This window comes from Carcharodon carcharias, chromosome 15 (genome assembly GCF_017639515.1).
Source record: "Carcharodon carcharias isolate sCarCar2 chromosome 15, sCarCar2.pri, whole genome shotgun sequence".
Taxonomy (NCBI): Eukaryota; Metazoa; Chordata; class Chondrichthyes; order Lamniformes; family Lamnidae; genus Carcharodon; species Carcharodon carcharias.
The window spans coordinates 33,034,499-33,320,980 of record NC_054481.1 but is presented as its reverse complement, the minus strand read 5'-3'; the positions used below and the strand labels follow the sequence as shown (position 1 = coordinate 33,320,980).

General features: G+C 46.2%; 3 protein-coding genes across 3 annotated transcripts; all 3 read right to left on the bottom strand.

Annotated features, from left to right (window-relative positions):
• Positions 1-86,679: 86,679 nt before the first annotated feature.
• LOC121288361 (protein disulfide-isomerase-like) lies at positions 86,680-124,502 on the bottom strand. Its single transcript, XM_041206914.1, has 15 exons — positions 124,472-124,502; positions 123,404-123,470; positions 119,970-120,069; positions 118,645-118,770; positions 113,174-113,189; positions 112,153-112,359; positions 109,743-109,876; positions 106,974-107,111; positions 106,307-106,423; positions 103,417-103,542; positions 99,987-100,184; positions 94,101-94,221; positions 93,047-93,228; positions 92,885-92,956; positions 86,680-86,742 (listed from the first exon to the last, which is right to left on the bottom strand). The coding sequence occupies exons 1-15, from the start codon at positions 124,500-124,502 to the stop codon at positions 86,680-86,682; spliced, it is 1,698 nt and encodes a 565-aa protein (XP_041062848.1).
• A 9,040-nt stretch (positions 124,503-133,542) lies between these two features.
• Positions 133,543-169,845, bottom strand: LOC121288360 (protein disulfide-isomerase-like). Its single transcript, XM_041206913.1, has 11 exons — positions 169,635-169,845; positions 168,343-168,549; positions 167,206-167,339; positions 166,944-167,081; positions 163,980-164,096; positions 160,034-160,159; positions 159,042-159,236; positions 153,046-153,166; positions 148,333-148,514; positions 134,043-134,147; positions 133,543-133,938 (listed from the first exon to the last, which is right to left on the bottom strand). Exons 1-11 carry the CDS (start codon positions 169,843-169,845, stop codon positions 133,840-133,842), a joined length of 1,635 nt encoding a protein of 544 aa, XP_041062847.1. The 3' UTR covers positions 133,543-133,839.
• An 18,998-nt stretch (positions 169,846-188,843) lies between these two features.
• arhgdig (Rho GDP dissociation inhibitor (GDI) gamma) lies at positions 188,844-255,389 on the bottom strand. Its single transcript, XM_041205717.1, has 6 exons — positions 255,011-255,389; positions 232,099-232,275; positions 211,310-211,393; positions 193,443-193,519; positions 192,056-192,119; positions 188,844-190,569 (listed from the first exon to the last, which is right to left on the bottom strand). Exons 1-6 carry the CDS (start codon positions 255,081-255,083, stop codon positions 190,370-190,372), a joined length of 675 nt encoding a protein of 224 aa, XP_041061651.1. The 5' UTR covers positions 255,084-255,389; the 3' UTR covers positions 188,844-190,369.
• Positions 255,390-286,482: the final 31,093 nt, after the last annotated feature.

Sequence of the window (286,482 nt, the reverse complement as noted above, 5' to 3'; positions counted from 1 at the left end):
TGCTGTTTGTTGTTGCAGCGTGTTGTTGCTGCGCAGTGTTGCTGTGGGTGTTGATGTGGGTTTGGCTGTAGGTATTGCTTGTGTGTTGTTGCTGCATGTTGTTGCTACTGCATGTTGTTGCTGCGCGGTGTTGCTGTGGCTGTTGCTGATTGTGTTGCTATGGGTGTTGCTGTGTGCTGTTGCTGCGTGTTGTTGCTGCGTGGTGTTTCTGTGCGGTGTTGCTGCGTGTTATTGCTGCGTGTTGTTGCTGCGCAGTGGTTCTGTGTGGTGTTGCTGGCCTGTGTTGCTGCATGTTTTTGCTGCACGGTGTTGCTGTGGGTGTTGCTGCATGTTGTTGCTGTGCAGTGTTTCTGCATGGTGCTGCTGCGTGTTGTTGCTGCGTGGTGTTGCTTCGCAGTCTTTCTGCCTGGTGTTGCTGCCCTATGTTGCTGCGTGTTTTTGCTGCGTGTTATTGCTGCGTGTTGTAGCTGCGCAGTGGTTCTGTGTGGTGTTGCTGGCCTGTGTTGCTGCATGTTTTTGCTGCACGGTGTTGCTGTGGGTGTTGCTGCATGTTGTTGCTGTGCAGTTTTTCTGCGTGGTGTTGCTGCATGTTGTTGCTGTGTGGTGTTGCTGCGTGGTATTTCTGTGCGGTGTTGCTGCGTGTTGTTGCTGTGTGGTATTGCAGCGTAGTGTTGCTAGGCAGTGTTGCTGTGGGTGCTGCTGTGTGTTTTGCAATGTTTTGTTGCTGTGCAATGTTTCTGCGAGGTGTTGCTGCGTGTTGTTGCGTGTTGTTGCTGTGTGGTGTTGCTGCATGGTATTTCTGTGTGGTGTTGCTGTGTGTTGTTGCTGTGCAGTGTTTCTGCGTGGTGTTGCTGCGTGTTGTTGCTGTGTGGTGTTGCTGCACAGTCTTTCTGCGTGGTGTTGCGTGTTGTTGCTGTGTGGTGTTGCTGCACAGTCTTTCTGCATAGTTGCTGCCCAATGTTGCTGCGTATTTTTGCTGTGTGTTATTGCTGCATGTTGTTGCTGTGCAGTGTTGCTGTTTGTTGTTACAGCTTGTTGTTGCTGCACAGTGTTGCTGTGGGTGTTGATGTGGGTTTGGCTGTAGGTATTGCTGTGTGTTGTTGCTGCATGTTGTTGCTGCTGCATGTTGTTGCTGCGCGGTGTTGCTGTGACTGTTGCTGTCATTGCTGCGTGTTGTTGCTGTGCAGTGTTTCTGCGCTGTGTTGCTGCGTGTTGTTGCTGTGTGGTGTTGCTGCGCAGTCTTTCTGCATGGTGTTGCTGCCCTATGTTGCTGCGTGTTTTCGCTGCGTGTTATTGCTGCGTGTTGTTGCTGTGCAGTGTTGCTGTCGGTGTTGCTGTTTGTTGTTGCAGCGTGTTATTGCTGCGCAGTGTTGCTGTGGGTGTTGATGTGGGTTTGGCTGTAGGTATTGCTTGTGTGTTGTTGCTGCATGTTGTTGCTACTGCATGTTGTTGCTGCGCGGTGTTGCTGTGGCTGTTGCTGAGTGTGTTGCTATGGGTGTTGCTGTGTGCTGTTGCTGCGTGTTGTTGCTGCGTGGTGTTTCTGTGCGGTGTTGCTGCGTGTTATGGCTGCGTGTTGTTGCTGCGCAGTGGTTCTGTGTGGTGTTGCTGGCCTGTGTTGCTGCATGTTTTTGCTGCACGGTGTTGCTGTGGGTGTTGCTGCATGTTGTTGCTGTGCAGTGTTTCTGCATGGTGTTGCTGCGTGTTGTTGCTGCGTGGTGTTGCTGCGCAGTCTTTCTGCCTGGTGTTGCTGCCCTATGTTGCTGCGTGTTTTTGCTGCGTGTTATTGCTGCGTGTTCTTGCTGTGCAGTGTTGCTGTGGGTGTTGCTGTGTGTTTGGCTGTAGGTATTGCGGTGTGTTGTTGCTGCATGTTGTTGCTGCTGCGTGTTGTTGCTGCACGGTGTTGCGGTGGGTGTTGCTGTGGGTGTTGCTGCATGTTGTTGCTGTGTATTGTTGCTGTGTGGTGTTGCTGCGTGGTATTTCTGTGCAGTGTTGCTGCGTGTTATTGCTGCGTGTTGTTGCTGTGCTGTGTTTCTGCATGGTGTTGCTGCACGGTGTTGCTGTGCGTGTTGCTGTGGGTGTTGCAGTGTGTTGTTGCTGCATGTTGTTGCTGTGTGGTGTTGCTGCGTGGTATTTCTGTGCGGTGTTGCTGCGTGTTGTTGCTGTGTGGTATTGCAGCGTGGTGTTGCTGGGCAGTGTTGCTGTGGGTGTTGATGTGGGTTTGGCTGTAGGTATTGCTGTGTGTTGGTGCTGCATGTTGTTGCTGCTGAGTGTTGTTGCTGCGCGGTTTTGCTGTGGGTATTGACGTTGGTGACGCTGTGGGTATTGCTGTGTGTTGTTGCTGCGTGTTGTTGCTGTGCAGTGTTGCTTTGGGTATTGCTGTGGGTGTTGCTGTGGGTGTTGCTGCACAGTGTTGCTGTATGTGTTGCTGCGTGTTGTTGCTGTGCAGTGTTTCTGCGTGGTGTTGCTGCGTGGTGTTGCTGCGCAGTCTTTCTGCCTGGTGTTGCTGCCCTATGTTGCTGCGTGTTTTTGCTGCGTGTTATTGCTGCGTGTTGTTGCTGCGCAGTGTTGCTGTGGGTGTTGCTGTGTATTGTTGCAGCGTGTTGTTGCTGCGCAGTGTTGCTGTGGGTGTTGCTGTGCGTTTTTGCAGCGTGTTGTTGCTGCGTGGTGTTGCTGTGGGTGTTGATTTGGGTTTGGCTGTAGGTATTGCTGTGTGTTGTTGCTGCATGTTGTTCCTGCTGCGTGTTGTTGCTGCACGGTGTTGCGGTGGGTGTTGCTGTGGGTGTTGCTGTGTGTTGTTGCTGTGTGGTGTTGCTGCGTGGTATTTCTGTGCCGTGTTGCTGCATGTTGTTGCTGTGTGTTGTTGCTGCGTGGTATTTCTGTGCGGTGTTGCTGCGTGTTATTGCTGCGTGTTGTTGCTGCGCAGTGGTTCTGTGTGGTGTTGCTGGCCTGTGTTGCTGCGTGTTTTTGCAGCATGTTTTTGCTGCACGGTGTTGCTGTGTGTGTTGCTGCATGTTGTTGCTGTGCAGTGTTTCTGCGTGGTGTTGCTGCGTGGTGTTGATGCGCAGCCTTTCTGCCGGGTGTTGCTGCCCTATGTTGCTGCGTGTTTTTGCTGCATGTTATTGCTGTGTGTTCTTGCTGTGCAGTGTTGCTGTGGGTGTTGCTGTGTGTTGTTGCAGCGTGTTGTTGCTGCGCGGTGTTGCTGTGGGTGTTGATGTGGGTTTGGCTGTAGGTATTGCTGTGTGTTGGTGCTGCATGTTGTTGCTGCTGCATGTTGTTGCTGCACGGTGTTGCTGTGGGTGTTGACGTTTGTGATGCTGTGTGTGTTGCTGTGTGTTGTTGCTGCGTGTTGTTGCTGTGTAGTGTTCCTGTGGGTATTGCTGTGGGTGTTGCTGTGTGTTGTTGCTGCTTCTTGTTGCTGTGCAGTGTTGCTTTGGGTATTGCTGTGGGTGTTGCTGTGGGTGTTGCTGCGCGGCATTGCTGTGGGTGTTGCTGTGGGTGTTGCTGTCATTGCTGTGTGTTGTTGCTGTGTGTTGTTGCTGCATGGTGTTGCTGTGGGTGTTGCCATTGGTGATGCTGTGGGTGTTGATGTGTGTTGTTGCTGCGTGTTGTTGCTGTGCGGTGTTGCTGTGGGTATTGCTGTGGGTGTTGCTGTGTGTTGTTGCTGCATGTTGTTGCTCCGTGTTGTTGCTGCATGTTGTTTCTGTGGGTGTTGCTGCATGGTATTGCTGTGGGTGTTGCTGTGGGTGTTGCTGTGAGTGTTGCTGTGGGTGTTGCTGCGCGGTGTTGCTGTGGGTGTTGCTGTGGGTGTTTTCGCGTGGTGTTGCTGCATGGTGTTGCTGTGGGTGTTGCTGTGAGGGTTGCTGTGGGTGTTGCTGTGGGTATTGCTGTGTGTTGTTGCTGCATGTTGTTGCTGTGTGGTGTTGCTGCTTGGTATTTCTGTGTGGTGTTGCTGCATGTTGTTGCTGTGTGGTGTTGCTGTGTTGTGTTTCTGCGCAATATTGCTGCGTGTTGTTGCTGCGCGGTGTTGCTGTGGGTGTTGCTGTGGGTGTTGCTGTGGGTGTTGCCGTGTGTTGTTGCTGCGTGTTGTTGCTGTGTGGTGTTGCTACGTGGTATTTCTGTGCGGTGTTGCTGCGTGTTGTTGCTGTGTGGTGTTCCTGCTTGGTATTTCTGTGCGGTGTTGCTGCGTGTTGTTGCTGTGTGGTGTTGCTGTGTTGTGTTTCTGTGCAGTTTTGCTGTGTGTTATTGCTGTGTGTTGTTGCTGTGCAGTGTTTCTGCGCAGTATTGCTGCATGTTGTTGCTGCACAGTGTTGCTGTGGGTGTTGCTGTGGGTGTTGCTGTGTGTTGTTGCTGCGTGTTGTTGCTCTGTGGTTTTGCTGCATGGTATTTCTGTGCGGTGTTGCTGCGTGTTGTTGCTGTGTTGTTGCTGCGTGGTGTTGCTTTGTGTTGTTGCTGTGTGTTATTGCTGCATGTTGTTGCTGTGCAGTGTTTCTGTGCGGTGTTGCTGCGTGTTGTTGCTGTGTGGTGTTGCTACGTGGTGTTGCTGTGTGTTGTTGCTGTGTGTTATTGCTGCGTGTTGTTGCTGTGCAGTGTTTCTGCGTGGTGTTGCTGCATGTTGTTGCTGTGTGGTGTTGCTGCACACTCTTTCTGCGTGGTGTTGTTGCCCTATGTTGCTGTGTGTGTTTGCTGTGTGTTATTGCTGCGTGTTGTTGCTGTGCAGTGTTGCTGTGGGTGTTGCTGTTTGTTGTTGCAGCATGTTGTTACTGCGCGGTGTTGCTGTGGGTGTTGCTGTGTGTTGTTGCTGCGTGTTGTTGCTGTGCAGTGTTGCTTTGGGTATTGCTGTGGGTGTTGCTGCACAGTGTTGCTGCGGGTGTTGCTGTGGTTGTTGCTGTGAGTGTTGCTGTGAGTGTTGCTGTGAGTGTTGCTGTGGTTGTTGCTGCGCGGTGTTGCTGTGGGTGTTGCTGTTGGTGTTTTCGCGTGGTGTTGCTGCATGGCGTTGCTGTGGGTGTTGCTGTGGGGGTTGCTGTGGGTGTTGATGTGTGTTGTTGCTGCATGTTGTTGCTGTGTGGTGTTGCTGCATGGTATTCCTGTGCGGTGTTGCTGCGTGTTGTTGTTGTGTGGTGTTGCTGCGTTGTGTTTCTGTGCGGTTTTGCTGTGTGTTATTGCTGCGTGTTGTTGCTGTGCAGTGTTTCTACGCGGTATTGCTGCGTGCTGCTGTGGGTGTTGCTGTGTGTTGTTGCTGCGTGTTGTTGCTGTGTGGTGTTGCTGCTTGGTATTTCTGTGCGGTGTTGCTGCGTGTTGTTGCTGTGTGGTGTTGCTGTGTTGTGTTTCTGTGCAGTTTTGCTGTGTGTTATTGCTGTGTGTTGTTGCTGTGCAGTGTTTCTGCGCAGTATTGCTGCATGTTGTTGCTGCGCAGTGTTGCTGTGGGTGTTGCTGTGGGTGTTGCTGTGTGTTGTTGCTGCGTGTTGTTGCTCTGTGGTGTTGCTGCGTGGTATTTCTGTGCGGTGTTGCTGCGTGTTGTTGCTGTGTGTTGTTGCTGCGAGGTGTTGCTTTGTGTTGTTGCTGTGTGTTATTGCTGCATGTTGTTGCTGTGCAGTGTTTCTGTGCGGTGTTGCTGCGTGTTGTTGCTGTGTGGTGTTGCTACGTGGTGTTGCTGTGTGTTGTTGCTGTGTGTTATTGCTGCGTGTTGTTGCTGTGCAGTGTTTCTGCGTGGTGTTGCTGCATGTTGTTGCTGTGTGGTGTTGCTGCACACTCTTTCTGCGTGGTGTTGTTGCCCTATGTTGCTGTGTGTGTTTGCTGTGTGTTATTGCTGCGTGTTGTTGCTGTGCTAGTGTTGCTGTGGGTGTTGCTGTTTGTTGTTGCAGCATGTTGTTGCTGCGCGGTGTTGCTGTGGGTGTTGCTGTGTGTTGTTGCTGCGTGTTGTTGCTGTGCAGTGTTGCTTTGGGTATTGCTGTGGCTGTTGCTGTGGGTGTTGCTGCACAGTGTTGCTGCAGGTGTTGCTGTGGTTGTTGCTGTGAGTGTTGCTGTGAGTTTTGCTGTGAGTGTTGCTGTGGGTGTTGCTGCGCGGTGTTGCTGTGGGTGTTGCTGTTGGTGTTTTCGCGTGGTGTTGCTGCATGGCGTTGCTGTGGGTGTTGCTGTGGGGGTTGCTGTGGGTGTTGATGTGGGTTTGGCTGTAGGTATTGCTGTGTGTTGTTGCTGCATGTTGTTGCTGCTGCATGTTGTTGCTGCGCGGTGTTGCTGTGACTGTTGCTGTCATTGCTGCGTGTTGTTGCTGTGCAGTGTTTCTGCGCTGTGTTGCTGCGTGTTGTTGCTGTGTGGTGTTGCTGCGCAGTCTTTCTGCATGGTGTTGCTGCCCTATGTTGCTGCGTGTTTTCGCTGCGTGTTATTGCTGCGTGTTGTTGCTGCGCAGTGTTGCTGTCGGTGTTGCTGTTTGTTGTTGCAGCGTGTTGTTGCTGCGCAGTGTTGCTGTGGGTGTTGATGTGGGTTTGGCTGTAGGTATTGCTTGTGTGTTGTTGCTGCATGTTGTTGCTACTGCATGTTGTTGCTGCGCGGTGTTGCTGTGGCTGTTGCTGATTGTGTTGCTATGGGTGTTGCTGTGTGCTGTTGCTGCGTGTTGTTGCTGCGTGGTGTTTCTGTGCGGTGTTGCTGCGTGTTATTGCTGCGTGTTGTTGCTGCGCAGTGGTTCTGTGTGGTGTTGCTGGCCTGTGTTGCTGCATGTTTTTGCTGCACGGTGTTGCTGTGGGTGTTGCTGCATGTTGTTGCTGTGCAGTGTTTCTGCATGGTGTTGCTGCATGTTGTTGCTGCGTGGTGTTGCTGTGCAGTCTTTCTGCCTGGTGTTGCTGCCCTATGTTGCTGCGTGTTTTTGCTGCGTGTTATTGCTGCGTGTTCTTGCTGTGCAGTGTTGCTGTGGGTGTTGCTGTGTGTTTGGCTGTAGGTATTGCGGTGTGTTGTTGCTGCATGTTGTTGCTGCTGCGTGTTGTTGCTGCACGGTGTTGCGGTGGGTGTTGCTGTGGGTGTTGCTGCATGTTGTTGCTGTGTATTGTTGCTGTGTGGTGTTGCTGCGTGGTATTTCTGTGCAGTGTTGCTGCGTGTTATTGCTGCGTGTTGTTGCTGTGCTGTGTTTCTGCATGGTGTTGCTGCACGGTGTTGCTGTGCGTGTTGCTGTGGGTGTTGCTGCGTGTTGTTGCGTGTTGTTGCTGTGTGGTGTTGCTGCGTGGTATTTCTGTGTGGTGTTGCTGTGTGTTGTTGCTGTGCAGTGTTTCTGCGTGGTGTTGCTGCGTGTTGTTGCTGTGTGGTGTTGCTGCACAGTCTTTCTGCGTGGTGTTGCTGCGTGTTGTTGCTGTGTGGTGTTGCTGCGTGTTATTGCTGCGTGTTGTTGCTGCGCAGTGGTTCTGTGTGGTGTTGCTGGCCTGTGTTGCTGCATGTTTTTGCTGCACGGTGTTGCTGTGGGTGTTGCTGCATGTTGTTGCTGTGCAGTGTTTCTGCATGGTGTTGCTGCGTGTTGTTGCTGCGTGGTGTTGCTGCGCAGTCTTTCTGCCTGGTGTTGCTGCCCTATGTTGCTGCGTGTTTTTGCTGCGTGTTATTGCTGCGTGTTCTTGCTGTGCAGTGTTGCTGTGGGTGTTGCTGTGTGTTTGGCTGTAGGTATTGCGGTGTGTTGTTGCTGCATGTTGTTGCTGCTGCGTGTTGTTGCTGCACGGTGTTGCGGTGGGTGTTGCTGTGGGTGTTGCTGCATGTTGTTGCTGTGTATTGTTGCTGTGTGGTGTTGCTGCGTGGTATTTCTGTGCAGTGTTGCTGCGTGTTATTGCTGCGTGTTGTTGCTGTGCTGTGTTTCTGCATGGTGTTGCTGCACGGTGTTGCTGTGCGTGTTGCTGTGGGTGTTGCAGTGTGTTGTTGCTGCATGTTGTTGCTGTGTGGTGTTGCTGCGTGGTATTTCTGTGCGGTGTTGCTGCGTGTTGTTGCTTTGTGGTATTGCAGCGTGGTGTTGCTGGGCAGTGTTGCTGTGGGTGTTGATGTGGGTTTGGCTGTAGGTATTGCTGTGTGTTGGTGCTGCATGTTGTTGCTGCTGAGTGTTGTTGCTGCGCGGTTTTGCTGTGGGTATTGACGTTGGTGACGCTGTGGGTATTGCTGTGTGTTGTTGCTGCGTGTTGTTGCTGTGCAGTGTTGCTTTGGGTATTGCTGTGGGTGTTGCTGTGGGTGTTGCTGCACAGTGTTGCTGTATGTGTTGCTGCGTGCTGTTGCTGTGCAGTGTTTCTGCGTGGTGTTGCTGCGTGGTGTTGCTGCGCAGTCTTTCTGCCTGGTGTTGCTGCCCTATGTTGCTGCGTGTTTTTGCTGCGTGTTATTGCTGCGTGTTCTTGCTGCGCAGTGTTGCTGTGGGTGTTGCTGTGTATTGTTGCAGCGTGTTGTTGCTGCGCAGTGTTGCTGTGGGTGTTGCTGTGCGTTTTTGCAGCGTGTTGTTGCTGCGTGGTGTTGCTGTGGGTGTTGATTTGGGTTTGGCTGTAGGTATTGCTGTGTGTTGTTGCTGCATGTTGTTCCTGCTGCGTGTTGTTGCTGCACGGTGTTGCGGTGGGTGTTGCTGTGGGTGTTGCTGTGTGTTGTTGCTGTGTGGTGTTGCTGCGTGGTATTTCTGTGCCGTGTTGCTGCATGTTGTTGCTGTGTGTTGTTGCTGCGTGGTATTTCTGTGCGGTGTTGCTGCGTGTTATTGCTGCGTGTTGTTGCTGCGCAGTGGTTCTGTGTGGTGTTGCTGGCCTGTGTTGCTGCGTGTTTTTGCAGCATGTTTTTGCTGCACGGTGTTGCTGTGTGTGTTGCTGCATGTTGTTGCTGTGCAGTGTTTCTGCGTGGTGTTGCTGCGTGGTGTTGATGCGCAGCCTTTCTGCCGGGTGTTGCTGCCCTATGTTGCTGCGTGTTTTTGCTGCATGTTATTGCTGTGTGTTCTTGCTGTGCAGTGTTGCTGTGGGTGTTGCTGTGTGTTGTTGCAGCGTGTTGTTGCTGCGCGGTGTTGCTGTGGGTGTTGATGTGGGTTTGGCTGTAGGTATTGCTGTGTGTTGGTGCTGCATGTTGTTGCTGCTGCATGTTGTTGCTGCACGGTGTTGCTGTGGGTGTTGACGTTTGTGATGCTGTGTGTGTTGCTGTGTGTTGTTGCTGCGTGTTGTTGCTGTGTAGTGTTCCTGTGGGTATTGCTGTGGGTGTTGCTGTGTGTTGTTGCTGCTTCTTGTTGCTGTGCAGTGTTGCTTTGGGTATTGCTGTGGGTGTTGCTGTGGGTGTTGCTGCACAGTGTTGCTGTGGGTGTTGCTGTGGGTGTTGCTGCGCGGCATTGCTGTGGGTGTTGCTGTGGGTGTTGCTGTCATTGCTGTGTGTTGTTGCTGTGTGTTGTTGCTGCATGGTGTTGCTGTGGGTGTTGCCATTGGTGATGCTGTGGGTGTTGATGTGTGTTGTTGCTGCGTGTTGTTGCTGTGCGGTGTTGCTGTGGGTATTGCTGTGGGTGTTGCTGTGTGTTGTTGCTGCATGTTGTTGCTCCGTGTTGTTGCTGCATGTTGTTTCTGTGGGTGTTGCTGCATGGTGTTGCTGTGGGTGTTGCTGTGGGTGTTGCTGTGAGTGTTGCTGTGGGTGTTGCTGCGCGGTGTTGCTGTGGGTGTTGCTGTGGGTGTTTTCGCGTGGTGTTGCTGCATGGTGTTGCTGTGGGTGTTGCTGTGAGGGTTGCTGTGGGTGTTGCTGTGGGTATTGCTGTGTGTTGTTGCTGCATGTTGTTGCTGTGTGGTGTTGCTGCTTGGTATTTCTGTGTGGTGTTGCTGCGTGTTGTTGCTGTGTGGTGTTGCTGTGTTGTGTTTCTGCGCAATATTGCTGCGTGTTGTTGCTGCGCGGTGTTGCTGTGGGTGTTGCTGTGGGTGTTGCTGTGGGTGTTGCCGTGTGTTGTTGCTGCGTGTTGTTGCTGTGTGGTGTTGCTACGTGGTATTTCTGTGCGGTGTTGCTGCGTGTTGTTGCTGTGTGGTGTTCCTGCTTGGTATTTCTGTGCGGTGTTGCTGCGTGTTGTTGCTGTGTGGTGTTGCTGTGTTGTGTTTCTGTGCAGTTTTGCTGTGTGTTATTGCTGTGTGTTGTTGCTGTGCAGTGTTTCTGCGCAGTATTGCTGCATGTTGTTGCTGCGCAGTGTTGCTGTGGGTGTTGCTGTGGGTGTTGCTGTGTGTTGTTGCTGCGTGTTGTTGCTCTGTGGTTTTGCTGCATGGTATTTCTGTGCGGTGTTGCTGCGTGTTGTTGCTGTGTTGTTGCTGCGTGGTGTTGCTTTGTGTTGTTGCTGTGTGTTATTGCTGCATGTTGTTGCTGTGCAGTGTTTCTGTGCGGTGTTGCTGCGTGTTGTTGCTGTGTGGTGTTGCTACGTGGTGTTGCTGTGTGTTGTTGCTGTGTGTTATTGCTGCGTGTTGTTGCTGTGCAGTGTTTCTGCGTGGTGTTGCTGCATGTTGTTGCTGTGTGGTGTTGCTGCACACTCTTTCTGCGTGGTGTTGTTGCCCTATGTTGCTGTGTGTGTTTGCTGTGTGTTATTGCTGCGTGTTGTTGCTGTGCAGTGTTGCTGTGGGTGTTGCTGTTTGTTGTTGCAGCATGTTGTTACTGCGCGGTGTTGCTGTGGGTGTTGCTGTGTGTTGTTGCTGCGTGTTGTTGCTGTGCAGTGTTGCTTTGGGTATTGCTGTGGGTGTTGCTGCACAGTGTTGCTGCGGGTGTTGCTGTGGTTGTTGCTGTGAGTGTTGCTGTGAGTGTTGCTGTGAGTGTTGCTGTGGTTGTTGCTGCGCGGTGTTGCTGTGGGTGTTGCTGTTGGTGTTTTCGCGTGGTGTTGCTGCATGGCGTTGCTGTGGGTGTTGCTGTGGGGGTTGCTGTGGGTGTTGATGTGTGTTGTTGCTGCATGTTGTTGCTGTGTGGTGTTGCTGCATGGTATTCCTGTGCGGTGTTGCTGCGTGTTGTTGTTGTGTGGTGTTGCTGCGTTGTGTTTCTGTGCGGTTTTGCTGTGTGTTATTGCTGCGTGTTGTTGCTGTGCAGTGTTTCTACGCGGTATTGCTGCGTGCTGCTGTGGGTGTTGCTGTGTGTTGTTGCTGCGTGTTGTTGCTGTGTGGTGTTGCTGCTTGGTATTTCTGTGCGGTGTTGCTGCGTGTTGTTGCTGTGTGGTGTTGCTGTGTTGTGTTTCTGTGCAGTTTTGCTGTGTGTTATTGCTGTGTGTTGTTGCTGTGCAGTGTTTCTGCGCAGTATTGCTGCATGTTGTTGCTGCGCAGTGTTGCTGTGGGTGTTGCTGTGGGTGTTGCTGTGTGTTGTTGCTGCGTGTTGTTGCTCTGTGGTGTTGCTGCGTGGTATTTCTGTGCGGTGTTGCTGCGTGTTGTTGCTGTGTGTTGTTGCTGCGAGGTGTTGCTTTGTGTTGTTGCTGTGTGTTATTGCTGCATGTTGTTGCTGTGCAGTGTTTCTGTGCGGTGTTGCTGCGTGTTGTTGCTGTGTGGTGTTGCTACGTGGTGTTGCTGTGTGTTGTTGCTGTGTGTTATTGCTGCGTGTTGTTGCTGTGCAGTGTTTCTGCGTGGTGTTGCTGCATGTTGTTGCTGTGTGGTGTTGCTGCACACTCTTTCTGCGTGGTGTTGTTGCCCTATGTTGCTGTGTGTGTTTGCTGTGTGTTATTGCTGCGTGTTGTTGCTGTGCTAGTGTTGCTGTGGGTGTTGCTGTTTGTTGTTGCAGCATGTTGTTGCTGCGCGGTGTTGCTGTGGGTGTTGCTGTGTGTTGTTGCTGCGTGTTGTTGCTGTGCAGTGTTGCTTTGGGTATTGCTGTGGCTGTTGCTGTGGGTGTTGCTGCACAGTGTTGCTGCAGGTGTTGCTGTGGTTGTTGCTGTGAGTGTTGCTGTGAGTTTTGCTGTGAGTGTTGCTGTGGGTGTTGCTGCGCGGTGTTGCTGTGGGTGTTGCTGTTGGTGTTTTCGCGTGGTGTTGCTGCATGGCGTTGCTGTGGGTGTTGCTGTGGGGGTTGCTGTGGGTGTTGATGTGGGTTTGGCTGTAGGTATTGCTGTGTGTTGTTGCTGCATGTTGTTGCTGCTGCATGTTGTTGCTGCGCGGTGTTGCTGTGACTGTTGCTGTCATTGCTGCGTGTTGTTGCTGTGCAGTGTTTCTGCGCTGTGTTGCTGCGTGTTGTTGCTGTGTGTTGTTGCTGCGCAGTCTTTCTGCATGGTGTTGCTGCCCTATGTTGCTGCGTGTTTTCGCTGCGTGTTATTGCTGCGTGTTGTTGCTGCGCAGTGTTGCTGTCGGTGTTGCTGTTTGTTGTTGCAGCGTGTTGTTGCTGCGCAGTGTTGCTGTGGGTGTTGATGTGGGTTTGGCTGTAGGTATTGCTTGTGTGTTGTTGCTGCATGTTGTTGCTACTGCATGTTGTTGCTGCGCGGTGTTGCTGTGGCTGTTGCTGATTGTGTTGCTATGGGTGTTGCTGTGTGCTGTTGCTGCGTGTTGTTGCTGCGTGGTGTTTCTGTGCGGTGTTGCTGCGTGTTATTGCTGCGTGTTGTTGCTGCGCAGTGGTTCTGTGTGGTGTTGCTGGCCTGTGTTGCTGCATGTTTTTGCTGCACGGTGTTGCTGTGGGTGTTGCTGCATGTTGTTGCTGTGCAGTGTTTCTGCATGGTGTTGCTGCGTGTTGTTGCTGCGTGGTGTTGCTGTGCAGTCTTTCTGCCTGGTGTTGCTGCCCTATGTTGCTGCGTGTTTTTGCTGCGTGTTATTGCTGCGTGTTCTTGCTGTGCAGTGTTGCTGTGGGTGTTGCTGTGTGTTTGGCTGTAGGTATTGCGGTGTGTTGTTGCTGCATGTTGTTGCTGCTGCGTGTTGTTGCTGCACGGTGTTGCGGTGGGTGTTGCTGTGGGTGTTGCTGCATGTTGTTGCTGTGTATTGTTGCTGTGTGGTGTTGCTGCGTGGTATTTCTGTGCAGTGTTGCTGCGTGTTATTGCTGCGTGTTGTTGCTGTGCTGTGTTTCTGCATGGTGTTGCTGCACGGTGTTGCTGTGCGTGTTGCTGTGGGTGTTGCTGCGTGTTGTTGCGTGTTGTTGCTGTGTGGTGTTGCTGCGTGGTATTTCTGTGTGGTGTTGCTGTGTGTTGTTGCTGTGCAGTGTTTCTGCGTGGTGTTGCTGCGTGTTGTTGCTGTGTGGTGTTGCTGCACAGTCTTTCTGCGTGGTGTTGCTGCGTGTTGTTGCTGTGTGGTGTTGCTGCACAGTCTTTCTGCATAGTTGCTGCCCGATGTTGCTGCGTATTTTTGCTGTGTGTTATTGCTGCATGTTGTTGCTGTGCAGTGTTGCTGTTTGTTGTTACAGCTTGTTGTTGCTGCACAGTGTTGCTGTGGGTGTTGATGTGGGTTTGGCTGTAGGTATTGCTGTGTGTTGTTGCTGCATGTTGTTGCTGCTGCATGTTGTTGCTGCGCGGTGTTGCTGTGGCTGTTGCTGATTGTGTTGCTATGGGTGTTGCTGTGTGCTGTTGCTGCGTGTTGTTGCTGCGTGGTGTTTCTGTGCGGTGTTGCTGCGTGTTATTGCTGCGTGTTGTTGCTGCGCAGTGGTTCTGTGTGGTGTTGCTGGCCTGTGTTGCTGCATGTTTTTGCTGCACGGTGTTGCTGTGGGTGTTGCTGCATGTTGTTGCTGTGCAGTGTTTCTGCATGGTGTTGCTGCGTGTTGTTGCTGCGTGGTGTTGCTGCCCTATGTTGCTGCGTGTTTTTGCTGCGTGTTATTGCTGCGTGTTCTTGCTGTGCAGTGTTGCTGTGGGTGTTGCTGTGTGTTTGGCTGTAGGTATTGCGGTGTGTTGTTGCTGCATGTTGTTGCTGCTGCGTGTTGTTGCTGCACGGTGTTGCGGTGGATGTTGCTGTGGGTGTTGCTGCATGTTGTTGCTGTGTATTGTTGCTGTGTGGTGTTGCTGCGTGGTATTTCTGTGCAGTGTTGCTGCGTGTTATTGCTGCGTGTTGTTGCTGTGCTGTGTTTCTGCATGGTGTTGCTGCACGGTGTTGCTGTACGTGTTGCTGTGGGTGTTGCTGCGTGTTGTTGCGTGTTGTTGCTGTGTGGTGTTGCTGCGTGGTATTTCTGTGTGGTGTTGCTGTGTGTTGTTGCTGTGCAGTGTTTCTGCGTGGTGTTGCTGCGTGTTGTTGCTGTGTGGTGTTGCTGCACAGTCTTTCTGCGTGGTGTTGCTGCGTGTTGTTGCTGTGTGGTGTTGCTGCACAGTCTTTCTGCATAGTTGCTGCCCGATGTTGCTGCGTATTTTTGCTGTGTGTTATTGCTGCATGTTGTTGCTGTGCAGTGTTGCTGTTTGTTGTTACAGCTTGTTGTTGCTGCACAGTGTTGCTGTGGGTGTTGATGTGGGTTTGGCTGTAGGTATTGCTGTGTGTTGTTGCTGCATGTTGTTGCTGCTGCATGTTGTTGCTGCGCGGTGTTGCTGTGACTGTTGCTGTCATTGCTGCGTGTTGTTGCTGTGCAGTGTTTCTGCGCTGTGTTGCTGCGTGTTGTTGCTCTGTGGTGTTGCTGCGCAGTCTTTCTGCATGGTGTTGCTGCCCTATGTTGCTGCGTGTTTTCGCTGCATGTTATTGCTGCGTGTTGTTGCTGTGCAGTGTTGCTGTCGGTGTTGCTGTTTGTTGTTGCAGCGTGTTGTTGCTGCGCAGTGTTGCTGTGGGTGTTGATGTGGGTTTGGCTGTAGGTATTGCTTGTGTGTTGTTGCTGCATGTTGTTGCTACTGCATGTTGTTGCTGCGCGGTGTTGCTGTGGCTGTTGCTGATTGTGTTGCTATGGGTGTTGCTGTGTGCTGTTGCTGCGTGTTGTTGCTGCGTGGTGTTTCTGTGCGGTGTTGCTGCGTGTTATTGCTGCGTGTTGTTGCTGCGCAGTGGTTCTGTGTGGTGTTGCTGGCCTGTGTTGCTGCATGTTTTTGCTGCACGGTGTTGCTGTGGGTGTTGCTGCATGTTGTTGCTGTGCAGTGTTTCTGCATGGTGCTGCTGCGTGTTGTTGCTGCGTGGTGTTGCTTCGCAGTCTTTCTGCCTGGTGTTGCTGCCCTATGTTGCTGCGTGTTTTTGCTGCGTGTTATTGCTGCGTGTTGTAGCTGCGCAGTGGTTCTGTGTGGTGTTGCTGGCCTGTGTTGCTGCATGTTTTTGCTGCACGGTGTTGCTGTGGGTGTTGCTGCATGTTGTTGCTGTGCAGTTTTTCTGCGTGGTGTTGCTGCATGTTGTTGCTGTGTGGTGTTGCTGCGTGGTATTTCTGTGCGGTGTTGCTGCGTGTTGTTGCTGTGTGGTATTGCAGCGTAGTGTTGCTAGGCAGTGTTGCTGTGGGTGCTGCTGTGTGTTTTGCAATGTTTTGTTGCTGTGCAATGTTTCTGCGAGGTGTTGCTGCGTGTTGTTGCGTGTTGTTGCTGTGTGGTGTTGCTGCATGGTATTTCTGTGTGGTGTTGCTGTGTGTTGTTGCTGTGCAGTGTTTCTGCGTGGTGTTGCTGCGGGTTGTTGCTGTGTGGTGTTGCTGCACAGTCTTTCTGCGTGGTGTTGCGTGTTGTTGCTGTGTGGTGTTGCTGCACAGTCTTTCTGCATAGTTGCTGCCCAATGTTGCTGCGTATTTTTGCTGTGTGTTATTGCTGCATGTTGTTGCTGTGCAGTGTTGCTGTTTGTTGTTACAGCTTGTTGTTGCTGCACAGTGTTGCTGTGGGTGTTGATGTGGGTTTGGCTGTAGGTATTGCTGTGTGTTGTTGCTGCATGTTGTTGCTGCTGCATGTTGTTGCTGCGCGGTGTTGCTGTGACTGTTGCTGTCATTGCTGCGTGTTGTTGCTGTGCAGTGTTTCTGCGCTGTGTTGCTGCGTGTTGTTGCTGTGTGTTGTTGCTGCGCAGTCTTTCTGCATGGTGTTGCTGCCCTATGTTGCTGCGTGTTTTCGCTGCGTGTTATTGCTGCGTGTTGTTGCTGCGCAGTGTTGCTGTCGGTGTTGCTGTTTGTTGTTGCAGCGTGTTGTTGCTGCGCAGTGTTGCTGTGGGTGTTGATGTGGGTTTGGCTGTAGGTATTGCTTGTGTGTTGTTGCTGCATGTTGTTGCTACTGCATGTTGTTGCTGCGCGGTGTTGCTGTGGCTGTTGCTGATTGTGTTGCTATGGGTGTTGCTGTGTGCTGTTGCTGCGTGTTGTTGCTGCGTGGTGTTTCTGTGCGGTGTTGCTGCGTGTTATTGCTGCGTGTTGTTGCTGCGCAGTGGTTCTGTGTGGTGTTGCTGGCCTGTGTTGCTGCATGTTTTTGCTGCACGGTGTTGCTGTGGGTGTTGCTGCATGTTGTTGCTGTGCAGTGTTTCTGCATGGTGTTGCTGCGTGTTGTTGCTGCGTGGTGTTGCTGTGCAGTCTTTCTGCCTGGTGTTGCTGCCCTATGTTGCTGCGTGTTTTTGCTGCGTGTTATTGCTGCGTGTTCTTGCTGTGCAGTGTTGCTGTGGGTGTTGCTGTGTGTTTGGCTGTAGGTATTGCGGTGTGTTGTTGCTGCATGTTGTTGCTGCTGCGTGTTGTTGCTGCACGGTGTTGCGGTGGGTGTTGCTGTGGGTGTTGCTGCATGTTGTTGCTGTGTATTGTTGCTGTGTGGTGTTGCTGCGTGGTATTTCTGTGCAGTGTTGCTGCGTGTTATTGCTGCGTGTTGTTGCTGTGCTGTGTTTCTGCATGGTGTTGCTGCACGGTGTTGCTGTGCGTGTTGCTGTGGGTGTTGCTGCGTGTTGTTGCGTGTTGTTGCTGTGTGGTGTTGCTGCGTGGTATTTCTGTGTGGTGTTGCTGTGTGTTGTTGCTGTGCAGTGTTTCTGCGTGGTGTTGCTGCGTGTTGTTGCTGTGTGGTGTTGCTGCACAGTCTTTCTGCGTGGTGTTGCTGCGTGTTGTTGCTGTGTGGTGTTGCTGCACAGTCTTTCTGCATAGTTGCTGCCCGATGTTGCTGCGTATTTTTGCTGTGTGTTATTGCTGCATGTTGTTGCTGTGCAGTGTTGCTGTTTGTTGTTACAGCTTGTTGTTGCTGCACAGTGTTGCTGTGGGTGTTGATGTGGGTTTGGCTGTAGGTATTGCTGTGTGTTGTTGCTGCATGTTGTTGCTGCTGCATGTTGTTGCTGCGCGGTGTTGCTGTGGCTGTTGCTGATTGTGTTGCTATGGGTGTTGCTGTGTGCTGTTGCTGCGTGTTGTTGCTGCGTGGTGTTTCTGTGCGGTGTTGCTGCGTGTTATTGCTGCGTGTTGTTGCTGCGCAGTGGTTCTGTGTGGTGTTGCTGGCCTGTGTTGCTGCATGTTTTTGCTGCACGGTGTTGCTGTGGGTGTTGCTGCATGTTGTTGCTGTGCAGTGTTTCTGCATGGTGTTGCTGCGTGTTGTTGCTGCGTGGTGTTGCTGCCCTATGTTGCTGCGTGTTTTTGCTGCGTGTTATTGCTGCGTGTTCTTGCTGTGCAGTGTTGCTGTGGGTGTTGCTGTGTGTTTGGCTGTAGGTATTGCGGTGTGTTGTTGCTGCATGTTGTTGCTGCTGCGTGTTGTTGCTGCACGGTGTTGCGGTGGATGTTGCTGTGGGTGTTGCTGCATGTTGTTGCTGTGTATTGTTGCTGTGTGGTGTTGCTGCGTGGTATTTCTGTGCAGTGTTGCTGCGTGTTATTGCTGCGTGTTGTTGCTGTGCTGTGTTTCTGCATGGTGTTGCTGCACGGTGTTGCTGTACGTGTTGCTGTGGGTGTTGCTGCGTGTTGTTGCGTGTTGTTGCTGTGTGGTGTTGCTGCGTGGTATTTCTGTGTGGTGTTGCTGTGTGTTGTTGCTGTGCAGTGTTTCTGCGTGGTGTTGCTGCGTGTTGTTGCTGTGTGGTGTTGCTGCACAGTCTTTCTGCGTGGTGTTGCTGCGTGTTGTTGCTGTGTGGTGTTGCTGCACAGTCTTTCTGCATAGTTGCTGCCCGATGTTGCTGCGTATTTTTGCTGTGTGTTATTGCTGCATGTTGTTGCTGTGCAGTGTTGCTGTTTGTTGTTACAGCTTGTTGTTGCTGCACAGTGTTGCTGTGGGTGTTGATGTGGGTTTGGCTGTAGGTATTGCTGTGTGTTGTTGCTGCATGTTGTTGCTGCTGCATGTTGTTGCTGCGCGGTGTTGCTGTGACTGTTGCTGTCATTGCTGCGTGTTGTTGCTGTGCAGTGTTTCTGCGCTGTGTTGCTGCGTGTTGTTGCTCTGTGGTGTTGCTGCGCAGTCTTTCTGCATGGTGTTGCTGCCCTATGTTGCTGCGTGTTTTCGCTGCATGTTATTGCTGCGTGTTGTTGCTGTGCAGTGTTGCTGTCGGTGTTGCTGTTTGTTGTTGCAGCGTGTTGTTGCTGCGCAGTGTTGCTGTGGGTGTTGATGTGGGTTTGGCTGTAGGTATTGCTTGTGTGTTGTTGCTGCATGTTGTTGCTACTGCATGTTGTTGCTGCGCGGTGTTGCTGTGGCTGTTGCTGATTGTGTTGCTATGGGTGTTGCTGTGTGCTGTTGCTGCGTGTTGTTGCTGCGTGGTGTTTCTGTGCGGTGTTGCTGCGTGTTATTGCTGCGTGTTGTTGCTGCGCAGTGGTTCTGTGTGGTGTTGCTGGCCTGTGTTGCTGCATGTTTTTGCTGCACGGTGTTGCTGTGGGTGTTGCTGCATGTTGTTGCTGTGCAGTGTTTCTGCATGGTGCTGCTGCGTGTTGTTGCTGCGTGGTGTTGCTTCGCAGTCTTTCTGCCTGGTGTTGCTGCCCTATGTTGCTGCGTGTTTTTGCTGCGTGTTATTGCTGCGTGTTGTAGCTGCGCAGTGGTTCTGTGTGGTGTTGCTGGCCTGTGTTGCTGCATGTTTTTGCTGCACGGTGTTGCTGTGGGTGTTGCTGCATGTTGTTGCTGTGCAGTTTTTCTGCGTGGTGTTGCTGCATGTTGTTGCTGTGTGGTGTTGCTGCGTGGTATTTCTGTGCGGTGTTGCTGCGTGTTGTTGCTGTGTGGTATTGCAGCGTAGTGTTGCTAGGCAGTGTTGCTGTGGGTGCTGCTGTGTGTTTTGCAATGTTTTGTTGCTGTGCAATGTTTCTGCGAGGTGTTGCTGCGTGTTGTTGCGTGTTGTTGCTGTGTGGTGTTGCTGCATGGTATTTCTGTGTGGTGTTGCTGTGTGTTGTTGCTGTGCAGTGTTTCTGCGTGGTGTTGCTGCGTGTTGTTGCTGTGTGGTGTTGCTGCACAGTCTTTCTGCGTGGTGTTGCGTGTTGTTGCTGTGTGGTGTTGCTGCACAGTCTTTCTGCATAGTTGCTGCCCAATGTTGCTGCGTATTTTTGCTGTGTGTTATTGCTGCATGTTGTTGCTGTGCAGTGTTGCTGTTTGTTGTTACAGCTTGTTGTTGCTGCACAGTGTTGCTGTGGGTGTTGATGTGGGTTTGGCTGTAGGTATTGCTGTGTGTTGTTGCTGCATGTTGTTGCTGCTGCATGTTGTTGCTGCGCGGTGTTGCTGTGACTGTTGCTGTCATTGCTGCGTGTTGTTGCTGTGCAGTGTTTCTGCGCTGTGTTGCTGCGTGTTGTTGCTGTGTGGTGTTGCTGCGCAGTCTTTCTGCATGGTGTTGCTGCCCTATGTTGCTGCGTGTTTTCGCTGCGTGTTATTGCTGCGTGTTGTTGCTGTGCAGTGTTGCTGTCGGTGTTGCTGTTTGTTGTTGCAGCGTGTTATTGCTGCGCAGTGTTGCTGTGGGTGTTGATGTGGGTTTGGCTGTAGGTATTGCTTGTGTGTTGTTGCTGCATGTTGTTGCTACTGCATGTTGTTGCTGCGCGGTGTTGCTGTGGCTGTTGCTGAGTGTGTTGCTATGGGTGTTGCTGTGTGCTGTTGCTGCGTGTTGTTGCTGCGTGGTGTTTCTGTGCGGTGTTGCTGCGTGTTATGGCTGCGTGTTGTTGCTGCGCAGTGGTTCAGTGTGGTGTTGCTGGCCTGTGTTGCTGCATGTTTTTGCTGCACGGTGTTGCTGTGGGTGTTGCTGCATGTTGTTGCTGTGCAGTGTTTCTGCATGGCGTTGCTGCGTGTTGTTGCTGCGTGGTGTTGCTGCGCAGTCTTTCTGCCTGGTGTTGCTGCCCTATGTTGCTGCGTGTTTTTGCTGCGTGTTATTGCTGCGTGTTCTTGCTGTGCAGTGTTGCTGTGGGTGTTGCTGTGTGTTTGGCTGTAGGTATTGCGGTGTGTTGTTGCTGCATGTTGTTGCTGCTGCGTGTTGTTGCTGCACGGTGTTGCGGTGGGTGTTGCTGTGGGTGTTGCTGCATGTTGTTGCTGTGTATTGTTGCTGTGTGGTGTTGCTGCGTGGTATTTCTGTGCAGTGTTGCTGCGTGTTATTGCTGCGTGTTGTTGCTGTGCTGTGTTTCTGCATGGTGTTGCTGCACGGTGTTGCTGTGCGTGTTGCTGTGGGTGTTGCAGTGTGTTGTTGCTGCATGTTGTTGCTGTGTGGTGTTGCTGCGTGGTATTTCTGTGCGGTGTTGCTGCGTGTTGTTGCTGTGTGGTATTGCAGCGTGGTGTTGCTGGGCAGTGTTGCTGTGGGTGTTGATGTGGGTTTGGCTGTAGGTATTGCTGTGTGTTGGTGCTGCATGTTGTTGCTGCTGAGTGTTGTTGCTGCGCGGTTTTGCTGTGGGTATTGACGTTGGTGACGCTGTGGGTATTGCTGTGTGTTGTTGCTGCGTGTTGTTGCTGTGCAGTGTTGCTTTGGGTATTGCTGTGGGTGTTGCTGTGGGTGTTGCTGCACAGTGTTGCTGTATGTGTTGCTGCGTGTTGTTGCTGTGCAGTGTTTCTGCGTGGTGTTGCTGCGTGGTGTTGCTGCGCAGTCTTTCTGCCTGGTGTTGCTGCCCTATGTTGCTGCGTGTTTTTGCTGCGTGTTATTGCTGCGTGTTGTTGCTGCGCAGTGTTGCTGTGGGTGTTGCTGTGTATTGTTGCAGCGTGTTGTTGCTGCGCAGTGTTGCTGTGGGTGTTGCTGTGCGTTTTTGCAGCGTGTTGTTGCTGCGTGGTGTTGCTGTGGGTGTTGATTTGGGTTTGGCTGTAGGTATTGCTGTGTGTTGTTGCTGCATGTTGTTCCTGCTGCGTGTTGTTGCTGCACGGTGTTGCGGTGGGTGTTGCTGTGGGTGTTGCTGTGTGTTGTTGCTGTGTGGTGTTGCTGCGTGGTATTTCTGTGCCGTGTTGCTGCATGTTGTTGCTGTGTGTTGTTGCTGCGTGGTATTTCTGTGCGGTGTTGCTGCGTGTTATTGCTGCGTGTTGTTGCTGCGCAGTGGTTCTGTGTGGTGTTGCTGGCCTGTGTTGCTGCGTGTTTTTGCAGCATGTTTTTGCTGCACGGTGTTGCTGTGTGTGTTGCTGCATGTTGTTGCTGTGCAGTGTTTCTGCGTGGTGTTGCTGCGTGGTGTTGATGCGCAGCCTTTCTGCCGGGTGTTGCTGCCCTATGTTGCTGCGTGTTTTTGCTGCATGTTATTGCTGTGTGTTCTTGCTGTGCAGTGTTGCTGTGGGTGTTGCTGTGTGTTGTTGCAGCGTGTTGTTGCTGCGCGGTGTTGCTGTGGGTGTTGATGTGGGTTTGGCTGTAGGTATTGCTGTGTGTTGGTGCTGCATGTTGTTGCTGCTGCATGTTGTTGCTGCACGGTGTTGCTGTGGGTGTTGACGTTTGTGATGCTGTGTGTGTTGCTGTGTGTTGTTGCTGCGTGTTGTTGCTGTGTAGTGTTCCTGTGGGTATTGCTGTGGGTGTTGCTGTGTGTTGTTGCTGCTTCTTGTTGCTGTGCAGTGTTGCTTTGGGTATTGCTGTGGGTGTTGCTGTGGGTGTTGCTGCACAGTGTTGCTGTGGGTGTTGCTGTGGGTGTTGCTGCGCGGCATTGCTGTGGGTGTTGCTGTGGGTGTTGCTGTCATTGCTGTGTGTTGTTGCTGTGTGTTGTTGCTGCATGGTGTTGCTGTGGGTGTTGCCATTGGTGATGCTGTGGGTGTTGATGTGTGTTGTTGCTGCGTGTTGTTGCTGTGCGGTGTTGCTGTGGGTATTGCTGTGGGTGTTGCTGTGTGTTGTTGCTGCATGTTGTTGCTCCGTGTTGTTGCTGCATGTTGTTTCTGTGGGTGTTGCTGCACGGTGTTGCTGTGGGTGTTGCTGTGGGTGTTGCTGTGAGTGTTGCTGTGGGTGTTGCTGCGCGGTGTTGCTGTGGGTGTTGCTGTGGGTGTTTTCGCGTGGTGTTGCTGCATGGTGTTGCTGTGGGTGTTGCTGTGAGGGTTGCTGTGGGTGTTGCTGTGGGTATTGCTGTGTGTTGTTGCTGCATGTTGTTGCTGTGTGGTGTTGCTGCTTGGTATTTCTGTGTGGTGTTGCTGCGTGTTGTTGCTGTGTGGTGTTGCTGTGTTGTGTTTCTGCGCAATATTGCTGCGTGTTGTTGCTGCGCGGTGTTGCTGTGGGTGTTGCTGTGGGTGTTGCTGTGGGTGTTGCCATGTGTTGTTGCTGCGTGTTGTTGCTGCATGTTGTTGCTGTGCAGTGTTTCTGTGCGGTGTTGCTGCGTGTTGTTGCTGTGTGGTGTTGCTACGTGGTGTTGCTGTGTGTTGTTGCTGTGTGTTATTGCTGCGTGTTGTTGCTGTGCAGTGTTTCTACACGGTATTGCTGCGTGCTGCTGTGGGTGTTGCTGTGGGTGTTGCTGTGTGTGGTTGCTGTGTGTTGTTGCTGTGTAGTTTTGCTGTGTGGTATTTCTGTGCGGTGTTGCTGTGTGTTGTTGCTGTGCAGTGTTTCTGCGCGGTGTTGCTGCGTGTTGTTGCTGTGTGTTGTTGCTGCACAGTCTTGCTGTGGGTGTTGCTGTGTGTTGTTGCAGTGTGTTGTTGCTGCTTGTTGTTGCTGCGCAGTGTTGCTGTGGGTGTTGATGTGGATTTGGCTGTAGGTGTTGCTGTGTGTTGTTGCTGCATGTTGTTGCTGCGTGTTGTTGCTGCGCGGTGTTGCGGTGGGTGTTGCTGTGGATGTTGCTGTGTGTTGTTGCTGCGTGTTGTTGCTGTGTGGTGTTGCTGTGTTGTGTTTCTGCGCAATATTGCTGCGTGTTGTTGCTGCGCGGTGTTGCTGTGGGTGTTGCTGTGGGTGTTGCTGTGGGTGTTGCCGTGTGTTGTTGCTGCGTGTTGTTGCTGTGTGGTGTTGCTACGTGGTATTTCTGTGCGGTGTTGCTGCGTGTTGTTGCTGTGTGGTGTTGCTGCTTGGTATTTCTGTGCGGTGTTGCTGCGTGTTGTTGCTGTGTGGTGTTGCTGTGTTGTGTTTCTGTGCAGTTTTGCTGTGTGTTATTGCTGTGTGTTGTTGCTGTGCAGTGTTTCTGCGCAGTATTGCTGCATGTTGTTGCTGCGCAGTGTTGCTGTGGGTGTTGCTGTGGGTGTTGCTGTGTGTTGTTGCTGCGTGTTGTTGCTCTGTGGTTTTGCTGCGTGGTATTTCTGTGCGGTGTTGCTGCGTGTTGTTGCTGTGTTGTTGCTGCGTGGTGTTGCTGTGTGTTGTTGCTGTGTGTTATTGCTGCATGTTGTTGCTGTGCAGTGTTTCTGTGCGGTGTTGCTGCGTGTTGTTGCTGTGTGGTGTTGCTACGTGGTGTTGCTGTGTGTTGTTGCTGTGTGTTATTGCTGCGTGTTGTTGCTGTGCAGTGTTTCTGCGCGGTGTTGCTGCATGTTGTTGCTGTGTGGTGTTGCTGCACACTCTTTCTGCGTGGTGTTGTTGCCCTATGTTGCTGTGTGTGTTTGCTGTGTGTTATTGCTGCGTGTTGTTGCTGTGCAGTGTTGCTGTGGGTGTTGCTGTTTGTTGTTGCAGCATGTTGTTACTGCGCGGTGTTGCTGTGGGTGTTGCTGTGTGTTGTTGCTGCGTGTTGTTGCTGTGCAGTGTTGCTTTGGGTATTGCTGTGGGTGTTGCTGCACAGTGTTGCTGCGGGTGTTGCTGTGGTTGTTGCTGTGAGTGTTGCTGTGAGTGTTGCTGTGAGTGTTGCTGTGGTTGTTGCTGCGCGGTGTTGCTGTGGGTGTTGCTGTTGGTGTTTTCGCGTGGTGTTGCTGCATGGCGTTGCTGTGGGTGTTGCTGTGGGGGTTGCTGTGGGTGTTGATGTGTGTTGTTGCTGCATGTTGTTGCTGTGTGGTGTTGCTGCATGGTATTCCTGTGCGGTGTTGCTGCGTGTTGTTGTTGTGTGGTGTTGCTGCGTTGTGTTTCTGTGCGGTTTTGCTGTGTGTTATTGCTGCGTGTTGTTGCTGTGCAGTGTTTCTACGCGGTATTGCTGCGTGCTGCTGTGGGTGTTGCTGTGTGTTGTTGCTGCGTGTTGTTGCTGTGTGGTGTTGCTGCTTGGTATTTCTGTGCGGTGTTGCTGCGTGTTGTTGCTGTGTGGTGTTGCTGTGTTGTGTTTCTGTGCAGTTTTGCTGTGTGTTATTGCTGTGTGTTGTTGCTGTGCAGTGTTTCTGCGCAGTATTGCTGCATGTTGTTGCTGTGTGGTGTTGCTGCACACTCTTTCTGCGTGGTGTTGTTGCCCTATGTTGCTGTGTGTGTTTGCTGTGTGTTATTGCTGCGTGTTGTTGCTGTGCTAGTGTTGCTGTGGGTGTTGCTGTTTGTTGTTGCAGCATGTTGTTGCTGCGCGGTGTTGCTGTGGGTGTTGCTGTGTGTTGTTGCTGCGTGTTGTTGCTGTGCAGTGTTGCTTTGGGTATTGCTGTGGGTGTTGCTGTGGGTGTTGCTGCACAGTGTTGCTGCAGGTGTTGCTGTGGTTGTTGCTGTGAGTGTTGCTGTGAGTTTTGCTGTGAGTGTTGCTGTGGGTGTTGCTGCGCGGTGTTGCTGTGGGTGTTGCTGTTGGTGTTTTCGCGTGGTGTTGCTGCATGGCGTTGCTGTGGGTGTTGCTGTGGGGGTTGCTGTGAGTGTTGATGTGTGTTGTTGCTGCATGTTGTTGCTGCGTGGTGTTGCTGCATGGTATTTCTGTGCGGTGTTGCTGCGTGTTGTTGTTGTGTGGTGTTGCTGCGTTGTGTTTCTGTGCGGTTTTGCTGTGTGTTATTGCTGCGTGTTGTTGCTGTGCAGTGTTTCTACACGGTATTGCTGCGTGCTGCTGTGGGTGTTGCTGTGGGTGTTGCTGTGTGTGGTTGCTGTGTGTTGTTGCTGTGTAGTTTTGCTGTGTGGTATTTCTGTGCGGTGTTGCTGTGTGTTGTTGCTGTGTGGTGTTGCTGCGTGGTGTTGCTGTGTGTTGTTGCTGCATGTTATTGCTGCGTGTTGTTGCTGTGCAGTGTTTCTGCGCGGTGTTGCTGCGTGTTGTTGCTGTGTGTTGTTGCTGCACAGTCTTGCTGTGGGTGTTGCTGTGTGTTGTTGCAGTGTGTTGTTGCTGCTTGTTGTTGCTGCGCAGTGTTGCTGTGGGTGTTGATGTGGATTTGGCTGTAGGTGTTGCTGTGTGTTGTTGCTGCATGTTGTTGCTGCGTGTTGTTGCTGCGCGGTGTTGCGGTGGGTGTTGCTGTGGATGTTGCTGTGTGTTGTTGCTGCGTGTTGTTGCTGTGTGGTGTTGCTGTGGTTGTTGCCGTTGGTGATGCTGTGAGTGTTGCTGTGGGTGTTGCTGCGCGGTGTTGCTGTGGGTGTTGCTGTTGGTGTTGTTGCGTGGTGTTGCTGCGCGGCGTTGCTGTGGGTGTTGCTGTGGGTGTTGCTGCATGCTGTTGCTGTGGGTGTTGTTATGGGTGTTGTTGCGTATTATTGCTGCATGGTGTTGCGGCATGTTATGGCTGCGCGGTGTTGCTGTGGGTGTTGCTGTGTGTTGTTGCTGCATGTTGTTACTGTGTGGTGTTGCTGTAGGTGTTACTGTGTGTTGTTGCTGTGTGGAGTTGCTGCACAGTGTTTCTGCGTGGTGTTGCTGGCCTGTGTTGCTGTGTGTTTTTACAGTGTGCTTTTGCTGCACGGTGTTGCTGTGGGTGTTGCTGTGTGTTGTTGCTGCGTGTTATTTCTGCGTGTTGTCGCTGTGCAGTGTTTCTGCATGGTGTTGCTGCGTGTTGTTGCTGCATGGTGTTGCTGTGCAGTCTTTCTGCGTGGTGTTGCTGCCCTATGTTGCTGCATGTTTTTGCTGCGTGTTGTTGCTGCGCAGTGTTGCTGTGGGTGTTGCTGTGTGATGTTGCAGCATGTTGGTGCTGCGCAGTGTTGCTGTGGGTGTTGCTGTGTGATGTTGCAGCGTGTTGATGCTGCGCAGTGTTGCTGTGGGTGTTGATGTGGGTTTGGCTGTAGGTATTGCTGCATCTTGTTGCTGATGCATGTTGTTGCTGCGCGGTGTTGCGGTGGGTGTTGCTGTGGGTGTTGCTGTGTGTTGTTGCTGTGTGTTGTTGCTGTGTGGTGTTGCTGCGTGGTATTACTGTGCGGTGTTCCTGCGTGTTGTTGCTGTGTGGTGTTGCTGTGTGGTGTTTCTGTGTGGTGTTGCTGCGTGTTATTGCTGCCTGTTGTTGCTGTGCATGTTTCTGCGTGGTGTTGCTGTGCGGTGTTGCTGTGGGTGTTGCTCTGGGTTTTGCTGTGTGTTGTTGCTGTGTGTTGTTGCTGCATGTTGTTGCTGTGTGGTGTTGCTGCGTGGTATTTCTGTGCGGTGTTGCTGCGTGTTGTTGCTGTGTGGTATTGCAGCGTACTGTTGCTAGGCAGTGTTGCTGTGGGTGTTGCTGTGTGTTTTGCAACGTTTTGTTGCTGTGCAATGTTTCTGCGTGGTATTGCTGCGTGCTGTTGCTGCGCGGTGTTGCTGTGGGTGTTGTTGTGGGTGTTGCTGCGTGTTGTTGCTGCGTGTTGTTGCTGTGTGGTGTTGCTGCGTGGTATTTCTGTGCGGTGTTGCTGTGTGTTGTTGCTGTGCAGTGTTTCTGCGTGGTGTTGCTGCGTGTTGTTGCTGTGTGGTGTTGCTGCACAGTCTTTCTGCATAGTTGCTGCCCGATGTTGCTGCGTATTTTTGCTGTGTGTTATTGCTGCATGTTGTTGCTGTGCAGTGTTGCTGTTTGTTGTTACAGCTTGTTGTTGCTGCACAGTGTTGCTGTGGGTGTTGATGTGGGTTTGGCTGTAGGTATTGCTGTGTGTTGTTGCTGCATGTTGTTGCTGCTGCATGTTGTTGCTGCGCGGTGTTGCTGTGACTGTTGCTGTCATTGCTGCGTGTTGTTGCTGTGCAGTGTTTCTGCGCTGTGTTGCTGCGTGTTGTTGCTCTGTGGTGTTGCTGCGCAGTCTTTCTGCATGGTGTTGCTGCCCTATGTTGCTGCGTGTTTTCGCTGCATGTTATTGCTGCGTGTTGTTGCTGCGCAGTGTTGCTGTCGGTGTTGCTGTTTGTTGTTGCAGCGTGTTGTTGCTGCGCAGTGTTGCTGTGGGTGTTGATGTGGGTTTGGCTGTAGGTATTGCTTGTGTGTTGTTGCTGCATGTTGTTGCTACTGCATGTTGTTGCTGCGCGGTGTTGCTGTGGCTGTTGCTGATTGTGTTGCTATGGGTGTTGCTGTGTGCTGTTGCTGCGTGTTGTTGCTGCGTGGTGTTTCTGTGCGGTGTTGCTGCGTGTTATTGCTGCGTGTTGTTGCTGCGCAGTGGTTCTGTGTGGTGTTGCTGGCCTGTGTTGCTGCGTGTTTTTGCTGCACGGTGTTGCTGTGGGTGTTGCTGCATGTTGTTGCTGTGCAGTGTTTCTGCATGGTGTTGCTGCGTGTTGTTGCTGCGTGGTGTTGCTGCGCAGTCTTTCTGCCTGGTGTTGCTGCCCTATGTTGCTGCGTGTTTTTGCTGCGTGTTATTGCTGCGTGTTCTTGCTGTGCAGTGTTGCTGTGGGTGTTGCTGTGTGTTTGGCTGTAGGTATTGCGGTGTGTTGTTGCTGCATGTTGTTGCTGCTGCGTGTTGTTGCTGCACGGTGTTGCGGTGGGTGTTGCTGTGGGTGTTGCTGCATGTTGTTGCTGTGTATTGTTGCTGTGTGGTGTTGCTGCGTGGTATTTCTGTGCAGTGTTGCTGCGTGTTATTGCTGCGTGTTGTTGCTGTGCTGTGTTTCTGCATGGTGTTGCTGCACGGTGTTGCTGTGCATGTTGCTGTGGGTGTTGCAGTGTGTTGTTGCTGCATGTTGTTGCTGTGTGGTGTTGCTGCGTGGTATTTCTGTGCGGTGCTGCTGCGTGTTGTTGCTGTGTGGTATTGCAGCGTGGTGTTGCTGGGCAGTGTTGCTGTGGGTGTTGATGTGGGTTTGGCTGTAGGTATTGCTGTGTGTTGGTGCTGCAAGTTGTTGCTGCTGCGTGTTGTTGCTGCGCGGTTTTGCTGTGGGTATTGACGTTGGTGATGCTGTGGGTATTGCTGTGTGTTGTTGCTGCGTGTTGTTGCTGTGCAGTGTTGCTTTGGGTATTGCTGTGGGTGTTGCTGTGGGTGTTGCTGTGTGTTGTTGCTGCGTGTTGTTGCTGTGCAGTGTTGCTTTGGGTATTGCTGTGGGTGTTGCTGTGGGTGTTGCTGCACAGTGTTGCTGTATGTGTTGCTGCGTGTTGTTGCTGTGCAGTGTTTCTGCGTGGTGTTGCTGCGTGGTGTTGCTGCGCAGTCTTTCTGCCTGGTGTTGCTGCCCTATGTTGCTGCGTGTTTTTGCTGCGTGTTATTGCTGCGTGTTCGTGCTGCGCAGTGTTGCTGTGGGTGTTGCTGTGTATTGTTGCAGCGTGTTGTTGCTGCGCAGTGTTGCTGTGGGTGTTGCTGTGTGTTTTTGCAGCGTGTTGTTGCTGCGCAGTGTTGCTGTGGGTGTTGATGTGGGTTTGGCTGTAGGTATTGCTGTGTGTTGTTGCTGCATGTTGTTCCTGCTGCGTGTTGTTGCTGCACGGTGTTGCGGTGGGTGTTGCGGTGGGTGTTGCTGTGTATTTTTGCTGTGTGTTGTTGCTGTGTGGTGTTGCTGAGTGGTATTTCTGTGCCGTGTTGCTGCATGTTGTTGCTGTGTGTTGTTGCTGCGTGGTATTTCTGTGCGGTGTTGCTGCGTGTTATTGCTGCGTGTTGTTGCTGCGCAGTGGTTCTGTGTGGTGTTGCTGGCCTGTGTTGCTGCGTGTTTTTGCAGCATGTTTTTGCTGCACGGTGTTGCTGTGTGTGTTGCTGCATGTTGTTGCTGTGCAGTGTTTCTGCGTGGTGTTGCTGCGTGGTGTTGCTGCGCAGTCTTTCTGCCTGGTGTTGCTGCCCTATGTTGCTGCGTGTTTTTGCTGCGTGTTATTGCTGCGTGTTCGTGCTGCGCAGTGTTGCTGTGGGTGTTGCTGTGTATTGTTGCAGCGTGTTGTTGCTGCGCAGTGTTGCTGTGGGTGTTGCTGTGTGTTTTTGCAGCGCGTTGTTGCTGCATGTTGTTGCTGTGGGTGTTGATGTGGGTTTGGCTGTAGGTATTGCTGTGTGTTGTTGCTGCATGTTGTTCCTGCTGCGTGTTGTTGCTGCACGGTGTTGCGGTGGGTGTTGCGGTGGGTGTTGCTGTGTGTTTTTGCTGTGTGTTGTTGCTGTGTGGTGTTGCTGAGTGGTATTTCTGTGCCGTGTTGCTGCATGTTGTTGCTGTGTGTTGTTGCTGCGTGGTATTTCTGTGCGGTGTTGCTGCGTGTTATTGCTGCGTGTTGTTGCTGCGCAGTGGTTCTGTGTGGTGTTGCTGGCCTGTGTTGCTGCGTGTTTTTGCTGCATGTTTTTGCTGCACGGTGTTGCTGTGTGTGTTGCTGCATGTTGTTGCTGTGCAGTGTTTCTGCGTGGTGTTGCTGCGTGGTGTTGATGCGCAGCCTTTCTGCCGGGTGTTGCTGCCCTATGTTGCTGCGTGTTTTTGCTGCATGTTATTGCTGTGTGTTCTTGCTGTGCAGTGTTGCTGTGGGTGTTGCTGTGTGTTGTTGCAGCGTGTTGTTGCTGCGCGGTGTTGCTGTGGGTGTTGATGTGGGTTTGGCTGTAGGTATTGCTGTGTGTTGGTGCTGCATGTTGTTGCTGCTGCATGTTGTTGCTGCACGGTGTTGCTGTGGGTGTTGACATTTGTGATGCTGTGTGTGTTGCTGTGTGTTGTTGCTGCGTGTTGTTGCTGTGTAGTGTTCCTGTGGGTATTGCTGTGGGTGTTGCTGTGTGTTGTTGCTGCTTCTTGTTGCTGTGCAGTGTTGCTTTGGGTATTGCTGTGGGTGTTGCTGTGGGTGTTGCTGCACAGTGTTGCTGTGGGTGTTGCTGTGGGTGTTGCTGCGCGGCATTGCTGTGGGTGTTGCTGTGGGTGTTGCTGTCATTGCTGTGTGTTGTTGCTGTGTGTTGTTGCTGCATGGTGTTGCTGTGGGTGTTGCCATTGGTGATGCTGTGGGTGTTGATGTGTGTTGTTGCTGCGTGTTGTTGCTGTGCGGTGTTGCTGTGGGTATTGCTGTGGGTGTTGCTGTGTGTTGTTGCTGCATGTTGTTGCTCCGTGTTGTTGCTGCATGTTGTTTCTGTGGGTGTTGCTGCACGGTGTTGCTGTGGGTGTTGCTGTGGGTGTTGCTGTGAGTGTTGCTGTGGGTGTTGCTGCGCGGTGTTGCTGTGGGTGTTGCTGTGGGTGTTTTCGCGTGGTGTTGCTGCATGGTGTTGCTGTGGGTGTTGCTGTGAGGGTTGCTGTGGGTGTTGCTGTGGGTATTGCTGTGTGTTGTTGCTGCATGTTGTTGCTGTGTGGTGTTGCTGCTTGGTATTTCTGTGTGGTGTTGCTGCATGTTGTTGCTGTGTGGTGTTGCTGTGTTGTGTTTCTGTGCAATATTGCTGCGTGTTGTTGCTGCGCGGTGTTGCTGTGGGTGTTGCTGTGGGTGTTGCTGTGGGTGTTGCCGTGTGTTGTTGCTGCGTGTTGTTGCTGTGTGGTGTTGCTACGTGGTATTTCTGTGCGGTGTTGCTGCGTGTTGTTGCTGTGTGGTGTTGCTGCTTGGTATTTCTGTGCGGTGTTGCTGCGTGTTGTTGCTGTGTGGTGTTGCTGTGTTGTGTTTCTGTGCAGTTTTGCTGTGTGTTATTGCTGTGTGTTGTTGCTGTGCAGTGTTTCTGCGCAGTATTGCTGCATGTTGTTGCTGCGCAGTGTTGCTGTGGGTGTTGCTGTGGGTGTTGCTGTGTGTTGTTGCTGCGTGTTGTTGCTCTGTGGTTTTGCTGCGTGGTATTTCTGTGCAGTGTTGCTGCATGTTGTTGCTGTGTTGTTGCTGCGTGGTGTTGCTTTGTGTTGTTGCTGTGTGTTATTGCTGCATGTTGTTGCTGTGCAGTGTTTCTGTGCGGTGTTGCTGCGTGTTGTTGCTGTGTGGTGTTGCTACGTGGTGTTGCTGTGTGTTGTTGCTGTGTGTTATTGCTGCGTGTTGTTGCTGTGCAGTGTTTCTGCGTGGTGTTGCTGCATGTTGTTGCTGTGTGGTGTTGCTGCACACTCTTTCTGCGTGGTGTTGTTGCCCTATGTTGCTGTGTGTGTTTGCTGTGTGTTATTGCTGCGTGTTGTTGCTGTGCAGTGTTGCTGTGGGTGTTGCTGTTTGTTGTTGCAGCATGTTGTTACTGCGCGGTGTTGCTGTGGGTGTTGCTGTGTGTTGTTGCTGCACGGTGTTGCGGTGTGCTGTTGCTAGGCAGTGTTGCTGTGGGTGTTGCTGTGTGTTTTGCAACGTTTTGTTGCTGTGCAATGTTTCTGCGTGGTATTGCTGCGTGCTGTTGCTGCGCGGTGTTGCTGTGGGTGTTGTTGTGGGTGTTGCTGCGTGTTGTTGCTGCGTGTTGTTGCTGTGTGGTGTTGCTGCATGGTATTTCTGTGCGGTGTTGCTGTGTGTTGTTGCTGTGCAGTGTTTCTGCGTGGTGTTGCTGCGTGTTGTTGCTGTGTGGTGTTGCTGCACAGTCTTTCTGCATAGTTGCTGCCCGATGTTGCTGCGTATTTTTGCTGTGTGTTATTGCTGCATGTTGTTGCTGTGCAGTGTTGCTGTTTGTTGTTACAGCTTGTTGTTGCTGCACAGTGTTGCTGTGGGTGTTGATGTGGGTTTGGCTGTAGGTATTGCTGTGTGTTGTTGCTGCATGTTGTTGCTGCTGCATGTTGTTGCTGCGCGGTGTTGCTGTGACTGTTGCTGTCATTGCTGCGTGTTGTTGCTGTGCAGTGTTTCTGCGCTGTGTTGCTGCGTGTTGTTGCTGTGTGGTGTTGCTGCGCAGTCTTTCTGCATGGTGTTGCTGCCCTATGTTGCTGCGTGTTTTCGCTGCATGTTATTGCTGCGTGTTGTTGCTGCGCAGTGTTGCTGTCGGTGTTGCTGTTTGTTGTTGCAGCGTGTTGTTGCTGCGCAGTGTTGCTGTGGGTGTTGATGTGGGTTTGGCTGTAGGTATTGCTTGTGTGTTGTTGCTGCATGTTGTTGCTACTGCATGTTGTTGCTGCGCGGTGTTGCTGTGGCTGTTGCTGATTGTGTTGCTATGGGTGTTGCTGTGTGCTGTTGCTGCGTGTTGTTGCTGCGTGGTGTTTCTGTGCGGTGTTGCTGCGTGTTATTGCTGCGTGTTGTTGCTGCGCAGTGGTTCTGTGTGGTGTTGCTGGCCTGTGTTGCTGCGTGTTTTTGCTGCACGGTGTTGCTGTGGGTGTTGCTGCATGTTGTTGCTGTGCAGTGTTTCTGCATGGTGTTGCTGCGTGTTGTTGCTGCGTGGTGTTGCTGCGCAGTCTTTCTGCCTGGTGTTGCTGCCCTATGTTGCTGCATGTTTTTGCTGCGTGTTATTGCTGCGTGTTCTTGCTGTGCAGTGTTGCTGTGGGTGTTGCTGTGTGTTTGGCTGTAGGTATTGCGGTGTGTTGTTGCTGCATGTTGTAGCTGCTGCGTGTTGTTGCTGCACGGTGTTGCGGTGGGTGTTGCTGTGGGTGTTGCTGCATGTTGTTGCTGTGTATTGTTGCTGTGTGGTGTTGCTGCGTGGTATTTCTGTGCAGTGTTGCTGCGTGTTATTGCTGCGTGTTGTTGCTGTGCTGTGTTTCTGCATGGTGTTGCTGCACTGTGTTGCTGTGCGTGTTGCTGTGGGTGTTGCAGTGTGTTGTTGCTGCATGTTGTTGCTGTGTGGTGTTGCTGCGTGGTATTTCTGTGCGGTGCTGCTGCGTGTTGTTGCTGTGTGGTATTGCAGCGTGGTGTTGCTGGGCAGTGTTGCTGTGGGTGTTGATGTGGGTTTGGCTGTAGGTATTGCTGTGTGTTGGTGCTGCATGTTGTTGCTGCTGCGTGTTGTTGCTGCGCGGTTTTGCTGTGGGTATTGACGTTGGTGATGCTGTGGGTATTGCTGTGTGTTGTTGCTGCGTGTTGTTGCTGTGCAGTGTTGCTGTGGGTATTGCTGTGGGTGTTGCTGTGTGTTGTTGCTGCGTGTTGTTGCTGTGCAGTGTTGCTTTGGGTATTGCTGTGGGTGTTGCTGTGGGTGTTGCTGTGTGTTGTTGCTGCGTGTTGTTGCTGTGCAGTGTTTCTGTGTGGTGTTGCTGCGTGGTGTTGCTGCGCAGTCTTTCTGCCTGGTGTTGCTGCCCTATGTTGCTGCGTGTTTTTGCTGCGTGTTATTGCTGCGTGTTCGTGCTGCGCAGTGTTGCTGTGGGTGTTGATGTGGGTTTGGCTGTAGGTATTGCTGTGTGTTGTTGCTGCATGTTGTTCCTGCTGCGTGTTGTTGCTGCACGGTGTTGCGGTGGGTGTTGCGGTGGGTGTTGCTGTGTGTTTTTGCTGTGTGTTGTTGCTGTGTGGTGTTGCTGAGTGGTATTTCTGTGCCGTGTTGCTGCATGTTGTTGCTGTGTGTTGTTGCTGCGTGGTATTTCTGTGCGGTGTTGCTGCGTGTTATTGCTGCGTGTTGTTGCTGCGCAGTGGTTCTGTGTGGTGTTGCTGGCCTGTGTTGCTGCGTGTTTTTGCTGCATGTTTTTGCTGCACGGTGTTGCTGTGTGTGTTGCTGCATGTTGTTGCTGTGCAGTGTTTCTGCGTGGTGTTGCTGCGTGGTGTTGATGCGCAGCCTTTCTGCCGGGTGTTGCTGCCCTATGTTGCTGCGTGTTTTTGCTGCATGTTATTGCTGTGTGTTCTTGCTGTGCAGTGTTGCTGTGGGTGTTGCTGTGTGTTGTTGCAGCGTGTTGTTGCTACGCGGTGTTGCTGTGGGTGTTGATGTGGGTTTGGCTGTAGGTATTGCTGTGTGTTGGTGCTGCATGTTGTTGCTGCTGCATGTTGTTGCTGCACGGTGTTGCTGTGGGTGTTGACATTTGTGATGCTGTGTGTGTTGCTGTGTGTTGTTGCTGCGTGTTGTTGCTGTGTAGTGTTCCTGTGGGTATTGCTGTGGGTGTTGCTGTGTGTTGTTGCTGCTTCTTGTTGCTGTGCAGTGTTGCTTTGGGTATTGCTGTGGGTGTTGCTGTGGGTGTTGCTGCACAGTGTTGCTGTGGGTGTTGCTGTGGGTGTTGCTGCGCGGCATTGCTGTGGGTGTTGCTGTGGGTGTTGCTGTCATTGCTGTGTGTTGTTGCTGTGTGTTGTTGCTGCATGGTGTTGCTGTGGGTGTTGCCACTGGTGATGCTGTGGGTGTTGATGTGTGTTGTTGCTGCGTGTTGTTGCTGTGCGGTGTTGCTGTGGGTATTGCTGTGGGTGTTCCTGTGTGTTGTTGCTGCATGTTGTTGCTCCGTGTTGTTGCTGCATGTTGTTTCTGTGGGTGTTGCTGCACGGTGTTTCTGTGGGTGTTGCTGTGGGTGTTGCTGTGAGTGTTGCTGTGGGTGTTGCTGCGCGGTGTTGCTGTGGGTGTTGCTGTGGGTGTTTTCGCGTGGTGTTGCTGCATGGTGTTGCTGTGGGTGTTGCTGTGAGGGTTGCTGTGGGTGTTGCTGTGGGTATTGCTGTGTGTTGTTGCTGCATGTTGTTGCTGTGTGGTGTTGCTGCTTGGTATTTCTGTGTGGTGTTGCTGCGTGTTGTTGCTGTGTGGTGTTGCTGTGTTGTGTTTCTGCGCAATATTGCTGCGTGTTGTTGCTGCGCGGTGTTGCTGTGGGTGTTGCTGTGGGTGTTGCTGTGGGTGTTGCCGTGTGTTGTTGCTGCGTGTTGTTGCTGTGTGGTGTTGCTACGTGGTATTTCTGTGCGGTGTTGCTGCGTGTTGTTGCTGTGTGGTGTTGCTGCTTGGTATTTCTGTGCGGTGTTGCTGCGTGTTGTTGCTGTGTGGTGTTGCTGTGTTGTGTTTCTGTGCAGTTTTGCTGTGTGTTATTGCTGTGTGTTGTTGCTGTGCAGTGTTTCTGCGCAGTATTGCTGCATGTTGTTGCTGCGCAGTGTTGCTGTGGGTGTTGCTGTGGGTGTTGCTGTGTGTTGTTGCTGCGTGTTGTTGCTCTGTGGTTTTGCTGCGTGGTATTTCTGTGCGGTGTTGCTGCGTGTTGTTGCTGTGTTGTTGCTGCGTGGTGTTGCTTTGTGTTGTTGCTGTGTGTTATTGCTGCATGTTGTTGCTGTGCAGTGTTTCTGTGCGGTGTTGCTGCGTGTTGTTGCTGTGTGGTGTTGCTACGTGGTGTTGCTGTGTGTTGTTGCTGTGTGTTATTGCTGCGTGTTGTTGCTGTGCAGTGTTTCTGCGTGGTGTTGCTGCATGTTGTTGCTGTGTGGTGTTGCTGCACACTCTTTCTGCGTGGTGTTGTTGCCCTATGTTGCTGTGTGTATTTGCTGTGTGTTATTGCTGCGTGTTGTTGCTGTGCTAGTGTTGCTGTGGGTGTTGCTGTTTGTTGTTGCAGCATGTTGTTGCTGCGCGGTGTTGCTGTGGGTGTTGCTGTGTGTTGTTGCTGCGTGTTGTTGCTGTGCAGTGTTGCTTTGGGTATTGCTGTGGGTGTTGCTGTGGTTGTTGCTGTGAGTGTTGCTGTGAGTTTTGCTGTGAGTGTTGCTGTGGGTGTTGCTGCGCGGTGTTGCTGTGGGTGTTGCTGTTGGTGTTTTCGCGTGGTGTTGCTGCATGGCGTTGCTGTGGGTGTTGCTGTGGGGGTTGCTGTGGGTGTTGATGTGTGTTGTTGCTGCATGTTGTTGCTGTGTGGTGTTGCTGCATGGTATTTCTGTGCGGTGTTGCTGCGTGTTGTTGTTGTGTGGTGTTGCTGCGTTGTGTTTCTGTGCGGTTTTGCTGTGTGTTATTGCTGCGTGTTGTTGCTGTGCAGTGTTTCTACGCGGTATTGCTGCGTGCTGCTGTGGGTGTTGCTGTGGGTGTTGCTGTGTGTGGTTGCTGTGTGTTGTTGCTGTGTAGTTTTGCTGTGTGGTATTTCTGTGCGGTGTTGCTGTGTGTTGTTGCTGTGTGGTGTTGCTGCGTGGTGTTGCTGTGTGTTGTTGCTGCATGTTATTGCTGCGTGTTGTTGCTGTGCAGTGTTTCTGCACGGTGTTGCTGCGTGTTGTTGCTGTGTGTTGTTGCTGCACAGTCTTGCTGTGGGTGTTGCTGTGTGTTGTTGCAGTGTGTTGTTGCTGCTTGTTGTTGCTGCGCAGTGTTGCTGTGGGTGTTGCTGTGTGATTTTGCAGCGTGTTGATGCTGCGCAGTGTTGCTGTGGGTGTTGATGTGGGTTTGGCTGTAGGTATTGCTGCATCTTGTTGCTGATGCATGTTGTTGCTGCGCGGTGTTGCGGTGGGTGTTGCTGTGGGTGTTGCTGTGTGTTGTTGCTGTGTGTTGTTGCTGTGTGGTGTTGCTGCGTGGTATTTCTGTGCGGTGTTCCTGCGTGTTGTTGCTGTGTGGTGTTTCTGTGTGGTGTTGCTGCGTGTTATTGCTGCCTGTTGTTGCTGTGCATGTTTCTGCGTGGTGTTGCTGTGCGGTGTTGCTGTGGGTGTTGCTCTGGGTTTTGCTGTGTGTTGTTGCTGTGTGTTGTTGCTGTGTGGTGTTGCTGCATGGTATTTCTGTGCGGTGTTGCTGCGTGTTGTTGCTTTGTGGTGTTGCTGCGTGGTGTTGCTGTCTGTTTTTGCAGCGTGTTGTTGCTGCGCGGTGTTGCTGTGGGTGTTGATGTGGGTTTGGCTCTAGGTATTGCTGTGTGTTGTTGCTGCATATTTTTGCTGCGTCTTGTTGATGAGTGTTGTTGCTGCGTGTTGTTGTTCTGTGTTGTTGCTGTGCAGTGTTGCTTTGGGTATTGCTGTGGGTGTTGCTGTGGGTGTTGCTGCACAGTGTTGCTGCGGGTGTTGCTGCGGTTGTTGCTGTGAGTGTTGCTGTGAGTATTGCTGTGGGTGTTGCTGCGCGGTGTTGCTGTGGGTGTTGCTGTGGGTGTTTTCGCGTAGTGTTGCTGCATGGCGTTGTTGTGGGTGTTGCTGTGGGTGTTGCTGTGGGTGTTGATGTGTGTTGTTGCTGCATGTTCTTGCTGTGTGGTGTTGCTGCATGGTATTTCTGTGTGGTGTTGCTGTGTGTTGTTGCTGTGTGTTGTTGCTGCGTGTTATTGCTGCGTCTTGTTGATGAGTGTTGTTGCTGCATGTTGTTGCTCTGTGTTGTTGCTGTGCAGTGTTGCTTTGGGTATTGCTGTGGGTGTTGCTGTGGGTGCTGCTGCACAGTGTTGCTGCGGGTGTTGCTGCGGTTGTTGCTGTGAGTGTTGCTGTGAGTATTGCTGTGGGTGTTGCTGCGCGGTGCTGCTGTGGGTGTTGCTGTGGGTGTTTTCGCGTGGTGTTGCTGCATGGCGTTGCTGTGGGTGTTGCTGTGGGTGTTGCTGTGCGGTGTTGCTGTGTGTTGTTGCTGTGTGGTGTTGCTGCGTGGTGTTGCTGTGTGTTGTTGCTGCGTGTTATTGCTGTGTGTTGTTGGTGTGCAGTGTTTCTGCGCGGTGTTGCTGCGTGTTGTTGCTGTGTGTTGTTGCTGCACAGTATTGCTGTGGCTTTTGCTGTGTGTTGTTGCAGTGTGTTGTTGCTGCTTGTTGTTGCTGCGCAGTGTTGCTGTGGGTGTTGCTGCATGTTGTTGCTGCGTGTTGTTGCTGTGCGGTGTTGCTGTGGGTGTTGCCGTTGGTGATTCTGTGGGTGTTGCTGTCATTGGTGCCTGCTGTTGATGCGTGTTGCTGTGGGTGTTGCTGTGGGTGTTGCTGCGTATTGTTGCTGCATGGTGCTGCTGTATGTTATGGCTGCATGGTGTGGCTGTGGGTGTTGCTGTGTGTTGTTGCTGTGCAGTGTTGCTTTGGGTATTGCTGTGGGTGTTGCTGTGGGTGTTGCTGCACAGTGTTGCTGTGTGTGTTGCTGTGGGTTTTGCTGCGAGGCATTGCTGTTGGTGTTGCTGTGGGTGTTGCTGCTTGTTGTTGCTGCTCAGTGTTGCTGTGGCTGTTGATGTGGGTTTGGCTGTTGGTGTTGCTGTGTCTTGTTGCTGCATGTTGTTGCTGCATGTTGTTGCTGCGTGGTGTTGCTGTGGGTGTTGCTGTGGGTATTGCTGTGGGTGTTGCTGCGTATTGTTGCTGCATGGTGTTGCTGCATAGTGTTTCTGCGGGGTGTTGCTGCCCTGTGTTTCTGCGTGTTGTTGCAGCGTGTTATTGCTGCGTGTTGTTGCTGCACAGTGTTGCTGTGGGTGTTGTTGCGTGTTGTTGCAGTGTGTTGTTGCTGCTTGTTGTTGCTGCGCAGTGTTGCTGTGGGTGTTGATGTGGATTTGGCTGTAGGTGTTGCTGTGTGTTGTTGCTGCATGTTATTGCTGCATGTTGTTGCTGCGCGGTGTTGCTGTGCGTGTTGGTTTGGGTTTGGCTGTAGGTATTACTGTGTTTTGTTGCTGCATGTTGTTGCTGCGCGTTGTTGCTGCCCGGTGTTGCTGTGGGTGTTGCCGTTGGTGATGCTGTGGGTGTTGCTGTGTGTTGTTGCTGCGTGTTGTTGCTGTGGATGTTGCTGTTTGTGTTGCTGTGGGTGTTGCTGTCGTTGGTGCCTGTTGTTGATGCGTGTTGCTGCACGGTGTTGCTGTGGGTGTTGCTGTGAGTGTTGCTGTTGGTGTTGTCGCATGGTGTTGCTGCGCGGCATTGCTGTGGGTGTTGCTGTAGGTGTTGCTGCGTGGTGTTGCTGTGGGTGTTGCTGTGGGTGTTGTTGCGTATTGTTGCTGCATGGTGTTGCTGCGTGTTATGGCTACATGGTGTGGCTGTGGGTGTTGCTGTGGGTGTTGCTGTTTGTTGTTGCAGCATGTTGTTGCTGCGCGGTGTTGCTGTGGGTGTTGCTGTGTGTTGTTGCTGCGTGTTGTTGCTGTGCAGTGTTGCTTTGGGTATTGCTGTGGGTGTTGCTGTGGGTGTTGCTGCACAGTGTTGCTGTATGTGTTGCTGCGTGTTGTTGCTGTGCAGTGTTTCTGCGTGGTGTTGCTGCGTGGTATTGCTGCGCAGTCTTTCTGCCTGGTGTTGCTGCCCTATGTTGCTGCGTGTTTTTGCTGCGTGTTATTGCTGCGTGTTCGTGCTGCGCAGTGTTGCTGTGGGTGTTGATGTGTATTGTTGCAGCGTGTTGTTGCTGCGCAGTGTTGCTGTGGGTGTTGCTGTGTGTTTTTGCAGCACGTTGTTGCTGCGCAGTGTTGCTGTGGGTGTTGATGTGGGTTTGGCTGTAGGTATTGCTGTGTGTTGTTGCTGCATGTTGTTCCTGCTGCGTGTTGTTGCTGCACGGTGTTGCGGTGGGTGTTGCGGTGGGTGTTGCTGTGTGTTTTTGCTGTGTGTTGTTGCTGTGTGGTGTTGCTGAGTGGTATTTCTGTGCCGTGTTGCTGCATGTTGTTGCTGTGTGTTGTTGCTGCGTGGTATTTCTGTGCGGTGTTGCTGCGTGTTATTGCTGCGTGTTGTTGCTGCGCAGTGGTTCTGTGTGGTGTTGCTGGCCTGTGTTGCTGCGTGTTTTTGCAGCATGTTTTTGCTGCACGGTGTTGCTGTGTGTGTTGCTGCATGTTGTTGCTGTGCAGTGTTTCTGCGTGATGTTGCTGCGTGGTGTTGATGCGCAGCCTTTCTGCCGGGTGTTGCTGCCCTATGTTGCTGCGTGTTTTTGCTGCATGTTATTGCTGTGTGTTCTTGCTGTGCAGTGTTGCTGTGGGTGTTGCTGTGTGTTGTTGCAGCGTGTTGTTGCTGCGCGGTGTTGCTGTGGGTGTTGATGTGGGTTTGGCTGTAGGTATTGCTGTGTGTTGGTGCTGCATGTTGTTGCTGCTGCATGTTGTTGCTGCACGGTGTTGCTGTGGGTGTTGACGTTTGTGATGCTGTGTGTGTTGCTGTGTGTTGTTGCTGCGTGTTGTTGCTGTGTAGTGTTCCTGTGGGTATTGCTGTGGGTGTTGCTGTGTGTTGTTGCTGCTTCTTGTTGCTGTGCAGTGTTGCTTTGGGTATTGCTGTGGGTGTTGCTGTGGGTGTTGCTGCACAGTGTTGCTGTGGGTGTTGCTGTGGGTGTTGCTGCGCGGCATTGCTGTGGGTGTTGCTGTGGGTGTTGCTGTCATTGCTGTGTGTTGTTGCTGTGTGTTGTTGCTGCATGGTGTTGCTGTGGGTGTTGCCATTGGTGATGCTGTGGGTGTTGATGTGTGTTGTTGCTGCGTGTTGTTGCTGTGCGGTGTTGCTGTGGGTATTGCTGTGGGTGTTGCTGTGTGTTGTTGCTGCATGTTGTTGCTCCGTGTTGTTGCTGCATGTTGTTTCTGTGGGTGTTGCTGCACGGTGTTGCTGTGGGTGTTGCTGTGGGTGTTGCTGTGAGTGTTGCTGTGGGTGTTGCTGCGCGGTGTTGCTGTGGGTGTTGCTGTGGGTGTTTTCGCGTGGTGTTGCTGCATGGTGTTGCTGTGGGTGTTGCTGTGAGGGTTGCTGTGGGTGTTGCTGTGGGTATTGCTGTGTGTTGTTGCTGCATGTTGTTGCTGTGTGGTGTTGCTGCTTGGTATTTCTGTGTGGTGTTGCTGCGTGTTGTTGCTGTGTGGTGTTGCTGTGTTGTGTTTCTGCGCAATATTGCTGCGTGTTGTTGCTGCGCGGTGTTGCTGTGGGTGTTGCTGTGGGTGTTGCTGTGGGTGTTGCCATGTGTTGTTGCTGCGTGTTGTTGCTGTGTGGTGTTGCTACGTGGTATTTCTGTGCGGTGTTGCTGCGTGTTGTTGCTGTGTGGTGTTGCTGCTTGGTATTTCTGTGCGGTGTTGCTGCGTGTTGTTGCTGTGTGGTGTTGCTGTGTTGTGTTTCTGTGCAGTTTTGCTGTGTGTTATTGCTGTGTGTTGTTGCTGTGCAGTGTTTCTGCGCAGTATTGCTGCATGTTGTTGCTGCGCAGTGTTGCTGTGGGTGTTGCTGTGGGTGTTGCTGTGTGTTGTTGCTGCGTGTTGTTGCTCTGTGGTTTTGCTGCGTGGTATTTCTGTGCGGTGTTGCTGCGTGTTGTTGCTGTGTTGTTGCTGCGTGGTGTTGCTTTGTGTTGTTGCTGTGTGTTATTGCTGCATGTTGTTGCTGTGCAGTGTTTCTGTGCGGTGTTGCTGCGTGTTGTTGCTGTGTGGTGTTGCTACGTGGTGTTGCTGTGTGTTGTTGCTGTGTGTTATTGCTGCGTGTTGTTGCTGTGCAGTGTTTCTGCGTGGTGTTGCTGCATGTTGTTGCTGTGTGGTGTTGCTGCACACTCTTTCTGCGTGGTGTTGTTGCCCTATGTTGCTGTGTGTATTTGCTGTGTGTTATTGCTGCGTGTTGTTGCTGTGCTAGTGTTGCTGTGGGTGTTGCTGTTTGTTGTTGCAGCATGTTGTTGCTGCGCGGTGTTGCTGTGGGTGTTGCTGTGTGTTGTTGCTGCGTGTTGTTGCTGTGCAGTGTTGCTTTGGGTATTGCTGTGGGTGTTGCTGTGGTTGTTGCTGTGAGTGTTGCTGTGAGTTTTGCTGTGAGTGTTGCTGTGGGTGTTGCTGCGCGGTGTTGCTGTGGGTGTTGCTGTTGGTGTTTTCGCGTGGTGTTGCTGCATGGCGTTGCTGTGGGTGTTGCTGTGGGGGTTGCTGTGGGTGTTGATGTGTGTTGTTGCTGCATGTTGTTGCTGTGTGGTGTTGCTGCATGGTATTTCTGTGCGGTGTTGCTGCGTGTTGTTGTTGTGTGGTGTTGCTGCGTTGTGTTTCTGTGCGGTTTTGCTGTGTGTTATTGCTGCGTGTTGTTGCTGTGCAGTGTTTCTACGCGGTATTGCTGCGTGCTGCTGTGGGTGTTGCTGTGGGTGTTGCTGTGTGTGGTTGCTGTGTGTTGTTGCTGTGTAGTTTTGCTGTGTGGTATTTCTGTGCGGTGTTGCTGTGTGTTGTTGCTGTGTGGTGTTGCTGCGTGGTGTTGCTGTGTGTTGTTGCTGCATGTTATTGCTGCGTGTTGTTGCTGTGCAGTGTTTCTGCGCGGTGTTGCTGCGTGTTGTTGCTGTGTGTTGTTGCTGCACAGTCTTGCTGTGGGTGTTGCTGTGTGTTGTTGCAGTGTGTTGTTGCTGCTTGTTGTTGCTGCGCAGTGTTGCTGTGGGTGCTGATGTGGATTTGGCTGTAGGTGTTGCTGTGTGTTGTTGCTGCATGTTGTTGCTGCGTGTTGTTGCTGCGCGGTGTTGCGGTGGGTGTTGCTGTGGATGTTGCTGTGTGTTGTTGCTGCGTGTTGTTGCTGTGTGGTGTTGCTGTGGTTGTTGCCGTTGGTGATGCTGTGAGTGTTGCTGTGGGTGTTGCTGTGCGGAGTTGCTGTGGGTGTTGCTGTGGTTGTTGCTTTGAGTGTTGCTGTGGGTGTTGCTGCGCGGTGTTGCTGTGGGTGTTGCTGTTGGTGTTGTTGCGTGGTGTTGCTGCGCGGCGTTGCTGTGGGTGTTGCTGTGGGTGTTGCTGCATGCTGTTGCTGTGGGTGTTGTTATGGGTGTTGTTGCGTATTATTGCTGCATGGTGTTGCGGCATGTTATGACTGCGCGGTGTTGCTGTGGGTGTTGCTGTGTGTTGTTGCTGCATGTTGTTACTGTGTGGTGTTGCTGTAGGTGTTACTGTGTGTTGTTGCTGTGTGGAGTTGCTGCACAGTGTTTCTGCGTGGTGTTGCTGGCCTGTGTTGCTGTGTGTTTTTACAGTGTGCTTTTGCTGCACGGTGTTGCTGTGGGTGTTGCTGTGTGTTGTTGCTGCGTGTTATTTCTGCGTGTTGTCGCTGTGCAGTGTTTCTGCATGGTGTTGCTGCGTGTTGTTGCTGCATGGTGTTGCTGTGCAGTCTTTCTGCGTGGTGTTGCTGCCCTATGTTGCTGCATGTTTTTGCTGCGTGTTGTTGCTGCGCAGTGTTGCTGTGGGTGTTGCTGTGTGATGTTGCAGCGTGTTGGTGCTGCGCAGTGTTGCTGTGGGTGTTGCTGTGTGATTTTGCAGCGTGTTGATGCTGCGCAGTGTTGCTGTGGGTGTTGATGTGGGTTTGGCTGTAGGTATTGCTGCATCTTGTTGCTGATGCATGTTGTTGCTGCGCGGTGTTGCGGTGGGTGTTGCTGTGGGTGTTGCTGTGTGTTGTTGCTGTGTGTTGTTGCTGTGTGGTGTTGCTGCGTGGTATTTCTGTGCGGTGTTCCTGCGTGTTGTTGCTGTGTGGTGTTTCTGTGTGGTGTTGCTGCGTGTTATTGCTGCCTGTTGTTGCTGTGCATGTTTCTGCGTGGTGTTGCTGTGCGGTGTTGCTGTGGGTGTTGCTCTGGGTTTTGCTGTGTGTTGTTGCTGTGTGTTGTTGCTGTGTGGTGTTGCTGCATGGTATTTCTGTGCGGTGTTGCTGCGTGTTGTTGCTTTGTGGTGTTGCTGCGTGGTGTTGCTGTCTGTTTTTGCAGCGTGTTGTTGCTGCGCGGTGTTGCTGTGGGTGTTGATGTGGGTTTGGCTCTAGGTATTGCTGTGTGTTGTTGCTGCATATTTTTGCTGTGTCTTGTTGATGAGTGTTGTTGCTGAGTGTTGTTGTTCTGTGTTGTTGCTGTGCAGTGTTGCTTTGGGTATTGCTGTGGGTGTTGCTGTGGGTGTTGCTGCACAGTGTTGCTGCGGGTGTTGCTGCGGTTGTTGCTGTGAGTGTTGCTGTGAGTATTGCTGTGGGTGTTGCTGCGCGGTGTTGCTGTGGGTGTTGCTGTGGGTGTTTTCGCGTAGTGTTGCTGCATGGCGTTGTTGTGGGTGTTGCTGTGGGTGTTGCTGTGGGTGTTGATGTGTGTTGTTGCTGCATGTTCTTGCTGTGTGGTGTTGCTGCATGGTATTTCTGTGTGGTGTTGCTGTGTGTTGTTGCTGTGTGTTGTTGCTGCGTGTTATTGCTGCGTCTTGTTGATGAGTGTTGTTGCTGCATGTTGTTGCTCTGTGTTGTTGCTGTGCAGTGTTGCTTTGGGTATTGCTGTGGGTGTTGCTGTGGGTGCTGCTGCACAGTGTTGCTGCGGGTGTTGCTGCGGTTGTTGCTGTGAGTGTTGCTGTGAGTATTGCTGTGGGTGTTGCTGCGCGGTGCTGCTGTGGGTGTTGCTGTGGGTGTTTTCGCGTGGTGTTGCTGCATGGCGTTGCTGTGGGTGTTGCTGTGGGTGTTGCTGTGTGGTGTTGCTGTGTGTTGTTGCTGTGTGGTGTTGCTGCGTGGTGTTGCTGTGTGTTGTTGCTGCGTGTTATTGCTGTGTGTTGTTGCTGTGCAGTGTTTCTGCGCGGTGTTGCTGCGTGTTGTTGCTGTGTGTTGTTGCTGCACAGTATTGCTGTGGCTTTTGCTGTGTGTTGTTGCAGTGTGTTGTTGCTGCTTGTTGTTGCTGCGCAGTGTTGCTGTGGGTGTTGCTGCATGTTGTTGCTGCGTGTTGTTGCTGTGCGGTGTTGCTGTGGGTGTTGCCGTTGGTGATTCTGTGGGTGTTGCTGTCATTGGTGCCTGCTGTTGATGCGTGTTGCTGTGGGTGTTGCTGTGGGTGTTGCTGCGTATTGTTGCTGCATGGTGCTGCTGTATGTTATGGCTGCATGGTGTGGCTGTGGGTGTTGCTGTGTGTTGTTGCTGTGCAGTGTTGCTTTGGGTATTGCTGTGGGTGTTGCTGTGGGTGTTGCTGCACAGTGTTGCTGTGTGTGTTGCTGTGGGTTTTGCTGCGAGGCATTGCTGTTGGTGTTGCTGTGGGTGTTGCTGCTTGTTGTTGCTGCTCAGTGTTGCTGTGGCTGTTGATGTGGGTTTGGCTGTTGGTGTTGCTGTGTCTTGTTGCTGCATGTTGTTGCTGCATGTTGTTGCTGCGTGGTGTTGCTGTGGGTGTTGCTGTGGGTATTGCTGTGGGTGTTGCTGCGTATTGTTGCTGCATGGTGTTGCTGCATAGTGTTTCTGCGGGGTGTTGCTGCCCTGTGTTTCTGCGTGTTGTTGCAGCGTGTTATTGCTGCGTGTTGTTGCTGCACAGTGTTGCTGTGGGTGTTGTTGCGTGTTGTTGCAGTGTGTTGTTGCTGCTTGTTGTTGCTGCGCAGTGTTGCTGTGGGTGTTGATGTGGATTTGGCTGTAGGTGTTGCTGTGTGTTGTTGCTGCATGTTATTGCTGCATGTTGTTGCTGCGCGGTGTTGCTGTGCGTGTTGGTTTGGGTTTGGCTGTAGGTATTACTGTGTTTTGTTGCTGCATGTTGTTGCTGCGCGTTGTTGCTGCCCGGTGTTGCTGTGGGTGTTGCCGTTGGTGATGCTGTGGGTGTTGCTGTGTGTTGTTGCTGCGTGTTGTTGCTGTGGATGTTGCTGTTTGTGTTGCTGTGGGTGTTGCTGTCGTTGGTGCCTGTTGTTGATGCATGTTGCTGCACGGTGTTGCTGTGGGTGTTGCTGTGAGTGTTGCTGTTGGTGTTGTCGCATGGTGTTGCTGCGCGGCATTGCTGTGGGTGTTGCTGTAGGTGTTGCTGCGTGGTGTTGCTGTGGGTGTTGCTGTGGGTGTTGTTGCGTATTGTTGCTGCATGGTGTTGCTGCGTGTTATGGCTACATGGTGTGGCTGTGGGTGTTGCTGTGGGTGTTGCTGTTTGTTGTTGCAGCATGTTGTTGCTGCGCGGTGTTGCTGTGGGTGTTGCTGTGTGTTGTTGCTGCGTGTTGTTGCTGTGCAGTGTTGCTTTGGGTATTGCTGTGGGTGTTGCTGTGGGTGTTGCTGCACAGTGTTGCTGTATGTGTTGCTGCGTGTTGTTGCTGTGCAGTGTTTCTGCGTGGTGTTGCTGCGTGGTATTGCTGCGCAGTCTTTCTGCCTGGTGTTGCTGCCCTATGTTGCTGCGTGTTTTTGCTGCGTGTTATTGCTGCGTGTTCGTGCTGCGCAGTGTTGCTGTGGGTGTTGATGTGTATTGTTGCAGCGTGTTGTTGCTGCGCAGTGTTGCTGTGGGTGTTGCTGTGTGTTTTTGCAGCGCGTTGTTGCTGCGCAGTGTTGCTGTGGGTGTTGATGTGGGTTTGGCTGTAGGTATTGCTGTGTGTTGTTGCTGCATGTTGTTCCTGCTGCGTGTTGTTGCTGCACGGTGTTGCGGTGGGTGTTGCGGTGGGTGTTGCTGTGTGTTTTTGCTGTGTGTTGTTGCTGTGTGGTGTTGCTGAGTGGTATTTCTGTGCCGTGTTGCTGCATGTTGTTGCTGTGTGTTGTTGCTGCGTGGTATTTCTGTGCGGTGTTGCTGCGTGTTATTGCTGCGTGTTGTTGCTGCGCAGTGGTTCTGTGTGGTGTTGCTGGCCTGTGTTGCTGCGTGTTTTTGCTGCATGTTTTTGCTGCACGGTGTTGCTGTGTGTGTTGCTGCATGTTGTTGCTGTGCAGTGTTTCTGCGTGGTGTTGCTGCGTGGTGTTGATGCGCAGCCTTTCTGCCGGGTGTTGCTGCCCTATGTTGCTGCGTGTTTTTGCTGCATGTTATTGCTGTGTGTTCTTGCTGTGCAGTGTTGCTGTGGGTGTTGCTGTGTGTTGTTGCAGCGTGTTGTTGCTGCGCGGTGTTGCTGTGGGTGTTGATGTGGGTTTGGCTGTAGGTATTGCTGTGTGTTGGTGCTGCATGTTGTTGCTGCTGCATGTTGTTGCTGCACGGTGTTGCTGTGGGTGTTGACGTTTGTGATGCTGTGTGTGTTGCTGTGTGTTGTTGCTGCGTGTTGTTGCTGTGTAGTGTTCCTGTGGGTATTGCTGTGGGTGTTGCTGTGTGTTGTTGCTGCTTCTTGTTGCTGTGCAGTGTTGCTTTGGGTATTGCTGTGGGTGTTGCTGTGGGTGTTGCTGCACAGTGTTGCTGTGGGTGTTGCTGTGGGTGTTGCTGCGCGGCATTGCTGTGGGTGTTGCTGTGGGTGTTGCTGTCATTGCTGTGTGTTGTTGCTGTGTGTTGTTGCTGCATGGTGTTGCTGTGGGTGTTGCCATTGGTGATGCTGTGGGTGTTGATGTGTGTTGTTGCTGCGTGTTGTTGCTGTGCGGTGTTGCTGTGGGTATTGCTGTGGGTGTTGCTGTGTGTTGTTGCTGCATGTTGTTGCTCCGTGTTGTTGCTGCATGTTGTTTCTGTGGGTGTTGCTGCACGGTGTTGCTGTGGGTGTTGCTGTGGGTGTTGCTGTGAGTGTTGCTGTGGGTGTTGCTGCGCGGTGTTGCTGTGGGTGTTGCTGTGGGTGTTTTCGCGTGGTGTTGCTGCATGGTGTTGCTGTGGGTGTTGCTGTGAGGGTTGCTGTGGGTGTTGCTGTGGGTATTGCTGTGTGTTGTTGCTGCATGTTGTTGCTGTGTGGTGTTGCTGCTTGGTATTTCTGTGTGGTGTTGCTGCGTGTTGTTGCTGTGTGGTGTTGCTGTGTTGTGTTTCTGCGCAATATTGCTGCGTGTTGTTGCTGCGCGGTGTTGCTGTGGGTGTTGCTGTGGGTGTTGCTGTGGGTGTTGCCATGTGTTGTTGCTGCGTGTTGTTGCTGTGTGGTGTTGCTACGTGGTATTTCTGTGCGGTGTTGCTGCGTGTTGTTGCTGTGTGGTGTTGCTGCTTGGTATTTCTGTGCGGTGTTGCTGCGTGTTGTTGCTGTGTGGTGTTGCTGTGTTGTGTTTCTGTGCAGTTTTGCTGTGTGTTATTGCTGTGTGTTGTTGCTGTGCAGTGTTTCTGCGCAGTATTGCTGCATGTTGTTGCTGCGCAGTGTTGCTGTGGGTGTTGCTGTGGGTGTTGCTGTGTGTTGTTGCTGCGTGTTGTTGCTCTGTGGTTTTGCTGCGTGGTATTTCTGTGCGGTGTTGCTGCGTGTTGTTGCTGTGTTGTTGCTGCGTGGTGTTGCTTTGTGTTGTTGCTGTGTGTTATTGCTGCATGTTGTTGCTGTGCAGTGTTTCTGTGCGGTGTTGCTGCGTGTTGTTGCTGTGTGGTGTTGCTACGTGGTGTTGCTGTGTGTTGTTGCTGTGTGTTATTGCTGCGTGTTGTTGCTGTGCAGTGTTTCTGCGTGGTGTTGCTGCATGTTGTTGCTGTGTGGTGTTGCTGCACACTCTTTCTGCGTGGTGTTGTTGCCCTATGTTGCTGTGTGTATTTGCTGTGTGTTATTGCTGCGTGTTGTTGCTGTGCTAGTGTTGCTGTGGGTGTTGCTGTTTGTTGTTGCAGCATGTTGTTGCTGCGCGGTGTTGCTGTGGGTGTTGCTGTGTGTTGTTGCTGCGTGTTGTTGCTGTGCAGTGTTGCTTTGGGTATTGCTGTGGGTGTTGCTGTGGGTGTTGCTGCACAGTGTTGCTGCAGGTGTTGCTGTGGTTGTTGCTGTGAGTGTTGCTGTGAGTTTTGCTGTGAGTGTTGCTGTGGGTGTTGCTGCGCGGTGTTGCTGTGGGTGTTGCTGTTGGTGTTTTCGCGTGGTGTTGCTGCATGGCGTTGCTGTGGGTGTTGCTGTGGGGGTTGCTGTGGGTGTTGATGTGTGTTGTTGCTGCATGTTGTTGCTGTGTGGTGTTGCTGCATGGTATTTCTGTGCGGTGTTGCTGCGTGTTGTTGTTGTGTGGTGTTGCTGCGTTGTGTTTCTGTGCGGTTTTGCTGTGTGTTATTGCTGCGTGTTGTTGCTGTGCAGTGTTTCTACGCGGTATTGCTGCGTGCTGCTGTGGGTGTTGCTGTGGGTGTTGCTGTGTGTGGTTGCTGTGTGTTGTTGCTGTGTAGTTTTGCTGTGTGGTATTTCTGTGCGGTGTTGCTGTGTGTTGTTGCTGTGTGGTGTTGCTGCGTGGTGTTGCTGTGTGTTGTTGCTGCATGTTATTGCTGCGTGTTGTTGCTGTGCAGTGTTTCTGCGCGGTGTTGCTGCGTGTTGTTGCTGTGTGTTGTTGCTGCACAGTCTTGCTGTGGGTGTTGCTGTGTGTTGTTGCAGTGTGTTGTTGCTGCTTGTTGTTGCTGCGCAGTGTTGCTGTGGGTGCTGATGTGGATTTGGCTGTAGGTGTTGCTGTGTGTTGTTGCTGCATGTTGTTGCTGCGTGTTGTTGCTGCGCGGTGTTGCGGTGGGTGTTGCTGTGGATGTTGCTGTGTGTTGTTGCTGCGTGTTGTTGCTGTGTGGTGTTGCTGTGGTTGTTGCCGTTGGTGATGCTGTGAGTGTTGCTGTGGGTGTTGCTGTGCGGAGTTGCTGTGGGTGTTGCTGTGGTTGTTGCTTTGAGTGTTGCTGTGGGTGTTGCTGCGCGGTGTTGCTGTGGGTGTTGCTGTTGGTGTTGTTGCGTGGTGTTGCTGCGCGGCGTTGCTGTGGGTGTTGCTGTGGGTGTTGCTGCATGCTGTTGCTGTGGGTGTTGTTATGGGTGTTGTTGCGTATTATTGCTGCATGGTGTTGCGGCATGTTATGACTGCGCGGTGTTGCTGTGGGTGTTGCTGTGTGTTGTTGCTGCATGTTGTTACTGTGTGGTGTTGCTGTAGGTGTTACTGTGTGTTGTTGCTGTGTGGAGTTGCTGCACAGTGTTTCTGCGTGGTGTTGCTGGCCTGTGTTGCTGTGTGTTTTTTACAGTGTGCTTTTGCTGCACGGTGTTGCTGTGGGTGTTGCTGTGTGTTGTTGCTGCGTGTTATTTCTGCGTGTTGTCGCTGTGCAGTGTTTCTGCATGGTGTTGCTGCGTGTTGTTGCTGCATGGTGTTGCTGTGCAGTCTTTCTGCGTGGTGTTGCTGCCCTATGTTGCTGCATGTTTTTGCTGCGTGTTGTTGCTGCGCAGTGTTGCTGTGGGTGTTGCTGTGTGATGTTGCAGCATGTTGGTGCTGCGCAGTGTTGCTGTGGGTGTTGCTGTGTGATTTTGCAGCGTGTTGATGCTGCGCAGTGTTGCTGTGGGTGTTGATGTGGGTTTGGCTGTAGGTATTGCTGCATCTTGTTGCTGATGCATGTTGTTGCTGCGCGGTGTTGCGGTGGGTGTTGCTGTGGGTGTTGCTGTGTGTTGTTGCTGTGTGTTGTTGCTGTGTGGTGTTGCTGCGTGGTATTTCTGTGCGGTGTTCCTGCGTGTTGTTGCTGTGTGGTGTTTCTGTGTGGTGTTGCTGCGTGTTATTGCTGCCTGTTGTTGCTGTGCATGTTTCTGCGTGGTGTTGCTGTGCGGTGTTGCTGTGGGTGTTGCTCTGGGTTTTGCTGTGTGTTGTTGCTGTGTGTTGTTGCTGTGTGGTGTTGCTGCATGGTATTTCTGTGCGGTGTTGCTGCGTGTTGTTGCTTTGTGGTGTTGCTGCGTGGTGTTGCTGTCTGTTTTTGCAGCGTGTTGTTGCTGCGCGGTGTTGCTGTGGGTGTTGATGTGGGTTTGGCTCTAGGTATTGCTGTGTGTTGTTGCTGTATATTTTTGCTGCGTCTTGTTGATGAGTGTTGTTGCTGCGTGTTGTTGTTCTGTGTTGTTGCTGTGCAGTGTTGCTTTGGGTATTGCTGTGGGTGTTGCTGTGGGTGTTGCTGCACAGTGTTGCTGTGGGTGTTGCTGCGGTTGTTGCTGTGAGTGTTGCTGTGAGTATTGCTGTGGGTGTTGCTGCGCGGTGTTGCTGTGGGTGTTGCTGTGGGTGTTTTCGCATAGTGTTGCTGCATGGCGTTGTTGTGGGTGTTGCTGTGGGTGTTGCTGTGGGTGTTGATGTGTGTTGTTGCTGCATGTTCTTGCTGTGTGGTGTTGCTGCATGGTATTTCTGTGTGGTGTTGCTGTGTTTGTTGCTGTGTGTTGTTGCTGCGTGTTATTGCTGCGTCTTGTTGATGAGTGTTGTTGCTGCATGTTGTTGCTCTGTGTTGTTGCTGTGCAGTGTTGCTTTGGGTATTGCTGTGGGTGTTGCTGTGGGTGCTGCTGCACAGTGTTGCTGCGGGTGTTGCTGCGGTTGTTGCTGTGAGTGTTGCTGTGAGTATTGCTGTGGGTGTTGCTGCGCGGTGCTGCTGTGGGTGTTGCTGTGGGTGTTTTCGCGTGGTGTTGCTGCATGGCGTTGCTGTGGGTGTTGCTGTGGGTGTTGCTGTGCGGTGTTGCTGTGTGTTGTTGCTGTGTGGTGTTGCTGCGTGGTGTTGCTGTGTGTTGTTGCTGCGTGTTATTGCTGTGTGTTGTTGCTGTGCAGTGTTTCTGCGCGGTGTTGCTGCGTGTTGTTGCTGTGTGTTGTTGCTGCACAGTATTGCTGTGGCTTTTGCTGTGTGTTGTTGCAGTGTGTTGTTGCTGCTTGTTGTTGCTGCGCAGTGTTGCTGTGGGTGTTGCTGCATGTTGTTGCTGCGTGTTGTTGCTGTGCGGTGTTGCTGTGGGTGTTGCCGTTGGTGATTCTGTGGGTGTTGCTGTCATTGGTGCCTGCTGTTGATGCGTGTTGCTGTGGGTGTTGCTGTGGGTGTTGCTGCGTATTGTTGCTGCATGGTGCTGCTGTATGTTATGGCTGCATGGTGTGGCTGTGGGTGTTGCTGTGTGTTGTTGCTGTGCAGTGTTGCTTTGGGTATTGCTGTGGGTGTTGCTGTGGGTGTTGCTGCACAGTGTTGCTGTGTGTGTTGCTGTGGGTTTTGCTGCGAGGCATTGCTGTGGGTGTTGCTGTGGGTGTTGCTGCTTGTTGTTGCTGCTCAGTGTTGCTGTGGCTGTTGATGTGGGTTTGGCTGTTGGTGTTGCTGTGTCTTGTTGCTGCATGTTGTTGCTGCATGTTGTTGCTGCGTGGTGTTGCTGTGGGTGTTGCTGTGGGTATTGCTGTGGGTGTTGCTGCGTATTGTTGCTGCATGGTGTTGCTGCATAGTGTTTCTGCGGGGTGTTGCTGCCCTGTGTTTCTGCGTGTTGTTGCAGCGTGTTATTGCTGCGTGTTGTTGCTGCACAGTGTTGCTGTGGGTGTTGTTGCGTGTTGTTGCAGTGTGTTGTTGCTGCTTGTTGTTGCTGCGCAGTGTTGCTGTGGGTGTTGATGTGGATTTGGCTGTAGGTGTTGCTGTGTGTTGTTGCTGCATGTTATTGCTGCATGTTGTTGCTGCGCGGTGTTGCTGTGCGTGTTGGTTTGTGTTTGGCTGTAGGTATTACTGTGTTTTGTTGCTGCATGTTGTTGCTGCGCGTTGTTGCTGCCCGGTGTTGCTGTGGGTGTTGCCGTTGGTGATGCTGTGGGTGTTGCTGTGTGTTGTTGCTGCGTGTTGTTGCTGTGGATGTTGCTGTTTGTGTTGCTGTGGGTGTTGCTGTCGTTGGTGCCTGTTGTTGATGCGTGTTGCTGCACGGTGTTGCTGTGGGTGTTGCTGTGAGTGTTGCTGTTGGTGTTGTCGCATGGTGTTGCTGCGCGGCATTGCTGTGGGTGTTGCTGTAGGTGTTGCTGCGTGGTGTTGCTGTGGGTGTTGCTGTGGGTGTTGTTGCGTATTGTTGCTGCATGGTGTTGCTGCGTGTTATGGCTACATGGTGTGGCTGTGGGTGTTGCTGTGGGTGTTGCTGTTTGTTGTTGCAGCATGTTGTTGCTGCGCGGTGTTGCTGTGGGTGTTGCTGTGTGTTGTTGCTGTGCAGTGTTGCTTTGGGTATTGCTGTGGGTGTTGCTGTGGGTGTTGCTGCACAGTGTTGCTGTATGTGTTGCTGCGTGTTGTTGCTGTGCAGTGTTTCTGCGTGGTGTTGCTGCGTGGTGTTGCTGTGCAGTGTTGCTGTGGGTATTGCTGTGGGTGTTGCTGTGTGTTGTTGCTGCGTGTTGTTGCTGTGCAGTGTTGCTTTGGGTATTGCTGTGGGTGTTGCTGTGGGTGTTGCTGTGTGTTGTTGCTGCGTGTTGTTGCTTTGCAGTGTTTCTGCATGGTGTTGCTGCGTGGTGTTGCTGCGCAGTCTTTCTGCCTGGTGTTGCTGCCCTATGTTGCTGCGTGTTTTTGCTGCGTGTTATTGCTGCGTGTTCGTGCTGCGCAGTGTTGCTGTGGGTGTTGCTGTGTATTGTTGCAGCGTGTTGTTGCTGCGCAGTGTTGCTCTGGGTGTTGCTGTGTGTTTTTGCAGCGCGTTGTTGCTGCGCAGTGTTGCTGTGGGTGTTGATGTGGGTTTGGCTGTAGGTATTGCTGTGTGTTGTTGCTGCATGTTGTTCCTGCTGCGTGTTGTTGCTGCACGGTGTTGCGGTGGGTGTTGCGGTGGGTGTTGCTGTGTGTTTTTGCTGTGTGTTGTTGCTGTGTGGTGTTGCTGAGTGGTATTTCTGTGCCGTGTTGCTGCATGTTGTTGCTGTGTGTTGTTGCTGCGTGGTATTTCTGTGCGGTGTTGCTGCGTGTTATTGCTGCGTGTTGTTGCTGCGCAGTGGTTCTGTGTGGTGTTGCTGGCCTGTGTTGCTGCGTGTTTTTGCTGCATGTTTTTGCTGCACGGTGTTGCTGTGTGTGTTGCTGCATGTTGTTGCTGTGCAGTGTTTCTGCGTGGTGTTGCTGCGTGGTGTTGATGCGCAGCCTTTCTGCCGGGTGTTGCTGCCCTATGTTGCTGCGTGTTTTTGCTGCATGTTATTGCTGTGTGTTCTTGCTGTGCAGTGTTGCTGTGGGTGTTGCTGTGTGTTGTTGCAGCGTGTTGTTGCTGCGCGGTGTTGCTGTGGGTGTTGATGTGGGTTTGGCTGTAGGTATTGCTGTGTGTTGGTGCTGCATGTTGTTGCTGCTGCATGTTGTTGCTGCACGGTGTTGCTGTGGGTGTTGACGTTTGTGATGCTGTGTGTGTTGCTGTGTGTTGTTGCTGCGTGTTGTTGCTGTGTAGTGTTCCTGTGGGTATTGCTGTGGGTGTTGCTGTGTGTTGTTGCTGCTTCTTGTTGCTGTGCAGTGTTGCTTTGGGTATTGCTGTGGGTGTTGCTGTGGGTGTTGCTGCACAGTGTTGCTGTGGGTGTTGCTGTGGGTGTTGCTGCGCGGCATTGCTGTGGGTGTTGCTGTGGGTGTTGCTGTCATTGCTGTGTGTTGTTGCTGTGTGTTGTTGCTGCATGGTGTTGCTGTGGGTGTTGCCATTGGTGATGCTGTGGGTGTTGATGTGTGTTGTTGCTGCGTGTTGTTGCTGTGCGGTGTTGCTGTGGGTATTGCTGTGGGTGTTGCTGTGTGTTGTTGCTGCATGTTGTTGCTCCGTGTTGTTGCTGCATGTTGTTTCTGTGGGTGTTGCTGCACGGTGTTGCTGTGGGTGTTGCTGTGGGTGTTGCTGTGAGTGTTGCTGTGGGTGTTGCTGCGCGGTGTTGCTGTGGGTGTTGCTGTGGGTGTTTTCGCGTGGTGTTGCTGCATGGTGTTGCTGTGGGTGTTGCTGTGAGGGTTGCTGTGGGTGTTGCTGTGGGTATTGCTGTGTGTTGTTGCTGCATGTTGTTGCTGTGTGGTGTTGCTGCTTGGTATTTCTGTGTGGTGTTGCTGCGTGTTGTTGCTGTGTGGTGTTGCTGTGTTGTGTTTCTGCGCAATATTGCTGCGTGTTGTTGCTGCGCGGTGTTGCTGTGGGTGTTGCTGTGGGTGTTGCTGTGGGTGTTGCCATGTGTTGTTGCTGCGTGTTGTTGCTGTGTGGTGTTGCTACGTGGTATTTCTGTGCGGTGTTGCTGCGTGTTGTTGCTGTGTGGTGTTGCTGCTTGGTATTTCTGTGCGGTGTTGCTGCGTGTTGTTGCTGTGTGGTGTTGCTGTGTTGTGTTTCTGTGCAGTTTTGCTGTGTGTTATTGCTGTGTGTTGTTGCTGTGCAGTGTTTCTGCGCAGTATTGCTGCATGTTGTTGCTGCGCAGTGTTGCTGTGGGTGTTGCTGTGGGTGTTGCTGTGTGTTGTTGCTGCGTGTTGTTGCTCTGTGGTTTTGCTGCGTGGTATTTCTGTGCGGTGTTGCTGCGTGTTGTTGCTGTGTTGTTGCTGCGTGGTGTTGCTTTGTGTTGTTGCTGTGTGTTATTGCTGCATGTTGTTGCTGTGCAGTGTTTCTGTGCGGTGTTGCTGCGTGTTGTTGCTGTGTGGTGTTGCTACGTGGTGTTGCTGTGTGTTGTTGCTGTGTGTTATTGCTGCGTGTTGTTGCTGTGCAGTGTTTCTGCGTGGTGTTGCTGCATGTTGTTGCTGTGTGGTGTTGCTGCACACTCTTTCTGCGTGGTGTTGTTGCCCTATGTTGCTGTGTGTGTTTGCTGTGTGTTATTGCTGCGTGTTGTTGCTGTGCTAGTGTTGCTGTGGGTGTTGCTGTTTGTTGTTGCAGCATGTTGTTGCTGCGCGGTGTTGCTGTGGGTGTTGCTGTGTGTTGTTGCTGCGTGTTGTTGCTGTGCAGTGTTGCTTTGGGTATTGCTGTGGGTGTTGCTGTGGGTGTTGCTGCACAGTGTTGCTGCAGGTGTTGCTGTGGTTGTTGCTGTGAGTGTTGCTGTGAGTTTTGCTGTGAGTGTTGCTGTGGGTGTTGCTGCGCGGTGTTGCTGTGGGTGTTGCTGTTGGTGTTTTCGCGTGGTGTTGCTGCATGGCGTTGCTGTGGGTGTTGCTGTGGGGGTTGCTGTGGGTGTTGATGTGTGTTGTTGCTGCATGTTGTTGCTGTGTGGTGTTGCTGCATGGTATTTCTGTGCGGTGTTGCTGCGTGTTGTTGTTGTGTGGTGTTGCTGCGTTGTGTTTCTGTGCGGTTTTGCTGTGTGTTATTGCTGCGTGTTGTTGCTGTGCAGTGTTTCTACGCGGTATTGCTGCGTGCTGCTGTGGGTGTTGCTGTGGGTGTTGCTGTGTGTGGTTGCTGTGTGTTGTTGCTGTGTAGTTTTGCTGTGTGGTATTTCTGTGCGGTGTTGCTGTGTGTTGTTGCTGTGTGGTGTTGCTGCGTGGTGTTGCTGTGTGTTGTTGCTGCATGTTATTGCTGCGTGTTGTTGCTGTGCAGTGTTTCTGCACGGTGTTGCTGCGTGTTGTTGCTGTGTGTTGTTGCTGCACAGTCTTGCTGTGGGTGTTGCTGTGTGTTGTTGCAGTGTGTTGTTGCTGCTTGTTGTTGCTGCGCAGTGTTGCTGTGGGTGCTGATGTGGATTTGGCTGTAGGTGTTGCTGTGTGTTGTTGCTGCATGTTGTTGCTGCGTGTTGTTGCTGCGCGGTGTTGCGGTGGGTGTTGCTGTGGATGTTGCTGTGTGTTGTTGCTGCGTGTTGTTGCTGTGTGGTGTTGCTGTGGTTGTTGCCGTTGGTGATGCTGTGAGTGTTGCTGTGGGTGTTGCTGTGCGGAGTTGCTGTGGGTGTTGCTGTGGTTGTTGCTTTGAGTGTTGCTGTGGGTGTTGCTGCGCGGCGTTGCTGTGGGTGTTGCTGTGGGTGTTGCTGCATGCTGTTGCTGTGGGTGTTGTTATGGGTGTTGTTGCGTATTATTGCTGCATGGTGTTGCGGCATGTTATGACTGCGCGGTGTTGCTGTGGGTGTTGCTGTGTGTTGTTGCAGTGTGTTGTTGCTGCTTGTTGTTGCTGCGCAGTGTTGCTGTGGGTGCTGATGTGGATTTGGCTGTAGGTGTTGCTGTGTGTTGTTGCTGCATGTTGTTGCTGCGTGTTGTTGCTGCGCGGTGTTGCGGTGGGTGTTGCTGTGGATGTTGCTGTGTGTTGTTGCTGCGTGTTGTTGCTGTGTGGTGTTGCTGTGGTTGTTGCCGTTGGTTATGCTGTGAGTGTTGCTGTGGGTGTTGCTGTGCGGAGTTGCTGTGGGTGTTGCTGTGGTTGTTGCTTTGAGTGTTGCTGTGGGTGTTGCTGCGCGGTGTTGCTGTGGGTGTTGCTGTTGGTGTTGTTGCGTGGTGTTGCTGCGCGGCGTTGCTGTGGGTGTTGCTGTGGGTGTTGCTGCATGCTGTTGCTGTGGGTGTTGTTATGGGTGTTGTTGCGTATTATTGCTGCATGGTGTTGCGGCATGTTATGACTGCGCGGTGTTGCTGTGGGTGTTGCTGTGTGTTGTTGCTGCATGTTGTTACTGTGTGGTGTTGCTGTAGGTGTTACTGTGTGTTGTTGCTGTGTGGAGTTGCTGCACAGTGTTTCTGCGTGGTGTTGCTGGCCTGTGTTGCTGTGTGTTTTTACAGTGTGCTTTTGCTGCACGGTGTTGCTGTGGGTGTTGCTGTGTGTTGTTGCTGCGTGTTATTTCTGCGTGTTGTCGCTGTGCAGTGTTTCTGCATGGTGTTGCTGCGTGTTGTTGCTGCATGGTGTTGCTGTGCAGTCTTTCTGCGTGGTGTTGCTGCCCTATGTTGCTGCATGTTTTTGCTGCGTGTTGTTGCTGCGCAGTGTTGCTGTGGGTGTTGCTGTGTGATGTTGCAGTGTGTTGGTGCTGCGCAGTGTTGCTGTGGGTGTTGCTGTGTGATTTTGCAGCGTGTTGATGCTGCGCAGTGTTGCTGTGGGTGTTGATGTGGGTTTGGCTGTAGGTATTGCTGCATCTTGTTGCTGATGCATGTTGTTGCTGCGCGGTGTTGCGGTGGGTGTTGCTGTGGGTGTTGCTGTGTGTTGTTGCTGTGTGTTGTTGCTGTGTGGTGTTGCTGCGTGGTATTTCTGTGCGGTGTTCCTGCGTGTTGTTGCTGTGTGGTGTTTCTGTGTGGTGTTGCTGCGTGTTATTGCTGCCTGTTGTTGCTGTGCATGTTTCTGCGTGGTGTTGCTGTGCGGTGTTGCTGTGGGTGTTGCTCTGGGTTTTGCTGTGTGTTGTTGCTGTGTGTTGTTGCTGTGTGGTGTTGCTGCATGGTATTTCTGTGCGGTGTTGCTGCGTGTTGTTGCTTTGTGGTGTTGCTGCGTGGTGTTGCTGTCTGTTTTTGCAGCGTGTTGTTGCTGCGCGGTGTTGCTGTGGGTGTTGATGTGGGTTTGGCTCTAGGTATTGCTGTGTGTTGTTGCTGCATATTTTTGCTGCGTCTTGTTGATGAGTGTTGTTGCTGCGTGTTGTTGTTCTGTGTTGTTGCTGTGCAGTGTTGCTTTGGGTATTGCTGTGGGTGTTGCTGTGGGTGTTGCTGCACAGTGTTGCTGCGGGTGTTGCTGCGGTTGTTGCTGTGAGTGTTGCTGTGAGTATTGCTGTGGGTGTTGCTGCGCGGTGTTGCTGTGGGTGTTGCTGTGGGTGTTTTCGCGTAGTGTTGCTGCATGGCGTTGTTGTGGGTGTTGCTGTGGGTGTTGCTGTGGGTGTTGATGTGTGTTGTTGCTGCATGTTCTTGCTGTGTGGTGTTGCTGCATGGTATTTCTGTGTGGTGTTGCTGTGTGTTGTTGCTGTGTGTTGTTGCTGCGTGTTATTGCTGCGTCTTGTTGATGAGTGTTGTTGCTGCATGTTGTTGCTCTGTGTTGTTGCTGTGCAGTGTTGCTTTGGGTATTGCTGTGGGTGTTGCTGTGGGTGCTGCTGCACAGTGTTGCTGCGGGTGTTGCTGCGGTTGTTGCTGTGAGTGTTGCTGTGAGTATTGCTGTGGGTGTTGCTGCGCGGTGCTGCTGTGGGTGTTGCTGTGGGTGTTTTCGCGTGGTGTTGCTGCATGGCGTTGCTGTGGGTGTTGCTGTGGGTGTTGCTGTGCGGTGTTGCTGTGTGTTGTTGCTGTGTGGTGTTGCTGCGTGGTGTTGCTGTGTGTTGTTGCTGCGTGTTATTGCTGTGTGTTGTTGCTGTGCAGTGTTTCTGCGCGGTGTTGCTGCGTGTTGTTGCTGTGTGTTGTTGCTGCACAGTATTGCTGTGGCTTTTGCTGTGTGTTGTTGCAGTGTGTTGTTGCTGCTTGTTGTTGCTGCGCAGTGTTGCTGTGGGTGTTGCTGCATGTTGTTGCTGCGTGTTGTTGCTGTGCGGTGTTGCTGTGGGTGTTGCCGTTGGTGATTCTGTGGGTGTTGCTGTCATTGGTGCCTGCTGTTGATGCGTGTTGCTGTGGGTGTTGCTGTGGGTGTTGCTGCGTATTGTTGCTGCATGGTGCTGCTGTATGTTATGGCTGCATGGTGTGGCTGTGGGTGTTGCTGTGTGTTGTTGCTGTGCAGTGTTGCTTTGGGTATTGCTGTGGGTGTTGCTGTGGGTGTTGCTGCACAGTGTTGCTGTGTGTGTTGCTGTGGGTTTTGCTGCGAGGCATTGCTGTGGGTGTTGCTGTGGGTGTTGCTGCTTGTTGTTGCTGCTCAGTGTTGCTGTGGCTGTTGATGTGGGTTTGGCTGTTGGTGTTGCTGTGTCTTGTTGCTGCATGTTGTTGCTGCATGTTGTTGCTGCGTGGTGTTGCTGTGGGTGTTGCTGTGGGTATTGCTGTGGGTGTTGCTGCGTATTGTTGCTGCATGGTGTTGCTGCATAGTGTTTCTGCGGGGTGTTGCTGCCCTGTGTTTCTGCGTGTTGTTGCAGCGTGTTATTGCTGCGTGTTGTTGCTGCACAGTGTTGCTGTGGGTGTTGTTGCGTGTTGTTGCAGTGTGTTGTTGCTGCTTGTTGTTGCTGCGCAGTGTTGCTGTGGGTGTTGATGTGGATTTGGCTGTAGGTGTTGCTGTGTGTTGTTGCTGCATGTTATTGCTGCATGTTGTTGCTGCGAGGTGTTGCTGTGCGTGTTGGTTTGGGTTTGGCTGTAGGTATTACTGTGTTTTGTTGCTGCATGTTGTTGCTGCGCGTTGTTGCTGCCCGGTGTTGCTGTGGGTGTTGCCGTTGGTGATGCTGTGGGTGTTGCTGTGTGTTGTTGCTGCGTGTTGTTGCTGTGGATGTTGCTGTTTGTGTTGCTGTGGGTGTTGCTGTCGTTGGTGCCTGTTGTTGATGCGTGTTGCTGCACGGTGTTGCTGTGGGTGTTGCTGTGAGTGTTGCTGTTGGTGTTGTCGCATGGTGTTGCTGCGCGGCATTGCTGTGGGTGTTGCTGTAGGTGTTGCTGCGTGGTGTTGCTGTGGGTGTTGCTGTGGGTGTTGTTGCGTATTGTTGCTGCATGGTGTTGCTGCGTGTTATGGCTACATGGTGTGGCTGTGGGTGTTGCTGTGAGTGTTGCTGTGTGTTGTTGCTGCATGTTGTGGCTGTGTGGTGTTGCTGCGTGGTATTTCTGTGTGGTGTTGCTGCGTGTTGTTGCTGTGTGTAGTTGCTGCGTGGTGTTTCTGTGTGGTGTTGCTGCGTATTATTGCTGCGTGTTGTTGCTGTGCAGTGTTTCTGCATGGTGTTGCTGCATGTTGTTGCTGTTTGGTGTTGCTGCACAGTGTTTCTGCGTGGTGTTGTTGCCCTTTGTTGCTGCGTGTTGTTGCAGTGTGTTGTTGCTGCTTGTTGTTGCTGCTCAGTGTTGCTGTGGGTGTTGATGTGGATTTGGCTGTAGGTGTTGCTGTGTGTTGTTGCTGCATGTTGTTGCTGCATGTTGTTGCTGCGCGGTGTTGCTGTGTGTGTTGATTTGGGTTTGGCTGTAGGTATTACTGTGTTTTGTTGCTGCATGTTGTTGCTGCGTGTTGTTGCTGTGCGGTGTTGCTGTGGGTGTTGCCGTTGGTGATGCTGTGCGTGTTGCTGTGTGTTGTTGCTGCGTGTTGTTGCTGTGGGTGTTGCTGTTTGTGTTGCTGTGGGTGTTGCTGTCATTGGTGCCTGTTGTTGATGCGTGTTGCTGCACGTTGTTGCTGTGGGTGTTGCTGTGGTTGTTGCTATGAGTGTTGCTGTTGGTGTTGTCGCGTGGTGTTGCTGCGTGGCATTGCTGTGGGTGTTGCTGTAGGTGTTGTTGCGTGGTGTTGCTGTGGGTGTTGTTGCATATTGTTGCTGCATGGTGTTGCTGCGTGTTATGGCTACATGGTGTGGCTGTGGGTGTTGCTGTAAGTGTTGCTGTGTGTTGTTGCTGCGTGTTGTGGTTGTGTGGTGTTGCTTTGTGGTATTTCTGTGTGGTGTTGCTGCGTGTTGTTGCTGTGTGTAGTTGCTGCGTGGTGTTTATGTGCGGTGTTGCTGCGTATTATTGCTGCGTGTTGTTGCTGTGCAGTGTTTCTGCGTGGTGTTGCTGCATGTTGTTGCTGTGTGGTGTTGCTGCACAGTGTTTCTGCGTGGTGTTGTTCCCCTTTGTTGCTGCGTGTTGTTGCTGCGTGTTATTGCTGCTTGTTGTTGCTGCTCAGTGTTGTTGTGGCTGTTGATGTGGGTTTGGCTGTAGCTATTGCTGTGTGTTGTTGCTGCATGTTGTTGCTGTGTGGTGTTGCTGAGGGTGTTGCCATTGGTGATGCTATGTGGTGTTGCTGTGTGTTGTTGCTGCGTGTTGTTGCTGTGGGTGCTGCTGTTTGTGTTGCTGTTGGTGTTGCTGTCGTTGCTGCATGTTGTTGCTGCATGTTGTTGCTGCGTGGTGTTGCTCTGGGTGTTGCCGTTGGTGATGCTGTGGGTATTGCTGTGTGTTGTTGCTGCGTGTTGTTGCTGCGCAGTGTTGCTGTGGGTGTTGCTGCGTGTTGTTGCTGTGTGTAGTTGCTGCATGGTGTTTCTGTGTGGTGTTGCTGCGTATTATTGCTGCATGTGCGTTTCTGCGTGGTGTTGCTGCATGTTGTTGCTGCATGTTGTTGCTGCGTGGTGTTGCTCTGGGTGTTGCCGTTGGTGATGCTGTGGGTATTGCTGTGTGTTGTTGCTGCGTGTTGTTGCTGCGCAGTGTTGCTGTGGGTGTTGCTGCGTGTTGTTGCTGTGTGTAGTTGCTGCATGGTGTTTCTGTGTGGTGTTGCTGCGTATTATTGCTGCATGTGCAGCGTTTCTGCGTGGTGTTGCTGCATGTTGTTGCTGCATGTTGTTGCTGCGTGGTGTTGCTCTGGGTGTTGCCGTTGGTGATGCTGTGGGTATTGCTGTGTGTTGTTGCTGCGTGTTGTTGCTGCGCAGTGTTGCTGTGGGTGTTGCTGCGTGTTGTTGCTGTGTGTAGTTGCTGCATGGTGTTTCTGTTTGGTGTTGCTGCGTATTATTGCTGCATGTGCAGCGTTTCTGCGTGGCGTTGCTGCATGTTGTTGCTGTGTGGTGTTGCTGCACAGTGTTTCTGCGTGGTGTTGCTGCCCTTTGTTGCTGTGTGTTGTTGCTGCGTGTTATTGCTGCGTGTTGTTGCTGCGCAGTGTTGCTGTGGGTGTTGCTGTGTGTTGTTGCAGCATGTTGTTGCTGCATGTTGTTGCTGCGCAGTGTTGCTGTGGGTATTGCTGTGTGTTGTTGCTGCTTGTTGATGCTGCTCAGTGTTGTTGTGGCTGTTGATGTGGGTTTGGCTGTAGGTATTGCTGTGTATTGTTGCTGCATGTTGTTGCTGTGTGGTGTTGCTGTGGGTGTTGCCATTGGTGATGCTGTGGGTGTTGCTGTGTGTTGTTGCTGCGTGTTGTTGCTGTGGGTGTTGCTATTTGTGTTGCTGTGGGTGTTGCTGTCATTGCTGCGTGTTGTTGCTGCGTGTTGTTGCTGCACGGTGTTGCTCTGGGTGTTGCCGTTGGTGATGCTGTGGGTGTTGCTGTGTGTTGTTGTTGCGTGTTGTTGCTGTGCAGTGTTGCTGTGGGTGTTGCTGTGGGTGTTGTTGCGTGGTGTTGCTGTGCGGTGTTGCTGTGGGTATTGCTGTGGGTGTTGCTGTGTGTTGTTGCTGCGTGTTGTTGCTGCGTGTTGTTGCTCTGTGTTGTTGCTGCATATTGTTCCTGTGGTTGTTGCTGCACGGTGTTGCTGTGGGTGTTGCTGTGGGTGTTGTTGCGTGGTGTTGCTGTGCAGTGTTGCTGTGGGTATTGCTGTGGGTGTTGCTGTGTGTTGTTGCTGCGTGTTGTTGCTCTGTGTTGCGCTGCATGTTGTTTCTGTGGATGTTGCTGCACGGTGTTGCTGTGGGTATTGCTATGGTTGTTGTTGTGTTGTGTTGCTGTGCAGTGTTGCTCTGGGTGTTGCTGTGTGTTGTTGCAGCATGTTGTTGCTGCATGTTGTTGCTGCTTGTTGTTGCTGCGCAGTGTTGCTGTGGGTGTTGATGTGGGTTTGGCTGTAGGTGTTGCTGTGTGTTGTTGCTGCATGTTGTTGCTGCATGTTGTTGCTGCGCGGTGCTGCTGTGGGTGTTGATTTGGGTTTGGCTGTAGGTATTGCTGTGTGTTGTTGCTGCGTGTTGTTGCTGCGCGGTGTTGCTGTGGGTGTTGCCGTTGGTGATGCTGTGGGTGTTGCTGTGTGTTGTTGCTGCGTGTTGTTGCTGTGGGTGTTGCTGTTTGTGTTGCTGTGGGTGTTGCTGTCGTTGGTGCCTGTTGTTGATGCGTGTTGTTGCTGCACGGTGTTGCTGTGGGTGTTGCTGTGGTTGTTGCTGTGGGTGTTGCTGTGAGTGTTGTCGTGTGCTGTTGCTGTGCAGCGTTGCTGTGGGTGTTGCTGTGGCTGTTGCTGCGTGGTGTTGCTGCGTGTTGTTGCTGTGTGACATTGCTGCATTGTATTTCTGTGCGGTGTTGCTGCGTATTGTTGCTGTGTGTTGTTGCTGCTTGTTGTTGCTGTGTGGTGTTGCTGTGTGGTATTTCTGTGTGGTGTTGCTGCGTGTTGTTGCTGTGCAGTGTTGCTGTGCATGTTGCTGTGGGTGTTATTGCGTGGTGTTGCTGTGTGTTGTTGCTGCGTGATGTTGCTCTGTGTTGTTGCTGTATGTTGTTTCTGTGGGTGTTGCTGCACGGTGTTGCTGTGGGTGTTGCTATGGTTGTTGTTGTGTTATGTTGCTGCGCAGTGTTGTTGTGGGTGTTGCTGTGAGTGTTGCTGTGTAGTGTTGCTGTGGGCTTTGCTGTGGGTGTTGCTGTAGGTGTTCCTGTGGGTATTGCTGCGCGGTGTTGCTGTGGGTGTTGCTGTGGGTGTTGCTGTGTGTTGTTGCTGCATGTTGCTGCGTGGTGTTGCTGTGCAGTGTTTCTGTGTGGTGTTGCTGCTTGTTGTTGCTGCTCAGTGTTGCTGTGGGTGTTGATGTGGGTTTGGCTGTAGGTGTTGCTGTGTGTTGTTGCTGCATGTTGTTGCTGCGTGTTGTTGCTGCGTGGTGTTGCTGTGTGTTGTTGCTGTGGGTGTTGCTGCGTATTGTTGCTGCATGGTGTTGCTGCGTAGTGTTTCTGCGTGGTGTTGCTGCCCTGTGTTTCTGAGTGTTGTTGCAGTGCAGTGTTGCTGTGGGTGTTGCCGTCGGTGATGCTGTGGGTGATGCGGTGTGTTGTTGCTGCGTGTTGTTGCTGTGGGTGTTGCTGTTTGTGTTGCTGTGGGTTTTGCTGTCGTTGCTGTATGTTGTTGCTGCGTGTTGTTGCTGCGCGATGTTGCTGTGAGTGTTGCAGTTTGTGATGCTGTTGGTGTTGCTGTGTGTTGTTGCTGCATGTTATTGCTGTGCATTGTTGCTGTGGGTGTTGCTGTGGGTGTTGTTGCATGGTGTTGCTCTGCTGTGTTGCTGTGGGTATTGCTGTGGGTGTTGCTGTGTGTTGTTGCTGCATGTTGTTTCTGTGGGTGTTGCTGCACGGTGTTGCTGTGGGTGTTGCTATGGTTGTTGTTGTGTTGTGTTGCTGCACAGTGTTGCTGTGCGTGTTGCTGCGCGGTGTTGCTGCATGGTATTGCTGTGGGTGTTGATGTTTGTGTTGCTGTGGGTGTTGCTGTCGTTGGTGCCTGTTGTTGATGCGTGTTGTTGCTGCACGGTGTTGCTGTGGGTGTTGCTGTGGTTGTTGCTGTGGTTGTTGCTGTGGGTGTTGTCGCGTGGTGTTGCTGCGCAGCGTTGCTGTGGGTGTTGCTGTGGCTGTTGCTTGGTGGTGTTGCTGTGGGTGTTGCTGTGGGTGTTGTTGTGTATTGTTGCTGCATGGGGTTGCTGCGTGTTATGGCTGCGTGGTGTGGCTGTGGGTGTTGCTTTGGGTGTTGCTGTGTGTTGTTGCTGCGTGTTGTTGCTGTGTGGCGTTGCTGCATTGTATTTCTGTGCGGTGTTGCTGCGTATTGTTGCTGTGTGTTGTTGCTGCATGTTGTTGCTGTGTGGTGTTGCTGCATGGTATTTCTGTGTGGTGTTGCTGCGTGTTGTTGCTGTGCAGTGTTGCTGTGCATGTTGCTGTGGGTGTTATTGCGTGGTGTTGCTGTGTGCTGTTGCTGCGTGATGTTGCTCTGTGTTGTTGCTGTATGTTGTTTCTGTGGGTGTTGCTGCACGGTGTTGCTGTGGGTGTTGCTATGGTTGTTGTTGTGTTGTGTTGCTGCGCAGTGTTGTTGTGGGTGTTGCTGTGAGTGTTGCTGTGTGGTGTTGCTGTGGGCTTTGCTGTGGGTGTTGCTGTAGGTGTTCCTGTGAGTATTGCTGCGCGGTGTTGCTGTGGGTGTTGCTGTGGGTGTTGCTGTGTGTTGTTGCTGCATGTTGCTGCGTGGTGTTGCTGTGCAGTGTTTCTGTGTGGTGTTGCTGCTTGTTGTTGCTGCTCAGTGTTGCTGTGGGTGTTGATGTGGGTTTGGCTGTAGGTGTTGCTGTGTGTTGTTGCTGCATGTTGTTGCTGCGTGTTGTTGCTGCGTGGTGTTGCTGTGTGTTGTTGCTGTGGGTGTTGCTGCGTATTGTTGCTGCATGGTGTTGCTGCATAGTGTTTCTGCGTGGTGTTGCTGCCCTGTGTTTCTGAGTGTTGTTGCAGTGCAGTGTTGCTGTGGGTGTTGCCGTCGGTGATGCTGTGGGTGATGCTGTGTGTTGTTGCTGCGTGTTGTTGCTGTGGGTGTTGCTGTTTGTGTTGCTGTGGGTTTTGCTGTCATTGCTGCATGTTGTTGCTGCGTGTTGTTGCTGTGCGGTTTTGCTGTGGGTGTTGCCGTTTGTGATGCTGTTGGTGTTGCTGTGTGTTGTTGCTGCATGTTATTGCTGTGCATTGTTGCTGTGGGTGTTGCTGTGGGTGTTGTTGCGTGGTGTTGCTCTGCGGTGTTGCTGTGGGTATTGCTGTGGGTGTTGCTGTGTGTTGTTGCTGCATGTTGTTTCTGTGGGTGTTGCTGCACGGTGTTGCTGTGGGTGTTGCTATGGTTGTTGTTGTGTTGTGTTGCTGCACAGTGTTGCTGTGCGTGTTGCTGCGCGGTGTTGCTGCGTGGTATTGCTGTGGGTGTTACTGTTGGTGTTGCTGTGGGTTTTGTTGCGTGATGCTGCTGCGCGGTGTCGATGTGGGTGTTGCTCTGTGTTCTTGCTGTGGGTGTTGCTGTGGGTGTTGCTGTGGGTGTTGCTGTGGGTGTTGCTGTGGTTGTTGCTGTGGGTGTTGTTGCATGGTGTTGCTGTGGGTATTGCTGTGGGTGTTGCTGTGTGTTATTGCTGCGTGTTGTTGCTCTGTGTTGTTGCTGCATGTTGTTTCTGTGGGTGTTGCTGCACGGTGTTGCTGTGGGTGTTGCTGTGGGTGTTGCTGTGGGTGTTGTTGCGTGGTGTTGCTGTGGGTGTTGCTGTGGGTGTTGTTGCGTGGTGTTGCTGTGCGGTGTTGCTGCGCGGTGTTGCTGTGGGTGTTGCTGTGGGTGTTGCTGCACGGAATTGCTGTGCGGTGTTGCTGTGGGTGTTGCTGTGGGTGTTGTGTTGTGTTGCTGCGCAGTGTTGCTGTGCAGTGTTGCTGTGGGTGTTGCTGTGGGTGTTGCTGAGGGTGTTGCTGTGGATGTTGCTGTGGGTGTTGCGTGGTGTTGCTGTGGGTGTTGCTGTGGGTGTTGCTGCACGGTGTTGCTGCGCAGTGTTGCTGTTGGTGTTGCTGTGGGTGTTGCTGTGGGTGGTGTTGTGTGATGTTTCTGTGGGTGTTGCTGTGGGTGTTGCTACGCGGTGTTGCTGCGCTGTGTTGCTGCGCTGTGTTGCTGTAGGTGTTGCTGTGGGTGTTGCTGTGGGTTTTGTTGTGGGTGCTGCGGTGGGTGTTGCTGTGGGTGTTGCTGTGCAGTGTTGCTATGGGTGTTGCTGTGGGTGTTGTTGCGTGATGTTGCTGTGGGTGTTGCTGTGGGCGTTGCTGTGGGTGTGGCTGTGGGTGTTGCTGTGGGTGTTGTTGCGTGATGTTTCTGTGGGTGTTGCTGTGGGTGTTGCTGTGGGTGTTGCTGTGGGTTTTGCTGTGGGTGTTGCTGCACGGTGTTGCTGCACGGTGTTGCTGTGGGTGTTGCTGTGGGTGTTGCTGCGCAATGTTGCTGCGCGGTGTTGCTGTGGGTGTTGCTGTGGGTGTTGCTGTGGGTTTTGCTGTGGGTGTTGCTGTGGGTGTTGCTGTGGGTGTTGCTGCACTGTGTTGCTGTAGGTGTTGCTGTGGGTGTTGCTGTGGGTTTTGCTGTGGGTGTTGCTGTGGGTGTTGCTGTGGGTGTTGCTGCACGGTGTTGCTGCGCGTTGTTGCTGTGGGTGTTGCTGTGGGTGTTGCTGCGCAGTGTTGCTGCGCCGTGTTGCTGTAGGTGTTGCTGTGAATGTTGCTGTGGGTGTTGCTGTGGGTTTTGCTGTGGGTGTTTCTGTGGGTGTTGCTGTGGGTGTTGCTGCGCGGTGTTGCTGTGGGTGTTGCTGTGGGTTTTGTTGCGTGATGTTGCTTTGGGTGTTGCTGTGGGTGTTGCTGTGGGCGTTGCTGTGGGTGTTGCTGTGGGTGTTGCTGTGGGCGTTGCTGTTTGTCTTGCTGTGGGCGTTGTTGTGGGTGTTGCTGTGGGTGTTGCTGTGGGTGTTGCTGTGGGTGTTGCTGTGCAGCGTTGCTGTGGGTGTTGCTGTGGGCCGGACTTCTTTTGTCAGTCAATTCCCAACAGACTTTTTACTTGGGCCGAGCAGTTCACACCCCTCCCTCCTCTCACTCCTGTTAAATCCAGTCCATGAACGGCCTAGATAGAGCAGATAGAAATAAACTGTGGTGATATTTGCTAAAAGATGTGCTAATGGTGTCATTAAGGGCCATTAGCACATCCTTTAGTTAATATCACCACCGTCAACACCCCTTTGTCCTTTTGGCAATGACATCCTTGGCAATCTCTTCTTTGCCTCCACCTAGCACTGCCCCTCTATCCAGCTCTACCTGTCCCATCCCCCCTTAAGCAGTTTATATTTCACCTCACTTCTATATTTCCTTAGTTCTGCTGAAGGGTCATACGGACTCGCAACGTTAACTGTGTTCCTCTCTGCAGATTCTGTCAGACCTGCTGAGTTTTTCCAGCTATTTTTATTTTTGTTGTACTTTAATTAAACTTGGCATAGGCCAATGGCATGAAGAAGGGAAGATGCAACTCCCTCAATATACTCAGTGCTCCCCTCCCCCCCAAGTCGACTCCCAATTTTAAAGGCAGATTTGCAGGACCCAAGACATCTCAAATTGCTTTATAGTTGATCAAGTATTATTGCAGTGCAGTCACTAATGTAATGTAGGGGAATACAGCAGCCAGTCTGTGTACTTCAATGTGATAATGACAGGATTATCTATGTTATTTTAGAGAAGTTGATCAGGGATTAATATTGCCCAGGACTCTAGCAGAATTTACTTTCTCTTCTTCAAAATAGAACCATAGAACCATAGAAAAGTTACAGCACAGAAGGAGGCCATTCAGCCCATCTTGTCCATGCCAACCCGAGGACACCCAGGTGCCCTTTCTAATCCCACCTTCCTGCACCCGGCCCATAGCCCTGCAGTTTACAGCACTTTAGGTGCAGATCCAGGTACTTTTTAAAAGAGTTTAAAGTTTCTGCCTCTACCACCAACTTGGGCAGCGATTCCAGACACCCACTACCCTCTGCGTAAAAAAGTTCTTCCTCATGTCCCCGCTACACCTTCTGCCAATTATAGTGCTGAGGAATCTTATATTGCCAACCAGAGAGGGCTGATCCCCTGTCTCAGCCCTTGCTCCCCCCTCGCCTCCCTGTAAATATTGGGATCACAGAGTACAAAAGCAAGGAAATTATGATAAACCTTTATAAAATATTGGAGAGACCTCAGCTAAAGTATTGCAACAATTTCTGGGCAAAGAGAAAGTCAAATTCTTGCAGAGGAGATTTACCTGAAGGACGCCAGAGATACTGGAATTCAGTTATGGGGAGAGACTGGAGAATCACAGAAACTTAAAGCACAAATAAAACCATTCAGTTCATCGTGGCGCTGGTTTCTTGAAAGAGTAGTCGTGCTTAATGCATCACACCCCTGCTTTCTGTGAGTTCCTCATCCTCAGCATCGGTCCAACTCCCTGCCAAAATTATATTATGGAATCAGCTTCCACCACCTTTACTGTTTGAGCATCAAATCCAAATAATTCGGAGTGAAAAGATTTCTCTGCATCCTCCCTCAGTCTTTTTCTAATGAGTTAAATCACTCACCTCTGCCTGTTGAACTACTCATATAGGGAATAATTATACTCTGTATATTTTATCAACCTAAAAAACTTATTAGATCACCTCTTAACCAGGAGGACAGTCCTAATTTCTCCTTGTAACTGAAGTCCCGCACCATTCCTGACATCTTGATTCCCTGCTCTCTTCCCTTTCAAAGGCTTTTACATCTTTCCAGAAGTGTGGTCCCAGATTTTTTTTAACTCTTTCATGGGACATGGGTGGCGCTGACAGGGCCAGCATTTGTTAACCATACCCAATTGTCCTTGAGAAGGTGGTGGTGAGCTACTTTCTTGAACCGCTGCAGTCCCTGTGGTATAGGTACACCCACAGTGCTGTTAGGGAGGGAGTTCCAGGAATTTGACCCAGCGACAGTGAAGGAACGGCGATATATTTCCAAGTCAGGATGGTGAGTGGTTTGCAGGGGAACTTTCAAGTGGTGGTGTTCCCATGTGTCTGCTGCTCTTGTCCTTCTAGATGGTAGTGGTCACAGGTTTAGAAGGTGCTGATGAAGAAGACATGGCGAGTTCCTACAGTGCATCTAGTAGATGGTGTACACTGCTGCATTGGTGGTGGAGGGAGTGAATGTTTAAGGTGCCAGATGAAGTGCCTATCAAGCAGGCTGCTTTGTCCTGGATGGTGTCAAGCATCTGAGTGTTGTTGGAGCTGCAGTCATCTGGGCAAATGGAGAGTATTTCACCACACTCCGGATTTGTGCCTTGTGGACAGGCTTTGGGGAGTCAGAAGGTGAGTTACTCACTACAGAATTCCCAGTGTCTGACCTGCTCTTGTAGACACAGTATTTATATTGCTGATAGTTCAATTTCTGGCCGGTGGTAACATTCAGGATATTGATGGTGGGGGATTCAGCGACGCTAATGTCTTTGAACTTCAAGGGGAGATGGTTAGATTCTCTGATACTGGAGATGGTCTTTGCCTGGCATTTGTGTGTCACTGGTCAGTTAAGTACCCGATTGCACTTAACTAGCATGCAGCCCCTCTGGACAGAATGAATGCAGAGTCTCCACTTGTTCTCCAACCATGGAGGCTGGTGTGATGGTGTGGAGGGGGGGTGGGGGAGGTGGTGGGTGGCGGTGTGGAATCCTCCATCGCAGGAATTAAATTTCACCCACTTTCTCGAGAGTAAATAAAGAAGGATTCTTTCCAGATACATTTCGCACTGCACATTGTACAGCAGTGATTTCTCAGCTAGTTCATTGCAACCACTTTGTATTCACTGGGATAGCTTCTTCTCACTCTGAGCTCAATTACCTTTACTGCAGATAGCATTTATCCCTTTCTTTCCTAACCCAAATCAATAGTTATTGATGTACCACTAATCCACACAAAGCAATTTTCTAAGATGTTTTCTTTAAACTGGCTGTAATTTCTCCAATTATTAATCAGAAAGGTTATGTAGATTGGTTATATGTGTGACATGTTATTATGGGCTGGTAGATTATTTTTGCTTAATTCTTTCATGGGATGTGGGCGTCACAGAAAAGATCCCATTCCTAATTTCCCTTGAACTGAGAGGTTGGCTAGGCCACTTCAGAGGGCAGTTGAGACTCAGCCACATTGCTGTGGGTGTGGAGTCACATGTAGGCCAGACCCAGGTAAGGATGGCAGATTTCCTTCCCTAAGGGACATTTGTGAGCCAGCTGGGTTTTTTACAACAATTACTGGCAGGTGAGACAAGCTTTATCTTCCAGATTTATTAATTGAATGTAAATTCCAGTAGTTCCATAGTGGGATTTGAACCCATGAGCCCAAAAGCATTAAACTGGGCCTCAAATTTACTAATCCAGTGTTATTGTCACTACGCCACCATCTCAGCCCCATTGCTCCTGGATTCTCCATACACCAGTTTTATCCATGTTACTGGGGCAGTGTTACGTGGGAGCTCTGCACCTCTGTGCTAAAGAGAACAGCAATACTTGGCACCAAGCCTAAGACCCACCTTGATGGTAGAATCAGATTAGATCAAAGCTGGGGGATAGGGCATTACAGAATGACAAATAAAGAAAAACAACTTAAAAATGGAGTAAAAACACCAAACAAAATAGGGAGCCATATTAATATTCTAGCTCAGCAGGGCACTTGATGGTCCTGGCACCTTTCCATTTGAAAAGTCCTATGTCCCACATTACCTACGTTCTTTTACAGTTGATTGAGTGCACATTTGGTGACTTTCTATCCTGTCTTGCTTTTCATCGGGTTTTCTCATTAATGTGAGCGTGTGACCTGCAGTTGTTTGTTTTGGCCAGTATGTGACACTCTGGCACAGTGTACAAAGTGAAACCTTTTATTTTCCTCATGTATTTGTTGTGCAAGGTAAGCAACCACGCTAAATTCCAATTTTTAAGTATCTAGATATATACATACGTATATTCTCCCTCCAATTTAAAAATAATATTTGAAATGCTTTCAGCCCCTTCTTTTGTTGTCCTTTGACCTCCGCCTATCACCTGATGGAGGACCCACTGAAGCCTAATGTTCACTCAACTGTTTCTATCCTCATTAAATTTCTATAACAATTTTGATCCAACTGTGTCTCTTTCCATTTTGGATCAAATCTGCTGATCCACTGCCACCCCTTTTAATGTCCCCCACCCAACTCCAGTAATACTTCCTGGATAGCTTTGACAGCTGGACAGCTTTCTAACTGTTCCTTGACAGCTGGACAGCTCTTTGACAGCTGGGCAGCTCTTTGAAAGGTCCTTGACAGCTGGACAGCTCTTTGACATTTCTTTCTCAGCTGGACAGTTCCTTGATAGCTGGACAGCTCTTTGACAGCTAGGCAGCTCTTTGACAGCTGGGCAGCTCTTTGACAGCTAGGCAGCTCTTTGACAGCTGGGCAGCTCTTTGAAAGGTCCTTGACAGCTGGACAGCTCTTTGACAATTCCTTCTCAGCTGGAGAGTTCCTTGATAGCTGGACAGCTCTTTGACAGCTTGACAATTCCACACCAATGTGTTTCACAACAACATATATAAGGCATGCACTTGGCAGGCTACATTTTGAGGGGAACTCAGAGGTAAGCATACAGTTCTATTGTACAGCACTCGCGCTTGTCGCCCATTGGACTTCAAGTTTGAGGCAACTTGGGGTGGTTGTGCACGGGCTGCCCTGCAATTGAAGTGACTTTATGGGGGTGTGAGCAGGGCCTGCCCTGTGGTTGAGGTGACTTAGATGGGTGGGGGTGTGCAAGGACTAACCTGCAGTTGAAGGTAGTGCACAAGCATGTGTGGGATGTGGGGGGAGGGAAGAGGCCACACATTAAGAAAACTTTGTATAAAGTGACCATTCCTCTGCAACTGAGACAGTTCAGACGCAGCCACATTGACATGCGTGGAGTCAGGCCTCTCGTTTATCTGTCCATTCAAGCAACGCAGAGGCGTGCAAGTGTCACCAAGTGCTCCAGATCTTTTCCTCCCTTGGGCACAGACTGCAAACTAGTGAACATTTTAGTGAACTGCAGAACAATTGGACAACTGGGCACGTTGTACAATCTCCTTGCTATAGCTGGCTGTGGAGCAGTCACTGATGGAGATGCTCACAGTCCCTTGTGATGTCATCATCCCGCTTTGGACCAGTCTCCCCCATGGTTCAAGCTAACTGTGCAGCCTTGCAGTGCGGGTTAGGAGAATGCCTGTGCCTGAGCTGAGAACACAACACGCAGTCCCATGGGGGAAGCTGCCGCCAACCGGTCAGGTAAAGTGGGCCTGAGGAGAATGGAGTTTGGGCATGCAGCGCACTACTCTCTGGCCATTCAAGTGGTGGCCAGCACTCTCCGGGATGCATTAAGAGGCCCTCAGACTTAACCAATCGAAGTTCTCAGAACACCCAAGCTAACCCATTTCTCTCTTTCATCCTGCAGGAGGAGTACGTAAGGAGCATAGAGCCTGGTGAACTAGCTGTATGCCTCATGGTATACAGAGAGCGAAGAAGATGGAGGAGAGAGCAACTGAGGCTGTGCAGAGGGCGGACCACCACCCTCTGGAAGAAGGGGTGACTGGTCTCCTGCACACGCCACCCGAAGAGCCACAGCGAGCCATCACAGGCCAGCGCCAAGTGACACCCCAGGGCCTATAGACACTGCCTTTCATTCCTGCAGATGACCGAGAACCAGTGTCTCCAAAGACTGTGCATGTCTAGGGACTTGGGGGCGGTCACATCTGCCAGCTACTGCAGGATTTGGCACAACAGGGACATGGAGGGAATCCACTGCCAGTGGCTGTAAAAGTGACCGCAGCACTACATTTATATGCCAGGGCTCCACAGGTGACCCCTGTGGGATATCACAAGCCTCCACCCACAAATACATCCACAAGGTCACGGATGTCATCTTTGCGAGGGCATACAACTTGGTGTATTTGGCCCGGGACCAGGACAGCCAGGATGCAAGAGCGATTGGATTTGCCCAGATCTTGGGTTTCCCACCGGTGCAGGGTGCCGTCGACTGCACTAATGTGGCACTCGAATCTCCAGCGCAACACGTGGTCAACAATGTCAACCGCAAGGGATTCCATTCCCTGAAAGTGCAGCTGGTGTGCAACCACCACAAAGGCACCCTGTAGGTATGCGCATGGTTCCTAGGGAGTGTCCGCAACTCCTACATTCTCAATCAGTAACAGATCCTTGGAGTCTTCCAGGGTCCACAGAAGCTGCAGGATTGACTCCTCAGGGACAAGGCCTACCTGCAGAGGACATGGTTGATGACACCTGTATGACAGCCTCAGACTGCAGCAGAGCGACACTATAATGAGGCTCATGCTGCAGCTCACAACTTGGTGGAGCAGACCATCAGGATGCTGAAGATGAGGTTCCAGTGCCTGGACTAGTCAGGTGGAGCCCTGAAACATAGCCCACAGAGGGTGTCATGCATTGTCATAATCTGCTGTGCTCTTTACATCCTGGCACTGCAACAGGGAGAGGAGCTGGCTGAGGAGGAGATGGAGAAGCTGGAGGTCTCCTCTGATGAGGACATCAACGGAGATGAGGGTGAGGGGATCCTTAAAGTCAACAATGATGGCGATGAGACCCTCGCAATGGCCAGACAAGGCAGGCACGCTCGGGAGGCCCTCACAGCTGCTAGATTTGTGGAGGATGATGACAACATGCAGTGAGGAGACACCATAGACCCTCACATCGCATCTGTGAATGCATGACTCCAGTCTGACTTATGGCAGCGCACATACCCTCTGTGAGAATGCTCCTTTCATGGATACGCAGCTCAGCCTTAATGCTCGCTCGATTGCAGGAGGATGATGATGACATGCAATGAGGACACTTCATAGATCTTTACATAGCCTCTGAGAATGTCTAACTCTTATCTGTCTTATCTTGCACTCTGTGATCAAGGTCACATCATGGAGACGCAGCCACAAAACTTTAATAGCATCTGATCCTTTGACTGCCTTCAACATCTGAGCCCTTCAGGAGGATGGCATTACTGGTTACAGATGCTGAAGAGATGGGGGCCAGTCTCACCTTAAAGGTGCTGAGAGCACACAGAAAGAATGACGGAACTCTATGATGCCTGTCCACAACATTCTGGCAGCAATGATGAGCACCATCGAGGCACAGGCATCGGTAATGTATCCAGTGAGTGTGAAGCTGGACCATCACTTTGGTCGGAAGGCTGCACAAAGCACAGGGAAAAGGCCCTGGACTGAGACACCTGCCTTTATCTTGTGCGTCTGAGTGACACGAATACTGCTCATCAGAACAAGGAGTCATAGGCAGGGAGTCATTGTTGAGAGTTTATTTACAATAGTGAACATTATATACAAGTGATTAACACCCAGGCTGTGCAACTACATCTTCTTAACTTTCCTAACCCTACTGCTACATCTTGGTGCTCCCTGGACTTCCACAGCGGAGGTGGAGGCAGACTGCTCACTGTGACGCCCTGTCTGTGATGACCTTGGTCCTCTGGAGGGCCAAGACATAGAGGGCACCGGCCTGCTTTCGGGATCGTGCTGTGTGGCAGTGGCGCCCTCCTCAATCTGGGGAGCTGGAGTTGCGGAGGTCACTAGAAGAGGAGATTTGGATGGACTGGACATTCCTGGAGTCACCTGGGGTGTGCACCTGCTGATCCTCCTCCTATGGGTGCCCGAGGGCCCCTGGCTGACTCATTGAGGATAAGGGGAAGCTGGAGTGAGATCAAGCTATCCCGCACCCCTCTCAGGTACACAATGTTGGAGGTCAACTATGGAATCAGCAATTGAGTTGAGCCCGTGCAGCAATACAGGAGCGACGTTTTGGACCATGATCTGCATGGTGGCCACCATCCTACCAGTATTTACCTCAGTGCATTGGCATGCCGGCGCTATCACCTCAGCCTAAAGGTGAATGGACTCCTTCATCATGCCTTGCAATCTGAGGAGTGCAGCGAACATCCCTTCCTGATGTTCCTGAGCTTGCCTTTGCAGCTGCAGCAACTGTGACATGACCGAGTCCAGAGGCTCATCATCTGACTCGGAATCAGCAAATTTCTGGCCTCCAGCAGACCTCCGAGTGCCGGGGATTTGGGATGTCCCTCCTGCTGCCTGCTGTGGATCAGACTGTGCGATGTGCTCACCGGATTGTGATCCCGAAGATAACCCTGAAGCTAGATCCCACCAAGGTGTGTGTCCCTGCAAGGTGTGTGGTGGACGGTGTGGGTGAGTGCTGTGACTGGTTCTCAATGAAGGTGCCTTCAGATTCCTCTTCAGAGGTTTTTTCAGGGCTTGATTGGAGGCCCTGGGTCGTGGGCTCCATCGGCTGTTTCCCAGATGTGTGTGCGAAAGCCAGGAGAGATAATTAGGCCTGTGAAACAAGACACATCACTCACAGCATGGTTACCTGATGATTGTTGCACTACTGGATCCTCACTTGGTAGAGCAGCGCTCGGATCATCATGGGCCAGCTGGATGGTTCTATTTTCAAAGTCCATGAGGACCTTGATTTCAGTCATTCCTCCATGGGTCTGTGACCTCTCCCTCTTGTTGTGTGCCATCTCCTCCTGCCTGAATAGAAATGGAGAGCGTGTAAGCAGGATGCCTGCCAGACCAGATGATAAGTATGCCTGGCATGTGTGGATGGTGAGTAGTCCTATGGACTGGATGAGGTTTGTGTGAGAGAGTGAATGGTGATGGCCCTTGAACTGGCAGTGAGTGAGGGCCCTATGGATATGTGATGGGCTGGCTGAGAGTGATGAGAAGAGTGACTTACCCTGACAGAACGGAGGAGATCATTCATCCTCTTGTGGCACTGGATGGCTATCCTCTTTTGCAGGGACTAAAGCAAAATTTCTGGAAAAACTCAGCAGGTCTGACAGCATCGGTGGAGAGAAAGACAGAGTTAATGTTTTGAGTTCGTATGACTCTTCTTCAGAAGTGCAGTGCGTTGGCACTGACCACCACTGCCACTGTCTCCCATGCCAGAATAGTGAGGCTGCTGCCGGCCAGAGCTGGGGGAGAGGACATCACAGGGGCCTCTACTGCATCCAAAAGGTATTCGATAGATGCTTCATTAAATTTGGGGTTTGCAGTCTTTTTGCCTTTTGGGGCCTTGTCTTCCATGCAGCAGTAGTGGGCTGAAAGCACTGAGATGTGGTGCGCGGGGCTGCATTTTAAGTATGGCACCCGGCATGGTGAAGCGGCGAGGCGAAGGTGTGGCGGGTGATTGAGAGCCTGGCCACCATTGAAATGGCGTGTTTCTGGGGAATGCATAACTAATGAGGCGGGATTGGGATGATCAGGCATGAAAAGCCGCCATTGCAGCCAGCGGGTAAAACGTTATTTGTGTAAATCTGGGACAATTCCGCCCCGAGTTTCCTCTCCCCTCTTCTGCATTTATTCTCTTGAAGGCAGTGACTCAACTGTGTTTAAATTCCACAGGCTCTGTCACTCCTCCAAACTTTCTTCATGCCTGACCTTAGACTGGGGTGTCAAAGGGACAGGCCAAAGAATGCGTTCATTTGACTTGCAGCTTGTTGTGCCGAGCCTCTTGGAATTGGTTAACTGTGTGTTGCAGTAGATGATGTAGCTTCCCAGCCCTTGCTGACACAGAGGGCCAGCACCTACATTGGGGTGACCAGCACAGAGTATAGGAATGGTAGGGAGAGAGAGAGAGCGGGGATAGATGCTGAGTTGGGTGGGGAACGGGAGAAGGTAGATTAGGGAATGGGGATCAGTGGAATTTAAGGTTGAAAAGGCACTGAACCCTGATGGGATCCATCTTAAAATGTTGGGAAAAGTCAGAGGAAATAAACAATATCTTAGACCAGAATCTTTCAAATATTATTTTGGAAACCGTCAGTTTTCTGGAGTGTTGTCATTTAGCACCTCCATTCAAAAGGGAGAAAGATAAACCAGGTAACCATAGACCTGCCAGGTTAATAGCAGTAATGGGTGGTCGGCCTCTAGGAGCCCGAGTACAAGAGTCAAGCAATACTCACACAGAAAGGACAGCGGCTGCCAGAGACAGGCAAACAAAAGATGTGGGAAATATACGCACAATCAAGGATGTAAATAGCGTAATCTTAGTGAATGAGGATGAAATCAAAAAGAGGTAGGGTCAATACTTTAACTGGCTTAAGAACAAAGAAACCTAAGTGTAAAGATAGAAGAGATAGGTGCGAATAAAGAAATGAAAATGGACATCAATCTGCAAGAAGTTAGATCAACAGTGACAGGAATGCAAAACAGCAGAGCAATGGGCCCAGATGACAAACCAGTGCAAGTGCAGACCTGCCGAGGTGAATATGTGATCGAGATCCTGAAGTTAACTGTTATGATAAGAAAGGAAATCCCAAAGGCATGGAGGCAAATCACTTTGGCACCAATATTCATAGGAAAAGGAGATTATTCAAGATTGCAAAAACTATCAAGGAATTAAACACACACCTTCAAGATATGGGAGACAGTAATTTACCAGAGACTGAGAAAGATAGTGGAAATCCATGAAGGTAAGTTTGATTCATGCCTGGAAGAAGCACCAGTGATGTAATTTATGTTTTGAGACAAGAGATGGAGAAATATCAGGAAAGCCAATGCAACATAAAATCTATTCATCAATCTAAAGAAGGCTTTATACTGGGTGCCTAGGGAGGAAGTCAGGAGATGTGGGAATGATGAGATCATGACTGAGTATCTGGAGGTCTGGGGAAACGCCCTGAAGACAAGGGTAAGAAGATCAGTCGACCAAAGGCCCAAAGTATTGACTGTCAGTTTGAGCCTAGGGGAGAGGATCAGGGTGAAAGTGTAAAGATTATGGCTGGGAAATGTTCAAGTACCTGGGGCCAATGGTAGCAGATGATGGAAGTGTGGAAATTAAACAACAGATTATCTCTGGCTGGCTTGAATAACGGGAAGAATTCCAGTGGAGTGTTATGAGGTATGAAAGTGTCACAGAAACTGGGAGGAAAAATCTACAAGACAGGCGTGAAACTGGCATTGTTGTATAGTGCAGCAACTTGGGCAATATCAAGAAGAGAGGAAGAATGACTGGATACCAATAAGATGCAGACACTGAGATGGGTGTGTAGAGTAACGAGAAAGGACAAGATCAGGAACCAAAACATCAGAGGGCCCATGAAGATTGTGGGAGCATCAAAGAAATAGCCAAGAGGAAGCTGAAAAGGTATGATCATCTGTTATGGAGAGAGGGAGAAGGGACTGCCAGGAAGAAAGAGAAGAGAAAGGCCTTTGGCCAGATGGAAAGATCCAGTGACAAGAGACTTAAACACAGTGGCATTGGATAAGGAATGGGTGACTGACAGGATGGGATGGAGGAAGTGATCAACCAGCATTGTGGCAACCCCAAGTCGGAAGTAAAAGACAGAGAGTGGGGATAGGTCAAAGGTCAGTGGTGGTTATAGAAACAGAAAATATTGAAAACAGGCATCATCACTGAAGAGAAACATTAATATTTCAGGTCAATGCCCTTTCATCAAAAGTTAGAGATGTAACAAGTACAGAGGCAGGGAAAACTTAGAGAGAAGAGGAAAGAACAAAAGGGAAGGTTTGTGATAGGATAGAAAGTGGGAATGATTAAATGACAAAAAAGGGATGGCAATGGAAAGCAAGCTGGGTGATAATGGGATGAGAAATAAAAGCTAGGTTAGAGGAGCTGTGAATGACAATAGCAGAATCATTACCAACATCTGCTGTCCAAAAAAAAAGGCTCATTAGTTATGACCTGAAATTGTTGTACTCAAATGTTGAGGTTGGAAGATTGCAAAGTGCCAATTGAAAGATGAGGTGCTGTTCCTCGATCTATTGAGATTCACTGGAGCAGTGTAGGAATCTGAGGATAGAGAGGGCTGAATAGGAGTGGGATGGGGAACTAAAATAGCAAGTGATCGGGAGCTCAGGGTGACACTTGCAGACTCAATGAAGGTGTTCAGCAATGTCACCACCCAGTCTGTGTTTTGCCTACGCAGTGTAAACTGCATCATGAGCTGTAAAGTGTACCAGATTGAAAGAACTGCAAGTAAATCTTTGTTTTATCTGTAAGGAGTGTTTGGTACCCTGGACACTGCAGAGGGAGGAGGCAAAAGGGCAGGTGTTGCATTTCCTGCCGTTGAATGGGAAGATGATATGGGAAAGGGACAGGGTGTTGGGGGTTATTGAGGAGTGGATTAGGGTGTCATGGAAGGAATAGTCTGTTTGGAATGCTGAAAGGGGAAGGGAGGGGAAGATATGTTTGGTGGTGCAGTCATACTGGAGATGGTGGAAATGGCAGAAGATGATCTACTGATTACAGAGTATGGGGGGTGGGTGGGGTAGGTGGAAGGTGAGGACAAGGGGAACCCTATCATGGTTTTGGGAGGGAGAGGATGGATGAGGGTACAGTGGGAATTAGAATGGACAGAGTTGAGAGTCCACAGTTATGGAAATATTGGAGGGAAATTCTTGGTTAAGGAAAAAGGAACATAAAGCAGAAACATTGGTATGGAAAGTGGCACATTCAGAACAGATGCCATGGAGAAGGAAAAACTGAGAGAATAGAATACAGCCCTCACAGGAAATGGAGCATGAGGAAGTGTAATCAAGGCAGCTGTGAGTGTCAGTGGGCTTATAGTCAATGTTAAAAACAAAAAAACTGCCGATGCTGGAAATCCAAAACAAAAACAGAATTACCTGGAAAAACTCAGCAGGTCTGGCAGCATCGGCGGAGAAGAAAAGAGTTGACGTTTCGAGTCCTATGAGTCCTCATAGGACTCGAAACGTCAACTCTTTTCTTCTCCGCCGATGCTGCCAGACCTGCTGAGTTTTTCCAGGTAATTCTGTTTTTATAGTCAATGTTGATTGATAGCTTATCCCCAGAAATGGAGATTGAGAAGTTGAGGAGGGAAGAGTCAGAGATGGTCCAAGTGAAGGCAAGGGAGAAGTGGAAATTCGAAGGAACTTTGATTATTTTTCAGATTGGTGTAAGAGCAGGAGACTCAAGCAGTCCTTATCCATCAACACTTCCCCAGCTGGTTAAACGTATTCTTACATTGAACAATTTCACTTGCCTCTTCCAATTAAAATGTGTTGCAATGGGAACCAGTATCAATCCTATCTATGCCTGTCTTTTTTTATATTCATTCATGGAATATGGGTGTTGCTGGCTTGGCTGTTACAAAGAGAGTTCCAGGATTTTGACCCAGCAACAGTGAGGGAACGGCAATATAGTTCCAAGTCAGGATGGTGTGTTTCTTACAGAGATGATTTTCCCATGCATCTGTTGCCCTTGTCCTTCTAGATGGTAGAGGTTGCAGGTTTGGAAGGCACTGTTGAAGAAGCCTTGCTGAGTTGCTACGGTCCATCTTGTAAATGGTACACACTGCTGCTACTGTGCATTGGTGTTGGAGGGAGTGAATGTTTCTGTGGTGATTGGGGTTCCAATCAAGCAAGCTGCTTTGTCCAAAATGGTATTGAGCTTCTTAATTGTTGTTGAATCTTCACTCATCCAGGCAAATGGAGAGTATTCCATCACACTCCTGATTCGTGCCTTGCAGATGGCGGACAGGCTTTGGGAAGTCAGGAGGTGAGTTACCTTCCGCAGAATTCTCAACCTCTGACCTGCTCTTGTAGCCACAGTATTTATATGGCTAGTCCAGTTCAGTTTCTGGTCAATGGTAACCACCAGGCTGTTGATCATGTGGAGGTGGTGGCATAGATGATATTGTCACTGGACTAGTAATCCAGAGACACCCCAGGGTAATGATCTGGGGACCTGGGTTCGAATCCCACCATGGCAGATGGTGGAATTAAAAGTCTAATAATGACCACGAAACCATTGTAGGTTGTTGTAAAAACCCATCTGGTTCACTAATGCCCCTTAAGGAAGGAAATCTGCCACCCTACATGTGACTTTAGATTCACACCAATGTGCTTGGTTCTTAACTTAGCGCTCCCTCACCACATGGTACAGACTCAGTCTAACAGCTATGTCCTTTAGGAATTGGCCAGCTCGGTCTGTAGTGTTGCTACCAAGCCACTCCTAAGTGCCCACCCTGAGTACATTTTATGCTTGCTACGTTCAGTGCTCCTCAATATGGAGGAGTATTGATTCATCAGCTGAGGTGGGGGGGGGGATGGGGGGAAGAATTATACCATTAGAAATCAAAAAGGAATGGAACCACCTGGCATCAACTTAGACACCAGAAATGATAACAGTAAACTTAGCCCTGTCAACCCTGCAAAGTCCACCTCACTAACGCCTGGGCGGGGGAGGATCTTGTGTCAAAATTGGGACAGCTGTCTCACAGATTAGTTACTCTAACAGACTGACAAAGGCAGACACATGGAATCATGTCTTACAATGTCCCAGGCACCAGTATCACCATCCCTGGGTATGTCCTGTCCCATCAACAGGACAGAGGTGGTGGGACAGTGGTATACAGTGGGAGGGTGTTGCCCTGGAAGCCCTCAGCATTGACTCTGTACCCCATATAGTATCATGCAATCAGGTATAACATGGGCAAGGAAACCACCATTGACTACCATGTACCGTGCCCCTTCTGCCCCCTTCCCCCACCACCAAACCCCACTCAGCTGATGAAGCAGTACTCCTCCATATTGAGAAGCACTGAGGGTGACAAGGGCTGAGAATGTACTCTGGGTCAGGGACTTCAATGTCCAACACCAAGAGCGGCTCGGTAGCAGCAGCACTGGCTGAGTCCTAAGGGACATAGCTGCTAAACTGGGTCTGCAGCAGGTGGTGAGGGAACCAACAAGAGGGAAAAACATACTTGACCTCATTCTCACCAACCTGCCTGCCGCAGATGCATCTGTCCATGACAGTATCGGTAGGAGTGATCACCACACAGTCCTTGCAGAGATAAAGACCCGTCTTCATATTGAAGATACCCTCTATCATGTTGCATGGCACTACGACCATGCTAAATGGATTAGATTTCAAACAGATCTGGCAGCTTAAGACTGGGCAAAAATGAGACCTGTAGGCCATCAGGAGAAAATTGTACTCAACCACAATCTGTAACCTCATAGCCTGGCATAATCCCCCCACTCTACCATTACCACCAAGCCAGGGGATTAATCCTGGTTCAATGCAGAGTCCAGGATATTGATAGTGGGAGATGCAGCGATGTTAATGCCATTGAATGTCAAAGGGCAATGGTTGGATTCTCTCTTGTTGGAGATGGTCATTGCCTGGCACAAATGTTACTTTCCACTTATCAGCCCAAGCTTGGATATTGTCAAGGTCTTGCTGTATTTGGGCATGGACTGCTTCAGTATCTGAAGAGTCGCGAATGGTGTTGAGCATTGTGCAATCATCAGCGAACATCCCCACTTCTGACCTTATGACGGAAGAAAGGTCATTAATGAAGCAGCTGAAGGCTGTTGGTCCTAGGACACTACCCTGAGGAACACCTGCAATGATGTCCTGGGACTGAGATGACTGACCTCCAAAAACCACAACCATCTTCCTTTGTGCTAGGTATGATTCCAACCAGTGGAGAGTTTTCCCCCTAATTCCCATTAACTCCAGTTTTGATAGGGCTCCTTGATGCCGCACTTTGTCAAATGTTCCCTTGATGTCAAGGGCAGGTACTCTCACCTCACCTCTGGAGTTCAGCTCCTTTGTCCATGTTTGGACCAAGGCTGTAATGAGATCAGGAGCTGAGTGACCCAGGCGGAACCCAAACTGAGCATCAGGGGTCAGGTTGTTGCTAAGCAAGTGCCGCTTGATAGCACTGTTTTTTGGCCCCTTCCAGCAAGTTACCCATGATCAAGAGTAGACTGATGGGGCGGTAATTGGCCAGGTTGGATTTGTCCTGCTTTTTGTGTACAGGACATACCTGTAAAATTTTCCACATTGTTAGGTAGATGCCAGTGTTGCAGTTGTACCGGAATATTTAGGCTAGGGGCATGGCAGGTTCTGACGCACAAGCCTGCAGTACTATTGCCGGAATATTGTTAGGGCCCATAGCCTTTGCAGTATCCAGTGCCTTCAGCCATTTCTTGATATCATGTGGAGTAAATCGAATTGGCTGAAGACTGGCAGCTGTGAGTCTGGGATTCAGCACTGTCCACGACTCCTCAGATACTGAAGCAGCCCAAGTCCAAATGCAGCAAGACCTGGACAATATCCAGGCTTGGGCTGACATGTGGCAAGTAACATTCGTGCCACACAAGTGCCAGGCAATGACCATTTCCAATAAGAGAGCATCTAACCATCGCCCCTTGACATTCAATGGTATTAACATCGCTGAACTATTATCAACATCCTGGGTGGTTACCATTGGCCAGAAACTGAACTGGATCAGCCATATATATACTGTGGCTACAAGGGCAGGTCATAGGCTGGGAATTCTGTGGAGAGTAACTCACCTCCTCACTCCCCAAAGCCTGTCCATCATCTACAAGGCACAAGTCAGGAGTGAGATGGAATACTGCCCACTTGCCTGGATGTGAGCAGCTCCCACAACACTCAAGAAGCTTAACACCATCCAGGAGAAAGCAACCCACTTGATTGGCACTCCATCCACAAACATTCATTCTCTCCACCATTGATGTACAGTAGCAGCAGTGTGTACCATCTAAAGATGCACTATAGGAACTCACCAATGCTCCTTAGACTGCACCTTTCAAATCCATAACCATTACTATCTAGAAGGACAAGGGCATCGACACATGGGAACACCACTTCCTGGAAGTTCCCCTCCAAGCTACTCACCGTCCTGACTTGGAAATACATCGCCGTTCCTTCACTGTCGTTGGGTCAAAATTCTGGAACTCCCTCCCTAACAGCATTGTGGGTGTACCTACACCTGCAGTGGTTCAAGAAGGCAGTTCAGCATCACCTTCTCAAGGGCAATTAGGGATGGGCAATAAACGTTGGTCTAGCCAGCAACCCCCACATCCCATGAATGAATTTTTAAAATTCAGCAATAGTAATTCCATTGAATGTTAAGGGGAGATGATTAGATTCTCTTTTGTTGGAGATGGTTATTGCCTGGCACTTGTGTGGCGCATATGTTACTCGCCACTTGTCAGCCCAAGCCTGGATACTGTTCAAGTCTTGCTGCATATGGATACCGAATGCTTCAGTATCTGAGGAGTTGCAAATGGTTCTGAACTTTGTGCAATCATCAGTGAACATCCCCACTTCTGACCTTATGATGGAAGGAAGATCATTGATGAAGCAACTGAAGATGATGAGGAACACCTGCAATGATGTCCCAGTACTGAGATGATTGACCTCCAACAACCACAGCCATCTTTCTTTCTGCTAGGTATAACTGCACCCAATAGAGATTTTCCCTCTGATTCCGATGCCACGCTCAGTCAAATGCTGCCTTGTTGTCAAGGGCATTCACTCTCACCTCACCACCTGAGTTCAGCTCTTTTGTCCATGTTTGGACCAAGGCTGTAATGAGGTCAGGAGCTGAGTGGCTCTGACAAGACCCAAACTGGTGGAGCCGCTCTATGGGCCACAGAGTGCCCATTGGAGAAGAACTCCCCAAACCCACAGAATGGCCTTCTGTGTTCACCAGGTGGTTCCCTCCCCCACTATATCAGCTGGATTGCACTTGTATGGGCACATCAGCAGAATGAGCACTGACTGAGGCTCGGAAAGTGAAAACAGCACCATGCCACTCTGACTCTGCAAATTTGGTCCAGCAAACATTTCACCAGAACAGAGCAACTCCAGCCCTGCAGCTCCCAAATGAAACATCGAGCTCTCCCTCTCAAGCAGTTTCTAATCCATTTCTGGGATGTGGGCATCAGCAACATTTATTGTCTATCTCTAGTTGCCCTGAGAAAATAGTGTTGGGCTTCCTTTGAAGGTAAATTATTCCCTCTCAGATCAATTACCTGCACCCTCATGTTCTGGGGTCTTTACTGGGCCTAGTATCAGCATCAAAAGTATCTGTTGGACCCAGTTAGCAAGAATGCAATTTGTCAGGACAAGTTGGGAACTTACCTTGGTGCACCCTTTCACATGATAGCAGATCCACCCATAGACCCCCTGTTGGAGGTTTCTAGTCTACTCTCTATGGGGCTGAATCTCACTGGAATAAACCCTCCACCCCATTTTCTGTGCCCTCCCTCTTGGCAGCAATGCCTGGGATACCGGTCAAAATTTCAGTCTCTTGGAATTTTGAGGTGCGTCCAGTGCATCATGCTAGTTTTGATGTCTTAATCTGCACATTGAGCTTTCTCAATGGTAATTTTCATTAAATATTTTGGTTTGATGTGTAACCATAGAATAATCAGATTTAATGCCTTGATTTAGATTGTCATCCAGTGTCTCTTCACCTTCTGTCCAATTTTGGTGTCAATATCAGATTAGAAAATTGTGGAAGTTTAGCATTCCTCACTTATAATTTAATTTCAGAACATTTAGAAGATATTTCCCATGCAACTTCATGCGCATTCAGTTTCAGAAGAGCTAACAATAGTTACATCACTAAATTATTGTTTTGACAGAGATTTAACATTACTAGGACCACTTATGTTGTATAATGTTGCCTTTCCATCATAATATTTGAGTAAGCCATGAATATGCAGCTTGCTTACACTCTACCTCTCTGATACATTTAAATCACATATTCTGGCTATTAAGACCATAAAAACACTTCATAACTGCCTCTTCCTTTAAACCTGCTTTCAGTCAAAAGCATGATATTTGTTGTTAAATATAGTAAAGGTTGAGCTGAAGGACATTTTAGATCGCAATAATAAATTCAGTATAACACTGCTTATCATGGCTTTTCATTCCATCAGAAATTCTTCAGGGTCAACGTAATACTTCCTTCTTCTTTTCACATTTTCCTCCTTCAGAGACGTCTGGTTGTAAAAGGACAATAACATGGTCATGGAAAGGGCGGTGATGGTGACATGTCAGAACCTCAGGTACAGAAGCCAAATTACAGGATTGGGTTCACACCTTCTGATAATAATCAAGAGGTGCTTGTTTCTGATGTCATATGCATCTTGAGTCCCATTTAGCAACTTTCCAACATTGTCATTATCTGCTTTTGTAGGTTACTGCACATGGGTTGGTATAATCAAGATGTTATACTAGCTTTATATATTTCTGGATATTTGTTAGATTCCAGCTGCCTCTTGTTTGTCCTTTTTTTAAACTTAAAGGGGTTGAATTTGTCCAATGATGGTGAATCAGCAACCCATTTTATATATTGTCCATATGGATTTCAAGCCCAATTTCAGCCCAGATTTCTGTGTTGTGATCCTACTATAATGAGCAAAATACTATTTGAACAAATTCTTTTGATATTTTAGGTATTTTAATGAAATCCAATAAGACACCAAATATCTATTAAATTTCTCCCCCAAAGGTTTTATTTTGCCTGTTAAATAACGTGGGTTTTGATGAGTTTAAGGTTATACAGGCAACATTACTACAAGTCATCCATAATGTAACTATTATTATAACCAAATATGGGCAGCTAAAGACACAGCTGTAGATAAACTGTTCAAACTATGATGAACAATTGACAGAAACTGAGCAGCATTTTATAAAATTAGAGTTCATCCTTTGTTTCTTCATCTGTATTATCTGTGGTATTTGATTTTTTACCATGATTCTGTGAAAGGAATAGTAAAGAGACCAATGTGTTAACCAGTGGCTTAATTCTGTTACATGTTATAATATGAAACTGGGTGATTTTGGTTGGGATATTCCTCTGCGATCCTGCCTAAAATCGGGTGGGAGAGCAATGGTGAAAAGGATGCATTTGGGCGATGATGCCAGCTGCTATGTCACAGTCCTAACTGAGAATTCCTTTCTCCCTCCCCAACCAGGATTACCACTAACCACCCCTGCCCCACCCATCCATATGCAAATACCGAAATGGGCCTGGTCCTGGCTGCTGGCAGTTTTCTTTTGTTTACTGCCTGTATTATTGCCAATTCCTAGGACTAACATGGAGAAGGTTGTATTAGGTGCTGGAAATGGTTCGGAGGTGCTCCTGACTGGAAGGGAAAATGCCGTGTTATTGTCCAGAAAGTCTCCTCTTCTTCCAATTAACCCCCCACCCACCAATCTGCTGAAACCCTCAGTCTTGATTAAGACTTTCACTGGGGCATCAACGTAGACGAAACAACACATTATTGCACCACATTTACTGAATTGAATCATTCAGAGCATCTATTCAAATAACAGAAGAACCTGCATTTAAATAGCATCCTTCAGTACCTCGGGGTGTTCCAAAGTGCCTTACAGCCAATGAAGTCCTTTTAAATTGTGGTCACTGTGGTAATGTAAGAAATGCAACAGCCAATTTGTGTAATGCAAAGTCCCACAAATAACAATGAGATAAAGACTAGATCATCTGTTGTGAATTTGGCTAAGGGATGAATATTTGTTAGGATACTGAGGAAAACTCCCCTGTTTTTCTTCGAATGTGCCATGGGGCAAAGTTTTTTGCTGAGCGAGCAGTCACGTGCCCAACCCGCTCGAGCGTAAAATAGCGCGTGATGACATCGGGTGAGTGCCCCAATGTCATCGCACACTAGAGCGATATTTCGGTCGGCGGGTGTCAGGGTCAGAGTCACGCCCACCATCAATTACGAGGCAATTAAGCTACATTTGACGTTGCCCATGTGACTTCACGCTTGTCGCACGGGCAGGCGGGCAGCTGACAATTTGCTAAACCTCATCCAAGGGCAGGATAAAAAGGGTCAGCAGCATTCCCAGCGTGAGTAGTGAGGAGTTTTGGAGATATTTTGCCGCTGGTTGCTTATTGGTACTTGGAAGCTTCATCTCTGTTCAAAGCTTTAAGTTTAGCATTTCCAGGACTCAGTTCAGGACTTACTGGTGTCTCCAAGGCCTCAGAGGATTTTGGCCGTGTGAACCCTTTCGGGAGCAGACAGCTTTCCGTTACCCTGGTAATGAGGATTGTGGTCTCTGCTGGTGACACCTCCTCTGAGGAGAAACAGAGGGGCAGAAGGGAGAGGAGGCCAGGTGTCCCAATGCAGCTTACAGGGAAGTGACCTGTGGGAGGAGAGGCACAGGCATAAGGGGCGCAGAGCCATCAGATAGTCCAAGACAGAAGGGGCTGCAAAAAATACCACTATCCTGCTGCCAGGGTTTACAGACAGTGAAGCAGTTACCTCAATATGCCTGAGGTGCAATGCTGAAGGAGACTCTGCTTCTCAAGGGAGACTGTGACCGCCATCTGTCAGATGATTGGGCCTGAGATCACCTCCAACTGTGTGGGCAGACACTCGATGCCAGTGGCTCTGAATGTCATAGTGACCCTCAACTTCTATGCCTCCGGCTCTTTCCAGGGGCCAGTGGGGGATCTTTGTGGAGTCTCCCAATCAGATGTCCACATTTTCATGAAGCTGGTGACAGAAGCTCAGGCGGGTACTGAACTTTACCCTTTACCGTATGGATGAAACCAGCCAGGCTGAGCGAGCCAGAGGCTTTGCAACATTTGCTGGGTTCCCCCGTGTCCAGGGTGCCATGAACTAGACACATGTGACCATCAAGGCGCCATTGGGTCAGCCGGGTGTTTTCATCAACAGCAAGGCATTCCACTTCATGTACATGCAGATAGTGTGTGACCACAGGATATAGATTCTGCAAGTCTGTGCAAGGTACCCTGGCAGCGCCCACAACGCTTACATCCTCAGACACTCCGAGGCTATTGAGGGATCCAGCCAGACTGGATGGGGGATGGCTGCTGGGTGACAAGGACTATCCATTGAAAAGGTAGCTTATGACACCTCTCTGCCACCCAAGAACATAGGCAGAGCAGCGTTATAATAGGAGTCATGCCTCCACAAGGGCGGTGATAGAGAGGACCATAGGTCTTCTCAAGATGTGCTTCTGATGCCTAGACTGTTCAGGGGTGGCACTACAATACCCCCTGGAGTGGGTGTCACTGATAATGGTTGCATGCTATGCTTTCCACAATCTGGCACAGGCAAGGGATGACCCACTGAAGGAAGAGGATCTTGATGCAGCTGCACTGGCCACAGATGATGAATCCAGTAGTGAGTGAGTCAAGGAAACGCTGAGGGCATGGAGGCTGACCTCAATAACCTCCAGGGAGGCAGTGACACCAGGGACGCCTTGATCCAACACTCTTTCAGATATGCTTCCAAAGATCTGCTTCCACATCATGCCAGGGCTGCCGCCTCCATCCCGGATGTATGAAATGACCCTTTCATTTGCACCCAAAGTCCACTCAGTGTCTGTGCAATAAAGTTTCCAGTCACTCACGTCCAGCATTACAAACTGGCATACCCTGCACCAGAAAGAAAGAGATGAAGCATACTTAGGCCATCAGAACCAAAGCAAATTTAATGTTATTGTCATATTGAATGCATAATGATGTTGCCATCACTGGTGTTGATGCCCACACCAGCAGACATATAAACCAAACATAAATGAACAGAAAATCACCCATGAACTACCCCTCTCATACTCATGGTGCCTTTAACTCACTTTTCTGAGTGCTACGTCTTGGTGCCCCCTGACTTACTGGCACTGGCATTGGAGACAGCCTACTGACTCCGCTGTCTTGTTGGCCTTGATGACCTTGGCGGTCGTCCTCTGGCCTGTGGAGCCTGCATTGGTACCGCCTGGGGGGGAGCAGCCAGTGCCACAGCTGGCATCTCCCCAGTCATCGCAACCTCATCAGATGCCACAGTCACTGGCAGACGGTCGGAGGAGCTGCTGTCATCATCCAGAGCGCCCTGAGAGGAGCCCGCAGAAACAACAAGCAGCTCATGCACCAACATAAGATGGCTCTGGACCTCCCTGCTCACCATTGATGGACAGGCACCTAACTGGGATACTGGTGCCTCATCCATCTCCCACACTGACACTGACCACCTGAGGTCAGTGCCTGTCTGAAGGCTTGCAGGTCTGCGTGCAACCCCAGGAATCCCTGATTCTGTCCCTGCGACTGCCTCTTCATGAGAGTCACCACTCTCTCAATGGAGGAAGCAAGTGCGCTCAGCAATGAGGGTCAACTCAGTGCTAAGCTCCACATGGACTCCTTCACAGCAGAGACAGTGGCATGCAGACCCTCATGGATCTCCGCCAGATCCTCCCACATATCCTGCTGGACATTCAGCATCCGCCACCTAATGGATGACTCCAGAGGCTCATCATCCGCCTACAACTGAGCATTGTCTTGGCCCCCAGCAGTCCGCTGCCAGTACTCTGGGCACTCTCTGCCTCCGCCTGCACCTCAAGCAACTGTGAATTGCACCCACCAATGTTCACCGACATTCTAGCTGCCAACCTAATGCCCACCGAGGCTGATATCAGCACTGGTGCCTGGTTCAGAGAGTGGGTGTGATATAGGTGCAAATGAAGCCCTGTGGTCCTCTGGTGTCAGGAATGGCCTTTCGGGGTCCAGAGAAGGAGCGTGTGCTGATGAATCTAAAAGGGAGAACAAGGATATGTCATTAGTTAAAGTCATCACACTGTCACTGTGCATGCCAGGCACCCTGGTGAAACAATGGAGATCAGCATCATGATGCCATCATCTTTCAATGATCAGTGGGGACTCCAGGTTTGAGGCTCTCATCAATGAAGAGATTACACTAGAATGGTTGCACAAGCCGAAACTAACACCTCTGTGCACTGCACTCCTCCCTTTGTCTGGATCCCTGCCTCTCCATACCTGGTTGCACGGGGAGTGTGCCAGCTCTCCAGCTCAAGGGCGTCCTGCTCAAACCTGGCGAGCAGCAGCAAGTTGGAACAGCCTCCACCTGTACGTGTCCTCTCTGCTTAGTAATGGCTTGTCTTCTCCTGAAAGGACAGAGGAGCATTGATTAGTCCACTCTGTACCTGCAGCACCATTGCTGCCTGGCCAACCCCAGCTGAGGAACACCTTGCTGGGCACATCCAAATCGTGGCCCTTGAGCCGCAAGGCACTCAATCCAAGCAGCAAGGGCTTACCCTGTTGGCCAGTTCCAATGTTATTGACAGTTGGAACTCAGACTCTAGCTGCCCTGAGGTCCATCGGAGGATGGCCATACTTTAACACTTCTGCACACTGACCCATGCCAACAAGGTACTCACCCTTCCTGACTGCAGCAGGTCATGGAACCTCTTCTAGCACTGCACCCATGTGTGCCGCACCACGTCATGGCTGCTCAACATTGCTGCCACCTCCCCCCATGCCCTCTTTGTGTGGTATGGTGACCTCCTCCTCCTCCCATCTCTGGGGAAAAGGGTGTCCCTCCTGACTGCCACCTCCTCCAGGAGGACTGCGAGGCACTCATCAGAAAAACGGGCAAACCCGACCTGCCCTCCCGCCTAGAGTCTCCAGCTGCACTCGGCTCCATCACTTTGCTAACACTGAACAGATGCTCTTCCATGGCAGCTTTCCAGGGGCTGCCTGGGCAATTTTTAAAGCAGCTGCCAGGTCGCCATTGGACCCAGCAGCTGACAGGCCCCTGCCCCTGACCAGAGGGCAGCTGCGTTTCACGCTGGGTGGGCCCTAATTGTCCTGCCGGTGTGAAATTGTGGTCGGGGGCTGATCGCAGGTGGCAGCCCATTTACCAGCTCATCCCAGGCCCACCAACTGCGCCCGCCCACTGAACTCAAAATTCTGTCCATGGAATCTATTATATCCACCAGGGAGGGCAGATTTACAGTCTTATCCAGAGCATGGGACAGAGCCTCTGGAACTGTAGCACTCCCTTAATCATGAACTGAGGCACCAGCCTAGATGATGTGCTCAAGTCTTTAGAGTGGACTTGAACTCACAACTTTCTGACACTGAACCAGGGTAACAATTTTTAAAAAGAACTTAACCAAATTATTTAAAGTTATATAAAGTTTAAATTATATAAATACAAAAAAGTACTGCAGAAAAAATCATTTCAAATGTTGGACTCTATGTTCTGAGTTTTGCAAGCACAGCTGGTTAAGTATGATCAGTACTTTGCCTGTTGTGAATAGCCCAATAGACGTGCTGCTTGATATGATCCACCTGTCATTGGAATGTATGGCCTACATACCTGACATCACACCGGCTCTGAAATTCATGTTCCACACTACTGGTGTGATGCCAGGTATGTACGCCGTATGTCCCAATGACTGGCAGTCATATCAAACAGCATGTGATTCTGCAATTGGACACCACTTACTAAACCATCCTTACTGTGCGCAGTATTACATTAACAGCTAATTTAAGATTATCAGTTGGGTTCACAGTGTGGCTCGCTTATGTGTGCTAGAAGCTATATATATTTACACACAGGGCTCTGTCCTTTGCAAATGGAAAGAACATGTCCACACAGGTCCACACATCGCACCTTTTTCAATTAAACAAAAGCTCGGGGGGCAGCAATTCCCTCATTCTTTCCCCATGCCAATGCCTTGACCAATCAAGTCAACCTTCCCAGTTTAAATTCAAAAAGCTTAGCTGTTAACTGTTCCCTGGTGCATTCTCCATGGCCTCTACCAGTCAGAGTCCACTTGCCAAACAATTGCCACCCTCATCTCATGCAGTATAAATTGTTACTCCTTTTGACATTTGGTATTCTTTTGAATCTATCTGCTGGGTGCTTAACAAAAAGTTTTGACAACATGTCTCTTTTCTCAGCAATACTGAAGTTCTGTACTACCAAGCAACTATTAAATGCAAAAAACAATTTTTACAGCATTGTGAGGCAGTACTTTGCTAAAATGTGTTCAACTTTTGGCTTTAAAGACTGAAATAAAATGGGTTGTTCTTGACAAAACTGAAAACATACCTTTGATTTTCCTTGTTTATCCAGAAATTTAGAAAAAGCTTCTAGAGTCTGAGCACTGGTATAGTGTACAATCTGTGTGAAAATAAGTGTTAACATCGATATCAAAATGAAAGAGACACAAGATGAATATTTAGAAAACAAAGCATCCTGAAGGCAACAAACCTTTTTATCTGATCCAGCCGGAAAATACTTTACACTTGGATACTCCTCAACTATAACCGACTCAACTTCATTCGCAGTGATGTCTATCTTAGCAATGACAATGTGTTCGGAGTCCTTGTATCTCATCCCCAGTTGATCCCAAATAGAATTAATTTCCTTGCATCTCTGAGACCATGGAGCATCTTTAAAGTTAAAAAAGAACGTGTTACTAAATTATGCAACAATAGGCAAGAGAATAGATGTTTTATTAATACAACTATCAACTTTGCCTTCTATGGGTTGCAGACATGGCTTCTTGAGCATGGAATCAGTTCATTAAAGTAATTCTGGTTGCTCCCTGTAGTTCAGTTGGGTAACATAGTGCATAGGTAAGCTACACTTTCCTGTGTCAAGTTAGTTAACCTCAACTGGGATGGCGATTGGAGTTCAACACTGGGCTTCATTGTCCCAGGGTAGGAAGGAAAATTGGCAGTGTTTTCACCCATGTTATAATCCAATAATCCACTGGAAGTACACATCTATGGACAGTGAGTGAGGACAGCATGGGGCTCTGTCCCCTGAAATCAAATATTCTACTGGTCCGTATTGTATTTGCTAATTGACTGAGGTTCTGGGTGGTGACTGATGCCTAATGAGAAATTAACATCATTAATCGAGAAGGAGAGAAAATTGGTGAAAATGAAAGAAAAAGTTGTTTGTGGACACTGTGAAAACAGGAGTCCCCAGAATAACATGCAGTCAGTCAAGATTGGATTCAATAGGGTAAAATTCAACTTGAGCAGATGCACAAAATTGGTGTCAGTGGATTGGTTGCCTGTTTTATACCGACCAGTTTACCTTTCCATTAACTTCAAATGTTTGTCATGGACGGCTGGTCCATCATCACTCTCTTATATCCCAGTGCATCAAAGTGGAGGTAATGGAACATCCTAACAATGTATTGTCCCTAACCTTTTTTAGACCATGTTTACAATCAGTTAGCAAATGTTTTAGTGACATTTTGTGACAGAATAGTAATACTACACAAGAACGATAGGTTCTTACAAATACTTACAAAACAACACAATGACACTCCTTGTGGTATTAAATACAACTTCATCAAAGTTTGTTCCCACTAATACTTTGACAGGGTTCTTGTTCCAATCTTCAGGAAGTTCCTCACTGTACTGTTGAGGCTAATGAATAAAATGAAAATATTAGCAGTTGGTTCTCTCATACTGCAATGTCACATTGCTACATATACCTAATGTCATAGTTCATAAATTTTAAATGTATAACATTTTCGTTTTAGAAATTGAATTTTAAATGTGAGCTCAGTGGGAAACTTGTTCATAAACATCTGGAGGCTGGAAAACCCACACAGACTTAAGATAATTATAGTTCAAAAGGTATCTTGTGTTCACTGGATAAAGTCAGAGTAAAAGGGTGATTGTTATAAAATGGCAGGTGAGCTTACTTAGATAAAGAACTGGAGACATGGGGCCGAGTTTTGCATCCTGTGGGTGGGCGCACGCCCGGCCCTATCGGGCGTAAAATCATGCAAGAAGATGTTGGGCAAGCGTTCCCAATGTCGTTGCACACTCGTGCAATATTTCGTTCAGTGGACGTACGCAAAAGTTGGAAGCACGCCTGCTGACAATTAAGAGGGCAACTAAGCCCATTAACGGTGCAATCGTCTCCAATTTTTCATGGTCAGTCTAACTTTACGGTTGGTGGAGGGGGAATCGGCCAGGCAGCCTTTGGATTTTTCATCAAACCCCATCCAAGGGCAGGATGAAATTTCCATTCTGAAATAAAATAAAACTAAATATCTGAGGACAGTATTTTTATCAGCTGTATTTTCACCCGACCTGCCTTCCCGGCTGGCATCTCCAGCCACACTCGACTCCATCACTTTGCTAATGCAGAACAGACATTCTTCTGTGGCAGACTTGCAGGTCCTGCCTGGGTCATTCCTAAACTAGCTGCCAGGTTGCCATTGGACCCGGCGGCCAACAGGCTCCTGCCCCTGACCAGTGGGGAGCTGCATTTCACACTGGGTGGGCCTTAATTGAGTCTTAAGCTTTAGTGTTAAATTAATAGTGCTTACTTGGTTTAATTTCTCTTTATATATACAGTAAAGCTTGTTTTTGTTTAAAAAAAAACATGAAATCCTGTGGTTTGACTTTGTCAGTTAATTGCTGGGTGTTCTGAGTTCTTCTTTAAACGTTAATGATCCCTAACAGGATCATAACAACATATAGGCTGGTAATTCTCTCAACATTCCTCTCTTCACTGAGCAAGATTTTGTAGCTGGGGTGAGGGCAAGGCAGCCTCAGTACTTCCTTTCTGCCCCATCAGCCTCACCCCCCACCCCCACCCCAAACCCCCATCTGTTCTGTCGAAGGGTCATGAGGACTCGAAACGTCAACTCTTTTCTTCTCCGCCGATGCTGCCAGACCTGCTGAGTTTTTCCAGGTAATTCTGTTTTTGTTTTTGTTTTGGATTTCCAGCATCCGCAGTTTTTTTGTTTTTACCTTTATTCTATTTGTTAACTGGGAGTGCAAGATTATGCAGGTGCGCTCAAACTAATGGATAAGTGAATAACTAATGCAAAAGCACTTGGTTAACCAACTTAGCAGCTGCACAACTGTGGGGCATCCAGCTGCGGATTACTGGCCAAGCACTCTCCATGATATGAAGCGACAATGTCCTAGAGGATAAAGCAGGCTTTGAAATCTATTGGTCTGGAAGTCAATGTGGGATCACACAATCAGACAGGCTGCAAGAAATACTAGGCTTTAAGAAACATGCCAGGATGAGAGATGAGAAGGAGCATTCATAAAAGTCAAACTCCATCCTAGGGAGACTATGATTTGTTGTGAGTTATTTCTGTTAGTCGATTTAAATTAAGAAGACTGCCATATTTGCTTGAGTATGTTTTGTTACAAACCCCATAGAGACTGATAACTTTTTAAAAGATACATTTTCCAAATGACCAACTAAAGGCAAGGTTTCACTTTTTAAGACTTTTGCTGCAACAAACTAAAATCAACATAGTTCAAACATCAATTAATAGGCTGTTATGTCAAACTAAAGAAAAATGTAAGTTGTGCATTAACTAACATAACTGAAATATGTCTTACAAAATATTTTTATTTTATGCCACGCTTCTGGCAGATATATAGAATTAAAGGAACAGTCACAAAGTCACTCAGCTCTCCAGCAGCCATTTACCTCTCCTTGCCACGCCAGGTGGAAACTTTGACAATCATTCCACAGCCCCCAAAGTTTCCCTGGATACAACTATCATCAGCAAGGCACACCTCAATGAATCCTTCCTCTCCCTCAGGTTATAACAGTCTTGACAATCGAGAATTCCAGAGATTCCTGAATCTGATCCTTTAAATGCTTTAGTCAGCACTGGTAAAACTGTTTTCCCCATAGAGAGCTTTACTTCTGCTCTCCATCACTACTTACAGAACAGTCAAGAACTGATTCTGGGTGAGTTCCAATTCTCCTCCTGTCTCTGTCTCTGCAGCAGTTGTTTGCTCTCTGTGCTACTGTGAAATGTGCTAAAACTGGCAACTGACATCTCCATGGGTTTCTATTGGCGTTTCTCTCCCTGTGGCAACCTGAGGTCACATGGGCACTTCACCAAGCTGAGATGTTGATCAGGAATTCCAATTACACCCTTTCCAGAATTCTCTTTCACTTGCAATTTAAACTAATATTTTAAAACAGTTGCCTAGCAAAGTTTAGTGTTAATGACAGTTTGTGCAGCTAATGTGAATTGATCTAGTGAAGTGCTACAATTAAGTTAATTGGAATAGACATTTAAATAGATACAACTGAGGAAAAGTGAAGATGGCTATTCAGATTCAGCTGACAAATACAGTCCCCGGCATGTGAAAGCATGACATTGTGTTGCTGTTTAAAATACATTGCACAATATATTCTCTCATTTGGTGCATTGGTTTCTTCTCATTACAGAAAAAAAGCTGCAATCAGCAAAATGCACTGAAGTCCAGAAGGTAAAACACCTGTTCCCTTAAGTCACAATGGAAGCTATTACTTGGGAAACAATACACAGCATGGGCACTTTGTCCTGGGTTCACTACAGTTTCAGATTCCACTCCCAAGTTGGGAACAGTCATCCAGCAAAGTTATTTGCTCCACAAACTGCTATCCCCCAGCATAACATTGGTCACATCTGCATAGGAAACCTCATGCATCTATGCAAAAAGCAGAGTTGAAGCATCTCTCAAGAAGATTCTCACTGTTGCTGCCATGATGCCTAACTATGTACTTTTTCATTTGAGGGCGGCCATTTAGAAATGGAATCCAGAGAGCCATGAGTGAAGGACTCCAACAACTAATTGACATACAATAGTCTATGTTAAAACAACATCAGTAGGCTGTGTTTACCTTCAGATTGACACATAAACTGGAATATCAACAGTGTTTAGCTGAAAATATAGAGCTTTAATGCAACTACAAAGTCAAGCAGTACAATAAGCAATACAAAAATAAAAGTACCTGGAAAAACTCGGCAGGTCTGGCAGCATCTGCAGAGAGGCACACAGTTAACGTTTCGCGTCCAAATGACCCTTCAATAAAACTTAGTAAAAATAGAAGAGAGGTGAAATATAATCTGGTTTGGGGGGGTGGGGGGGGGGGGAGTGGGACAAGAAGAGCTGGATAGAGGGCCAGTGATAGGTGGAGATAACCAAAAGATGTCACAGACAAAAGGACAGAGAGGTGTTGAAGGTGGTGATATTATCAAAAGGAATGTGCTAATTAAGGGTAGAAAGCAGGACGAGCAAGGTACAGATAGCCCTAGTGGGGGTGGGGTGGGGAGAAGGAATCAAAAAAGGCTAAAATGTAGAAGTAAAACAATGGATGGAAATACATTTAAAAATAATGGAAATAGTTGGGAAAAGAAAAATCTATATAAATTATTGGAAAAAAAGGGGAGGGGGAATCGGATAGGGGGTGGGGATGGAGGAGAGAGTTCATGATCTAAAGTTGTTGAACTCAATATTCAGTCCGAAGGCAGTAAAGTGCCTAGTTGGAAGATGAGGTGCTGTTCCTCCAGTTTGCATTGAGCTTCACTGGAACAATGTAGCAGGCCAAGGACGGACATGTGGGCATAAGAGCAGGGTGGAGTGTTAAAATGGCAAGCGACAGGGAGGTCTGCGTAATGCTTGCAGACAGACTGAAGGTGATCTGCAAAGTGATCGCCCAGTCTGCGTTTGGTCTCTCCAATGTAGAGGAAAGCGCATTGGGAGCAATGAATGCAGTACACTAAATTGAGGGAAGTGCAAGTGAAATGCTGCTTCACTTGAAAAGAGTGTTTGGGCCCTTGGACGGTGAGGAGGGAGGAAATAAAGGGGCAGGTGTTACACCTTCTGCAGTTGCATGGGAAGGTGCCGTGGGAGGGGGTTGGGGTGTAGCAGGTGATGGAGGAGTAGACCAGGGTGTCCCGGAGGGAACGATCCCTGCAATAAGGAATACAAATGGCCGGGCCCAAATGGGAACAGGCTCCCAGCCATCAGAGGGCGAAAACATATAATGGCACAAGTCAATGACAATGCCAGAGGTACAGAATAGGTGTTTCTCAAATTTCTCCCAAGTCCCACTCAAGTCTATGTCAATCCTTCATCTATGGCTGCTTCTGTACAAATGACAACAGAAACTCCCGACCATGCCTTAAAATCTGAGTAGAACAGGTTATTCCTAATATACAGATTGGACCTTCTGTCAAGGGAGACAGTCAGCTGAATCATAAGTGAGATGTACCTGTCAAGAGATTTCCAAACCTGCTTTTGAAATAATTGGTTTTCCAGCTGAACAACATGATTAGTTTCAGCGAGTGCACAAGTTAGTCCTCGATAAGAGCCTGCCAACCCCCTACGGCTGCCTGTGACGACTGTTCAGTTTCACTTGCATCCACCAACCCTGGCTCCCACCTCCCCCCACCCCCCCACCCCCCCACCCCCGGGCCCCACACCACCAAACTGGCCTCAACATCCTCCATCCTGTCCTTTTCTTCCTGCGCCATATCGTACAGCACAGCAAAACAACTTTCCCACCTGTAGTGTAGAGCACCTCTGATGAAGCACAAAGGTTGGAACTGCTGTGTTTCACCTCTGCATCACTGAAAGCTCTTTTAAAGGAGGTATGAGATGTCCTGAAGCACATTTTAATGTTCCCTACCCCTGAAGAAGCAACCAATCTATCATCACCCTAGAGCAACTGGAGAACAAATGATTTCCTTTATAATCATCATTTGCACACTGTGAAAAACATGCTTTCATATGTGTAATTTTACAATGATGGATTCAGATTATTTGGCCATTCAATGTGATTTTCATTCTCTTGAGCAGCACATTGCAATGTTTGAAATGGTCACATGAATTTGGTCAGTGTTGCACTTTACCTATGGAATACAACATCTTTCATAAAAGCTGCCAGGATTTCCTGCTACTGCTGCTGCACCTGACACTGATTTACATATATTCACCAGCATGTCAGCATCAAGCCTCTGTGACATCAATAATACAGCAATGAATTGCAGACTGACTGCTGCCTCCCACTATTGCCTGGAAGGAACCTGTTCTGTACTGTTGTCAGCCTCAAATCCATTTACACTAAGTCTGACTTTAACCTGCATTATTAATCCACGCTATTTTGGAGTGTGAGGGAAAAAAATGTACTAACACTTCATGAATGCTAATGCAGAAAATGAGCATCCCTAAAGACACACAGCCACACCCGCCACACATGGATTAAATCAAGCTATTGCATTTAAGTGTTAAATTTAAAGAGCTTAAAAGATGTGATGTTTAAGAAATAGCAAAGTGCCTTTAAGCTAATGTGGTTACTTTTGACAACAAGTACTTTGCACATTTGCCCTCATGCCAATTAACGATTTCAGCGTTTTGTAGAACCGTGATACCTTTTCTTTCCCGTCTAGGTAAGCCTGGCAGAAAGTTTTCACATTTTCAGTTGTGACTTTGCCACCTTGCATTCTGTATCTCACACTCCCCGTTGTATTAATCAGACAAACAGCGGGTACGTCCAGATCCCGAATCCGGAAAAACTCTCTCAAGCGGCCATTCTGACTCTCATTGGTGTCAACCAAAATAAAGATTATCTGAGAAGTTCAGTGAAGAAAAGCTTAAAAAAAAACTAGAAATATCTTAGAGGATTGTTTTATAACACTGTACAAAATAGGTTTTTAAATGGCAAATTAAGATTGCTTCTTTTTGCTAATTTTTAAATATAGATATGTGTGCATTACCACTTAATGGTAAGGAAGTCCTGGTCAAACGGGGAAAGCAGAGAGGCAATTGCTTTAATAAAAACAGAAAGGCCTGGGAAAACTCAGTAGTTCCAGCAGCGCCTGTGGAGAAACAGTTAACGGCCAGAATTTTCCAGCCCCTCACCTTGGCGGGATCTTCCGGTCCCCCAGGCACAAATGGAGATTTCAGTGATCACCACGGGGCCTGGGGTGGGAGGGAGGGTGGGGGGTGGGCCAGGGTCTCGAAAATTCCAGCCAACGTTTCAAGTCTGATATGACTCTTCTGCGGAATGGGGAGGAGTCATAGTGGACTCGAAACATTGGGCGGAATGGTCTCAGGTTTGCACTAAGTGCAGTACCGGGTGGGTAAAACATTTTACCCGCTGGCCGTGATGATGAGTTTTCACTCCGTATCGTCTCGAACCCGCCACATTATTCATGCATTCCTGGGAAACATGCCATTTCCATGGTGGCCAGGCTCCAATTCGCCTGCAGCGCCATCACCTCGCTGCTTCATCACGCCAGGCATCATGTTTAAAGTACAGCCGTGCTCACTGCTTCCAGCCCAGGACTGCAGCAATGAAGACATGGCCCCAATAGGCAAGAAGACCGCAGCCCTTTAGCACCATGGAGGCCACTGTGATGTCCTCTACCCCTGCACTGACCGAAGGAGGGGCAGCAACATTACCACTCCGGATTGGTCGACATTGGCAGTGGTGATCAGTGCCAAAGCTGTACAAAAGAGGTTGGCCATCCAATGCAGATACAGGATCAATTATCTCATCTGTGCAGCCAGGGTATGGCAACCGTCACCCAATACTCACACACTCAAGCCCATCACACATTCACCGGCATCTCACTCACTGCCAGCTCAAGGGACTTCACTACCCATTCTCACACACATACCCTCACATGGCCATCTAGCCTCATTTCCTCCGGAGACGGCCTCCTCAGGTATCATCATCTTGAGGCCACTTGCACAGATCAACATGTGCCCCCCACACATACCCTGTGATACCCTCCTTCCCCAGAACAGTCCTCGCCCTGCAGCCTCTTCCCTTGCCTGAGGCCACCTCCCCCTTTCCCAAGCAAGCCCTCACCCTGCAACCATTGAAAAACCACCCGCATATGGCTGATCTGGTAGGTAGAGACCTACCGTGAGCCCCCCTAAAAGCGATGTGATGCTGTCTGTGAAGCCTGGCACTGGTGACTGAAAGGGCTGCCCAAAGCAAGGTAGGTAAACAAACCTCAAAGTCCCGAGCAAAATGCAGCCCACTAGGTGCATGCCGCTTATGTGCTGTTGTGAAACACGTCGGTGTGTTTTCCTGCCGACGTAGACCGACGATCCAGTGGGGGTTGGGGGGCTTGGCCTAATAATGATATGTTGATATATTACAATAAGGTTCCCGACATCTGATGACAGAGAACACAGCCTGCCATTGGTGGGCTGAGCGGACAATTGCGAACTGGTTTCATGCCACCGTGAAACCCATTGTGCCATATTGTCCTCTCACGCCACCGAACACACCTGATGCTAGTGAGCATGGAAAATCTCAGTCATTAACTCTGTTTTTCTCTCCACAGATGCTGCCAGACCTGCTGAGTATTTCCAGCATTTTCTGTTTTTATTTCCGATCTTCAGCATCTGCAGTATTTTGCTTTTATTTAAGGCAATTGCTTTCCTGTGACTGCGTTCTGATAATCCAATCAAGTTCTTATCCCGGTAACCGAGCAGGATGCACTAGGCTTGCTTTGGAGAACAGGTTAATATTACTACGCATGATTCTAATTGCACTGTATTACAGCGTGATTGAAGCTTGTCAAGTTTTCCCATAACTACCATTTGCCAAAGGCAAAAATTCCATTAGTGTCACATCAAATGTTAAAAATAGCAGGGAAATCACTCCTAGAAGGAGTGTGCATTTGTGATCAATGCATGACATGAAATAACGAAGGTATATCTTAGATGTTTTAGCTTGGTTATCAAGCGCTTGTCATTAATTTGGATTGAGCCAAGCCCATTTTAATCTTCGCAAGAAGATTACAATTTGATGAATCTGAACAACTATGATTCAGTGACATCAACTGAAGATAAGGGGTATTCATCGTATCTTGTTTGCAAACAGAAAACCGAGGCTAAGTTTGCAGGTACAAACGTAACTTTGATAGGAGATTGTGTTGTGCGGATTGTTCATGGAAGTGTTTGAAGTCTAATATCACTAAGAGTTTTTAATTGTATTTCAGGGTGTAATCATATCACATTTGGCTGGAAACTTGACTTCAAAGGAAATAGAATGAATAAGAAATGGATGTTGGTATCTGTCTCATTCAATGATTAGGATCAGATGAATCAAACTCTGGTGAATGACTTGCATTAAATATATGAGGCTTCAATTCCAAATGACAAAAAGCATGCGGCAGAGACAGAGGGAAAGCAGGCTGCCATTGCAATGTACTTACGGGGACTCTTGTTAAAGTCTATCCTGTTTTGAGTCATACTTCAGAAGAAGTCAGTGGAAAGGATAAATTAAATCTCTGCCATTTTTGCCGATTCAATCTCTGTATTGTAACTTTGATGTCTATTGAATTATGTTACACTTCATTTTGGGCATTTATAGTTGAACATAAACACATGTAATAGTGGTTCCAGAAGGCGGCTCACCACCACCTTCTGAAGGGCAATTAGGGACGAGCAATAAATGTTGGGCTTGTCAGCAATGCCCACTTCCCATGAAAGAATAATTTTTTTAAAAGTTACTTAAGGACTCGGAAGCTGTGGTTGGAATTTGATAAGATGTCAATTTAAAGATTGCACCAAAGAGTAAGGGTATGATTAAACCATTATGTAGATAGAGCCATAGTGTTAAGTAGTCATGCATTTCTGCAAGTGCAGATTATGATTAAATCACAATTTCCAAGGATTGAATCTATTGAACCAGAAAAGCTGCAATTAAAAACTCAAAACCATAAAAGGTGCAAAATTCACATCCAGATAAAAAAAAGATTTACTAATTTATCGTATCTTCGTAACTTTAATATAAGGTCTTAAATAATTAATCTGATTAGAACAGACAGCAGAGCAAACCTGGGCCCTGAAGTCGGAGGCAGCAGCTTTGAAGTTTTTGTACATCTCATTAAACTCCTCCGATGTCTTGTCTACAAATAGCAGAAGGTGACTGTCAATGCCAACATCAAAGATCTTGCCTGCAGTCTGAAGAATAATGTTTAGGTATAAAGGAAAAAAAAATGAATCTCTCAAAATGAAACCATTTCAAAATAAAAATGTAAATTAGGACAATATTTGCCAGTTTATATTTAGAGCAAAATTCTAAAATTCTTTGATTTTCTGGGCTTTGCTTCCAAATTTAACTTCTAGCCACTGAGGAAGATTTGAGCTTAATATTTTTCTAATCTCCAAAAATGACAAGTCCAGCAAGTTTCACTGGGAGTTGAAAGTCTTTCTGCTGAGAAGTAAATTTTGGTGCAACTTTCTACAGATAATAAACACCAACAACAGTGTGAAAAAAGCAGCTGAATTACTCCAGCAGCAAATATGATAAATGGGCACCAATAAAATGAAACTAGGAATCACTGTTGGTGATCTTACCACATAACTGCTTCATGACAATCTTCTGTCCACTATTTTGAGAGATGTCAAACTTCTAAACATGCCCATTAAAATAACGAACAACAATAACATCTTGTATTTACATAGCACCTTTAACATAATAAAATGTCCCAAAGTACTTCACAGTATGACAGTAAGCCACATAAGGAGATATTTGGGCAGATGACCAAAGGTAAGGAGGCTTCTAAATAAGGAAAGCAAACCAGAGGCGGAGATGTTGAGGGCGGGAATTCCAGCGCTTAGGCTCTTGACAGCTGAATGTATGGCTATTGATGATGGAGCAATTAAAATTGGGGATACTCAAGTGACCAGAATTAGAGGAATACAGATACCTCAAAATGTTGTGGGTTGGAAAAAGGTTGCAGAGTTAGAGAAGGATCAGATTATAGGTGGATTTGAAAACAAGAATGAGAATTTTAAAAGCAAGGTGTTGCTTAACTGGGTGTCAATATAAGTCAGTAAGAACAGGGAGATGGGTGAACAGGATTCGGTGAGATTTGGGACATGGGCAGCAGAAATTTGGATGAACTCAAGTTTATGGAGGGTAGAAGATGGGAGGCCAGCCAGGAGTATGTTAGACGACTCGAACTCAAGTTCTGTCGAAGGGTCATGAGGACTCGAAACGTCAACTCTTTTCTTCTCCGCCGATGCTGCCAGACCTGCTGAGTTTTTCCAGGTAATTCTGTTTTTGTTTTGTATGTTAGACTGGTCAGGTCTAGATGTAACTAAAGAATGAATGAGGGATTCAGCAGCAGTTGGGCTGTGGCAGGGGCAGAGTCGGATGATGAAATGGAGGTGGAAATAGGTGGCTTTAGTGATAAAGCAGATATGTGGCAGAAGGATAATCTCAGGGTCAAATATGATACCTACGTCATGAACAGCCTGGTTCAGCTTCAGACAGTTGTCAGGGAGCGAGATTGAGTTGCTGGCTAAGGAGCAGAATTTGTGGTGAGGACTGAAAGCAATGGCTTTGGTCAACCCAATATTTAACTGGGCAGAGGAATGCAAAGCAAAGGTGTTAAGCATTCATATACGAATGCCACCAAAGATTAATTTCTAGTCTCTGAAGGCCTAATACAAAGTAAGAGAGTATGCACCCTTAGATTTCAGGCTGAACTGAAATCTATGGCATAGATTTTCACTGAGTCGGGATGATTCGGAAGCCCTTTAAAAATGGTGGCTGGTCCTGATTTTGAGATTTCCAACCCCTTTCCCAGGCTGTCTGATTTTCTGGAGAGCTTTTAAAGGGTGCAGGCTGGTTCCCACATCCAGCACTCCCGACCTGGCTAGCTCCATTGTGGGGATAGGCATGACCTACTCCTCTGCAATTTTCATGGAGTTGGTCCAGGTTTTTAAAGAGTTGTGAACCCCCTTAGTCTGCATGAAAAGGGACCTTTTAAAAGGCAAGTTCAGAAGGTCCTCCTCATGTCCCTTATGCCAAGTTATGCCTTTCCACCCATGCTATGACCTCATACTTCTAATGCCAAGCTTTGCCCTTAACCCACCCCTCATGCTCCCCATGCCAAGCCAAGGCACTTTCATGTGCATTCATATACTGTATAGAACCAGTGCACCCTGTAGGATATGTAAAGAAAAACTTTTAAAAAAGTAATTAGTTCATAACTTTCTACTATGTTAAAAAAAGTCATTTCACTTAGAAGGTAATAAACATGTGAATCATCCAGACCCTTTAAAGTATCAATAACAAAAACTATAAACACTTTAAACTACTTCACATTTTGTCAACACACATTGTGAAATTGACAGCAGAGATCAGAGAGTCTGGGCTGTCAATCAACCAATATTTTCACTGCGGGGCAGGTGTTACAACAAGTATAATGGTTATCTGGGCTCTCAGCCAAGAATAAATAATGGCATGAGGGGGCATAGGAGGAGGGTGAGGGAGAATTAGGTGGCATTGATGGGGCATTGGGAGTGTTTGGAGGGTGAGGGGGTGTGAGGGGTGACGGTGTGCTTTCATTTTAACTGGGCTGAAGTCCCACTGCACTGAGGCGGGCCTTCTAAACAGCCCACCTTCACACCCAGCAGCCCCTGTGGTTGCTTCTAATCCTTTTCCCTGATTGGCTGGCCCAACTCCAGCCCACCCCTGCGCCCCCGGCAATGAAGATCCTGCTCTCGTAGGCACTTTTCTCCTAAGGTGGATGGGCCGAGCCAGGAATTTTCCTGACTCCCACTACCCACCTCAGGGATGAAAATCCAGGTCTTTATGTCGGTTGGGCTCATAAAATAAAATAATTTTGACATTCCCGCCCAAATAAATCAGCAATGGAAGGCAGCTGGAAAGTGTGAATTATAATTAATTAAAGTAGAAACATTCTCAATTTACCAGTTGATTATACTCTGTGACTGAATGCAGCTCGTTGACTTTGATGAACTTGGTCAGATCATCTTGTTCCAGCCTACTGCCATCAGCAATTTCATAGCCTATACGTTCTTCTTCAAACTATAACCCAAAGAAACATATAACTATTACTCATGATCTTCACATCTTCAACAGTGTAAATGACATGAATAACCGGTCCTACACATAAGCATGCATTTCACCAACACTACTACAAACATAGAGATGCCAGCAGCACTTTGTTACTAAAAATGTTATGTCTGTACTAAAATATTGCACAAGTTTGTACTTCTAAAATTTTATTTTTGGTTTTCTTCTTGACCTTCTCCGGGCAGGTCAGCCTCTCCAATCAAGAAGGTCAGTCAGCTTGTACTTGTCATTAGTATTATTTCAGTTTCAGACACTGGGAGGGATTCAAGAATCTGGTGGAACAGGCATGTTTTCAGTGGTGCTGTGCCAAGTGGTAAAGTGGCATCAGCAGCAGCCAGATATCCTAGTAGCACTTGCCAGGAGTTAACCTGGATCTCAAGGTCTGCAGAACATTAACAAAAAGTTTGCACCAGCAATACCAACCTTTTGTTTAATTTCTTATTAAAAACGATCACTCTAGTTTTAGAAGTGACAGATATAATCATTGGCATATGTGTCATACCTTCCTGAACAGAACGATGGTGTCCCTGGTGATGCCATATTTAGCAAAATGTTTTGCATTATTTGTGACACCAAATGGAAGATCAGGAATGTCTTTCGCAGTCTCATAAAAAGTTTTAGTGTCATTTCCTTTAAGGTCCTGTTTAGAAACAATTGTAAATTGAATTCTATTAATAAGAAGGCATTTTATTGGAACATCATAGAAAGGCTACTTGTAAAAGTGGGAAAATTGCAAAATTGTCCTTTGCTCACCCCAACTTTATAACATACATCATAAGTGTAGCTTTAAATAAACTATTCTTCAAATGAAAGCTGAGTTAATTACCAATTTTTTTATTATTATTATTCGCTCATGGGATGTGAGTCTTCCTGGCAAGTTCAGTACTTGTTGTCCATCCCTAATTGGTGAGCCGCCTTCATGAACCACTGCAGTCCAAGTGGTGTAGGTACAATGCTATTAGGGAGGGGATTCCAGGTTTTTGACCAAGCAACAGTAGAGGAACAGTGATATGGTTGTTTGACCTGATCAATAAGATCCTAGATGTCCTGCAGAGGGTGCCCCTCTATTTCCACTTTTTCCACCTCTGCAATTTGCAAGCAAAATATCATGAAATTAAATAGGCACAAGCAAGTCTAAACAACAGCGAGTGCCATGCATTGGCCTGCCACAGAAATCTTTGGGCTATTATGTTACAGTATTAAACATCTTGCTTATGCAATAGTTCAAAGGTAAGGAGTAGAACCTTGTTCATTTCTCGGAAATTTCTCATCACATACATTAGAATACCTCCAAGTATAGTAATTACTATGGAGGCAAATACAGCAGCCATTTTATAGACAGCCATGATGAATGACCAATCAAATCACATTTTTATCTTGATGGAAGAATATTTTTTGAATAGTGAAATGGGATCTTTAACATCTATAGAAAGCCTAACAACTTCCAGAGTCCCTAAAGCCAGTCATGGGAACATAGGAACAGAGATGACCATTCAGCCCTTTGAGCCTATCCCACCTACCCCAATGATATTATGGCTGATTGGTACCTAAACTCCATCTATCTGCAGTTACCCTGTATCCTTTAACACTTGTACCTAACAAAAATTTATTGATCTAAGTCTCAAAAGCTCTACCTGTCCTAGAATTCAATGTTTTCAGGGAGAGAATTCCAGATTTCTACTAACTTCTGTGTGGGCAAGCGCTCACTGCTCTCCTTAACAGCCTAGCTCTAATTTTAAGATTATGTCCTCTCATTTTTGACTCCACCACCAGACGAGTTGGTTTCTCTGCACTTATCAGGTCACATGTTGAAGAACTTTGATAATGAAACCAGTTTTTACCAATTAACCACCCAAAAAGATTTTTTGGAAATTTATTGTTAGCTAACAGTTAAAATATCTGATTTTAATACTCCCTACAAACTCTACAATCCAGCTTTTAATCCCGATTTTTTTTGGGGATGGGTATGTGGTTGACAGCATTCTGTCAGTATTCGCTGTTATGAGCCCTGTGAAACTGACCACAGCTTCAGAATTTCGGACATGTTGAGCTAAGCATGGAAATCCTGGAGTTGCAGCCTGTCACTCAATATTTCACCACAGATTGTACTGTGCAACCCACCCCTCACCCCCATCCTCCCACCCCCACGCTCCCAATCCTGTCAACCCAGAGCTGGAAATCACACGATCAGCAAGAATTTCAAAGTGCCTGCTCCCCCATTGCCACTTGATTGTCCAATCAGGTGCACCTGGATTTTTAGCAGTAATGTCATATGGACACTGCAGGTACCACTGCACGGTGACAGAGACGAAAGTCTTGCCCAAGAGATTGCTAGATCTCTCAGCCAGAATTACTTCAATGTTAGCAGTGCTGTTGCTTCACCACTGACTACAAAACCCAGGCCATTATGTTTATAATGAAAAGCTAATTCGTGTAAACCATCACATCCTCCTTCATTCCTCTATCTGCTTACTTCCTATTTATCTGATAATTTTCTTTATTTCTTTTCATTTTTAAATGTCCATCACTTGCTCTCATTATATTTAATTTTCTTTGTTCTCTTGTTTTTCCTCTTTCTATCTCATTTCCATTTGTCTAGCCCTATTTCTAATGTTGTTTCTTTCTACTACTGTTTTATTTCTTTATCTTTATTGTTATACTTTCTGTCATTTTTTTGTGTACACTTTTCCCGGTCTTCAAACGTACACTCTGCCTTTTCCTTGAAGAGAGGGTTTCTTTACAGCATCTGTGAATTGGGCATTTCTCACCTTTTCCTCTTGAACCCATAATTTTCTGGTCTTGGCTTTCTCCAGTGCCTCGATACAGGACATTCTGGCTCTGTCATTTGCCCATGATATTCTAGGTCAGCGACCGCACATCACATAAAAAATTTCCCACAATTCTACACAGTGTACTACCCGAATCCCAAATAGATTTTCACTTTATTATTCTGTCATTGCTATCAGTGACTAAAAACTGCCAAAATTATGGCCCACATCGTATCCCTTATGCTGAAGAGATTTTCAAACCATATTTTTTGTGCACAATACTTGAAACTATCCTAGATATGTGAAGATTACACAAGGAGAGTTCAATAATCAATACTTTCAGGCTTCAATTAAAATGAACAGATGTAAATTGATAATATATATGTTTATATAATTTAAATGAACAAATACAAGTAAAGCAGAAAATAATAAAGTCAATTAAATGCTACCATGACAGTTTCCATTTAAAGTGCAGTAATTATAAAAGTTATAAAAGAGGTTACCTTAAAGAAACCAACAACCACCACATCATCAGAGGCAATAAAAGTTTCAATATGAGTGACATTGAGCAGACGTATGGCACTTGTACCGATCCTTCTCTTTAACCACGTGATAATGGAAGATGCAGTTCTTGCTCCTGGAAGAAAGCATTCCATGCTATGGAATTTTTAATCTTACAAGTAGGAAAAGCTATTGTCCTCAGTCTCTCCCTACCTGCCTGGGTGTCGGTTCAGTCAAAGGCCTCGCTATATAAGGATTTCATCCCCTCCCCAACATCCCCACCGCCCCTCCCCCCCCCCTCACCCTGGTAGGGGCCTGGCTGCTTTTTCTATTTAATTAAATCATTTAACAAGTTGCTGAAAGGGCCTCTTCATGCTGAAGCACTCTTTCAGTTACTTACCCTTTACTGCAGCTGGCTGCTCTTTTAGTTCAAGCTGGTTTATTTTAAAGGCGGCTCCTCAGTGCTACTGGCAAACTGGAAAGTCTCTGATTGGCCCTCCAGCTTCGAGAGGCCACCTACCACCCTTAATTGGGCAGGGAACCTATCTCTATGCCAATCAAGGGGGTGCCCTGGTCGAAATCCCAAAGAATGCCTGTTTTACCCTTGGAGTGGATTCAGGACCCAGAAATATTCCAACTCCTGTTTCCACCACCCCCCCCACCCCGCCCACCCCCGAGTGAAAATTGAGTCCATAGATTTATACAGTTCTGGAACAGAAGCCTTTAAACTCATTATAGAATACAGCTATGCTTCATGGATAAATGAATACTGTGCCCCATTTTGGGACATAGCCTGTGAGTCATTGCACAATGCTCCTAGCATTAGTGGCTTTGAAGAGCATTCCAAATTAAATAGAACTCACAGTGTAGAAACAGCCTGTCAGGTCTATGCCAGTATTTATGCTCTACATAAGCCTTCTCCCAATTTTCTTCATCACACCCTATCAACATATCTTTTTTATTCATTTCTCCCTCATGTAATTATTTAGTTTCCTTTTAAATGTCTCCAAGCTTCATGGTTCCACCACACCATATAGCAGCAAGTTTCTCATTCTCTGAGTAAAGAAAATTCCTCTGAATTCCTTATTGCATTTATTAGTAACTCTTTTATATTTGTGGCTTCTGGTTTTAAACTCCCAACTTAAATCATCATTAATTCATTATTTGCACATTTGACAATACTTCTTGATCATTTTATGGACCTTTCATCTTCATTCTATACAATAATGCAGTATCTCCATATTAATGCAAGGCAAGGTGATGGAGTAATGGTGTTATCACTCGGTTGGTAATTCAGAGACCTAGGGTACTTCTTTGGGAACCTGGATCCACATCCCACCATGGTAGAATTTGATTTCAATAAAAATTTGGAGTTCAAACTGACAACCATATGGAAAAGCCTAAATTAAAAGCAAAAAACTGTGGATTGCTGGAAACCCAAAACAAAAATAAAAATAGCTGGAAAAACTCAGCAGGTCTGGCAGCATCTGCAGAGAGGAAACGTTTGAAACATCCGTATGACTCTTCAACAGAACTAAGGAAAAATAGAAAAGAGGCGAAATATAAGCTCATTTAAGGGGGTGTGGGACAGGTAGAGCTGGATAGAGGGTCAGTGATAGGTGGAGATTGCCAAAAGATGTCCATAGACAAAAGGACAAAGAGGTGTTGAAGGTGGTGATATTATCTAAGGAATGTGCTAATAGGTGACTTTAAGAGTAGAAAGCAGGACGAGCAAGGTACAGATAGCCCTAGTGGGGGTGGGGTGGGGGGAAGGGATCGAAATAGGCTAAAAGGTAGAGATAAAACAGTGGATGGAAATACAATTAAAAATAATGGAAATAGGTGGGAAAAGAAAAATCTATATAAATTATTGGGGAAAAAAAGTGGGGATCGGAAAGGGGGTGTGGATGGAAAAGAATGGCCTGCTGGCTAGGCCAGCATTTATTGCCAATCCCTAATTGCTCTTGAGGCAATGCCCACATCCCATGAACAAATAATTTTTTAAAAAATTTGGATCAAAAAGTAAAACATTAAAATGGTTGTCCTGGCAAATGTTAGAGATCACACCAGACTGTTCAAGAAAGAGCAGGGATTGCTCATTGCCAGCTTGCCTTGTTCTACTAACAACACCAAACTTATTCATCTTTTCATTTACTGTTTGTGGGTGGGCTGCTGTGTGTATATTGGCATATTTGCCTCTTTCACAACAGTGAGTACACTTCAAAAAAGTGAGACTTTGGATGTAATAAGGTGCTACATAAAAGCAAGACCATTTTTTCTTTGTCTTGGTGGAGTGAGCAAGAATACATATCTTAGCTCAATACTGAAAGTTTTCTGTTAATTAGCACAACATATACATGGACAGAGGGTTCATTGCAAGAAAGGGTGAAAGTTAGGTCCCACAGTTACCACCTGCACAGTTCAGAGGGTTTTTCCTGTCTCCTTTTATGAAAAATTTCAGAATTGGATAATCTTGTGTTCCAAATTCTTTTGCAAGATCCTTTTCTGTTGAGGCATCAACCTTGCCGAGTTTAATTTGACTTTTTTCGCTCTTGAGCTGTTTGGCAGCTTCCTCAAATTCTTCCAGCAAAGCAAGTGAAGCCCCAGACAAGGGGGCATCTGCAATATAAAGCAAGAACATGAAAGAAGAAACATTATCGCACAATACTTCCCCAAGTAAAACCAAACATGCTGCACTAATTCTCGAAGGCTACATTTCACTAATATATTGAATGACATACAGAACTCCAAACAGGATTTCTTTTTGCACATATTAATTATTCTTTTTAAAAATTAATTTAGTTACTGCAAAGGTTCATTTGATTGAATTCTCTAGGAGACTTCCTCAGCAAATCATTGCATATTCTCTTTGCAGATAAGTTGATCTATTTGATCAAAGCTTGGTCAGCTCTAGTTTCCTCTGTGCTGGCAATAAATGAGGTTACAGTGATTGGTTCGCACGTGTACAGTGGACCTCTCATAATTGTATGTCTGGCAGCTTCTGTGACAAGTTAAAAGAAAACTACATAGTCAGAGCATCAGAAAGTCCTTCCAAGACTTGTACCAGCTCTTTCATGTTCATGATTAGTTTTAATTACAATTTGATCATTTTTCTGTGTCTTCCTTATTCTGGTGCGCATTCTTTTGGTTAATTTATATGTTTTGCTTTATTTGTTAGAAATATTCACAGCTCCTTTCATTTTTCTCACTGTGTAGCAATGGTCAGTTTCAGTTGTGCCACAACCACTTGTCTCCAGTCCTAATCACAGCCTTGATCCAGATATTGATGCAAGAGCTAAAGACCGAAGGAAAGGTGAGAAAAGAGAGGCAAGTTATCGAAGCTTCTCGTCTTGCATTCATCAGAGCAAATACAAGAATGGCAAATTTCAAACGATCACAACAAGTTATATGATAGGAGAATTAATAAAATTACCCCGAAAGGCAAGTACCTCAAAAATTTGAACAACAGGTTAAGCAAACCATTTCACACTGCTACTATGCAGAGGCAAGGCACTTTCCACTAACAGGATGCTTCTGTCAGTCCAAAAAGACGCTCTGCCTACCACACAATTGAGTAACATCGTGTATGAATTTCAGTGTGCCAGTGTGATATCAGGTACATAAGCTGTATATCCCAGTGGTTGGCTGATCGAATCAAACAGCACATTCCTTTGGTTGTAACAGTCAAAGTACAGACCATGCTAAACTAGCCCACACTTGCTAAACCCTAAGCAAAATGCCTACTGTTAGATGTGATTCTGCGATTGGGCAGCACTTGCTGAATAATCCTGAGTGCACTAATAGCTACACTAAAAACCAATTCAAGATAATCAGTCGAGCTTGTAATGTTGCTCATTTACACTTACTAGAAGCAACATACATTCATACACAGGAACTCATTCTCCACAAACAAAAGGAATATGTCCACGCTTTACATCTTTTTTTAATTACCCAGGATCCCAGACAGTTTATAGTTTCTCATTGCTTTCTCCATGGGAATACCTCAGGGTTGATTTGCCAACCTGTCAGCACCCTTTTGTCCTGGAGTATAAATTATTGTGATCGTTCAAAATTTGGCATGCTTGCATTTGTCCTGTTGAGTGCAAGATGAAAAGCTTCAGCAACATGTCTCTTTTCAATAATTTTCAAGTTCTGTACTTCAAAAGTGAGAGTATATATTCTCAACATGAAGGCAGAATTTGACTGAAACAAAAACAGAAAATGCTAGAAATACTTAGCAGGTCAGGCAGCATCTGTGGAAAGAAAAAGATTTAATGTTTCAGGCTGATGACCCTTCATCAGTGCTTGGCTCACTTGGCTGACTGAATGTTTCATGATATTTTTGTAACATTTTACAAGAATGTCTAACTGAGGTAGCCCAAGTATGAACACGGACATAAAACAGAGGCAAGGGAAAGATGTTACAATTTCACAGATTCTTACCTGCCAGCCCTTCTTAATGAGATAAAACAGGGGAGTCAAACTGGGTGTCCGTGGCAGTAAACCTATCAAAAAGGTCACTCAAACCAAGTGGATGGAGATGGTACTGACACCAAGGCTCCGATATATATGAGGAGGTAATGGGGGATCAGGGCAGCTGTTTTGCATTCAGAAACTGTAAGCATGGGTTTTCCTCAGCTTTAAGGTGCTTTGCAGGGAGCACCACACCTCCTGGTACACAGCCGTGCTGGAAAGGCACATAATTCCTGGACGCAGCAGTCCTCATTCCCTTTTAAGTTAAGGATTTCACAAGGCCAGGGGAATCCAGCCGGTCTAAATCCTAAACTTCGGTCACCGAGCCACAATCTCCCTTTCTGATCCCTGCTTTTGGAAGTTAAAGTCCCCTCCTGAGTGTTTATTCCTCAGCCCCAGGACAGATGATCAGTGTCACAAAATTTCAGTAACATCCTCTGGTCTCCCACCACACCTAAAATGAACAAAACGTGTGAGGCATGCATTGAAATATTAAAATGAGCCATCAGCTTCCTGGGATTAGTTTGGTTGCTCGTCTCCCTCCTTAAAAAGAAATGAGCAGGTTTTAGGCGGGTTAGGCTCAGGTTTGTAATTTTTAAGATTTTATTTGACTCAACCCCACCTGTTTTGGAAGTTAAAATCCCCTCCTGAGCATTTCACTTCTCAGTCACAGGACTGAAGACCAGTGTCACAATAATTCAATAACTAAGGGCAGGTACGTAAAACAGCAGCCACTCTCCTTTGTTCCCTCAGGCATCCTGTGCATTAACATATAAAAGGGACCCTCTAAAAGGGACACCTTTATAATTAAATCTTCACAATGCACTGTGTTTAGAGGGGACGTTGCCCATCTCCCCTCACAGCAATTACTAGCATGCACAATCCCCTTGGTCTGCTTTAACAGGACTATGCCAACGTGTCTCCTACTTCTGGTGTCTCACAACATTTACCAGACACACCTCAGCTGCCAACTTTCACCTGATTTACTCAATCTTGTTACATGGATAGTAAAAATAACTGTCTCCCCCAAAAGATTATGGAGGCTGGCTCAAATGAAATTTTCAAGACTATGATTGACAGATTTTTAGTTGGTAAGGTGGTTAAGGTATACAGTATGGATTAAAGGTGGTTCAATGAAGTTGAGGCACAGATCAACCATGATCTGATTGGACAGGCTCAAGAAGATGAATGGCCTAAGCCTGCTTGTCTGTGAAAGAAGTGTAACATGCCTGCAAGAGGTATGGCAATTCCCAACCTGAAATATCTCATGCCCAATGTGGGTAAGGTATGGGGCTCCTGGCGCAGTGCTCTGATCTTGCTGTGGGGAATGGCAACATCTGTGGCCTATTGTCAGCTAGTCATCAAACATCAACACTATTGCCATGGCATCTCTGTGAAGCACCACAATGCCACTAGCTTCAATCCATTTATCTATTTCCTTAGTCCCAGGTGGTTATGCTTAGCTTGTGCCTTCCCTTCCTGCAGATCAGCACAGCAATGGGGTGCACAAGGGCAGGAAGACAATGATATTCAGGAGGTGGACACAGGGGGCCAATCTAGCATCTTGTGAACTGTGATGCTGTGGTGGAAGTTGAGGAGTATATTGGTGAAGAGCAAGATGAAGGAGATGATTCCCAATTCTCCACAATTCTCTTGGGAAGCGAGTTCCAAAGAATATTGACAGTTTGAGGGAAGAAATTCGTCCTCATCTCTGTCTTAAATAAAAGACCCCTTATTCTGAAACTAAGTCCCCTAGTTCATGACTCCCCCATGAGGGAAAGCACCCTCTCAGCACATACGCCACCAAGCCCCCTCAGATTCTTATATGTTGCAATAAGATCACTCCTCATTCTTCTAAACCACAGGTGTTGTACAGTATTGGCATTGCATCAATGAGTATAGTTTTGTTACTATATTCAATTGTATAGTATTGTTCTTGCACGATGTTGACACAGCAAATTGTATAGAATTGGTGTTGTATTGGACTGCAACAAATTTGTCACATTTCAAATGCTGTCAGCATTTGAAGGCTGCACTTTGTCGCCATCTCCTGGTTAAGGGGCAATACACAGTAATCTTGCCAGTTGACAAGAAAATAAGGCAAATTTTAATGACTACCCTCCACCCCACCACCAAACCGCCGCCCCCCACCCCCCCCCTCTCCCGCCCCACCCCCAGGGAGGCAGTATAATAGGGCAGGAAGGTCTGGGGTAGAGACCTTGTCACCTTCCCTACTTCCCATAATTAAGAAGTATTGAGGATTGCCTTCCCACCTGGAGACCAGTTGAGGCCCATAAGCGGCCAGTTAAGGGCCACTAAAAGGCCTCATCCTGCTGCCATTGGTAATCAACAGCGATGGGAAGGGGCAACACCATGTGGGCAAATTGCCAGGTGAACTCTGGTGGGTATGCCTGTGGCCTGGTGGGGGATCCTTTATTCTCGGACATCATGTGCCCAAAAGAGGGACCTGCTGGTGGCAAGGGAAGGACCTGGGGAAAGACACTTCCTGACCTTCACAGTGACATCCCCCACCAACCCTGCTGCAACTTGCTGGAGCCTTTCGGTCTGGCCCTGGTAATCCTACCTTTTTCCAGGAGTTCCAGAGATGACCTTCATTCAGGGCCTCCTGCAGTACCAGCAGTGGCCACAACACCGAGTGCTGCTGCTGATATCGGAGAGCTGCTGGCCTATGATTGGCTACTTTCGGAGGCGGGACATTTGCCTTGCTCCAGAAAGCGCGGTGGGAAATTGTCTCGTTCCAGCAGTAGTGGATGAAGGTCAGTGCATTCCTGAACAGAGCATCTGTAACCTGCTTAATACAAATGTGGGCAGCTGATTGGAAGACACTGCAAAGATCACCCACTGACCCCTGGAAGGAGCCAGAGGCATAGAAGTTGAGGGCAGCTGTGACCTTTAGAGCCACCGGCATGGGGTGCCCACCCAAACAGTTAGTGGAGATCTCAGGGCCAATCATCTGACAGATATAGTTGACTGTCTCCCTTGACAGTCGGACCCTCCTTCGGCACTGCACCTTAGTCATATTGAGGTAGCTGCTTTGCTGCCTGTATACCCTAGCAGCGGATAGTGGCGTCTTCTGCAGTCCCTTCCACCTTGGTCCACCTCTTGGCCCTGTGCCCCTTGTGCCTGCGCCTGGCCTCCCAAAGATGGCTCCCCAGGAGGCCGAATGTCTACTCCTGGCCTCCTCCTTATTCTATCCCTCCCTTCCTCTTCAGAGGAGCTGCCTCCAGTGGAGAGTTCAGCTCTCATTCCCAGGCTAAGGGAAGGCTTCCTGAAACCTGTGGGCCCAAAAAAATTACTCACTGCAGAATGCTGACCTGAAGGTTAAGAGTCCAGACAAAGCAGCTGGTGTGCGTCTTGAAGTATTGCAGATCACACAGGCAGGTTTTTAAAACTTTCATAAATAAATACTTGACAGTGCACACTCGTGACCCCAGTGAGCCCTCTTATCCCACCTATGGATGAGGTTTATACAAATGTGTCCTACCTGCCTGCCTGTTGTGGCGTTGCACCAACCCGAAGATTGCACGGGTGCCGAAAAATTGGTTGGTGAGTCAAGGGCCTTAAGTGATCAGTTAATTATGGTGGCTGCGCGTCAGAGATCATCGCACGCCCACCCAGTGGGTGTGACGTTGGGTCCTCACCCTCTCACACCAACTGGAAAATTCAACTAATAGTGACCAAGGTTGCAAAATAAAAATTCCAGAGTACACAATGGGCTGTCATTTCTGAGTTCCAGAGGGTCATATTGGCGGGAGGGGGGGTCACCCCAAAGATGCACTGGGAATCCCCTTTGGAGGTTCCCAGGTAAAGTTTGCATGGCAATTGCCTGGCACAGGGAATCATCCGAAAATGCGACTTAAATCACAAACTTCGGATTGTTCTGACTGAGTTACATAATTAGTTACCCAGAAAATGTTAGAAGGATTAAAACCACTTTTAGCTTCTGGGTAACTATTGTACAACCCGGGGAACTCAACCCACATCACCAACTACTCCGCCCAATGGATTCCCTCACCCCCAAGGGACTACAACCCCCAACAGGAACTCCCCAACCCACAGAATAACCCCAATCCCACGAGGACTCTTCCTCAGGCTAGATTCTCACCCCCACTCCTCCCCCAGGCCCATCCCAACCTGACCCGAAGCCTGACCTCTCCATTCTCTGATCCCCGGCCCCCCGACACACGACCTCTGACCCCCGACCTCCAACTCTCCCAATCCTGACCTCTGAACCCCTGACCTCCAACTCGCTGCCCTTCAACACCCCCACAACCTCCGATTCCTTCAAGCCTCCGATCGCCTCCAACCTCCAATCCCCCCCATCCCTCAAATCCTACCGACTTATCTTAGACACTTACCTTCTCCCTGGCTGGTCAAGGACCTTTAAATTTGGCTGAACCTTTAACTTACCTGCATAACGGCAGCTAGTGCCATAAAAAAGGGGATGTAGCCTTCTTCTCTGTAGCTCAGCTGTTCTTCGACACTAGGCCCCAGGGACGCACTGCACTGCCTGGATCTCAGCTGGCCTGAGACAGGCTGAGAAAAAAAAATTAAAGTAAAAGACTGGGAATGGAGTGACAATACAATGCTGATTGTCACTCCAAGGAAGTTCAGGCCCAATATTTCTAAAAGACAGAAGGAATGACAAAGGAGGAGGGGTAGCACTTATAGCAAAGGATGATATATGATCATTAGTGAAAAAGGAGCTTGGCTCAGAAGATCATGAAGTAGAATCACTATGGGTGGAGGAGAGGAGTAGCAAGAGTCAGAAAATGCTGATGTTGAGTAGTTTATAGACCCCCAAACAGTGATTATACTGTTAGAAGAGCATCAACAACAAATTATTGGAGCGTGTAACAAAGGCAATATAATAAATGCGCGGGACTTTAATCTTTATAAAGATTCGATCGATCAAATTGGCAAGGGTAGTCTAGAAGATGAATTTGTATAATGTTTTTATGAGTGTTTCCTGGAGCAATATGTTGTGGAACCAACTGGGGTTAAAGCTATTTTAGGTCTTGTATTGTGTTGTGTTATGAGGCAGGGTTAATTAATAATCCCATAGTAAAAGATCACAGGGAACTTCTGAGCATAATACAATTGAATTGTTCAGTTTGAAAGCACCATATTCCAACCACAAACAAGAATCTTAAATTTAAACAAAGCCAATTGCATAGGTATAGGGGTGAAGTGACTAAGGCTGATTGGATAAATGGACAAAAAGGTATGGCTGTAAAATAAACAGTGGGAAATGTTTAAAAAGCAATTCAAAATGTTCAACAAAAAATACATTCCATTGAATAGCAAAAACACAGCAAGAAAGATCCATCCATGGCTTACACAGGAAGTTAAGGATAGTATTAGATTAAAAGAAGAGGCTTATAAGCTTGCAAAGAATAATAGCAAGTCCGAGGATTGGAAATGTTTAAGAAACCCAGCAAAGACCACCAAAAAGCTGATTAAAAGTGAAGAAATGGAATATGAGAGCAAACTAGCCAGGAATATAAAACAGGGGGAGGTGGTGGCTGTGGTGGGGGTGGAGGTGTAGTGGTATGGTCACTTGACTGGTAATCCAGAGACCCAAGGTAACGCTCAGGGAACACAGGTTTGAATTTGAATTCAATAAAAAAGCTGGAATTAAAAGTCTAATGATGACCATGAGACCATTGTTGATTGTCGTAAAAGCACATCTGGTTCACTAATGTCCTTTAGGGAAGGAAATCTGCCATCCTCACCCGGTCTGGCTTATCTGTGACTCCAGATCCGCAGTAATGTGGCTGGCTCTTAAACGCCCTCTCAAAATGGCCCAGAAAGCCACTCACTTGTAACAAACTGCTACAAAGTCAATAAAAAAGAAAGAAACCGGACAGACCACCTGGCATCGACCGAGGCACCAGGAATGAGAACAGCAAACCTGTCAACCCTGCAAAGTCCTTCTTAAGAACGTCTGGGGGCTAGTTCCAAAATTGGGAGAGCTGTCTCACAGACTAGTCAAGCAACAGCCTGACATAGTCATCCTCACAGAATCATACCTTACAGATAATGTCCTAGAAACCACCATCACCATCTCTGGGTATATCCTATCCCACCGGCAATACAGACCCAGCAGAGGTGCTGGCACAGTGGTATACAGTCGGGAGGTGGTTGCCCTGGGATTCCTCAACATCAACTCCAGACACCATGAAGTGTCATGGCATCAGGTCAAACATGGGCAAGGAAACCTCCTGCTCATTGCCATGTACTGCCCTCCCTGATGAATCAGTGCTCCTCCATGTTGAACACCACTTGGTGGAAGCATTGAGGGTAGCAAGGGCACAGAATGTACTCTGGGTGGGGGACTCCAATGTCGATCACCAAGGTGGCTCGGTAGTACCACCGCTGGCCAAGTCATAAAGGTCATAGTTGCTAGGCTACATCTCAGCAGGTAGAGAGGGAACCAACAAGAGGGAAAAACATATTTGACCTCATCCTCCCAACCTGTCTGCTGCAGATGCATCTGTCCATGACAGGTAGGAGTGACCACCGCACAGTCCTATGGAGACAAAGGCCTGTCTTCACTTGAAGATACTCTCCATTGTGTTGTGTGGCACTACTAAAGCACTAAATGGGATAGATTTCAAACAGATCTAGCAACTCAAGACTGGGCATCAATGAGGCACTGTGGGCCATCAGCAGCAGCAGAATTATACTCAACCACAATCTGTAACCTCATGAACCAGCATATCCCCCACTCTACCATCACCACCAAGCCAGGGATCAACCCTGGTTCAATGAAGAGTGCAGGAGGGCATGCCAGGAGCAGCATCAGGCATACCTAAAAATGAGGTGTCAACCTGGTGAAGCTATAACACAGGACTACTTGCAACCAAACGGCATAAGCAGCAAGCAATAGACAGTCCTGTCATATCCAGTCATGAATGGCGGTGGACAATTAAACAACTCATTGGAGGAGGTGGCTCCACAAATATTGCCATCCTCAATGATGGAGGAGCCCAGCACATCAGTGCAAAAGTTAAGGCAGAAGCATTTGCAACAATCTTCATTCAGAAGTGCCAAGTGGGTGATCCATCTTGGCCTCCTCCGGAGGTCCCCAGCATCACAGATGCCCAACTTCAGCCAGTTCGAGTCACTCCAGCTGATAGCAAGAAACGGTTGAAGGCACTGGTTACTGCAAAGACTATGGGCCCTGACAATATTGTGGCAATAGAACTGAAGACTTGTGGACCAGAACCTGCCGCAACACTGACCAAGCTGTTCCAGTACAGCTACAACACTGGCATCTACCCAGCAATATGAAAAATTGTCCAGGTATGTCCTGTACACAAAAAGCAGGACAAATCCAACTCAGCCAATTACCATCCCATCAGTCTACCCTCCATCATCAGCAAAATGATGGAAGAGGTCATCAACAGTGCTAACAAGCATCACTTGCTTAGCAATAACCTGCTCACTGATGCCCAGTTTGGGTTCCGCCAGGGCCACTCAGCTCCTGACCTCATTACAGCCTTGGTTCAAAAATGGATAAAAGAGCTGAAACCCCGAGGTGAAATGAGGGTGACTGCCCTTGACATCAAGGTAGCATTTGATGGAGAGTTGCATCAAAAACTAGCAAAACTGGAGACAATGGGAATCAGGGGGAAAACTCTCCACTGGTTGAAGTCATGCCTAGCACAAAGGAAGGTGGCTGTGGTTGTTGGAGGTCAGTCATGTCAGCTTTAGGACATCCTGCAGGAGTTCCTCAGGTAGTGTCCTTGGCCCAAACATCTTTAGCTGCTTCATCAATTATCTTCCTTCCATCATAAGGTCAGAAGTGGGGATGCTCGCTGATGATTGCACAATGTTCAGCATCATTCACCACTCCTCAGATACTGAAGCAGTCCATGTCCAAATGCAGCAAGACCTGGACAATATCCAGGCTTGGGCTGACAAATGGCAAGTAACATTCGCATCACTCAAGTGTCAGGCAATGACCATCTCCAACAAGAGAGAATCCAACCATTGCCCCTTGACATTCAATGGCATTACCATCACTTAATTCCCCACTATCAACATCCTGGAGGTTACCATTGACCAGAAACAGAACTGGACTAGCCATATAAACACCGTCCAGGACAAAGCAGCCCCCTTGATTGGCACCACATCCACAAACATTCACTCCCTCCACCACCATTGCACAGTGGCAGCAGTGTGTACCATCTACAAGATGCACTGCAGGAATTCACCAAGGTTCCTTCAACAGCACCTTCCAAACCACAACCACTACCAACTAGAAGGACAAGGGCAACAGATGCATGGGAACACCACCACCTGGAAGTTCCCCTTCAAGTCACTCATCATCCTGACTTGAAAATATATCGCCGTTCCTTCAATGTCGCTGGGTCAAAATCCTGGAACCCCCTTCCTAACAGCAATGTGGGTGTACCTACACCACATGGACTGCAGCGGTTCAAGGCAGCTCACCACCAACTTCTCAAGGGCAACAAGGGATGGGCCATAAATGCTGGCCCAGCCAGCAAAGCCCACATCCCGTGAATGAATTTTTTAAAAATTGGGTAGCTGTTTCAAAGAGCAGGCACGGGTCAATGAGCCAAATGGCTTCCTTCTGTGCTTTCTCATTCTATGGTTCTATGAATTCAGTTAACACTAAGATAATTAAAAATGATAATATGGTATTTCTTTCAAATTCTAATTATTGACAGTTAGATTTAATCAATTCTATGCATTACTGTAGTAAAGAAGGAATGCAATTAGATAAAGGAAATCAAACTGGGTTTGTTTTCTAATTAATCACGTATTATGTTAATATGTGGAGGTAGTCTCAATCTTAGAAGCCTCAGCTTTGGCTGAATTTTTGGAATCAGGTTTTCACATCAAACATTTATAATGGAACATGAATATGTTGTGTATTGTAATGGCTGCTTGAATATCAATAACCCCAGAGATACACTGATCTAGATTTTCAAGACTAACTGTAATTAGACAGTTGCCATCTGAATACAAGCAGCAGTGAAGAAGAAAGCAGAAACCACAAGCAGAAAAGTGACGGCATGGGCACAAAATCTGGAGGAACATGTTATATATGTGTTATATGTTATATATGTGTTCAGTTCTGGGTGCCACAGCTTAGGAAGGACATATTGATTTTGGAGGGAATGCTGTCTAGATTTACCTGAATGGTACCTGGACTCCAGGAGTTAAGTTACGAAGGGAGATGACATGGACTAGGTTTGCATTCCCTGGAATTTACAAGGTTAAGCGATGATTTGATTGAAGTTTTCACCATGTTAATGGGGAATTGATAGGTTGGACAGAGAGAAACTAGTTGGGGAGTTGAGAACTAGAGGACATAATGTAAAATTTAGAGGCGGACCTTTCAGGAGTGGAATTTGGAAACACTCTTACATGTCAAAAGTGGCAGCTTCCACAAACTGAAATTGATACTAGACAATTGTTAATATGAAATCTGGGCTTGATAGATTTTTGTTAGAAAAAAGATATTAGGGATATAGGACAAAAGTGGGTATCTGGAGTTAGATCACAGATTAGCCATGATTTCATTAAGTTGCAGAACAGCCGGACAGCCTAAATAACCTACTATTGTTCCAATGGTCCTTTGACAATTAACTAAAAGTAATATCTTCAAATGCAATTACAGAGTTGCAATTTTAAGAAATAACCAGGGAGCTGATTTCAAGTGGATAAAGAAAATCTAGCCGAGAGGAACTATATAGTTTTCTATGAAGTTTTCATCACACTTTTCCCTTCTCCTCTGCTGTTATAGCAAACGTTTGAAATATTTTACCTGTTTTATATGAAGATATATATATATATATATAGTGGGAATGCTACATCTGGTGCTACTTGATAAGAGGTGCCTTTAATAGTTACAGCACTGCAGGATGTTAATTGATGTTTTATTCTGAATTGCTTTTCCAAAACATATAATGACATTTACAAATTATGTTAGTTAGAAGTGGAAATATTTCAAATGACCTTGAAGCACTTTCATTTCTTGGCAATCACAAGTCGTATGGTTTTACAACAGGCGTTTAAGAAGTGTCTGGGAAGTGCTCAGAACCAAATACAACAGGACAATTGCTATGCTTAACTTCAATGTTGGAGCTTAGCAAAGTTGATTTTAGCATAATTGTAAACAATATTACCATAGCTAGCATCAGTCTGGTAAGTCTTACTACTCAATGTAGAAGTCCTGCTCTGAATTAATTCAAAGACTTACCTGATGCGGTTTTGTCAAAGATATTAAGCATGTTCTACTTAGTTTCAAGTTGAATAAACTTACAGATGTTGACAAGGAGGAATTTGCTTTCTTTCAGTGCTCTGTCAAAATTGCCTTTGTTCAGCACAAGGACACTTTTACCTTCGTTAATCTGGGGCTGTTTGTCTCTCCATGTCTTGGTATCATTTCTTTCCTTTATATTCTGGGTGTTGTGCTCAGCCCAGGTTGCAGACAAAAAAGCGAGTAATATAAGCATAAAAACTGAGATTCGCATATTGTGGTTGAAAGCAAGTCAGAGCTGAAAATTCAATCACTCTTTATTTTTCACTGGCACGGAATCTTTTACACAAAATCTCAAGATAACCAGATCAAACAACTCGTGCACTTGTGCACCTAAATTTTAAAAAGTGGTTAAATAAAGCATCTACAATCAACCTATTTAAACAATGATGAAACACCATAGTTTGACCTTGCTACAGATACAAGGTTACATCTGTTAGCAAACTGAATCTGGATTTGTTCATGATCCACAACCCTTACAATACTTTCCCCAAAGTCAAGAGATGAAGGTCCTATTATTTCATGCACTGTTCTCCATTGGCAGTTTGGTACAAATACTGTATATCTATGGAATTCAAATAATCTTTTTTCTATTGGGTGAACTTGCTGAGCTTAAGTATTTGTTTCCTATCACATTACCTGTGACCATATCAAGTGTGCAAATTTTACCCTGCACTGTTAAACTACTGTAGTTTTCATGATTGAGAAAAAGAAAGTTTTTCAGAAATAGGAAAAAATAAACAACCTGTGAGAGCACATGTTGACATGTCAGTTAAGAAGGGTTACCATTGAAAATACTTGCAGCACAACCCCCTCACATCAAACCTGGTCAAGACAAATCACAGAGGCTACAATATTCCAACCAGGTTAATATGATCAGTTAAAATCAAATTCAGTGCCTGATTCAGAAGCAACAAAGACTTTTACAATAGTTTCTGTGTAAACAGGGCTATCAGAAGTCAACCATTAATAACTAGAGGGTAAACTTGAATGCTTCTAGTTAACAAGAAAATAACAAGAATCCGAGATGACAGGTGACGAGCACATGCACACTCTGAGCTGGAAGAGCCACTTACCATATTAGTATAGGCACTCAAAGAGATGGCCAGGACCCCCATCTGAATCAGGGGGAAGGTTTCCCCTCATCGGCGGGCAGGCCCAGGAGTGGCCAAGCAATGGTTCACCGCCCGCGCTCAGGCCCCGACTGCAATTTCATACTGGCTGGCCAATTAACAGCCAGCATGAATCGCATGCTGAAACGCTCAGCGCTCCTGGGGTGGCGGGGAGGAGGTCGAGCGCGGAGGTCAGCGCATGTGTGTGGGTGCGCTCAGTGAAAGCTCCCTGAAGGTACAGAGCTGCCTCAGAGAGCTGAAGATTTCTAACATTATAAGTAAAGATTTTAAAATTAGGGTAAACACGTCCCCTCATGTGACTCTGTCATATGAGCAGGGACATGTTAAAAATGAGGTTTAAAAAATGTTATTTTACTTTTAATTACCATCAGAAGCCTCATCCCACCCGTGGATGAGGGTTTCCTCAAAAATCCACAGGCCACTTGGCCTTTTCGCTCACCTGCGAAGCCGCAAGGTTTGACATGCAGGGAAAAATTCACTTTAATTAATTTATTAATGGGCTTAACAGCCCCCTTAAATGTCAGCGGGAGCGCTGCCGACTCCCGTGTGTGCCCGCCATCTGAAATATTGACGAAGACACGATGACATCGGGAAGCTTGCCCGACGTCATCGCGTGCTATTTCACACTCGAGCATGTTGGGCACATGCCCACACGCCGAGCTGAAAATCCAGCCCCAGGTGTTCAAAACTTTAAAAATGCAAAAAAGCAAATAAGGGGTCTAAGGCCAGAATTTTCCCATTGGTGTGCGGGGCAGGGTCCCGTACGCCTGCGCGTAAAATGACGCTCAGTGACATCGGGCGAGGACCCTGACATCACCGCGCGCCATCACGATATTTCGTTGGGTGGGTGCGCCATGATATCCGATGCGTACCCGCCATTAATTAATGGGCCACTTACGACCCTTAACTCACCAATCGATGGCGAGTTTTTGGCGCCCATGCAATCGTCGGGTCTGCGCATGGGTACAACGGGCAGGTGGGACACATTTGTATTAACCTCATCCACGGGTGGGATAAGAGGGCTCACTGGGGTCATGAGTGTGCACTGTCAAATATTGATTTTTCAAAGTTACTGATACTTGCCTGTGTGATGTGCAGTTATTCAAAACGCATTCCAGCCGCTTGGACTGGACTCACAACTTTCAGTGAGGAATGTTTTTTGGGATTACAGGTTTCAGGAAGCCTTCCCTTAGCCTTGGGATGGGAGTTGTGCTCTCCACTGGAGGCACCTCCTCTGAGGAGGAAGGGAGGGCCAGAAGGGGGAGGAGGCCAGGGCTAAACATTCAGCCTCCAGGGGAACCACCTTTGGGAGGACAAGCTCAGGCACAAGGGGTGCAAGGCCAAGAGGTAGTCCAAAGCAGAAGGGGCCGCAGAAGATGCCTCTATCCTGTTGCCAGGGTATACAGGTGGCAAAGCAACTACCTCAATATGACTGAGGTGCAGTGCCGAAGGAGGCTCCGTCTCTCAAGGGAGACAGTCAACTATATCTATCAGATGATTGGGCCTGAGATCTCCGCGAATTGTGTGGGTGGACACCTCATACCAGTGGTTCTAAAGGTCGCAGCTGCCCTCAACTTCTATGCCTCCAGCTCTTTCCAGAGGTCGGTGGGTGATCTTTGTGGTGCCTCCCAATCAACTGTCCACATTTGTGTCAAGCAGGTCACAGACTCTTTGTTCAGACAGGCATTGACCTTCATCCAGTTCCGTTGGCATCAGGCCAGCCAGACACAGCGAGCCAGAGGCTTCGCGGCCATTGCTGGCTTCCCCCATGTCCAGGGCGCAATAGACTGTACATATGTGACCATCAAGGCACCAGCAGGTGAGCCCGGTGCCTTCGTCAACAGGAAGGGCTTTCACTCCATGAACGTGCAGATAGTGTGTGACCACAGGATGCTGATTCTGCAAATCTGTGCAAGGTACCCAGGTAGCTCCCATGACGCCTACATCCTCAGACACTTCCAGGTGCCAGGGCTTTTCAGTGCTCCAGCCCGGCTGGATGGATGGCTGCTGGGTGACAAGGGCTATCCCCTCAGAAGGTGCCTCATGACACCTCTCCGCCATCCAACAACAGAACCTGAGCAGCGGTACAATAGGAGCCACGGCATCACAAGGGCTATAATGGAGAGAGCCATCGGTCTTCTCAAGATGAGCTTCCAATGCCTGGACAGATCAGGGGACGCACTCCAGTACCCCCCAGATCGTATGTAGATGATAGTGGTTGCATGCTGCACTCTCCACGATCTTGCGCTGGAAAGAGGGGACACAGTGGACGATGAAGACATTGACGCAGTGGCTGCGGCTGCACATGATGAGTCCAGCAGTGAATCCGAGAATGAGCAGACACAGGGAAATGCTGAGGGGGTAGATGCTGACCTGGGCATACTGCAGGGAGGCAGGGACACCCGGGAGGCTTTAATCCAATGAACCTTCAGCTAGCACACCACAGATGGACCTCCAGGACAAGCCTGCACTGCAGGCTTCATGCTCGATACTTGAGTGCAAAATCTGCCTAGTTAGGAACATTAACTAAGGGCCTTGTTAATAAAGCTGAATGTCCCACAAATCACTCATAAAATTATTGGAAAATATCCACCTGCAGAAGAAAAGAGGCGCCTTCAGCCATGGTGACATGTCTGATTTCAATATTACAACCAAAGGAACTTAAGGAAACAAAATGACTAAGGTGTTAAATATCATACCAACTCATAAAGACCTCATTGCGGGCCAACACAAAAGCACCAGTGATAAACCCGTGGTGTGCCTAAGGTGCCTTCTGTTTACTTTTCTGGGTGCTACATCTTGGTGCTGCCCCATCGCTCAGAGTGGCATCTGAGACAGCCTGCTGGCTCTGCTGTCTTGTTGGCCTCAATGATCTTGGCAGTCGCCCTCTGGCCCGTGGACCCTGTGCTGACCCTGTCTGGGAGGGAGTTCCACAGCTGGCATCTCCCCAGTCATCACAGCTTCACCGGATGCAAAAGCAACTGGCAGAGAGGCAGAGGATCTGCTGCTCTCATCCGGAGCACCCTGAGAGGGGCTCACAGAGACGACTGGCAGCTGCTGAGCCGATGTAAGGTCACTTCGGACCTCCCTTCTCACCGTGGATGGATGGGCACTGAGCTGGGACACTTGGTGCCCACACCATCTCCCACATTGGCAATGACCAGCTGAGGTTAATGCTGATGTGAGGGCTTGCTGGTCAGAGCGCATCCCCAGGAAGCCCTGATTGGTCTCCGGGAGTAGCCTCTCCATGAGAGTCGCCACTCTCTCCATGGAGGATGCACGGCATTCGGACATGAGGCTCATTGCATCGGTGCTGGTCCACACAGACTCCTCCACCAGGAACAACAAGCCAAGCATAGCCTCATGTATCTCCACCAGATGCTCCCACACATCCAGTCGCATTTCCTGCATTTGCTGCATTGCAGACAACTCCAGAGGCACATCATCAGGCACCGAATGAGCATGTGCCTGGTCCCCTGCAGCCCTCCAACTGCTGGCGCCATGGGCACTCTCTGTCTCTGCTAGCTCCTCCAGCGGCTGTGAAGTGCCCTCACCGCTGTGCCCCGGGGCACTAGGCGATGTTCTAATTCCCACTGAGGTGCTAGTATCTGTGCTGGTGCCTGCCTGGCAGAGATGGTGTGACGCTGGTGAGACTTCAGGGCCCTCAGTTGTGAGAGGAGGCCTCGGCTGCTCGTCCTCCCAGCCCTGCTCTGATGATGCTGAAAGGAAGAACAAGGACATTGGAACAGTTAATGTGGAGACAATGTCAATGTGCATCATAATGTCCCCCGGATCATTATGCGCTCATCCTTCCATAAGCAATGGTCAAGCCATGTTGCAAACTTCAATCACTGAACAGTCAGCACTGCCATGGCTGTTGGGAGAACAATGCTGACCTCACTGCTGACAAACATACCTGCCCGTGGAACCCCAGCCTCACCGACACCGGTGGATCTGGGTGCATGGTGCCACTCCAAATCTAGGGCCTCCTGCTTGAAGCAGCTGAGAATCACCAACTGGGCCGGCCCTCTGCCAGTCTTTACCTGCTCGGCAGCATTATGTGCATTCTTCTCCTGAAAAGGAGAGAAGAACATTGATTAGTGCTACTTGTACCTGGATTCTCTTCGCGCACGGCCCACCCCAACCAGAGTAGGACATTGCAGGGCTCCAGTGTCTCCTCATCCTGCTGCTGCCCAACCTTCACACAAAGATATTAGGCCTGTCTCCCCCCACCCCTTCACCCCCTTGGCCAAACGCTGCCTACATCACATTTGGCACAACACGGTCTAACCTTCCATAACAAGGAGGCACAAGCACGTGGAGCGCAGGGGGCAGCAGATCGATCGGTGCCACGCCACCTTGAAGCTCCCTTCCCAGCATGTCATCAGCCTGACTTTGACATGTCCTGGAATTCCAGCACTGTGCCTGGATGCAGCTCCTTCAGGTTGCCCCCAAAACAGTCATGTGGGTCTCAGTGTACCACATGCTGCGGGGGCAGAACCCATCTCTTCACCACCCTCTCAGGGTGACCTCGGCATGGGCAATATCTGCTGGCCCACCCAGCGAGGGACACACGTGGTCAATGATTCAATGCAGTCACTACACTCAGCCTTGGGGCAGGGGGTGTCACCAGTGGGCAGAGCCTACCTGCTGGGTTAAGTGACCAATGCCAGCATGGTAGTCACCCTTCCTGAGCACAACAAGTCGTTGAAGTGCTTGCGACACTGGATCCAGGTGCGTCGTACCATGTTGCGGGAGCTCACCACCTCCGCCACCTCCTCCCAGGCACATTTGGTCATGTGGGGGGGGGCTTCCTTCTCCTGTCCTGGGGTATGAGGACCTCCCGTTGTGACGCCACCTCCTTGAGGAGGCCAGCAAGGCAATTGTCAGGAAAACGAGGGGCACAGTGCCCCCTGTCCTACCCTCCTGCCTGGCCTGCTCACCAGCAGCGTTCTGGGGAGCCCTTCCACTGGCCAACATTTGCAGCCTTTGACAGGCTGCAGCTACTTTTTAAAACAGGCCACCGGGTTACCATTGGACCCAGTGGTCATCACACTCCCGCCGCTGCCCGCCCACTCCCGCTGTCCTCAGGAGCTGCGATTCATGTCAGGTGGACATTAATTGGCCCGCCCGCGTAAAATGGCAGAGCGGACCTGATCGTAGGCGGTGATCGGGTCCATGCCCACCCGCCTCACCTGACCGACAGGCAGGAAATTCTGCCCTAAGGCTTGTTAGATGCACCTTTTATTAATTGACTAGACCTGGACAGCACGGTTGCATTCAGGAAAACTGGGACTACATGTGGCCTAATCTGCAGTCCTTAAAGCAAGTGCCACAAACCATCCAAAAAGTTCAGTTTTAAAAATGATTTACTGAATGTGGGGCCCAATGGAATGGGACTGTTTCTCCTGGCTCCACGTAAAGTCCTTACTGGCCACTGCTTACCTTCCCTCTTCAATTGTTGCCTCTTCCTCTTTCCCAATCGCTGCCCCTCCCCCCCAACATATTCCATTACCACCCTCCTTTCTGGTCGTTTTCCCTCTCTCCTCAAAGGCAAGTTCAAAGAAGTTGAATTGAAGAAGTTTCTGAAGATGGAAGGAGATGAAGGAAAGCACCAGGATTCAGAGAGAGCCCTGGGCTTTGATAGCCATACTCTTGTCGCTAGTATTAAAAAAGGAAAAATAGTACACATTTTGAATTTTGCTTTATTATGAACACTGAATGATGTCACTGTCATGAGAGAACCACCCAGTCTGTATCAGGCCCCCTTTGGAAGAATCTCTACAGATTGTGCTGATGAAAGGTGGTGGGTGGACTGTGTGCATTCGCTGTTTCCCCTTGGGGAAAGAGTGATCTTAAAGCACAAGAGCATGAAGTAACAGCTGTGATGATGGAGACTGTGAAACAGGTACTATTGTATCTAACATGTTATGTGTAATAGCAGTTTGCAGCCAAACATCCATGTTATTGTCAGGTTAGAAAATAAAGATTGAAAGATAGGTATTGGAAGCGGGTTGGCAGTGGAGGGGGGTGTGCACTGGGAAGGGAGATAGGCGGTCTGGAGGGGGATAGGCTATGGGAATGGAGTTGGACAGTTGGGGAGGGATGGGAAATGGGTGAGGAATGATTGACATTGGGATAGTTGGGAAGGGGGTTGGGCAGTGGGAGTTGGGTAGACAGAGGGAATGGGGTGAGCAGAGTTGGGGGAGGCTTAATTGAAGACTCTGGTGACATGGGGCAGGATTTTTACCCGGTTGGGCAGGCGTGGCGGGCGGGCCCAGGAGAAGCTGCGAAACTGACCACCTCCCGCGATTGGGCCAATTAACGACCAGCCAGCGGGAAAGGCGGGCACAGAGCCTCGGTGCTGCCGGGGTGGGGTTGGGGGGATCGTGAGCACTGAAGTGGGCACATGCGCAGGGGCACGCACAGTGAAAGCTCCCTGAAGGCACAGAGCTGCCTCAGGATGCTGAAGATTTTTAACGTTGCAAATGAAGAGTTGAAAAATAAGTCCCCTCACGTGACTCTGTCATATGATCAGGGACATGTTAAAAATGAGTTTTAAAAGTTTCTCTTTTAAATCACTGATTGAAACCTCATCCAGCCCATGGATGAGATTTAGCAAAAGATGCAAAGCTCGCTTAGCCTATTCGCCCGCCAACCAAACGGTTGGATGGGCAGCGGAAAATTTGATTTAATTAACTGATTAACGGCCTTTAAAGGCCTCTTAGTTGTCGGCGGGCGCGCTGCTGCCTCTCATGCCCAGCCACCAAGTAAAACATCGCAAGAGTGCGCGATGGCGTCGGGACACTCGCTCGACATCATCGTGCACTATTTTACTCCCATTCAGGACACCTGTCCGACGGGGGAGAAATCCTGCCCATGCTGATCTTAACAACAGCGATTTATTTAAATAGTAATTCCTGGAGTCCCACCCAAATCCAAATCTACCTAGCTGCTGAGCTAGCACAGGAAATTAATGGCAGGAAGCTGCAAATAAGGACGTATTTTGGCCTCCTCTGGCCAGTTGACATCTCCCATTTTGGCTGCTGCCTTACCTGTAAAGATTACTTTGGAACATTATGTCAGCTCCAGCTGCCTTCAGTGGGTACCTCCTCAATGGCCTGATTCACTGCCATAAAAATTGCAGTGACCAGAAGCATGCCTGTTTGAGTTGGGTATCACAATTTTCAAATCTTAACATGTCCGTTGCACCATTCCCAATGGGTGAGGGGGTTTAAATCCCAGCCCACGAGTATGCACGTGGATTAGCAACCATATCTGAACCCTGAGAAATCTAGTTGACTTAAGCCCTGCTTCTAAATGTGTCATTTTTAATATAAACAGAAGGATAAATAGGTAACATTTAAGATAATAGAAAATTGTAGAATTCAACAGTAGTATTGCTGTCAAACAGATAGTGATAACCGATGAGCATTCCAGGTGCGCAGTAAGACACTATTACATGATTCAAATTACAGGGATATTCACTGTTATTTGAATGAGACAAGGAAAACAAAGTAGATTGTGCTTGTATGTGTGCCTTGCATTAATAATAACAGAATGATGAAGTCATTTTCCTTAAAACAATGTAAGAACTATAACTTTCATTTTCACAACATGGGCCCAGATATGTGGATGAAACTAGGAGACAAATTTTCCTGTTGCTATCCATTATTATATTGGATTGCCTGGGCTTGGAGAATGAGGAAAATCCAATGGGCTAGATTGCTCATAAGGAAGTTTATTTGAAAAATCCCATCCATGAATTGGAATGCGTGGAGAACCACTCAGATTTCCTTAAAGCCATATATTCCTCCCATCCAAATTTTCTCTATTCACCAAGCACAGTGGGTGCAGTATATTGAGGCACAATCAATCTTACAGTCTCAGAGAAGAAAATGTTTATTATTTAGAAAAGAGTTTGTTTCATGTGAAATGGTAAAAAAACAGGACTCATTTTCCCCAATTCTTTCTCTGCATTATTATGTATTGTACAACAGACATCCGATTTATTAGAATAATAAAGAGTAAAACATGTTTCTCACACAGAAATGTCATTGCTTTTGATGGTAAGTGATCACCCTTCATGAAACCTTTTGTATTATCAAGGCCATGATACTGGTTTTGCGCTTAGTTCTGTATCAAGCTGTATAATTGAATCTTTAAGGATAGAAACTACAATTCATCCTTTTTAGCTTCACTGGCAGTGTCTTGGCCTTTTGAATGCTGCTCTGTTGTTTTGTTGGTCTTTCCATTGAGACTGTCATCAATATCCTGCAATATTTAGAAGGTAATATTAATCATTAGAACAGTGAGTATTTGAGGCGAGAAAATGGGACTCAAGAAATCGCTGCAGATCAAATACAGAATGCACTGACCAGTTCATCATTATTATCTGTGTCATTTTCTTGAGGTAATTTGCCACCATTGTCTAAAAATTTTGTAAAGGTTTCCAGATCCCTTGCTCCTTCATAGTCTATAATCTGTAAAATAAGCAGCATGCAATGTTCTTGATTTATTACAAAATAGTAAAATGTAAAAGAAGGTGACAAGGTTGTATTTTGGAATTTGATATGGTATTTTTCTGAAAATATGAAATCATCTTCGTAGAAAGATCGATTAGTTTGCAGTAGGGTCTGTAAGATAAGAGGCCAACTCTATCTTCATCTGATACATACAACTCATTGCTAGATTGTACAGTTTATTGAGTTACTGCGTAGGTTCATTCCCTGAGTGGTGTCCATTGCCTTACAAACATATGAATTAGGAGCAGGAGTAGGCTATTCAGACCCTCAAGCCTGCTCTGCCATTCAATAAAATCATGGCTGATCTGATTATGGCCTCAAAGCCACCATCCTGCCTATCCCGATACCCTTTGATTCCCTTGTTAGTCAGGAATCTATCTACCTCTGCCTTAAAAATATTCAATGATCCTGCCTCCACCATTCTCTGGGAAAGAGAGTTCCACAGGCTCATGTTCCTCTGAGAGAAAAAAAATTCTCCTCACCTCCATCTTAAATGGGAGACTCCTTATTTTTAAACTGTGACCCCTAGTTCTGGTCTCTCCTATAAGGGGAAACATCCTTTCAGAATCCACCCTGTCAAGCCCCCTCAGGATTTTATATGTTTCAAAAAGATCACCCCTCACTCTTTTAAATGCCAATGGATAAAGGCCGAACTTGTCCAGCCTTTCCCCATAAGATAATCCCCTCATCCCGGGAATCAGTTAAGTGAACCTTCTCTGAACTGCTTCGAATGCAATTATGTCATTTAAATAAGCAGACCAAAACTGTACACAATACTGCAGATGTGGTCTCACCAGTGCCCTGTACAACTGTACCAAAATATCCCTACTTCTGCATTCCATTCCCCTTGCAATAAACAACAACATTCCATTTGTCTTCCTAATCACTTGCTGTACCTGCCGCTAACATTTTGTGATTCATGTACCAGGATCTCTCCGTACCTCAGAGTTCTGCAATCTCTCTTTGCCACAAATGTGTAATTGTGATATTACAGATTTTAAGGACAACTGTGTTAAAGGCACAATTCTGCGTTCAATACTTTACATTGAGTTTAAAAGCCTTCTTCAAATTGGAAGTATGAACAGACAACATGGCACATTCCGGCATTTATTCAAACCTAGTCAGACTCGTACCTCTAGAGCTGACTACAAAGAGTCATTTAAAATGCAAAGACCTCTCCAGGGATGGCCGTTGAATTCTAAAAGGTATGAAAAACCCTATCACTTCTGAGGAAACAGGAGACAGGGAGAGAATTCAAAGGACCTCAATATAACTAGCTTCTTTGTCTGGTAAAACAATGCTAAATCAAAATTAACATAGCAGCCATTTTAAGTTTTGGGACTGTATAAAGTCTGTTTCAGAACAGTTATTTTGTATGCAGAGCCCAAGGAAAAACTCTGAGAAACAACATTAGAGAGGGTTCTTGGCCAAGAAAGAGGGAGGTATTGAGAAATCAACTGCTATTCTGCCGAAAAGGTCCAGGCAGTCTACAATTTCCATAATTGCAGAATTAGTGAGAAATAGGACACTTCTCTCTCACAAAAAATTGCTGATCTGCCAAGTCCTCCTGAAAAGCAAACCTTCAAAGAGTTGCCTGCAGAAGCCAAACCTTAAGTTTCAATCTCTTCACTTTGGAAAGAAGGAGTTCAACCAATGGACCCACAATGATATCTCACAGGAACTGATTTAAATTTCATCTGAAAGTATCATTTTATCTTCAGGCGGAATCATCCCAGATTTGCACTAAGTGTGGAAACGGGCAGGTAAAACCCACTGATAAAAGCAAAGAACTGCGGATACTGGAAATCCAAAACAAAAACAGGAACAGAAATACCTGGAAAAACTCAGCAGGTCTGGCAGCATCGGCGGAGAAGAGCACAGTTGATGTTGAGGACTTGGAACATCAACTGTGCTCTTCTCTGCCGATGCCGCCAGACCTGCTGAGTTTTTCCAGGTATTTCTGTTACTGTTTTTGTTGAGGTAAAACCCACTGGCCGCAATGACAGCTTCTCACACTCTACCATCCTAAGCCCACTGCATTAATTATGCATTCCAAGGGAACATGCTGTTTCAATGGCGGATTGGCTCCAATTCGTCTGCCACACCATCACCTCGCTGCTTCATCACGCCGGGCGCCACATTTAAGTGTAACCATGAGCACAACTCTCAGTGCTTCCAGCCCAGGACTGCTGCGCAGAAGACAAATGGCCCCAAAAGACAAAACGACTGCAGCCCCCGGTTTTGTGACATCTCCTTCGAGTGCCTTTCGGACGCTGTGGAGGCCCACCATGATGTCCTCTACCCCCGCTCTGGCCACAGGAGGGACAGCAACATTACCACTCTGACTAGGTAGGTGATGGCGGTGGTGATCAGTGCCAATATTGCACACAAGAGGTTGGCCATCCAGTGCAGGTAGAGGGTCTCATCCATGCATCTAGGGTGAGGCAACCATCTCACCACTCTAAACTCACACACTCAAGCCCATCACACATTCACTGGAGTCTCACTCAGTGCCAGCTCAAGGGATGTCACCACTCACTCTTTCACACACACCCTCACATTTCCATCTGGCCTCACCTCCTCTGGAGACTGCTTCCTCAGCCCTCACCATCTTGAGGCCACTTGCACAGATCAACTTGTGCCCCCATACAAACCCAGGGATACCTCCCTTCCTCAGTACAGCCCTAGCCCTGCAGCTATACAAAGCCACTCCTGGCTTATGGTTGGCCTGGTAGGTAGGGACCTGCCCTTGAGCCCTCCTAAAAATGTTGTAGTGCTGTGTGTGAAGCCTGGCACTGTTGGCAGCGAGTACTACCTAAAGCAACTTAGGCAAACAAACCTCAAAGTCCCGTGTGAAGTGCAGCTTGCCAGGTGCACATCGCTTATGTGCAGCTGAGAAACACATTGGTGTGCAATCACGCTAAATGTGGATGGACAATAATAATATGCACGGGTATTACAATGAAGTTCCTAACTTCCAATGGCGGGTAAAGCTGCCCACCATTGACGGGCTGAGCGGACGATCGCAAACTAGTTTCACGGTGTCATGAAACCGATTTTTGGCTTTCTCACCATATTGTCTGCTCACGCTGCCAAACACGCCCAACGACAGTGGGCACGTGCGATTCCACCCTTCAATTGGTTTTAATGTACATTAATGAATAACTTTATCACTTTTACCTATGTAGCCTCCAGCAGTAGTTTTGTAATAAACTAACATTTATCTTGCTTAAGGCTGAAGCTTGTCTGCTGGGTTACTTTTAAATTGAACTACTCAAAAATTAAAAGGGGGCTAACATACACATACGCAAATTCTTAGCGCACAGATCACTTGAAGGGAATTCCATTTACATAGTAGCGACAATTGGGGGCTCATGTCTGTATGAAAACCCAGGATTGAATCCACTGTGAAAGGAGCCAACTTTTGAACTGCAAGGAATTGGAAATAGAAGGGAAATACAAAAGTCCAAATTGTTTGAAACCAAACCAGAAGCTACAGCAGCAAAATTTGTTTATAAAAGTATTAACTATGCATTAAGATGGCAACCTCTGATGCCATCAATCAGGTGGGTTAGTGTCCTTAGACATGGAACAACTAAAAGCCATTGCCAGATAGGTAGGACTTCAGATAACTAGTAAGACAAAATGACAGGAATTCCTGAAAATGCTGCCTGAGCATTTTGAGTTCAGTCCAGAGTCAGAACAAGCAGCAGAAACTGATTCAGAGCCAGACCGGGTTACTCTAGCCAAAATAGAACTGGAAAGGCTGAAACTGGAGCTGGAATTTCAGGAAAAAGAGCGACAGGCTCAGAAAGAAAGGGAGCAGTTATAAAGACAAGCCCAAAAGGAAAGGGAAGAATGTAATTTCCAGCTACAGAAGTTGGAATTGGAGCTGCAAGGGCAGAGAGACAAAGACCAAAGACAGCTCAAAGCTGCTAGGGGAAATCTCACTTTGCCTAATGACAGCCAAAATCCCCGTAACCCAGAAACCCTAAAATTCTACAAACTTGTTCCCAAATTCGAAGGGGGAGATGCAAAATCTTTTTTAATGTTTTCAAAAATGTGGCAGATCAGCTACATTTACCCCAGGAAGCGTGGGCATTGATGATACAGGGGCAGTTAACAGGGAAAGCCCAAGAAAATCTTCTGCACACTGACCCCTGAATGAACTGCTGATCACAAACAGGCTAAGGATGGAATCCTGAGTGCCTATGAAATGGTGGCACAGGCATATCGTCAGCAAGTCCAAAATTCTCATAAAAAGCCCAAACAGACTTGTCTGGAACTTGAAAGAGTCAAAGAGATCACAGTCGACTGATGGTGCGCGCTTTAAAGATAGAGCACACTTACGACGCAATAAGAGAATTGGTGTTGTTAGAGGAGTTCAAAAATTGTCTCCCTTAAAATATTAAAATGCACCTTGAAGAACAAAATGTTACCTCAGCAAGGGCAGCTGCTGTGAAGGCTGAGGGTTATGAACTGGCTCTCAGAACTTTGAATCACAGCAGGCGTGGGTCTGTGCCAGCAGGGAAAAGGTAAGAGGGAGACAGAGAGGAAAAAAAGAATGGGAAAAATGGGAAAGCCCCTTCCCAACCTTCAAATGAAGAAATGTAGAAGGCAGAGCTGCAGGATCATGCACTGTTTTAATTGTGGCAAAATGGGCCACATCAAAGAGAGAAAGCCACAGGCAGTATTTCAATGTATCCCGTATCTATGGTCACTAAAATCACAGCCCATTGCACAATTACAAAAGAAGGTACAGAAACCTACCAGGATTTTGTGCCTAAAGGAGAAATGGCCCCTACCGGTTCCAAAGAACTGAGAAAGGAGATTAACATTCTCCAGGACACTGTTGGTGTTCAGGCACTGTTAGCGGGAAGAATTGAGGGTTGCCCACACAGAAGCAGGACATAATCCAGAGTGACAGTCAAAGGAGTCACTGGAGAAGGTGTTGAGGTACCATTGGTGAAAATTCACCTAAAGAGTGAACTTGTCACCGGGCTGGTGACAGTGCGTGTAATCTCAAGGTTGCTCATGCAAAGGATTGACTTTCTGCTACAGAATGACCGCACAGCTGGGAGGTATTACTCCACGAAACTCTAAAACATACAGGAGAGGCTGAGCAAACTGGACAATTTCAGCAGCAGGGATCTGTAAAGGTGCAGACAGCTAAAAAGGCTTCAGAAGCCCTATCCACGGTGGTACAACCCATGGAGGTTGAACTAGCTAAGCCAGAGCTCACAGAATTAACCTGGGACCAAGGAAATCCATAAACAGGTCAAGGGACAGTGACGGACCGAGTCAAAGAACTTGAGGGAAGTCACTTGGGTATTAAAAGGGCTGAAGCCAAGACAAATGAGTTAACGACAGAAAAGGGATCGAAAGGATTCCTCAGTCAAAATGCCCCACTGCAAGGATCAAGATCTCTTCTCAGAATGATCCAAAAGAGTCAATAGCAGTTAACCCTGAACGAACCAGCTCAGCCTGTGCTGAAGCTGCACCAGGAGTAGCCACACCCATCAGGGTGAAGGCACAGGATACAGCTGAGAAACTAAGGCCAGGATTTTCCCGTTGGGGTGCGGGGGTGGTCCCAGCATCCCGACGTGTAAAAGGATGCGTGGTGACATCAGGCAAGCGTCCCGACGTCACCGCACGCCATCGCGATATTTAGGGGCGCAGGTGCGCTATGTTCTTGGATGCACGCCCGCCATTAATTATTCATTTACTTAAAGCCCTTGAGGCAATTGTCTGCACAGGACATTGCACGGGCACAACGGGCAGGCGGGTAGGAGACATTTGTATAAACCTCGTCCACAGGTGGGATAAGAGGGATGAGTGGGGTCACGAATGTTTTCTGTCAGGCATTTCTGAAAGTTACTGATACTTGCCTGTGTGAGCAGGCAGGTCAGGACTCTACCGTAAACATCATTTTTGCAGCCTGCAGCTTTCAGGAAGCCTCCCCATAGCCTGAGAATGGGAGTTATGCTGTCCACTGAAGGCACCTTCTCTGAGGAGGAAGAGAGGGCCAGAAGGAGGAGGAGGCCAGGAGTCCACATTCAGCCTCCAGGGGAGCCACCTTTTGGAGGACAGGTGCAGGAACAAGGGGCGCAGGGCCAACAGGAAGTCCAAGGTGGAAGGGGCCGGAGAAGATGCCACTATCCTGCTGCCAGGGTATACAGGCAGCGATGCAGCTACCTCAGTATGTCTGAGGTGCAGTGCCGAAGGAGACTCTGTCTTTCAAGGGAGACAGTCACCTCCATCTGTCTGATGATTGGCCCTGAGATCTGCGTCAACTGTGTGGGTGGACACTCCATGCCAGTGGCGCTAAAGGTCACAGCTGCCCTCAACTTCTATGCCTCTGGCTCTTTCCAGAGGTCGGTGGGTGATCCTTACAGAGTCTCCCAATCAGCTGTCCACACTTGTGTCAAGCTGGTGACAGACGCTCTGTTCAGGTGTGCACTGACCTTCATCCACTACCATTGGGACGAGACCAGCCAGACAGAGCAAGCCAGAGGCTTTGCAGTGATTGCTGGCTTCCCCCGTGTCCAGGGTGCAATTGACTGTACACATGTGGCCATCAAGGTGCCAGCAGGTGAGCCCGCTGCCTTCGTCAACAGGAAGGGCTTCCACTTCATGAACGTGCGGATAGCGTGTGATCACAGGATGCAGATTCTGCAAGTCTGTGCAAGGTACCCAGGCAGCTCCCATGACGCCTACATCCTCAAACACTCCCAGTGCCGAGGCTCTTCAGTGCTCCAGCCCGGCTGGATGGATGGCTGCTGGGTGACAAGGGCTTTCCCCTCAGAAGGTGGCTCATGATGCCTCTCCACTATCCAAGAATACAGAGGCTGAGCAGCGGTACAATAGGAGCCACGGCACCACAAGGGCTGTGGCAGAGAGAGCCATTGGTCTTCTCAAGATGCACCTGGACCATTCAGGGGGCGCACTCCAATACCCCCCCCAGTCGTGTATCGCTGGTAGTGGTTGCATGCTGCACTCTCCACAATCTGGCACTGAAAGGGGGGAACGCAGTGGATGAGGAAGATGTAGACTCAGTTGCTCTGGATGCACACGATGAGTCCAGTAGTGAGTCCGAGGATGAGCACGTACAGGAGAATGCTGAGGGTTAGATGCTGACCCGGGCACACTCCAGGGAGGCAGGGACACCCGGGAGGCTTTAATCCAATGAACCTTCAGCTAGCACACCACAGATGGACCTCCAACACACACCAGGGCTGCAGGCTCCATACTCAATACTTGAGTGCTAAATCTGCCTGGATATTAACATTAACTAAGGCCCTTGTCAATAAAGCTCAATGTCACACAACTCACTCATAACATCATGGGTTCCCATCCACCTGCAGAAGTAAGAAATCACCGACGCATTGCAGCATATCAAAATTGATTGAGATAACAAATGGAACTTCATAAACCCCAAAAAAAAGGTGTTGGACATCACACCAAGTCTTCAATGAACTACTGTGGGCCAACAAAAAAGCACCAGTGAGAAACCTGTGGTGTGCCTAAGGTGCCTTAAATGTAAGCTTACAGGTGCTACGTCTAGGTGCTGTCCTCTCTCTGGCATTGGCATCTGAGACAGCCTGCTGACTCTGCTGTCCTGTTGGCCTCGATGACCTTGGCGACCGTCCTCTGGCCCGTGGAACCTATGCTGGCCCCACCTGGGAGGGAGCGGCCAGTTCCACAGCTGGCATCTCCCCAGTTGCTGCAGCCTCATTGGATGCCACGGTCACTGGCAGAGACGCGGAGGAGTTGCTGCCCTCATCCGGAGCGCCTTGAGAGGAGCCCGCAGAGCCGACAGGCAGCTGCTGCACTGACATGAGGTCACTTCGGACCTCCCTGCTCACCGTAGATGGATGGGCACCGAGCTGGGATACTTGATGCCCAAACCATTTCCCACACGGGCACTGACCAGCTGAGGTCAATGCCGCTGTGAGGGCTTATGGTCCAAGCGCAACCCCAGGAGGCCCTGATTGTTCTCCTGGAGGAGCCTCTCCACGAGAGTCGCCACTCTCTCCAGGGAAGAAGCATGGTGATCGACCATGAGGCTCATTGTACTGGTGATGCTCCGCATGGACTCCTCAAGCACAGACGCCATGCCATGCACAGCCTCATGTATCTCCGCCAGATCCTCCCACACACCCTGCTGCACTTCCAGCGTTTGCTGCCTCAGAAACGACTCCAGAGGCGCATCAGCAGCATGTGCCTGGTCCCTTGCAGTCCTCCGACTGCCTGCACCCTGGACGCTCTCAGTCTCTGCCCGCACTGCAAGCGAGTGTGAAGTGCCCTCACTGCCGTGTCCCAGGACACAAGCCGAAGATCTAATTCCCACCGAGGTGCTAATATCTGCGCTGGTGCCTGCCTGACTGAGATGGCACGATGCTGAGTAGATCTCCTCTGGGCCCTCAGGTATGAGAGGTGGCCCCTCTGCTTCCTCCTCCCAGCCCTGCTCCAGTGATGCTGAAAGGAAGAACAAGGACATTTGATTAGTTAAAGTGGAGACAATGTCAATGTGCATGCCTGTCCTCTGGATCATTATGCGCTCATCCTTCCATAATCAATGGTCAACCCATGTTGCAAACTTCAATCACTGAGCATTCAGCAGTGCCATGGTTGCTGGGACACACATGGTGATCTGAGTGCTCGCCAAACATACCTCCCTGTGGCACCCCAGCCTCACCGCCACCGGTGGACCTGGGTGCATGGCGCCTCTCCAGATCCATGGCTCAAAAGGTGTCAGCATTGCCAACTGGGCCTGGCCTCCGCCAGTCCGCATCTGCTCTGTGAAATTGTGAATCCTGAAAAGGAGAGAAGAGCATTGATTTGTCCAGCCTGTACCTGGATTCCCATTGCATCCCTGCCACCCCAACCAGAGTGGGACATTGCAGGGCTCCAGTGCATTGTCACCCTGCAGCTGCCACACACGCTCACAAAGAAGCTAGGGCTGACCCCCCTTGCCCAAATGCTGCCTCCTTCACATGTGGCACCACAAGGTGTTACTTTGCTAAGCAAGGAGGCACAAGCACGTGGAAGGCAAAAGCCAGCAGATGGATTGGTGCCCCGCAACATGGAAGCTCCTCTCCCAGCATGTTAGCACCCTGACTTCGACATGTTTCCCAATTCCAGCACTCTGCCTAGGTGCGGATCCTTGAGCTTCACCCAGATTCTATACTCTGGGTGTCAGTGTCATACATGCTGCAGGTGCAGAACCCATCTTAGCTCAATCCTTTCAGGGTGAACTAGGCATGGGCAATATCTGCTGGCCCACCCAGAGAGGGATACATCCCGTGAAGGGTTCAATGCCAGTATTGCACTCAAGAGTTGCTGGGGGTGGGGGGTGTGGCTGCATTAAGTGGCCTCAGCCAACATGGTACTCACCCTTCCCGAGTGCAGGAGGTCGTTGAATCTTTCCCGGCACTGGATCCATGTGCGCCGCACCACATTATGGGAGCTCTCACTCTTGGCCACCTCCTCCAATGCACGTTTGGTCAGGTGGGGAGGCCTCCGCCTCCCATCCCTCAGAATCAGGACCTTCTGCCAGGATTTGCTGCCACCTCCAGGAGGGCAGCGAAGCACATATCCGAGAAACCAGGGGCATACTGCCCCGCTGCCCTACCCTCCGGTCTGGTCTGACCCGCTCCCCTACCCTCCAGCCAGGACTGCCCTGCTGCCCTATCCTCCGGCCTGGTCTGCCACGCTGGCCTACCCTCCAGACTTGCATGCTGCACAGTAGCCCTCTGCTGTGCTCTTCGACTGGCCATTGGGAGCAGCCTTGCAAAGGCTGGCAGGCCTTCATTTAAACAGACAATTGCACCCAGTGGTCTGTGCACACCCGCCACCGCCTGTCCACTCCCACTATCCTCAGGAGTCGAGAAATACGCTGGGCGGGCCTTAATCGGGTCCACGCCCGCCCACGCCCATTCCCCCTCGGCCCACCCGAAATGGGGAAAATTCTCCCCTAAGAGACACTGAGCTCAATGCAAACCAGGACTTTGATAAAATAATTTGTGAGCTGAGGAGTAGGCAAGAAGTATTGGAGAAAAATGCCAAAATTCAAAAGACAGAGGCTGTCGACCTAGCTCAAATAGAATTAGATAAAGTCCGATCTGAGTGGAATGAGGAAAAACTGAGAGATTTTAAACTTTTCAAAGACCAAAACAAACAGGAATATCAAACATTCTTGATAGAACATAAAAAGCATCTGAATGACATACTTGTATCAGCAAAGAGAGACTTTGACCAAAGCAGGGATGAGCTATTGGCGAAGAAAGAGGCTGTTGCTAACTTGCTCACACAAAGGGAGAATTTCAAAAGTTTATGTCTGAGAAGTGAACAGGAAACACATCCAGGTGAAGAAACAACAATTGATTCGGGTTTAAATTTGTCAGGTAGATTCTTTGAAGACATCATGAATGAAAAAGTACAGATAGCGAGTCCAGAGAGGCTCCAAAGTGAAAGTCAGTGCAAGCTGTTGTAAAAACTTTAGAAACGGAGAAGGAGGACATCCACCAGGTAAAACATAATTGGGAAATATGAGAGGAAGAAGACAATAGGAAAGGGCATTGCATCAGCCACCTGTTTGTAAAAAAAATGTGTATTTCTTTATCTTATGATTCTTCAAAGTAATTCTAAAAAAATTAATATATATATATTCCTATCTTTTCCAGTAAGGGGGGAGGTGTCACAAAGGTATAATTTTGATACCACATATTTAAAGGACAACTGTTTTAAAGGCACATTTCTGTTTTCAAACCTTTACATCGAGTTTAAAAGCCTTTTGCAAATGGAAGTATGGACCGACAACAGGGCACCTCCTGGTGTTTATTCAAACTTTGTTCGACTTGTATCTCTCAGGCTGGCAAGGAAGGATTATTCAAAATGCAAAGACCCCTCCAGACATGTCCACTGAATACTAAAAGGTGTGAAAAACCCTTTCACTTCTGGAGGTAACAGGAGACAGGAAGGGAATTCAAAGGAGCTCAGCGTTACTAATTTCTTTACCTGCTGGAACAATGCTTTATCACAATTAACATAGCAGCCATTTTAGGTTATGAAACTGTATAGTTTAAGAAGTCATTTTGTGTGCAAAACCCCAGGAAGAACTCTGAGAAACAACTTCAGAGAAGGTTCTTGCCCAAGGGAGGACAAAAAGGAAGGTATTAAGAAATCAACTTCTATTCTGCTGAAAGAGTCCAGGCAGTCTACAAGTGCTGTAACCATAACTTCTCTCTCCCCCAAAAACTTGCTGACCTGCTGAGTCCACTTGAAAAGGCAAATCTCTGAATAGTCGACTGTAGAAGCCATCGCAGCTGCTAAATTGCACCTCAAGTTTCAACACCTTCACTTCAGAAACGAGTTCAAGCAATGGGCCCACAATGATATCTCACAGAGACTGATTTGAAATCTCATCTGAAAGTATCTTTTTATCTTTATCTGCTTTTAATCTTTGTATCTGTATTTTAGTTAATAGCATTAACACTGTACCAAAGTAACTTTCAGCAGTTGTTTTTCTAACAAACTAACCTTTATCTTGTTTAAGGCCGGGATTTTCTGGCCCCGCTGCAACCTCACTGCGGGAGGCCATTCAAATCCCTGTTGACTTCATCGCGGCCAGAAGATCCTGCTGGTGGGAGAGGCCAGAAAATTTTACCCTAAAGCTTACTTGCTGGGTTATTTTTGAATTGAACCCGTCATAAATTTAAAGGGGGGAGGGTGCTACGTACACATACAAATTCTTAGCTCATGGACCACTTTAAGGAAATGCAATTTAAATGGTCATGACACTTCATTTAAATAATATGCTGCTTTACTATCCTTCCTGCCAAAGTGGACAAGTTCACATTTTCCCATGTTATACTCCATCTGCCAATTTTTTGCCCACTCACTTAACCTATCTATATCCCTTTGCAGACCCCTTAGATCTTCTTCACAACTTACTTTCCTACCTATCTTTGTGTCATCAGCAAACTTAGCAACTATACACTCAATCCCTTCATCCAAATTATTGATATAGGTTGTAAATAGTTGAGCTCCAGCACTGATCCCTGTGGCATTCCACTCATTACATCTCACCAACTCAAAAATGACCCACTTCTGCCTACTCTTTGTTTCCTGTTAGCTAACCAAATCTTTATCCAAGCTGATACATTATCCCCTACACCATGACCTCTAACTTTGTGTAGTAACCTTTGATGCGGCACCTTGTCAAATGCCTTCTGGAAATCTAAGTACAACACATCCACAGATTCCCCTGTATCTACATTGCTAGTTACTTCCTCAAAAAAACTTTAATAAATTAGTCAAACATGGTTTTCCTTTCACAAAACCATGTTGACTCTGCCTGATTGCATTGATATTTTCTAAGTGCCTAGCTATAAGCCAGGTCAGAACTCCATCACAGGTTACACAATCATTCCAATGGGAGGCCCAGTCCATCTTGAAGGCCATTAACATAGAGCTAGTGGGCTTCAGGCAGAAACCTAGTGACCTGGAGAAACAGGCTCACCCCAGACTACTGTAGTATAGAGCAGCCAAGTCAGCCTCCAGGTTTCAAAAAGGTAGGTCCAGAGATGAGGGATGGGGCACCTGTTCTCCAGAGTGGGAGGGACTCATGCAGGAGGACTTAAGCTTCTGTTGGCCCCACAAAAACACATTAAGACATACCTGGTGCATTCTTTGTCAGCCAACTGTCAGCTGATACTGGACACCTCCCAGTCCTGTCTGAAAATAGCAATCAGGATTGGCTTGACATAACTGGCAATTCATTTGCATAATTAAAGGGCCTGCCTCCTGACCCAGACATGCATTTCGATGGCCAGTAATCAGGCTGAGGAAAGGTCCCATCAGCAGGAACTAGATCAGTAAGGCATTCTCACCATTTTCAGGGTGCAACTACCCTGTTTGCACCCACATTAAGTCTGTGCAAAAGAACAGTTGATTACTAACCTAGTCCACTATTAAAGTAGATGGACACTCAAGCAATAATTGTGCCAACTGGGCTTTGTATACAAAGGGTCAGTATTTCCACTTGTTTCTGTTTGTAGTATCAGTGCAAAGCAGGTGGAATTGTCCGAATCAGTGCAAAAAATTGGGGAATTTGAAATGTAAATGAGATACACCCAAAATAAATTACATTTGTGTTTTCCATGATATTTTCCACTGGTTTGAGATTCTATTTGCCCAATTTAGGCACCGTCCATAAAGCTGGCCATGCCCACTGTGAGATTCTGCCAGCTGCACTAGTTTGGGATTTGCGCTCCTCAAATTGTGCTCATCTTTTTAGGTGCACAGGCACTAGTCGGCACTTAATAAATGTTTATTCATTTCAAAACATACCTAATTTACCAAGGGTTTGATTAGTGTTTGCCAATGAAACTATTAAATGGTTCTGTATGGTTTTTGGAGGCCTGGAGACTCTTATTAAAATGCTTATTTTTGGTGATAAACCCCATGTTCAGTTGTCTCAATAAAAGTGCATCTGGCCACCGCTCTCAAATACATAAAGGAATACTTTTTAATGGGAAAAAAGGAAAGTTTATGTTCTATGAGCCTGATTACACTGCCTCTGGGAAGATTTTCAAGTTCATGAATATGGAAATTAATTTTAGCAGAAACTTAAAGTCAAAGCTGACTATCACAGCTTGGGCAAAATTTCCTGATTGTATTCAAAACAGAAACTCTACCCCAAAGTTTTAATAATGTAACTTTTGTTTTTGGCAGTTATTTAGATTATCTGGTCCAAGTTTCTGCCTCATCCAATAGTTGGCATATAAAGTAGAATTGATTCAAAAAAAGAATGAAGCCTTGACTCTCAGTACTTTAACAAATGTAAGAGTCTTTTGTTCATTGTTTTAAGCAAAGCAAGTGAATTTTCCTTTGCCATAGTGATTTTATTAAATGAATAACTAATAAAGTGGTTTGGCATATCTCAGGAATAATTTTCCATCCCTCCTCAGTGGTGGGCGTTGAAGATTAAGGTATTCACTGGGTGAGATTGTTCAGTTAAGTGAATGGTTGGAGAATTAGTCAAATTACCACCTATGTACTGCTGATATGCATGGACCCAATCAGGGGTGCAGTCGAAATAATTACCCCAATGGTACTTAGGATGGGATTGTTCACAGACCTTTTTGCCTGAGCCAGCAGGGAAGTATTTGATAGTTGGAAATCCATGGACTGTAACAGATTCAACTTCATTACTGGTGGCATCCATTTTAGCAATTAAAACATTTTCGTGATCCTTGTACTTCTGGCCCAATTGATCCCAGATAGGAGCCAGTTCTTTGCAGTGACCACACCAGGGAGCATCTGTAAGACAAAATTACAGCATCAATTGCCAGCAGCTTTGATCCCTTAATTTTTCTGTGCTTATCATGTTAAGGATAACAAAGGAATGAGGCCTAACCCACAGGAATGAGATGTGTATGCCAAAGTGTGTTATTATGTAACGATTCTTCAGGAAGAAGTAACTACGAGTAACTATTCCACTGTAATGGTAACTAAGGGCAGAATTTTACACTGATCGGGCGGGCGTGTGCCTGACCTGACCGGATGTGAAATCGCACGAGATGACGTCGGGCAAGTTCCCGCAATATTTTGTGAGGTGGGCGTGCGCAAGAGTTGGAAGTGTGCCCGCCGACAATTAAGAGGGCATTTAAGCCCATAACGGAGCAATTGACTCTGAGTTTTCATGGCCCGTCAAACCTTACGATTGGCGGACGGGTTAATCAGCCAGGCAGCCTTTGCATTTTTCATGAATCCTCATCCATGAGGTTTCCGTGATGAAATAAAATATAAATACATTTCTGTGGGTGGCATTTTCAGCAGCTAAATTTCCAGGTGATTTATTATGATGCATGGATACCTCCTTTCAGCTTCTGAAATCTTTATTTTTGATTTTTCAGGTCTTCAGCCCCCTGAGGCAGCTTTCACAAGCTTTCTCTCAGCGCTGGCCCGTGCCCGTCTTGACGTCAGCGCCCACCCTCCTCTCGACCCCACCCCGCCAACGCTGAGCTTCACTGCGCATGCTTCACCCTGGCTGACCATTCATTGGCCAGCCAGGGTGAAATTGTGGTTGGGGGCCGATCATGGTCGGTGATCCGTTCCATAGCCGATCCCAGGCCCGCCGATTGTGCCCGCCCATCGACCTAAAGATTCAGGCCTAAATATCCATCAGTAATGATGGGCTGGATTATACAGTGAGGGTGGGCTCCATGTACCCAGCACAAATATCGGGGGCGAGCCCAGCACCCGCCCCCACCCCACCCCACCTTTCACTGACCAGCAGCCCACAGGATTAAACCTGCCCATTAAAGTGGAGTGTGGCTGGATGAGGCCCTTAATTGGGAAATACTTGCCCACTTAACTGCCTCAGTTGGGGGCTGAAAGGATCAGCACTAAGGAATGAAAGCCTCCAGGATGCAGAGTATCGTGGCAGGCTGGTTAAAAGGCCCACCTGAGTGCACCGGAACTTTGACCCATTCGTGGGAAAAAAGCAATAAAACCAAAAAAGCAGCTTTCAAGCCCTCACCCTCACACACTCCCATGCCCCATCCACACCAACTCATCCCACCTCATGCTCCTCATCCACCACCCATGCCCCCTCATACCCTCCATGCCACCTCATGCCCCCACCCACTATCGAGGGCTTTTATAGGTCCTGTGCCAACTCAATGCCTCCCCAACCACGACCCTTTGCCCTTACACCTCCATGCCAACTCACCCAGTGTCCAACAAGGGCAGACCTCAGGCACCATGATGAGATAAAATAAAGTTTGAGGTGTATGTTGTGGACTTTCATTGTGGTATTTTATTTGAATAAAACCCTCTTACTAATAAAAACTCATTCAATACCTTCAAATTCTTCAAGTACTTAACCCCTTATAAAAACAAACATTTCCTTTGAGCATTTAATTCCTTATAGAAACAAACATTTGTATTCATAGCCTCACATCAAAGACAGCTAATCTTTTTATAAGTACTTGGAGCTGTCAATCTAACTGTGAACTTACAGGGCCCCCACTGTGATAGTGATAGGGTATGGAAGCAGTCAAGCAGCATTAATGCTATAATGATAGACCTCAGGTTTATGTCAACAGACAGTGAGTGAAATTACAAGCAGAGTCACAGCAGGCTGTTTTTTTTTCAAAAAATTTAAAAGGCTTGGGGATTTTAAGAAGGACAGCTTGACAGTCCCACTGAGCTTATCCGCTTTTTACACACGTTTATATCTAGTCCTAACAATCCCAAAAAGCACCTTACTTCTCCTAGAAGGCATAATACCTCACCAAAGTGGTACCTTACCTCTCCAAAAGGATACCTTACCTCTTCAAAATGGTTACCTTACCTCTTCAAAAGGGTACCTGGACCTGTCCAAATAACTCAGGTAGCTTTGGACCTTTTCCTTAAATGTCTAAAGCTCGCAAATTGTGTTTTAGACATCCCATTAATGAAACTGGATCTGCACACTCTTATTGTGCAGCTGCCACCATGAACAAACCCACCACCACACCGCCACCCACCAACTCCCTCATCTCCAGGGAAAATGGTGGGTGCCAAGTCCAGGGGTGGGACCTCTGGAATCGGAACTCTGGCACCGTTTTGGTTAAGGTGTGAAGCCCTGCCAGCTTTGTGTACATAAATCGGTACCAGCAGGTGGCCACAGAATAACTCTGGTGCAGCCAGGCCTATTGGTTGGACCTTTAATTTGCCTTCCAAAAAACCGAGATAGTGGATTCCCAATTGGGGAACTGCTGAAGGCAGCACAGTACTGGCTGAGGAAACAAAATTCACTAAATAATTAACACAAAAGGTCAGGAAGAATCCAGTGCCAGCAGAAAACAAATGCAATAAAGATTAAAACAGTCCAGAAAGGCCTTTTTCTTATTTCTGTGGTCTTTAAGTGAACTTCTGAGCGAATTCCCAGTCCTGATAACTCTGGATCCCCAGCTAAGATGAAGATTATTTACACTGATAACACTCAACATTCACATTATGAGCAAGCCATCATTATCCCTATTTCAATAGTTAAATTAAGTATCCAGCTATTTTGAATAGGAGCTTCCTGTTTCTGTCCCCAGTCCCCATAACACGTGGTTCTGTTACAGAGTGCAGGCTCAACATGCAGGAAAGTGGAATTGAAGCCCAAGATCAGGCTTGATCATATTGAATAGTGGGGCAGGCATAACAAGCTGTATGCCCTTCTCCTGCTCCTATTTTTCATGTTCTTTTTTTAGATGTAAACTTCATTTTTAATATTTTACACTTCTGTAAGAATACAGTGGCACACAGCCTGGAGTGTTACATGTTGAGTCCCGAACCGCAAACGCTAAGCAAGATCCATCAAATGCAGATGAGTGAATGGAGTGTATCCAGTATTGTCCACATACAATGATGGTGGGGTACGAGCAGGTAATGAGCCCCACAGGAGGGGCAACGCTGTACATCCCCCTCATGAAGCCAGAGCAAGATGGCTGCACTATTGTCCTTTCCATAAATGTAGCCTACAAGTCTCTTGTTGGTGACAGATGGTACAATGCGAGGAATGTCTTTGGTCCCAGCATACTTCTTAGGCTTCAGCATATTGAAGGGATCCTTCCCGGTTTTCATAGCCTGCATTATCATCTTTTCCATCCCAGTTGCTTGCTCTTCATCAGTCGGAATACCGCCAGATGCCAGCGCCTGTCAGGGGACACGGCCTAAACGGAAAACTGGACCAGGACCTCCAATAGCCATCAACCACCAGGCCCTTTGCATCATGCGGGCTCCGGCCGCCATTGCTGTTCTTATGCACATCGCATGAATTGGTGCAAAGTGGCACAAAAATCAGCCTCATTAAATGCAGCTGAATCCTGTTATTTCCTAATCAGCAGCTAAGAAGGTGCAGAAGGCATGATTCTTGATATATTGTTGGATAGAAGTTATTGTCTAAACAGATCCTTATATGAATGATGCTTGAACAAAGCTTTTATCACACAACTGTGTTATTTTGGTTGTCCTTCCAAGTTGTTATGTAGGCGAGCTGCTGTTTCTTTGCCATTCTAGTTGGAAGAGGCTGCAAGTTTAGAAATAGCCTTAGCAAGTTGCATCCTGAAGATAGTATGCACTGCAGTCATGGTGCATTGATGCTGGAGGGAGTAGTTGTTTAAAATTGTGGATTATTCTAAATTAATCTTTTCGTATAACTGCATGCTGACTTTCTCTAAAACACATGATGGTTGCAAAATCAAGACCTGGGAGAACTTCCATAGCATCAAATGAAATTCCAGCTGCATTCTACCCTTTGAGGAAAGGTTCAGGGTGCACAACAGTGCTAAAAATAGGGATGCCTGTGTGAGGCAATATTTAACAAGCTTACATGACATATTTTTAGCACTGTTTAGACTAGGTTCGGTACACATATTTGCATAGCAAGTAACAATGGAAATATTAAATTAGAAAAAACACAATTTAAAAAAAAATTTTCACAGGATGTGCTGGCTAGGCCAACATTTATTGCCTATCCCTTATTGCCATTGAGAAGCTGGTGGTGTAGGTGTTGTTGAAGGAGCCTTGGTGAGTTACTGCAGTGCATCTTGTAGACGGTACACACTGCTGCCACCGTGCGTCGGTGGTGGAGGAAGTGAATAGTTAAGGTGGTGGACTATTAAAAGCACATATTCTTTTTGTGGAGTGCCAAGTGGTTCATACCATGCATGAATTTGGGTAAATATAAAGCAAATCTCATTCTTAGATATAATCTATAATCTTTTATAAATCTTAGATATAAAAACATAATTCTGCTTTTTGAACACAGTTTGTAATCCAAAATATATCTGCAAATGCATTGACCAATACTTACAGAACTCAACAAACACACTCTTAGTCTCATCAAAAGCAACTTTTTCAAAGTTCTTTCCAACCAGAATTCTAACTGGATCCTTGTCCCAATCATCTGGAATGTCTTCACTCTTTAGGTAAGGCTAAAATGATTAAATAAACATTTTTTTAGCATAAAAGATAAAGAGGGAATGTATTGTAAACAACTAATTAGAATCTACATTAGTAAATGATTGACTAATTCAGATACTCGAGTTGGACTGAATTTATGAACTTAGCGCTAAAGTTTATAGTTTAATACCTTACTGCTGAAATTTGATTGTTAAAACAAAGATATTACCAAGTGGTTGAAATTAATAACTATGACCTAATTTCCTTTGGTTTTCTTTCTTTAGCAACTTTTGTTCTTTACAATCCAGAAGTTGGTTCTTGTTAAATTATATTTATTGCTTATTTTAATAATTACCATGTGGGAAATGAGCTAAGTATCTTTGAAATCCTGGCTACAATTACTTGTACTGTTTTGCTAATGCTAATTGAAGAGGGCTTCAGGACTTGATGCTGGAACTGAGCTAAGAAAGACTTCCCTACATCATCCCAGATTTGCACTAAGTGTGGTTGCGGACATGAAAAAACGTCATTTTACCTGCCGGCTGCAATGGCGGGTTTTCACGTTGTATCATCCCATTTTCACACGACTCACCTCATTAACAATGCACTTACTGGAAGCACGCCAGATCGCTGGCGGGGCGGCCTCTGATTTGCCCTTCCCACCGTCGCCTCAGGCCTTCGGTAATCCGGGCGCCATATTTAAAGGGTGCCCCTGCGCAGAGCTAGCACAATCCAAGGGATCAGAAGCTGCTGGAAAGTCATGGCTGCCAAAAGTTATGTACTGCCCCCAAATTTAGTGACACCTCCCTCGGGCACCTACTAGATGCAGTGGAGGCCCACCATGATGCCCCCTACCCCTGCTCTGGGTGAAGATCAGCAAGCAAGGTCACCAATCTAGCATGGGAAGCAGTGACAGCGGTCGTCAGTGCCAATGCCCTGCAAAACAGGACAGCCACCCAGTGCCGAAAGAGGGTGAATGATCTCCTCCGTTCTGCCAGGGTAAGTCACTCTTCTCATCACTGAACTCACACAGTCACAAACCCATCACACATCCACAGGGCCCTCAGTTGCTGTCAATTCAAGGGACATCACCATTCACTCCCTCGCACACCTTCATCTGTCCTGCAGATTGTGTCCTCATCCCATCCAATGGCACTAATCATCACCCAGACATACCATGCATCCTTCTCATCTGGCCTGGCAGGCGTCCTGCTTATACTCTCTCCATCTATCTTCATGCAGGACAAGCTGGCACACGACAAAAGGGAGAGGTTGCAGACTGGTGGAGGAATGCCTGACATCAAGGTCCTTACAGACTTTGAAAATCGAGTCATCCAGCTGGCGGGCGACAACCTGGACCTTTTCTGTGCCAGAGGTGGGGTCAGTGGTGCTCATCCAAGTGAGGATGCAGCAGTGCAACATCCAGCAGACAACCATCCTGTGAGTGAGTTCCTGTGTTCCACAGTCCCCTGCCAAGCACTAATTATCTCTCCTTGCTTTCGCAGACACATCTGGGAAGCAGCTGAGGGGGTTCACAAGCCAGGTCCTCCACTCAAGCCCCAAAGGCACCTTAGAAGAAGAATCTGATGACACCCTAATTGAGGTCCCATCACAGCGCTTACCCAAACCCTCCACTAGCGCAGAGACACACACCTCGGTGGGACCTAGTTCTAGGGTAGCCCCAGGGTCACAATTTGGTGAGTACATCACACTGTCTGATCCACAGCAGATGGCAACTGGGACTTCTCAGGTATCAGGCACTCGGAGGACTGCTGGAGGCCAGAAATCTGCCGAGTTCAAGTCAGATGAGGAACCTCTGGACTCGGTCATACCTCAGTTGCTGCAGCTGTAGAGGCAAGCTCAGGAACATTAGGAAGCGATGTCCGCTGCACTCCTCAGATTGTAAGGCATAAAGGAGGAATCCATTCGTCTTCATGCCAGTGATAGCGCCAGCATGCCAATGCACCAAGGTAAATACTGGTAGGATGGTGGTCACCATGGAAACCTTGGTCCTGGACATTGGTCCTGCACTGCTGCGCAGTCTGAACCCCATGGTTGATGCCATAGTTGGCCTCCAACTGTGTCAAAGTGAGAAGGGTGCGGGACAGTTCAACTCACTCCAGCTTCCCCTTCTCCTCAAGGAGTCAGCCAGGTGCCCTTGGGCACCCATAGGGAAGAGGATCAACAGGTGCACACCCGAGGTCATCCACCCAGGAAAATTTGGGAATGTCCAGCCCATTCGAATCCACTCTCCCTGTGACCCCTGCAGCTCCAGCTTCACAGGCCGAGGAGGGTGCCACTACCACATGGCAAAACCCTGAAAGCAGTCAAGGTTCCTCCAGCTTTCAGCCCTCCAGAGGACGCCCACCAAGGTTTTCACAGACAGGGCTAGCAGTCAGCAGGCTGCCTCCATCTCCACTGTGGATGTCGGGGAAGCACCAGGATGTAACGACAGCATTAGGAACATTAGGAAGATGCAGCTGCACAGCCTGGGCATGGGTGTTAATCACTTGTACATAATGTTCACTATTGTAAATAAACTCCCAAGAATGGTTCCTTGCCTTTGGCTCCTTGTTATGATGAGCAATGTTTGTGTCACTTAGATGTGAAACCTTGGTTCCTGCACAAGATAAAAACAGGTTCCTCAGTCCAGGGCCTTTTCCCTGTGTAGGGTGTAACCTTCAGAGTAAAGTGGTGCTCTGGCTTCACACTCACTGGACACAATAGTGATGCTTGTACCTTGATAGTGCTTGCCAACGCTGCCAGAGTGTCGTGGGCAGGCGTCACAGAGTTCCATCATGCTCTCTGTGTGTCTCGGCTCCCTTGAGGTGGGGCTGCCCCCAAATCTTCAGCATCTGTGACTGTAATGCTGTGCTCCTGAAGAGGGTCAGCTGCTGAAGGCTGACAAAGGATCAGGTGCATTTAAAGTTTCATGGCTGCATCTCTATGATATGACCCTGATCACAGAGCGCAAGTGAGCTGCCCTTGGCCAGACAGGAGTCAGACATTCACAGAGGCAATGTGAAAATCTATGGAATGTCCTCACTGCATGTCAACATCATCCTCCAGGAATCCAGCGACTATTAGGGCCTCTGCTGCCTCTCCATGACATGAGCCTGAGCACTGAGGGCATGTGCGCTGCCATTATCTGCAGAGTCAAATGTTCATAATGCAAGGTGAGGATGTCAGGACTGTCCTCACTGCATCTCGTCATCATCCACCATGAATCTTGTGGCTATGAGGGCCTCTTGAGTGCGTCTGCCTCGTCTGGCCAGTGCGATGGCCTCATTGCTGTCACCGTCGCCTTCGAGGACCTCATCATCATCATCTCCTTCGTGGTCCTCCTCATTGGAGGAGACGTGCAGCTCTTTCATAAGCTCCTCAGCCAGGTCCTCCCCCAGTTGCAGCACCAGGTTGTGGAGCATGTAGCAAGCAACACCCTCGGTGGACTGAATTGCAGTGCTCCACCGGACCTGTCAAGGCACCAGAACTTCACTTTCAATGTTTGCGCTACCAAAGTCTGGCTCGCGGCATAAGCTTCGTTGTATTATCGCTCTGCTGCAGTCTGAGGCCACCGCACAGATGCCATCGGCCATGTCCTCTGTGGGTAACCTTTGTCCCCGAGGAGCCAACCCTGCAGCCTCTTTGGACCCTGGAAGATGTCAGGGATCTGAGATCTGCTCAGGATGTAGGAGTCATGGATTCCCTGGGAATTGTGCATAGACCTGCAGGATGCATTTGTGGTGGCTGCACACCAGCTGAACATTCAGCCAGTGGAAGCCCTTGATGTTCATGTAGTTGACTGCTTGTTGCCGCGGAGATCTAAGCAGCACGTGAGTGCGGTTGATGGCATCCTGCAGCTGTGGAAAACCAGAGATCTGTGCAAATCCCAGCATTCTTGCTTCCTGGCTTTCCTGATCGCTGGTGAAATGTACAAAGTTCTGTGTGTTTGTGAGGATGGTGTCCGTGAACTCCTGGATACACTTGTGCGTGGAGGCTTGCGAGATCCCACACAGGTCACCTATGGAGTCCTGGAAGGAGCCACTGGCATAAAAACTGAGCACCGTAGTCACTTTCATGGCCACTGGCAGAGGATGCCCTCCATGTCCCTGTGGCACCAAATCCTGCAGCAACTGGCATATGTGACCGACCAGTTCCCTTGACATGCGCAGCCTTCGGCGACACTGGTTCTCAGTCATCTGCAGGAATCACAATTGCCGTCTATAGACCCTGGGTCTAGGGAGATGCCTATGGGTGTCGGCTCACTGTGGATCTTCAGCTGCATGCACAGCAGGCCCTGCCGCACCTTTATCTTGAGGAAGGTGCTCCGCCCTTTACTGAGCCAGGTGCCTCTGCCGCTCTCTTCTTCTCCTTCTTCTCTGTTCCCAGTAAGCCGTGAGGCACACCGCTAAATCACCAAGCTCCATGATCCTGAAGTTCTCCCCCTGCAGGATCAAAGAGAGATGCGTGGGTTAGCATATCTGTCCTGAGAGCTTCTCTTGGCTAAGTCTGAAGGCCCCTTCAGGCATCCCGGAGAGTGCTGGCCACCCTTTGGATGGCCAGTGTGTAGTGCGATCATTGGCTGTCCGAAACCCCACCCTTCGCCCCACTCCACCTGACCAATTGGCGGCAGTTTTGCCCATTGGACTGCATGCTGTGCCCTCAGCTCAGGTGCAGGCATTCTCCTAACCCGCACTGCAAGGCTGCACTGTTAGCTTGATCCATGATGAATACTGGTCCAAACCTGAATAAAGACATTGCAAGGGGCTGTGAGCACCTCCACCAGTGACTGCGCCATGGCTACCTTTCACAAGGGGATTGTACAACTTGCCCAGTCGGCCAATTGTTCTGCTGCCCCTAAAATGCACATTAATTTGCAGTCTGCACCCGAGGGGTGAAAAATTCTGGAGCATTTGGTGGCACTTTCCTGCTTTTACATTGCTTGAGTGAGCAGAGAAGCTTCAGAGGCCCCACTCCAAGCATATCAATGGAGCTGCAGCTGAACAGTCTCAGTTGGGGATGAATGCTCACTTATGCTAAGCTATCCAAGTGTCTGGCCGCTTCCCTCAACCCCACGCCTCGCGCCTCCCCCACCCCCACCCCACCACCCCTCCCGGACACCCCCGGCAACCCCCGGCATGTGCTTTAGTACTTCCTTCAGTCTGTGTTGCCTTGCACCCCACCCCCACACACCCCCGCCTCCCCCCATCCCCCACACCAGCCTGCCCTGCAGTGCAGTCTTTGCCCCGGCACCACATGGAAAACCAGCCGGGAAAAAGCAACTCGTCTGTGCCCCCATCGAATGTGCGCCGCCACTTCCTTGATGCCCCACGGGCAATGATCGTGAGCGCTGCGCGAAGTTGTGTGCGCTCACCTCTGAGTTCCCCTCGAAGTTCAAGTCACCAGGTGCACACCTTTTAAAGGCAGTCGTGAAGCACGATGTTCTGAAGTCACGCCAACGTGGGCGATAAATTTGACGTGGGGGAGCTGATTCTGGCGAACAGGGCTTATAATGAGATGCTAAAGTATTGAAATTAGGTCCCCAAGGTCTGTTGGCACAGCAGACGCAGCCCACCATTGGGGGGTGGAGCAGACAATTGCAAACTAGTTTCACGACATATTGTTGTCATTCCCCCCCACCCCCCCATCTCCCGGCCTTCCGGCCTGCCAGGACACCTGACACCAACAGGACCAGACCACTCCCCCCAATGTTTAGCAATTTGATGAAATCTAATAGTTGCAGCTGTTTTGTAACAAATTTCAGTTTCATGCTTCATAACTCAACTCAATGTGAACAGAAACTTCATATTATGATTATCAAAAGGTAGGAATGATACAGGAAATTAACATTTTATAATATTTTGGGGGGAAAAAAGCCTCCCAATTTCTCAAAGGTGAAATATTTACCTCAAGTTTTCCATCAAGGCTATCCTGACAGAAGCTTTTCACATTCTCCGTGGTGATGTCATCAAATGGAAACTTGTATTTCTTAATGCTGGTGATGTTAATTAAACGGATTGTTGGTGTATTCTCCTTTTTAACAGAGAAATACCCCAGGATGTGTTCAATGTCACCATTCATTTCAATGAAAACAAAAAGGATCTGAGGAAAGGAAATGCCGAGAATTGAGACCAGTCTTTGAAGGGCTGGTTGGCAGCGTAAATTTTCTTCTGAAACATGGCATGAGGATAAGTTGGCTCTTCTTACTTTCATTATTATTACATTCATTGTCCTTCTCTGGTTTAGCAAAAGTAAAGAAAATAATGTTGCTTGCCTGAACTAAATAAACCTTGATGTAAAGTCCTCGTGGCTGAGGTTCTGAGTAATTCAGTTCACAAGATAAACATGATGAAGAAGGCCACTCTGCCCATCTTAGCATATTCAGAAAGATCCTTTGTCCCCAAGCCCCATGCAGACTACCTCCCTCCCCACCACCCCCCTCCACCACTATTGCCTGTGGCATAGATATATAAAAAATAATTCTGTTTTTTCCACTACTAATCTATCTCGATTTCCATTGCATGTGTTGGTCACTGTGTGAAGAAAACTTCTCAATAACGTTTCCAAATTATAGAATTATTACCACTACAAAGCTTTACTATCTTGGCACTGCTAGAGTTAAAATTCATGTTTAGCAGATCTGGAACCGAGTCAAATATTCAAATAGACACAACTTTTCAAAACAATATTAGAACGAGTTAGCAGGTCCTCAGATTCAGATACAAAAACATAGAACTGATTGATTTTCGTACTCAAAACTAGCAGAGACTACATGTTTCTAAATGAAGATGGGAATGAGGAAGAAACAAAACCCTTTCATTACCTCTTTAAACATTTTTTAATGGTTTATTAGGAAATCATTGTAGGGGTTAACAGGCAACGAACAGAAGATTCTATACCTTGCCTCTGAAGGAAACTGCAGCATCTCTAAAGTTCTTCAGTAGCTGATTGTGCTCCTCAATTGTTTTGTTGATGAACAACAGGATGTGGATGTCAATTTTAGCATCAAAAATTTTAGCATTATTCTGTAAAATTAAACATCAGGGGTGACGCTTGGCAAAACGTTATAAATATACACATACAAAAACAGGTTCTTTGCAGTGAAAAGACAATTGATATCAATTGAAAAGCAAGTGTTACAAAAGGTCCATCAATGTTCATTCTAACCATTCGATGATGCATAGTAAAGTGCCACTCTCCCCAATTCTTAATAACGCTAAATCTTACAGAATTAAAAAACAGTGCCTAATGGAAAGACGAAGTGCTGTTCCTTGAGCATTCATTGAGTTTGCATTGGAACACTGCAGCAAGCCGAGGACAGAGAGATCAGAGTGACAACAAGGTGGAAGATTAAAATGACAGGCCACCAGAAGCTCAGGGTCATGTTTGCAGACTAAATGGAGGTATTCCAAAGGTAGCCATCCAATCTGTCTTTGCTCTCCCCAGTGTTCAGCAGACCGCATTGTGGGTAGCAAGTACAGTATACTAAATTGAAAGTAGATGTAAATCGCTGTTTCACTTTGGAAAACGTGTTTGAGGCCTTGGCCAGTGAAGAGACAGGAGGTAAAAGGACAGCTGTTGCATTTCCTGCAATTTTGATTGACACTCTGCAGCCTTCCAGACTCAACATTGGATTCAACAATTTCAGACTGTAATCTCTGCCTCCATTTTGTTTCCTGTGCTTTGCATGTTTCAGTCTTAATGGAGTTTATCTCCTATCTTTGCTATTTAACACCAGGTGTACATTATTCTGTCACTCACACCTCCTGTGGACACATCTTTTGTTCCCCTTTCATGTTCTATGATGACCTTTGACCCAGAAGCAGTACAGTAAAGAAAATATGAAATCTCTTAAAAGAACCTATGGAATCGGTAATTGTTTTTAAGAATGTTAGAATGGCACTTTTAAGAGCTTTCATCAATTGTAAAGAGATCCATTGTAATTTCCTTGGATAATAAGACATGCTGGTCCACGTGACCTGGCGACCACTGACCTGAAAGCAGTATCAACAGGAAAGAAGTTAAGAGAGAAGCCATGTGGCTGGTAGATACAAATGAGAGCTGCAAACAAAAGGGAGCACAGAGAAAGCACTTTTACAAAGAGCTGTGTGTGTGTAATACAGTTAAATAGGACAGAAAGCCAAAGGCAGAATTAGAGCAGAGATAGTGAACTAGACAGTTTTACTGCAGCTACTTCAGGTTTGCCAGAGCCAACCAGGCTATTTAACAGGGTTTATTAAAGGGTTCAGATAAAGGAGTTTCTGGGGAATCTGTGCCATCAAGGCTAGCATGGTGGAGGTTGTGCAGGACTGTGCTGTTTGGGTGACGACTGTCGCCGGGGAACTTGATGAAATATGGCTGCATATGACTCGAGGGCAAAATTCATTGAGTGGGAAAGTGAAAGATCCTACGTACCAGAGGCCGAGTTAGAGAATTCTGGAACTACATGTGGTGCTACTTGTCTTCAGGGAGTGATGGGGGTGCTTATGGTAGTGTAAGACATATCTTTGTTGTATCGATTATTTAAAGTGAAATTTATCTTTTTATTTGAAGTAGCATTTGCCTGTTAATTCATGTTTAATTTATGTTGGTTCTGATTTGTATTAAAGTAAAAGCTACAAAAAGTGGAATCTTGTTTGTAATTTCTTCATTTGGGCATCATTCAGTAAAGTTGGTTATCCATGGGGATCGTAAAAGTTCCATTACTACTCCTTTTTACCCTGCACCACCAACTCTTTTGCCATTTAATTTCTCCTGCCTTCCACCCCATCACAAACCTTCTCTGTTGTTCTTTCCCATCCTCCCCCACTTCACCTGCTTAAAATCTATCATATTTCTAACTTTTCCCAATTCTGATGAGAGGTCATCGACTTGAAGCGTTAGCTCTGTTTCTCTCTCCACAAATGCTGTCAGACAGGACTGTAAAAGATTTTTACCATTCATCAGGTCATTAGCAAAGGTTTGATTTCCTCCCTCAACATATCTATCATAGTGTCTTAAAAAAAATAGTCACTCTCTTCAAACGTTCAACATCCTCTATTTGGGTAGGTTATTGCATGTATACCTTCTGTGTAAAGAAGTTATAAATTAACGACATAGTCCCCTTTTACATCTGCACTTGAATCAATGGCATCTTGTCTTACAGTTTGTGTTACAATTGAACGTTTTCTGGGACCCAACTTAAGTATTCCTTCAGGAATGTTAACTAGGTCATCTCTAAATCATCTTTCTTCCCAATGTTCTTCCCATTCCTTAACTTTTCTTACAATTCGAATGCCCAATCTCATTTAGCAACTTGGCTGACTTTATTTAGGGATTATTAAAAGTGTGTTTTTTGTGACTTCTACCAATACGTTCACTGATTTAATTTGAAGTGATTATCAGTTAAAACTAAATTTCCTCACAAATTTTAGGGAAAAAATCTTTGAAACCATTGCATTCTTGCAAAGAAATGAAGGTCCGAGACATACATGCACCATATCAATGATTCAGTATGTATATTCCATGCTGTACATGGCATTCTGACATCTCTGATATAATGTACATATTTGAACCTGATTTTTGACAGGAAAGGAATTGAAGACTGCATAATTTAGAGTTTTATAAGGAGAGTTGGATCACCTTTCAGTGCTGCTCTGAGGGTGAAAGCTATGGTCTTTAATCAAATGTTGACTCAGCTCACACACCGGTTGCACAGGTTGCTAAAAACAAGGTCAACACTCTTCCCTTCCGATAAAATAACAATTTCATCATCATTGTATCATTTTAGACAATAAATATGAGCCTTTAAATTATTTAGAGATTGAGCAAGGGTCTGGGGTGATTTGCCTTGAGGCTCCTCCCATTCTGCTGCAGTACCTTCAGCAGAAACTCTATTTGCCAGTATAAACATGGCTTATACAAAACCTCTGCCAAAGTTACTGTGGCAGAGCAGGAGGAGCCCTGAAGTAATTTGTGCCAATGATGGTAAGCCCCATAAGTACAGTGTAAATTGTTATGGGTTTTCATTTTGTTATTTTAAGTCACCTTGTTTGTTTCTTGAGTATCAGCAACCTACAAAATAAAAGTTTATTTTTACTGATTTTCATTGAATGTACCTGGGTTTTTGAGATCCAATTTCTCCCCAGTCATCCCTCCTGTATATTTAATTCTTGCAATAAAACCTATAAACTCTAGGTAAAACTTGGGCTATCAAACCTCAACAAAAACCAAACTTTAATGGTCTTTACCTTTCTTTATACTCCATCCAAGATTGGGATAACTCTACTATGGTCCAGTTCCTAGAACTGTACACAACATTCAAGGTGGGAGAGACCAATATTTTGCACAAATGAATGTTTCCTGGGATGTGTGTTTCATTCCTCAAACTACAATTCCCAGGATCTTTTTGATGTTCCTTCACCACCAATGCACATGGTGTTGATGTTCAAAAGTGCATTCACTAAATTGCACAGATTTAGCTGGTTACCTTGTACTCCCACTGTGTGTTGTCCTTCCCCAGATTCAACACTTTGTATTTTTCTGCATTAAACACTCTCTCACTTTTTGATTAAATATTCTGCCCTGCCTAGTTCCTCGGCAACCATTTAATTGTAAGTCTTCATAATTTGGTATAATTGGCAAATTTGATTAATCAATCAGACACATTAGAGCTGATGGTGAAACGTCACTGACCTGAAACGTTAAGTCTCTTTTTCTCTCTGCACAGATGCTGCCCAGTCTGCTGGGTATTTCCAGCATTTTCTGTTTTTATTTCAGATTTCCAGTATCTGCAGTATTTTGCTTCAATAACATCTAAATACATTCCTTTCAGAACCAAAATAACTAAAGCATTATATAACATACCTCTTTGGTAAACTCAGTTACAAAGTGCATTTTATTAATCTTGATAAATTTACTGAGTTCCTCCTTAGTCAAACCAGTTTCTTCCTGGATTTCGAAGTCTGCTCGCCGATCATCAAACTAAGAAAACAATAACATGTTAAAGTTACATTCAGCCAAAGAATTCACTGTTAATCAAATACAAATGCATGTGCTCCTACACAATGAATAGATATGTTATTTAATTTTTTGGAATTTGTATTTCTACACAATTTAGGTATGCAGGTTCTTTCCACACATTGGACCATCAGCAAATATTGCTAACAAATGCTTAAGGTTTCGTTTCTGTAATCAGCACAGTTACAGAAATAGGAACAAGAGTAAGCTAATTAACCCCTTGAGCCTATTCTGTCATTCTATGACCTAACTCCATATACCTGCCTTTTCCCTTATCCTTTAATACCTTTGGTTAACAAATATCTATCAATCTCAGTTTTAAAGAACACCCCCTCCCCCACCACCAAGTCTCTTCAGACCTCCACTGTTCCTAGCTTTATATCATTTAGAAAGGAGTCCAATCTATTCTTTATAGGTCCAAAGTGCATCCACAAAATGGTCCCACAGCTTGAAGATAAACACATGGTGTGGACAAGGCTGCCAGTCAGGATGAAAAATCTGAGATCACTATGTTATAACGGGCAACAGCAGTGCAACAAATAACTAACCTCAGTTCTCGGTTTCAGGCGTAGTTTAAACATTTGCTTTTGGAAAAGCAGCAATTGATGCTATTAAGTGCTTGACAGGTCCAATCAAATATAACCATGCTTTAGTTTCTGGATATTTAAGTCAGCTTGACATATATTGGCTACAAATCGATTTCCTGTAGTTTTGTCCACTGAAAGTCAGGGCAAAGCTAATTTCAATCAGAATGCATTAGTGAGTCTATACAACAACAACTCACATTTAGATACACCTTCAACAATGTAAGATGTCCCAAGGTATTTCACAGGAGCAATTGTCAAACAAAATTTGACAGCCAGACATATGAAGAGGTATTAGAACTGGTGACCAAAAGCTTCATCAAAAAAGTAAGATTTCAGAAGTGTCTTAAAGGAAATCAGAGAGGCCACAAGGCAGAAAGGTTTATGAAGGGCATTTTGGAATGGTCGAGAAAAGTAAATCCGGGATGTACAAATGCTCGGAATTGGAGGAATGCAGCAATCCTGGAGGGGCTGTGCGACGTTACATTAATAGGGAGGTGCAAGACCAGGAAGTGATTTAAAACAAGGATTAGAATTTTTAAATTGGTAAAAGGATGGGGATCTGCAGTTCTGGGGCTTATGAAGCTCCAGTACTTGGTAGAAACATGCAGCTGCAGCTGTGTGTCAGAGAATGGTTTTCCCCAAGTCAGGATAGAAAATGTAATGGATGACTAAACAATCTTCCAGGAAATAAATAACTTGGAGCTTGTGGTCACTTTCTTAATTGTCTTTGTTCTGTTGTTGCTTTTTCTTTCTGTCGCATTTCTTCTGCTTCTTTCTATTGTCTTATGCTTCACCCTTCCCCTTGTTTGCCACCAAGAAATGTTGGCTACATTTGGGTTAGGTTTGGGGGGAAAATATTACCTTCTGCAGCTTCTTTTTATGTTCCTCTCAATCAGTTGTGCATTTCCTCAGCCCTCACTCCCATATTTATTCTCTTCCCCTTTGAACTACACAGCCATCCATATATTCTGCTCTCCTCCTTGTTCCGCAATCACTCACTTTATCCTCAACCCTCCATTCACTCCTCCCTATCTCCACTAACTATCCTCAAGGACAGGATTTCCCTCAGCCTCAATCTGTTTTCTTCTTCCTCAATTTTCCTCTCACACTCCCTTCTCATCTATTTTGTTCAAAGGGGCTTTGTCTGCTTTCATAATTCAACTGAAGTATTTACGTTGTTTAAAGAAATCAAATTAGAATGAAGAAGACACTCTATGTCTGCCTTTCTCTATATGTCTCTCTTTCGCCCATAGAAGCATACAATAATTGCCAATTTCCTTTTCTAAATGTCAATGTAATAGTTAAGATGTATAGCTTCATAATGCCATTTTTAATTGAACTGATATTAGCATTAAGAAAGACTCTCCCTCCTTCTTTCACACTTAACTTGGCCCTGTCTCTTCCTCCCTCCTCCTCTGCATAATACACTTACTAACATTTATAGATCACTAAAGGTAAAACAGAAAGGTGATCAGTGCCTCAGGAGCGGAGCTTCAAGGAAGCTGATACTGAAGATTTTCAAATAGAAGCAGTTGATTTAAGACTTGAATTGCTCTATCAGTGGCTGCAAAAGAGGGATTTTTTCACTTCATGATCTTCTATATAAAAGGAGAATTTTCTCCAAAATTGGGTACAGAACTATGTTAATTGTATTTCAATTGTGGCTAATGCAATTGTGGCTCTCTACGGAAAGTGCCAGGTCTCAACTCCAGGCCTCTCCCCTGGCTACTCACTGCTCTACAGCCTAGCAATGATTGAGAACTCTCAATACCACAGTGAAGAGAGACAGGTGTGGCCCTGTGTCCTTCCACTTTGTGATTTCCTTCTACGACTGAATGAAATGTGTTTAAATCAGAATTAAGATTTGCTCAGGATTCCTATCAACAGTAGAAATTCTTTTAAATGTATATATTTTTGGTTACAGCTCTTTTCAAAATGAATTTAGAAGCACAACTGAAAGAAAAAAGACAAAGTCCCACAAAAATGTAAACTTTACATCCAATTTATTGCATTTCATTTTAACTCCAACCAATAGCTTCAGAGACTGTGCAATTAAGTGGGGAGAGGTTAGCAAACTGGGAAGGCTGTATGGCTTGTTCAGGTATGGTACAATTAAATTAAAGGAGAATGACTAATAAATGGGTAGCCTATAATTGGATCAAGTATGTGTTCACCAAATGCCAACTGTTTTTCCAAATGAAATGGCTATATTAACACAACTTACCTTTTTGAACAGTGCTATGGATTTCTTTGATATGCCATATTTTTCTAAAATTTTTACATCGTTGCTGATAGCAAATGGTATATCCACCACATCATTTGCTGTCTCTGAAAATGTTTTCACATCATCATTTTCAAGGTCCTCAAAAAAGAAATGCAAAATCAGTTCTGCAAGATGCTCCAGCGTAGCAAGGACTATGTAAGTCTGAATAATTATACATTTGTCTTACAAGATTTTTGAAAATCTGTGCAAATAAAATGAATACCTTGAAAAAGCCAATGATGACAACCTCGGCTGAGTCAATAAACTTTTCAACTTCAGCTACATTCTCCAGGAATGTATAGCTAGGACCGGTTCTTCTTTTTAGCCAGCTGATAATGCCTTTGGCATTTCTCTCCCCTGAAGGAACATAAACCATCAGCTGAATATCAACATATGATGTGGTTCAAGTAATCCAAAATCATTGGTGAATGTGTCTATAACCAACAGTTGCTTCGCTGTAGTACTTTAAGCCCTTTAACTACAATGACTTCTCTTACTGATTACTCTAAGAAGAAATTAGTTTCTGAAAAAAGTCTACAAAATTTGAACAAATGTGATGGGTCAGTCCATTAACAGGGGTAGATAAACTGACATGTATTGAGAAGTGAGAACAACTAATGCATCTCTGTGTGGTGTAATTACAAATTAAAATTGTGACAATAATCTCTTTCATGAAATAGGATGCAATCCTGAGGGAATATTCTAAATCCCAGGGAATCACTTATATTAAAACCATTTCGTAAGAATGAAACCATAAAGGGGCTGTTAGTCAAAAAAGGAAAGGTTTACAAAGGTTAATAGGTTATCAAGTAGAAATAGTCTGATTAGTGAATACCAAATAGAAGAAGACTGGTTAGTTGGGATGAAAGGAGATCTCCACTGAGTGCCTTAAAAAGGGATTGAGTAAATTTAAATGAACAACTTTTTCAGTGTTAATTATCTGTGAATTGAAGCTGATTATAGGTGAGTTAAGAAAATGCATAAATTGTCACCCCTTCGAATATACAGCAGGCACTCGAGGACTCAGACACTCTCGTCAAAAGAGTGATGTAATGCAAAGTTTAGGCTGGCTCTTCCTGAAACTGACTGAAGGTAGACGTGATTTATATTGTGGTATACGCTATCTCGCACTGCTTAAACAAAAATAATATAAACATAGGAATTCAGATTCTGGTTATAGAGTTCTCAGGTTTCACTTTTATACTTTATGAGGTTAAAAGGTAAATTTTACTCAGTGCACATCCTTCACTCATTTTATTCATTGTTATACTCCCTTTATTCAGAACTGTCTCTAAATTAAACTGTCTTTCATTATTTATCCAATTTGAAGCCAGTAAATATTTGATGAGAATCATATTACCTGTGTAGTCAATCGGAGACTTTCTGTCACTATCCTTAAAAAACTTTAATGTTGGATAGCCTTGGATACCAAACTCTGAACCAAGCTCCTTCTCTTCTATGACATCTACCTTGGCGAGTTTTAATTCCGAAGATTCATTCTTCAGCTGCCCTGCAGCATTGGCATATTCTGGTTCCAAATTCTTACAGTGTCCACACCAAGGGGCATCTTTAAGGAGGAGATGCGGAAATATCAACCTTAAGACAAATAATTCACTGAAACACTACACATCAGGGGACAAACATTCAGCCTTCAGAAAAAAGGTTGTAGCTTTCTTGTTTTGTTTTTTCAGTCAAATGCTCTACCATAGAAAACAATAGAGTAAATACACCTTGGCTGAATTAAATACTGAGGGTTAAACCAGAGTAAAAGGACTTAATTTTTAACAGGGATAAAGTAAACATAAAACATAGCTCAATTAACTTGTTTTCTTCAAAATAAAGTAGCTAAGTCCTAGAATTATATTTTTGTTTGCTCAGAATAATTCTATGATTCTATCCATAACTTCATTGGGCAGGTCAGTTGTAACAAGCGGTTGTTTGAAATGCACATAAGAAACAGTAGCTGGCTATCAATTCCTTTGCAGAGTTCCTAGTATTTGCAAGTACAGCCAGGCTACACATTAAGTTCTGCTACTTTTACCGTGGATTCATACTGGGCAGTCAGCATGAAGAATTTGTAATGCACAATAAGGTACCATGTTGCCACATCAGTGTTAGTGCAATCTTGACATTTCCACTGCCAAACCAGGTAGGCTTTTGATCACGGGAGTAGCACTGAATTACAGTGACTTTTGATGCTCACATTTTTACTTTTACAAAGTAATAACAAGGCAGAATCTTTCAATAGATCCTGGAACATGAGTCAGATATTTTAGCAGTTCTTTGCTTCACAATATTATTGAAGAGATCAATGATATCTCTTCGAGGAATTCTAGAAGCACCAGTTTGACCTCATCCTCATAGGTACAAATGATTGCATATCCATGTAATTATGCATGGATAAAGTATTTGGTTACATTTGTAATCAACCAACTATATATTAATTTCCAACACAATTATTTTCAGATAGTGTCAATTGTGTGTTACTTAATTAGCTGAATGTACAAATTACATAACGAGTTCGGAAGTATGAGCTGTCTTTTTTTTGGTAGAATGTTATATGGATATTTGCACGCACATGGTTTGTCACGAAAGTTTTGTTTTGACTTTCAAGCACGTGAAGCTTGCAAATGAGTTTGACTGCTTACTTACAAAATTCCACCAGGAGGTATTTGTTCTCCTTTAGTGCTCTCACGAAATTGTGCTTGTTCAGCACCAAAACGTCCTGATCTTCAGTAATCTCGTCAGAAACGACTTCTTCGGCATCTTCCTTTGGTGGTGACGGCTCATTTACCTCAGTTTCTTCGGCCTTCACAGTGGTAAGGAAGGCGAGGAGCAGCATTAAGATGCACAGCTTGACCATGGTGATGAGGAACTGCACGCTGCCTACAAGCAGCGCTGATAAAGCCAAGGCCAACGTGACGCCTGCCCGACTACACCTCGTGGAATATTATTACTGGTTTGTAGTTATAATAAAATTACTGATGCATTACCATACAAAACGACGATCTTTACATTGTGGTATGTTTCAGGTATGATGTAGGATCACAGCACATAATCGTGGCAAAGAAAAACTTCCACAAAGATAATCTCAGTTTATCAGTGTTTAACTGCTGAAATAATTTCATTCATTAAAAGTTGCCCTCCTGAATTTAAGATTAATCACATTACATTACAATTTAGTCACTATTTTAGAGTACAAAAATATATTTCTAGATGATTTGAGGTGCCATTTACTATATATAATCGCCAGTAATTTTGGTCATTTTTTTTCATTCGTTCGTTGGATGTGAGCGTTGCTGGCTGGGCCAGCATTCATTGCCCATCCTTAGTTACCCTTGAGAAGGTGGTGGTGAGCTGCCTTCTTGAACCACTGCAGTCCATGTGATGGGTACACCCGCAGTGCTTAAGGGAGGGAGTTCCAGTATTTTGACTCAGCCACAGTGAAATAATGGTGATATATTTCCAAGGTAGGTTGGTGGGTGACTTGGAGGGGAACTTCCAGATGGTGGTGCTCCTATCTGCTGCCCTTGTCCTTCTAGATAGTAGTGGTCATGGATTTGGAAGGTGCTGCCTAAGGAGTCTCAGTGAGTTCCTGCAGTGAACCTTGTAGATGGTACACACTGCTGCTACTGTGCATCAGTGGTGGAGAGAGTGAATGTTTGTGGATGGGGTGCTTTCAAGCGTGTTGCTTTGTCCTGGATGATGTTAAGCTTCTCAAGTGTTGTTGGAGCTCCACTCATCCAGGCAAGTGGAGAGTATTCCATCACACTCCTGAAGTCTTATAGCTAGCTGGTGGACAGGCTTTGGGGAGTCAGGAGGTGAGTTACTTGCCACAGGATTCCTAGTTTCTGACCTGCTCTTGTAGCCACAGTATTTATACAGCTAGTCCAGTTCAGTTTCTGGCCAATGGTAACCCCCAGGATGTTGATAGTGGGGGAATAAATATTCAATATTCAAGGGTATTCGCCATTCCAAAAAAATAGGCAAAAAGGAAAAGGAGGTGGGGTAGCTTTGTTAATAAAGGAAGGTATCAGTGCTGTGATGAGTATTGATAAAGGTGCAATAGATCAGGATGTGGAATCAGTTTGGTGGAAATAAGGAATAGCAAGGGGAAGAACTCACAGGTGGGAGTCATCTACAGGCCTCTGAAGAGTTGCCTCACTTTAGGACAAAGTATAAATTGGGAAACAATGAAGGTGTGTAAGAAGGGTGCTACTATTGTCATGGGTGATTTTAATCTGCATATTGACTGGACAAATCAGATTGTCAGGGGTAACATGGAAGACGAATTTGTAGAGTGCATTAGGGATTGGTTCGTGGACCGGGAACAGGCTATTTTAGATCTAGTAATATGTACTGACGTGGGATTAATAAGATATATCGTGGTTAAGTTCCTCTAGGGGATAGCGATCACAACATGGCAGAATTTCAAATTCAGTTTGAGGGCAAGCAACTCAGGTCTCAACCCAGTGTCCTCAATTTAAATAAGTGCAATTACAGAGGTATGAAGCAGGCTGGGAAAATAGATTAAGGGGAAGGTCAGTGGATGAGCAGTGTCAGACATTAAGCAGATATTTCATAATGCTCAGCAAAAATTTATTCCGGTCAAAAAGAAGGACTCGATGAGAAGGATGAACCACCTGTGGTTAATAAAGGTGTCAAGGAAAGTATCCAACCAAAAACTAAGGCATACAAAGTGGCTAAAACTAGTGGGAGGCCAGAGGATTGGGAATTTTTTTAGGAACCAGTAGTGGATGACTAACAAGCTAATAAAGAGGGAGAAAATTGATTATGAAAGTAAATTGGCAACAAATATAAAACCGAACAGCAAGAGCTTCTACAGATATATAAAAAGAGAGAGAGTGGCTAAAATGAGTGTAGGACCCTTGGAGAATGCGACTGGAGAATTGATAATCGGGAACAGTGAAATGGCAGATAATGTAAATCAATATTTTGCATCGGTCTTCACAGTGGAGGACACTATAAACATCCCAAAGATTTTACATAAGAAAGGAGCTAATGGAAGGAAAGATCTTGTAACAGTCTCTATCATGAGGCATAAAGTATTTGACAAACTAATGGGACTAAAGGCAGACAAGTCACCAGGACCTGATGGCCTGCACCCAAGGGTTTTAAAGGAAGTGGCTGCAGGGATAGTAGAGGCATTGGTTGAATTATTGGGTTCCACTGAACTCACTGGATTCCAGGAGGGTCCCAGTGGATTAGAAAAACATTAATGTGATGCCCCTGTTCAAGAAGGGAGGGAGACAAAAAGCAGGAAATTATAGGGCAGTCAGCCTAACATCTGTCTTTGGGAAAATGCTAGACTCCATTATTAAGGAAGAAATAGCAGGACATTTAGAAAAGCTTAACACAATCAATCAAAGTCAACATGGTTTTGTGAAAGGGAAATCATGTTTGACAAATTTGTTAGAATTCTTTGAGAATATAACAAGCAGGATTGATAAAGGTGAACCAGTAAATGTAGTGTATTTGGATTTCCAGAAGGCATTCGATCAGGTGCCACATAAAAGGTTATTGCACAAGATAGGAGCTCATGATATTGGGGGTAATGTATTAGCGTGGATTGATGATTGGTAACACACAGAAGACAGAGAGTCAGGATTAATGGGTCTTTTTCAGGTTGGAAAGATGTAACTAGTGGGGTGCCACAAAGATCAGTCCTAGGGCCTCAATTATTTACTATTTATATTAATAACTTGGAGAAGGGGGCAGAGTGTAACATATCCAAATTTGCTGACGATACAAAAATAAGTGGGAGGGCATGTTGTGATGAGGACATAAGGAACCTGCAAAGGGATATCAATAGATATGAATAGGTTGAGTGAGTGGGCAAAAACTTGGCAAATGGAGTTTAATGTAGGAAAGTGTGAGGTCCTGCACTTTGGTAGGAAGAATCAAAAGGCAGACTATCAGTTAAATGGAGAGAGACTCCAAAAAAGTGCAGCACAGAGGGATCTGGGTGTTCTTGAGCATGAAACACAAAAAGTTAGCATGCAGGTGCAGCAAGTAATTAAGAAGGCAAATGGAATTTTGCCCTGTATTGCTAGGGGGTAGAGTTTAAAAATGGGGAAGTCTTGTTACAACTCTACAGGGTGTTGGTGAGGCTGCATCTGGAGTACTGTGTACAGTTCTGATCCCTGTATTTAAGAAAGGAAATACTGACATTGGAGGCAGTTCAAAAGAGATTCATTAGGCTGATTCCTGGGATGAAGCTGTTGACTTGTCAAGAATGGCTAAACAGTTTAGGCCTTTATTGATTAGAGTTTAGAAGAATGAGGGGTGATCTTATTGAAACGTACAGGATTCTGAGGGGGCTTGACAGGGTAGATGTTGAGAAGATGTTTCCACTAGTGGGGGAATCTCTAATTAGGAGACATAATCACAGAATAAAGGGGCACTCATTTCAAACTGAGATGCGAAGGAACTTCTTCTCTCAGAAAGTTGTGAATGTCTGGAATTCTCTGCCCCAGAGAGTTGTGGAGGCTAGATCAATGAAAGTATTTAAAGAGGAGTTAGACAGATTTTTGAAATATCATGGAGTTGAGGGTTATGAGGAACTGGCAGGAAAGAGTTGAGGCCAGGGGCAGATCGGCCATGATTTTATTGAATCGTGGGGCAGGCTTGAGGGGCCGAATGGCCTACTCCTGCTCCTATTTCTTATGTTCTTATGGATTCAGCAATGTTAATGCCATTGAATGTCAATGGTTAGATTCTCTCTTGTTGGAGATGGTCATTGTCTGGTACTTGTGTGGCACAAATGTTACTTGCCACTTGTCAGCCCAAACCTGGATATTGACACAGACGTCTTTAATAACTGAGCAGTTGTGAATGGTGCTGAACATTGTGCAATCATCAGCGAACATCTATACTCCTGACCTTATGATGGAAGGAAGGTCATTGATGAAGCAGCTGAAGATGGTTGGGCCGAGGACACTAGCCTGAGGAAACCCTGCAGTGATGTCCTGGAGCTGAGATGACTGATCTCCAACAGCCACAACCATCTTCCTTTGCTCTAGGTATGACTCAAACAAGTGGAGAGTTTTCCCCCTGATTTCCGTTGATCCCAGTTTTGCTGCAGCTCCTTGATACCACACTTGGTCAAATGCTGCCTTGATGTCAAGGGCAGTCACTCTCACCTCACCTCTTGACTTCAGCTCTTTTGAACATTTGAGCCAAGGCTGTAATGAGGTGAGGAGTTGAGTGACCCCTGCGGAACCCAAGTTGAGCGTCAGTGAGCAGGTTATTGTTAAGCAAGTGCCACTTGATAGCACTGTTGATGACCCATTCCATCATCTTACTGATGATCAGGAGTAGACTGATGGGGCAGTAATTGTCCAGGTTGGATTTGTCCGGCTTTTTGTGTTCAGGACGTACCTGGCAATTTTCCACACTGTCAGTTAGATGCCAGTGTTGTAGCTGTACTGGAACAGCTTGGCCAGGGTTGCGGCAAGTTCTGGAGCACAAGTCTTCAGTACTATTGCTAGAATATTGTCAGGGCCCATAGTCTTTGCAGTATCCAGTGCCTTCAGCAGTTTCTTGATATCACGTGGAGTGAATTGAATTGGCTGAAGACTGGCATCTGTGATGCTGGGGACCTCTGGAGGAGGCCGAGATGGACCATCCACTTGAAAATTGCAGCAAATGCTCCAGCCTTACCTTTTGCACTGATATGCTGGGCTTCTTCATCATTAATGATGTGGATATGAGGAGCTTCCTCCTCCAGTGAGTTGCTAAATTGTCCACCACCTTTCATGACTGGATTTGGCAGGACTGCAGAGCTTAGATCTGATCCGTTAATTGTGGAATTGCTCAGCTCTGTCTATCACTTGCTCCTTATGCTTTTTGGACTGCAAGTAGTCCTGTGTTGTAGCTTCACTATGTTGACACCTCATTTTTAGGTACACCTGGTGCTGCTCTGGGCATGCCCTGCTGGACTGTTTTTAAACCGGGGTTGATACCCTGATGGTAATGGTAGAGTGGGGGATATGCCGGGCCATGAGGTTACAGATTGCGTTCGAGTACAATTCTACTGCTGCTGATGGTCCACTGTGCTTCATGGTTGCCTGGTCTTGAGTTGTTGTATTTGTTTGAAATCTATCCCATTTATTGCGGTGGTAGTGCCACACAATACGACGGAGGGTATCCTTAATGTGAAGACAGGTCTTCATCTCCACAAGGACTGTGTGGTGATCACTCCTACCGATACTGTCATGGACAGATGCATCTGCTGCAGGCAGGTTGGTGAGGATGAGGTCAAGTGTTTTTTTCCCTCTTGTTGGTTCCCTCACTACCTACTGCAGAACCAGTCTAGCAACTATGTCTTTTAGGACTTGGCCAGTTTAGTAGTCCTGCAACCGAGCCCTTCCTGGTGATGAACATTGAAATCTCCCACCTAGAGTACATTCTGCACCCTTGCCACCCTCAGTCCTTGCTGCTTGTAGTCTCTACTCATTTGACTCCATGTTTTATGAGTAATACAGACATAAAATATATAAATATAGTTATATACGTTTTCTGGCTACATTTTCTTCACACTTCTATTTTTTTGTGAATTCCACCAAACAGCCTACCTTTAAACCAGTTGGAACATTCTGAATCAGTGCTTGGTGGTTGTATAATTTTGATGAGTTCTCCACTGGACTTAGATGAAAAGAATTGATGTTCAAATTCCATTTAATGCTAATATTTTTTATCAATATTATTTATTAAACATTTATGACAGCAAAACACTTTACAAAATAAAACAACCTTCTGCTAACTCTAAGTTATGTCACTCTCACCCATTAGCAGAACAAAGTTTAGCTGAGGGGAATTGGCTGACTTGGCTGGGAACTGGGGAATTGGTGAAGCTGGAAACCATACATATTAGTAGGCAAAACCTGGTGGCTGATGACGGGTTCCCAGAAGCGTAACAAGGCCACATAGGCTGATCTCATTATGATGAGCCTCCTTAACCATCTCTGCCCTGGTTCCACCATTGCTGTCACCTCTCATCGCAACCTCCATTGTCTATCTTTTGAAGATACATTGCTGTGAGAATTTCCTCTTCCTGCAAAATACCAAATATACTATGCCATGTATTCTCAGTACTAAGATAAAGGTTTATTGCACAGTCTTCAATTCTAACACTCTTTCTCAGGATCTCAAAACAGACTCACTTCTGCCAGTCTTTCCTTCCTCTTATTATCTACAAGCTAATAAAATCCAAGCATGGTGTCAATTAATTATTGCTCCTTGATTTGTCATGTCATCTTATTATAGTTTTATCATAGGTTAGCAACTGTGTAACAATAGTTATTCCGGCATGGAAAGAATAATTTCACAAATTTATGTTGTCATTGATGGACGTGCACTCTGCCTTAGATTTTCTGACTATTAAGTTTAAGATCAGAAATTTGTTACCTCCAAATTTCCGCTGTGTGCTGACAAATTGCCGAAGTTCCATGCTGGTAGCATGGCTACGTAAAGTAAACCCCTACTGTGTTATATTGTGCCAAAATACTAGATACACAACAAGAAGCCAATTGTGAATAGTAGTGTCAAAAAACAAATGTTTTACATTGCACAGACACATCTTTATATTAATAACAATGCACTGGGTTTTATTTCAAAGGTTGCTTCTGGGGTTTAAATGGCATCAACTTTGAACTGAACAATGTTTAATTTTGTTAACTTAATGAGTGAGTCATTGTGTGACAAAATTGTACCTGCTACGTATTTAGACAGAAGGGTGAGAATCTACCAACTTTATCCATATGTGCAAGTGCTTTGATGTGATGGATTGTTCATTCACTTCAACTTACAACAAACAAACAATGGGAACTTATAATTCTGCAGCAGCTGCAATGCTTCATGTGGTGATCATTGATAAAGGCAGTATATCCACCCTATTTGCTGATGCTTATGTCACTCTCAGCAATATTGCCAAATTTTGAACCAAATCAGGGATGACTTTATTAAAATACCGGTTAAACAGTCGCAGATTGTTAAGGCTCCCATCATGACTATAGTTATATCTGACCATGGTCAAGCATAAACAAGAAAATTACACAGCATGTTAGTTTAAATTATTCATTGATGAATTCTTATTTTAATTGTTTTAAGTTTTATAATGAGATTGAGATAATGCAATTTATTCTGACATGCAGAAACATTTTTAAAATCTGGAAAAGCTATCTATTCATCTTCTGCCCCCGCTGCACTGTTATTCCATAATGTTTAAACTGACCTTCTACGTGCCCACAGAATTTTTAAGAAAGCTTTTAGCCATAATTCAAACCACGCCCAGACAAGCCAACCTTATCAAAGACATTCATTAATCATCATTAATTCAATGCAAGAATGTTTGTCACCAGTCTTTTAAGTATTCTTTAAATGGTTGCAGTGAAAAGTGGGAAAATGACATTCATATATGGAGAAACGGCTGGCTGCTGCTTTCAACAGGTTTATTTTAATAAGATAATGGGTTTTATTTTTACCAGTAGCCGTAAAGGTTCTATGAGCAGTGACCATTGTTGCCAATTTCCTATCTTACTCCACTGTAATTTAGTGATGCTGAAATAATGTTCCAATATAATGTAGCATCATAAAGCAAATTTTGCAGCATAGTAACTGTAAACAAAGCGCTTGACTCTTGGCAGCCATCATGGTTTGTAGCATGTGGGTAATAAGTGTAAAAACATTACAAGCCAAAGTAAAGACAAATACCCATTTCAAAGTACAGGAGCATACTGTCAAGGTAAAACTATTTATTCAATTTTACAGACTCCCAGAATACAAAATGCCTACACCTCCTCTTCATTGCAATGGTGAAGCTGACAGTTAACAGGTTTTCCTAAAATTTAAGGGATGCAGGGCAATGGAAAAGAGCTCAACTAAGATTGCCAACAGTTTCAGTGAGTTCTTTTCTCACTGGACAGGCATTTTCCTTTCTTAAATGAATAATAATCTCATGTAGCTGGTTAAAAATTCATTCATTTAAAACTGCCAAAACCAACACTTAATAATTGTATTGACTATCACAGTCATTTGTGATGAAACTTGGAGACCCAAGATACAAACACAGCTCTCTCTCTCTCTCATGTGGTGTACAAATTGAAGGGGAAAAATTAGATTCCCGCTGAAGTGTCCAACTATGCAGATATATTAGACTGCATAAGCCTGCCAAAATTCCACATGGTAAGTCGTGTGGTATTTATGCCAACTGGAAATGAGATTTGTTGCTGCTTGCACCAAAAGCTTATCGGTCAGCAGAATTCCAATGTTGGAACAGTCAGTGACATAAATCCTGCAGAAAAACCAAACTAATATACAGGGGTGCATGGAAGTTAAGAGTACAATGATTAAAAAATCAGTTCTGCTTGAAGATTTCACTAGTAGACAGCGGCAAAGTATTTGGCTCAACAACCTGACAGTCAGCTGGTTTGTCTGGATGTCTCATGATTGTTTTTATGCCACTTTACAAGAATGTCTAACACAAGTCAGCCTGGCAGAAGTAGACTAAGATGTTGAACATGACAGAGGGACAGAAAATATGACACTTTTTCACTGAGTTTATTCTGCAAACCCCACTGGACAAAATAGAGCTGAAGAGGGACAGAGTTGGGTATGTGTGGCAGGAAATCTACCAAAAAGGTCACATGTGGAGGGAAGTGGCACTGACATTAAGTGCCAACTCTCCCCAGGATTGAGATAAGAGCTGCAAAAAGTTTATCAGACCACCTGAGCAAAACACTGACCTCTCTCCCTATTATTCCCTGGGCACCAGCGCACGCTTTACCATCTAGAAGTAACAGCTGTGTAACGAACCCTTCACAATGTACTCTGGTTAAGGCAGGCATTCATTTGGGATCTTACACTATGGCCACCCATCTGTTTAACATAAATTATTTGCATGCACATACTTAAAATTCTTTCCTCCAATTTAATAGGGTGATACCACCTCACCTTTTACATCAGCTATCCTAGAACGTTTGACCCACACGCCGCAGTTGGTAGCATTGTTCAATGTTGTTGAAGGAGAACATGATACACAGTGCCTGTGCATGGGCAACTACCTAATACACAAGGAGCTGGCCATGGAGCTCACAGGGATAGACTCTGCTCTTGCTGTGGGAGATGGAAGAGATGAAGGGATACTACCAGCACCAAGTTAACCGAAGTGACTGAATACGAACAATGTCATGGTTGCATTGATCCCTATGAAGAATTACAAAGCAACAGGCTCCACCGCCTCCACAATTCTAAGGGGAGAATGCTCACCCATTCTTAATTTGCATCTTTCTTTCCCATTAATCTGCCACAGTAATTGGGAGCACAGGAGTATTAAGAGAAGGAAAATGAGGGTAAGGAGAAGGGACAGGAACAGAGTCACAATGGAGAGAATTTTAACGAAGAAAAGGCAGGTTTGGGTTGGGTGAGGGAGAAGTTAAAGCCTTAAAAATCTGATTCTGATTCCAAATCCATCTCCGACCCAATCATTTTCCGCTTTAACTCATGGTGAGTGGGTGTGAAACCTGCTCCACTGACACAGGCTGCAACTTTTGATATGATAATGAGACTGCAGCTTCATTGTGATTCAACATTTTGAACTTAACTGTGCTTGGCTGCTTTTTTGTAGCCTTAGGAGGACACAGGCCCCCAACTCTCCCCTCGGCATCCAACCTACCTCCCAGTCCTTCAGTATCCCCCTCCCCAGACCTCCTATCCTCAGTCTTAGGCCTCTGATCACCAACCCCACCCCACCTCCCTACATCAAGGACTCCAAACTTTACCACAAAAGCCCTGATGACCCTTCGATCATGACCTTCCCCACTGGAGCCTCCAATCTCCAGCCACTCCCAGCAGGTCAGGTAAATAAAATTCCAGGCCAATTTCTTTGTGAATTATTATGATGTGATGAAGACAAGGGAGGGGGGGGAGATTATAGTGAAAAGGGAGATGACTACCTATGAGTTTCTGTCCTTTGTCCCTCTGCCATAGCCCATTGAACTTACCACCTACATCTTGCTTGTTCACTTCCTGTGCCAGCTCAGACCCATTCATTCAAGGGAGTTAGAGTTAGTCAGGAAGTAGCATTGGATGATTTGCAGAGGACGAGGCAGCCAGAGAAGTAGGTGAGGCTGTACATTCAGATCTTAGAGTGCTCACCTGAAAAGAATGTTTCAGGAACATCATTCCTATTTGGAGGCACTGAGGTCAGCCATCGAGGCTGTGTGACAATATGTGTCTTTTGTGTTTGCAGTTCTCATTTGTGGAAACACCAGAGAGCCTTTGGCTTTGCTGCAGAGATCAATGGAATGTGTGGCAGCTTCACTGGAATTTGTAGCATGCCCCCTATCATAAGAAGGAAGCCACTGGTTCCTCCATCTCCAAGGAAGCACAGTCTATTCCTGGCGGCAATTAGGAACAGAATAGCAGCACTTTGATTACAGATTTCCATACCACTTATGCTGCTATCTTTTGGGCCTTTCAAGATCTGATAGTTACCCTCTGACAGCAGAGTTGTCATTCTCCGGGCAATTCCGATGGGGAAAAATTCAGGCCGGGATTTTCCATGCCCGCTGGCTTCATTTTTCGGTGGCGTGACCAAATAATATGGCGAGAAGGCCAAAAATTGGCTTCTTGACGTTGTGAAAACTGCTTGCGATCGTTGGCTCTGCCCGCCAATGGCAGGCCACATTCCCTGCCACCGGATGTTGGGAACCTCATTGTAATACATCAGCATATCATCATAGGGCCAGCCCACCGGAATCATCCCTTCTGCCACTGGATCGTCTGCCTATGTCGCAGAGAAAACACGCTGGTGCAGAACATGCCTTGACAACTGTGATGTGTAGAAGTCAGGACTTATCGCCAAGGCCTTGCTCACATCGCAGACATCCGAGGAGCAGAAGCTGCTGGAGCTCGAAGGCAATGGCACTCTGGAGGAATGTCCATGGCATGCTGGATGTATTCTCATGGACATGGCTCCGCTGCAAAGCAGCTCACAGAAGTTGGAAAGTCACTGTTGATGCTCACGATGGATGATGGTCAAGGGGGTGGGAGAGGAAGTTCTAGGATCAGTTGGGAGAGGAAGAGGTGTTGTGGGGGTGAGGTTGGGAGGGAGGAATGAAGGTGTCGGGGATGAAGTTCAGAAGGGGGAATGAGGGTGTCAGGGGTGAGGTTGGGAGGGGGGAATGAAGGTGTCGGGGGTAAGGTTGGGAGGGGGGAATGAAGGTGTCGGAGGTGAGGTTGGGAGGGGGGAATGAAGGTGTCGGGGGTGAGGTTGGGAAGGAGGAATGAGGGTGTCAGGGGTGAGGTTGGGAGGGGGGAATGAAGGTGTTGGGGGTGAGGTTGGGAGGGGGGAATGAAGGTGTTGGGGCTGAAGTTGGGAAAGGGGAATGAAGGTGTCGGGGGTGAGGTTGGGAGGGGGGAATGAAGGTGTTGAGGGTGAGGTTGGGAGGGGGGAATGAAGGTGTCGGGGTGAGGTTGGGAGGGGGAATGAAGGTGTCGGGGTGAGGTTGGGAGGGGGAATGAAGGTGTCAGGGGTGAGGTTGGGAGGGGGAATGAAGGTGTCGGGGGTGAGGTTGGGAGGGGGGAATGAAGGTGTCGGGGGTGAGGTTGGGAAGGGGGAATGAAGGTGTCGGGGGTGAGGTTGGGAAGGGAGAATGAAGGGTGTCGGGGATGAAGTTGGGAGGGGGGAATGAAGGTGTCGAGGGTGAGGTTGGGAGGGGGGAAATGAGGGTGTCAGGGATGAAGTTGGGAGGGGGGAATGAGGGTGTCGAGGGTAAGGTTGGGAGGGGGGAATGAGGGTGTTGGGGGTGAGGTTGAGGAGGAGGGAGTATGGGGGGAGGTGGGGGTAACGAGGGCAAAGATGGCAACTGGGGATGTAGGTATACAGGGGGGTGGAAAGGTGTAAGGGAAGGAGTGCGGAGCGGGGAAGGAGTCCAGAGGGAGAAAAGAGTGCTGAGAGGGAAGGGAGTCGGGGGGGACAAATGAGTGCAGAGAGGGGAGGGATTAAGGGTGGAGGAATAAGTACGGAGTTGGGAAGGGGGAAGGAGTAAAGCTGGAGGAAGAAGTGAAACTAGAGGAAGAGGTAGGCTGGAGGAAGGTGTCAGGAGGGGGAAAGGAATAAGGACAACGGAAGAACTAAGGGTCTCTGAGGGAGTCAGGAAGAGGGAGGGGCTAAGCAGGTGGGAAGTTCGAAGGGGGTGTGGGAGGACTAAGTGGGGGCAAAGGGGTTCTTGGGGGGGAATGGTTCCACAGGGGGAAGGGGGGGATGTCCAGGTGAATGTGTGAGGGTGGGGTCTGATGGGTCCATGACTGCCTCCTTGGGAGCGAACTGAGGGTGGGCGTGGTATGAGGGAATGTTGAGAATGACCGAGGGCAGAGTGAGGCGGTAGGGTGGGAGGGTGAGGGTTCGACAGTAGCAGTAAAAGGGATGGCGAGGGTGGTTGGTGGGGACTCGGAGGCATACGTTGACCCTGAGGGTAGGAAGGAAGAAGTTGGGGAGGTTAATGTGAATGAGGGTGGGATTTTCGGGAAGGGAGGGAACGTGAACCCTCATCAGGACATCCCTGAAGGAAAAGGGCTGTGGCTGGTAGGTTACAGAAGGGAGGCGAAAGGTCATGCCAGGGGAGTCAAGAGTGATGGGGGAAAGGAAATGGCTGATGAGGGAGGGGAAAGGACATGGGTGTGAATGAAATACTGTATCACCACCATGCTGTCTAAATCGAAAGTGAAACGAGAGTCGTGATCGAGTTCAGGTGCTGCATGGGAGTGTGATCAGTGGTTAGGTGGAGATGCAGGTCAGCTCAGATGGACAACTGAAAGGGAAGCCCCTGCAGGCAGCATTGAAAATGCTCAGGACATTGAGGTGAGTGTGATACGGGAAGGATTTGTGTGCGTGGGAGAAAGCTAGAATGAGGCTCCGAAAGGCTCTGCCACACACACACTTCTCCCTCCAGAATTGCTCATTGGCTGGCTGCTCCCTCCACAGTGACAGGGGATGAAGTTGAGGGGATCACAGGCAAAGGGGACTTGGAGGGAGCAGACAGCCTCTGAGATTCCTGAGTGGATGAACCAAGGGTGTCCAGCCACCGCACCTCCTCCCTTCAGGTGCAGGGGGCCCCGGCCTGACTCCTTGAGGGGAAGGAGCACCTGGAGGGACATTGAGGTGCCCTGTTTCCCTCTCACGTTGCTACTGCAGGAACTTACCTATGGCTACCGCGGTGGAGTCCGCCATCCTTCCCATGCAGGCCTCCATACACGCACATGTGGGCACCACTTCATCAGGGAGCAGGCCTCCAACTTGCATGCCACTCTGCAAGGCCTTCCAACAGCTCTGTGTGATGTTCTCACGCCTTCTGCTGACTCTACAGCTTGAGTTGAAAGGCTAGGCCTAAAGGTTCGTCATCTGACTCAGACCTCAGAGATGCCTGATCCCCAGCAGTCGTCCGAGTACTGAGGAGCTTGCACGAACCTGTCTCCTGCTGCTGCGGACACGTGTACAGCGACCACCAGATTGTGAACCCAAGCCTGTTCTAGATCTATGTCCCACTGAGGTGTGTGTCTCTGCACTGGTGCAGGGTGTGGGTAAGCGCTGTGACGGGTCTTCCAGGCTGCTTATTTCCAGCTCTGTAATGGAGGAGATGTCCTCTTGGCTGGAGCTGAGGACCTGGATGGAGCTGAGGGACTGGCTGGCTGAGGGTGTTGGTCGCTTGGCAGAGCTCCCTGTGAACTGAAATGGAGATAATTAGTGCATGGCAGCAGAGTTAAAAGCAGGAGAAAGCACTCACAGTTGCGTTGAGAGAGGGATAATGTGTTGCAGGATCATTACGAGGGTGTTCACCACCAACCTCACTGTCACCGCAGGCACGGTCCACGTCCTCACTAGTCAGCGCGATGGCACATTCCTCAAAGGGGGCGAGAGGCCTAATGTGGACCACTCCACCTCCAGTCTGGAGCCTCTCCCTGCTGTTGTGAGCCAGCTTCTCCTGCATGAAAACAAATGGAGAGAGTGTGAGCAGGACACATGACACTGCATAGAATGTTTGTGTGGTGAGCAGAGCCATGGACAGGATGAGGACGTGAGCTCAAGAGGATATGAGCCTGATGGAGATATGAGGGTGTGTGTGAGAGTTAGTGCGGTTGTCCTTTGAGGTTTGAGATCCCTGTGGATGTGTGATGGGTTTGTGAGTGTGTGAGTTGAGAGTGATGAGAAAATTGAATTACTTTGGTAGAACGGATGAGCCAATTCATTCTGTAGCGGCACTGGGTGGTTGTCCTCTTTTGCAGGACATTGGCGCTGACCACCATGGTCACGCTGGACCAAGCTGGATTTGAGAGGTTGCTGCCTATCTTGTGGCCATAGTGAGGTTGGAGGACATCAATGGCAAGCCGCCATGCATCCAAAAGGTGTTGGAGGGACGCGTCATTGAACCTGGGGGCTGTGGTCTTTTTGCCTTTCAGGGCCATCCTGTCTTCTTTGCAGCAGCCCTGGGCTGGAAACACCGAAAGGTGTGCGCACGTCTGGACTCTAAATATGGCGCCTGGCATGAAGAAGCAGCGAGGTGATGGCGCAGTGGGCAAACGAGAGTCCGCCTGCCATGGAAACGGCGGGTTTCCTTGGAATGCATAATTAATGTGGCAGGTTTGGGACAATACGGCATTAAAATTCACCTTGGGTAAAACGTTGTTTACGTCACGTACTAAGCAGGGCACTGTGTAAACGATTTGACAACTTTAAGAGGTTATTGAACGCTTAGCTGTCTTTGATGTGGGTGGGCACTTAATAAATATTTGTTTATTTTTAAAACAGATTTATCACTTGGAAGGGCTTTAATATTTTTTGAATGGATCTGAAATTTTCTTTTTCAATATGAAGTGTGTTTGAGTGAGAGCTCTACTGTATTGTTAGAAGTTTATTTTTTCATGCCCATTTCAAAGCCATGGCTCCTTAGGTCTGCCCATAGTGGATACTGGGTGAGTGGCTATACTGAAGATTATATGGGGGGCATGGAGGTATGAGGAAGCATGGAGGGGGTATGAAGGGGCATGGGAGCATATGGGGTAGGTGGAGAGTGAGGGTGTGAGAAGTGAGGGTTTGAGGGCCTGACATTCATTACAACTAGGCTAGTGTCCTAGTAAATGCAGATGAGCACTCTCACCTCTGCCCTGTTCCATTGCTGCCTTGGGAAAGCCTACAGAGGTGGTAGACCTGACTCCATCCCACCCCAGCCTCTGCCTTCCCAGAACAAAAATATGGTGGATGGGACTTTTTTAAAGGAGATGGGTCTGCCAAGTCTGGACCTTTCCCAACTCCACCTTTCTGCCTCCTTCATGTGCCTCTTTTTATAAAGCCAAGGATCCCACGTGCTTTTTCAAATGGCTTTATCAACTTGTCCTGCCACCTTCAAGATTTGTGTATGTCAACTGTTAGGTATCTCTGTTCCTACACCGACACCCCTTGAAACATTACCATTTAGATTATATGGCCTCTCCTCATTCTTCTTCCCAAAATGCATCACTTCACTTTTGGCTGCATTACATTTCGTCCTCCATGTGTTTTCCTTTACCACCAGACTGTCTCCGTCCTCCTGAAGTCTGTTGCTATCCTCCTTATTAACTACAAGTACAAGTTTTGTGTCACCTGTCAACTTTGAAATTCTGCCTCCAAGTCCAGTTCATTAATATGTAAATAAAAAAAGCAGTAGCTCTAATCATGCCCCTTGGAGTATACTTCAATCCAGTCTGAAAAACAACTGTTGACCACCAGTCTCTATTTTCTGTCCCTGAGCCAATGTCATATCCATGCTGCCACTGCCCCTTTCATCCCATGGGCTTCAATGTTGTCTATTATGTGGCAATTTACCTCCCTGCCAATGATCAAGGACTCTCCCTGCTCAGTGTCAGCAGGCAACCAATTACAAAATCTCCACATCTACTAGAAAGGAATCAACAACTAGTGTGCAAACTGGAGATGGCAGTACTCAGGTTTATCACATTCAGCACCTTTGTCATACCTTCAGCTCATTCCATGTTGGCACTGCAGCTAATATGCCCTCCACACATATTTTAAAATCTGTAACCTCATGCAATATTTCAGACCCACTGCCCTTTAGCAACTTACTACCTGCAAAGATAAGCTTGCACTGGGGCTCACATATATTATCTGAATTACCCAACCTCAGAATATAGCACAAAGTTGTACTTTACCAGTATCTATTATAACCAGGATCTCCACAGGAGGTTTAACCGCATATAGTGACTGATTGTTCATTGCCAAGTAAAACCCATCTTGAAAGTTTCTTGAATGAAAACGCCACCACCTTGAGGAAAATCCACATTGTCAGCTTTATATCAGACCATAAGACATAGGAGCAGAAATAGGCCATTCAGTCTGCTCCGCCTTTCAATAAGATCATGACCGACCTGATAATCCTCAACTCAACTTTCCTGCCTTTTCCCCTTGATTCCCTTACTGATTAAAAATCTGTCTATAAGACCATAAGACGTAGGAGCAAAGTAGGCCACTCAGCCCATCGAGTCTGCTCCGCCATTCAACGAGATCATGGCCGATCTGATAATTGAAACTGGCAGTAACAGACACCTGCTAAAATATATTTTATTATAATTTGTAAATAGGTGCACTGAACATTTCAAATTGAATAAAACCTATGTCTATTAGTGTACGTTATTCTTTTTCTTTGCTAGGAATTTGAACAACACTCGCAAAGTTGTAATTATTGCTAGTCTGTTTGCCCTGAGTAACTAAGTAGCCAGGGTCTCTTCACCAAAGGGCACTATTGATACAGTTATTTTTCCTTCCAAAATACATCATTTCACATTTCTCTATATGAAATTTCATCTGACTGTGTCTGTCCATTTCGCTAATCTTATTTCTAATCTCCTACCCACTGTTTGCTACATTCCCAAGTTTCATTTGCCCTCAGATTTTTCAATTTGCATTCCCCATACCCAAATCCAAGTCATTAAAATATACATATAAAAAACAAGTTCTTAAATCAGCAGTATGAATTGACTTTAAAAGCTCCTTAGTTAAATCTAGGTGCAATGCATTATCGGATCTATTCTGCATTTATTACCTAAAATTTTATCTTTTTCAAAATACACATTTTTTTAAAAAAATGCTGAAAACTTACTTTGTTATGAAAGTGAACGATACATATTATTTAAGAGGCTGCGTTTGCTGCCAATGCCACACACTCACAGTTCTAGTGTTTTTCCACCTTCTTTTCTGATTTACAGACTCTCACCATAAATCCTTGAAAAAGGAAGCTAACACAAACTTTTACTGCAGCCGGACAGACAGGACAAAGTTTCTGAACCTGGAGCGGGTGAGGGGGCAGGGGGAATTGGGTGGCAGTGGACGTGGGGCGGTGGGGACCTACAGCATTTAAAGCTGCGGCGTTGATACATTTAGATGTTCAATTTACAATTGTTCCCTACGGGTCGTTTGTGATTACACTGTAACTTCTTTTCAAAATGCTCTCTTATTCAAATTTCAAATTGAATTCAATTATACTATGAACACTCATATTTAAATGTTGGATCATGAACCAAATCTGTCCCAATTACACAATACTAACTGTCTTATGACCCACCATCTTGTACCAGAATTATATCCTGTGTGTAATCAAGACTAACTGCTTTCTGACTGAGCAGAGTGACGTTTGTGTGGACCAGTACACATGTGCAATGACCATTTTGCATTGGCAGGAGACACCGTGATTTTGAAAAAGATGTATTGAAAGAATTCAGAATTTCAGAGGTATTTTGGGTAAATATTTCCTCCGCATACTCAGTAGCAATTTAAACAACAAGATCTGTTTCTTTCAAAATCAAGGGGCAGAATTTTGTTCCAGCAACACTATCGTTTGGGGAACCGGTGGGAGGCCCATATCGACTCTGCTTGGGAGGCCGGGTGCTATTTTAATACATTCGGGCACTTATCTGGCCAGCACAGACCTCCCATGCGATTAAGGACCCTGCAGGGTGGAAATGCCAACCCTAAGAATTGCCGGCCAATCAGAGGCCAGGGACTGCTGCTGGTAATGCTCCAAGACCTGTGGTGAATGGGGCAGGATGGGGGTCGTGGATAGGGCGCTGCTGGAGAGGAGCAGGGGAGTGGCTGCGGGGGTGAGGGGGGTGGAATAAGGGTCAGAGACAAGCGCAGCGGGGGGGTGGCTTTCAGCACCCTCCCTCTTCCTGATGCCAGGTACTTCAAACAGGCACTGAGTGCTTGTCAATGAGGGTCCCTTCCCTTTGGGAGCCACAGGAGACCCAAGCAAGTCCTGTTAGATCCCTGAGCCACCACTGCCAGCAAGTGGGATTCCCACGTTAGACATTTCCCGCCCCCAATTTAATTGGGAACAGTTTTCCCAGTGCCGGGAATTGGAGGGGGTAACCCCACACAATTCTCCCTCCCCCCTCCCCCCACTTGCCATCATTCCCAGTCGGACAGGCTTGACTAAATCCAGCCCAAGATTTGATCCTGAATGCATTAAACAGACGAAACACTCTGCTGTGGAGTCAATGCAAAAAAAATGAGACAGTGCATAAAAGGCAAGACTAATCTGCTGTGGCTTATTTTCCATCAGGTGCCATAAGTGACAATTCATCCCTGAGATTTAAATGTTACAACAGAATTACATTGCATGCAACAGGTCAGGATGGACAAAGCATAATTGAGCCAGATCTGTTCAACTCTCTTTGCTAAACTGAAAGCTAACAAGGATTTCTTAAAAATTAGCTTTGGCCCACAGATTTGTTCTTTTACAGATATAAATATGCTTTTCATAGTTATCAAACAAAAAAAGATCAGCTTTGGAGTCCTGTTCATGCCCAATCTTTATTTGAAGCATCATCCCATTAGATACAGGTCACAGAAAAATAATAACCTCACAAGAAGACAGCATGTATGTAACTGAGCAAAATAAGTTTTGATAACACAACGAAACCTTGAACTGTAATTAGCAAGAGGCCTATGTTTTTCAGGCCCGGACCTTATTACATTTTCAGAATCTTGCTAAAATGCCACAAACAGCCCTGAAATGAAAAAGGTCAACAGGAATGTGCATTTGTAAGTAACATACTTGATTCTCAGAGAGAGGGACACAAGCGAAAGCTGGAAAATGAATTGTATTAGTTCCATCATGGTTCATTCCTGTGCACTTTAACATACATTTTCATACTATTTAACATGCTGCCTTCACCACTATAATCACAAAAGAGCTATCTGAATGAATTAGACTTTGTGGAAGGCAAAATTAAAGATAAAAAATATCACAACAATGCAATAACATTTCAGTTTGTCGGAGTTTGTATCTTAAGCAAAAATCAATGGAATGTAACAGAAAAGTGAAGTACAAATCACTAAAATTTCTAGGTGTGAAGAATGGTCTGTCATTAGCAAATATTTCTGCATTCAGAACTAATGCTTTTATGTGATAAAGTACATTTTGAATGTGAATACCTTAAAGAAAGAAAAGAAAGACAGAAAGAAGCATTTATATAGCGCCTTTCACAACCTCAGGATGTCCCAAAGCGCTTTACAGCCAATAAGTACTTTTGAAGTGTAATCACTGTAGTTAATGGTAAAGGTGTTAATTGTACACTTTCAAAGTGACTATTCATGTCGATTAGTTGATTTGTGTTGCAACATGACCAGAAATTTGTTTCCGTCATTTAATGTTTAAAATATTACTAACCTTTTTTTTTAAACTACATTTCGGATGGTTTTTCACATGGAAGTAAAATTCAACCCATGGGAGCCAAAAATAAGAGAATTCAGGGCAGTATATACCTGCAGTTCTGATGAAGTGTTACTTTTGAAATATTAACATGTCTTCCTTTTTTTATTTGCCAATTAACTTGCTGTGCACTTCCAGCATTTTCTGTTTTTATTTCAGGTTTACATCTGCTAACATTTTATGAAGAAGCAGAATATATTATAGATCATGTGACTGAATGCAAAGATTAGCAGCATATCCATTGTTCTACTCAATACATTATTCACTTGTTTTCTACTCACATTTTGAATGCGATTACATAGTATATTTTTAGCCATTCAGAACAATTTAATCTTTCTTATATCCATGTTTACATGTAGCCATTTTGAATAGTCAGTGTTTTGATATAGATCTTCATATCACCAATAAAAACACCAGAACACACATAACTACCTAAAGCACTTGTACTAAAAACAACAGGTTTTGCAGACAAATAGTTACTTTTGCACATTTAATGATGTACACAATTAGGAACAGTAATTAAAAAGCCTTAAAGTAACTTTGGTACCAAAGGACAGTAATCCTTCTGACTACTGGTTTCTATCTCATTTTAAAGTGAGCCAGGTCCTAGTCCTTCCAATCTTTCTTTATATTGAGCTTCCACTCCCAGTGCAGGTGGTCACTTTTGTCGTCATCTGTGATATGGGACTTCATGGTGTACATGCCCCTCACCATCATTCCTTTAGGTGCTTCTTCAATTGGACTTATAAACTCGTACTCATCTGCTCTAGGGCCATAGCTGCCAGCCATATAGGTGTCCTTACTCGCTGTTTAAAATAATGGGTGAATACAATTAAGATTTAAAAAGAAGAGTTTGCAATATTTTCATCCAATTCAAGTAATTTCTCAATGACATCCACCATCAGAACATGTACCTTTAACTCGATGACTAAAAGCATTTCTGACTAGCGATGGTACAGGATAGGTACAATGAGTTATACGCTGCCTTTGGGGCTTATGGTTCAGTGAACATAATTTTCAAGTAAATAAAAACAGAAAATGCTGGAAAAACTCAGCAGGTCTGACAGCATCTGTGGAGAGAGAAACAGAGTTAACGTTTCGAGTCCGCATGACTCACCTTCAAAGCTAAAGAGAAGTAGAAATGTGATCAAATTTATACTGTTTAAGGAGGTGAAGCAGGTGAAGCCGGATAGAAGGCCAGTGATAGGTGGGAGCTAAGGAGATATTGACAAAGACGTCATGGACAAAAAGACAACGGGTGTGTTGATGGTAGTGATAAGGGCTAAAGAAGATGCTGATAGTGGCATAAAGGTAGGAAAGCAGAATGGGTTAATAGCAGAACTGCTACTAACTGCTTTCTTACCTTTATGCCACTATCAGCACCTTCTTTAGCCCTTACCACTATCTTTAACACTCCCTTTGTCTTTTTATCTATGACATCTTTGTCGATCTCTCCTTAGCCCCGACCTGTCGCTGATCTTCTTTCCAGCTTCACCTGCTCCACCCCCCTTAAACAATATAAATTTCATCACATTTCTATTCCTCTGTAGCTCTGAAGAAGGGTCATACGGGCTCAAAACATTAACTCTGTTTCCCTCTCCATAAATGCTGTCAGACCTGCTGAGTTTTTCTAGCATTTTCTGTTTTTATTTCAGATTTCCAGCATCTGCAGTATTTTGCCTTTATCATAATTGTCAAGCAACTTGATGTGAAGTCATTACTTCCACTTCCCTTGCAAAAGCTAGAATTTAATATATGCAAATAAAATCGCTGTACAGAAACATGAGAGATTTCTTTTGCTTCAGTGGGGTTACTGCCCATGAAAAATAGCATCAATAGTGCCAAGTGAAGATTTAAGCACTTGCCTTAACATTAATCATTATTAGCAAAAAAAGAGAAGTACCCATTAGATATGGGAAATATCTATCCAGAGATCTTTCATTAAGGGGCCTGAGTTTGTTATAGAAATAGAATGTTGTGCTCACATCAATCCTTTTAAAAATGTACTATTTGCTTCAGGTAAGATAAAAATCAGGCAGCACAGTGCAGTGCAATGAATCCCATCAAAAAAATACCAGCTCTTTAGCATTTCTGCTACCTGGGAAGAAATAAAACACCATTTGAACCTGCAGTGGCACAAACTATTATAGAAGCAGTCCCAAGGATACACATATACTGCTAATGACAAACCAGACTATCTCTCCTTGCTTTAGAACAAAGATGAGTATGACTTTATAGGTTTTAGATGAACAATTTAGGATATTAAAATGCATACTATATCATGCAACTCACCCTGCAAACGGCCCTTGCATGTATAATGGACATACTTTAAGCCTGAAACAATTTCCCTGTTAACCTAAAAGAGAAATCAATAAGCTATTTGAATCTTAAGTTTCAGCATTATCAATGCACTAAAACTGATTACATTTTACAGCCATATCTTAAGCTCATTAAACGTGTACAGTTACATTAATAATATGGCTGCAGCTCAATGCCAAACCATCTCCCTTTCAATTCTGAGTAGATTTGCAGCTCTGTGTACCTCTCAGCCACCATTCACATTTTGCCTGGTTACAGGATGTTGACACAACTGAGATCTACTGTGTTCTTTCCTTCTCTTGTTCTCCAGCAAAAGATGGCAAGACAATTCTATTGGTAGACCAGGTAGCCAAGCTTCTATACAGCAAGTGAAAGGATACCATTAAAATTATATTATTGGTTCACTATTTCTCTCACCATCCTGTGGTAAACTATTTGGCTTCCATTTGTCCAGAGTGATATGGCTGAAATCATGAGTGTGCAGGATAACAATCAGGTAGAAGCAAATCTGTGCCACTCTCCCAGGTCCTTGGGAGTGCATTAATGTTTACACAGAAGAGTTTGAAAACCTTTGGTGTAAAATGTTTCAGCATTCCAGAGTTTGGCTCTCAAGCTAGACACACCTGAGATTTTGGCCTTTGTCAAAGAGTTGGTAACATTGCTCTAATGTAACCTAGCATAAAAAAAATGATAAAAAGACAACTGCTCAAAAAATCTAACCATTTGTATTAGAAATGTTAGGGACGAACCTGCATCAGTACAAGGATAAAACAACATAGTGAACGAGTGAAGGGGGAAAGGAGGAATAGACTTGTAGGCATATGAATTTGTTCAATGTAACCAATGCAAAAATTATCTTCAACAAAAAAATTTTCAATCTGTATTCTACATTTTGTAGAATATATATAGTGTTGAAAGAATGTTCTAGTATGAAATATTAAGGCTCTGCAGTAACATCAGAATCATTTGGGTGAAATTGGTCTTCATAATTAGCACAAAAGAGGCAACAGTGAATCAGACTGTTTAATGCTATTGCCAAAAAACAATTTCATTCTCATTAATCTTTTGATGGGATGATCAGTAAGCATCAAGCACATGCAATGCACAAATAGTTTGATACTCAGCTGCAGGTAACACAAAACTGAACAAGACAATTAAGATCACATATAAAATAAAGATCAAATACTGTAAGTATTAAAACACCAGGAAGCAATATTAAAGTGGTAATGTAATCAAGGTTCAAATGACCATTAGACCTTGTAATCATTATTCTATATGCCAGCTGTGATAGCGAGGCATTGGATTCCCTCTAAACAGTTTAATATGACAATGCAGGGCATGGCATTAAAACATTTCTTACTTTAAAGTTAATTTTCAATCTGTATTCTACACCTTCCTTCAGCACAAAGGTCTTCTTCTTCAGAGCTACCAGGTCACCTGGAAAACAAATTGTATAACAGACCAATTCATACCTTATTCCTTATAATGGGGGAGATAGTCAATATTAAATAGGATTTACAAATTACAAGACATTAATAAACATGCAAAATGGTCATATAATTGGCAAATTAATTTCAATACTGATAAGTGTGAGATGTTTCATTTTGGTAAGAAAAATAAGGAAGTCTCTTATTAGTTGGAAAATATGCATCTGAAAGAGGCAGAGGAGCAAAGGATCTTAGAGTAAAAATACATAAATTACTAAGCAGTGACTTTGTAAAAAAGCAAAGCACTAGGGTTTATATCCAATGGGCTAGAATTGAAAGCTATGCTAAATACCTCAGTGAGCCCACAGTTGGAGAACTGTGTAGAATTCTGGCCATCATATTTCAGAAAGGATATAGAGGTACAGGAGAGAGTACAAAAAAGATCTACAGGAACACTACCAGGAATGCAAGGTTAAACCTATCAGGAAAGGATGAACAGGCTAGGTCCCCTTTCTCTTGAAAAGCCAAGTCTACTAGGTTACCTAGTAGAGGTCTTTAAAATTATGAAAAGTTTTGATAGAATGCACTAAGAGGGTGGAATTTTAACTCCCAAAAATGGGTGAGATGGGGTCATGGGAAAAATGCAAGAAATTTGAAAAAGGAACTCAATACACCTTGAACTAAAAGGGTGGAATCTTTCCAAATTTGCATAAAGTGTGGTAGCGGGCAGGAAAAAATTGTTTTACCCACTGGCTGCAATGGTAGGTTTTCACGCCGTATTGTCCCATTCCCGATGTGTCCCATCTCATTAATAATGCATTCACAGGAAACACGCTGGATCGCTGGTGGGCAAGCTTGGATTTGCCCGCCAAGCCGTGACCTCAGCGCTTCCTCACTCCGGGCGCCATATTTAAAGTGCACCAGAGCGCAGCCTACTTCATGTCTGCAGACCAGGACTGCTCCAGACGACAGATGGCCCCAAAAGCAAAGAAGATGCCAGCCCTCAAATTTAGTGAAGTCTCTCTGGAGCATCTGCTGGACGCAGTGGGAGGCTGCCGCAATGTCCTCTATCCCGCTCTGGCCATAGAAGGTCCATCAGAGTCACCAATCCAGCCTGGGAAGCGGTGGCAGCAGCGGTCCGCACCACAGGAGCACAGAGGAGGTCAGCCATCTAGTGCAGGGAGAGGATGAATGTTCTCAGCCATTCTGCCAGGGTAAGGCAACCACCTCATCACTCAACTCACACACTCACAAACCTATCACACATCCCAGGGATCTCACACCTCAAGGGACAACACCACTAACTCTCACACAAACCCTCACATCTTCTTCAGACTCATATTCTCTGGAGCTCACATCCTCATCCTGTCCATGGTTCCACTCACCACACAAAAATTCCACGTAGTGCCATGCTTCCTGCTCACTCTCTCTCCATCTGTTTTCATGCAGAAGAGGTCCCAGACCAGGGGTGGAGTGGCCCACATTAGGCCCCTCACTCACTATGAGGAGTGTGCCATCGCATTGACTGGTGTGGAAGTGGACCCTGCCTGTAGTGACAGTGAGGTCGGTGGTAAACACCCATGTGAGATTCCTGCACTACATCATCCCTCTCAACGCAACTGTGAGTGCTCTCTCTCCTGCTTTTGACTCTGCTGCCATGCACCAATTATCTCTACTTCGGTTCCCAGGGAGCTCTGCCAAGTGATCGACGCCCTCAGCTAGCCAGTCCCTCAGCTCCATCCAGGCCCTCAACTCCATGTAAGAGGACACCTCCTCCATTGAAGAGCTGGAAATAAGCAGCTTAGAAGGCCCGTCACAGTGCTTACCCACACCCTCCACCAGCACAGACACACACCTCAGTGGGATCTAGATCTAGAGAAGGCGCGGACACATGTATGAAGCAGGAGGAGGCAGGTTCAGCTGAGCTCCCCGACACTCGGAGGGCTGCTGGGGAAGGGGCATCCGTGAGGTCCCAGTCAGATGATTAGCCTCTGGATTTGGCCTCCCAACTCAGCGTGGAGAGTCAGCAGCAGGCAGGGGAACATCACACAGAGTTACTGGAAGCCCTCAACAGAGTGGCGCATGAGTCAGAGGAGTGCATCCGCTTGCTCTCTGATAAAGTGGTGCCCACATGTGCACGCATGGAGGTCTCCATGGGAAGGATGGCAGACACCATGGAGACCCTGGTCCAGTAGAACACAGAAATGCACACAGACCTGCATTCCATCATGGTAGCCGTGGGCGAGTTCCTGCAGAGGCAACGCGAGAGAGAAACGGGCACCTCAATGTCCCTCCAGGTGCTCCTTCCCCTCGAGGAGTCAGGCCGGGGACTTTGGGCACCCAGAGGGAGGAGGAGCGGTAGCTGCATTCCCCTGGGTTATCCACTCAGGATCTCAAAGGCTGTCCACTCCCTCCGAGTCCCATTTTCTTGTGACCCCCCCCTCAACCTCATCCTCTGTCATCACAGAGGGAGCAGCTGGCCCAAAGGAGGACAGCCAAAGCAAGCCTCAAGGCCTCGGCTCTCCACGAGGCATAAGCCAAAGCCCTCAGAGGCAACATGGCCAACTATTGCACAAGCTGTCTCCACCCCTCCTGGAGATGTCAGGGCAGCACCTAGAAGATGTGGTAGGCCTAGAAAAATTAAGAAATTCTGATCACAAGTGGTTGCATGGGTGAACACATTTGGTCACTTTAGAAGCTGAAAATATATTCACTTTTACTGGATAACGTGTAATGTTGTCTTTCAGCTTCATTGACAGGCTTCACCGCAAGTCCTTCCACTGCAATCCCCCCCGCCCCCAGCACCACCTCCACCCACCCATTAGCAGTTCAGCTCCATGCAGCTGGACCACATGTGATTCTGGAGGGAGAGGTGTGTGTGTGGCACTCTCTTGCACACGCAGAGCCTTCATTCATCACACTCATCTTACTGTCCCGATCACTTTCAGTGTTGTCTGCTGGGGTTCTCTTTCCGTTGTCCATCTGAGCTGACCTGCATCTCCACCCACTGATCACACTCCCATGCAGCACCTGTGCCGGTCCAACATGAGACTATGCTCACTTTAGATTTTGACAACGATGGTCATAGTCACGTTTTTGAGCAGCTCCCCCATCCTTTCCCCTCCCCTAGTCAACCATTTCCTATCCCCTATCACTGTAGACCCACCTGGCATCACATTCCATCTCCCCACCCTCACATACCAAGCTGAACCCTTGTCTTTCCAGGATGTCCAGGTGAACCTTCCCAAGAATCTCACCCACATCCACACTGACGTCCCTGACCTCATCCTTCCCGACCCCAGGGTCAGTGTCTACCTCTGAGGCCCCACCAACCACCTTTGCTTCTACTGCTACCAATGCATCCTCATCCCCCCCCAAACTTCTGGCTCCCTCTGCCCCTCTCATACTCACCATTCCTTCCTACCACATCCAACCCTCAGTTCATTCCCAGGAGGTAGTCATTGACTCCACAGACTTCTCCCTTACACGTTCACCTTGACTTCACCACCGCCACCGCCCCCCCCGGACATCACCCCACGTCATTTTATGCTCGCTGACCGGAAGATGCAGCCCTGGGTTTCACAGGGAGATGTTGGGCATGTCCATTTTTATAAATGGTTATACTTTGAACTGCCTATTTAATTCCAAGGTAGAGTAGAGTTGAGATCTAGAGGATAGCTAATTGGCATTTCTATCTGGGCACAAGGCCTATGTGATTCATGTTGCCATGCAGATGGACTTTGGGAAGGGAAAAGTCCATAGTAAGCCATTTAGTATCAGGTTACATGGTTTCCTAAGATATTACCAAACCTCACAGGGCAAAGTAAGTCTGCAAGAATCAGAGAGAGAGAAAGAGCAGGCAATAGAGGCAGCTAGGCCTGCACTTGAAGCAGATAAATTGCTGACCCTATTGTTTGCAGAACGTGGGTCATGTTCAAATTGAAGAGACCAAGTTTGTGAAAAGTTAAAGGAGGCTGGAAGATTCGCCTAGCTTTGGATAGAGGGAGGAATCTCCAGTGAAAGTCAGTCCTGGGATTGGAAGTTACCAGGCTGGGAAAGGCAAAAGGAAGCAGGCTATCGAGAGCAGGAATAGCTTTGGACAGGCTCTAGGAAAACAAAGGATCCACCTAATAGTTTTTTAAAAGATATCAGTCACTATAGGAATTGTAACAAGTTAATTTGTGCTCGAATTTCAGGAAACTCATTCCTCCTCTTTTCCCAACCTCACAACAGTACACCCTTGTAAAGAACTCACTCACATTTAGCATTTGGGGCAGGGTTTCCACTTTTGAGGAAGAGCAAAACTAGAGGCCCTCCATATGAGATAGTGACCAAGAAATCAAAGAGGGAATTGAGAAGGAACTTTGTTACCTAGAGAGTGGTGACAATATGGAACACACAATCACAGAGAGTAGTTGAGATGAATAGTATAGATGCATTTAAAGGAAGGCTAGATAAGCAAATGAGAGAGAAGAAAATGGAAGGTTAAGCTGATGTAGTTAGGAGAGGAAGGATGGGAGGCAGCTCGAGTGGAAAATATATGCCAGAATGGACTGGTCTGGTCAAACGTCCTGTTTTTTTGCTGTACATTCTGTGTAATTCTATGCAACATTATGGTTAATATATTTGTCCAAGTGAGGCACTATATACAGAGGTAGTAACCTCTTAATGCAAGATTTACATTTCACTTTTCAGTTCCATGACTGCCCAATAGATCAGCTGAGAGAACCGTTACTAGCACAATCAGAGCCGGAAAACCACAAAGGAGTTTTGAACACTTGGAGTTTTGGATTTTTAATCTCTGAGAACAGATAATTAATAATTATTTTAGCTCACATTCATTTAGAAATCCAGTAAGCTATTGAGGAAATAGAAGTGTATAGACTTTACAATTAATTGCTGCAATCGTTTTTTTTCCTCTTCACTGATCAGCACTCTTTTAACGAAACCTGTGTGTTGCGAGCTAATGGAACTGGTAAGCACAAAAAAACCCTAAAACAGCAGTTTATGAGAACACTATATTAACTCAGTCTCCTTCTGCTGCCGATGCACTTCAGATGGAAATACTAGAAACGATTGTGCACTCCCAGCACAAAAGGTTCACTCATAGGGAGCACAGGATAGAGCTAGGGTTGCAATGGTTCTTGACCGGTGCACTCACTGAATGTGCCTCTTCACTAGAAGCTGAATTGCAGCATCACCCTGACTATTTCACTGAAACCCAGGAGCAAAATGCAAAAGAATAAATCCGAAGCTCACAGCAGGGTGAATAAAAGTTACATTATTGTAAATAAATTAATAAAGCTTTTGGCATGACTAAAGTCTATATAGTAAAGTTATAGGACTATTTCCTCTTTCAGGTATGCAAAAAATAATTGAAAAAAAATCTGCCAGAAATGAAATTCGAGTTAGTACATTCTGCTGCTATCCGAATAAAATCTCAGTTGAAATTATAAATGCATCCATTTTCCAAGAACTAATTTGTCATTGCATTTAAAAATGTAGCAGATGTCTGAAGACTTGCATTGTTTTCACAACAGTACCAAAATAAAGATTTCTTTGTGCTGTTTGAATATCAAATATCCAAACAATTTCATCAACACTGCCACGATGAAAGGCGTGCAGTAATCCAATGTAAATTTATTGCTTGGGGAAAAAAGCCTACTACAGCAGAAATGTCAGAAAAGATGCAAGTGTTTTAGAACACACACCAAGGTATAAAACTGAACTACACAATTGTTTAGTGTTTGGGGAATTCACAGCATTTTACTGGCCAGAAGCCACTTTGATTGGTAATAGATCAAGATGGGGAAAAGCTAGAAACAGTGCAGGTCCAAAGAGACTTGGAGGTCCAGGTACACAGATTATTAGCATGTCATGAACAGGCACAGAAATGAATCAAAAAGGCTAATTGAATGCTGGCCTTTATATAAAGTCATTAGAGTCAATTACGGCATAGAACCTGGCCATTCGTCCCATCAAGTTTATGCTGGCTCAGTAGAGAAAACCAACCAATCCCATTCCCCTGCCCTATCCCCATTGCTCTGCAAGTTTATTTCCTTCAAGTCTCCATCCAATTTCCTCTTGAAATCATTGCTTTCACTGCCCTCATGGGCAGTAAGTGCCAGGTCATTACCACTCACTGAGTAAAAAAGATCTTCCTCACATCCCCTGCATCTCTTTCCCAAAACTGTAAAATTGTTCCCCCGAATGGGGAATACCTAATCCAAACCTATCAGAATCTTGTATACCTCTATTAAATCTCCCCTCAATCTCCTTTGCTCCAAGGAACACAACCCCAGTTTTTCCAAACTTACCTTGTAGCTAAAAGCCCATCCCTGGAACTATTCTGATAAATCTCCCCTGCACCATCTTGAGCTCCTTCCTAAAGTGTTGTGACTAGAACTGGATGCAATGCTCTAATTGTGGCCTAACTGGAGCTTTAGAAAGGTTCAGCATAACTTACCTGCTTTTGTACTTATGAGCATGAAGTTTGCAGAGTCTAAACACTCCACAGCATATCCAAATTGATGGACGGACCCTGGATCCAGAAGTTCCGCCCCCAATTCCGACAGATCCATTTTTCACCAAGTGAGTGGGGGCAGGGGAAAGGTGGGAAGGATGTGATGTGGAAAACTCAAATTCAACATGGCCATTTTAACTCGGTACAGAGTTCAAGCAGACCCCGTTTTCAGTAGAGCAGAGGCCTTCTCCCGCAGTGTGAGAGTTACGAATCTTTAGAAAAGTCATAAATGCTCTTGATGGGTGAATAAGGTCTATAGAACTGTCAGCTGTCAAGTTATTTAAGTGACCAACCCTTTAGGAATTGAAGGAAAACTGCCTGCCTGTGTCAGATAGTTGAAAAAAAGCTGTTCTAGCAGTTTCAACAAGTGTTTGTTGACATAACCCTAAGTACTATCACTATAGCATTATTGTTATTTTGCTTTCCACAACCTATCATTATCACTGTGATGAAGGAGGGTATGGGCTGTTAGTTCACAGTTTGATTGATGACTATGAAAGGTTATTAAAGGATTGGCTGTCTTTGATGTGGGGTTATGAATACGAAGGTTTATTTTTAAAAGAATTAAGTACTTGAGGGGATTTAAATGTATGAACAAAAATCCAGGCCAATGTCTTTATTTCTGAAGCCCAAGATCCCATTTGCTTTGTTAACCATTCACAATTCAAAGATCCATGCACGTGCACCCCCAGTCCTCTGTCCCTTCACAGTCTTTGGAACTGTGCTATTAAGTCTCTATTGCCTTTCACTATTCCTTTTACCAAAATGCACCACCTCATATTTCTCTGTGTTAAATTCCATCTGCCACTTATCTGCCCATTCTGCTAGTCAAACAAGTCTCCTTTTGCAGTCGATTTGTATCATCCTCATTGTTTGCCATTCCTCCAAGTTTGGTTTCATTGACCAATTTTGAAACCTTGCTCTGTATTTCAAAATTAAGTCACTAATATACTTAAGAACAAAAGCAGTGGACTTAGCAGTTACCCTTGGGGAATGTCATTGTCCAGCATCCTTCTGTCTGAAAAATAACCATTTATCATGATTCGCTAGGTTTTCTCCTTGAGCCAATTTTTATCCAAGCTGATACTGACCCTCCTGCTCCATGAGCCTCAAATTTGTTAACCAAAAAATTGTTAACAAAAACTTTTTATGTGGTACTTTGTGAAATACTTTCTTAAAATCCATATAAACAACATCCATTGCATTGCAGTCACTTCATCTGTTATAACAATAGCAAAATACTACAGATGCTGGAAATCTGAAATTATACTCAGCAGCTCCAAAAGCACTGTAGAGAGAGAAACAGAGGCCACAATTTTTACCTCATTGAGTGGGCACGTGCCTGACTCGAATGAGAGTAAAATGATGCAGGATGACATCGGGTGAGCATCCAGACATCAGCGCACACTCACGTGGTATTTCGGTTGGCAGGCGCCAGTAGGAGTCGGCAGCGCTCCCACCGATATTTAAAAGGCCTAGTAAAGTTATTGAATTAAGTTTTTCACTGCCCGCCCAATCTTACAGCTCTGTGCCTCAGGAGGCTTTTCCTCTGTGCACTTGCGCACATGCGCGAACTTGCGCGCTCGCCCACCTACCACCCCTGCCCACAGGCAGTGTTGAGCGCTATAGCACGCGTTTCACACTGGGTGGGCCTTAATTGGCCCGCCAGCGCGAAATCACAGTTCGGCCCTGATTACTGACGGCGTTCGGCTTCCCGACTGCTCCCACCTGCCCACACCAGGCCTGCCTGACAAAGGAAAAGTCCTGGCCAGAATTTCTGAAGAAGAGTCAAAAAAAACTCGAGACGTTAATTCTGTTCCTCTCTCGCAGGTGCTGCCAGACCTGCTGAGTATTTCCAGCACTTCCTGTTTTTATTTCAACCTTCTTTGTCACTCATCATATCTTCAGTAGTGGCTCACAAAGTGTGATCCGCGAAGGTCCTCCAGGTGGTCCGTGGGTCAGTTAGAATGCAAGTCCTTGACATGCGTTGTCATGGCTGAGGCCATATGAAAGAACAGGCCAGAGCCCTCATCTGCACTACTCCTGTGGTGCCACACAACAAGACCAGCTCTTGTGTGGGCAACACGAGTTGTCATAAGCACAAGCAACAACAAATTAGGTTTATAAGCAATGTTTATGTTACTGTTACAACACACAACTGTGAGATAGGATTTTCAACACATGCGGGGCTGAAAACAAAGAAGAGGAATTGGTTGAACATGAAGCCTGACATGAGACTAAAGCTTGAGCTTGGAACCAGACATCAACTCATTGATGCCTCATTAAACACAGTGTCTTTCTTCCCATTAATTCTAATGAGATATTTTGCAGGGGCAAATGAAAGTGGGTGTGGTAGGAAGTCCACATGGTCTTTTGTCCCACTTAAGTGGTCCAAGGATAAAAAGGCTTGCACATCACTGATCTAGAGGAATAGAATACAAGGGGATAGAAGCCAAGCTTCAGGTATACAAAGCCCTGGTCAGGCCACATATGGACTGGGAATCAGGGGAAAAACTCTTCACTGGTTGGAGTCATAACTATCACAAAGGAAGATGGTTGTGGTTGTTGGAGGTCAGTCATCTCTGCTCCAGGACATCACTGCAGGAGTTCCTCAGGGTAGTGTCCTTGGCCCAACCATCTTCAGCTGCTTCATCAATGACCTTCCTTCCATCATAAGGTCAGAGTGGGGATGTTTGCTGATGATTGCACAATGTTCAGCACCATTCGTGACTCGTCAGATACTGAAGCAGTCCATGTGCAAATGCAGCAAGACCTGGACAATATCCAGGCTTGGACTGATGAGTGGCAAGTAACATTCACGTCACACAAGTGTAAGGCAATGACCATCTCCAACAAGAGAGAATCCAACCACCGGCCCCTTAAGTTCAATAGCATTACCACACTGAATGCCACACTATCAACATCCTGGGGGTCACCATTGACCAGAAACTGAATTGGACTAGCCATATAAATACTGTGGCTACAAGAACAGGTCAGAAGCTGGGAATCCTGTGACAAGTAACTCACCTCCTGATTCCCCAAAGCTTGTCCACCATCTACAAGGCACAAGTCAGGAGTGTGATGGAATTCACCCCACTTGCCTGGATGAGCGCAGCTCCCACAATACTCAAGAAGCTGGACACCGTCCAGGATAAAGCAGCCCGCTTGGTTGGCACCCCATCCACAAACATTCACCCCCTCCATCACTGTTGCACAGTAGCAGCAGTGTGTACCATCTACAAGATGCACTGCAGGAATTCACCAAGGCTCCTTCAACAGCACCTTCCAAATCCACGACCACTACCATCTAGAAGGACAAAGGCAACAGATAGATGGGAACACCACCACTTGGAAGTACTCTTCCAAGTCACTCACCATCCTGATTAGAAATATACTGCCATTCCTTCACTGTCACTGGGTCAAAATCCTGGAATTCCCTCCCTAACAGCACTTTGGGTGTACCTACACCACATGGACTGCAACGGTTCAAGAAGGCAGCTCACCACCACCTTCTCAAGGGCAGTTAGGGATGGGCAATAAGTGCTGGGCCAGCCAGCGAAGCCCACATCCCATGAATGAATAAAAGAAACTACAGTGAGCAGCTGTAGGCAACAAATTTTGAGAAGGATATATTATATATATTGGGCTTGGAGGCAGTGCAGCATAGATTTACCAGAATAATATCTATACTCTGGGGTTAAAATATATGGAGAAAATAAACAAATTAGGTTTGTATTCCCTGGAATTTGGAAGATTAAGTGTTTATTTGTTCGAGGTTTTCAAGCTATTAGAGACAAACCATTTCCACCAGTTGGAGAGTGTAGGATGAGGGGTTATAGCCTAAAAATTAGAGACAGGCCTTTCAGGAATGATATTAGGAAACACTTCCTCGCTGGAAGGATGGTAGAACTTTGGAAGTCCCAACTGCGAAAGGGAATTGACATGAGATCAATTGTTAATTTAAACGTTGAGATTGATAGATTGTGGTTAACACACACACACACACACACACACACACACACACACACACACACACACACACTCTTACATATCATATGTGCTTCCTCAGGTCACTTTACATTGGCCCAGATCTTCCAATCTCCAGATAGTCAGAGACCGGATATGGCCCCCACGATGTGCTATGGGATCTCTCGGAAGTACCAATGCATTGGCTCTGTGGGAATGACCCAGAAGTTTGAACTTCCAGCGGGCAATCCCCTGCTCCGCAGGACCCCCCAAAAAGTCTCCAACTCGAAGTTAGAGTTAGTCTAACTCCTGGGTAACTATACGACTGATTCCCCGCCACCCCTCCAATCACCCACACTGACCCTTCTGGCTTCCCACTCGACCCACCCTGACTAGCCCTGTGAACCCTGATTTCCCCCGACCTGACTTGATTGGCCCCAGAACCCGACTCCCCCTTGACCTGACAACTCTAACCAGGCGACTCCCTCCAACCTTTTGGCTCCACCCTGACTCCCCAATGACCTGACCTGACTGCCCCATCTCGCTGACCCCCAAACTCCCCCCAACCTTTCCAATTCTGCTGGACCTGACCTGAGCCAACCTCACCACTCTACCCTGCTGCCACCCTACCCCCTTACCCTTTTACCTCACCCACTCTACCCCCTTACCCACTTAATCACCCACACTACCCAAATACACAACTACACATTCGCCCATACACTTATTCACCAACACAATAGAGAAATTTTGGGACATTAAACTCCATTTTAACACACCAGGATGTGGCAGGTAGTGATGTAAGAAAGGGCATGGCTTCTGCACAGATTCTCTCTGCTGCTCCCTCTGAGGTTTCTTGCGCTGAGCGAGTTTTGCAGGATCCTCCATCGGAGGAAGATTGACAAGAAAAAGCCGAGGAAGGTAAGTGGACAGTTTCTTGGTTGATCAGGGTTTGAAACAGGGGTTCTGACCCTCATCAGAAGGCTTGGGCCAACATTTCCACCAAGTATGAGTGGCACATCTATAAGGTAGTTTTAAACTGCAAGTTACATACAGCGTATGTACACTTACAATGATATTTAATTTTCAATCCTATTAAAGCCAGGCAGCACTGCTTCCACTTCAGCAAACTGTTTGGAACCCTCCTAATGCAGCCATTAATGCGTTCTTCAATAAAAATTGAAAATGCTGAAAATATTCAGCAGGTTTGGCAGCATCTGTGAAGAGAGAAACAGAGTTAATGTTTCAGGTCAATTACCTTTCATCAATCTGAAACGTTAACTCTGTTTCTCTCTCCACAGATGCTGCCACATCTGCTGAGCATTTCCACCATTTTCAGTTTTTATTTCAGGTTTCTAGAAACTGTCATATTTTGCTTTTGAACTAACCTGTTCTTTCACCTGATAGCCTCCACTGCTGGCATGGGCCTGGCTCGCTGAGTCCAGGCCTCGAACTTTATACCTCACTGTTTCCCCAGCCCTTCCCACAACTCCCACTTCACTCCCCCCACTGAGCTTGAGAACACATAAAAAGGAGAAATTAGACCCTAGCAAAAAGGAAGAAGGCGATGGCTTTAGCGTAAAAAAAGTAACTAATAACCAAAGAGGGGAAGAGCCAGATAAGAGAGATACAGGAAAAAAAACAAAAGCAGAAACAGAACAAAAATTAAAGAAAAGAACCAAACAATTGAAAGAGGTGGAAGGGGTATCAACTACAAACATGAAAACACTGGTAAAAATAGACGCATATGACGTGCCCACATTTTTAATACCCCAGTCAGTATTATGTCAAAAATAAACGCATTGTGAATGGATAAAGAGGTAAAAGCAATGTCCTATTTAAGTGGAAGTTCAAAGTTTAATCCATATCAGTGTAGAACATTTAACAGTCCTGACATTATATTCAATTAAATTTTGACCAAAGCCAAAATAAAACCTGACAGCTTGATTTGGCTGAGCTCAATGTTGAACGGGATAAATATTGAAGTAGTTACATATTCAGTTAGTATAACAAAAACAATTATATTGAATTGGTTAGGTTTGAGTGCAGGAAGACCATGTTTTTATTACTAGCAATTGATTCTCTCAACTGCACAGTGGAAGCTTTTCATTTTCACTGAGAGATTAAATGCAGGTTTCTCCCTCGACAGCACCAACCTCATTTTAGTCGATGACATACTTCCTAAAGTGATCACTAAAATGACAGAATACAGACCAAGTCCACTAAATATATAAATAGGAGGCACTGGGTGACACAATGGCCACAGGTTCACTCCTCCACCTCTGGGACCTGGGTTTTAATGTATCTCAGTCAGCTGGTCAAGCAGAATAACCTTGCCCATTTATAATTCAACTTTTTAATTAAGACAAACATCAGAAAAATGACCTGTTAAACTTAGCACTGACTGGATAATCATACCAGTTATTATCAATTTTTTAAACATGTTAAGCTGGAATGTTTTGCTGGTATACATTTTAGGGATTGAGATTTAGAGAGAGCTAGCAGGATTCTATCCCATGGGGGATTCACCCTACAATCATTTCAAAGTGCTCAAAATGGAAACTAGAATATCCATTTGCCATAATCACATCTCTCCACAGTGAAAGAACAAAGGGTACAATCCAGAAAACGCAATAGAAATGTCTTGTATTTAAAGACAGACCTTGAGATACAATTTCCCTTAGATTATTAGACTCTATTATTTCATCCTCCTCCTGAGTCTCTAACCTGTTAACTTTCTTGAAAATACTGAGAACCTATTGCAGTGGATGTAAATCTGATGCATGAAACAGTCAAACCAAATTCCCTTATGCTTGAACTGTAGATTAAAATCAGCATGTTCAGTGTGGCACAACATCTCCTTACCCACTAAAATTGACCTAAGGGTTCATGTATCGGATAAGAAAGTATTACTTACAATTTTGCCCAGAAGGCCTTCAAGGACCATCCTCCAGAGGGAACAAGAACATATAATTGGAGAGGTCAACTCCCAAGGTCTGGCAACAACGACCTGACATCAGTGGTGGAAGAAGTTAATTATTTCACGCAGTTTGTCAATGTCAGTGACAACATCTTCACAGGCCATGTTATATCCACCTCGTCATCACCCCTCAAATTGCTCAATGCATCACATCCCCATTGCTCAGTCAGCAGCACTCTCTGGCAATCAGGATTCAAGCCTGCCATTCAGATATTCCACCTCACCCTCACACATCTTCAAATGATACCAACCTCATCTCTTGCTGCCTCCACATAATTCCACATCACTCAAACACAATACAATCACTGCAATCCTGGATTTTGTTGATGACTCTTATCAGAGGATGTTGACCAAGGGCATGTTGTGATGGGGTGTCTCAGAAGCATGTAATGGTAGGGAATGGTAGATCCATGCTGATATAGGGAAGTTCTCCTGTGGGAACTAGAGTCTGAGCAGGAGCTCTTGCTCAGCCTGTCTGGAATGAAGGGTCCCAGGCTGGGCTCTGCCTGCTTGCCTCCTACTCTTCCCCCCTTCTCCTCCTCCTCCTTCCGGATTCCTGGTGGCAAGCAGTGGAGCACTAGGAAATTGGACACCTGCTCGAGTGTGAATTGAATGGCCTGTCTGAGTGTTCCAGGCACCAAAAGCATTACTGCAGTACAGTGATCGTCTGCTCCATAATGTCCCTGACTCTCGTTATACACATGTCCTCATGTGGTCAGGTGGTGAATGGCAGTCATGAGTCATCTGTTATGAGAGTAGTGTTTGACCCTGAGCAGCCATCTTCTGGATCTCTGTGGAGGCACAAAGATGGTAGGAATGATAACATCTTGGCTGCTGCAAGGATAGTGGGAATTCACCAAAATGCTGCACTGTGGATGGTCACAAGCCAACTGCACTTTACTTGAGTGGCAGCCTTTGCAGTCCTTTACTATCCTTATTGACATGGAGGCCTGTAGAGTAATGTGCCTGTTGTTGATGTATGTTTTGTACCATTGGGATTCCCACTGCCTGACAAACCCATGAGCCCTTTCATCATGCTTTTCCCTGTTGTGATCAAAACCAATATATTTGCCTCTCCTAGCACTGGTGACCTCTGGCACCTCCTGGATGCATCAAGGGATAGTTACTGGGAGATATTGGGTATGTCACCATTCCTGCCTGGAAGGATGGAGTCACATGAAGGTTTAATTCTACTGTGTCCTTTCCAGCCACTGGCAGCCACTGTGATCACCCTGGTGCAAGGCTCCATGTTGTGTTGAAGGAGGTGACACAGTTCTGGAGGTGGCCATAGCCATTCTGTCACCTCAGGCAGGTTCCCGGGTTAGGTGGAGGTAAGAGACGTACTCCCAAAAAATCCAAGCTGGGTGCAATTCTCAGAGAGCTTCCCGCTTCAGCATCCTCTGCTCCATTTCTCATATTACAGACCCAAAAGTGCCACAACCACTGCCCCCGTACCTCAGGCAGAGCTGGGTCACCAGATCATTTGGTCTTCCTGAATGTATACAGCAACCAACCACACCTCCAAAACCTGAACTTCCACAAACTTTGTCACAGCAGAGGTAAGTCAAAAGCACCTCGCCTATGTGGAATCCTTTCAATAATCTAATGGGGGTGGGGTCCCTCCTTCTGCTGAACACATGTTCAGCTGAGAGTGAATAGCACAGGCGTACAGTGGGCCTGCACAGATCTAGTCTGTGAAATGTGTTGCTGGAGTGACTGATTAATGTCACTGGCCTGATTCCAATCTTCTCTGTACTATTCAGGTAGACAGCAAAGTAAACAAAAAGTCTCCGTTGAGATTCCATCTCATTCTCCTATCTTGCACACTTCAGATATTTAATTTAAATCAAGCAATGTAATAAAAATGTGATCTATCACAAGTATGTACGTTCCCTGATTAAAAGAATAACTGTAGTACAAAAGATCTCTTCCCTCCCAGTTATTACCAACAATGCTGATTTATTTTCTCTCTTTATAAATGTTGACTAACCTGCTGTTTATTTGCACAATTTCCTATTTTATATTCCTCCACAAGTGTGTTGAACTCTGATTACTCACCATTTCCTTCAAGCTATGTTTGTCCATCTGAAAAGTTTCTGAATTGGATCAAGTACATCATTCACTTCAAGCCCCATGCCATCAACAGTGTTGTCAGAGAGATTGCCACAGCCACAATTATGAACAACCATAACTCAATCAAGACAGGGCAAGAATATGCTTTGACTTGCAGGGAGCACACATTGGCACTGAATTTAACAGGATGATATGTTGTCCTTCCTCTATGGCGCCAAACTGAAACAGAGGCGCAGGTACCTTGCCCACCTTATTACTAGTAAACTAGATGGTATTTTTCCAGATTATGTAATTTAATAATCAGTATTACGACAAATCTATGGAATTTACCTATGGAAAATAACCAATTCTTTGAAGTCCTCATTGTTAGAAATCATAGTACAGATGAAGTTGAATTCCTAACAACTAGGATGACCTTTATATAATGATCTGCTTCAGCATCACACTGGATCTTGTCAGATACCAAACAAGAAAATAAGCAATTACTGGAAACTATCATTCATAGCAACATTGACTGCCACCTCCAATGACACATAGATTCATTGTGCCTCTAGATTCATTTCATTGCCATTTAATCTGACATTTCTAGTTTCATGCACAGATGACATCATCTTTCTATCTGTGGGCCCTAATTAATTATTCTAAAGTTCCAAATCAGAGATTGTAAAAAAAGGACCTGTATTTATACGGCATCATTCACAACCCTCAGGACATCCCAAAGTGCAATACAGTCAATTCATTACTTTTGAATTAATTGAACAATCTCTGGACTGTTAGCTGAGCCATGCTCCAATTGGCATAGGATAGAACAGATTAAGGGATTAAACACATTGCTCAGAGAGTGGAATGGGAAGGAGGGGGCTTCAAATGGCGATCTCATTAAGACACACAAAATTCTGAAGGAGCTTGACAGGGTCGATGATGGAAGCTGTTTCCCCTAGCTGGGGAATCTGGAACAGGGGGTTTGGGGCAGGATCCTCTCCTATCCTATCTCAGGATAAGGAGCCAATCATTTAAGACTGAGATGAGAAATTTGCTCACTTTTCCGACGATTCCCCACATCCCTCAACTCCCTGAAAAAGAATCGGTCTATCTCAGCCTTAAATACATTCAAAGCTGGAGCAACCACAATCCTCTGGGGTAGAGAATTCCAAAGATCAACAACCCTTTGAGTGAAATTTTGATTCTGCAGACAGACATATTCAGCTGTCTCTATAGATTTTCTGCTGGTCTTACAACTCAGTCACCCAGAGCTCAAATTGGGGTCCACGACTTTCCTAAGATGCAAATCTCAAAGGCGCATTACCCCTAAGGCGTTTATTCATTGGGGAACTAAAGAATGTGCAATTTTTAATCTTCAGAAAATAATTGTAATTTTAATGGCTCATATGGGTCTGAATATTATTGGGGGGGGGGGGGGGGGGGCGGTGGTGGATGGCTTGCCCCACCCCCACCCGCACCAGAAGCAAGCAAAGTCAGCATGGAGATGACCCACACCACAGTGGCAGAATGGGAAGAAAGAAAGTTCCACTCTGGGTGCTGCCAGCCAATCGGATTGGCTGGCAGCTCCATCCGTCCCAGCAGCACCAAGACTGCATTAGTGGGCGTTGCCAGGACTACAACAAGGAAACAGACGAAGGCCCAGTGGATCTCCAATAACAGGAGGGTCTGGGGCCTTGGGCATGGTGGGTTTAGGAAGGTATGGGAGAGTAGTCAGGGGGTGGTGGGTTTAAGCCAGCAAGTGGGTAGGATAAAAGGGGGTGGGCCACTCCTTAATCTGCAAAGAGCAGCCCCTGAATATTGCACCCCCTTCCTTCCTACCCTTTGATTTTTTTTAAATGATGCTGCCCACACATTATCGGGGTCAATTGGCTTGGTAACAAGTCTAATGGACCCTTGATTATATATTTAAATATGGAAAAATCAGCAGCCCACCCAATCCCCATATTATAGGGGTGAGCTCAGGGGTGGGTGGGAAGGTGGTGGGTTGGGCATCCTCCTTAATTTACATGCCCCCCTCCCCTGCAGGAAACACGCCCAGCAGGGACACATAAAATACAGCCCCAGGATAAACCTACAATTAAATCTAACATCTCTGACATTCAGATTATACAACAACTAATGGTAATATAGCTAAGGGATATGTATAACATGTTGCTTTGTTATGAATTTATATACTTTCACGTCAATATTAGACAGAACAGCTGGAATTATCACACTTAGTGGACTAGAAAGCAATTGTTCAATTTATAAAATCTTACCTGTTAGATCCATAGAAATGGGCTCAGGTGCAGCAGCACAGACCAAGGTCAACCTTGTTACTTGAACATTGGGTGTACTGGGATCTGCAAAAGGTAAACATTCATCAGAACAGCTTTATGTCAGTAGCCTTTACAGACAGCAGATAAAGAGTATTGTAATATCTTCAGCTTATTGCATTCTTCAGTGCAATAGTTCAACAACAGCATCATCATATCAACATATTTATTGCGCTTCTGACTAAACAGTTTCAATGGACAGAAATGATGAGGAGGGGTTGGTGAAACTGGTCTTTGGTGAAAGTGCAAAATGGGCAACAGCAAACCTGCAGCCCACTTCAAAATGCACTTGGAAAAGAAAATTGGCTGCAGTGTAAAACAAGCTGCCAATTCACTGCAACCTTCCACATTTTCGCCTGTCCAATTTCTCCTTAAAGATAACTGTAGCTCAGACAAAATATCTTCACTTATGTTATTTTAGCTTTCACCCTAAAGGTAATATCAAGACTTTATTCTATTTTCCTAACTTTTCTACTACCTCCCCAACTATTAGTCTTATGAACATCATTAGAGTTACCCATGTGCATATTTGTGCATTCTCTGTAATCAGCAAGAACAACAGTAGTTGTAAAGCTTATGAAGAATCTATGCCAAGATTTCTTCATAGGTTCTCTTAATCAGACATATTACAACTGTAGAAAATCGGTTTACATACTTATCCTGAGTTTCTGCTGACTTTCCACCAAAGCAAAGATAGTTAATCTGACAAGGAAATTCCCAGCAAAACACCTTTCCACACTGGCAATGGCTGTTGTTAAACATTGTACTTTATGAACGTTACCAACCCATTCAACTAAACAACCTGTCACCATCGGAACTAATTCAGTGGAATAGAAAGATCGAGCCGAGTATAGGCTAGGCTGCCTGCCACGGCCATTTTTATGTCACTGCTCAAGAAGTGTTTCATCCCCAGTATGTTCACATCTTATTCTGAAGCTGCTTTCTAAAGGTTCAGGAACACAATAAATATAGCCCCAGGTATGGTAAACAAGTTAATGCCTCTGAAATGCTTAGACATATTCCTGTCTTCTGTTTTGTAAAGTGAAATCATATTATTCGGATTTAATGATGAGTAATGAACCGGAATTAGTGAACAATCTGACAGTGAAGGAGCATCCTGCAAACAGTGAGCACATTATGACTGAATTGCTATTGGATTTGATAGCGAGAAGGAAGAGTCAAAAGGCAAACTTCAAAGTGATGAGAAATAAATGGACCACAGTAAACTGGGCTGAACTGTTAAAGAGTAAACCTGCAGAGAAACAGTGAAAAGTATTCAACTATGATGTTGAATATGATACAAAATTGAACACCTAAAACACATAAGCTCCACTTTGTAGATAAGTAACCATGGTCAATGAAAAAGGCAACAGATAACTTCAAACTAAGAGAAGGAAAAGAATGAAAACAGAGCCCAGTAGGTGATAAGCTCATAAGACCTGCCTGTTCAAAAGTCTGGTTTTATCCCACAATCCTGGCACTAATTAATGATTACCATGCCTAATGGCACTAAAACAGGTACCTGCAGCTTTAGTACTCAAGCAGTGATTAGAAGCAATTTTCATGGAGCAGTACATGTTTCTAGGAAAAGTTTTGACAGAGTGTTGAAGTCTTCATAAAGTGCCCCATAAAGTCTCTCCTCCTGATGTATCCCAGAATGTCTTTACAAACACTGCGGCAAGTGAACAGTGAAAGCTGAGCACCGCTTTAAGTAATGCAAGAAATTCTCAGCAATGACTTGTTTACCCCTGTTCAGCCAGTTGCTGTTAGGAAAGGTCATTAATTGAAGGCATAGCTAGCAAAATGGGATACAGCATTTTTAATGAACGTTAAGGAGGTAATTTAATTATCACTCAAAGCCTTGATCCTTAGGACAACCATTCTTAGCACACACTCTTTTACCAAATAAGCATCTCGTGCTAAAGGCAGACCAAACCAGCATTGCTGTTCAAAACCCCACCCTGGGCAGCTTGGCAGCTCTTTAGGGTTAAAAGTGTCCCAGGAAAATTATCCCCAAGGTTTATACAAATGCTAGGCAAAGTGGAAATTCAGGAGATTGGGACGAAAATACAATGAAGGAATATAAGGAAAGTAATAAGAAGCGCATGAAGGAATATGAAAAAAAGCAAGGAATACAATCAAACATTAGTGCAAATATATTGAGAGGGAATGAGTGGTTAAGGAGAATGTGGGCCTATTAAAGATGGATTCAGGTGAGGCTATCATTTGGAAGACTTGTTACATAAGTACTTTATATTTGTTTTTTGCTGTGGAGGAAGTGGACAAAATAATAGCAGTATAATAGAACTTAAAATATGTCAAGGGGAAGAAGTTAGTAGATTTAATAAAAGTAAATAATGATAATAGAGAAAATAATGGGACTTAAGACAGACAAATCTCCAGCACTTAATTCATAATTCTTCCCACCTTAGATGTCTCCTCAAATATAGACCTGACTTTTGCTTCAAGTCAGACAGAGTAAAGACAAGAATATGTGGTGCAAAATTGCCTTAGATATCAATGCCCAGCTCTGGTTCAAACACAACAACCATCACCGTGTTTTGCTTTCCTCCATCAAAACCATCCATTATTATAGAATCATCATGTGAGGCAAGAACATCCCAATGCTCTTTTTTCCATTACCAACAGCACCCAAAAGCACCATCCTCTGTCTCCACTAACTCCACCTTCACACAACGCTCACCCCTACTTCTTCACCACCAACCCCCACCCAGTTTTTAACACCTTCCAATCCCCTAACTGCTTTAACCTGGCATTTGTAGTTCCCCACTATTCCCCACTCCCCAACTTACTTAAGTACCAGTAGCATTTGGATGATGGTGATTGAGTTCACTCTTAATAAATGTAACCTTCTCTACATTACCCACATTCCAACAATAAAATAAAGCATCAAATTTCTGACTGGCTACATAACAACATTTCAAATGCAACCCTGCATGCCAGGTGCTTCAAGGCATTTTTTTAGGTCCTAAATATTATTATTAAATGCTAAAAATTGCATGATGCTTATTGCTCCTTTTGTGGAAACAACAAAATCTGCAGAGGTTCAACCAAAGTAATCTCCTAGGAAGCAAATATTCTCCAGTTAGGGCTGTTGGTGTGTTTCATCATTCAGATTACTATTTAGTCTGTATCAAACATAGTGGGGGGAATTTTCCCCATGTTGGGCGGGCCGTGCAAGAGCGGGCATGTGTGGGCGCAGATCCAATCACCGCCTGCGATCGGGTCCGTGCCGCCATTTTACGTGGGCGGGCCAACTGAAGCCTGCCCAGCATAGTTCATGACTCCCGTGGATAGTGGGAGTGGGTGGGCAGTGGCGGCCATGCACAGACCGCCCGGTCATATGGCGACCCGGCGGCCTGTTTAAATAAAGGCCTGGCAGCCTTTGCAAGGTTCCTCACAATGGCTGGGAGAAGAGCACATCAGAGGGGCAATGTGCCTAACTCAAGTCCGGAGGGTAGGCCAGTAGGGCAGGCCAGGCCGGAGGGTAGGCCAATAGGGCAGGCCGGGCCAGAGGGTAGGCCAGCGGGGCAGTGAGCCCCTCGTTTCTCCGATGAGTGCCTAGCTGCCCTCCTGGAGGAGGTGGCAGTATGGCTGGAGGTCCTTCTTCCGAGGCACGGGAGGCTGAGGCCTCACCACCTGACCAAATGCGCGAGGGAGGAGGTGGCCGAGAGTGAGAGCTCCCATGACGTGGTGCGGCGCACATGGATCCAGTTCCGCAAAAGATTCAATGACCCCCCGCGCTTGGGAAGTGTTTGTACCATGTTGGCTGAGGTTGCTTAATGCAGCCGTCAGCCTTTCCCCCGCAAGGTCCCCCACCCCCCACCCCTCACCTCCCCTCCCCAACAGCAACTCTGAGAACAGTAACAGCATTGAATCCTTCACAGCATGTATTCCTCGCTGGGTGTGCCAGCAGATATTGCCCATGCCCAGTTCACCCTGACAGGGCTGAGCTAGGATGTGTTCTGCACCCACAGCATGTGTGACACTGACACCCAGAGTATAGAATGGGGGTGAAAGTCAAGAGTCTGCACCTAGGCAGAGTGCTGGAACTGGGAAGCACATCGAAGTCAGGGTGTTAACATGCTGGGAGGGGAGCTTCCAATTGGTGGGGCACCAATCCATCTGCTGGTCTTTGTGTTCCACATGCTTGTGCCTCCTTGCTTTGCAAAGTAACACCTTGTGGTGCCTCATGTGAAGAGGCAGCATTTTGGCAATGGGGATGGGTGGTCAGCTCTGGCCTCTTTGGGTGAGTGTGCAGCCGCTGTGGGGTGATGAAGAACTGGAGTCCTGCAGTGTCCCTCGCTGGCTGGGTTGGCAGGGATGAGATGAGAATTCAGGTTCAGGCTGGACTAATCAATGCTCTTCTCTCCTTTTCAGGAGAAGACTGTGCACAATTCCACAGAGTGGATGTGGACTGGCGGAGGCCAGGCCTAGCTGGCGATCCTAACAGCTTACGAGTAGCAGGCCATGGATCTGGAGAGGCGCCATGCCCCCAGGTCCACCGGAGGCAGTGAGGCTGGGGTGCCACAGGAAGGTTTGTTTGGCAAGCACTCAGGTCACCATGTGTGTCCCAAAAGCCATGGTACTGCTGAATGCTCAGTGACTGAAGTTAGCAACATGGGTTGACCATTGATTATGGAAGGATGAGCGCAAAATGAACCAGGGGAGCGGCATGCAAATTGACATTGTTTGCACTGTAACTAATCAAATGTCCTTTTTCTTCCTTTCAGCATCAACAGAGCAGGGTGGGAAGGAGGAGGCAGAGCGACCACCTCTCACCCCTGAGGCCCCAGAGCAAATCCACTCACCAATGTCACACCATCTCAGCCAGACAGGCACCAGCGCAGACTCTAGCACCTCGGTGGGAGTTAGATCTTCGGTTAGTGTCCCAGGGCACAGCGATGGGGGCACTTCACACTCAATTGAGGTGCGGGCAGAGACAAAGAGTGCCCAGGACACCAGCAGTCGGAGGACTGCTGGGGACAGGTACATGCTCAGTCGGTTGCTGGTGATGGGCCTCTGGAGTCGTCCGTGAGGCAGCGAACACTGGATGTGCAGCAGGCTATGCAGCAGGATCTGTCAGATATACATGAGACTATGCGTGGCAAGGTGCCCATGCTTGAGGAGTCCACATGGAGCATCACCGATGCAATGAGCCTTATGGCCGAGCGCCATGCATCATCCATGGAGAGAGTGACGACTCTTGTGGAGAGGCTCCTCCAGGAGAACAATCAGGGCCTCCTGGGGTTGCGTTCTGACCAGCAAGCCCTCACAGCGGTATTGACCTGAGCTGGTCAGTGCCAGTGTGGGAGATGGTTTGGGCACCAAGTATCTCAGCTCGGCGCCCATCCATCTACAGTGAGCAGGGAGGTTCACAGTGCATCGGAAGCGCATCTTGAGAAGACTGATGGTTCTCTCCACCACAGCCCTTGTGGAGGCGTGGCTCTGATTGTACCGCTGCTCAGCTTCTGTTCTTGGATGGCAGAGAGGTGTCATGAGCCACCTTCTGAGGGGATAGCCCTTGTCACCCAGCAGCCAACTATCCAGCCAAGCCAGAGCACTGAAGAGCCCCGGCACCTGGGAGTGTCTGAGGATGTAGGCATCATGGGAGCTGCCTGGGTACCTTGCACAGACTTGTAGAATCAGCATCCTGTGGTCACACACTATTTGCACATTCATGGAGTGGAAGCCCTTCCTGTTGACGAAGGTACCGGGCTCACCCGCTGGTGCCTTGATGGCCACATGTGTGCAGTCTATAGCACATTGGACGCAGGGGAAGCCAGCAATGGCTGCAAAGCCTCTGGCTTGCTCTGTCGGCTTGCCTGGTCCCAGCAGTAGTGGATGAAGGTCAATGCATGCCTGAATAGAGCGTCTGTCACCTGCTTGATACAAGTGTGGACAGCTGACTAGGAGACTCCACAAAGATCACCCACCGACTCCTGGAAAGAGCTGGAAGCTTAGAAGTTGAGAGCAGCTATGACCTTTAGAGCCACTGGCATGGGGTGCCCACTCACACAGTTTGCGGAGATCTCAGGGCCAATCATCTGACAGATATAGTTGACTGTCTCCCTTGAGAGACGGAGCTTCCTTCAGCACTGCACCTCAGACATATTGAGGTAGCTGCTTCGCCGCCTTTAAACCCTGGCAGCAGGATAGTGGCATCTTCTGTGGCTCCTTCCGCCTTCGATTTCCTGTTGGCCCTGCGCCCCTTGTGCCTGTGCCTGTCCTCCCAAAGGTGCCTCCCCTGGAGGTTGAATGTAGACTCCTGGCCTCCTCCCCCTTCTGGCCCTCCCTTCCTCCTCAGAGGAAGTGCCTTCAGTGGAGAGCACAACTCCCATTCCCAGGCTAAGGGAAGGCTTCCTGAAAGCTGCAGGCCCCAAAAATGATCTTTACTGTAGAGTCCTGACCAAGACTTTTACTCCTGTCCAAGCAGCTGGTGTGAGTTTTGAAGTATCCCTGCTCACACAGGCAAGTATAAGTAACTTTCACACTTAAATACCTGAAAGATCACATTCACGACCCCACTCATCCCTCTTATCCCGCCCGTGGATGAGGTTTATACAAATGTTTCTGACCCGCCTGCCCGTTGCGCCCATGTAACATCCTGAAGATCGCATGGGCTGTGAAAAATTGTATTCAGTTGCTGCCTCAGGCACCTTAACTGGCCCGTTAATTGAAGGCGGGTGCGCATCCGAACTTATAGCACGCCCACCTTCCCAAATATCGCGATGGTGCGTGGTGACGTCGGGATGCATGCCTGACATCACCACGCGTCATTTTAGGTGTTGGCGTGCAGGGCCCGCCCCCACACGCCAACGGGAAAATTCTGCCCAGTGAATTTACTTTCCTCTTTAATATACCTTTTTAAAAACATTCAACACATTGGACAGGATTCAAGTGTAAACTGAAACAAGGAATAATTAGGGCTGTAAAATGGAAGCAAGTGCTGTTATATTCTGCAACAATTCCAAAATCTTGTTTTTTAAAAGAAGGGATTGTGGTGAAAATCCAGATTTTCCTCACCATTTGATGCTTTCCCAAAACTGTCCCAAGAAAGCAGATGAGAATGACAATTTGAGTTAGTTCTAAATCAAGTGTCCAAAATTGGTATCACTAAGCTGTAATTTTAAAACTGTATTTCTTAGGAGAACATTATTGTTCTTACACATGTTGCGTCACATAACGTTTGCCACTGGAACTTTCTAGGTGCTTTCACTGGTGTTATGGAGTTGACATGAGCACTGCTACAGTTTTGAATCTGTGATTCTTTTCAATCCATTTACAATCAATTTTCAGTTCCCAATTGGGCAATCAGACTTGGACATTTAGAACATTTTATTCTAAATCATATCTACTGTGTTCTCTCTCCTCCTCCTATCCGCATGCAAATTGGAGAACCAGCAGGTACGGAACAGATGTATTGTCATCACTACCTGTAATTTCCTCTGGGGTTAGTTATCCTGATTGTCTGGCATAATCTCAGCAGAAGATCAGGGGAGATCCCACTCATGTGTCGTTCCAGGGTTTCTACCAGTCTTCTGCTGAAACTACAGCTGCTGTTTGGGAGAAGACCCAAGGAAATTCCTGGTGCACCACACTATCAATCACCTCTTCCTCTTCTTACTGTACCTCTAAATGGCAAGATACACAGAGGTTGCTGGCATTGGTGAAATCACACTTTGCCTATGATAAATTTGGAGAAAACCTTAATCCTTATTGAAAGTGTTGACGTTGTGCCATCATTTAATTTGAAATTTAATGACTTGATACTCCTAGAATGAGTCATTGAATGGAGAAGTGGAAAGGCTCTAGGAGAGGAAAATTATGGGGAAAAAAAAAATCAAAATAACTGTGCGCAAATTGGCTGCCTTGTTTCCTGGATTACAATGGTGACTACACTTTAAAAGTACTTTGTTGGAATAGTCATGAAAAGCATTATATAAATGCAAACTTTTCTTCTGAATGAGTTGGATGAGAAAGAGGGGTTCGATTTCATCAGACACTGACACCAATACTGCAAAAGAAAGGACCTGTATCACTGGGACAGGCTCCATCTGAAGTGGAATGGGATAAGGTCCTTGTGCAAGAGATCAGCAGGGCTGTAGGTAAGACTTTAACCTAATAACACTGGATGTAGAACCTGGGAGAAACAATATAGCCTGAAGATAAAAGATATGAGATGAGAGTAAAGGAATCGGGGTAAAAACATGACCATATGAAGTTACAGAACATAATTATAAAAGGTCAAAATAAAGTGAGATGAATGATTAATAAAAATAAATTAAATCTGCACAGCATCCAAAACAAAATGGGATAACTGGAGGCAATAATTGCTAGAGAGGAACAAGTGATAGTAAGAATAAGTGAAACATGGCTGCAGAACAAAAAACAAGAATTGCAGTTAACTATTTCAGGATATAACATAATTTAAAATGGCCAGGGAAGGAAGTGGAGTAGCTGTCTACATACATATGATGTAATGGTAGTAGTAAAAAAGAACATAACTAACATTAAGTTGGTAATGGATTCCATATGAATTGGGATAAAGAATATGGGATTAATTACACTAATAGGGGTATATCACAGACCAACTAATAGTGGAAGAGAATATGAAAGGAGGAATATGTAGACATATCTGAAATATAAAATGAGTAAAAGGCATAGAATATTAATAATTTCAATTACTCCCAAACAATTGGCAAGATGAGGCAGCGAATGAGAGAAAGGGAATGAAGTTTTTATAATTTGTATAGGATTCCTTTCTCACATTGTATGTAAGATGTCCAACAGGAGAAGAATCACTGCTGGATTAATAATGGTAAATGGACCAGAAATGCGAAGAGAAGTATAGGGGAGCATCTAGGCAATCGCAAGCAAAACATGATGTGTTTTAAAATAATGATTGAGACACATACGTAATTGAAATATTAAAGTTACAGGTCCAGATTTTTGCCTCTGGGTTGGATTCACCAAGTCAGGAGATTTCCTGGCTCAGCGAACCTGACCTTAAAAGTTGTCCGCCCACAGGTCAGATTATCAGTCGGCTGGCGGGGTGGGAGGGAGGGGGGAGGTTGCAGGCTGAAACATGAGTCGGGGCAGGAGACCCCACAACGAATCCAGAGGCTGCCAGGTGCGGAGGTGGGTTTGGCGCAAGGCCTGCTTCTATGCTATGTTCTGTGTTTAAGTAAATAAAAAATAAGAATAAATAAATCCTCCAGCCCTCACCCCTCAACCCCCTCACCCCCACATGCTCCCTATGCCTCATCCATGCCAGCCTATGCCAACCCACGCCCCCACCCACCCCTTGGCCCCATACCTCCATGCTGATTTAGTACCCCCTACCCACCCCAAAGGCCCCCATATCCCCATGTTAACTTAGTGCTTCTCTACCCACCCAACATGTCCCCCGTGCCCTCGATGTCAACTTCCACCCCAATTGTTGTGAAAATCCGGGCCACAGACTAAAAACAAACTAATATGAGGAGATGAGGCTGGAATAAGGGAAGCTAAAATATTGACCAAGAGCAGTGGGAAATATTTCGAGAAGTGATCCATAGATTTCAGAAATGTCACCTGCTAAAAAATAAGAACTATCCTGTAATCATAGAATCATATAAATGCAACAGAATCTAAATACATATACTGAGACACCGTAGTGACGATTGTAAAAATGAGGGCAGAATCATCCGATCCTGTTGATGGCGGGTGTGAGTGGACAATATGGCGAGAAGGCCAAAAATCGGTTTTACACCCTGGTGAGCCCAGTTTGCGATCGTCCGCTCCAACTGTCAACGGTGGATCATGTTTCCCAACACCGCACGTCAGGAACCTAGGCCAGAGTTTTTCACCCGACGTGCGCCCGATACGCTAGAGCAGAAAATGACACCCGATGACGTCACTCGAGCAATATTTCGGACTGCTGGTACATGCGGGCGTCGGCAGCGCATCTGTCAACAATTAGACGGCCTAAGAAGGCCCTTAATCAACTAATTGTTCAGAATTTTTCACTGCCATCCAACCGTTCAGTTGGCGGGCGGCAAAAAGGCCAAGCGGCCTGTGCATTTTTGGTGAAACCTCATCCACAGGCACGATGAGGTTTCAATCCATGATTTAAAAAAAAACATTTTACACTCATATTTAGCATATCCCTGCTCATGTGACACAGTCACATTAATGTTTTCATTAATTTATAAATTTTTATTATTATTGATAAAAATCTTCACCTCTCTGTGGCAGTTCTGTGCCTCAGGGAACTTTTACTGCTTGCGCTCCCGCGTATGCACGATCTTCAGTGTTCGCGCTCCTCATGCCCCCACCCTGGCAGCACTGCAGTGCCCGTTTCACGCTGACTGGCCGTTAATTGGCCACCCAGTGTGAAATCACGGTTGGCGCCTGATCTCAGGCAGTGGTTGGTTTCTCAGCCACTCCCGGGCCCGTCCGATGAGGGCAAAATTCTGCCCCTAATTTCAATAGCATCTCATTATGAACCCCGCTCACTGGAATCAACCCCCCCCACCATGTTCAATTATCCGGGCATGTTGGCATGATTGCATGCCGACGTGTTTCACAACTGTATGTAGTCGACGTGCACCAGGCGAGCTGCACTTCGCTTGGGACTTCACAGACAGCATCACATCACTTTTACGGGGCTCATGGGCAGGTTGCTACCTACCAGACCAGCTGTAAGGTGGGGGTGGCATTTCAGCAGCTGCAGAGCTAGGGCTTACTTGGGGAAGGGGTAGAAGTGGCCTCAGGCAAGGGAAGAGGCTGCGGGGCAAGGGCTGTACTGAGGAATTGGGGTATTCCAGGATGTGTGTGGGGCACATGTTGACCTGTGCAAATCGCCTCAAGATGGTGAGAGCTGAGGAGGCAGTCCCCAGAGGAGATGAGGCTAGATGGAGATATGAGGGTATGTGAGAGAGCGAACGGGCTGGCAGTGAGTGAGATGCCACCATATGTGTGATGGCTTTGTGAACATGTGATCACTGGTGATTTCTGGAGTAGCAGCCACTGTTTCTTCAGTAGGTGCATTGGGAGTCAACCTGAACAGAGACTTTCACAGGACTTGCAAGATTTGACTGGGTCTATTTGGGAAATAATACATCATAGTGACATGTGCTGCTGCCTGACTTAGTGTGACAAGGTTACCCAAGGCTATCTGCAAGTGGCCAAAAACACTCAAGACAGAGGTTTCTCTCACTGCTACAGACAGCATTCTCTGAATGGACGTGAGCTGCAAATGATCAGCCAACGTTTGTCAGAGCCTCACAATAACCTCCAGGAGAAGTACAGCCTTCTGAGGCACCAACAGGCATAGAAATGTTAATAATACCTCCTAACCTGTAAATCCTGCAGAGTGTGTTTCAACATGTTGTAAAGGAATTCTAAATGTTATGTCCTCCCTGACGCCTTACTCCATGCCTCCAATTTACACTTGTCCAAATCCTCATCCTCTTCAGAGCAAAGGGATTCCCATTGGAATATCCATTTCTTCAATCCAGGAATTTATTTTGCAAGTACTCACAAAACCTGTCGGAAGAAATCTTCAGGAACTTGACAAATGAAGAGCCAACCAGCCAATTAAGATCACTGTGTATGCAAAGTTTCTAGGTGCTTCAGTCAGGAAATCAAAAATGGTCCCCCCTGTTGATGTAACCATTGCAGGGAAACAACTGTAAACCTTATCTTGCTACTTAAATAGTAATGGTTATCTGGGAGATTGGTTTGTGTAAGTAACAGAGGAATATTTGCCATACCCACATTTACCCATACTTATATGTAGTGTGGCAGGCAGCAGTACTGACTGGTGATCTTGGTGAAACATTACATTTACATTTGGGGTAGGCTTCCAAAACATCAAAATAAATGAAGAAAAAATCATTGCATGCATACTGGACAATGGAAGCTGAACTAATGAGTTAATTTGACTCTGTTTATTAAAAGAACTACATAGACAGAATACATAATTTTCAATAGTGTTGAAAATGGTTCTAATTAAGATCCTAACATAGACTTGTTCAAAGGATCCTTAGAGGAGAAATCAGTGTCAGATCATTTGATCTCAAATTACGTTTTCATATCCTGACAATCTATAGCAGTAATGTTCAAAATAGGAATGAATGATTCTCTAAATTCAGCACAGCAATTAGGGATACCACAATGTTCACAGCAAGTTTACAAACTTATTTTTCTGGATCTGGTATCCTCCCAACTGTGACATGACTTGCTTGCTCAATTTCATATTGTGATCACCAAACTGGATAGTCATTATTTCATTCTTGGCATCTTGGGCAAGAGATACAAAAATAAACTTGTGTTTATTATTGGATATTTCTCAATGGACTCCCACTTTACCTACGCTTATAATGCGGGCCCTCAAACAGTTTAAGAAGCACACTTTAATTTCCTTCACTGGCAACAAACAACCATGACAAATAACACAGATGCCTCAAATTACTTTGCTGCTGACAAGCAATACTTGATCATTGGGCAGAATTTAATGGCCCCCTCCCCCCCACACCAGAGATAAGTTTGGAAGCGGGGGTATGGGGGCGCATTTGATCAGGCAGCAGAGTACAGGGTAGGGACCCCGCCGATATCCCGACTCCACACCGGTTAAGCTCTAGACAGCAAAGGTGGAGGGCCACCTTCTCACCCAGAGGCCAATTGAGACTAATTAAGGGCCTCATCATTCTGCTGCTAGTATCCATCGAGAGAAGCTGCCCAGCAAACCCTATTGGGTTTGTCTGTTGCCTACCAGAGGTGGGGGTTCCTCATCCACAGGCATTCCATGCCTGATAGAGGGACCTGGCATCAGGGAAGGGGTATGCCCACTGAAAGCCACCTTCCTCCCTTTTCTACTGACCTCCCTCCCTGGCCCCTTAACAGTCACCCCCTCCCTGCAACCCCCATTCCCGCCACACTGACCTCTATCTAGGATCCATGGCCGATTCCTTCTGTAGGTTTGAATGTGCCACCAGTACTGGAGAGCTGCCATCTTCTGCTTGCCTCGCAGATCATGGGGGCAGGATTTCCACCTTACTCGGGACTTAATTGAGTGGGAGGCCCAATGCTATCCAAGCAAGTGACTGTTTAACTGGTAACTGCGTTGAGTCTCCCAGAGAGAAGTGACTCCAATCTCTCGTCCAAGACCCCCATCACCCACATTAAATTCCATTCATTAAGACTAATAGTAACCACACAAATTCTGGCTGTGAGTGGGATTACTGTTAGTACCGGAGTCCAGGACTAATTGCTGCACAGAATCTCTGGTCCAATTGAATTAATATCTCTCATCTATTCATACTTGATTTGCATGAGGTACTTATCAATAATTTGCAAATAGACATGCAGAAAGAAAGCTGCAATGTTCAGTTTTACAGAGGTTCAAACTGTAAGTACCTTAGTCTTAACAAGATTAGGACAAAGGAGGCAGAGCAAGATATCACAACAAGCAGATAACCACAACTGAGCTTGATTTTACACTTCACGTCACTGCAAGGAGATTAGATCAGACAATGTTTGACAATTTAATATACCATATAAAGGCAGTGTTCACGCATTATTTGGAGCTACCTTTCTTTTAGTCCTTTTATATTGAAACTGAATTGGGTGAGGTAACTGACTGAAAACTGAGGGCCAATGTTTGCTGACTCATTTAAGTGCAGAAGAGCCTCTGAGGTGGCCAAGACGGGGTCTTTCGAGCTGAAATGCCAGTTTAGTCCACCTTTAGTGCACTTTTGGGGGATAGTGCTTGGTCTAATGCCCTCACCTAACAGCAGCCAGATGAATAGGTACAAACAACATTATTTTCAAACATTACTTAAAGTCATATTCACCTTATACTGTTCACTTGCTGCTGGACCTTTGAAAAAGATTTTTCAAACACATTGGGAAACTTTCTGGACATGTTGTCAAGGGTTCACCAACACTTTATCAACATTTATTCAGCAAATTCTGAGAACTTCACCTAAAAAGAATAAGTGCTCTGCTACTCTATAAGAATCTCCATGAGAAAAGGAGTGCATGATCATGGGCTTCTTCCTAAGGGAGTCCACAAGAGGAATGAACAGGATGACATGAGGACAGCAGAACACCACCAGCTGCTGAGGAGAGAAGGACAGGAAGGATAGGAAGATGAGATGGACTTCTTCCTCCTCATGGAGGACATCTCTCTCGCCCTTTGAACCTCCGCCAATAGGACCTCCAGCGCCATATCTGAGACCTGTGCGCCCTCTCGTTTGGACCCTGAGCCATCCTGGAACTTACTATTGTGTGTCAACCTGCATACTGCACACCTTCAGTGGAAATAAAGATCACATTTACCGCTCCATGAAAATTGCTTCTAATCAGCACTTGAGTGCTAAACCTGCAGGTGTCTGTATTAGTGTCTTCAGACTTGTTTAAATCCCGATAATCATAATTAACCTCAAAACTGTGAACTTTCAAACAAGCATGTCTTATTAGCACAGTATCCAATTAGTGTCTATTTTCATCCTTTCACCAAACTAATCCCAGCCATTCAGATTTCTCCTGAATCAAGTCAGAGACTGCTTCTTCAGTGGTATATAAACGGGATAATCAAATGGTGTGGGAAAAATTGATCAGCACCCCTTCAAAATTCAAAATGTCCTTGGTAGATATGTTGCACAGCAGATAACTGGTCATACTAAGCATTTTTATGACTCCAAAGATTTAAATCGCTCAGCGAAATTCTTTGATTCTAATTTATAGTTGCATTTGAATATTTCATTTTGGACACAACTTTGCTGTTAACTCACTCTCTAATTAAATTGGATCTATAATGTGCTGACGTTTAAATACATAATCAATGAAAAGGATCCAGAAAGCCATAAAGTTCATTTTTTTTTAGAAATTTCAAATCTACTTTATAGTAAAACTGTGCTGTATTATCAGTGAAGTAAACTGAGATTTGATGGGACTGTTATAATTTAATCCACAGTTCCACACCAGGCATTTATGAACGTCATCACTCTTACTCTAAACAGCTAAAATCTTGGCATACTCGTCAACATTTTCACAAACTCTCCAGGCCGAATTTTCCTTTCTGGTCCCAGGGCAGGGATGGGGGCTGTTTCCCACCATAGAGGCCGCTGGGAATTTGAGCAGCATCATGCGACCCCGGCCTCATTAATTATGCAGCCAGGGCTTTCCTGACCTTTTACGTGGAGGGCGGGCTGGATGGCACACAACCCGCCATCATATCCGGCCGCCAGATTTAAAAGGCGCTTAGACAGCAACTTACCCATCACGCTGACTGAGGAGATGGCCAGAAGAGGACACAGAGCTCCACGCCTAAGTTCAGCGACGCCTCCCTGGGCGTCCTCCTCAACCAAGGTCAGGAGGGATGGCACCTTTCCAGCTGATGGGAGAAGGAGGAGGCCGAGCAGAGAGACAAACCCTCCAGGGCAGGAAGTGCCCAGGGCCACCAGCAGGGACTTCCCTGCAATGCCGAAAAAGGATGACCTCATCTGCACCGCCAGCGTAAATGAACCCTCAGCGGCTCACACTCACCTCAATGAAAGGCACAGAGGACATGGGCCTCAGTGGCACAGTGATAAGGTCATGCCTCATAGCCCCACTGCAGTCCATCCACTCTGCAGGTGGAGAGGCCACTGTGGGTCCATCACACTTGCACACAGAGAGCTCACATGCTGTCTGGAAGGGGGGGTTGGGGGAGGGGCTCAAGGGTTGAGGGCACCAGCAAACATCGCAAATGACATGCCTCCCTGAGCCTTATCCTTATATCTGCATGAACTCACTGCTCTGGAAGGTGCTGGTCAAGAACCCTTCTGGACAACCTACAGTGCATCAATCATATGCCATACAATCTAGTGGGTTATTTGTAAGACCGGAAGTGTGACAAAAATACATGAAACCCAATTGCTCTCAAACCCATCTTCTCTATTTGCACAGTAGAAGTTGAGCCATAATTGTAGAGAGAGGAAGAAGACAGAACAGGGTCAGCCATAGTTGAAAGAACAGATTGACTTCGAGGAGCGGGCAGCCCAGTCGGCCGGATGGAGTGGGACAGAACTGTCGGAAATGGAGAGATTGGCTTTTGGCTTCCACCCAGTAAAGATCCATGCACATCATAGAAACCTCAGGGTCAAGGGTGTCTCCAAGTTGGAGGCAGCTTATGCAGTCACTCACCCTCTCCTGTCTCACTTACAGGTGCCAGCAGGAAGAGTCCAAGGGAAGAAGAAGAAAAACCCGTGTCCAGCTCGAACACAAGCCCGGAGAGGAGCGAGGGCATTTCTGATGAACAAAGTGCACCTATAGATGCGTCACAACAGACACATGCGCCCTTCACCAGCCCAGAGTCGCACACCTGGTATTAGTTCTGGATTAGGAAACGTTTCACACTCAGCTGGTCAATGCATAGACTTGTGTCTGCAGCAGGAGGAGGCAGGGCAGCCAAGCTCACCGGCACTTGGAGGAGGGCTGGGGAAGAGGCATCTGCGGGATTTGAGTCCAATGACAAGTGTGTGGAATCGGCCATTCCAGGGATGCTGATGAGTCATCAAGAGACCGGGGAACATCAGACACAGATGTCGGATGCCTTCAGCAGAGTGGCACGTGAGGCGGAGGAGTCCTGCCTGCCTGCTGGCTGATGAAGTGGTGCTGTGCACACATGGAGGTCTCCATGGGGAGGGTGGAGGACTCCATGGAGAATCCAATCCAGCAGATTCTGCCACAGATGTGCACAGACCTGCACTCCATCGCTGTGGCCATGGGTGAATTTTTGTTGTGGCTACACAAGAGGGGGAAGGGGCAACTCCACCTCCCTCCAGGTGCCCCTTCCCCTCAAGGAGTCGGGCAGGGGCCCTCAAGCACCCAAAGGGAGGGGGAGCAGCAGTTGGACATCCCAGGACCTCCACTCAGGTCTCTCTGAGGGCGTCTGGCCCTTCCAAATCCCCTATACCTGTGACCCCTTCAACCTCATCCTCTGTGACCGCAGGGGGAGCAGCTGCCCCACAGCAGGACAGCCAAAGTAAGCCGAGACCTTCCAGGCCTCGGATCTCCAAGGGACGGCCACCAAGGTCATCCAAGGCAACAGGGCCAATGGGTCAGCTGATTGCCTCCACCCCTGCTGCAGATGTCGGGGGAGCACTTAAAAGAAGTGGTAGGGAAAGAAAAATTAACACAAGTGGTTGCACAGGTGCACCATGATTATTACACCTATCGAACTTTTGTAAATATAGCTCACTTGCACTTTAATCATGTCTGATTTGGTTTATCTGCGATATTCCTCAAGCCTTTGCACCCCATCCGCACCCCACCCATAATCTTCCGAGGGACACCCCAAGCGAGCCATGTGCAAGAAGTCTCCCGTGCACACTGAGCCTTTGCCCTTCACACTCTTATCAGTCCCAACGCCCTAGCATTGTAAATATTACATGCTAGGGTTCCCCTTCAGTTGTCCAGTTGAGCTGACCTGCATCTCCACCCACCCTCGATGACCCCGTGCAGCATCTCGAGATCTCCATCACGAGGCTCTGCATGGTTGCAACCAGCCATGGTAGTAGTAACGTTTGAGGTAGAGTCTAACACCCTTTCCCCTCCCCCAATCGCCCATACCCGCCCCCCCCGCCAAATAACCATTGGCCCCACAGGAATTACTTTCAACCTCCCCACTGTCACCCTTCAACCCTCCCCCATCACCCTCCGTCCCATCCAGGTTAATGTAGAGATCCACCACCTTAACAATAGATATGCCCACTCTAATCCTTCCAACCTCCTAAATCAGACTCACTTTCCATATCCGTTCCAACAGCCCTCGGTGTCCCTTCACACGACCTCATTCCACACTCACCCTCCCACCCTAGCAACTGCCCCTGCCCCCTTTAACCATCACCATCCCCTCCTACCACTGGTACCCTCAGTTTGCCCCCCAGGAATCCTCTGTTGACTCCACTGACCCTGCCCTCTGAAATACCTTTCCCTCAATAGCAACCTCCCCCAGCCCATCCACACCTTTGCCCAAGCCCCTGCGTGCCTGCCCAAGCCCCCTCCCCGCCTGCACTCTAACAGGGCCCTTCCCAGCCCCTGCTCCATATCAACTCACTCACTGCAAGTGGATCTTTTCTTTCCCCTAGCAGCCCCAAGCTCCCTTGCCCCCTTCTAGGCCTGCACATCCAGCCCCACCTCTTCATTCTTCTCCTCCCCGACTTCCCTCAGCACAGACCCTCACTATCCAGCAGTACTTCCTGCAGCCTTCCACCTGCAGCTTGATGATCCAGACCCCAGGAGAAGTTTCTGTGCCAAGGGCCACCACCTCCTGGATGTTGCTGCGCAGAGAAGATCCACGTGGTTGATGCTCCACCCATCCAGCGCTGCATGTGGTATTCTAGGCTCTGGTTGCTGGAGGCCTCCATCTTCTCCTCATCTCCGCGAGCTGCCCCAGGCCTTCTCAAGTTAAGTGCCAACATTTGCATGCCACATTGGTCGAGGCATGTTCTGGGCTGGTGTGATTTCCTGCTGGCGTCGCGGACAATCGGGCATGAGGGGATGCAATTCCGATCCTGCCTTCATCTGCATCCCATTAGCGGGATGCAAATCGGTTTCACGCCGGCCTCTGGGGGGAATGGCGGGTGGCACACGAGATGACTTTGAGTGGCTCTCACGCTGCCAGTCCAATTAATGGCATGAAAGGTGCTAAATCTAATATTTTGTCATTTGCTTATCCCGAGAAGGTTTGTTATATTGATAAAAGCTGTATAGGATTTCAATAGTAAATGTCTGTGTTTTCTTCATTACTGGAATATTTTTAAGTCCCGACTTGCTGCTTCCATTTGTATCCGGTAATGCAGAACTGCGCACAGCGTTTGTAAATTGAGGGCTACATTTGACAAAATGTCAGCTCCTAAGAAAGCAAAGTTAGATGTCCGTTCATTTCCACCTTCTTGGACAGACGAATTTGGATTTATTCAGATTGCTGTCAGTGCTTTCTATTGTGAAAGTGTTTGTCACACCTCAACTGTTCAACTACATTTTTCAAACAAAGCACGAGAAAAGCTTTCTCAGCAAAGCAAAATTGTGGGCATCAAAGTTTAGAGATCTGCGGACTGCACTTGAAGCTACCGAGAGATCATGGGGCCTCTATTCTGACCTGCTGGACGTCCCTGCCAGTGAAATCTAACTGTTTGCAGAAAATTGCATTTGCAATGCTTTCAGCATTTGGATCCACATACCTGTGTGAACAGGTATTTTCACCCATGAAGTCAGTCCTCTGTCCCTCTCAGAGCTGGTTAACAAATGATCATTCAGAAGTTTGTGTGCAGCTTAAAGTGTCCAAATACATGCCAGACATTGGAAAACTCAGCAAGGTAAAGCAAAGGCAAGGATCACACTAAACTGGTAAGATCTGCATTTTAATTTAATTTTAAATGAAGTTTTTTAAGCTTTTTAGAGACCTTGTTTTTTACACCCAATATAGAGACCATAGAAACATTAAGATGTATTACTGGCATGTGAAACCTTCAGTTAGAGTAAATAAATGAAGACTTAGCTCTAGACAGTTTAAGACATGACCACCAATGGTAAAATGATGAAAATCACGGATACACAAGGTACCAGGTTTGGAGGAAGCCAGAGGTTTCATATGATTGTAGGGCTGGCGGAAGTTACAAGGAGTGAGGAAGGGGTGAGGCCTGAATTATATCTAAGCCATTTAAAAAAGATGAGTAGTAAAAAGCAAACTTTAAATTAAACTCTGGTGTCACTACAGAAATTTGATAAGTAGTAATGTCAAGAACCTAAGAATTTAATAGTAGCTATTGTTTCTTCATGGGGTTATTTTTAAAGCTGTCCTTCTGACTTCCTGCTGAAACTTTTGGGGCAAATGTAGATTTTTCATGAGTCTTCCACCGATGTTATGGAGGTTGATCAGGAAAACCGCATGTAAATTCCACCCCATACTTGCTACTACTCAGGCACAACCACTGAGGAGGTGGGAAGAGGTAAGATGAAGGCTGTATTTTACTTCCTACCTCCTTTTACATATGGTCTATGACCACCTAATCTCCTCTCCCTATTCTCTCCCCACTGCCCCACCATTCCACCGCAAGGTTAACCTGGTCTTGAAATCAACCCCCTCCCGCAACCCCTCACCCCTCCAAAACAGCTTATTAGACATGGATTATCCTTCTGCTCTATAAAGAAAAAGTAACAAACGAACAAACTTTCAACTGAAGAGAAAACCAGAGGTTTTGGAGTGCCAGGGAGTGGGGGAGGGGTCGGTGTCATGGTAGGACAGATTCCTGCTATCCAGATGCTTTTGTTAATTGCTAATGAAATGCCCCCACTTGAAAATATGGAGCTATCTTCTCTCTTTCAGATCCTGTACTTGTATTTCCAGCAATTTCTGTTTTTAAATCCAGGTTTCCAGTTATTCTATTTCACTAAGGGTATTTATTATTGTAATAGAGTTGACTCCATGGTTCAGCTGTACTATGTGCCTTTTTCACTTGTTCCATATCTTCTAGGCCTCTCATCACTTTTGCAAATGCATGGGAACAGTCTAGCATTCTATTTGCATAATCGTACATTTAATATTTAAAAAAATGAATTAAACATTTGAAAAGAATTTAAATCATTATTTCAAGGCTGTTTATTGTCATGAAAAAAGACTACCATTCCTTTAGCAGTCACATAACCTAGTATATAAATATCAACTAAATACTAACCTGTGTCCAGAGACCCACAGCCAAGAAGAGCTTGTTTGTATTTATTCAAACTCTCATCATCATTGTCCATCTGCTGAATTTCTTTAAGTGTCTTCTGTGCTGGTGCTTTGTAGTTTGAGTCAACTAAGGCATCCTCTTCTACCGGATATAGCTCTGGATCCTTGTCTGCCATAATATCTGAGAAAAAAAAATTAAGAACACAGATTTATTGTGTCAGTTAGCTGCAGTAGTTGGTTTTGAATATACCTCTTGATGAATAGAAATTCCAATTACATACAGTGTGCATATCAATAGTAAGAGACTTTAAGATTAATACTGTCACAACGATATGACTTGTGCATGTGTGATATTAATCTTTAATTTCATTGGCTGCTCTAATATATATTGAACTGTTTTAAAAGGACTTCTAAAAAGAAAGCAAAAACATTGGACTGAATTTTGAGGTTGGCGAGAAGGGGGCGGGGCCTGCTCGCCGACACACAAAATGATGTGGGATGACGTTGGGAGGAACCCCCGGTGTCATCCCACCCTAGTTAAATTTTCAGGAAGGCAGGGGCACAGCAAAATCAGCTGTGCGTCCGCCGACCTGTCAATGGCCAATTGAGGCCATTGACAGGATAATTAAAACAACCTTAAGGCTGGTGGGCAGGCCAGGAGCCCCAGCGGGGAATAGAAAAACCATGAAACCTCATCCACCAGCGGGATGAGGTTTCAGGTAGGGTTTAAAAAACTTTAATAAAGTTTTAGTGAAATTTATTAACATGGAGATGTGCACTCTTTCGTGCGCTTGCATGAAAGAGCGCACTCTTGCATTTGGGGAATTCCCCCCACCCGCACAGTGGTGCATAGTGCTTCCAGCCAGGTGTCACGCTGGGCAGGCCTTAATTGGCCCACCCACTTAAAATGGCACCGGGGCCCACTTCTCCGGCGGGGATCGGCTCCCCGCTCGCCGGAGATTGGGACAGGCCCGCCTGCCCGGTAGGCAGAAAATTCTGCCCATTGATGTAAGATGGCTGCCACAGGTCACCTGACATGTCTATTATTACAAGTTGACTAACTTCTGGAAGTTTCCAATGTGGATTACAATTTGGACATGTCAAGGCAAACGTCCTATGGAATTTCACACTTGCTGATGTCAGGAGTTACTTCAGAGATGAATTGAAACTGTAACTGGTTCTCACCATTTGCATTTCTATAAAGCTACCTTTCAAGCAGAAATAGAAAGTCTACCAGGACAATAGCTATATAGAAGGTGTTCTTCCTATCTGCTCACAGGGAAGAATGGACCATTCAGAAGTGATGGCTGGGACATTAAAGAAACTAATCACCCAGGCCAGAAAACAATAGCCAAAGTCTATCAAGACATGAGCTAATCAATTACCTTCTGTGGAATACCCAACTCACAATGGGGAGAGAGGCCATGTGACCAGAATAACCATTTTAAAATGTCTTTTATTACAATACCCAAGCTACTAAAATCAATCTAGAAAAAATCTGCCAATGGATCAGTAAAACCATCTCTCTCGCCTTGTTTTCAAGTTCAAGACCCTATCTCTGAAACATTTTGGAAGCCACCACAAAGATAGAGAATTTCAATCAAAAGAAACCTTAGCTACAATCGCATCAACTTTTGGATTACAGATTAAAAGAGACTGTTTCTAGCAATTGCAATTTACATTAGCCTCAACTCCGTTGGAATTTCAAGACCACCATGGAAAAAAATCTGCCTTAGCCACAAACACCAACTAAGGACTCATAAACAGTGACCTCTCTATTCTTTACCTTTGATCATCGAATTTTAAATGTGGCCAAAAAATAACTCCCTACTGTATAATTTATAATTTTGCATGCTGGTTTTTTGTGTGTGTGTGTGTGTGTGTGTGTGTTGCGAAGGTCGGGATGTGGGTTTACCTTTTAAATATCTTTACATTCTTACCTGGGTAGATTTCTAGCACAATAAAGACTTACCCCTTTGTGTTTAAATTCAAGAAAGCCTTTCAGACTGAGTTTTTTGCAATCAGCACATAAGTATTGAAGTTCAGACACTGAATTAATACCTTTATCCTTATAAGTTACAAAATAACCCTGTTATGATCAATCGAGAAGTGGGAAAGAAAGGCCAAGTCCTGACACATGTCTTCACTGGGCATAACAACATTTAAACTGTGTGCAAAGAGTTGAGAGTGGTTTAATCCACATGGGCAACTGGGTTTATAATAACTCAAGAACTTGGCTAGCTCTAGGTTGGAAACATACACCACCGTAGAACAGTGGCGATCCCCAAGTTAAAGGGTAAAAGAGTGAAGTCTGACAAACTAATTCTATTTCAGTTCTGCAAAATGGCAAAACAGCTCTATTTCAGGAAGGTTCAATACCACAAATGATCAGAGTTATTTTAATCTCCCCCATCTGTTGAGAATGGGGGATGTGGAAGTTTAAAATAGTGCTAAATGACTTACTATCCCACCCCAGCCTGCTGCTATTTTAATAATTGGGTTTCAGGAAACATTGGTGGTGTGGCAACAGGTGTCAGCGTCATTAATGTGTAAATGTCAGGGTCCAATTATGTATTTACAACCTTGGCATGATAGTTATTTTTTCTTATTCTTTCATGGATGTAGCATCACTGGCAAGGCTAGCATTTGTTGCCCAACCCTAATTGCCTTTCCACTGAGTGGCTTGCTCAGGCATTTCAGAGGGCAGTTAAGAGACAACCACATTGCTGTAGGTCTGGGCCTGGAGTCACATGTAGGCCAGACCAGGTAAGGAATACAGACTTCCTTTCCTAAAGGGTATTGGTGAACCAGATAGGTTTTTGCAACAATCAATGATAGTTAGTTTCATGGTCACCATTACTGAGACTAGCTTTAAATTCCATATTTTAATTGAATTTAAATTCCACCAGATGCCATGGTGGGATTTGAGCTCATGTGCCCCAGAGTATTAGCCTGGGCCTACTGAATTACTAGGGCAGCAACATTGCCAGTACACCACCATCTCACCCTGCACCAGTCATGCTGAGTGCCAGAGTCACTGGTGAAGCATGGCAGCAAATCGCAGAGGGCAAGTGTAGACCATGTGTAGGACTGCAATATATTTATATAAACATATAAATTTGTGTCTGGAAAGTGTAGTCTATTAGCAACGGATCCTATCTCACTGTACTTGCAGTTTTATGATCCATTTAATACAATGTTATGCAATGTGATGGAGGGGGCAATAGATTCTGGCTGCAAATTCATGGATGAAGAAGTTAGCTGAATAAGAAAAACTGTATGAAGATTATGAAACCCATGCTTATTAGCAAGAACTAATGCATATCTTAAAATATTGGTTTGACCCCCTGAAAATGTTCGTTTTGACGGTTTAACAGTGACACTTATGTTGAGAGAAATATTGCTGTTTTGAATGGATATATTAACATTTTCTAAGAACAAATAGTGAATAGTTTTGTCCTTGGGTGGCAAGTTATTCCCACCAAAAACAGAGGCTCAATAATTTCCATCTCCAGTGTCAACAGCATATGGTTGGCATCATGTAGAAAGACAATGAAGCAGTGCTTTCCAGGGCAAACATGCCAAGCATGCTAGTCAAGCAAAGAAGGCTTTGATGGTTTGGGCACGTGCACAGGATAGAACATGGATGCATCCCTAAGAATATGCTATACAGGGAAGTAGCCTGTGCCAAGACACCAGCAGGGCACCCAGTGCTCTGATTCAAGGATACTGTCAAAAGGGATATGAAAGTCCTCAACATCAATCATGACAAGTGGGAAAGTCTAGCTGACAATCAATGCAAATGGCAACACCAGCTGTGGCCAGGAGTTCGCCACCACGATGACATGTAGGGCAGAATATTATGCTCAGCGTGCAGGCATGCGCCCGACACACCCGAGCGTAAAATGACGCGTGCGTCCCAATGTCATCATTATGTTTCACTCGGCGGGCACGCGCCTGAGCCGGCTGTGCGCCCGCCGATAATTAAAAGGTCTATTAAGGCCATTAACAATCTAAATAAATTCAAATTTATGCTGCCCGTCCAACCTTATGGTTGGTGGGCCTGCGAATAGGCCAAGCGGCCTTTACATTTTTTAGGAAACTTCATCCACGAGGGGGATAAGGTTTCCTAAAGCAAATAAACATAAAATAAAAACTTTATTTTTGAATTAAAAACATGTTCCTGCTCATGTGACAGAGTCACATGGGGGAACATGTTTTATTAAGTTTTTATTCACTTCATTTTTTTTTTACACCACTTCAATCTTCCTGAGACAGCTCCGTGCATCAGGGAGATTGAAGCACTCTTTCTCGCGCTTATGCAAACTGAGCACCAGGCCCACTCGCCCTCCTCCCCCCCGCCTGCACAGGCAGCGCTCAACACTGCCGCTCGTGATCCACGCAGGGTGGGCCTTAATTGGACCGCCCACATGAAGTTGCGGTGCGGAGCCGATCACAGGCGGCGGTCAGCTTCTCAACTGCCCCCACTGAGCACCCCCACCAAGGGCAAAATGTTGCCCATTGTTTCAGAAGTTCCAAAGGCTGAAGCAGAGGTCACCCTGCACCATGGGCAAGAACAACTTCATGTGTGGCACTTGTGGCAGACTTTGCCTTTCCAGGATTGGCTTGTTCATCCATCAAATGAAGAGCAGCAGATGATCTCATCTGACGTCACCAAAGTTCTGAGGCTGCATTCCCATTATCTCTTGCCAATGGAAGTATGCCAGTCATCTGGGAACAAAGAATTCTGCAAAATTAACTAATAATGTCTTCTTTATTATATAACGTTTTGAAGCTAGGGAGCTTACAATTTGTCAAACATTGACTTGCTTAATGATTGGATCCTCTTAATTATTATGGGCAGGATATTGAGTTCGTCGAGCGGGCCCGCTCACCGACACATACAATGATGCGGGATGATGTCGGGCGGAACTCCAGACGTCACCCCGCGTCATTTCCATTTTCAGGTCAACGGGGGTGCAGCCGAGTCAGCTGTGCGCCCATCGAATTGTCAACGGCCTACTGAGGCCATTTAAAAACTAATTGAAGTAGTTAAAGGACCTGCCTGTCCAAGGTTGGTGGGCAGGCCGGGAGCCCTGGCGGGCTTCAGAAAAAGCATGAAACCTCATCCACGGGCAGGATGAGGTTTCATGTAGGTTTTTAAAAATGTAATAAAAGTTTATTTAAAAGTGATGGGCATGTCCCAATTCATGTGGCAGTGTCACATGAGGGGACATGTCAGGGAAATTTTATTTGTCTATATTTCACGTTTTTGAATTTGGCGCTGATCTCCCTGAGGCAGCACTTAGCTTACAAGCACGAAAGAGCTCACTCTCAGCTTAGGGAAGCCCCCCCCCCCCCCCCCGCAAGCTGGCGGACATGATTGGCCCACCCAATTGGGGGTGCCGATCAGAGGCATGCCCACTCACGCCCGCTCCTGAACTTCCCCTCCAACGGGGGGAAAATTCTTCCCTATATGTTGTGTATATTTTGTGGTCAGCACTCACCACTTACCTCCAAGAATTGTAGATTTCCCCTTTCCTAGCGGTGGTTTAAATCTGCAATAAAGTCAAGGGGATCTCCAGGTATCCTACAGCAGTGATGTCAACATTCAGATTAAGCAGCTAATCACATTGAAGGATTCTCACAGACAGCTAACCAGGCAGTTAAAAGTACTTATTATCCTTCAATTTTAATTTTAATTTTCAGATAGCATAATAAATGATTATGATTGGATTAAGATTGAAGCTAAAATATCATAAACAGCTTTATGTTTTAAAAAAATGTGAATTTATTTCATAATACAGAAATGTGACATTTCATAAACATAAACATAGCATGTCAGGGCCAGTGAAGATTTTTAGCAGTGATGATGAATTTCGTCCACCATTTAAAAACCTCATTCAACAAGGTGTAACTTTTTCAAGGGTTTCTACAGTGAGGCTGACAGGATAAAAATGGAAGATTGCCTTGGGATTACAGTCTGGGGGCCCCCAACAGTATAGCCAGTGGAGGAGTGTAGATCACTTACATAATCTCTGCATTTCCACATTAATCTACACAGGTGTTGTCAGCTTTGGTGGAGTAATAAAGGCGAAGGCTGACAGTTTTGCCGTCATTAGCACCACAAAATCCAGGCCATTACATTCAAATTGTTGGAGGGTATTTATCCATTCTTCCCAATATTTCAGACTCCCAGGAATATGTGGCAGGAAAGCTATTAGGGAAAAAGGGAAACTCCATATATACGTGGCTTGTGGCATCCCTCGGCAACCCTACCACACCCAAAGAATGCATTTATTATCAAAGCCGGGGCACCACCAGGAAGATTCTTGGTTACACCACAGGAATGCTGAGGCAGAGGTTCAGGGACCTGGACAGGTCTGAGGTCATCTTACAATATATCCACATTAGGTTGGAATTCGGTTGTTGTGGGGAGTGAGATTGGAGGTTGAAGCCAGGGCATAGAGGGCCCCCACCCTCACGCAATCCCATCTGCCCGTTCGCGTCACAAGTCCCCTTGATGTGACCACCTCGGCTCAGTGGCAGCACTATTGCCTGTGAGTCAAAATATTTTTGTGTTCAAGCTCCATTCCAGAGATATGAGCACATACAGTATTTCAGGCTGACACTTCTGTGCAGCACGGTGAGAATGCACCACTGTCAGAGGTGCCGTGTTTCAGATGAAATATTAAAAGGTTTTATCTGCTTTCACAGGTGGACATGGGATAACTCATGGCACTGAGGGGAGAAGAGCCGGGGAGTTCTCCTGGCATCCTGGCCAACGTTTACCTCTCAATCGATGCCAAAAGCAGATGATATGGTCATTTATTCATTGCTGTTTGTGGAACTACACTATGTGCAAATTGGCTATCATGTTTCCTACATTATAACAGTGACGACACTTCAGAAGTGCTTCAATGGCTGCAAAGCACTACTGAACACCCTGAGATCACGAAGGTGTTATATAAACACAGGTCCTTCTTTTTATTAATTTCTTAAACCACACTTTCTTGAAAAAATAGTCTGCATTTTCCATGTTTGGTTAGCTGCGCGCTCAACATTGTGATTACTTACCATTTCCAAGTCTGACCATCGGTAGTAATTTGCCACACCACTGCAAGTCTTGTTGATTCATTAAATCAGACGCCTGGCACAGATTATGCTAATAGGGTTTTGATTTCTGAATGAAGGTCCTACAATTGATCCTATGTCTCATATCAGCACAAATATCCCAATGGGGCTCAGTTAGTCTTTCAAAGCAGGAAATAAAAATGCAACACAATACTCAGCCTATGTTAAAGGAACAATCATGTATAAGTAGTTTCATTCATCTTTTTGGGGATATTTAACAAATTATTTTGTTCACAAATACAATCTGATGACAAGTCGCAGAGAAATACATCATATCTTTCAGGTGCAATAAGAATGGCACAAAGGACTGGACTTTCCTCACTGGCTGCAACCTACAAGTTAAACCACAAAATGAGCCCAAGGTCATGCCTATTTGCTGATGTGTGGTTATGCCCAAGTATCCTCCCAACCTCAATAAAATACACCCAAATTTAAAATTGGTGTAAATGTGTGTAAATTAGCACAGCAGTCGGGCCCAGAAAGGTCCGATTCCACAACTTTGTTAAGTATGCATGTCAGCCAAAGCATGTTTAGGACCTGGCAATTGGGGAGGCTTTTTAATTTTTAATATGAATCATATTTAGGTCATAAAATGCATTAAAAGAAACAGAAATATAGTGCAAACTCATTGAGGATGAAGAAAAAACAGCTGCTGTAAAACTCCAGAAAATAGCTTTCTTTCCTGCTGTGCCTGGAGATTAGGTCACAGTGTGAAGAGACCTTCCAGATAAGTCTAATTTGAGGACACTTGCCTTTGAGATTTGTGGGCGTGGCTGGTTTTGTGGGCATGAATTCATTCAATGGGAGCCTTGGATGGATGTTAAAGATTGAGGGGACTTGGGCATATTGCATAACTCGCTTAGGCTCAAAATCCAATGGTGCAACGTCCTTTAACAGAACACTGACAAATGGAATTAAATAAAAGTTATTGTGGGTAAAATTTGTCTTGGGCAAAGTACAAAATGAGAAATAGTGCTTCTCCAGCCTGATTTGCAAACTACAAAATGGGCTTGCACTGCACTATTTCCTGTTTGGTGCTACACCCCATTGCATCATCTGATGTAATAACACATTTGACATTAATAATGTGAGGGCAATGGGGTCAAACTCCCAGGAAAGTACTAGTAAAGATATTGGAAGAAATTTATGTTAATCAATGGTATGAAAGTTATATATCTTTTAAATGAACAGAAATCAAAAGAGCAATTTAAATAAAAACACTGAAAAGGCTTCTTCTATTTATTTAGATTTCGCCCTACATTAGGCAGCTACTTTAGATTTTTAAGTGATGCTTTCAGCTTTACATCATTAACAACTTAACATTTCTATAACACCATTAAACCATTGCAAGCTCTTAGTGATGCACAGTAATGCAATGGTACTGTTGCTAATGGTCTGTTAGATTTGGAAATTACTATTTTCTAGCTCAATAGATTTAATATATGTCATATAGAGGGTACACCTAGCTTAGAAAGCAATAACACTGTTATTCAACATAAACCGATGAGCTCATTTTAAGTCAGTGACGCACTGTCAGGAAAAGAATGGATTGTCGATTGGGTGTTTGGTTCTTGCAATATTTTGTGCAATGGATTATTGAATACTCTTTATTTTTTTTAAACAGGTGTCACTTATTGGCTCTGTTAGAAAGTAATTTTCCTTATTTCTGGCATTTCTATCACGACAACAGAAGAAACTCAGGCACGCGACTATTAATTTATAATTCACCTGTTTTAAACAAAAGACTAAACCAGATGTGTTTCTGTTCCCTTGACAGACCCGATACTTGGGACTGCACCCATGGGAGTCAGAATTTGCTATTACATCATGTTAAAAACCGAGGGTTGAATTTTACGGCCCACCGCCTCCCCAGGGTATGCTTTTGGCAGGGGATGCAAGTAAAATATGACAGGAGGCTAACCCTCCGCCTTCCTGCCCACCCCCCGACCCGTTCCTCATAATACGGTGGGTGGGTAAGGCACCTTCTAGCCTGCCCATCCTTAGGACTATTGAGGCCCTTAACTGCCCATTTAAGGGGCAATTAAGGGTCTGATTCCACCTGCGTCGCCACAATATAGTTGGCAGTGGAAGGCGGTCAAGAGTGGACAGGCCACTTTTTCACCAACTTTGGTTAAAAAGTGGGAAGGAAGGGGATACCTCCTTCGGTGGGATATCCCGTACACATTGAGATCAACCTCCTAAGATGGCAACCCCCTTTTTGCCTCCCCCCCCCCAGCCTCCAAAACTCAACAACTCACACTCCACAACTCCTCCCCAGGATGCCCAATCCCTCCCTTGCAGTCCCAGCAGTCACCACTACTAAATTCTGGCACTGGTAGATCACTGCAAGATCTTTTGACAGTGGGACTTCCTTCCACTGAGGGATGGGAGTCCCACACTGAGCACGTTAATGCTGCCCGTAGCTTATTATTGCTGCAGGGCAGCCTTTTTTAAAGTTGGTTGAATCGCATCCCCTGAAGATTGAATTTTTGGGGCTCTCTCCAAAGGCAGGAAAGAGCTGGGGGTCCTGAATATACCAACACCTGGACAGCACGTCACCATCAATGTGCCAGTCCCCACACTGGCAATATAATCACCAGGGTACTGGGGAGGGCTGGACAGGAATCCCGCTCTCCTCCACACTGAGGCTGATTAAATTTGTTAAAGAGCTCACTTAGAGCTTGTTGAAAGGGATGGGTGGAATACTTAAAGGGACAGACAGGCTTCAGAAGCTGTCAGTTTCAGAACAGCATGAGGAGGGAGGGGTGAGTACACAGTGAAGAACCAGTCAAGGCTCCCTCAAGGCACCTGGCCCCATTAGAGAGTCAGTGGGCAAAGGAGGACTGGACAATTGGGGGTTCCCTTGGTGCAGCACAGGTACAAACAGTGGGCACTCAGCAACCAGGCTTTGAAGGGGGTCATCACCAGCTCCCTCCTCACTAGCATCACATGGGTATTAGAGCAAAGGCAAGACTGCCAAGGATAATTGGGTGGCTACCTGCCCAGAAGGAAGGCTCAAGTTGACAATGGGGGGCATGACTATCTGATTTTGAGCCTAATGATGATAAGGAGCAATGCAATTTGCATGAATGGCAGAACCCTGGACATCAGGAGGGCATGGTAGAAGAAAGAAAGGCAGGAAGACAACGGAGGCCAAACCCTCAACACAGGCCAAGAATCAGTGGCACAGGGGGCTGTGACCCTACAGGGAAATGTGGCCTTAACTGTGCCCTTATCACCATAGACCTCACTTCTCACAGCACTGGTCACCATGTCCTGCCAGTGACCATCAAAGTCACTGTGGTCTTGAACTTCTTCACTTCTTGCTCCTTCCAAGGATCAGTGGCAACTCAAAAACAGCTGCACACCACTGCATCTCACTGGTCACTGATCTCCTCATTGCCAGAGCTGGACAGTACATTAATGTAATGACAGACACGGTCTTGCAGAAACAAAGGCAATTTTGTTTCACCTCAATCACTGGATTCCGCAGATGTACGGCATCATCGATTGCATCCATGTGGTCATCAAGGCACCCAGTAACTGGCCAGTGAGATCCATCAACAGAAAGGGTTTCCACTCTCTCGATGCCCAAATGTGATCCCAGCATGAGCTTCCCCCATATCTTCACTTGCTTTCCTGGCAGCTGGCATGACCCCTTTTCCCTTTGACAATTCAGACTACCTCAGAACTTCATCCCAACCCCCAAAGTATGTGGATGGATCCTAGGGGGTAAGGCAAATCCCTTGAAGATATAGCTTTTGACCCTTCTAGTGGAATCCCAGGCAGAGACACAATCCAACTGCTCAGCAGGACAATCATTGAGCAGGTCATTAGGCTTCTAATGATGAATTTCTGGTGCTTGGACCGGTCAATTGGCACCCTCTAAAACTCTCTTGCAAGGGTCTTGGTCATTGTGATGGTCTGCTGTGCCTTCCATAACATGGCTCTCTGGAGAGAATGATGAAACTTTGAAGGAGACAGCTCATCAGGGGAGAAGCAGGAGCAGGAGAAATGAGAGGAGCAGGAAGAGGAGGTGGAGATGACGCTGGACAGAGAATGCCCCTGCTACACAATGAGGTGACCTCCTGCTTCCACCCTCGAGGAGGAGAACCTCCCACTTCTCCCTCACGAGTCTCCAGCATTAAATCCATGTCAGCATGGATGAAACAAGTGTCTGCCTTGACCCAGATGAGAGGTTTCTGGTTCGTCTGTGACATCTCGCTTCCCTCTGGTGCAGTGGAAGACTTTGGTATAAAGTACAGAATCTCTTCCTCAGGACAACCAGCAACCTCAGTAATGACTGTCATGGGATGTCCAAACAAATCCCACACTCCACCTCACCCATCTCCATTTCCACTCCCCCACTGGCTCTGTAGACAGAATACCCATTTCCATATCGAATAAGGGCTCATGCCCTGTGAAAATCTGAACTTTAATCAATTTCCTATTGGAGGCAGGTTTGTGATTGAAAAACAGTTACAGCGCTTGTCTCCTTGTTGCAAATTCAGCCTCCAAATTTTGTTTGTGGGGAAGGAACCTACTTTGGACTAGTTTCTCACCTCAAGTTATTGTGGCTCAGTGGGTAGCACTCTGATCCCCAAGTCAAATGATTGTGGGTTCAAATTTCACTCTTGAAACAAAGGGCACCAAGCTTGGCTAATGCTTCAGTGCAGTACTGAGCTAATGTTGGTGGTCCTGTCTTTCAGATGAGATGTTAAGCTGAGGTCCTATCTGCCCTCTCAGTTTGATGTAAAAGATCCCAAGGCACTACTTTGAAGAGGGGAGTTATTCCTGGTGAATATTTATCCCTCAATGAACTTCACAGAAGCAGATATTTGCTCTTAAACACATTGACCTTTATTGGATGATTGCTGTATGCAAATCAGATTTGCATTTCCTACAACAGTGACTGCACTGCAAAATTATCTCACTGGCTGTAAAGCACTTGCGATCCTGAACTTTATGAGTTCAGAGCATAGAGCACAAAAGCCTGAGAGTTGTGTTCACCCTATATAAAACACTAGTTCGTCCCCAGCTAGGGTACTGCGCTCAATTTAGGAAGTACCTGAAGGCTTTGGCGAGGGTTCAGAGTTAGATTTACTGGAATGGTTCCAGAAATGAGGGATCAAAGGTATGTGGATAGATTGAGGAACTGGGATTGTTCTTCTTAGAGCAGAGAGAGCTAAGAGGGGATTTGATAGAGATATTTAAAATCATGAAGGTTTTAGATGGAGTAAATAAAAAGGAACTGGTTTCAGTGGCTGAAGGGTCAATTACCAGAGGGCTCAGATTTAAGGGGCTGAATTTTACCAGCCCTGTGGTGGTGGGAATGAAGGTTGAAGGGCTGTTGAATAGAGGGAGTTAAATAGCTGGATGGCTCCCAGACACACTCCCACTGCCAGGAATGTTTCCCAGCGGCAGGCTGCAATTTGCATAATTAAAGTTCCTATTAGAGGCCATTTTACAGGGCCACTGACATTGTGTCGACAGTGGGGCAACCCCCTGCCCCATGGCGAAGCTGCTAGCTTCCTGGAGGCAGCCTCCCTGTGGCAGCCCAGGATACCATCACAGCCTGAGGTTCCATGTTGCAGAGGAGGCTGCAACAATCATCTCGGGAGTGCTTGACCTGCGAGGGCTGGAGCCTGCCCCCTCAACAGTCATGAAGTTTAATTTATACATACCTCTCCCAGTGGGGCTTCTGAGGCTTCAGAGCTGCCAGACCGCTGATTGGGCTGGCTGCATGGTGAACTCGCCCGTCATCCTTAGCTGCACAGCGGGCTTGAAGGCAGCCAGTTAGGAGGCCGCCTGCAGTTCATTCGGCGAGCTGGTCTTGCTGCTGGGAAGTGCAGGCTCAGGGCCTGCTTCTCCACCCCACCTCGGGGTCCTGAGGCCACAGTAAACTTCAGCCCAAATGAATCAGAGATGACATGAGGAAAGATCTTGTTATGGAAGAAGTAGTTTAGGTTTGAAATGCACCGCCTGATGTAGTGGTGGATACAGATTCAATAATAACATTCATAAAGGAATTGGATTCATACTTAGAGCCAGACTATTGCTACTGAGACAGAATGAGTTGGGAATTTTCTCGGCTCAGCAGACTCGCCTCAGTTTAAAGTGCCCAGTTACGCACAATTTTCGCTCTGGGGTGCAGGTGCAAGATAAAGTCAGGCCCACCAACCCCAGAAGCAGATCCTAGGCAGTCACGGTCATGGGCAAGTGCCAAGGCAAGCAGTTTAGACGGTGCTCTTTGGTTCTCTAGGACTTTGTCCCAATTGTAATAAAAGCAATTAGGCCCACCAGCCCTCTCCCCTCAGCCCGTATCCACTCCCCAAAGGCTCCTCATACTGTCCATGTCAACTCAATGCCAACCCATCCAGTATCCACCCTGAGGATACCTCAGGAGCCATTTGGAAATGAAAATAAGCTTCTAACAATCTAGTCACTCGGTAGTACAGAACTTGAGTATTACTGGAAAAAGAGACATGCTGTCAAAACATTTTGTCTTGCATTTATCAGGGCAGAATCCGCAAGATTACCAGATCTCAAAAGGAACAACAATATATCCTGCATGAGAAGAAGATGATGATTGATAGGAAAGTAGACTCTGATTGGTAGAGACATTGCCATGGAGAATGCACCAAGGAGCAGTTAACTGCCAAGCTTTTGTTTAAATTCAAACCAGGCAGGTCGACATTGATTGATCAAGGCATTGCCATGGGGAATGAACCAGGGAATAGCTGTCTCCAAGCTTTTATTTAGTTGAAAAAGTCGCAATGTGTGGATACGTTCTTTCTGTTTGGAAACAAAAGGGTCCTGTGTGTGAATATGTGTAGCTTCTAGCAGGCGTAAATAGCCATAATATGAACCCGACTAATAATATTAAATTGGTTGTTAATGTAATTCTTATCACAATCAGGATTGTTTAGTAAATATTACCCAACCGTGGAATCACATCTAATGTTGGACACTATGTTCTGAGTTTTGCAATCATGGGCTGGTTAAGTATGGTCAGTACTTTGCCTGTTGTAAACAGTCGAAGGGAAGTGCTGTTTGATACAATTCACCAGTCATTGGGATATATGGCTTACATTTCTAGCATCATACCGGCAGTGAAACTGTTGGTATAATGCAGTACATGTTGTTTTCCCTTTGAGATTTTCTTGCGAATCTGTCCTGATCAGTGCAAGATTAAAATCTTCCACGGCATGTTTCTTTTTTCAACAATATTATGTCAATCTAATGCAGCTCTTACTCCACACACTGGTTAATTTAATTAACTCCCATTAATGAAGCCCATTCAAATCTTTTAACTCTCGAGTAGCTAATCTCTTATGAAAGCAAACAAACTTCTATCCATACCCCCCATCAAAAACAATTAATCCTTTAATATTTTTAAACTGTCAATCAAATTGTGAATTGAGAATCTTGTGCTGAGAGAATTGTAGCATTTGAAAGTCAGCCATGCCTGCAAAATGACATAATAAAAGCCTTTAAGGAAATATCAACAAATACTGCACAAACAGATGCTAAACCAGGTGGCCTGTCAATCAAAGCAATCTAGAGGTCATGCATTTGGTAGGAAGAATCAAAAGGCAGACTATTATTTAAACAGAGAGCGACTCCACAGAAGTGCAGCACAGGGGGATCTGGGTATTCTTGTGCATGAAGCACAAAATGTTTCCATGCAGGTGCAGCAAACAATTAAGAAGGCAAATGGAATTTTGGCCTGTTTGCCAGGGGGTTGGAGTTTAAAAATAGGGAAGTCTTGTTAGAACTGTACAGGGTGTTGGTGAGGCCTCACCTGGAGTACTGTGTACAGTTTTGGTTCCCGTATTTAAGAAAAGATATACTGGCAATGGAGGCAGTTCAAAAGAGATTCACCAGGCTGATTCCTGGGATGAAGGGGCTGACTTCTGAAAAACAGCTAAACAGGTTCGGCCTTTATTCATTAGAGTTTAGAAGAATGAGTGGTGGTCTTATTGAAACATACAAGATTCTAAGGGGGTTTGACAGGGTAGATGTTGAGAAGTTATTTCCACTGGTGCGGGAATCTCAAACAAGGAGACATAGTTAGAGAATAAGGGGACATTCATTTAAAACTGAGATGCGAAGGAATTTCTTCTCTCAGAGGGTAGTGGATGTCTGGAATTCTCTACCCCAGGGAGTTGTGGAGACTAGATCACTGAAAGTATTTAGGGGGAGGTAGAAAGATTTTTGAAATATTGGGGAGTATAGGGCCATGAGGAGCTAACATGAAAGAGGAGTTGAGGCTTGGGGCAGATCAGCCATGATATTATTGAATGGCAGGACAGGCTTGAGCAGCCGAATGGCCTACTCCTGTTTCTTACGTTCTGATGTTAGCAGACGTTTTTTTAACAATTACTAACAATCAGATTTTTTCTGCAGTTTAAAGAGCAGGAGATTTAGAAAACTTCAGATCATGACAGTTAATAAGACCTCTTCGTCCTTCAAGAGTCTAGTCCATAAATTCATAATTCCCTCACTGCAGGTTAAGGCCCTTACAACAGCCAAAATGGAGCCTGTTTAAACTCAGCATTGAGTTCAAATGGCTCGGCTGAGTTCGAATTTCTCTCACATGTGAATCAAGCTGTGGCCCCTTTCCCACTACTGGCAAAAATGGAAGCTGTTCGAAACGGGACAGGATTTCCACATCCAGGCCCCACACGCCATCGTCTTCTCAACTCCACAAAATCCAGCGAGTCATTTATGACATAGAAGGTGGTCATTTGGCCCACTGAGTCTAAGCCACTCTATCCCCATATTCCTGCAAATGTATTTCCTTCAGGTGAACATCAAATTTCTCTTAGAAATCGTTGTTAGTCTCTGCTTCCACCACACTCATGGGCAGCGAGTTCCAGGTTATTATCACTCACTTTGTAAAAAAGTTCTTCCTCACATCCCCCCTGAATCTCTTATCCAAAAGTTTAAGTCTGTGTCCCCTAGTCCTTATACCATCAGGTAATGTGAACAACTTTTCCTTTGTCTATCTTTTCCAAACCTGTATTAAACTTGTACACCTGTATCAAATCTCTCCTCAGTCTGCTTTGCTGCAAGTTCAACCCCAGCTTCTCCAACCTAAAGGTAACTAAAATACCACTAAATTCTCTGGAACCATTCTGGTAAATCTCCACAGTATCCTCTCAAGGACCCTCACATTCTTCCTAAAGTCCAGAACTGGACTACAGTTGGGCCCAACCAGAGCTTTATAGCATAATTTACCTGCTTTTGCACTCAGTGCCTCTATTTATGAAGACATATGATCCTATATGCTTTGCTAACCACTGTCTCAAAATGTTCCACCACCTTCAAAGATCTATGCACATGCACCCATAGGTCCCTGGGCCCTGCACACTCTTCAGTGCTGTCATTTGGTCTATATTGCCTCTCCTGTCTGCCAAAATGCATTACCTCACACTTCTCTGTATTAAGTTCCATTTGCCACTTCTCTACCCATTCTGATATCCTAACTATGTCCTCCAAGTAAGCAATGGCCCTAGCGCTGACCTTTGAGGAACACCACTTTCTACCATCCTTCAGTCTGAAAAATACCCATTTACCATGACTTGCTGTTTTCTGAAGGAGAACAAATTGCAGGGCTATGGGGAAAGAGCTGGGGAGTGTGTCTAACATGATTGCTGTTCGAAAGGTCTGGTGCAGACTCCACGTGCCAAATGACCTTCTGAGCTGTATTTTTCTATGATTGCATGATTTGTATGTGAGAAGTCCATAGGACATCTTTGTGGGCAACACCTGCCATGACTGCTCCTTGCAAACAATCTCCCAATCAAATCTGGCAACAGCCGACTCGTGCTACCAGGTTAGAATTTTTCAATAATGCCAGTCATTATGCTCCAGTTATTCAGCACTGGATGCTGCACTGGAGATCTTGATGGATGAGGTGGAAAATGTGAGAGATATCTTATATCTGAAGAAGACCTTGCAGAAACCCAGTAAAAATGCAGTAGTAGCAGGAAGTCATGGAGGTCAATGTCAGGAGTCAAGTCCTGAGGACCTGGATGCATTGCCACAAGAAGTTCAATGGCTTCACACCGGTGGATACATTTTGAAATGCCAAATCCTACCATTGGGACCAGTAGCTTCAGTGATTGCTCAAATCACCACACCCCCATCATTCACCTACCGATCTTTATCAATAGGACTCATAACTGACGTCCACATGTTTCATCTTACCCACTAACACTAAGCACTACTACAAGCCTCACACCCACATCGCACAGCTTGTGCATGTTTCCAGCTATTCAAACATGTCTCCCAAACACAAGGTAGCACACTGACTGACACACTTCCCTTGGTGTACAACCAGAAGCAGCACACCTCATGCCCAATCCTCCTTCTCACATCCTCACTTGACAATCTCTTCTGATTTACAAGCTGCAGATGGTGTAAGCATTCACTTCCTACTTTCCCTCCTGCACTTATTACAACCATACCATTTTGCTTTCATTTATCCATGAGGAGCAACCTTCCCAGACATTGAAGAAACACAAGAAAAGAGCGATGATGAGAACACAGCACGGCCACTTGATTTCACACTCAGCCATCAGCTCAAATACTGACTGCGCATATTATAGGACATAGTTTAGAGGTGAGATATGCACATGGTGAGACACTAGACATGAGTGACCTGCAACCAGGGCAAGAGAGAAATATCATGCAGGTGCCAGCTAAACAGAAGGCAAGGGTACATATGGATTCTGCTGTAGAGGACTCAGATGGGCAATTTGATGGAGCAGCCTTTAGAAGAGCTCTGATGAGTATTCAAGACCAAATGCTTGGCGTATTGGGAAGCCTGTAAGAAAGCCTTCTGTCAATGTTAAGGAGCATGGAGAAGTTCAATGCCAACTTGGCACAGGACTTTGTGCAAAGCTTGGAGCCCATCCTCTCCAGCATGGAAGTGGTGGCTAACTCTGTTCACATACTTGCCGACCCACCCATGCTGCAGTGTCTGCCGATTGGTGTTGCAGCTTCCCAATGTCTGCATACTGCAGTGGAAGCTTAGATTGAAGTCCTGCAAGGTTAGACTGCTACCATCATAGCTGTGGATCGTAGCAATCTCATAAACTCTATCCTGCAACTGAGTACTAGGATTTCTGAGGCGCCGCCCTGGGAGAGTGGTAATGGCTCCATGGACCATGAACCTTCTGTCCTCTGTCAGGAAGGCAGCAATGTTATCCAGTCCCTGGCACTCTGTCAGTAACTTTCCCTGTCAACCAGCCAGCCCAGACTATGGCACCTGTCCATACTGAGGCGGTGTAGTCCAATGCTGGGTCTTATAGGCCTACAGCTGCTTGAGGTCATCTTCCAAGGCCATCCGCAGACTCGCCACCAAACGTAACAGTCTTTACCAGCCATATGGCAGCCCTGCATAGGAGCACTTGAACAAGCTGCAAGTCAAGCACTAAAAGGGTGCACAAAGCTGAATAGTTGAATTTTCCATGCAATATTATTTATATGTTTGGCTCATGTTTATTTGGTGGTGCATCTGTTTTTGGATTGTAGCCAAATGGGCACCATGATGCTCAGTTACAGAGGGGAGGTAAGGTGTGGGCCTGCTGGTGAATGAGGAATTGGGGTAGCAATTACTGTATCATACTTGGATAAGCTCTTCATGGACTGTCCAGGCAGAAAGGGCTGTTTAGGTTGCCTCCTCCCTTCCTCTTCCTCTTATTTCTACTCCTCCTCCTCCTCATGCTCCTCGGTTGCTCTCTGTATAGCTGATAGCTTTCATTTTTGGTATGCTGCATATGTGTGCATGTGTTGCACATGGAAGTCATCAGCCATGTTGTTAATGGATAGCCCTTGTTGCCCTGTTTCGCCCTTTGGTTTACTGTGGTGGGTCAAATGGAGCTGGCACAGCAGGCTGCCACTGAATGAAGGCATTATGGCTCCTGCTGGAATGCCAAGCATTGACCTGCATAATTTGCTAACTGGATGTTGACAGATTAAAATCCCTATTGGTTCCAGTATAGGGCAAAGTTGATACTATTAAGTGTTTCACGTGCAGCTAATGACACCCTGTACTATGGGAACAGCCTTTAATTCTAGTGAAGCTGTGTGGTCTCTTCACCTGCTTGTCTTTGGCAATAGAAAATGAAACGTAATTAGCTCTTTTTGAATAGAGAGCCTCAGTGACCTTCTTTACGCAATAGCAGTCAGCAAACTGCAAGATGTTGCAAATATCTCCACCTCCAGCCTGGAAGGAGGTAGATGTATTGAACTTCATCACCACAGTCACCTTCACAACCACTGGCAATACCGTTCTTGCCCTACTCTGAGGTTGCAGCTATGGCTGTAGATTTCAATGAGGACAGCCTTACTGAAGCACTGACTTCTCACACATTTTTCCTTCACTAAGGTTATGACAGGAGAATTGTTTCCTGAGCACCCTGGGCAGATATGGCCTTATCCCCAGTATCCCAGAAGGAAAACACAGTAAAAACTGGGAAGTAAGAACACTGGTCTGAACTGGTCTTGCACACCTTAAAATGGAACACCAGTAAAACTGGGAAATAAGAGTACTTGTCCGAACTGTTTTTTTCCCTTCTGGGATATCTCTTCCCTGCCATTTATTTTGGTTTTTGGGAGTGTGGAGGCCACCCACCACAGTCAGGAGCCCCGTAAATATTGATCAATCAAGTCAGATGACATAATTTGGTCTTTGACTGAATTTTAACTCAGAGATATTAGAACTGTGCACAGTCTTCAAGCCACCAGTAAAAGCAGTTAGCAAGCAGCATTGGACCAGAAGACGTCCAGGTAAGTTTTCACGTTTTAAATTTTCAACTGGTCAGAAATTCTCTGCCTGGCCCAACATAGAAAATCTTTAAAGATGCACAAGGTGATAAAGCTGTAAACGTGTCTTTGGAATCTAAATTCAGAGCACAAAAGTAAAAGGAAGCCTGTAGAAATCATTCATTAAACCATGTATGGTGTTCAGTTTCGGCCCCTTGCTTTAGGAAGAATATGGGGGTCATGAAAAGGGAGCAGATGAGATTCACTAACATGATCCCATGGATCAGAAGCATTGACTATGAGAAGAAGCTAAAGAGACTGTGACTCTTTCTATCGGAACAAAGAAGGTTACAGGAGATCTGATTGAGGAGTTCAAAATTAAAAGATCTTTTATTGAATTGAATTTGGATAACCTATTTCTAGCGGTGGGTGAATTGGCAACCAGGAGGTCTAAATTTAAAATCAGTGCCAAGAGAATGAAGGAAGAAGTTAGGAGATTAAAAGAAAGGTTGTTGAGAAATGGAATGTCCTACCAGAAACAGTGGTGGAAATAAAATTCATAATAACCTTTAAAACTGTAAGTGGCAAATGATTTGGAAAAATATATTTTTAACAGTATGAGGGAAGAGTAGGGTATGAGGGTCTTTCAGAACCAATCAAGGTGAAATAGTCAGCTGTGGTTCAGATGCTGACACTCTTGCCTTGAGTCAGAAGGGTGTAGGTTCAAAAATTGGAGCTGACACCCCAGTGCAATACTGAGGGAGTGCTGCACTGCCAGAGGTGTTGTCTTGCAGAGGAGATGTTAAATCAAGTCTCTGCATACCCTCTCAGATGGATATAAAAGATCCTGTAGTGCTATTTTGAAGAAGTGTAGCGAGTTATCCCTGGTGACCTAGCCAATATTTATCACTCAATTAAAATCACAAAAACAGATTATTTGATCATTATCACATTGCTGTTTGTGGGAGCTAGTCGTGTGTAAATTGATTGCTGTGTTTCCTACATTACAACAGTGACTTCACTTCAATGCAAAGTATTCACTGGCTGTAAAGCCCTTTGAGACATCTGGTAGTCACGAAAGGTGCTAAATAAATGCAAGCATTTTTTTCTTTCAAATGAACTTATACACTGCATAATTCTAAGATTCTAGGAGTTGTAAGTAGGGCCACTGAAACTGTAATTAAGTATTCGCTTTCTCCCTGTATCTAGACAGGAGATAACCCCAGTGATGGCATTTCCAGACGCCTATTTGTTAAAGCATCTTGTATCCCAGGACAGAGGTTCTAGATGTCAAAACACCGGACGTGGCAAACACAGAAAAGTGCAATGTTCCCCAGAGTTTAAAGCAGATTTTATTTCAACTTTCATTTTAGCAGCAGAGTAAAGCAGTTACAATAAAGACCCGATTCAACAAAAAAGTGTGAGGGGCTAGTCTCAGATACCACACAGAGTATAAGTCCAGCACAGTCACATTGGATGCAAGCAGCTGACCAAGGGGCCCTGTGCACCTCTGATTAACATTTTAAATCTATCTGTAATTAACTTAAACATTTAGATAATGCAAATACTACTGTGGGAGGGGCTAAACCCACAAAGGTAAGCATATATGAGCATAGATCTCTCATCTAGGGAACAGAACTGAGGTTTCAGCTAGACAGGGTGGCCAGGGTGCTGTTCCCTTGCTGAAATCCTAACTGCAGCTTCCAGTTTGAAACAGTCCAAGTGAGTTGTCCCTCAGGCTCAACACTAGAAAATGTGGTACCCTTTTGGGGCGACTGCAATCTTGTCACTGAGTGATTAAAAAAGGAAATGGTGCAGGATTCACACCCCAGGAATAATAATTTTAGTGAGTTAACTTGCAGATTGATTTTTCCCACAGAAAAGCACATCCTCTACTTGATTTAACTGAACCCTGAATGCTCCAGCCGATGTTACTGAAGAAATAACCATTGTCATGCACTGAAAGCTAGTGGCTACGTGTGTGATGGCCCTGCCTTAAACTGCACCATATGTTAATCAGGGTAGACACTTTTTGGAGGAGCATGCAGCCATAATGATGTTGTGCCTAGAAGGTCTTGCTGCAACATTTTGTTTGGTAACCTACAACAAACACCAACACCTTTTAGCAAAACTTACATTACTAATGAAAAAAAAATCAGGATATTATTTTTGCTTAATGCTTTCAGTTCAAGAAATACTTCTCATTGTTAAACTTCTTCAACACAACTGCATCACGGTGGGGTTGCATGTTCTAGGTACTTCACAAACCCCATATAATGTGAGTGCAATCTACAACCAGCTTGGTTCAGTTGGAGAAAACCATGATACATGGATTTTCAGTAATACAAGACCACTGTTAGGTTTTTAAAAATGGCTTTTTGTATTAAGTAAACTCTGATGGCCTGAATGGTTCGAGGTAGATCATAGTTCAAACTGCTAAAAGAACGTAAACTGAAATAAAATTCAGTAGTCTTTTTCTTCAAATACACAGAGTTGGAAATGGAGCAATAAGAATCAAGCTATAGCAAGATAAATGAAATTGGGATTAAGACTAATTCTTGGGCTGTCATGATAGTAGCCCATTGCACAGCTGTTAATGGTCATATTTACTGAACCTCTCAGCCTTCAATACAGTAACAAATATTACCTTAAATGCTGGGCATTTTGCTGAGAAACAAAAAGTTATTTCTCATCTGCAAGATGCATATGGGTGTGGCTTACCAATGTTAATTTACACTTGCATATATAGAACATTACATCACAAAGTAACATTGATATAACACATCTCCACACCAGGAGCTAATTTAATGAGCCATCTGATCAGAAATGTAAAAATAATTTGAATATTTTAACACAGATACTGAAGAGAATCTGTTCAGTCAGCAGTGAAGAGTGCAGGCTTGGTCTTACAGGAAATGCACGGTATAGCTCTTCAAACAAAGGATGGGCTTTTGGATTTGAAATTTTAAAAGCACAGAGCAGTAATTGAAAAACTCTTGCCTCACCTTTGTAGCATACTGTCAACCACATAAGTTCCAGGAGCTGGCTGCCAAACTCACACACATCCAAGCCCAGCATGGTAATCTTTCTTCAAGCAGTGTGGATGCTGTCTCACTTAAAAACGAGCACAATAAAAAACCGGCAACCAGAACAAAATATCCTTTACACTGCACCCATAAAGTAGATAAAGAGAAAAATATCTAAAAAAAAGTAATCTTGAACAAGAGAATTTCACATGCTATACACTGACTGCAATGGAACTGTAATGTAAAAATCCTATTCGTCTGCAGACGCTATTGATTTGCTAGCTGCCCTAATGCTATGCTGCTCTCAACTCCCATCAGTCATTATCTCGCAGATGTCTATGATCTCATCTCCCTCCCACCACATGCAGCACACACTTGAATACAAACACAATGCTTCCCCATGTAGCGAGAATATGTAATGCTCCCAATTCACTGACTGGTATTTGTAATCCTGAGGTTTGTGTAACACTGCTATGCTACCTGGGAGAATGCAATAATATATCCTTACTAATGCAGACAAACACTACTCTCCAGCAGTGTAAAAAAATCAAAAAATCTCGTACTTAAACCATGCTCCTCCATTTCCTGAAGGAAACTCTGCAACACATTTTAGTCTTTCACGTAAAAAGTATATTTTAAATTGCGACTCGAATAATTTAGTGAAGCCAAAGAGAACTTGTTCTTGTTTATACCAAAGTATGCTTACCTTTTATATTCTTACGAATATATTGGGGCCATTGATTTCAATTTTTCACTTCCTCTCCTCCCCCATTACAATATATCACCTGTTCACAAGATTAAAAATAGTAACGCATATACTTTTTAAACCACATTAAATTTTCACACAGCAAAATACTATTGTAAACATTTTTGCTGCCTGACATATTAAAGCCTCCTCTAAATATGACAGATCTGCTATAAGTGAAATGATATTTCAAAGATTATTCTGCATAATTTATAAGCTCAACCATAAACAAGGATGCAGAACATTTTAAATTAGCTTCTCCGAGCCATCGGACATTGCATTATGTGCACGTCAATGATGATTTGTTTACATTACAATTACAGTACCAGCAGGTTTTTTTTTGTACTACTTCAGCAACAAGACTTAAGCAGTTACACACTAGACTGGGCTCAACAAGGTTGAAAATTGCATGATTATAGCTATCAATCATTCAAGCTCACTTGCTTCAGTTTTGTTTCTAATCAGAGCTCTTTTGAACCACTAGATGAAGTAGGATATGTGAGGGCTGGGATTTCCATCTCACAGGAGGGAAAAAGTGACATCATGCTGCTCCAAATGTGTTTCTTCTTGCTAATCAGAGGCCAACTGCTGATAGTTTTGGAGCAGTTTGTGAGCAATTGGTCCTCCCAACTGAGAAGGCTCTGTGAAAGCTGAAGGATTCACACATGCAGTATGCAGTACACACATCTCATTTATCACAACTGGACAGGCTCATGAGTGTCCCCTTTTGTCCAACTGTGCAACAGGGTCCCAGACCTTGATATTACTCTCCCCACCACCCATACATAGCCCTCCCCTCCCTCCAATGATGGGCGGGAGAGGGTCAGCAAGCAGAATAAAGATTTGAATATGGGAAACACATCCCTACCACACTGCACACATGCCCACTGACTTTCTTACATTGGCAAGTCACTTCATTAGCATATTTAAATTGAGCTCCCATACTGCAGTTGGGAGCCTGATTTTAAATTCACTGCTACTGAATGGGTTTCTCAGGAGTCAGGAATCCTGGCAGTGAAAGGGAGGCAGCACTTTCCAGCTCTACAGGGTAGGCTTGATCTTGAAAGAAATCCACTGTAAAACTCTTGTGCTTTTTCTAGCACTCCTTGTGGGCCAAGAAGAACAAGAATGCTCTCCCTGGTTCCTCGGGGAAGCCTTCAACCTCCCCACTTCCAACTGCCAACCTCTCATCTCCGCCTCTACATCACGGTCTCTCTTCCCCCGGTACACCGCAGCCTCCTCCCCCGAGTCCCATTGGCCAACCTCTCCCCAACGCACCTATCCCAGTCACCAACGACCAATCTCATGCCTCCTTGACTGTGGCCTCCTGCCATTGGTTTTCTCTCCCTTCTATCTGCCAAGCTGTCAATTTGGCTGACTGCTCAATGGAGAAACAGAACCAAATAAAAAGAAAATGAGGTTCTACCATTCAGTTTGGCAGGACTTCCGCATCCCCTGTCTTGTCAGGTTCTTCAGCATTTCCGGCCTTGCCTGTGCCTTCCCACCTTCCCTGTCTCCCAGAAATACCAGAGCCCATACACAGCACCCTGTTTTTCCTCTTGCTCCAGCCTCCAACCTCCAGTCCCCTCTTCCCTACCCTGGGCCTCCTAACAATTCCAGCATAGACCCCTCTCTTTCTGAAATTTATCAGTTATCTCCCCCTTCCCCCTCTTCAAACTCAACTCATCAATGAGACCAGTGTCCTGTTCCCTTCCTAGATTTCCTCCCCATTCAATTCCGATCACTCAACTTCCCTTCCTGATGACCATGCTAGTTGCTATCCAGGGTTCTCTTTCCTCATATATCATCACTCTGCCATCCAAAACTGTCATCATTACTCCTTTATCAAAAAAGGCCCTACACCCATTCATCCTTTCCAACTGCCATCCATCTCCATCCTCACTTTCTTCTCTAAGGTCAGCACCATCCAGCTCCATGTACATCTCCAAAATCCTGATCAAAACCCTACAATCTTGCTTCTGCCTTTCTCACAACACTGAAAGAACCTTACCTAAAATCATGAGCTACAACCTCTGTGAAAGTAGCCATGGTGCACTGTCCTTCCTCATCTTCATCCTCTCTGCAGCATTCAGTATAATTGACTATGCCATCCTTCATCAATGCCTCTCCTTTGTCGCCTGTTTCTGTGTCGTAACATTCTGTGAACACATTATCTATTTAATTCAACTCATGCCATGTGATCAAAGTAATATAACAGGACATGATCAGTGGTCAGCCTTCGATCAGTGGGAGCACTCTCAGCTCTGAGTCAGAAGATCATTGAAGCAAGCTCCAGCCCAGTTTACTGAGCACTTACTTCAGTGCAGTATTGAGGAATTTTCTTGCCCCCGTTTAGACAAGCCAACAAGTGAGCAGCAGTGCAAGAAGTGGAGGCTGCTCATCTGGTTTAACCAAAGGAGTCACGAGTATGAAAATCACTTGTGCCTCCCATCCATGATCAGGAGTGTGGAGTAACCAATCAAAAATGGCCAGAACCAATTTCACGTCCTCTGTGTTCCTACAATCACTGTACACCATCACGGAGAACAACCCTTCTCCATGCAACTTAGTGCAGACTGTCCTTCTCTTAATTATTTGTATTAAATTGTCCATTCTAATCCCCCTTGGTATAGTTTATTTCTCCACTACTTTGTGCCACTCCACACACATGCACACCAGACAGTCATCTTCTAATATGAATTCAGCAACTTCTTCATGACTGCAGCACAGTACAACTAACCTTTGTAGCAAAACACAGAGCAGTTCATTGCAATTGCAACTAATCAAACCAAAAATTCACTGAACAATTACAGTCGAATAACTCAAGTCCAATCTGTTATTTGTTGATGGTTTATTTTTCAAAGAAAAACTCAATATTCAGAGGCTGAACAAATTTTTCAAAAATAAAATCTCTTCAGGACAAAGCTATCTGTACAAGTTGTGTTCAGTCACCTGTGGAGCATCAGATTACTGAATCAGTGCATTTCCCTACAAAAAGGCCCCAAATGCCAAATTGTTGATCTTCACCATGCCAACAAGAATGGAGGTGAGCAAAAGCTTCCCACATGAAGAGGTGGAAAGAATGGCAAGTTGTTTCACAAGTTCCGAAAACCAGGTCTACATTGGAACTGGTAGACTGATAGGAGCTAGTCATCTGTATAATGCAAATAACCCTAAAAAGAAAGCAATTTTAAAATAAGTGAAATAAATAATTCAACACTGTGTCACTAAAGCCGTATTAATACAACTGTTTTTGTGTCAATGCAAGCTGGTTTTGGATGGGGATTAATGTAAAATGACAGTCTAACTCACAAGACTCTTATATGCACTAAAGAGCTGAAGTGTGAGACCTCCTCCAGGAAACTACCTTACACCAGTTTGACAGGTAAACCCAGACCAAAATACATCAACAAAAAAGATCTCCAGTAACTGTGATAAATAAACCACCCAATATGTGCAATTTTTGGGGTTCCTTGATTAAATATCTGAAAACCAAAACCATTCTGGAGTGTAAAACCTACCCATACATTTTCCCAGCAAAATTAGGCTCTGAGAATTAGGAATACTTTATGGTATAAAGGAGAAAGTGTGCTTTCACTCAAGCTCATTTTATTATATATTTATTATAACTAAGCACTGAACTGCTCAAACAGCAGACTGTTATTATGAAAAGGTAATGCAATAAATATTACAACATGGCTGCAATCTATATTTGAGCACAGTGCCATTTCTAGGAAATCATTTTGTACAGTTTCTGGCTTGGGCAGCCTGTAAATTTACAAGAGCTTCGAAATACACTACATCCATATACCAGAGGAAACATTGCTGTGGTCTGCTATAACATAAATCTATACATAGAAATGTTATTAGATGAGCATAATTCGGTGGCTTTGTATCATCTAATTTCACTTTTAGAATCAAAAGAAAATGAAATCCAGTTTCACTGGGAAAATAAAGCCCAGGATGGGTGGCCAATCCTCTACTGCCAATTTTCAGCCTTTGATTCAGTTGAACACAGTGACCATGCAGAGCACATTTGGCATACAAGTGCATCATATTTATTTAATAATTTGTACTAATTGTATGTTTTAGTCTGGAATGCTTTTAGGAGCAAATAAGAGCGCACAAGCAGGTAAAGATCTGTATCTTGTGGTGCAGCAATAGTAAAAATATTGCATCAAATGAAAGGTATAAAATGATGGACATGCTTCCTAGGTGACAAAATAAATTTCCGCATCTTCAGTATGATCCAGATCTGATTAGAAGAGGATAAGATAAAATTTCAATTTTCACATCTACTTCCCACTTTATCTTGCACAAGATGAGCCAAACTACAGGTTTCCAAATTCTAATTAAATGCTTTTCATATGAGAAAGATCTTCTCCCTTGATAGTTACCCCCTTACCAAACTACAAGAGGCAGTGAGCAGAAGCAACTCTTTAGCAGCAAGCATAATAAAATCAGATGTTTCAAGTTAGACACTCAGAAAGTTTGGTCAGCAATAGTGTGACTCCTTTGAGTCTGCTGGATTTAATATGCAAACTGCTGCAGCTAACCAATCCTCTGAAGAACCCGGATCTCTCTAATGATGCCTGTGACTGCAGACAAGTGGTCACCAGCCAATAACCATCTCTAAACTGGAGCCATCTGAGGAGACCTTATAGAGCCACCCTGTCATTTATATATGTATTCATTCTGACAGCTCCAAGACCCTAGCCTGTAAGAAATGCAGGTAAATAATAGTTCATTTCCGAAAGAAACCAAGGAGAAAAAAGAATAGTTTTCTGTACCTGCGCAGCAAAAAAGATGCCTGTAATTTTAAAATTTAAGGGAGGCTTGTGTGGAAATGGATGTTATCCTGGGACAGCTGGCAGACCCTTCAACCCTTGGAACCAAGAAACAGGAGCTTTCTTTCTGAGATGCCATATACTTCACAAGCTGCCCTTGAGAGATGGTGGCATAGTGATAAGGCTGCTGGACTAGCAATTGAGAGGCCCTGACTAATGCCCTGGAAATATGGGTTCAAATCCCAGCATTGCAGCTGATGGAATTTCAATTCAATTAGTAGATCTGGAATTTTTTCTAAAAGTTAGTCTCAGTAATGATGACCACAAAACCACTGAATGAAAATCTGCTGGTCTGGCCTATATGTGACTCCAGACCCACATTATTAACATTTTACAGCCATTCCTAAGTTAGGTCCCACGTAAAGTGAATGTTTTCAAAATAGCAAGTCTTGTTTATACCTCCTCTTATACCTCCACTTACATTTTACTTGTCTACCACAAGTTATACCTGCAAATGGACTGTACAAGAAGGCAAGGACCTTGCATTAATATGGAGACTTCTGTTATTCAGGGCAAAATGCTTCACAGCATTTTGAAGTATAATCATTGCCGAAATATAGGTAACCAATGTGAACAAAGTAAGATCCCACAGTTGACAATAAGATGAATATCAATTTTAGTGGCGTTGGTTGAGGAATAAATGGTGGCCAGGATATCAGGAAAACTTCCCTGTTCTTCCACAAATAGCACACAGAATCTTTTACCTCCACTTGAAAGAGCTGCGAATCATTTAGTGCAGCACTCCTTCGGTACTGCAATGACGTGTCAGCCTGAATTATATGTTCAATCTCATGATCAGGTTCAGAGGAGAAAGCACTACCAATGAGCCAAAGCCTGATAAGGTAGGATTGAAATTCAAGATCGGCTGCTCATTATACACCTCTTCCTTTTATCAGTCAGGAAAAGCTTATTACACTGACATTAGGATATCCACAAGGTAAGGCATACAACACATTTCCAGGTACATCCATGGTCATTCCCTTTCCATATCCTAATCAACCCTTTACTCAAAAAATTGTCTGTTAATGACAGAAAGGATTTGGGAAATTAATTTCAAACAATGGCCATTTGTTCTTGAATTTCAATACTAGGCAGGAAAAGCACACACTTGCTCCAAATCTCTCAATCTTCAATACTTTTATCTTCTTCTTAAAAGATAATCCCTACATAGCCAAACACTGATCATAACTTCATTTTATTAGTTCTGGAATTAATCTACTGGCTCTCCTTCCTTCAAAATTTATTTTTATAGAGATCAAAGATGCACACCATGCAGTTTTAATATACACTTCAATACTGAAAAAAAACAAGAAATATAGAAATACAATAAATTCTTGATGAATCAAATCCCAAGAGAGCAGCCTTCAAATTTGGGTTAAGCAGAGCTTTGTGACAGCGATGAGGCCCAATTTGCCACATGAATACATCTCTATGTAACCCGATATGCCTACAAATACTTCCTACTGTGTAATTCAACTTCAATGCCAAATAAAAACATAGAGCTTCTTTGGCATCGGGATAGGCAGCCATTCTCATCCTCTTCCTTGCTAGAGAGAAAGCTTGTTTGTTGAACTCTTCCAAGGTGATCTCTTTGACTTTCAGAATGGTGGACAAACTTGATGGATGAATCTCCGACTCTTTAACAATGTCTGTTTTCCACTTCACACCTAAGTTTTCCACTTGCTCTATCAACTTCACCTTCTCTCCAATTGGCAACACTTTTAAACTTCTCACAGGTTTCGTCATACTCGCACACTTCACATGTCACTTCACAGAGAGATTTGAGCATGCTTTGATCCAGCCACTCAGCTTTGATTGGTTGGAGCGGCCACATGACCCCTGATTTCGGCATTTTTTCTCTTGTTGGCACCAAACAAAAGTTCAACTAATCCAGATCAATCACTCTGGAATTTTAGCTAACTGCGGGCATTGTTCTATAGCTTATGCTATTCTGTTGACTGGAATGGTTGATAACTTTGGTGCAAGTGGAATTTTGTCACCTGAGTTTAACTTATCGAGATTCCTGTTACAGACAGGAGAGGAGCCAATTCAAACAGCACCAATTTTTCATCTCACTGCCCGTCGGTAAACAGAAGGTGTCATGAAATTTTTAATAAGCGGTGGCGTATTTCTCAACCTCTCAGTTTCTTTGTGATCCGATTTCTTCTAATAACTCCACAGCAAACTCGAGATAGGATTAACTCAGAAGGTTAATTTATTGCACACATTCAAAACCCACGAAAAGGAGGGTCTGCAATTTCACTCTTCACAGTCATACAGTAAAGAGAGGGATAGGGAAAAGAAGGTTTTACAGTACAGAGACCACAGAGAAAATGAATATTGGTCCATGTGAGTTTCAGAGTCCAGAATCAGAGTCCTATGAGGAATTCTTTCACAGAGGTCGATGGGCTGAAAACCAGTGTTGTATAATCCACTTTCTCAGGGGCGTTGACTTCACACGATGAAGTAGGCAAGCAGAGATGAATCAGTCTTGTAGGCGATGGTACAAAACTTGCAGCAGAATCAGGTTAGATGGGGGCCAGTTTTCCAGCTTGGCCAGGGCTTGCTTTGGTGTGGCCTGCCAGTCAGATGTTAAACAGCAGACTGGAGCTTGCAGCTCAGGAAGGCAATATTAACTTGTTCAACAAGCCAGAGTCTTAGGTTTGTTTTAAATTCATTCACGGGATGTGGGCTTCGCTAGCTAGGCCAGCATTTATTGCCCATCTCTAGTTGCCCTTGAGAAGGTGGTAGTGAGCTGCCTTCTTGAACCGCTGCAGTCCATGTGGTATGGATACAGCCAAAGTGCTGTTAAGAAGGGAGTTCCAGGATTTTGACCCAGCAACAGTGAAGGAACGGCGATATATTTCCAAGTCAGGAGTTGAATGACTTGGAGGGGAACCTCCAGGTGGTGGTATTCCCATCTATCTTCTCCCCTTGTCCTTCTAGATGGTAGTGGTCATGGGTTTGGAAGGTGCTGTCTAAGGAGCCTGTCGAAGGAGATCATGGCCTTACCTCTCCACAATGTCTTCAACAAAGGATGGGGTTATCCAGTGTCTGAAAATTGGCTTTGTGTTCCAGGCTGATAATGTCTCAACCATTATGGGTCAAAGAGGTGCTATTTGTTGAGGGTCTGGTGGTTGGGAAGTCATTGTCTTTGTAGACTCACAGACTCCACTGTAGCACAGTTTGTCAGATGCCAGTAGCCTCTGGTAGCTCCCTTTGAAGTTGGGCTGTGCTGATAGAAGCTCCTAAGACATAATAAGGTGTGACATTCCCAAAACTGAGAAGTGAAATTTGGAGACTCACAGATGATACCCCACAGACAGAGAGTCAGTCATCTTAATGGTCTTTGTTCAGCTGAAAAGTCCAGTTTAAAAATAAGAAATAGCAATAAGGATCTTTTTTATAAAACCATACAGGGTTAGGTTCTGTTCCGTCACAATCTATGGTATTAAAATTCCAATTACAGGACAGGTAAGCAAAGAACATGGATTTTCAGTCTAGAGTGTGACAAAATTATTGGGGTCAAAGATGGGACAGGGGTGTTATCCATCAAATCCCAAGATTACCAGTGCACAGTACTAAAGCATCATTGATCATGCAATGTTTTCATGCCAGATTACTACATATTAGATGTGTGAATAGTGCTTGTGTTCAGTAATTGTGAATGACTGGAGTGTTTTTTGAAGCATAAAGTCAAGTTCGGGGAGTGGAAACAGCCTGTTTGCCAGTTGCTTTCTGTCTTATGGAACATTATGTTAGCTAAGAAAACAAAATCCTTTATGCAAAAATATTGGGCCAAATTTTTAAACAACCACAAAGGAAGGGCTGAAGGTTGACAGGCTCAAATTCCCCCAACCAGCTGGCATGCCATTTTGCCGGCATTTTCACACCTCTGGGCCAATGTTAAAGATACAAGTTGAGGAGGTTGATGGCTGCTAGCTGCAAGGGGTGGGTAGATAATTATGCCTATTAATGGGCTTATTACTGTGCAGACACCAATAGGAGCTTTCCAGTTGGCAGCTGGGCCCCCATTAAGGTCTAAACCCAGCCAGTGAATGAAGTGGCCTCCTGGTGGCAGACTGGATGGTTAATGCTTGCTCCACCCACGTGGCCATGAGTGCAAGTTAGCCACAACTGTACCCACAGGCCACCCTGTGAGGGTGTTCACCATCCCCCACCCTCCCCTTGATAACAGCCTGGCAGTTGTGACCTCTTTTGATTTTTATGTGTTTAAAAAGTCTTCAGAGGGTGCCTCCATTGTGTGTTGCCTTCTCTCTCTCTCTCTCTCTTAACTCTATCAGCAATTCCAACATCTGACTGTGGGGCTGCCAATCTCTCAAGGCTGGAGGCCGCCATTAGCTCTCCAGCTTCTTGAGTCCGCCCACATCCTTAATTGAACAATGAGCACAAACTCTGGCCACTAATTGGAACAAGTGGAATATGAATTTCCAAAGGGGATGCACAAAAATAAAATTGAAAGCCTCTGACAAAGAACATTCTCAGGAGAATTGGCTGAGTTTTAAAAAATGTTAAAACCAATTTGTTCCTTGTGAAAATCAGTATTTCTTCTCTAGAAATGGACATTCCAGAAACCAAATTCAAGGAGAAAACACTGCAAATACAAGGCAACAGATCTACATCTGGACATACATCTGTGTGTGGTTTGCTAGAAACATCTTAATGTTAAAAATGAAATTTACCTAAATGGTTCCAAGGATGAAGGTTTTTTATCTACAAAGTTAGGTTGGAGAAGCTGGAATTGTTCTCCTTGGAGCAAAGGAGAATGATGGGAGATCTGATAGAGGTGTACAAGATTATGATTCAGATGAGTTAGACAAAGGAAAGTTGTTCCCATTAGTTGATGATACAAGGACTAGGGGACACATGTAGGGTTTTGAGCAAGAGATGCAGGGGGATGTGAGGAAGAACTTTTTTGACACAATGAATGGTGATGATCTGGAGCTCGCTGTCCCGGACGGTGGTGGTGCGGAGGTGATGAATGATTTCAAAGGAAATTGGATGGGTGCATGAGGAGGGAAGTAAACCCTTAGGCCTATGGGGAAAGAATGGGGGAATGGGACTGATTGGAGTACTCTACAGAGAGCCAGCATAGATACGAGGGATCAAATGGTCTCCTTCTGTGCCATACTGACTCTGTGAGTATTCGCTGGAAATCAACAGGGTTTCAGACACATTTGTGGCCATCTCATTCAGGAGATGAAGGTACAGAGGGACATCCTGTTTCCATTTGATGGAAAGAAGCTGCCAAAAAAGGTATTTGCTGCGGGTCTGGGTCAGTGCAGAGATCAGGAACCCATGGATCATCACCACCAGAACCTGAATCCAATGCAGGAAACTCTTCAATGATCTGACCAGCTAAGTCCAAGCCTTCATATCGCCATTTATCTGCATTGTACATGGCAAAAGCACTGCTTTCCTCCTCCTGCAGTCTACAATTTCCACCTCTGCATCATCCTTCTCCACTAATCATGTGGGCACTGTGCCACTTGTCTTCATTCCAACCACACACTTACCTTTTGTTTGCTGCCTTCACAACAATAATGAACAGCATTCTGTCCTCATCAGCTAGTCAATGACAAACAATTCTATCACTGATCACTGCTTCCTCAGTTCTTATTCCAGCCCTTTTACTTTTCATTGGAAAGCTCTGCATTCTCCTTGTAATTTGACTCTTTGCCCACTCAGTATACACAGTACATGAAACACTGCACATACATATTTGCCTTTTCAACAGCCACTCACTATCTCATTGCCTGTCTTCCTGCAGGAGAAAATAGAAAAAACTGCTGCCTTTCAGCCAATATTTGCATCACCTTGGATGGTGATTAAAGGTGTCATTGATCTCCTGGACTGCTCTCTTGCAGCTCCGTTGAACGAAGCAACTCGATGGAACTGGCAGTGGCACATCAGCTATCCCCTCCTCCCCCACCCCAACCTCCACACATCCACCCACCCCAACTGCCCAGACTAAGAATAGCTAAAATTGATAAAAGATGTCATGGTTTGACACACATCTGAAATTTGATGTTAGGGTTATCACTCTTTTAGCCATTAAATAATTCACTTTTTCTATTTTTTCTAATTTTCTAACTTTTAGCTGTGGTGTGGTTTCAAAGGAAGTTATAAGGACGCAATGTCAAATGCCAAATGTACCATTGTTGGTTCAATGTCCTTTATTGCAGTCATTCAGATTGGCAAAGGTAGTAATAAGGACTGTTAATGTGAAGGCAGATTGAGGTTAAGCAGCAGGTCAGCTGAAGTGCTGGGCAATCAACTTATCTCTGGCATCTTTGGCTTCAAGGTTCTGTACTAGTCCTATCTTATCTTCACCAGAGACTTGTGTGTCGGATGAGGGGAGCTGTTTTTGATGTTCATCCACTATATACAATTCCCTTTGGAATGTGGAGTTGGCAACATTCAGGACACTAACATAATACTTACTATTCTGTCGAAGGGTCATGAGGACTCGAAACGTCAACTCTTTTCTTCTCCGCTGATGCTGCCAGACCTGCTGAGTTTTTCCAGGTAATTCTGTTTTTGTTTTGGATTTCCAGCATCCGCAGTTTTTTTGTTTTTAATACTTACTATGGTTGGGCTTTAGTGAAACAAAACTTCAGACCAATCTGAGTGCTTTACCATTGTTTCAGAAGCCCAGTCTTGATCTCAATAGTCTCCTTGGCCGTCCCATAGCTCTAGTTGTACTTCCTGTGTCGCTGTGTTGCAGTTGCAGTGAAGTGTGATATGCCATGTGTGGCATGGGTAGCCCTCATACTTTAGCAGCATCCTCTTTGGTTCTGTAACAAAAACAAAAAGTGCTGGAAAAACTCCACAGGTCTGACAGCATCTGTGGAGAGAAAGACAGAGTTAACAATTTCGAGTCCGTATGACTCTTCTTCAGAACTAGTTTAGCTCTGAAGAAGATTCATACTGACTTGAAATGTTAACTCTGTCTTTCTCTCCACAGATGCTGTCAGACCTGCTGAGTTTTTCCATCACTTTTTGTTTTGGTTTTGGATTTCCAGCATCCGCAGTATTTTGCTTTTATTTCTATGGTTTTGTGCTGGATGGAATAATCAGGATGCCACAGAATAAAGGAATTGTGACAGTTGCCTGACCTGATGCTGAGCTGCATTATTCTGTACTAGTGATCAATGACTAAGCGCGCATTAGCGGAATGAAAACCTTTCCTGTTAACAAATGCTCCTGGCTGGTTTTCCAGTGCCCTAATATACACATACAAACAGTCTAGGACCCCCTGCACATGAAGGAAGCAGCTGCTGCCACTACAAACCCCAGACTCCTTACCTTCTGACACATGGCATCGATTGGAAAAAGAGCAACCAAGCAACGTTATGCTAATGGTATACGAGAGAACTGAAATTTGACTGCTAGGAATGACCCAATTCAAGGCAGTACAGACTGAAGGAAATATTCAAGCACATGCTAGCAGGGATGGAGGGGTTGGATGAGGGAAGTGGCCGTGTTCTTGGAAAAGCTTGTCAAAAGTGAGCATTCTTCCATTGTGACCGTTCAGCTGCAGCTCCATTGACATGCTTGGAGTCGGCCATCTGAAGCCTTCCCACCCACTCAAGCAATGCAAAAGCATGAAAGTGCCACCAAATGCTCCATAACTTTTCACCCCTCGGGTGCAGACTGCAAATTAATGTGCATTTTAGGGGCAGCAGAACAATTGACCGACTGGGCAATTTGTACAATCCCCTTGTGCAAGGTAGCCATGGCGCAGTCACTGGTGGAGGTGCTCACAGCCCCTTGCAATGTCTTTATTCAGGTTTGGACCAGTATTCATCATGGTTCAAGCTAACAGTGCAGCCTTGCAGTGCGGGTTAGGAGAATGCCTGCACCTGAGCTGAGGGCACAGCATGCAGTCCAATGGCCAAAACTGCAGCCAATCAGTCAAGGGGAGTGGGGTGATGGTGGGTGGAGTTTCAGATAACTAATGAGTGCACTACACACAGGCCATCCAAGTGGTGACCAGCACCCTCCTGCATACGTGAAGGGGCCTTCAGGCTTAACCAAGCGAGGTTCTTAGTACACCTATGCTAACCCATGTATCTCTCTATTTGATCCAGCAGGAGAACAACATCAGGATCATGGAGCCTGATAATTTAGTGGTATGCCTCATGGCTTAGAGAGACCAGGGAAGAAGTAAAAGAAGATGAGAGCAGCGGAGGTACCTGGCAAGGCAAAGGGAGGAACAGCCCCCTCAAAGTGAAAATGCGGCAGGGCCTCCTGCACATGCAGCTGAAGATTCACAGCGAGGCTTCGCTCGTAGGTGCCTCGCCAGACCCAGGGTCTAGAGATGGCATCTGTCATTCTTGCTAGATGACCAAGAACTAGTGTCACGGAAGACTGCGCATGTCTAGGGAACTGGTCGGTCACTTATGCCACCTGCTGCAGGATTTGGCACCACAGGGACATGGAGGGCATCCACTGCCAGTGGCCGTAAAAGTGACCACGGCACTCAATTTCTATGTCAGTGGCTCCTTCCAGAGCTCCACAGGTGACCTGTGTGGGATCTCACAAGCCTCCCCACACAAATATATCCATGAGGTCATGGACACCATCTTCACAAACGCACAGAATTTTGTGCATTTAGCCCAGGATCAGGAAAGCCAGGAAGCAAGAGCGCTGGGATTTGCACAGATCTCTGGTTTTCCACAGGTGCAAGATGTAGCCTGCACTCATGTGGCACTTAGATCTCCGTGGCAACCAACAGTCCATTATATCCACCGCAAGGGCTTCCACTCGCTGAATGTTCAGCTGGTGTGCGACCATCACAAACGCATCCTGCAGGTCTGCGCACAATTCCCAGAGTGTCCACGAATCCTACATCCTTAGCAGGTTTCAGATCTCTGACATCTTCCAGGGTCCAGAAAGGCTGCAGGGTTGGCTCCTCTGGGACAAGGGCTACCCACAGAGGACATGGCTGATGATACCATGCGGCAGGCGGCCTCATACTGCAGCAGAGTAATGCTATAACAAGGCTCATCCCCCCAACCCGGGTTTTGGTGGGACGAACGATAGGCATTTGAAAATGAGGTTCCGGTGCCTCAACAAGTCCGTTGGAGCACTGCAATACAGTCCCCAGAGGGTGTTGCGTATCATCATCACTTGCTGAGCACTTCACAACCTGGTGCAGCAATGAGGGGAGAACCTGGCTAAGGGAGGGATGGAGGAGCTGCACATATCCTCCCATAAGGAGGCTGTTGAAGGGATTGATGATAATGAGGTCCTCAAAGGCGAGGATGCCAGCAATGAGGCTATTGCACTGGCCAGAGGAGGCAGGCGCGCTCGGGAGGCCCTCATAGCCGCAAGATTCATGGAGGATGACGAGATGTAGTGAGGAGAGTCCTGACATCCTCATCTTGCATCTATGAATGTTTGACTCCTGTGTGACTGATGGTAGCGCACATACCCTCAGTGCCCAGGCTCATGTCAAGGAGGCGCAGTGGAAGCCCTAATAGTCGCTAGGTTCCAGGAGGATGATGACGATATAAAGCGAGGACACTCCATAGATCTTCACATAGCCTCTGTGAATGTCTGAATCTTGTCTGTCTGAGCGCAGCTCACATGTGCTCTGTGATCAGGATCATATCATGGAGGCGTAACTGAAACTTTAAATGCATTTGATCCTTTGTCAATCTTCAGCACCTGAGTCCTTCAGGAGCACAGCATCAGTGGTCACAGATGCTGAAGAGATGGGGGCCAGCCCCATCTTAAAGGTGCTGAGAGCTCACAGAGAGAATGACGGAACTCTGTGACACCTGCCCACAACATTCTGGCAGCAATGACAAGCACCATCGAGGTGCAGGCATCAGTAATGTGTCCTGTAAGTGTGAAGCTGGACCATCACTTTGGTCTGAAGGTTACATACTGCACAGGGAAGAGACCCTGAACTGAGACACCTGCCTTTATCTTGTGCAGGGACCAAGGTTTCACATCTAAGTGACATGAGCAATGTTCACCATAACAAAGAGCCATAGGCAAGGAGACATTCTTGGGAGTTTATTTACAATAGTGAACATTAAGTACAAGTGATTAACACCTGTGTCCATCTTCTCAACCTTTCTAATGCTGCTGCTATGTCTTGGTGCTCCCCTGATATCCACAGCGGAGGTGGAGGCAGCCTGCTGACTGCTACGCCCTGTCTGTGATGACCTTGGTGGGCGTCCTCTGGAGGGCCAAGACCTGGAGGGCTCCAGCCTGCTTTCAGGTCCTGCTGTGTGTCAGTGGCACCCTCCTCGGCCTGTGGAGCTGGAGCTGCTGGGGTCATAGGAAGATTCACAGGGGATTCGATGAGTTGGACACTCCCAGAGTCACCTGGGTAGATGGCCCCAGGCTGTGCACCTGCTGATTCTCCTCCCTATGGGTGCCCGGAGGCCCGTGGCTGACTCCTTGAGGAGAAGGGGAAGCTGGAGTGAGTTGAGCTGCCCCACACCCCTGTCATGTTGACATTGTTGAAGGCCAACTATGTTTTTGGCAATGGAGTTCAGCCCGCACAGCAGTGCAGGACCGATATCCTGGACCAAGATCTCCATGGCAACCACCATCCTACCAGAGTTGACCTCAGTGCATTGGCCAGTGCTTTCACCTCAGACTGAAGGTGAACAGATTCCTCCATCGTGCTTTACACTCTGAGGAGTGCAGCAGACATCCCTTCCTGATGTTCCTGAGTTTGCCTTTGCAGCTCAAGCAACTGAGGTACAACCGAGTCCAGAGGCTCCTCATTTGGCTCAGACTCAGCAGATTTCTGACCTCCAGCAGACCTCCGAGTGCCGGGGATCTGGAAAATCCTGCCTATGCCTGCTGTGGATCAGATAGTGCGATGCGCCCACCAGATTGTGACCCCAAGGTTACTCTAGAACTAGGTCCCACCAAGGTGTGTGTCTCTGTTCTGGCTGAGGGTGTGGGTAAGCTGTGATGGATCTTCAATTAGGGTGTCATCAGATTCTTCTTTCGAGGTGTCTCTGGTGCTTGACTTGGGGACCTGGCTCATGGACCCCCTTGGCTGATTCCTAGATGTGCATGTGAAAGCAAGGAGAGATAATTAGTGCATGGCAGGGGACTGCTGAACAGGGGAACTCATTCACAGCATGGTTGTCTGATGGATGTTGCATTGCTGGATCCTCACTTGGTTGAGCACTGCTAACCTCACCGTCAGCACAGGAATGGTCCAGATCCTCGCTGGCTAGCTGGATGACTCTATTTTCAAAGTCTGTGCGGACCTTGATGTCAGGCATTCCTTCACCAGTCTGCGACTTCTCCCTTTTGTTGTGTGCCAGCTTGTCCTGCATGAATATAGAAGGAGAGAGTTATAAGCAGGACGCCTGCCAGGCCAGATGAGAAGGATGCCTGGCATGTGTAGTTGGTGAGTGGTGCCATGGACAGGATGAGGACACAATCCGCAGGGCATTTAAAGGTGTATGTGAGGGAGTGAATGGTGATGTCCCTTGAAGTGGCAGTGGGTGAGATCCCTGTGGATGTGTGTAGGGTTTGTTAATAGGTGAGTTGAGAGTGATAAGAAGAGTGACTTACCCTGGCAAATGGAGGAGATCATTCATCCGCTTTCGGCACTGGGTGGCTGTCCCCTTTTGCAGGTCATTAGCACTGACCACTGCTGCCACTACCTCCCATGCTGGACTGGTGACCTTGCCTGCTGGTCTTTGCCCAGGGCAAGGGTAGAGCACTTCATGATGGGTTCCAAACTGTCCAGTAGGCACTCGACGGAGGTGTTACTAAATTTGGGGGCAGCATGTTTCCTCCCTTTGGCAGACTTGACTTTGCAGCAGCTTCTAACCCCTTAGAGAGTGCTAGATCTGTGCAGGGGGCACCCTTCAAATAAGGCGCCTGGATTACTGATGGCCTGAGGTGATGGCAGGGCGGGAGAATCAGAGGCTGCCCCACCAGCGATCCACTGTGTTTCCCAGGAATGCATTATTAATAAGGCTGGACGTGCCAGGAATGGGACGATAAAGCACGAAAATCCACCACTGTGGCCAGCAGGTAAAATGTCCTTTTTTCTGCCCACCACCACACTATGTGCAAACCTGGATCGATTCCACACACACACTCTCAAATCTACTGACTCTTAGACCCAGGATACAGAGAGAGGGACTCCTAGAGAAAGAGACAGTGAAACTGCAGCTGTTAGCCACCAGGCAGGTTTCTGGTGGCAGCTCATCCTCTGGTTGTAAAGACCGGGCCTGTAGAGATTTAAGGATAATCGAAGGTTCACCCTGGTGCAGTTGGGCGAAGTAATCACCAGAATGGGCCTTGCTGCTGGAAGTTGGTTTGGGGATTCTCAGGAGACCAAGAAAAACAATTTTTGATGGACACTGAATGTTTTGACTCAGTGAAACAGGGTGAAGTGAGCCCATTGGAAGCTGGGAGTAGTTTTGAACTGGCTCCTGTAAAGACTACAGTTCTGCAGAGAGTGCAATGTGCAATATGACATGGGGTTATTGGTCATATTAGGAAGTTAAGGGGGGATATCTTTTCTGTAGTTTAGGTTATTAGTTTTCTACTAAGTAATGTTTAGTCAATGTTGATTTTAATGTGTTTGTTACAGCAAAAGTCTTATAATGTAAAACCTTGTAATCTTTCGAGTCAGTCATTGGGAATTCAAATCTCCTTCTAAAAGTAATCAGTCTCTACAGAATCGTAACAAATGACAGTGCTGAGTTTAGACAGCAAATTAGTGAACTGCTGATGCAGCTTAACACTATATCATGGTCAGAGAATGATTTACTGGAGACCAATAACAAACTGTGAGAAATTCTAGAGCATTTAAAAGAAAAAATACAAAATGCACAAAAGCCTAGCAGACCGGGCACAGCAGGAAGCTGCAAAACTGGTGCTGGGCCAGTAGAATGGTTTAAAAAGAAACATAAGCTGCAGAATCATAACACAGAGCTTGAGGAGAAGCACTGCCAGGCCAAAGATCAACTGCAGCATGCTGCTTTCGCCCAGAATAGGGACAACAATACCAGCTAAGCAAAACTGTGAATTATGTTTTTGAGAAAAGGAAAAATAGCCATAAAAGACTGTTAAGATGTTCAGTTTAATTATAAAAGTTAATTGTTAATATTTTGTAGTTTAGACGTGATATAAAAAGTTAATGATTAGAACAAATATATTGATATATAGAGGCATTATTTTTTAAAGAAAGAGGGATGTTATATTATTATATTATTAATAAGAGTAAGGAACTATATTGATATGCGCATGCACACCTAAGTACCACATCACTCACTGCTGCATTACGGTTAGCGTACCAAGCTATAAGGCATCAGACCGCAGCACAAAGTGTGATCTGAGAAATACATTCAATGAAGCTCCAGCATTTGAATCTAAAATGTGTGATTATTTTAAACTTCTGGGAACCACAAGGCATATCAGTAGCCTTATCTTCATAACCCATATGCTGCTCTTTTGCAATATTAGTCAAGGAGAAAACATCTGCTTCCACATCTATGCTGATGACACCCATCTGTACCTTTTGTCACAGAGGTATAATAATTCTCATATTATTGTGATTTGTTGTAAAAGTAGGTTAATAGTGGGGTTTGGAGAGTTTCTGTGTGTATGTGTGTGTGTGTGTGTGTGTGTGTGTGTGGTGGGGGGTAGTATTTAACTGAATGGGAGTCAGCTGTTCTGGAGGCTTTGACTCATCAAAAGAAGCTGTGTTTCAAATGTTAAATATGTATATATGGCTGAAGTCTTAGAATGTGAGGTGAGGAGAATTTGCATTTTAGTTTAATCAGGGCAGTTTGAATTTCAAAGAGATGGTAGGATGTTACACCTAGCCAGAGAAGTTAGGCCAAGCAGTGTGTTTATTTTTCCCAAAGGTTACTGATAATATTAGTACCATGAAATGATTTATATATCGAGAAAGGTAAAGTTCCAAAGATATATAAGAACAATGGGATTTACATTAAAAATATGTGTAAAGGAGAATGAGGCTATGTGTCAGAGAAGGCATTGTAAGATCTACCAGGAATGTGAAAAGCCTGCAGTATTTGTGCATTAAGCCTGCTGTTTACAGAAACTGAAATGGGAAAAGCCATTTTGAATTCTACTGTCCCAGGATATTCTGTTAACTTGCTGGCATCTGTTTAAAATTTAATTTTTTTTTTTACTGTTGCCTTAATGGGGGTGTAACTGGAAGCCAGATTAATTAGGGGTTTTAGGAGTTATTACAGCAGCAATTTGTAGACCTATGTATGTGCTTGAAATCTTCTCTTTTGTTAATAAATGTTTAAGTTAGTTTTCTAAAAAATCTCTGAAGTCTTGGTGGACATATTACTTCTAAATTCAGGGCACACATCTTGAAATAAAATACAAATTGTAAAACCATCGTGACCACGTGATCAAGATCCCCCTGTGGAACTGATCCACCTGGCACACATCATCTGCCACGTCAAAACACTTTCCATCCTCTCACTTGAGCCCTCCACTGCCTCTGTATTGTCAGCTCGTTTGTCTGACATTCAGGCATTAATAAACAGCAATTTCCTTCAGTTAAACATTGGGATGTCAAAAGACATTGCCTTTATCTCTCCCTTGCTAATGTTTTTAAAAGTGGTTAAAAATCTTAGTCAAGGGGCAGGATTTTTCAGTCAGCGGGTGGGCTCGAGGGGAGCGGGCGGGGGTGGTCACTGCCCACAATCGGCTCCACGCCGCCATTTTATGTGGGGGGGCCAATTAAGGCCCGCACAGCCTAAGACACAGCCGGTAGCGCTCAGCACTATCTGTGCAGGCGGGGGGAGGAGGGAGAGTCAGAGCTGCATCAGGGAGATTGAAAGGCTTCTGAAATTATGAAATTAAAGATTTATACATTTATTCAAACTTGTCCCCACATGTGACTGTGTCACATGAGATGGGACATGTTTTTATTTATATGAAATTTTAAAAGGTTTATTTAATAAAAGCTTTAGGAAACCTCATCCCGCTCGTGGATGAGGTTTCCTAAAAAACATGAAGGCCGCTTGGCCTTTTCGCCTGCCCACCACCCTTAAAGTTGGGGCAGGCAGCGATTACAATAACCTTAACAGGCCGTTTACATATCGGTGGGCGCGCAGCTGACTCCGGCTCACACCCGCTGAATGAAACATCGCAGCTCAGCGTGATGACATCAGGACGCACACCCGATGTCATCGCGCGTCATTTTACGCATCAGCGTATTGGGCCCGCCCCAGCATGCCGACTGAAAAATTCTGCCCAAGGTATTTCGGTTTCCCTTTCTGAAATCTAATTTTACTGGTTGAGCATTCATAAACAATAAGAATAGCTACTGCACCAAGTAGCAGTTAACTTCTGCAGCTCTCACTCCCAAAGTACAATAACTGGACACACTTCAGTACTTCAACACAAAAGGTAAATACTGCAGATGCTGTAAATCTGAAATAAAAACAGAAAATGCTGGAAACACTCAGCAGGTCTGGCACCATCTACAGAGAGAGAACAGATTTAAAGTTTCATCAGAACTGTTGAAAGTGAGGAACTGATGAAACTGGTGAATTGATGAAAGATCACAAACTTGACACTTCTGTACTCTGCTCTTCTGTAACTACTACTTGGAGAGTTTTGTCAATCAAAATCAGTTAATCTTTCTGCAGTCATGTCTATAGTAAGCTTGCTAGCTATACACCAAGACCAGGAAATGAACTACTGATTAGACGTTAAATTTCAATTTACATTTCCTGGTAAATTCATTATAAACATCAGAAGCACATCTTTGCAATGCTAAAACACAGCTGTCTCAGTGCAGTGTGGATTCAGCCAAGTGAGTAAACATATTTAATGTAAATGAGCATTTCATTAAAATTAACCAAACTGCTGTAATATGCAGGAAGTTATGTCAACTTGCCTATATTTAAGCTGAGCTCTGCTGTCCTACAACAGATGTCAGTTACAGTTTTAATATTGATTATTTTTTATTTTGAAACATCAATTATTCCCATGCTCACATGGAACCAATTAGTACAGCAGAAACATTTTGAAAAAAGATGCTAAAGTTAATGCAGCCGAAAAGTTTACAGCTGAGGAAGTAAGAAAATGGATGAGAGGAACAGTGAAACTGCAGAATTGAGGGGCAAAGTTCTTCCAGACAATTTCACCACCGTATATTGATGCTCCTTTTTGCTGTGACAGCCAAAATATCCTTAGCTGCATTTTCCTTCGTCCCAGTTACATTTATGTTAATATGGAGAAACTCAGCAGACACTCTGAGGGGTGAGTTGGTGCACACCGTTTCTGTGACCATTAGTGTAGTAATTATGGTTTTATTCAGTGGGTAATGTACCTTTAAGAATAATACTTGTTAGGAAAGATCACATGATCTATAGTAACCAATAGGAGTGTAGTGTGGGCTACATCAGCAGACCAGTGTTAGAGTTGAAAGCACATGTGTAGTTGCTGCTGAGTATACTGTAAATAAACTTAAGGCTTCCTCTGAAGGAGTGTTTGCAGATCAACTCTACTACTAATAATACAACTCAAACACCCTTACAGCAAACTGGCGATGAGGATAAAACAGGATTGAACAGAGGAAATCAAGTTAAAAAGAAATCAGCACTGTACCTTGCCCAGTGATTGTAAGTAGCAAGCTCCGTTAGAATTGAAAAACTTATCCTCTCTCAAAATGCCACAATTTGGGAGAATTGATCCTTTTGAATCAGCCACACATAATTGGTCTCAATTTATAGAACGCCTCATGTTCTTTTTTCAAGTGAATGAGATTATAGCAGAAGAGAAGAGATGAGTGATCCTCTTGAGTGCTTGTGGTAGCAAAACCTATGGCTTGATTTGAAGTTTGACAGCACCCAGTGCCCCAGGTTTGAAGAATTTCGATGAATTGGTGGACCTTGGTGGCAGTTTAAAAAAATCGAATGCTATTATTGTCACAGAAATGGACATATACTGAGGCAGTGCAAGGATTCAAGCAGGCTTGTAAACAAAAGAAGCCCAATGAAATTTGCAATGTAGAAGAGCTTGGAACAGCAAATTCTGACATTTGCTCATTATTTAATCTAAAAGTTGGAAAGACAAAACCACTATTTGTCACAGTGAAAGTAAATGGCAAACCTGTTAAAATGGAAGTAGACACAAGAGCTTCCACTACAGTAATTGGGGAACACACCTTCGGATATTTGAATAATGGTGAACATCAATTAAGCTTAAAAGAAATAGATGCCAAGCTAAAAACATGAACAGGTGAAGACATTCAAGTAAAAGGCATAAGCAGAGTAACTGTCCATTATGGAACCCAGACGGCAAAGCTACCCTTGATGGTGGTAGCAGGTGAAGGGCCAAGACTCCTGGGATGAAATTGTTTAAATGAGATTAAGTTAGAATGTTCTGAAATTTTCCAATTGAGAGCAAGTGGGCTACCAGAGCCACTTAGAAAGCACGCCGCTATCTTTAAGGATGAACTGGGGAAAATCCAGTGCATGTAGGCCATGATTTATCTTGATCTGGAGGCAATCCCTCGCTTCATGAAGTCAAGACCGGTGCTATACGCACTGCGAGAAAAAGTCGACACAGAGCTGAACAGGGAAGAGAAATTAAGCATTATACAACCTGTTCAGTTCTCAGAATGGGCAACACCCATAATCCCTGTCCTTAAACCTGACCAAAGCTTCCGAATTTGTGGGGACTACAAACTGACGATTAATAAGGTAGCCAAGCTAAATAGGCATCCCATTCCAAAAATTGAAGACCTATATGCCAAGCTGGCAGGAGGGACATTGTACATGAAGCTTAACATGAGTCATGCTAATCAACAACTAGGATTGGATAATGACTCCCGGGAATTCAGCATAATTAATACCCACAAAGTGTTGTACCAATGTACACAATTGCCTTTTGGTGTCTCCACAGGTTATGCAATCTTTCAGAGAACAATGGAAAGCTTACTGCAGGGACTGCCTCAGGTTGTAGTCTATTTAGACAATGTATTGGTGACAGGCTTCACTGAAAAAGAGCATTTGGAAGTCATAAAATGTTTCTTGCAAGCTGGAGTGTGTCTTAAAAAAGAAAAGTGCACTTTCCAAGTGAAGTATTTGTGTCACCGGGTAGATTCACTGGGCCTCCACCCAGCTGAGGAGAAAGTGACAGCCATAAGAGAGGCACCTGCACCAAAGAACGCCTCAGAGCTCAAATCATTTTTGGAATGATCAACTGTTATGGGTGGTTCTTAACAAATTTGTCTACAGTGCTGCCCCCCTGCATTCTCTACTCAAAAACATCGGTGTTGAAGAAGCTTTCATAAAGGTGAAACAATTGTTACACTCGTCCAATCTATTACTGCATTATGACCAGACAAAAGAATTGGTGCTGACATGTGACACATCGCTCTACGGAGTGGGAGCAGTTCTCTCTCATCAGATGGACGACAGCACAGAACAGCCAATAGGGTACATATCAGGAACGCTCACCACAGTGGAAAAGGGATACTCACAGATAGAAAAAGAAGGCCTGTCCATCATCTTTGATGTAAAGGAATTTCACCAGTACGTATACAGCCATCGTTTAAGAATCATTTCAGAGCACAAATCACTGCTAGGGTTGTTTAGTGAGGACAAGGCTATGCCACCCATAGCCTCAGTATGATTACAATGATGGGCCTTAATTTTGGCAGCATACGAGTACACTTTCATACATGGGCCTTGCAATCAAACTGCAAACACTGATGCCCTTAGTCGTTTGCCTTTACAAGAAAACGATGAACACGTCCCAGTTCCACAGGAACTTGTTTTACTATTAAATTTCTTAGATGCCTCACTGGTATGTTCTCGACAGATCAGAAACTGGACAAGTCAGGACCCAGTTCTATCTCAAGTACAAGAATAAGTGCTTCATGGTTGGTCACAGGAGCCCGTATCTGATTAAATAAAACCAAACTTCAACAGAAGACCTGAAATAACCAGCCAGGGTGGCATCTTATTGTGGGGAGCATGAGTTCCTCCAAAGGGAAGGGAGCCACTTTTAATTGAACTACACGGTGCCCATCCAGGAGTTTCCTGAATGAAGACCATAGCACAGCTATTTATGGTGGCCTGGGATGGGTGGCGAAATAGAGAGTATGGTAAAGCATTGTGAGCAATGTCAGCAACTGCAAAAGTTTCCACTGACAGCTCCATTACACCCATGGGAGTGGCCAAATAGACCCTGGGTGTGGTTACACATTGACTACATTTGACCTTTCCTGGGTTTCTGCTCGTTGTGTCGATGCCCATTCAAAGTGGTTGGATGTATATGGGATGAAGTCACCAAGGTTGGGCGCTACAGTTGAGAAACTAGGTCAGAGTTTTGCCATTCATGGACTACCAGAAATAGTAGTTTATGATAATGGCATTTACAAGTACTGAGTTTCAGTGGGTTATCAGCCTCAACTGCACAGCCTCAAACAGACTGGCCAAAAGGGCAATTCAAATATTCAACACAGGCATGAAAAAGTTTACTAGTGATTCCTTGGCAACCAAGCTAGCACGCTTTCTTTTTCTACCCCTCACACAACAACAGATGTCACACCTGCGGTGTTATTGTTGAAACACCGTCTCAGGGCGAGATTGAGCTTAATAATGCCAAATTTAAAGGGGAAGGTGGAAAAGAATCAGGGAAGCCAGAAAACTAGACATGACTGACATAGTCATGAGAGGAAATTTACCGTGGGTGAGTCAGTATACGTGAAAAACTTCAGGGAAGGACCAAAATGGTTACTGGGTGAAATAAGTGCGGTGACTGGACCTCTATCTTATCACGTGGAGGGGAAAGGCTGAGTCATACAGAAACATGTGGACCATTTAAGGAAGAGAGAGACAAATCACCAAGATTTGTTTCCACCTGTGATCATGACCAGTTCTGCGTTTCCTGTTGAGAGAACTCAACCCAGGGCTGACATGTCTGATGTTCCTGTAAGAGTTGAGGAAAAAGAACTGCAAATGCCCACTGAAGCACCTGATGTTCAGGCAACTCTGGAAAAGGAGGTTCCTGACAAAGAACCTGAAGTTGCAGAGCTGCAGCGTTCCACACGTACTAGGAAGCCACCTGAAAGATTGAACTTATAAATTCCTTGCCCAGTGTAAATATTATGATGTCTTGAACAATATGGTACTTGTAAATATATGTATAGCCAAGTTAAAGGGGAAGAATGTAGTAATTATGGTTTTATTTAGTGTGAAATGTACCTTTAAGAATAATACTTGTTAGGAAAATCACTTGAGCTATAGTAACCAATAGGAGAGTAGCGCGGGCTACCTCAGCAGACAGTGTAGAGATAGAGTTAGAGTTGAAGGCACACGTGTACTTGTTGCTGAGCATATTAAATAGACTTAATGTTTCCACTTAAGAAGTGTCTGCCAATCAACTCAACTAACAACAGTACAACTCAGCCACCCTTACAACAGGTTAGGCCTGCTTGAAAACTGTGACACTTACTTTAAAACTCCAGGTAAGTGGCTTCCTTCATTTGCTGCCTGTCTCTTCAAGAACATTAACAAGCTGAACTGGGACCAGCCCCAGTCCCCAGGTCATCATTCAACTTTTACACAACTTCCCTGATTGACAGCTGAGGAATGCAAGTTGAAGATCAAGCAGATGATTACATGCCAGGGATTTTTTTAGTTAAATAACAGCTTCAGTTTGCAATGGAAATAGGTTGTAAATTGGATCAGAATCATTCATAGAAATTTAGAAATTTGGATGCATGGCACTGTCCTAAATCTTAATCTGTCTTTTTCTAGATTATTGATTTGTTTAAGTGTCAGGCTAGCTCAGTGTGAACACGAGTCAGAAATCATGGCTTCAATTCTCACTCTAGATACTAGGCTGTTACAATGCTGAGGGAGTACCATGCTCACAGAGGGACTGCTTTTCAGATAAGACATGAAACCAAAGTTGTCTGCCTTCTCAGGTGGTGGCTGTAAAAGAACCCATGGCATTGTTTTGAAAAAGATTGATACCTCAATCAACATTGCAAAACAAAATAAAGGCATGGATTTAGCTATTGGAGTAACCGCAATGCTCTCAGTGCTCACCATTATTATGGAGTAAATCAGACAGCAACTTCAAGCATCTGCACATGCACAATTAAGCACAAAAATTAGAATTCTGCTGTTTGAGTTGCCCTTCTCCTCCACAAGCCTCTTTACACTGGTACCTTGCCAAGACATTTGGCAATAAAATACATGTAGTGGTGTGACATGGTGTATTTACCAACTAGAGATCCACTAAATATGCCAGAAAAATTAGGGCTGGTCCATTCAATTGTACAAGAATTGTTCATGGTGTGGTGAGTCTTAATTGCTGCCAAACAACCTCTCTAGAACTGAACATTTTTTTTACAAGTGTAGAGTCTCATTCCTTCAGATTTAAATTATTTTTGGAGATTTTATCCAAAGCTAAAATTATTTTTTTTCACATTTTCTTTCAGACTCTTTTATCTCTCTCTCTCTCTCTTAATCCTATTTTTCTTCCTCTCTCCTTATTTTGTTTTCTGTATAATTTTATATTTAAGCTACTCTGAAGAAGAGTCATATGGACTCGAAACGTTAACTGTTTCTCTCTCCACAGGGGCTGGCAGACCTGTTGAGTTATTCCAGAATTTTCTGTTTTTATTTATATTTAACTAATTGTATTAACTTACAAACAACAGTTTGGACTCTACAAACCTCAATAAGGATTTTTCCATCTGATTGATTGAAGAGATGCACTGTTGTTTGCCCTATTCACAGTGGACCAAAGTCCCATCTCACAATAACATTGAGGTCTTAATGAATGGTGCAGAGGTTTCCTAGCTGCATGCATTTTCACTTGAACACAATTTTTAGTTTAGAAATTGGAAAGGCATGCAAGTGGATTTAACTGTCTATCAAAGTGCACCAAAATAATGTAAACTCAGGAAATTGCAATGTTCCCTATTAAAGAGTAACTATGTGAATGTCATTTATAACTTAATAGAGAACAGAAAATTAAATTTTCCAAGAAATTGGAATTATGCATCTAAACTGACACCCATGCTGATTAAAACTGCTGTTAAAATTCACAATCTCTTCCAAATCTTTCTTATTTGTATTCAAAGCAAAGAGCAATTTCCACAGTCAAACCTGCAGCTCCAATAATCTGAAACTTATAACCTTATGTGTGCTGCAATCAGCAAGGCATTTCACAAGATTAGTGTGTTTTACTGGCACATTTCACAACAGAGATTGCCCACTACCAAAGGCAAAAAAGAAACGCACTAGATTGTTCAACAGAAACAACACTGACTTACATTTATATTGAAACTTAAGATGGGACTCAGGCAGTCCACCACACTGAGGAGCTTAGACTGACAAGTAAGACAGGTGTCTCGCTGGGACCAGGCTTGTAGGCCCCAGAGAGGGGGTTGTGGCGGGTGTGGGGGTTTGGGTTTCAGAGACTGAGGGTGGGGGGAGGGGGAGGTTAAAGGGGTGGGAATGACCTTGGGGGTGGGGGGAGGGGCAACAGGGGGTGCTTCTGATGAGCCCAGGAAAAAGGTGGTGTTCCTCTCCAGCTCAACACCAGCCCACACTGCTAAAGCTGCTGCTGGGCTTCTTGACTGGCGTGGGCCTCCCCCTGTGGTGGGTATAATACCCTTGGCAGTAGGATATGATTCAAAAGCCACTAATTGGCCTCTTAAGAGCTTCAGTAGGCCCAAGGGCAGGCAGGCCACCTGATAGCTCTGTCATCCCCTGCATAGCTCTGGTGGGGGCAAGGGTAGGTGGGTAGGTGGCAGGCACAGCACCTGTTGGATTTTATGTTCCCCCACCAGCCTTCAAACTTGCTGGTGGTGGAGCACATAATCCATCCCATAGAAACAGGTATGTAAGTAGATAAACTGGAGGAAGGGGAAAAATCAACAGTACTTCCAGTTATTCAAGTAGGAAACTCACACCCTAGATCAAAGTGGTCCTATTACTGCTGTTGGCAATGCTATTACTATGGTGAGCAAGACTGGAAGCATTCTAGAAGCGTAGATTAAAACGTGGCTCACAACCGCTCTGATGAAATGCAGCTTCCTGAGGCACTGATGTTCAGACAAATTGAGATTTGATTGCTGCTGTCTATAAAAATACAGATTAGAGGGTAGCTAATGATGCAGTTAATTTTCAGTGCAGTGACCTGCTGAGATTGCCACTGTTGTAAACCTAGAGAAAGTGACATGTAAAATGAGATCCAATGGACATTTGTACCTCTTGTGCATGAATAGTTGGCAGTGAGTGGCCCGACGAACAGTAAAAAATTAATAAAAAATGTCGAGGAATAAAGTACTAGCCCTGAGTTTCAGCTCCCCTATTTTCCACTCATTCTACAGCTCACAAGGCCTTTCACAACAACACAGCCATTCCCCCCATAGGTATCCGTTTCCAATGTTTCTGTACCGTCTTGTCCTGCCATGACAGAAACCTAAGTGGAAGTTTACATTGTTAGGAAGAGATTTAGAAACAAATCAGGGTTATTGTGCAGGAAGTAGTGATTACAAGGAGGATTACATCATGCAGCAAAATTAGTAAAGCTGGAAAGTGCATTGCAGCTTCTCTTTTAAACTAAGTAAAGGCATCTGCATCTGCAGCTCTCATAATCATGGGATGAATATTTTGAAAACAAGTGTCATACGGACTCGAAACGTTAACTCTGTTTCTCTCTCCACAGATGCTGCCAGACTTGCTGAGTGTTTCCAGCATTTTCTGCCTTTATTTCAGATTTCCAGCATCTGCAGCATTTTGCTTTTGCCCACTTCTTTGCCATATTTCTTTACAATTATGTTATCTCCCTCCAAATGGAAATGGCTGAATACTAAAATCAGCAGAAAACTTGGGGGAGAAACATCAGTTCAGGAAATATAGAGGTTGCACAAAGAATAAACGATGGAGATAATAAGGCAGATGAGAAATATTGTGACAGATGGCAAGCTTGGAGATGAGGTGGCAAGAAAAAGTTGGTGAGCACAGCAAGGCTCACCATACGCAGTGTCAGCTTGATGTACTTTCTCAAACCATTGCTGTGCCCTTCCACCCAGTAATTGACATATCTCCCAAACAGCACCCAGAGGAAAGTTCAGCCTTCTGAAGCAATAATGTGTAGAGAAATTTACTTAAGACCTTCTTACCTTCAGGAAAAACCCTGCTGTATGAATGTGTGCTTTGGGAAAAGAAACTTGTGTGACGCCTCACTCTAAGAGCTTCCTCTTCCATGTGCTCCTTCTCCTTCTCCTCTTATGGGCCTATCACTGAAAAAATCTACATACCCAGTGCTCTCTACAAAGCTGACTAAATTGGGCAGCAAAAGTCTTGACAAAACTTCCAGAATACCAAATAGCTAAAAGCTCAATGCAGGAAAAGTGAAACAAATCTTCAGCTCCTATAAACAAATGGCCTCCTTGATGTTGGATCCACCTGGGCTCTACTGCTCATCCCATACAATGGCAGTAATAATTAGGATCGGATTTGGGGTGGAAGTTGGGTAAAACACCACAGGACAGTTACGCCCCATTCAAATGCACTGTGATGGGTTCCATGAAGGCGCTAAAGGGGAATGGTGTTATTTCTGCAGGAAATTCTGGTGCTTTTTGTTAACAAGCTGAGTTGAAGCAGGGGCTATTACCGTAACAATTTACTGAGTTTACCTTTGAGTTTTTATAACATAAGCTTCCAAAAATATCATTATCAATGTTTTAGCTTTGAAGTTGAGAAAAAGTAAAAATGAAATTTTAAATTTTCTTTTCGACTGCAATATAAATTTTATTCAGTGCATACATTAAATAGTCGACCACTGTTTGTCTTGGTCTTTCATTGGATCAAACAAATTACTAAAGGGGCAGTTGTAGAGTGTAGATGAAGTTGACTTGTTGCTACTAAAGATATCTTGCAAACTCAGTAGAGAAGGGCTTATGGAATCAGCAAGCACTGAAAAGGAGCCATCAGGCTGTGCAGGTGAGCCGGTTGACAAAGTGTTGCAAAAATAGATCAGTACAATCTTTCATTGCCAAATTTCTTCCATTTTCACCTGTTTGTTCTCCCAAATGCATTGACTCCTGCTTGGCATGGTTCCACAGATGCTAGGCATCTCCTAGTACCTCACCTCAGCAGTCATCCTTTGAGCTTACAGACCCAGAAATTGGAAATCTTTTTGGTGCTAACTGCTGTTGTTCCAGACTAGGTGTTGGAATTTGGGGCCTAATTCAGGTACGTGACTGGCACTTGTTCTAAAACAAATGCAAAATACTAGGGGAAATTGGGTGCTGACAATGAATGAGCACACCGCAAAATGTTGTATGTATATAAATAAGGGAATATCTTAGCAAAACCTGGCAATGCAGAAATTCTGCCATTTATGCTAGAATTGTGCTTAAGGATGGAAGAAGGTAGATAAGTCATATGGAGCCCCTGAGACATAGTACACCTGATGTCCTGTTAGTCCCGTGAGGAACTGCTCTAAGGAAAAGCAAATCCAATAGTCATCGATCTCTCCATTTGAGTTCCTGAGGCTTGCAATTTACTTAGTAAATGCTTCTATGTTGATGGCACTCAAGGTGCAAAATTTATCTGTCCCAGGCTTTGAGTGTGGGGGCCGCTGTGTCCATTCAGATCAAGATGGGTAAGGCACAAAATTCACCTACCCACTTCACCTGAATTGGTGTGCCTCTAGCAGTGCTGTCTCCTTCTTGATGCTGCTAGTGAGCTCTGAATAAAGCAGGAGGCCCCAGCAGTGTTGCTGCTGACCACGTGATACAGGCAGCCTTTCATTTCTTAAAGGCAGTCTACTTCTTAAAGGGAAACTGCACAAAAAAATTG

Bases quoted from the DNA above. Each gene is read 5' to 3' on its own strand.
- LOC121288361 (XM_041206914.1), bottom strand. From the start codon at position 124,502: ATGCTTAATATCTTTGACAAAACCGCATCAG. The intron at 118,771-119,969 runs GTGAGGATGGCA...TTTTTTTCTCAG, and splicing joins TCACAGATAAGCCAGACCGG to CCTGTCTCAGGCCAGCTGAG. The intron at 103,543-106,306 runs GTAAATTGAGAA...ATTATTCTTCAG, and splicing joins TCACAGAGTATAATCAACTG to ACTGCAGGCAAGATCTTTGA.
- LOC121288360 (XM_041206913.1), bottom strand. From the start codon at position 169,845: ATGGTCAAGCTGTGCATCTTAATGCTGCTCCTCGCCTTCCTTACCACT. The intron at 164,097-166,943 runs GTAAGTTGTGTT...TTGTTTTCTTAG, and splicing joins CCATAGCACTGTTCAAAAAG to TTTGATGATCGGCGAGCAGA. The intron at 160,160-163,979 runs GTATGTTATATA...TTAATTTTACAG, and splicing joins TAACTGAGTTTACCAAAGAG to AATAATGCTAAAATTTTTGA.
- arhgdig (XM_041205717.1), bottom strand. From the start codon at position 255,083: ATGCTGGGCTTGGATGTGTGTGAGTTTGGCAGCCAGCTCCTGGAACTT. The intron at 232,276-255,010 runs GTGAGGCAAGAG...TTTTTTTCTCAG, and splicing joins GTTGACAGTATGCTACAAAG to ATATTATGGCAGACAAGGAT. The intron at 193,520-211,309 runs GTAAGATTTTAT...TTTGTTTTCCAG, and splicing joins CATTTCTATGGATCTAACAG to GTGACCTGGTAGCTCTGAAG.